The 273,415-nt window shown below is 40.7% G+C and overlaps 6 protein-coding genes and 1 pseudogene across 12 annotated transcripts in view; 1 reads left to right on the top strand and 6 right to left on the bottom strand.

Moving 5' to 3' along the window:
- The window catches only part of RPAP2 (RNA polymerase II associated protein 2), a 65,499-nt gene extending 59,229 nt beyond the window's left edge, over window positions 1–6,270 (bottom strand). For all 4 annotated transcript variants that reach the window (XM_032772992.2, XM_032772995.2, XM_032772994.2 and 1 more), the window contains exons 1-3: window positions 6,186–6,270; window positions 3,934–3,979; window positions 1,581–1,695 (exon numbers count right to left, since the gene is read on the bottom strand). In XM_032772992.2, the coding sequence (XP_032628883.1) occupies window positions 1,581–1,695; window positions 3,934–3,979; window positions 6,186–6,255 (231 nt within the window). In that variant the 5' untranslated portion in view covers window positions 6,256–6,270. The remainder of the gene's footprint in view (window positions 1–1,580; window positions 1,696–3,933; window positions 3,980–6,185) is intronic.
- A 2-nt stretch (window positions 6,271–6,272) lies between these two features.
- GLMN (glomulin, FKBP associated protein) lies at window positions 6,273–50,030 on the top strand. 3 transcript variants are annotated; one of them, XM_032772997.2, is made up of 19 exons: window positions 6,273–6,355; window positions 9,552–9,626; window positions 11,211–11,336; window positions 19,413–19,532; window positions 20,480–20,588; window positions 22,246–22,492; window positions 23,061–23,163; window positions 26,186–26,373; window positions 26,908–26,961; window positions 27,988–28,018; window positions 28,700–28,789; window positions 30,760–30,801; window positions 30,914–30,987; window positions 31,331–31,415; window positions 33,790–33,899; window positions 38,324–38,387; window positions 46,777–46,900; window positions 48,525–48,607; window positions 48,773–50,030. In XM_032772997.2, the coding sequence occupies exons 2-19, from the start codon at window positions 9,585–9,587 to the stop codon at window positions 48,866–48,868; spliced, it is 1,788 nt and encodes a 595-aa protein (XP_032628888.1). In that variant the 5' UTR covers window positions 6,273–6,355; window positions 9,552–9,584; the 3' UTR covers window positions 48,869–50,030. The 3 variants fall into 3 exon arrangements, with proteins under 3 accessions (XP_032628888.1, XP_032628889.1, XP_032628887.1); XM_032772998.2 differs by having other exon boundaries at window positions 6,335–6,351; XM_032772996.2 differs by lacking the exon at window positions 6,273–6,355 and adding an exon at window positions 6,432–7,023.
- Window positions 50,006–62,545, bottom strand: C7H1orf146 (chromosome 7 C1orf146 homolog). Its single transcript, XM_032773003.2, has 5 exons — window positions 62,064–62,545; window positions 60,368–60,461; window positions 58,736–58,904; window positions 52,492–52,570; window positions 50,006–50,135 (listed from the first exon to the last, which is right to left on the bottom strand). Exons 1-5 carry the CDS (start codon window positions 62,145–62,147, stop codon window positions 50,016–50,018), a joined length of 546 nt encoding a protein of 181 aa, XP_032628894.1. The 5' UTR covers window positions 62,148–62,545; the 3' UTR covers window positions 50,006–50,015.
- Window positions 62,546–80,029: 17,484 nt separating this feature from the next.
- BTBD8 (BTB domain containing 8) lies at window positions 80,030–141,864 on the bottom strand. 2 transcript variants are annotated; one of them, XM_075067789.1, is made up of 18 exons: window positions 141,409–141,864; window positions 139,033–139,230; window positions 116,645–116,922; window positions 115,586–115,703; window positions 108,737–108,826; window positions 106,230–106,310; window positions 104,370–104,466; window positions 103,502–103,590; window positions 103,158–103,260; window positions 98,543–98,725; window positions 97,592–97,729; window positions 96,010–96,139; window positions 89,601–89,662; window positions 87,846–88,479; window positions 87,404–87,491; window positions 86,718–86,857; window positions 82,345–84,780; window positions 80,030–80,950 (listed from the first exon to the last, which is right to left on the bottom strand). In XM_075067789.1, the coding sequence occupies exons 1-18, from the start codon at window positions 141,540–141,542 to the stop codon at window positions 80,481–80,483; spliced, it is 5,469 nt and encodes a 1,822-aa protein (XP_074923890.1). In that variant the 5' UTR covers window positions 141,543–141,864; the 3' UTR covers window positions 80,030–80,480. The 2 variants fall into 2 exon arrangements, with proteins under 2 accessions (XP_074923890.1, XP_074923891.1); XM_075067790.1 differs by lacking the exon at window positions 98,543–98,725.
- A 5,439-nt stretch (window positions 141,865–147,303) lies between these two features.
- EPHX4 (epoxide hydrolase 4) lies at window positions 147,304–182,304 on the bottom strand. Its single transcript, XM_032772989.2, has 7 exons — window positions 181,995–182,304; window positions 174,498–174,583; window positions 169,529–169,686; window positions 160,297–160,425; window positions 157,353–157,456; window positions 154,424–154,572; window positions 147,304–148,255 (listed from the first exon to the last, which is right to left on the bottom strand). Exons 1-7 carry the CDS (start codon window positions 182,235–182,237, stop codon window positions 148,021–148,023), a joined length of 1,104 nt encoding a protein of 367 aa, XP_032628880.1. The 5' UTR covers window positions 182,238–182,304; the 3' UTR covers window positions 147,304–148,020.
- A 1,179-nt stretch (window positions 182,305–183,483) lies between these two features.
- On the bottom strand, window positions 183,484–183,565 carry LOC116820514 (U4 spliceosomal RNA; annotated as a pseudogene).
- Window positions 183,566–184,553: 988 nt separating this feature from the next.
- On the bottom strand, window positions 184,554–225,031 carry BRDT (bromodomain testis associated). The gene is made up of 19 exons (XM_032772988.2): window positions 224,840–225,031; window positions 220,664–220,801; window positions 219,646–219,775; window positions 213,902–214,080; window positions 212,140–212,505; window positions 210,669–210,797; window positions 210,250–210,420; window positions 207,863–208,047; window positions 207,500–207,789; window positions 207,286–207,399; window positions 204,270–204,413; window positions 199,717–199,778; window positions 197,804–197,996; window positions 196,965–197,077; window positions 196,469–196,592; window positions 191,680–191,744; window positions 188,360–188,565; window positions 186,866–187,046; window positions 184,554–184,645 (listed from the first exon to the last, which is right to left on the bottom strand). The coding sequence occupies exons 1-19, from the start codon at window positions 225,029–225,031 to the stop codon at window positions 184,580–184,582; spliced, it is 3,048 nt and encodes a 1,015-aa protein (XP_032628879.1). The 3' UTR covers window positions 184,554–184,579.
- Window positions 225,032–273,415: the final 48,384 nt, after the last annotated feature.

Genomic DNA, 273,415 nt, shown 5'->3' with positions numbered 1-273,415 from the left:
CAGACAAAAGACACAGACCCAAACATTCCCTCCCTCAGCTTTGAAAAAATCCTGTTTCCTGATTGGTCCTCTGGTCAGGTGTTTGGTTCTCTTTGTTTAACCTTTACAGGTGAAAGAAACATTAACCCTTAGCTATCTATTTATGACAGGTAAGCACACATAGTAAGAGATGAGAGCAAGTGTATAGACAGTACTATTATAAACATCTTATATTTTTACTTAGATAACTTTGTGATAAAGTTATTTCCGCAGTTTCCCTCTCTATCAGTAAATGGCTAACATTCCCACTGCGTATATAGCTTAATTGGCACTTTTTACATGGTATACATTATAAAACTAGTGACACTTTTCATGCTTTTACATTTATATTATTGTTTAAGTGATGAATATTGAGTAAAATAACTGTGCTTATGGCCCTGGGCACAATTTGAAGAAAAGGTACTTCTAATATATGGATGTTTTTGGTAAGTCTGTCCGGCTAAATATTTTTCAAGAGTACCCAAGCCATGGCGCATACTTTGCCAAAAAAAATTTGGCGCCAAGTAGAAGAGAACTTGTTTTATAGAAGCTGAACTCAGATTCAACTGCAAAAATCTTGCCCAGATCTACTTAACATATACATGAGATAAAATATAATAGAGCATTTGTCAGCTATCTTCACAAGAGTGTTTCAGTTTAACACTTTCATGCTAATGCCTGCAACATAATATATTCCCCATGGGACAGATTCTATATCCCTTACATCATGTTGAATAATACTGTCTGTGACCTGGATCATATCATATCATATCATATCTATATATATCTATATCTATATCTATATATATATATATATAGATTCAGAGCAAGCCCTCTGCACATGGCTCTATCTCCTACTGTCTGCAGAGGAAGCTCAGCCACATATTAAGTTCTGCAGGGCCAACCAGGAGCAGCCAGAAAAGATATAACCTGGAGCTATATTATTTTTTCAGAAGAGCCTCACCTAGGGCAACCACAACACGGGTAGTCTTTGCATTGCTCTAGTGAAGCTATGGTGCCAGAGAAGTTATATGGGGCAAAGGGTGGTACCATGGGGCCTTTCTATAAAGCCCCTTCCCACAGAGGAGATGATCTGCTCCTAACTTTTTACACCACACTCATCAATCTGGAATCCATGAGCCACTAAAGGCAGTGGAACTACTCACCTAAGTAAGCAATGCTCACGATGAGAAAGGCTGGCAAAACCAGGCCTTTAAAAACAAGACATATGTTTTCACAGTGGAAATATTAAAAGCAAGAAGAGAGGAGGGTACATTAGCACTGAAAGAGAAACAGGGTAATAATCATTCAATCATCCAAACAAATTTGTTACAGGAATTAAAAAGAACTTTAAGAACATAAGAACGGCAATACTAGGTCAGATCAATGGTCCATCTAGCTCAGTATCCTGTCTTTCGACAGTGGCCAATACCAGACGCTTCAGAAGGAACGAACAGAACAGGTAACCATCAAGTGATCTACCCCGTCGCCCATTCCCAGCTTCTGGCAAACAGAGGCTAGGGATACAAATTAGTATAAGAACTTGCAAAAGAAACACATACGCAATTCACAAGGAACTCTTCTGTAATATCTTCCTCCAATAGCTGTTCAACAACACGCAGAGCTTTTTTCTCATATTCAAACTTCTTTTTAATAGCAGCCTCAAGTGCTGCCCTCCTACAATAGAGTAAATATTGAATTACATAGACACCACTTTACCATACACAATTCTATCAAACATATCCTTTGTCTGTCTCCTATATGAAGTGTAGCATTTTAATGATCTGGTATGCATTTTGCTATGACAACCTCACACAGCAATGTATTCCACTTAGACTAGAATTTTGTGGCAACCAGGAACCAATAAGAGAGTTTTCCAAACTTGGTATGGCATTGTGCCCCCCAAGTTCTTGGAGAAGTATCCAGGCCTTCTCCCATAGGCAGCCTGAACAAACTTTATTGGAGAAAATCGTTCATTTAGGAAGTAAATACATCACTGAAACAGGATTAATATGTAACTCTGAACCATTGCCCAAGAAAAAGGCAAAAGATTTAGTAAATGAAGCACAACATCCAGAAGTCAAGACTGTAAGAAAAGCAGCATGTATATATTTCCCCACATGTACTCTGGTTAGTGGGTGACATTTTTCTTTTAATAGCAAAAAACCTTCATGCCCTTAGGTGGAACAGAGACTGGAATGGAATCCAAGATTCCCAAGTCTCACCATTCCTCTGCTGTTAGCAAATATCTGTGAAGCTCAACGGCACATCATGCATCTCATCCCCTCTAGTGTCTGAACCACGTTGAGGATGACAACATACTGCTCCTACCAATTATTCCATTAGCTCAAGAGGCAGAAGTTTGTGCTATACATCTAAAGATTGCAACCAGCCATGGCAGACTTCTGTTTTGTTTTTAATAATTTCAATGGATAATATGAATGTGTATTTTTAAGCATCTTTTTCTCGATTTTTACAGATTTAAATTTTCACAGTTGCACAAAATGATAAGTTTTAACATTTTTTTCTATTTTTATCTATTTCAATGTTCACAAGTGTGGGAAATTATGGAGGTGAGACAAGAGGGGGAGTAAGACAATTATTTAATGACAACAGATGCTGAGATTAAAAAAGTTAAAACTTTATAACCATTAAAACACAAATTGTATATTTTGACGTGATGCTGACAAAGTGAATCTCCTTAAAGCAAATTCAAATAAGCTCTCAAACACCATTTTTCTTACTTTGCCTATCCATAAATTTCAATCATAATCAATTGAAATATTTTTTTTGCTGGTTTGCACATGTATGGTGAAATCAGTGTTTACCAACAAAAATCCAAGTCTAGTTATTATCTTGCTGCTGGAAGTTCCACATGATGGAACTTGTTTTTTTCAGTTTGCTTTCTTTAAAAAACCTAGGAAACAACACATAAAAAGCTAAATTAAAAGAATGTTAATTCTTGATTGAAAAGTCAAGCTCTCAAAAGTTAAGAAATGCCAGAATTGAGGTTGCCTGTACAAAACCTAATCCTGTGTTCCTCACTTTCTGGGTGACTGACTTGAGACCCAGGGGTCTGATCTGCATAAGCACTGACAGCTACAACTCTCAATGTAAGCTGTGCTTTGAACCTATATTGTACTATATAATGCTAAGTACTCTAAAAATGCCCTAGGAATCTCAAAATGGGCAACTCAAAATTCATGGATACTTTCGTCCTTAATACCTCTGAGCCTCATTTTCCCATCTGCAAAATGGAGATAATAATATCTCCTCTGAGCTAAAAGGTGTTGTGAAAATAAATTGATCGTGAAACATTCAGATACTTCAGTGATGAGCACCACATAAAAGCCCATGAGGAAGTAAGAATTCTGTAATCAGAGCAAGATTTGAATAGTGTGCAGTAAATAATGCCTGAGACCACACTCCAAACAATGAGGAAAAACAAAATATTTAATGGGGTTTCTCATTCTGCGAGCACTGTCCAGTCTGTGCACTGAATAAGGCAGAGGTCCTGTGGAAAAAAATAGCAAGTAATTGTGTAATTAAAGACTGTAATCATACACACAAAAAAGTTAAATTAAGATTGCAGACAGCTCTAATACTGGCATTTCCTAACTTCAGAATGCTTGACTAGGCAACATTTAGCACTCTTAAGTTTGTGAATGTAATTAATTGTTACCTTAGGATAAGGTGGGCATACGATAACTCAAGACAAATCTGTGGGGTTGCTTAAAGCATCGTACAGTGCTGAATAGCAGACAAACTTGCTAAATATTATTAGAATACTAGGTATCTCTTATACACAGTTACTGAAATTTCTGGAAAAGCACAAAGACATTCTGTAAAGAGGAGAGAACTCTAAAGTAAAGTAAACAATTGCTATTACTGTATAACATTAGTTAGATATCATACCTTTGTGCTACATCTTCATTTTTCAAAATACTTGATAGTTTATTTCCTAGTAATAAAATAATATATAAATCAATGTATCTTTTAACTTTCAAAATAACAAAACATCCATTTGTGGCTCATATGTTTCCATACATAAATGGCCTCAAGGAAGACATATTTGCACACAAGCCAAACCATAAGCAACAGCTTGGAAACCTGTGCTTCTGGGGGGTCTAAATGGATAGTTGCCGCAGTTTTTAGCTAAATACTCAGCAGCAAGACCAAATAATAAGTTGGCACATTATCTACTGGTGAACTACAGGACAGGGAGGAATAAATCATTTTAGTACTGTACATTGCCCAAAAAAACAAGTTAAGGTGACACTATAAACTGGGAATGGTAGTGTCACATTTCTGCCTGAAGTTTTTGTACCAACTATTTCCTAGGGATTCTTCCATAAAATTTCCCACCATTGTAATTCCAGTGGTGATAGCAACTGCGGAAACGCTAATGTAGAGAAGGCACTGGCTGCCACTATTTTTTCTGGCCTATTATGTTGGCTGAATCTGCTCTGAACGGGTGAAATAATATGACCCCCAATTCTGCAACAAGCGCTACATGCACAGACACCTACACTTATGTGGAACACTGCTGACTTTAACAGGGGTTTGACCTACACTAGCTCTTCTTCCCTAACCCCTTGCTAGCTCAAGTGGCAGGTGGTATAGGAAATTTTAGATAAATTCTTAGTGTAGATGCAACCTAAGTTTCCTGTAACTAAAAAAAGTTTTAGAACCAAGCCCCCCAAAAGACCCAACCCCTCTCCAATATCTTTCTGCCTCCCCAGCTTGTCTTCTTTGTGCAGCTAACAGTACTTGACACAAAGCAATTTCACTGCTTCCCTTGCAGTCAGTCGCTACTTTTTGAAACTAAACTTCTGTACAGAAAGAGGAGCAGAAAAGAATTATGTAAAAAAGGGGAGATTTGTTTTTTTAACACAACGCTTTTTCAAAATATGCCACTTAAATGATCAGAAAATAGGCTTGTTTTATTTGATTAGTTTCAAACAACTTAGGTTGACACCGTCCTTAATGGTGCTGCACAATGCAGCCCTCACATGGAAGCAAGCGAAAGTAAAAGCTGCAGCCAAGTCACATCCGTGCAGGAGCAAAGCATGCGACTCTTGTGGATGCTGGTGCATGTGGCCTAATGCCAAGCGTCTGTACATCAACGTTGTCCAACGTCCCCTCTTCCCAGGGATGCAGACACCCCCCCTTTGCCAAGCTTCACTAACAATGAGACATGGAAATTTCCAGCATGGCCCATGATTAGCGCCCTATCAAATTCACGGTCCATTAGTGTCAATTTTATGGTCACAGCATCTTTAAAAATTGAAATTTCATGATTTCAAATATTTAAATCTGAAATGACACGCTGTTATAACTGTGGGGGTCCTGACTCAAAAGGGGATTGGGGGGGTTGCAAGGTTATTGCAGGGGGATCATGGTATTGCCACCCTTACTTCTGCACTGCTGGTGGTGGCAGCACTGCCTTCAGAATTGGGCTGCTGGAAAGTAGTGGCTGCTGGCCAGGAGCCTAGCTCTGAAGGCAGTGCTACCACCAGCAGCAGTACAGAAGCAAGGATGGCATGGTATGATATTGCCAGTCTTACTTCAGCGCTGCTGCCTGCAGAGCTGGGCCCTGGGTCAACAGCTGCCGCTCTCTGGCTGCCCATCTCTGAAAGCAGCACAGAAGTAAGGGTGGCAATACCACAACCCCCCTACAATAATTTTGTGATCACCCCCAGCTTGAGAAAGGCTGGTGTCTCCTGTGAAATCTCTACAGTATAGGGTAAAACCAGATTTCACAGTCCATGGCACGTTTTTATTTGGTAGTGCCCTACCCATAACAGAGTATAACACCATGGCCAGGGCACACCACACCACTAGGCCAGATGTGGGGATAGCTATACCAGAGGGCTGGGGCCTGCCCCAGGGCCAGGCAGAGAGGCTCCCAGTGCTAGTATTCTGGGAGCCCTAAACTGGAATACTTTTGCCGCCCTCAACAAATACTAATAACGGGGGGGCGGGGCCTCGAGCTGTTTGGGACCCTAAGCAATTGCTCAATCTGCTTATGCCAACCCCTAACACATATACCCCTCCGCTAGGACGGATTGGGTCAGTCCCTGCGCCGAGCCGGGAAGGGGGTAGGGAGGACGAGGCCACGAGCCCGGAAAGCGGGGGAGAGGGAGACTGTGTTGTTCTAATCCTACCTGCGCGTCTCCGGCGGGATCTCGCCTTCACACCGCCCCGCGGCGGCTCTCCTGCCGCCGCCATCATCATCTCCTGCCCCACCTGACCTCTCACACCCGCCGCGGCAGGCGGAGCCTGAGGCTGCGCACACGGGGCTCTATCCGGAGCAGCCCCTGCGGACGCCCGGTAGGTAGGAAGCAGGCGCCGCGCAGTCCTTGCCCCGGCCGCCAGGGCAGGGGGCTGGGGAACAGGCCGCTTCGCGCTACCGGGGAAAGCGGGCCCTGAGCCTTGCCGGGGAGCTGCTGCTGCGGGCTTTAGTCCCCTGGCGGAGGGCCCCTTATTCCGCTCCCGGCACGTTCTCGTCATGGGGTACTGGGGCTGCCCCCCGAGCCGAGCCTCTCTCGGGGCAGCTCCCCAGACGTGTCCCCGAGAGCCGCGTCAGAGGGGCCGGATAAGGAGACCCCCCCTAACGACCCGCCCGACCATCCGCCCGCCTCCGTTGTTGGAGGACTGGCGCTCGCAGGCCTGTTTAGAGCCTCCGCCTCTGGCTGAAGGATTTTGCTGTGAGCCACTCACACGGTCTCCTTCTTCTCTTACTTCAGTGCGATGCCCCCTGACGGAGACGGAGATCTGCTTATTGATTTGCTTTAGGAGACACCGGTTGTCTTTAGGCCGAGGGGTATTGAGCAGTGTCTGATGTGACTCAGTGTATGGGTTATAATCCTATCTACTGTGCTGAACTTTGTCCAAGAAGATCCCATACAGGTGATACAGCCCATCCTCCCCAGACCCAAAGTGTGGCTAGTGGCGATGCGGATGCTGTTGTGTCAGTGTCCCAAAGTGTATGGAAGATGCCAGGTGCTTTAATCCTTTTTAGGCACCTAAAGCTTTGTGGAATAAATTTCTTCATTGAGTTGCATTTTTCATTGGTGTTTGGATCATTTAAGTAACCCCCGAAATCCAGTGAAATTCCTTGGGAGTGTTTGGAGTTATCCATTTGGGGAGTGGGGGGAAGTTAAATAACTCAAATAGCTTCCAATTTAAAGTTCAGAACAGAGCCTATACTAGACCTCTGTGTATTGGAAATACAGGGGATGTGCGGGTGTGTGTGTGTGTGTGTGAAGGCCAAAACCATAACTAGATTAAAAAAAGAATGAAATAAATTCATGCAGGATAGGTCCATCAATGGCTCTTAACCAAGGTGATCAGGGATACAATCCCATGCTATGGGTGTCTAGTCTCTGGCTGCTGTGGGAGTGGATGACAGGGGATGAATAATTGCCTTGTTCTGCTCATTTCCTTTTAAGCACCTGGCATTGGTCACTGTTGGAAGACAGGATACTGGGCTAGGTGGACTATTGATCTGACCCAGTATAACTGTTCTTATGGAGAGCATGTGTATCAAGTCTGAAATCAAAATGGGTGAAAAATAAAATATTATAAATGAGTGAAGGGAGTTTGTCAAGTATAGCTAATATGTAATTTTTCATAATGACTTAGGGACCTGTCCAGCTTCCACTGCAGTCAGGGAAAAGAGTAAGGTATCACTGACAACTGGATTAATCACTTAGGCCCCAATCCTGCAGTGAGCCCTGAGTCAGTACACCACCACAGAGCTCAGTGCATGTTTTGGGCCTTATTGATGTTGTCAAGTTACTTTGGGCCCCAAATAGGGACTATACATTTGTTTTAAAACAAATTGAAATAGTTCTGGGGGAATGTCACCATTGCTTTTGCAGTGTTGTGAACCCAAACACAGCAGCACATGCTAGTGCAATGCAGGGATGCTGGATAGGGTTGTCAACCCTCCAGGATTGGCCTGGAGTCTCCAGGAATGAAAGATTAAGCTTTAATTAAAGATTGTAGTGTGATGAGACCTCCAGGAATACATCCAACCAAAATTGGCAACCGTAACGCTGGAACAGTTTTTATAGGGGGGATGCTAAGAGCCATTGAACCAAACTAAACTCTGTATATAAGGGAAACTGCTTCAAAACAGGGGGTGTGGGAGCACCCCCAGTTCCAGGACTTATGGGAAAATGAAAACTGCAAAGTGAAACTGACAAGTCTAGGTTCAGTGTTGGAACACAGTGAAATAAAATGTAAGTAGACTATCAATATACTGAAAAGTAAATTAGTCTATCACATTTATTCTTGTAGTAATCTAAATCCAAGTTTGGATGCTTTTAATACAGTTTGACTTAATGCTGTTCATTTTATGGACCAAATTAATGTATGGTAGTTATTTAAATATATTATGTGAGATGAATGAGGCCAAGATTTGAAATGGAATGCATGAGGACAGTATATAAAAATGTGTGTACAATTGTGCACCTGTGTATGTTGCATAAATATCAAGATTACATATTTCAGATGGGTATTTAGGCACTAAACTCACCATTTGTATACAAAATCACTGGATATGTGTGCAGACATAGTGCTTGCATGCCCAAATCTTTAGGCTTTTTTTATTTTTTTTTACTATTAAATGTGTGAGATGTACAAGTGTCCAGTAGGCATTAGGCGGTGATCCTGATTATGTAGAGATTTAAGCATGTGCTTAATTTTATGCATGTGAGTAGTCTTATTGCCTTCAATGGGAACGATTTGAGCCAGTCTCCCTCTACAGGTGAAAGGCTAGCAGAGTGTCTTGCCCTTTGTGTCGGTCAGGCTCTCTTAAAATTCATTAGTAGGTTTAAAGATACAAACACCTAAATGACAAGATATACCTCTGGATTAAATTTAGCAGTGATGGAGCTTTGATTTAATAAAAATGTCTAGACAGTAAAAAGAAACAATATCCTACATTCCAATCATAGAGCAAATAAACTATATAGACAATATATGATGATTATTTTCAACAGCGAATCATTTATCCCCAATTGCAACATTGAAGTTTTAGGGTGCCACAACTGCCTCGCAAAACCTTATTTCTCAAAAACTGATTCTATAGCTATGATATTTTGAATCTGTAACCTATACAACCTATTGATTGTGTCACATCACATCTGTTTCATTTTTGTTCCACAAAGACAGTAAAGGAATTGATCCTTGTGCAATGGACTTTCTGTTAATAGTTGGACAATTCCTCTCTCTAGATATAGTATGCATGCTCTTTCTTGTCTCCTGTAAACAAGCAATAGCAGTGTCTGCATGCACAGGAGGTGGTGGAATGAAAGAACACCCTGCATTTCTGAACTCTTTTCTCTTCTTAACTTCTCCCAGCAATGACTGATCTTTCTCATTTCTCCATCTGTTAGCTGTTTTACCAGTTGGGACTTGCTAAAATGTGATTTTTTTTTTAATCTCCATCTTAAATCCAGTATAATATTGAATATAATGTTATAACAATATGTGACTCAGTATTGTACTCTAATTTATGACAGAGTTTTTCAGTGTCAGAAGAACAAAGTCAGGATATGATGGCAACTGAAGAACTTCAAGCCATTATACAAAGATGTGTAAGTAACTTCCTTTTTGTAAAAAGATACTAAAAGTTGTAGAAACTGGCATTGCCTACATCTGTGTATATACTATATTTAAATAAAAAAGCAGGGGAGCTTTAGATAGCGCTCTTCATGACCATGCAGGTTTAGTTTCCATTATCTGCTCCCTGGTTCTTGTCCTAGGACTGCTCCTGCCTCTTGGACAAGAGGCAGGAGCATATAGAAGAAAATGTGCCTCTCCAAAAGACTTGGTGTAATCTCAGGTCAGGGAAAGTGTTATTGAGAGACTGACATGTTCTGTAGTAGTTATTAGTATCTGTTTTACTCCTTGAGGAATTGTGCGCCACTGCGGTGCAGCAGAAGAATGCCGCACACACACCCCCCCCGGCAGATTCTCTTTGCCTTGTTGCAGAAAATGGTTTCTGTTGGGAAGCCAAGAGAAGCTCTACCAGTGCTCAGTCTCACAAACACACACCACGGCTCACACACACCGCCCACGGCTGCTCAGATGCATCTGTTCAAGCAGCTGGGGAGAGGTAAATCACTGTGGGTGAATGGGGTCTGGGGATGCCCTTGCCATCCAGGGACATTAGTCCCAGCTACGGGGGTGGGGGGAGGGGGAGGATGGAGATGGAGTTTCCCCTTGCTCTTCCCTGTGAGAACACCCAAGGCTGGGTCAGATCAACACCCAGAAATTTCCACTGGCTGCAGGAAACTCTGCACTGCAGGAGATGGGGAGTCTGGGTGGGGCTTCTGGGTGTGGGGTGGTGAGGCACCACAGAGGGTGGGGAGTATTGAGTGAGAGTGTGGGGGGGGGGGGGCTCCAGATGCATGGGATTGGGTGGACAGGGTCCCTGTTCAGTGACCCCCTCCCCCCATTCATGCACCTGGAACTCCCCCATCGAGGGCCACCCACCGAACTCCCACCCTGCCAAGCCTGAGCCCCTGTATGAGGAGCAACCCACACCTAAACCCTCACCCCATTGTGCCCCAACCAGCTGCATCCTGACTCTTCACCCCACCAAGCCCTACTCCCCTAAACACCCACACTGAGCCCTAACCACCTTCACCTGGACTCCCCTGCAGAGTCCCATTCGCCCTGTACCCAGAATCCGGCACCAAGCCCCCATGCATCCAGATTTACCCCCACCGAGCTGCCTGCACCCAGATTGCGCCACACAGAATGCTGGTACTCTTGAGGGAATTCTGATCTAAAAAATATTTGTTTTTTAAAATTCTGCAAAGTTCTGCATATTTTATTTGTCAAAATAACACAGAAACACAATAGTAATATAATCACACCATTTTCAATTATTTTGGTAATTTATTTAAAAATATTAATATATAATTGAAAATGGTGTGATTATCATGTGTTATTTAGACAAATGAATTTTGCAGAATTTTTAACTTTTTTGGTGCAGAATTTTTAACTTTTTTGGTGCAGCGTTCCCTGAGGAGTATTCTAGTGTATAAATGATGAATCATAGGTATAGTGAAAACTAAACTACAGCTACAATAAATTGTATTTAAACTCAAATTTTGGTTTGTTTGTGATTTACATTATATAAATGTAAAGTTAAAGATAAATTTTCATTGTAGCAAATCCTAGAAGAAGAAGATTTCAAAGGAGAAGATTTTAATCTTTTTCAAGTAGCAGGCCAGAAGTGCTTAGAAGAAGGTTATGCAGCAGAAGTATTAGAAGTAATTCAAAATGAGAAAAATAAGGTATGTTTAAATCTGCAACTGTGTGTATTTTAGCGGTATACTTTAAACACATAGGTAAATAGGTTAAATTTTGCATATTCCATCTGTTTATACATTGCTTGAGAGTTTTATTCTTAGAATGTTTGTAAGCCACCTATACCATATAGCACCCGCAAGGATGTACAATTTCAGGGCACTGTACCAGGTATATGCTGACAGACATACAGTTTGTATAGACCCAGATTCTTCTTTCTGTGAAGCTGTTTTGGCAATGGTTACTGGACGTGAACCAAACATAGCCAACCAGAAGAGGTCACCCCAGAGTAGGCGGATCCTTTCATGTCATACAGGCATGCTGGTGGCTCCTACATTTGAGCACTCCAGGCTGTCAGTGTAGGAAGCAGGGGCTTCCTTGTACTACAGTAATTCTTGACTCCTAGATCTGCCCCTTAGAGCTGTTGTTAGCTGGAGCATCTTAGAGCAACTCTTGGGCTGCATTGCCTTGTGTTGGGAAGCCAGGTTGCTGCACAACTGGTCCAGGATAGAAAGAGTGGAAGAAGTGGCTTAAGCCAACTTTGTATATTCCCTCCTGAGCAGTGTACTATTTAGCTTTAAACAAGGATATGAGGCACAGTGTCCTTAACAAACCCTTTCATTAGATAAACAGAAGAGAAAAGAGAGATTTTAAGGCAGAATTTAAAAAGGGAAAGTGATAGTGACTCTCTGTTGGGGTGGAGAGAATTCCAGGTGGATGGACTAAAACTGGCCAAGATTTTAAGAAGAAAATGAGCAGACAGGAAGTAACAGAATGAAAGTTCAGAGAAATATATGACCAGTTTGGGAAACTGGGACAGTATACTTATATGGGATTCAGAGATAGATAGGAAGTCAGAAAAGGTGATGAAGGATGGAATAATATTGTCCCACTTCATGGAAAGATGGAAAGTAGTCTGGTGTACCCCACTGAATTTTAGAGTAAAGATTTAAGACCTGAAAAGAACAGTTTACCTCCTTCCTCAAATAGTGTGTTCTTTCTAATTTTTACCTGGAATTTTGCTACTATCATCCAATAAAAGAATGAGAACACTGCCTATCCCTATTTGAAAAGCACATTCACATACATACCTGGAAATGCATAAGTTTATATTGACAGAAGAGAAAAAACATTCAGTGTATATTCTGGAGAATGCTCTTCAGAATATGCATCCATTCTGTCAAATAGGGAAGGAAGAAGGAGAGCATAACAGATGCCCAGAACAGAACATTGTAATGATAAGCTTTGTATTCAGGTTAATTACTACGGTATGTTACAACCAGCAGTGATCATAGAATTATAGAAATACAAGGTTGGAGGGGTCCTTGAGAGGTTATCTAGGTAAGCCTCCAGCACAGAGTTAGGACAAATATATCTTGACCATCCCTGACAGGTGTTTGCCTTACCTTATCTTAAGAATCTTAAATTACAAGGATTCCACACCCTCCTCTGGAACTATCTTTATAGTTAGAACATTTTTCCTAGTATCGAATCTAAATCTCCTTTACGGCAGATTAATCTGACTACTTCTTATCCTATCTTTTGTGGATATGGAGAACAATTGCTCTCTGTCCTCTGTATAATAGCCCTTAACTATTGTCAGGTCTCCCCTTAGTTTTTTTTCCTCAAACCTAAACATGGTCAGTTTTTTTAACTTGTCCTCATAGATTAGGTTTTCTAAATTTTTGGTCATTTATTTCTCTCTCCTCTGGACTCTCTCCGCTTCCTCCACATTTTTCTTAAAGTGTGATGCCCAGGACTGGACACAGTACACCAGCTAAGGCCTCACTTGTGCCAAGCATAGCAGGATAGTTACCTTCTGCATCTTAGGCCTGGTCTACACTACGCCGTTAAATCGATTTTAACAGCGTTAAATCGATTTAACGCTGCACCCGTCCACACTACAGTGCTCTTTAAATCGATTTAAAGGGCTCTTTAAATCGATTTCTGTACTCCTCCCCAACGAGAGGAGTAACGCTAAAATCAATATTATTATATTGGAATAGTGTTAGTGTGGACAGAAATCGACGTTATTGGCCTCCGGGAGGTATCCCACAGTGCACCACTGACCGCTCTGGACAGCAATCAGAACTCAGAGGCACTGGCCAGGTAAACAGGAAAAGCCCCCACCCCGCGAACTTTTGAATTCAATTTCCTGTTTGGCCAGCGTGGAGCTCTGATCAGCACAGGTGACCACGCAGAGCTGCACATTCTTACCCACCATCGGCACTTGACTCAGCCTGTAGTTGAAAAGCTCCTGCCACTGTCCAGCCGCCGTGTATGGCTTCGATGAGCCATCGGCATCAAGGGGTAGGACTGGGTCCCCCCAGGATTAACGACAGGACATTTCACATCCCCAACTGTTAATTTTCTGGTCTGGGAGTAATGTCTCTTGCGCAGCATTTACAACAGAGTAGTGCTTTCTGAAGACACGACATCATGAACCTTCCTGGCCATCCTACGTGGATGTTGTGTGAACGTCCTTGTGATCCACCAGTGCTTGCAGCACCATTTGAAGTACCCCTTGCGGTTTAGTACTGGGTGCACCTTGGTTGCTCCGGTGCCAACGATAGGGATATGGGTTCCTCTATGGCCCCCCACAGTTAGGGATCCCATATTGCAGCAAGCCTCCACTCATGACCTGCACGTTCCCAGAGTCACAGTTTTGTAGCAGCAGCTTAATGATGCTTGGCCTACTTATGCATCCAGCAGCCCCCACAGTAGATTTTCCCTCCAAATCTGATTCCTTGACTGACCGGATAGCTTCTGCGAAGTTGCAAGTTTCAGAGGGCTATTGCACTCGCTTCTCCACTGATAGGACTGCTTTTTTCTCATCTGGTATTATGGCAGTTTTCAGGGCAGGGGAGAAGCAAGTCACCAAAGTTCAAAAGAAAGTTCTTCTTACCCATGTGAAAGTTTCGGAGCCACTGCGAATCACGCACACCTGCAAAAACTATGCGGTCCCCACCGTCTGTGCTTGTTTCCCGCTCCCAAAATCGGCGTTCAATGGGTAGAACTGCCCCTTAGCAGCAGTAGCTCCCAAACGCAGGGGCCCGCGGTTAGGGAGATTCAGTGTCCACGTCCTCATCGCTCTTGTCGCCGTGCTGCGTAGCTGCCTGCCTCCTTGCTCGCCTTGGCAGTTCAATGGTTTCACCATAGAGACGCAGAAGAATTGTGCGAGTGGTTTACGAACGTGCAGGTCCGATGCTGCTGTTCTATGGCGTCTTGCTCAGTTCACCCAGAAAAGGCACGAAATGGTTGCTGCTGACTTTCACAAAGGAGGGGTGGGCTGTACGCCAGAACCACCCGCGACAGCTTCCCAGCTACCAGCCACGCGGTGGGGGGGGGAAGGGAGAGGGGGGTGATTAGCAGTGATCTTCCATGATAGCAGCCATGCGGGTGGGGGGAGCTGTATAGCAATCCCTTGCATAGGGAAAGAGGAGGGGTTGACGTCTGCTGCTGCCTGTTAACAGAAAAAGGCATCATAGAGGCACTGTGTATATGAAGGCTGGAGAAGTCAAAGATAAAGCCTTACCATGGCCGCATGAAAGCTGAAGTATGATGCCCGGACCTGCGTCTGTGAGATCTGCAACACCAGAGCCACAGGCACTCAATATTAAAAAGATGCAAAATGCGACCTTGTAGTGAAATCACATGTGCTATGTAAGGTGGATAGTGTTGTTCACTGTGAAAGAGTATATCATTGTTCTGTAAAATGTATTTTTACATACTTCTCTCCCTGTTTTCCCTCCCCCATGCAGCTGCACAGTTTTCCAGCCTCCCTACCCATCCCGAAGGCTAGCTCAGATAAGGCGGAGGAAGAAGAGGACGCGAGATGAAATGTCTCTGAAATCATGGAAGTAACCCGCAATGAAAGAGCTCATCAGAATGAGTGGAAGGACGTGCTAGCAAAGTACAGGAAAGATGCCAGTGAACGTGAGGACAGGAGGGACGCTCGAGATGAGAAGTGGCGCCAGGAAGATCAGAGGTGTAGGCAGGAAGATCAGCGGTGGCGGGATGCAACGCTGGAGCTGCTGCGTGATCAAACTGATATCCTCCGACGTCTGGTGGATCTTCAGGAAGAGCAGCGGGGTTACAGAGTGCCACTGCAGCCCATGTTTAACCACCCTCAGTACTCACCATGTTCCATATCTTCCTCACCCAGACGTGTGTAGAACGCGTGGGGGAAGGCTTTCTGCACCCGCCCACTCCACCCCCGTGGACAGTCCAACCAAAAGGCTGTCATTACATTGAAATGTGCTTAATGGCCTTTTCCTTCCCTCCTATCCTCCTCCCAAACCACAGCCAGGCCGGATACCTTGATAATTCTCTGCCTCTTTTTATAATTACTTTTTTAACAAAGAATACATGCAAAGGGGGAGGTGGGTTGCTTACAGGGAATGACTTTTAATAAAGAATACATGATTTTTGTTGCTTTACAAGCTGTAATCAAAGGGGAGGGTGGGTTGCTTACAATGACTTTTAATAAAGAATACATGATTTTTAAATGATAGTGACTTTATTTCCTTAAGCAAGCTGTAATCAAAGGGGGAGGGTGGGTTGCTTACAGGGAAGGAGTCAATGAAGGGGTGGGGGTTCATGAAGGGGAAACAAACACAGCAGTCACACCGTACCCTGGCCCGTGATGAAACTCGTTTTCAAGGCTTCTCTGATGCGCACCGCTTCCTGGTGTGCTCTTCTAATCGCCCTGGTGTCTGGCTGCTCGTATCAGCGGCCAGGTGATTTGCCTCAGCCTCCCACCCCGCCATAAAGGTCTCCCCCTTACTCTCACAGAGATTGTGGAGCACACAGCAAGCAGCAATAACAAACGGGACATTGGTTTGGCTGAGGTCTGAGCGAGTAAGTAATGTGCGCCAGCGAGCTTTTAAACGGCCAAATGCACATTCTACCACCATCCTGCACTTGCTCAGCCTGTAGTTGAACAGCTCCTGACCACTGTCCAGGCTGCCTGTGTATGGCTTCATGAGCCATGGCATCAAAGGGTAGGCTGGGTCCCCCAGGATAAACGACAGGCATTTCAACATCCCCAACTGTTATTTTCTGGTCTGGGAAGTAATTCCCTTGCTGCAGCCGTTTAAACAGAGTAGTGCTTCTGAAGACACGAGCGTCATGAACCCTTCCTGGCCATCCCACGTGGATGTTGGTGAAACGTCCCTTGTGATCCACCAGTGCTTGCAGCACCATTGAAAAGTACCCCTTGCGGTTTACGTACTGGGTGCCCTGGTGCTCCGGGGCCAAGATAGGGATATGGGTTCCATCTATGCCCCCCCACAGTTAGGGAATCCCATTGCAGCAAAGCCATCCACTATGACCTGCACGTTTCCCAGAGTCACAACCTTTCGTAGCAGCAGCTTAATGATTGCTTTGGCTACTTGCATCACAGCAGCCCCCACAGTAGATTTCCCACTCCAAATTGATCCCGACTGACCGGTAGCTGTCTGGAGTGCAAGTTTCCAGAGGGCTATTGCCACTCGCTTCTCCACTGTGAGGGCTGCTCTCATCTTGGTATTATGGCATTTCAGGGCAGGGGAAAGCAAGTCACAAAGTTCAAAGAAAGTGCTCTTACGCATGCGAAAGTTTCGCAGCCACTGCGAATCATCCCACACCTGCAAAACTATGCGGTCCCACCAGTCTGTGCTTGTTTCCTGCGCCCAAAATCGACGTTCAATGGGTAGAACCTGCCCCATTACCAGCAGTAGCTCCAAAACGCAGGGGCCCGCGGTTAGGGAGAATTCAGTGTCCATGTCCTCATCGCTCTCGTCGCCGCGCTGCCGTAGCTGCCTCCTCCTCGCCTGCCTTTGCAGTTCATGGTTCACCATAGACAGCACGAGAATGCGCGAGGTGTTTACAACGTCCACGATTGCGTTACTGATCTCAGCAGGGTCCATGCTTGCTGTGCTATGGCGTTTGCTCAGTTCACCCAGGAAAAAAGGCGCGAAATGGTTGTCTGCTGCTTTCACAAAGGGAGGGGTGAGGCTGTACCCAGAACCACCCGCGAAATGATTTCTCCCCCATCAGGCACTGGGCTCTCAACCCAGAATTCCAAGGGGCGGGGGAGACTGAGGGAACTGTGGGATAGCTACGGAATAGCTACCCACAGTGCACCGCTCCAGAAATCGACGCTAGCCTTGGACCATGGACGCACACTATCGAATTAACGTGCCTAGTGTGGACGCGCACAATCGACGTTATAATATCTGTTTTATAAAACCGGTTTTAGCTAATTCAAAATTATCCTGTAGTGTAGATGTAGCCTTACATTCAACCTTCCTGTTAGTACATCCCAGAATTTTGTTATCCTTTTTTGCAACTGATTCATATTCAATTTGTGATCCACTATAACGCCCAGATTCTTTGCAGCATTACTACCACCCAGCCAGTTATTCCCCATTTGTAGTTGTACATCTGATTTTTTCATTCCTAAGTATAATACTATGCACTTGTCTTTACTGAATTTCATTTTACTGATTTTAGACCAATTCTCCAATTTGTCAAGGTCATTTTGAATTCTAATCCTGTCCTCCAAAGTGCTTGCAATCCCCTCCATCTTGGTGGTGTTTGCAGATTGTATAAGCATGTTTTCCACTCCATTATCCAAGTAATTTAATGAAAACATTCAATAATACCAGGACAGACACCTGCAGGACCCCTCTAGCTATGTCCTCCCGGTGTGACAATGAACCATTCGCACAGTGAATGCTTTTGAGTATGATTTTTCAAACAGTTATGCACCCATCTTATAATAATTTCATCTAGATCACATTTCCCTAGTTTGCTTATGAGTAAGGCTAAGATTTAGTCGTGTGTATTTTTCAGTAAAAGTTATGGACAGGTCACGGCAATAAAGAAAAATTCCTGGCCCCGTGACCTGTTACTTGTACTATATACCCCTGACTAAATCCTTGATGTTCTGGTGAGCTCTGCGGGCACAGCTGCTGCTCCGGAGGGGGGCCTCTGGGGCATCTTCTGGTGCGGGGTGGGGGAGGCTCTGGGGTGCTTGCTCGTGGTGGGGCTCTGGGGTGCTCACTGGTCCTGGGGGGGAGTGGGCTCCGGGACACCCACTACAGCTGCTAGCAGGGGACAGCCCTGCTGCCGTCGCTGCTGGCAAGGGGCCGCCCAGGACCACCACAGTTGCTGCTGGTGGGGGGCAGCGCAGAACTGCAGCCACTTTGGAGGTACAGCCCAGGACCACCACTGTGTGGGGTGGGGGTGCAGCTGGTCCTGGGACCGACCAGCAGCCCTGGGGTCAGTCACACCTGCCGTCTGCAGAAGTCATGGAGGTCCCAGAAAGTCTCAGAATCCGTGACTTCTGTGACAAACTCACAACCTTACTTATGAAATTGTCACGTGGGACTGTATCATAAGCTGAACTAAAATCAAGATATGTCACATCTACGCCTTTCCCCCATGCATTATTCCAGTAACTCTGTCAGAGAAGGAAATTAGGTTGATTTGGCATGATTTGTTCTTAACCCATCCATGTTAGCTATTACTTTATTGACCTATAGGTGCTTACAAATTAATTGTTTAATAATTTGTTCTAGGATTTTACCAAGTTTAATTAAGCAGACTGGTCTATAATTCCATGGGTCCTCTTTGTTCCCTTTTTTAAAGATAAATACCATGTTTGCCCTTCCCTAGTTGTCTGAGACCTCACCCATCCTTCATGAGTTCTTGAAGATAATTGCTAATTGCAGAGATTGCTTCAGCTAGTTCCTTAAGTACCCTAGGATCAATTTCATCAGGCCCATACATTCAACATATCTAAAAATTGTTTAACCTGTTCTTTCCCTATTCTGACTTGCGTTCCTTTCCCCTTATTAATATTAATTGTATTAAGCATCTGGTCACAATTAACTTTTTTAGTGAAAACTGAAGTAAACTAGGCATTAAACGCCTCAGCCTTCTTGATGTCATCCATCATTCATCTGTTTGTCATCCATAATCCATTGATTCTTTTTTATGTATATATGTATTCATATAGGGTTGTATTTTAAATCCGCTAAATTTTGGCCTGTTTTCTCTGTAAATCTGATTTACAGGTTATTGTCAAGAGTATGGGTTGGAATCTTGTTTGTCCTCTTGTTAGATGTATTTTGAGTTATAAGCAGGAAGATGAGAAGAGAGAACATTGTCTGAAAATACTAGATCAGTTGGTGCAGGTATGTTGTCGAACCATGTAGTCTTAATAAAGGTGAATCTCATATAATTATTATACAATTACAGTACTTTAAGTCTCTTATTGTTACAGTGTTTGTTCTGTAAACCTTAACTTGAATCAAAACATTTCCTTTCAGTGAATGATGGATTTTCCATTCTGGACTGGATGTTGTTTAATGATATTAAAGTCCTAGTATTTGTTGTCTCTTGGTGAACCTTTGACAGCAATATAAATGTGGAAGAGCGTAGGCAGACAAGTGATCTATAAGACTGAGTGAAAATGTGTCATTTTGTATTTAATTCAAGCAGTAGCGTACATGCTGAACTTTTTCTTTTACCTCTGCCAGTTAAAGTGGTCTCATATCAAAGTAGAATAAAATGTTATTGGACCATAGCAATCTAAATATCCTTACATGTAGCTTCATTCTAAATGCATGTTTTAAAGCAGAAGTTTTCAAACTGTGAGGCGTGCCCCCTTAGAGGGGTGCAAAGGAATGTTCAGGGGGGCTTGAGCCAGCCCCATGCCAGGAGGTTTGGAGAGGGAGCTCTACCTCCATCCCCTGACTCCCCTCAGCAGGCCACCCAGTCAGTGTTGACACCTTCATGCTCAGCACTGGCTTCATCCCCAGAGACGGAGGCACACTCATTCCCACACCCTGAAACCCCAAGGAGGGAGGAGCAGGTATTGGGGAGGGGGGGGCATGTCCAAAAATTGTAACGCAAAGGGGGAAACACAGCTAAAAAATGTTGAAAACTGCTATTTTAAAGAAAGCATGAGCTTTTTGTGGTTTTTAGGTTTTTGTAACAATAGTGTCCTGGATGTTTTGCATCTTCTGTCATTGCCATGCAAAAACTGTTACAGGTTGGAAGTATGTTTATTATTGTAAAGGTACTTAATGTATTACTTTAGAGATAAACAACAGGACAATGGCTTGATCCTTTCTTGCAGCTATGTAATCCAAAGGAACTTTTATTGGGTTTACTTGAGCAGATTGAGCAGACCTCTGGGGAACAGATATCCCATACTATTCTGCTCTTGCTTCAGCCTCTGCAGACAGGTAATGAACACTTTCCTAGCTGATATACACTTAAACAAATTCTTTCCTACTCCAGTTTAGTGCATTAGTTTACCTGCTGTTGAAAAAGATTTGGAACATTTCTCAGCTGATAGTTTTATTACGTTGTATTTAAACTAGTGCTGTAGAACACCTAGCATTCTTGGGGAGCACATGAAGTATAATTTCAGTACTTATTGAGACCTATTTTAAGAATGCCTGAGGACACAACAAATGGTTCAAAAGCAGAATATTTCGAATTGGCATCTGCTGAAACGCAATACTCAACTATTACTGGAACTAAAAATCTTTATACTTTCTGTGTGTTGCCATCCTCCTCCTCCTGAAACAGTCATCTGTATCTCTGATTTTTTATTCACTTGCCCTTTATAGGTATTGAAAGTTAACCAATTCCTGCATATCAGTGAAAATCACAAACTGCATATTTGCCTAAATAAATACCCGTGAACTTGAAGGCCAGAATGTAACACCTCTCACCACTGGAAACGCTAGCTGTGAATGCAGTTTTTCTAGTGTTGTAAAGCATTACATTTTAGCCTGCAGAAGTTAAAATATATCTGATCTGAAAATGACATCAATCTGATAACAGTTTTTATTCATTAGTTCGCTTTTCATTTCAGTTCTGATATATTATTAGTGGCTGCTCTCTTGAGACCCACTAGAGTTTAAAATCAATGTTTCTTTCAAACGAATGTCCCCTGTGATGCAGCATATACCAACAGAAGGAGTTTTTGTGCTGGTATGGGAATACTGCCTCCCTGAATGGTGTTAACTCTTCTGGAGATTTTGTCAGCATAGCTTTATCGCTTAGCATGTGTTTGTTTTTTTTCACACCCCTGACCAATATAGTTATACTGGTATACGTTTTTAAGTGTAGACCAAGCCTAACTTTAGTGGTTCGCAATATACAGGCCGCTAAAATTATGTTGGAATGTAAGGGGAATGTTTTGGTAATTAGAACGATGTCTTCTGTTAAAAGTCTGTGGACTGTGGACCAGTGTCACCAAGTGCAGCTGAAATGAGGGAGGAGTCTGTAAAAGAGCTAGTTGTGGACATTGATTTTGGGGCCAGTGCTACACTGGCTCTGGCACAGATTAGAACAATCCTCGTGTAGTGCAAAGGAACTAGATTTCAGCAGACATTTGGTACAGTCTCCTGTTCTGCCAAACACTTTGGTAGTACAGATGTTTTCAGGGCTAGAAAGGGTTTGCCTCTTTGGGCCAGTGGTAGAAAAGAAAAATTTTCAATATTTACCTCCACTTTACAGAGGCAGGATTTGTTGTATATTAAAATGCATGGGATGCTGGTGTGATATTTCTTTGGAATACTCAACCCTATGGTGCTGGTAGTTACAACATCCCAAAACTAACAGGTACAGAATCCTGTGTTTATGCACTTGTTCATAGTATTTCAGGTTTGGTTGTTGCTTTTTTTTTAAACCAAAGGCTGTTCAGTACAGTCACCTAACTCAGTACAGATCTTATTCTTTGCTTTTTCTTAAATACTGAATCTACTATGGCAGGAAAAAGCTTTTGTATTATAAATCAGAAGAAATTAAAATGTTCCACCTCTCTAACATCGCTTGTGGGGGAAAATATTAGATAACTAGATGTTTAACAACACTTTCTTTTTATTTCAGTTCTATTGAAACTTCATAGCAAGAAGTCATACTCAGTGGGTTTATCTTTGTCTACCATTTTAAACCAACTTTCTCTTCTGCCTGTACCTTACACAAAAGAACAAATACAAGAAGATAAACTTGGCCTCTGCCGGTGTTGCAATGCAATAGTGGATTTTGCTAAACCTTTTGTCGATGAAGTTGTTAAAAATATGGAAGCCTCAACAGAAAATGATGACGAAGAGCTCAAAGAAGAATTGCTAAAATTGTGGGTATCTTATTTCTGCTTAATGCTTGTGTAATGAATGTAACGAATGAATGAGCAATGAAAATAATGTAAATAAAACGAGCAATCAAAATTTCATGCACCAGCAGTGAATACACTGTTGATATTTTTATAGTTTATCAAATAAACTGTTTAACTAATGTGTTTTAAAAAAAACAAATCCTTCCATATTTGTGAACTATAAGAGGAAGGGCAACTCTCATTCCCCTCCTGACTGGCAGGTGGTTGAAGAGTACTTGTATAGGAGGTAGGAAGCCGAGTAAATGGCCCCTACTTCCTTGCATTTACACCAGAATGAGGAACATCCCTCTTTGGGGGCATCAGGATCCAAGCAGTGTCCCCATCCATAAGAGTATAGGGATGAAAAACAGAAAGCGGAGTCAGTCCCTGAGTTTGGAGACTCTCCTTGGATCCATTATGAGCAGCAGCAGGGGTAAGGGGCATGACAGTTTCAGACCCCCTGGAGACAATGTCATTATATTCCGTATTGGTGGTTTTGGTAGCATTTTTGTTAAAACATTCTAATTATAGTTATCTTCTTTTCTTTCAGTTGTTTGAAAAGCTTGAAATACCCCTTATTAATAGCACAGCTTGATCAGCTGCATGAAGACATTGAAGAAGATCCCTTAAGGCATTTTGCAGCTGAAATTCTAGTAAGTGCAGTTAAAATGAATCATAGTGACTTGCAAAATCAGTCATTATAATTCAGTATTCACTATAATCAGAGAAATCAGTTGGCTTCTTGATTTGGTTAGTAAGATGCTTTTTGGGATTCTGTAAGATAGTGCTGATGAAGGTAAAGTCTTGGAACAATATCAGATCCTTAGGGTAAGCAAAACTTGGCTTTGAAAGTAAAAAAATCTCTGAATGTGTCGGTCCCAAGGGTGGGGGTCGGATACCCCCAGTCAAGCCACGCCAGGTGTATAAGTATAACCGGTTTTATTGCCAAAGTATAATAAGCCTTCCAACCTTCACACATTACTAAATACCTGCTTTCCAGCAAGCAAGCAAGCAAGCATCAATGCTTACACCCCTTCTGCTATGGACAGTCCTGGACCGTCCTACCTTGTTCTTGAGGGTTTGTAGCAGGCGCTGCTCCAGTGTGGGAAATTCCTGAGAACCCAAAAGGCCAGGGTCCACAGGTGAGACTGTTCGTCTAAAGCAATTCTCTTAGCTGCTTTTAATCACCACCTCCTTCCGGGGCAGAGGGGGCGGCATATTCATCCACAAGCAGCCTCTGGCAGGAAACACTGCTGTATTCTATTCCCACATTTCACAATCTCAGGCCTTCCTTATCTCTTCACTTGTTTATCCAGCCAAATGGCTGCAAGCCAGCTCAGCGGGTCAAAGCCAGTTCGCTACTAGCTCCCCTCAAACCATTCTGTAACATCAGCCCAAGGTAACTTGCGGTCAGCCCCAACAGAATGTTATGCAATAAATGTTTGGACCAAATTCAGCCCCATGGTACATCTCTTTGGGCTGCTGCTCTCTGAATTATCAGCAGCATCTGCTCTTCTGCAGCTGGCCCCATTCCCATAGATGTACAAGTCTATCAGGGCTTCTAAAAAGAGATAATGAGGTGAGGTCCGTACACGTCCAAAACTAATACAGTTCTGTGTTTGGCTTTTTAAAAGAACCGAGTTTGTCCCTCTACCTATTGTAGCCCTTTCCTTTTTATAATAATTGATGTCATTGGGTAGGGCTGCACTTTCAAAAATTGAAGTGTATCATATTTTGGATAAAGTGAAGAATATTTTCTATTCAGGACCTCTGCTTAAGCACAAACTTAATGTTAAACATGTGCTTCAGTCCCAGTGACTTCAGTTGTTTTTAAACGCAAGCATAAGTGATGTCTTGAACTAGGGCCTATGACCTAGAGTCCTGCAGTGGGCCCAAGATCCCATGGGTTCTGCAGGACCCTCTGCCATAATAGCGGGAGCAGATGAGTGGGTATTGCAGGGTGTGACAAGAGTGGGATTAAAAATAGTCTCGCACAGGGCTCTACTATGAACTGAAATTTCAGGAGGCTAATCTACAGGGTAAATAATTGCACTACCAGTTTATTAGGCGACACAACCAGTGTCCCCAACCTTGATTAGGAGAGATTGCCCTTTGTGTAGGTCCTAGATAACTGAGTCTTAATGGACTATTTGCTGTTAGCTGTGCAAATGTATTCAATTGTCCGTGAAATTTTAGCTAAAAAACTATTCAGTTATTGTACGCTTGTGCCCTATCTCAATAATAGCTGTGCAAAAAGCAGTCAGGTTTTGGGTGTTAGACATCAGTTCTTTTAGCAACAGCTTCTGGTATAGGAAGAGCTTGTAACATTGCCTCACGTCTTGACCCCCGCTTCATGTGTTGAACCTTTGCTTCATTTATTGCAAAATGTGTATGAATGAGGCAGGGGATTTTAGGAGAAGAAAGGACAGTCTTATGGTTAAGACAGTTCAATACTGTCTTGGAGAATTGGATTCTGTCACTGCTTCTGCTCAAAGATTTCCCGTGATACTGGGGACCCAACTCTCCACCTTTGTACAGGTAGTGTGTTCCTCATGTGGTAGCATGTTCCTCATTTCAGGGTACCCAGCTTGAGACCATGAGGTCTGATTTGCAGAACTGCTGAACACTCACAGCAGCAGTTGAACTCAATGGGAGCTGTGCTTTGAACGTATGATATACTATATAATGACAATAATATGAAAAATCATGTCTTAGATGTCTCAAAGTGAGCACCCAAAATAGTGGATATTTTTGACCTTACTTTCCATGTCTCAGTACCAATCTGTAAAACGGGGGTTAATGCTCACTCACGTCAAAGAGATGTTGTGAAAATTTTGGGAAGTACTCAGATATTGTGGCAATAAGCCCAATAAAAAAAGCCTAGAAGGAAATTAATAACTGTGTCTTCAGAGCAGGGTTTGAATACTGTGTAGCAAATAAGGTCTGGGATTGAACTTTGAACAATGAAGAGAAAATAAAATACTGCATAGCTGGTCATTATGTGAGCATCATCCATTGTGTGCACTAAATGAGGCAAAGGTTTGTGGAAAAAAGAGAGTGTGATCATGTAATTAAATACTATATCATAGTGTATACTGGGATAGGCAACCTATGGCACGGGTGCCGAAGGCGGCACGCAAGCTGATTTTCAGTGGCACTCACGCTGCCTGGGTCCTGAACACTGGTCCAGGAGGGCTCTGCATTTTAATTTAATTTTAACATTTTAAAAACTTTATTTACTTTCCATACAACAATAGTTTAGTTATATATTATAGACTTCTAGAAAGAGACTTTCTAAAAACATTAAAACTATTACTGGCACACGAAACCTTAAATTAGAGTGAATAAATGAAGACTCAGCACACTACTTCTGAAAGGTTGCCGACCCCTGGTGTATACAGATATGGTGGCCAAATCAAGATTGCACAGGCAATATTAATTCAGGCATTTCCTAACCTTTGAGTGTTTGACTTTGCCATCTTAATAATTTCTTTTAATGTAGTTTTGGTGTACATATAATTTCAAAAAATATTTTCAGGAATGATTGTACATATGCTAGGTAGAGATTTTACTATATACCATTTAAATTGTGAATCTTAATTTAAAGCCTAATCTGTATTTCCTTTTATAAAGCAGCTATATGTAGTTGACTTTTTTTTTCTTTTTAATAAACAGGGCATTTTATTGGATATAAGAGAATTATTACCAACATTGTTTTCACACCGTGGAAGCAAAAATCAGAACTGGGATCATCCGGATTTTTTGGATATAGATAAAAAGCATTCTGCAGATTCTTTGGCATGTCTGTCATATCTGGTGTTTGTTCAGTATTTTGGTATTGATTGTTTTCCAATGGTCTTTAGGTAAGAACTATTTTCCATCCATTTATTATCAGTGGCTGATTTGCTGAGGTTCTCTAAAGGCATTTTCAGGAGCAGAAGAAACCTTTTTAATATTAATCACTAATTATTTTGTAAGCCTTTATGTTGCATTAGCATTCATTTCAGGGCAACTGTCATGTAATAGATGGTATGTGTGCAGAGGTGTTTTCTCTTTTAGGCCCCAAGTCTGTAGATACTTATGTGTGTGCTTAATTTTAGACACAACTTGTCTCACAGAAGGAGCCAGGGGACTATTTATATGTTTAAAATGAAGCATGTAAGTGTTTGCAGGATTGGGACCTAGTGTGGTGATAAACAAGTGTAGGAGTGTTGCGGGGGGGGAGACAATCTATTTAGCACACATCTATTTCAGAGGTATCCATTTAGCCTAAAATTACTCTTAATTTTATGAAATAGTTACTATTCCTATATATCGTTCCACAGAGCTTATTTTTATATAACATGTAGGCTGTGTGGTCTATGCAATTGTATTTATAAATAACTTTTCTGTTTTAGTCCATCATATCTTCTACAGTGCAACATGACACACATTGAGGTCCTATTAAAAAGGTAAGATCTTACAAAATTTGGAGTTTCAAATACTGAATTTGTTTCTTGTTTGTCTGTCTTAATTGTTCCACAGCTGCTTTCTTCATTGTTCCATGGTAATAATTTATGAAATCAAACTTTGAATTCACAATTCAAATTGTGGGGAAAACTCTTTTGAAGCTGAGTGTTAATGTGGCATGACTTGGCACAAGATGATACCCCTTCCCTCCAAAGAGTTGTAAAAAGTTGTCCTAAACACAATACTTTTATGTGATATGCTCTTAAATTTTTGAATATGTTTTACAGTATTCATTTCACAACCGTGTTTTATTTATTTATTTATGGAAACCGAAACTAAGAACATTTTAAACATTACAATTTTCTGAATTTGAATATTTAGTAGTACTTCTGTAACTAAATTACACAGTTGAGAATGAAGTGAGGTTGCCATGGAAATATTTGACTGTATCCTATGACAGTATGCTGTCTTCATCTGTATCATGGCCCTCAATAAATAGAACACCAGACCTACTCAAGTGTTGTAGTCATTTGCCCCGTTATTGTCTGCAGTCTACAAAGATTAAATCCAAGTACCACTCTACAAGCATGAGTGTTTCATAGGTTATCACCACTCCACTGTTCCTTGCTACAACTTGGCCTAAATTGTTCAGCCTCTGTAAATTAGGATTCAGTCTCTTCCACTCATGTTTGGAAAAAGTTTGCAGAGTTCTGCAGTTGACAAAGTACCATTTTCTGCCTTTTAATACCACGGCATCTGAGGGTCTTGAGATCTTGCCTTTGAATGCTCATAAATATAGAATGGAAATATCAGCTCTTGATCTCAAAAGGAGTCAAATCTACAAACTCTTCTGCTCAATATAGTTAAATAATTCAGTTGAAGGAATGATGACAGGAAGCAGAATAGGAACTGTTGGTAGCTGAGCTCATTTTTAGATAGATCCTGTACTACTAAGTTAATTCTTAAACATCAGCAAAACGTTTTTGAATTCATACTTTGAATCTGATAATTTTCTTAATTTCTTATAGGACAGAAGAATCTGTGTTAACTAAAGGACTTGTAAGTTTCCTTTTTTTTTTTTAAATCAAATATTGAATATTCTTCATAATCTATGTTATGGTACAATCTTAATTTCTCTTATCTGTAAAAGATGAGGGTAATATTGCATACTACTATTTTAGAGTTATTGAGGCTTAATCAGATAAGCCCCAGTCATAGCCTCATAGACTTCAAGGTCAGAAGGGACCATTATGATCATCTCATCTGACCTCCTGCACAATGCAGGCTACAGAATCTTACCCACCCACTCCTGTAACAAACCCCTAACCTATGTCTGAATTATTAAAGTCCTCAAATCATGGTTTAAAGACCTCAACATGCAGAGAATCCTCCAGCAAGTGACCCGTGCCCCATGCTGCAGAGGAAGGTGAAAAACCTCCAGGGTCCCTGCCAATCTGACATGGAGGAAAATTCCTTCCCGACCCCAAATATGGTAATCAGTTAAACCCTGAGCATGTGGGCAAGACTCACCAGCCAGCACCCAAGAAAGAATTCTCTGTAGTAACTCAGTCCTGAAAGCATGTTACATATTTGTTTAACTTTATGCATATGAGTAAATTTTAAATACATGCATAAATGTTTGCAGGATTGTGGCCTTAGTTTGTGAAGTCGTTTGAGGACTTGGATTAAAGTACTGTGCAAAGTTACATTGCCTTTAAAATTATTTTTTATTGCTTATAGGACCTGCTTGAAAACTGTTTACTGAGAATAGGTGATAATAGCCTTCACCATCAGTATTTGGAATTCAGAGGCTTCATTACAGCACCTCAGGTACTAGGATGCAATGTAAACAAGTATTTTTACTTAAAGTGCCATGTCATGTCTAGCTGTTCCCTAGATCAGTGCTTCTCAAAGCTGGTCCGCCGTTTGTTCGGGGAAAGCCCCTGCTTGTTTACCTGCCGTGTCCACAGGGTCGGTCGATTGCGGCTCCCACTGTCCGCGGGCTATGGAAAGGGTGACCAGCACATCCCTCGGCCCATGCCACTTCCGACAGCCCCCAATGGCCTGGAGTGACGAACCATGGCCAGTGGGAGCCGCGATCGGCTGAACCTGTGGACATGGCAGGTAAACAAACCGGCCCGGACTGCCAGGGGCTTTCCCTGAACAAGCGATGGACCGCCTTTGAGAAGCCCTGCCCTAGGTGATTTGAGAGAGAAGAACTTAGAGAATAAAAGGATTGCCTCACTCAGAAACTTAATTGTTTTTGAAACCATACAGTGTCATGCTATTAGGAATTGTTAACTGGAACAGGGAGTCTGCAATGGTTACCCACCTGGGAAGCAAACTTTATCACCCCCTTTTTTTCACCACCGAACAGCATCCCCATATCCCATCACCATCCAGTGGCACTAGTGGTGGGCAGGATGAGCCCCAGAGATTGGATTCAGGTGCAACATGTGACTCTTGTGTCCCTCTCTCTTTCCCCTCCCCTACACACATTATGCAGCATGAGGAAGTAGGCTGGAGAAGAGGAAGGGAAAAGAAGAGTTAAGCAACAACTTTCATCCACGAAAGTGGGGGAAAAGGGGGCATATGAAACTGCCTCATCTGTTCTCCCCCCTTCACACTCCCAACAAAAGGGGTCTCCTCTGGTCCTAGCTTAGTCAAAGTCTCATCCCAGCTAGAAGGGTGAACATTGTTAATGCAAATGTGCAGTGCCATTTTTATATATAAAATTTTGGTGATGAATTCAGATTTCTGCATTTTAATTTGCTAGAAGTTTGTGAAGTATTGGAAGCAAGACAGGTACCCTTGTGTCTGGAATTGTTTGATGCCTTACTATATAGTGAAGCTTTTTAAACATTTAACTTGAAGTTTTTTTAAATTTAAAAAATAATTTTATGCCAGAGGAGTGCAAGAAGGCCATTCCTCCAGTTTGCTACCCTCTAAATATATGTGTATTCCCTTCAGTGTTAAACCAGAGACCCATAGTTCAATATATCCACTCAATTTCAAATATGTCATTCTTAAATTAAAATGATCCATGGCTAGTTTAAATACAATATTACCGTTTCTTAAGTCTTCTCCCTTGTGAAACAATCTCAATTGTCACTTTTCTCATAAATAAGAACCTAAGTCCCATTGGTTGCATTTTTACCTACATCATATTCTACAAATACATGTTAAAATATAACTAAAATTACACCATATTTAGTCTAACCAAAGTGAGAGCACACAATATTAGAGGTTATATTTGTGTTGATAGAAATCAACAATATTTTATTGTCCTCCTTCACATTTTGTTGCACACTGGACTGAGAATTTCAGCATAAGGTCTATTTATACATGCGTGCTTTTTCCACCTACCACAGCAGTTAATTCAATGATATTTAAATTATTCCTAGTTTCAGTGTTGTTTCTTTGCAAATGCGTCACCTTATACTTTTTAAATTTCATACTCCGCTTCTAAGCCTAATCTATCAAAAATATTTTCAGATAGTTCATCTATCAAGTCTTGACCACTTGCTCTATTTTAGTGTCCATGGTAAATTTAGTGATCTTTATATAGCTTTGTATAAATCAATACTATATATCAGTCCATTCCCATTATAAAGCTCTGTCTGATTCTACTCCTTACCAACATTGACTAAGAATGTGGACACAAGAACAAATGGATATAAACTGGCCATCAACAAGTTTAGGCTTGTAATTAGACGAAGGTTTCTAACCATCAGGAGTGAAGTTCTGGAACAGTCTTCCAAGGGAGCAACCAAACTTTATGTACTTTTTTCCAACTGCAGGGTTTGGTGAAAGTGATGACCCTTTGTCCTATAGAGCATTTGGTACGTAATTTCATCATTTCAGGGGTAACATTTGTAACTAAACTAACTAAAGTGCTAAATTTGTTTTATTTTAATTAAATGCAAATGTCTTCACAGAATCTTTTTCTTTTAGCGAAAGAAGAGTTTAAAGATATTGCAGTTGTATATAGACAAATTTGATGCAGAGGGAAAATACATTTTGTTCAGGTATGCATCCTACCTAAAATGCAGAAAAACAGGTCTTAGATGCAATTTAAATTGCCTAGTAACTCAGTCAGAAATCATGGTAACTGCATAGGACCTCACACAGGAGTTACCATGTTAATTTCATGATGATGGCAATTGATTTTAGTTTTCATGTTACTAAAAAACAAGACATTGAAGCCAGCCCTTTTGTGAACTCCCAAGATTAGGGGTGAAATTCTGGGCCCCTTGAAGTCAGTGGCAAAACTCTCATTTATTTTTATAAGGCCAGAATTTCATCTAGATTTTTTAGTGAAATGTAATGCAATATCTAGGAGATACTGTCTTTCTCTATTTTACTTTAAAGGTGTTTATTGAAGACAAGCAACCACGCTGGCGTGGAAGGCTATGTTATTCAAAATATCAAAAATCAGATTGATTTATCATTAAAGGTGAGAATATTGTAAGTTCCTACTTTAAAAAGCGCTTTCAGTACCATTTTTAAAGAATTCATATAGTTTAGGCCCAACATTATTTATATATTACATGTGAAAATACTGTGTTAAAAGGAGATTTGAGTGCTTGACCTTGCATATTTAAAGTTAAGAAATGCAAGAATTAAAGTTGCCTATGCAACCTTAATTTGTCCTCCTTAGGGTTATGAATTATGATACAGTCTATAATTACACAGCTACATACTATTTTATTTATAGGGGTGAAATCTGACTTTCTCTGTAGCGGCTGCTCCAAAACAGGAGTGCACTAGGGTTTTTCAAAGAAGAGATTTTTTTTTTTTTTTAAACGTGAGCAAAACATATTTTTCCCTAGCTGCCTTCTTGAAATCTGCTGAACTGCTTCAGTTGAAATTAAAAAAAGAAATAGCTTGAGGTAGATACCCAGCCTGGAACCATTTTAGCCCAAATAGCTAAAGTTTGGCAAAGTTATATAACTATTTGAAAACAAGGTCTGATAATGGGAGGTTTTGGGCAATCTTAGCAGGTGGTGCTACCACTGCAATGATAGTTATGCACACCCAGCTTTCTAAAGATCACTCTTCTGGCCCTGATTTAGAAAAACACTTCTGTACGTGCTTACATCCCATTGACATTGTTATCCTGACTCAGGATGCCTTCCTGAATTGAGGCTTCATTGGTAGATATTCTTCTAATTTTACTTGTGTGTGGTGTTAATGTCCACCAGAATAATTAACCACTTCTCTCTGTCCTACACACATGCTGTGACAGGACACTTCATTACAGCGTCACAGCAGTAGCAAGATAATATATGATTGAGATGACTGTTTCATTCCAAGCTATTTTCAATGAATTCTCCTAAAATTACCTTTTTGTGTAGCAGTTTCTCATGCATAGTCTCAAAGGTATGTTATTTTCCTTACTCATATTGGGATATCATCACATAGTTCTTTATCCAAAGGACAGAGAAAAGATGTTCTTTTGGTTGAGGTACTGGACTGGGCTCAGGAGATCTGGGTTCAGTTCCTGACTCTGTCACAGACTTCTTGTGGTATCTTGTGCAAGTTGCTTAGGCCAAAGTTTTCCCATGAAGGTGCCTAAACTAAAACTGCCCTGATTTTTCAAAGGTGCGGACAACATGCTGTTTCCATTTACTTCAGTGGGATTTGTTGGTGCTTGACATTTCTGAGATAGGCCACTATTAGCTTTGTGTCTAAATATAGGTTTAGGAACCTACCTTTGTTTTACTCTCTATGCCTCTGTTTCCCATCTGTAAAATGGTGATAATACTTTTGAACCTCACCCAGGTGTTGGGAGAAAATGATCATTAATGTTGTGAAGTACTTGGATTCGGCATATAAGCCATATAAATACTGAAAGAACCCTCCCATCAACTATTCCCACCCTTGCATTACTCACCTACCTTAAGAGGGGCATGAGGAATTCTAGAAGGTCTGGTGGCCTCTGTTGGGGCCCCAGTACCTGTAATTACTACTGTTATGCTTCTGGTGCATAACATTTAAATTAAGTGTGGTTTGACTATGCATAGCCAAACTCACTGGCACACTTCCCCCCCCCCCCTTTTTTTCTTTAAAAAAAATCCAAATAAGGGTATTAAATTCACCTTAATTCAATATTATGAGTTAAAGTCACTGCTCAAAAAAAAATATTCAAAGCCATAATTCCCACACCCACCTGTAAGGCTGCCACATTACACACAGTAAAATTTGTATTAAATATAAGAAGATAAAATGCTTTGTGCAAGGGGGTCTAGTTACTTTCATAGGAATCATAACTTTGAATTTCCTGGTTTATGTATTTAAAATCTCTGTTGTAACATTAAATTAAAAGCAAAAAGACATTAATGCAAAGAGTTTCTGGGTCTGGCCTAGTGCAGTCGCAGTTATGTAAGAGATATGGATTTGATTCCTGGTCCCAGTCCCCCACCTAATTTGTTAGGAGCTATAAGTTCTGCAATGGCGGCATACTTGAACCAGGTGCTGGAGAGAGTGCCTGACATTGCTCAACAGTGACTGAGCCAGTTGATTTAAAGATCATATTAACAGACTCAAAGAATGGTGCGGTTAGGTGGGGCTGGAAAGAGAGTCTGATGGTTCAGATAAGAACAGAATGGATAGCTTGGAGTGGGTGAGCTGGGGAGAGAAGATCAGACATTTCTGCTCTCTAAGAAGATTAGTATATTTTGATAATTTTATGGTAATCTGTATACATCTTTTTCCATAAATTGATTTCCTCATTTTCAGACACTGCCCAGTGGTCATATTGTTTTATGCTAGATGATGATGCCAAGTGTGAATTTAAACTTTTTCTCTTTTTCTCTGTTGCTTTTCAGAAAGCAAATGACAGTAAGTGGTTTACAGGACCCCAGCTGGTTTCACTTCTAAATTTAGTGCTCTTGCTTCCTGAAGGGGCTGAAACAGATCTTCTCCAAAACTCAGATAGGTGAGATGTAATCAGAACTAGAGTAAATCTAAATTTGTGTGTGTGTAATTTTGAAGATTGCCCATATTTTTTTTTAATGACAAAGTATGCAGCAGTCACTTGCTTTGTTGCACTTAATCTAAGAGGAGAGTATCAGTTTGTCTCAGAATTTTAGAACCAGAAATGGAAATTATTAGTTAAATAAACTAGTTCGTCCCTGTGATAGGGTGCGCCCTGCTTGGGGTGCCCTCCTATGGCAGGCCATGGCATGACATGCACGTCTGCCTCAATTTCACCTTGGAATCCCCCATGCAAAGGAATATTTTCTCTTTTAGTGACAAATTCCAACCCTTTTGTTGATATAAAAAGTCACAGACACCTTGATAGTAAAACATTTCTTCTCAAAATCCCAAAGTAAAACAAGGTTACAATGCAGCAGCACTTCAATCCCCTTTAAAGGTCACCCTTCCCTAGTCACCTGAGGCCACGTCTAGACTACGCGCCATATCAGCGCGTTAAAATCGATTGCTCGGAGATCGATATATCGCGTCTAATCTAGACGGGATATATCGATCCCTGAGCACGTTTATATCGATTCCAGAACTCCACAACCCCAACGGAGTTCCGGAATCGACATGGCGAGCCGCGGACATCGATCCCGCGCGGTGAGGACAGGTGAGTAAATCGATTTTAGATATTCGACTTCAGCTACATTATTCACATAGCTGAAATTGCGTATCTAAAATCGATTTTACCCCATAGTGTAGACCAGCCCTGAGAGTCATTAACTACTCTGCCTCAGTTCTTTAACCCCTGTTCCAGGTCCCCACTCTACAGGCCATCTACCTGTGAATGAAAAGCTTGGCCAGTGTAAGTTCATTACTTCATTTGCCACTTCTTCATAGGAAAGTAGACATGCACCAGCCTTTGTAATATAAGCTGATTCCCCAAGCACCAAAACACACTCTTTTAGATCAAATATAAAACAGATTGGGACTCTCAAGTCTTTTCCAGTATCCCCCAAATCAGGTCTTCTGCAAGAGGACTCCCTGAAGTGCTTTACTCTACCAGACCTCCTGCCTTGTGAATCCTACCCCTGTTCAGACGAACCTCCCTCGAGGAACAATCTTTTGTTCTTGGGCTCCGCCAGAAGCCCTCCACTTGACTCTTCTGCCAAGGTCTCCCTGCAGTGTTACACACCTCAGACCTCCTGGCCTGTGAGTCCCACCCCTGTCCTGCTCAAGGAACCGTCCCTCCCTTGTTTCTGATCCCAGCTTTCACTGACCATGCTGGTCTTTCCCATCTTCCTAAGGGCCACTGCACAAGCCTTCTTGCAACTTAGCAGGGTTCCCCAGTTCTAGCCAGTCCTGAACAGTTTCCTTGAGAACTCATCACCAGCAGCTCATGGTTACTGCTCTCCTTGAGCTCTTTCCCTCGAACAACTCTCTGCTGCTTCTGTCTTTTTTCTGTGCTTAGGCAGCTCTCACTGCCCCTTCTGACTCTTTCAGTTTCCCCTCAGGCAGCTCTTTTTTGACTCTTCCTTCAGGGACCTCCCCCATAGGGCCTGGGCACCCTCTTTTAAGCCTAATTGGAGTCAGCTGACTAGTCACAGGTGTACTGGCCTCTTCTTTCTTTAAAGGGCCAGTGTCCTCCTATGGCACTTCCCTTTCAGTGGAGTGCAGCATTGCTGTAGAAAATATCATGACTGTATTAAGTTGAAACGAACAGTAAGAGGTTACTTACTAGTAACTGTTGTTCTTCAAGTGTCAGCTCTGTGCCAGCCATTTTGTGAGATGTGGTGCTCTGGCATCAAGCTGCAGAACTACCTTGAATGATGCTCCTTCAACACAAGAGAGTTCATGTGAGGGTGATGTCATTGCCTACTGTATATAAGGAAGTGCATCATCCCACAGCAATCTCAATTTCTTCTCCCTAACCCCAGACATTATATAGAAATCTGAGGCAGAGAGGAAGTTGGGCAGGTAGTATGAGTGCACAGAGATAGTTCTTGAAGAACAAAAGTAACCTCTTTTTCTTCGAGAGAGTCTCAGTGTTTTCCCATTTGTGATAAACTAATAAGGAGTGCTCCAGCAGATAGAGGGTGACGTGGAGTTCTTAGCTAAATATGGACTGGAGCACAGCTTTCCCAACTGGCTATCAGAGCATGATGTTCAGTTGAAGGAGTGGGTCTAGCACAGGAACTCCAAGTTGCTGCTTTGCTTATCTCTACCAGAGGAATCTGCCTAAGGCATGCTACTGATGCTGTGGTGGCTTTTGCAGAATAGGTCTTTAAACCAGGGGGTTTCCTAGGTGGGATGTAACAACTGTATGTGAGTATCTGTTCCGTAGTGGGTTCTCCCTGGCATCTCTTTCTTTATATTGCAGATAATTTAATGGGTTTTCTAAAGAGTTTGGTCTTTTCCAGGTAAAAACTGAGTGCCCATTTTACATCTAGGTGGGCTTCCCAAGGGTAGGAATGAGGTCTGGGGAAGAACATGGGGAGAGAAATACATTGAGAAAGGTGGAAATCTGAGACCACCTTAAGCATGAAGCTGGTATGGGGCTTCATGGTGACTTTTTGTCCTTGTGGACCAGTCCTTGTGGACTGTTCAAAGCTCACTCACCCTCCTAGCAGATGTAATTGCTATTAGGCTGTTTTAATCACTAAGTGTGTGAGAGGGACTTGCCTACGAAGCTCATAATGAGGACCTGTCAGCTTTGTTCAGTCAAGATTTAGGTCCCATAAAGGCAGGGGCTCCCTAATTGGGAGAATTTATTTACTATGCCCTTAAGAAATCTGGAGACCTTAATATGGAAGATAAGATTCTCCTTAATGTAATTGTGGTTGGCAGATTTTGCTGCCATGTGGACCTTTAGGGAGGCTAAGCCTGTCTTGAGACTTAAAGTTTATAAAGTACTCTAGGATTGCATGGGCCCAGGCTCAGGATGGAGTCACTTATCTACTAGTGTCCCAGATAGAAAACAGTTTCCAGTTTTGTTTATAGCAGGGTGGAGCCCTTCGTGGATTGTAAGAGAATGGTGTAAACCCTCATATTAGTCAGCAGATTATCCTCTAGGCTGCAAGTGGAATGTCTCTGGGTTGGAATGCAGAATCCTTCCTTACTGTTGTGATAGGAGGTTTGGAAGCCAAGGCAGCAAGTACAGTGGTTCTCTGACCAGCTGCAGAAGATGTGGCTGCCAGTGACGATGAGGTCACATTGAGGCTATTAATAAGATGTTGGCTTTGTCCAATCTGATCTTTATAACACTTGGTATCAGGCGAATTGGACGGAGACATATAGTAGGAACACATCTAAGAGGACTTTTGTCTTTGCGTGTACTTGGCATTTGGTGTTTTGTTTGACACACAGTGGTCTATTCTGGTTGTCTCCATCTGTGAAATACTTGGGCTTGGCCCCACTGTGTTTAAGCAGCACTTGTGTTGATCTGGAAATCTTTTGCTGATCAAGTCTGCCTTTATGTTGTTCTTCCCGGGAAGGTGAAGAGCTACAGAAGTTCTCCAAAAGGGACTTGTATGGGTCCTCTGAAGGAGTCTCATTCCATTTCTCAGCTAGAGGCAGGTCTTTGCAGTGCTGGTATCATTGCTGGCAAGGAAGGCTTGTGTTGTCACCAGATGAGGAGTAGATGCCTATGAGGGTATCAGTGCTGAGGGAGGGCACCCATGTTGGAACGGATACTGGTACTGAGGTCTGGGCCAGTGCTGGTTTCTCAGCCTCCTGCAGAGCTTTCATGGAGTCCTGTACATAGGGCCACATGGACTGCTGAAGAAGACCCTCTATGAGATCCTTTCATAATTTCTGGGTCTGAGGTGAGGGAAGCTGACGGAGTTTCAAGATTTAAGCAGGGCATCTTCCAGTTTCATCTTTGAAGGGGTCAAAGGTACCCCAAGGTGATTCTGGATTGTGACTAGAGAAATCGGTATAGGTAATCAGGCAGTAGAACAGCATGCAGAATGATTGCCAGTAGCCTCAACAGCAGATCCCCTTTCAGGCCTTGAAGGTGTTACTGGAATCTGAACTTGAGGGGAGTCAAGGGAGCCAGTACTGAGATGTTCAATTACAGAGGAATTTGGAGAAAAACTGTTTCCTCAAGAGTGTTCAAGCCTCTTAGGGGAGTAGGAAGGAGGAGAAGGATAGTGCTTCCTTTTTCTTTTGCTTATGCCCTTCTTGTGGGGAGGTTTCATTGGGCCATCTCATGGAGAGCTTTGAATATCAACACAGAGCCTTTGAATTAGATTCTAGTCAATGGGAAGCCAATGCAGAGAGATGCACTAGGTTGACCTGTATTACTAAAGAGATGGGCTGCTGTGTTTTATACCATTTGGTGTTTTTTCAGGATGTGTGGTTCTTAAACAAATTAAATTACTGTCAATATTAATGTAAATCTGCACTCTAAGTGATGAATTGTACATTTCTAATTTATAGGATTATGGCCTCACTAAATCTATTGAGATATTTAGTCATTAAGGATAACGAATACAACAATCAAGTAAGTGATGATTGATTTAAAAAGCTATCTTTTTCAGTTTAAAAATAATAGCTGTGCAAGTTCATGACAAAGTTAGCTGCTGCTGCAAAAAAAAATTGTCTTTATTTAATATCCAGTGAGAATGTTTTTGTTAACGGTGTTCAGAGAATTTTGAAGTTTATACTGGTGAAAATTAAATGCTTTCTCACTAACTATTTTTTTCAGCAAGTTTATTCTAGTAGTGTTTTACCGCCACCAGAAATCCAGGTCAGCACCTGTAGTTCCAGATGGTATCACCATAGAATAAAGTCTACATCTAGTATTCCAAAAAGAGTAAATATACTTTTACTTGTATATGGATACCTAGGAAGGGCTAACTTCCACCAAGCATTATAAAGCTTTTTAGATGGGATCTCTCTACAAACCTTTGAAGTTTTAGAATTAATTCATTATTCAAGGAAACCTCTTTATCATTTAGCTTTAAGTGGCATACTATGCAGGAAGAGAATTTATTTTAGTGTCAGGGTGTCTCCCTAAGCATTTTGACAACTCTGCATTGAGTAGCTTTTGTTTTTAAACATGTAAAAAAAAAAAATCCTGTATTTCCAGCCCCTTCTGAAACTGCATTTTTGGTAAATGTCAATAACTCCACTGGGTATTCAAGCCAAATCAGTGCTTCCCAGTAAGGTCTGCATTATTGAAGTAACATAAGGATTGATATACCTGTCCGAAATTAGCAAAAATCAGAACATCTTAAACAATAGATATAAATTAAAAAAACCAAACACTTGTAGTGAAAGAATTATTTATTCTCCTCGACTTTCCGAATCCCCCAACTAAAACAATATGAAATAGCTTCCTGGTACTTTCTGAGTTCACCGAGACCCTGCAGCAATGTTAATATATTTTGCATAATATACCATGCTGTGAAATTCCAACTCCTCATGTCAAGATGAAGATTTTCAAACAAAGCAGATGATATTTTGGCAAAAAGGGGTTGGGATGGAAATAGGACTAGATGATAGTGCTTGTAATTGCTCCTGGCAAATGTGTTTTATTGAACTACTTTCTTAGGATAAATTCTATTCTCTCTGAGAGGGAAAAAACAGTACATTCTTTCCTCCTAAGGGCAACACGCTTAAGATTGTACGCCATTCTGATTTTGCAGATAGCTCTGCTGCTCTGGCTGTGGGCAGGGATTCCACATCAGTTTTTCTAACAGCTATAGTCTGTGTTTAATCCATGCCTTTGCTATTATATTGACATCTCTTTTTTGCATACCCTGTACCTTCTTCTGGCTGGCTACTTCATTGTTTTACCAGATATAGCCTACAATGTTTCATGCATGAAGGTCATTTACTAAACTACCTTACACTGCAATTTCAGACAGAACGCTATGTCTTAAATATGTATAAGCAGGGAATCAGTTTTTCCCCATTTCTTTCATGCTTTAATATTTGAATACTAATAATCCATAAATTGTTATATAAACAAGTGAAACCCTCTAGCTTATTGTACTGTCCTAACTGAAATGGGAAAAAAATAAACAGCATAAATGGTAAAGTATTTTTTAACCATTTCAGTATTAATAACATAGGGTGTAGGTTGGAATTGTCAAACAATTTTTTTGTATATGTTCTCTTTAAGCTCTAACAGCTCCTAGCCAATAGCCTGAAAGGCAGAAATACACCTCTCTATATGCTGGATTCTGGCTGTTTATAATTTTATACAAGTGGTAGAAGTTTTTACTCAACTTCGTTTTAAAGCAAGATTTTACAATGTTAGAAATGGGATGAACTGTTAAACTTTATCAGCAGGCCCATGACTTATTTTTCCTTCTCACATGTGAATCAGTCACCAATATTTGTTATTGGCTGTGCTATTTCAGAGCAATCCGGACCATGCTTATCATTCAACTGCTGTAGCCGCTTTTCAGTGTAATGTTTTATGACTGATTGATTTGTTTTTGTATGCAATCACTCCCATCTAGATGGACAAATGTTCTTAGATAGCCAAGGAAGCAATTTATATTTAAATTTCACAACTGAACATCAAGTTGCATTTCTGAGCAGCTGAACTATGATTTCTTTAAGTTCCATAGCCTGCACAGCTTAGCTACAGTATTGAAGACTGAAGAGCCATTGGAATTTTACATGTTTAATTTTCTTACTGCACTCCAGTACTGAAAAGGCCACTTATCCCCATAACAAAGGCAAATCCTACTGATTCTTTTCCCCAGGTCATTAGACACCAACATTCCTGCAATTCATACAGTTCAACAGCTTTTATCATCAACCAGGTCTCATAGTAAAGGCTTTACTTTAAAAACTATGCCTAATATAATTACACCTTCCCTTCAAACTAGTTTTCCTTGTTTCCCAGTCCTCTTTATATAAGAATCTAAAGTTGGGGAAAGTTCATTGGTCATCTTGCAGATTCTAAATTAGTTCCATTGAAGGGGCATGACTGTAATGCTGCCTGTAGTGATTCAAGAATATTATTGCCAGCCTCAGGTAGTCTGTAAGGAACCAAGGCACAAACCCCAAATTAGTTTTGAGTTCTATGCTTAGATTTCATCTACAAATTACCAAGTGTAAACTACTCAGGCACAATAATAGCCTTAATGTGGAATCAGAGATATTGCCTTCTGTACTCTGATCTGTCTCGCCACCCAGGTGAGCCTACTTTTGTGATAGATGGCCCCTTACATCAAGAATCACAGAAATATTCAGGTTACTTCAAAGGACCAGTTACTTACCCGACATCAGTTGCAGCTTAGATCTCACACCAAAGACAACACTTGTAGCTAAACTATATGAAGATTTATAAAATAGGAAGAAGAAACCAGAGAGTTATTTACAAGGCTAAAACAGGTAAATATATACACAAATGAGTTACGATCTTAAGTTTCAAAAGGTAATACAAGCTTCTGTAATCAGCAGATTTTGTATGTACTTTAGGGCTAACCCAGGCTAAGCAGATCTTTTGCTTTTACCTAGAAACACTTTGCCCCCCCAATTCAAGCAGCATAGAGATAATCAGCTTCTTCCTGTTAGGAATTTTTATCCCACTTAACTGATGGGAGGAATCCACTAGCATGAATCATCTTCACAGCAGACTGGTGAGGGGGAGAGCAGAACAACAAACATCTTATGTCCTCTTTAACATGCCACAATAGTTTATCTGGTGTTGATTGACCTTACCTGTTGGGAAGGACATAATGCCTTCTCTTGATGATTAGCTCTTCACACTAATTAACGTCTCTCTCCTATCTGGTGATTTGCACAGTCACTGAGCCTTACAGTACAGCCACTCAAACATTACCTGACAGTATGGGATACAGATATTATAAGTGAAATTAATGCATGCAGCAACCCAGAAGCATTCAATAAGGTCTAAACACATTCTTATAATTCTAATACCTATTTTAACAATTCTAGCCCACAAGTGAGCCAGATTGATTCCAGATATGTATTTGTTAGTGTTCAGTTGAGACATGGGGACTCTGGCATTAGTGGGCACTGGTCGGAGCTCTTCCCAATGACCTTTTAAGAAATTCCATTGGTTTCACTGTTCATGCATTAGTGGTTTCACCAAAATCTACATACCAGTACCCCTAGTATATACTATTCATAGGCAAACAATTTTAATCTGAAGTTTGTAAATATTTATTACTTTAATGTGGTTGGGGAAGGGAACTTTGAGAACATTACAGTTCTGTAGTTTGTGGGTCCTGTATCACCACTATTCTTCAGACCATATTTGGCTTTCAGTTACATCCTATTATATTCAAATTCTGCTATCAGTTACAGAATTTGGAGTTATATAGGTGTAAGTGAGGCAGACTTTGTGTGCAATTAGAAATTAATCGTGGTGTTTCATTGGAGATGTAATCCTGCTGGGGAACCCATCCCATAGAAAAGAATGGGGACATGAGGAACCTGAACTACAATTCCCATGAGGTATTGTGGCAGCATTTCTTAATCAAAATTTTTCAGTTTTTGTGAATTCATTTTTTTGAACCGAAGTCAATTTTCTATGGCAAGTAGACACCTTGTAAAAAATTGTATAGTCAAAAAGCAAGTTCTGTCCAAAAAGGGTTTTGAAAGAAAAGTCTTGACCAGCTCCAATTGTAATCTTTCATGTTTTTCTCAATGACTTCAGCATCCAATTAGCTAAGTTTACTGTAAAATTTTTTTTTTTCCTACCAGTTGATTTTGATATGCCACCTGGATTTCATAACCAAACAGATTTTTTTTTCTGGCTCATGCATCATCAGGAATAGATTCTGCACGTCAAATTATGCCCTTAGCTACCTTAAAAAACCACCAACAATCGAACTATTTACAATACATATTACTAACAGAGCTGTCCCAATTCATCACCATATTCATTTGCTAGTACAGTAAGTTGTATCTAGGGTGACCAGACAGCAAATGTGAAAAATTGGGATGGAACACGGGGTGATAGGAGCCTATATAAGAAAAAGACCCAAAAATTGGGACTGTCCCTATAAAATCGGGACATTTGATCACCCTAGTTGTATCTCTATCCTCTACCCTTCAGCTGTTTGTCTTTAGATTGCAAACCCTTCGGGATAGGGATTTTTTGTACAATGTCCAGCATAATCAGTGCAGCCACAAAGCAGAGTTTCACAGGTGTTAGCTCTTGGCAGAATCTGGCTTTGTAGTGGGTACTTAGCTAATAATTCTGTTCATGTTTGAATTAGATTAGTATATAGCATATTTTCTTAGCTGTGTTGCTTCTGCAGTGGCAACAGGAGTAAAAATAGGAAAAAGTGAGCAGATCAGACTTTTACACATACAGGTAGCCAGATCCATTGGGATCGAACTCAGAACCTAAGTCTTTGGGGCAGGTCCCATGTCTAATTGCTTGTCTATAAAGCACCGCATACTAGATACAATATAAACAAGGCGCCATGCCCAGGTACATGAAATTTGCCATAGAATCTGAGCTTTTGCTTTAAAAATGTGGGGGAGGGAAAGGGAGTTTCCAACCCTTAAGTAAATTATTTCCAACAAAGATAACCTTCCAAATGTTAACAAGAGATATTGTCTACCTGAATTTGCAGAGAGACCACCTGAAGCAGTCAGGATAAGCAGGACCGGCTCTAGGTTTTTCGCCGCCCCAAGCAAAAAATTTTTTGGCTGCCCCCCATCCCAGCCCTGGGCTCTCCCCCGCACCCTCTTGCTGCCCAGCCCTGGACTCTCCCCCGCCATCCACACCCCTGCCCGCCAGTGCTGGGCTTCCCCTCCCCCCCCACCAGTGCCCTCCCCCACCCCGTCTGCTGCCCAGCCCCTGGCTTCCGCCTCCCCCCACCAGTGCCCCACACACACACCCTCTCCCGCCCCAACCCAGGGCTCTCTCCCCCCACACCTGCACCCTCTTTCCGCCGAAGCCCTGGGTCACTGGTAACTCGCTCCCGGGGCGGGTCATTCAGCAGGTATTTTGGATGTGCACAGAACACAGACAACATTGGTTCCATATGGTTACAGAGCTGCAGTAAAGTAGAATAATTTTCAGCTTGTGTGATTGAGAATATCTGGATGCATATTATAAGACTGTCCTCCATAAATGAGGAAAAGTTGAGGTGCCTTTATTTCTTTTGTTCCACTCTTTCTTTCTATGGGGAATTTGCCAATGCAATATCACTGTCTTCCTTTTAAACAACAAACAAAAAGGTAATGGCTGTTGAAAATAGCAATTCCAGTCCTAATAACCACTGGGAAGCATTTCTTGCTCAATTTTATCCTACTTTTTCTACGCAAGTTACAGTGGATCGTAAGTATTTTTGATTTGAGAGAAATGAAGTAACAGCTGCCCAAACTGAGCTTGAGCACTCCTGAATTTTTGAGGTGTTCAAATCTAGAAGGCAGGTGCTGAGTGGTGTGTGTGTGCGCGGGGGGGTGCTGTGGGCTCCGTGCTGTGTCTGAGTGGCATGGTAAGGGGCTGGGGGTTGGAGAAGGGGTATGGGATTCGGGGGGGGGGGGGCAGTCAAGGGACAGGGAGCAGGAGGGTTGGATGGGGTGGAGGTTCGGGGGGGCAGTCAGGGGCAGGGAGAAGGGGGGTTAGATGGGCCAGAGGTTCAGGGGTTTGTCAGGGGACAGGTAGGGGGTGGGGTCCTGGGGGGGAAGTTGGGGGGGGGTCTCAAGGAGGAGAAAGTTGGGGACAAAGGAAAAGGGAGGCTTAGACAGGGGATGGGGTCCCAAGGGGCAGTTAGGGGCAGGGTCCCGGGAAGGGCAATCAGGGGACAAGGATCAGCAGCGCTTAGATAGGGAGTGGGGTCCTGGGGGACAGTTAGGGGCAGAGGTCCCAGGAGGGGGTGATCAGGGGACAGGGAGTTGGATGGATTGGGGTTTCTGTGGGGGGCTGTCGGAGGGAGTAGATGGTGGCGGGGTGGGGTTTCCCTCCCCCTGGGGTGTCCTGTTTTTTGAATATTAAAATATGATCTCCCTACCACTCTCCACTCACAGCATGCTACTGCATGAGGTTCCCCTCCTTCCTTTCCAGTTGGTAGTGGCCAAGGGAATGCTGGGAAATGTAGTTCTTTCCCTGCTCCAGGCCTGGCACTAGAGGCAGGGAGCTAACCAAGAAACTACAGCTCCCAGAGCCCCTTGTTGGTTCTCAGCTCCCATGCCGCCCCTGCAAATGGGCTGCCTCATGCAGGTGCATGCTTTGCTGGTGCCTAGAGCCGCCCTGAGGATAAGAGAAGTTGAACTACCCCAATCATCTTAATAGGTTGTTGATTCTGTAATCTAGGTACAATTTAAATAGCAAATTAATTATTTCATTGCCAATCATTTTAGCAGAAACCTACAAGTATAGTGCTTATCTGTTGTTGGAATTACTAGCGGGGAAGCTAGGATGGGGAAATAGGAGTCCAAGAGCTTGTCTACAGTAACACACGGGGTCGATCTAAGATATGCAACTTCAACTACATGAATAGCATAGCTGAAGTTGATGTACTTTGATCTACTTATTGCGGTGTCTTCACTGCACTAAATTGACAGCTGACACTCTTCTGTCAACTCCGCTTGCTCTCCTTGTCTGGCGGAGTACTGGAGTCAACGAGGGAGCGCTCAGCGGTCAATTTATTGTGTCTATACTAGATGCGATAAATCAACCCCTACTGGATCGATCACTGCCCGCCGATCCGGCAGGTAGTGTAGACAAGCCCTAAGCCACCTTCACCCCCCACAAAAGTATCAAGTCTCTTCCAGCTTAGCCTGCAAGAGGGAATGAAAGAATATGCACCCTCCCCATGTGCTGTAATCCTCAAGCTACATGCCAAAAGCTCAACCTTCCTCTTATCCAGCAATTTAAGCCTTCAGTTTTCCCTTGAAAATTTTGATAGTGCAATTAACATGAATACAGAAATAGCAAAAATAAAACAAGGAATATTGTGCTGATTGTATTATTTCCAGTAAAAGACTCAGTTTTAGTTTATCTGAAGTTTTCTACAGACTTCAGTACTTGTTTATTTAGGTTGACTACATTTTCTTTCATAACAGTGTAGCATACAGAGGTGAAAGTAAGCTTGTACGGTCTGGTACGGCATACCAGCAAGAGGCAGTACACCATGCTGGACCGCACCAGCTTCCGTGGCGGGGATTTAAAGGGGTCTGGCTCCCTGCCGTAGCAGAGAGGCCAGAGCCCTTTGAATCCCGCCCGCGGCTTGGGCAGCCAGGCTGGGGCCAGGATTTAAAGGGCTCAGAGCTCCCCCGGCTGCGGGCAGCCCAGAGCCCTTTAAATCCTGCCTGTGACTCCTGCAGCCAGGCTGGGGTTGTGATTTAAAGGGCTCAGAGCTCCCCGCCGCTCTGGGGAGCCCAGACCCCTTTAAATCCCGCCCACAGCTCCAGCGGCTGGGCTGGGGCTGGATTTAAAAGCTCAGAGCCCCGGGCCCTTTAATTTGCCCTGCAGCCCCAGGGGCTCCCAGCCACCTCTGCAGCTGGGAGCTCAGGGTTGATTTAAAGGCCCTGGGGCTCCCAGCCACAGCTGGAGCACCAGAGCCTTTAAATCTTGAGAGGCCACGCCTTTTCCAGATGAGGCCACACCCCCTCAGGACCAGCAGTACTGGTAAATCCTGTAAGTTACTTTCACCCCTGGTAACATATGATGTAATTCTGTCTTAGTAGTGCAGTGCTAATGGCCCAGTTTTGAGAATAATTTCACCTCTGGTTTATAAGGAACGTAAATGCTGGTATAGGAAGGCAAAGGAAGTTAAGGGGATTCAACAGCTTAAACATGCAGGTCAGCACAATGGGATGAGTAAATCCTTTTCCTTCCTGGATCAACAGTTTGTGTTGGTAAAATAGTTAGGACAGAAACTGTGTTCTAATGCTTAGTTAAAAACTGATTTCTAACGTTTTTTCTTTTCTAATTTGAACAGACTGGTATATGGACTGAACTTAGCAAGATTGAGCAAAATTTCTTAAGTCCTTTGCACACAGGACTTAATATGTCAAAAGCACATTATGAAGCAGAAATAAAGAGTAAAAAGGAAAATAGACGAGGTTGGTTGTCTCCATTACTATCTTTTGTGTCTTTTAGATGTGGAAATTCTGTGAGAAAAATGAGTGTTCGTGAACACTATGTAGGTTGAATTTTAGATAGAATTATTTGAAATATGCTGCGTTTGAAATGACCACACAACAACCTTGTAGATACCATATTTGCCATTAGGAACTACTTTCATAATATTATAGGGGTCAGAAGCCAAATCTGTGGGCTTTATTTTCATTACTAGGCTTTCTTCAGTTTTTCATCCAATATGGACTATTTACCAGTTAAAAGTAGCCATTATTCAGGATCTGTTTACTTCCAAGTGCACATACATGTAAGCCTTCTAGAAGCTAATAGAAAAATACATGTGATTTGGAAATTGTTTCAACATGAGTGATATCATGTGGACATTCAAAAATTGCTCTGCACTGCTACTTCTGACTTAGTGTTCATGTTTTAAAGTATTTTTGAGTGGTAGAGCAGGTATGTGAACTACTAGATACAATCTTAAGTTCTGAAATATGACATTTTACATTTTTGTTATATTTGACACACAGGGTAAGATTCTGTGCTGGGCCTCTCAGAGGCCCAATAGAAGTGGGACCCAATGTGGTTTTGAGCCCCCTATGCACACTTCTGAGCTTGCGCTGCTCCATGGCCTCTCATGCAATTTAGACAGCCCTGGCTGCCCATGGCGTGCAGTGCTGCCCAGAATCTCACCTAGTGCTATGGTCTCACCCCAGTATGTCCTCTAGAGGAGGGCTCATGAGAGGTTCCTCTGAAGGCAGCCTGTGATTGTCTTCCTTAGTTCCTACAGCAAACTGAATCTGAGACTTTTGAGAGCACCTTTTTGCCTCTCTGACCCTTTCACCTGGTATGAAGAGGCCAGAGTGGAGGTGAAGATCTCACCCATAATATCAGTGGGATAGTAAAACTAAACCATTACCAGGATACTGTAAGTAAGACTTCATTGTTCTGGTTAGTTACAAGTACCAAGTTTAAAAAGAGATATTATTTTCCTCAGTTTCCAGAACTGCCCTTCCAGCCTTCAGAAGCAATACAAACCAAGAAAGGGGGATGGATTAAATATGGAGAAGCTAACAGCCTTTGCTTAAACAATAAAATTAATATCTAAGTGGTAGATAAATTAAATCATGGCATCGGACCTTCTCCTGCCATCTTTTTACATGTGTAACTATCCATTATTCAAAGAAAGTTTGTTGTATAAAAAATGGATGTGCTGTGGGAACTCTTGCATTTTTCCATTTTATGTGACTTGCAGCTTCATAAAATTGTCTTGTACTGCAATATAATAGACCTCTTGCTATTTTACTATAGTACAAGATTTATCTTTTGAAACTCATCTAGTAATAGTTCATATGCAACACTTAGTATAAAGGACAGCCCAATAGCTTAGTAATTCAGTGACCTGCAATATGGAAAACTAAAGCTATAGGAGCCACCTCAGGTCTATGTTCTGTTACAATTCAGCATCCTCCATTCTTAGCTCTTGACCAATCACTAGATACACACATTTAACAATTTAGAATTTATAACTGTAATAGAATGAAGATGTTAATTTAAAAATTAGATGGAACACCCTGCTGCTCTATAATATGTCCTTTTATTTTGCAGAATCTCACAATTCTAAAGCAGTTTGTTCTGTAACAGTTGGTGGGGAAAAGATGCCTAACATGACCACTGAAATGCAGCTTCAGGTGAGTTCATACCTTTTCCCAAAGTTTTGCAAATGCATTTAGACAGTTGTTTTTTTGTTTGTTTGTTCTTTTTTACCTGAAGGCAAGTGTACATTTAGAGCTGACTGGGGAAAAAAAATGTCATGGTGCTAATATAAATAACGTGAATTTTTCTTGACATTTCAGGTTCTACATTCAGCTCTTTTCACATTTGATTTAATAGAAAGTGTTCTGGCCCGAGTAGAAGAACTCATCGAAGTGAAAATAAAAACCATAACATAACATAAATACTGGCGGTCAAATGAAGCACTTGATGTCCTAAAAACCCACTGGATTTAACGCTTACAAGACATTAAGACGTTAGTCATTATGACTTTACTTGAAAGAGACATTATCAAGCTTTAAACAAGTCTGTTGAAGAATTATTTATAAAAGGCTGTTAGAATACTTGCAACTGATGTTCTTTACATGTCTTTGCTGTAGAATCTGATTAATGGAAATAGACAATGTACTAATTTCAACAAAATATCCCAAGTTACCCTCTCATTGAGTTTGCTGCAGTTTTGCTAGAGTTTGGAAATTGCATCTGCTTGGCATAAGATAATTACATTCTATTAACCTTTGGAGATGAGAGGATGTTTTTGGTGTGTAGAAATAGCCTTATGTTTGCATTACCTAGAACCCAATAATAATGTTTGGAAAGTTTTGAGATCCACAGATTTGTAAATACTAGGTATTATTACTGCAATTAATATTGCCAACCATACTTCTAGATTAATAAAGACTGACTGTGAATCAGGACTGTCCATACTGGATATCTGAGCATAGGGATTTGAGGACAAGGGGAAACCATGCTTCAAAAACAAGATAAGTTTAGAACTTTCCACAGTGAAAGGTAATATACATAAACAAGACAGGAAGCATATGTTTTGTAAAGAGAAACAAGAATGCAATTCAGTGCAAAAGTTGTTAATGCATAATATGGTCTAAAATATATGGAACTTGGGGGAATCTACTCTAGGATCATTTTGATTATTCTTATCCTCCCTAACTATGAAGAAGCTCCCAAAGAGGTGTTTAAATGTTTTGGAAAATAACATCACTTTGCAATCAAGCTGAAGGTAAGGCACTTGTTTTTTAATGTTTTATTTAAATTGCCCAAATTGTAAAAACAAAACATATATAGAGTTTAAAAAAATCCCTTAACTTTTCTCCAAGTTAGCAAATTTGGTATAACTCACACTATATAGCATTGAGTATCACAATAAATGTTATGTAAATTTTATTTAATGCATTAATTATATACACAAATATTTTTAAACTATTTTTTGTACAGTTGCTGTATTTTTTTGAACAGATAAGAAAAGCATTTGTATTTTGTTTAGAAATGTAACTCCAGAAGTTTTGAATAAATCTAATTGGTACTAAGTTAGTTACAATCCAACTGGATCTTGTGAAGCATTTTCCAAACTGGACTCTGGTCTATGATCTGGGCTTTTGCCATTAGCATTCTGTACCGAATGGTGTCTATGTGTGGTTTGCAGGTGATCTTAAAAGGAAAAAAGAAATATGTGACACTATTTACAAATATTTTGATTAAAAGGGAATTAGATAGTTTGGATAAGGAAATACTGAATCATTTACTCTTAATATAGTACAACTGGAAATTATGAAGAGACTGAGACCAGATTCTCTAAACTGGATATCTGGGGGTGAGGGAGAAACAAAGGTAACTGGGCAAGCTGCATTGGGGTGCCAGGTTGATCCTAAAGCACAACTTAAAGCAGCTGTGGGACTGCTTTGTTCATATTCTAATAACATCCCACAAGGGGTGTCAAGGTTCCTTCCCCACTCTAGACTTTAGAGTACAGATATGAGGACCTGCATGTGGACTCCTAAACTGAATTACCAGCTTAGATCTGGTTTTGCTGCCACCACTCCCAAATACTAGCTCCCTTCCCTGGATAGTCTTGAGAGACTTCTTCACCAAGTTCCTGGTGAATACCGATCCAACTGCTTGGATCTTAACACAAGGAGAATTTAGCCATCCCCCCTTTTTTCCCCCACCAATTCCTGGTGAGTTCAGATCCAATCCCCTTGGATCTTAAAACAAGGAAAAATCAATCAGGTTCTTAAAAAAAAGGCTTTTAATTAAAGCAAGAAAGGGAAAAATCATCTCTGTAAAATTAGGATGGAAAATAACTTTACAGGGTAATCAGATTCATAGAGCCCAGAGGAACCCCCTCTAGCCTTAGGTTCAAAGTTACAGCAAACAGAGGTAAATCCTCTTAGCAAAAAGGAACATTTACAAGTTGAGAAAACAAAGATAAAACTAACACGCCTTGCCTGGCTGTTACTTACAAGTTTGAAATATGAGAGACTGGTTCAGAAAGATTTGGAGAGCATGGATTGATATCTGGTCCCTCTTAGTCCCAAGAGCGAACAACCCCAAAAAAAAGAGCACAAACAAAAGCCTTCCCCACACCAAGATTTAGAAGTATTGGTCCTTTGGGTCAGGTGTCAGCCAGGTTACCTGAGCTTCTTAACCCTTCACAGATAAAAGGATTTTGGTGTCTCTGGCCAGGAGGGATTTTATAGCATTGTACACAGGAGGGCTGTTCCCTTCCCTTTATAGTTATGACAAGGGGTTGTTGTAGCTGCCAAAGATAGGCTAAATATTGTTGCTCACTGGCCGCCACCCCTCCTCCACTGGGGACAGGGAGGAGTGAAATGGCAGTCATTATGCATGTTGTACTTCAGCTGGGGTTCCGCAGATGGGGGAATCTTGACGTAGCTTATTCAGCTGGCTTGTGATTGCTTTGCACTGGCAAACTAGTGCAAGTTGACCCCAGCAGGGGCCAGGTTCTGGCCTTAAGATTTAGAACTATATTTTAATGGCCATAAATAGATCTGGGACTCATGCTAACATCCCTTACATGGAACTCCCATTGAAGTCATTGGGACATTAGTGCAGATCAAGTGCAGGAGAGTTTCAAATGTATAGGCTGAATTAGGATATGGTGCAGAACAGATTTCACAAAAAGCTAGAAGTCTGACGTACAGTGGTTACTATTAAGATGTCAACATGAGGTGCCACAGTTGTTTTATAGACTCTAGAATAGAAAATAATGGCAGTTTCTTATGCCAGAATATTGTAACTTGGCAAATGCTAATTTTTTATACAGTGACCACTTATGAAAAGGATAAAATGCAAACTAATATCTGGTTTGTGCTATTCCTTTTATTTTTGTTACATTATTGGAGTGCTGTTCGTACTCTTATAATTAATGTTGACTCAGCATTTCTGTAGAAAAATCATTAAATAATTCCTGCATATACATTAATCTTTTCAAAGAAAATTCTTGTTTACTTAAGCATGTAGGATGTGTGGCAGTTGCACAGATATGAAGAACACAAATGCTCTGTTGTAGTTGCTAGTCAATAGAATAGATTTATACAAGTAAATCTATTATTGATTGATGTCCACAAGCTGCTATAGTCTTTAGGTTAATAATTTACTTTAAGAAGACCTTCAATATTTGCAGCCTGATTTTGATTTCATGCTAGTTTTTTGCTAATAAATGAATGGAGTCATTCCTGATTTACAGTGGCAAGTGAGAGCAGAATTAGGCCCTAGAGCTCGGTCATTCATCTTTATAGATGCTAATAAGACCTTTTAAAGCTATTGTTGATAATAGTTTGAAACAAACATTTGAACTACAACATCAGACTTTGGCTTGTGTTCTTAGAACAGTAGGTATTGTTGGGACTCTGATCAATGTAACAGTAAGCTACAAGCTCAGTTAAGGACAAAAAATTTATTTTGTGATTCATTGTTTTTATGAATGTATTTTTTAAAAAAACTTTCATGGGTAATATTTGTTAATATATACCACAAGACTTACCTTTGCTATAGTTAGCATGAGTTTAACTGTTTCAGCAGTGTTATGAACTGGAATTACACGTAAATTACTGCCCAGGAATCTGCACATCAGAAGAACCATGATTACATTTAAAATATATATTTACAGTACACTACAGCTTAAGGCTGAAAAACCCCTCTCACATTATCAGAGTAATATTTCTCCATCCAAGCATTTCCCACAATTCTGGACGTGTTGGCTACCGTCCTCTCTCTGCATCTCATGCAGGCAGTGTTTTGGCACCACATGGTCTGGCCATATCCCTTCTGCTCCTGCATGCTGCCAGATTCTCTGCCTCCACAGCAGCAGACAGTGGCAGTTTCTTTGCCTCTTGCCCTTACTACTTCTATTTTAACTTTTCTACCCAGTTTTTTGGGCAGTGGGGAGCATTCCTCTTTCTTCTTGGATCAGTTAACCTCTGGGGGGTTTAACTGTCCCTGAGCTTTCACTGCAGCATCTCCCTGCTTGCTCCTCTGCACTTCTTTCCTACCAGACTTTTGTTTCATAACCATCGCTACGTCTCACTGCTTCCCAGATGTCCAGAATTGTAGGAGATGCTGGGGTACAGAAAAGAAAATTTCTTACCAATAATTTCCTTCCTGCTAGCAGTATCTCCCACAATTCTACCCATCCTTGTATGGGTCATGAGTCAAGGGTCAGATATTAAGTGGAATTGTTACCATATGACTGTTGTCCTTGGTCTAATGTGCATAAGTACTTCATTATCTCTGGAACATTTTTTTAATGATTATATGCAAATTTTACAGCTTGGGAATAATTTATCTGGCAGCAAGCAGAAGCACAGGGTGTGTGTGCAGACCATGTGGCACCATAATACTGATCTGCCTCTGTGAGCTGTAGAGAGGGGAGCAGCCCAGATGTCCAGAATTGTGGGAGACATTGCTACCAGAAAGGAAATTATCATTAAGAAATTTTCCAATCCTACTTCCTACATGCATGCAGAGAGTTTGGGATTATTATTATTATTATTATTATTTTTAAAGGCAAATGGAGAGTTGACACTATTCTTACACCCCTCTTCTCCCCCCTCCCCCCCAGCACCTCTTCTTCCTGTATTTTATGAGGTGTTACAAGAGAGAAGCTCCCTTCTTTCTCTGGAATGCTTAGTGACAGAGCCCCAAGCCCTATTCCACTTTGGTTGAGACCAAGCTCCTTCAGCATTTATGTGCACAGGAAGGATTGAGATTGTTAAGCACTGCTTTGCCGTGCCATTTGCAGAATTAGTTTTAACTCTCAAAATGCCAGTAGGCAAGTGGATTTGTTGAGGATGGTGGTAGATTACAATCAGGTGTCCGAAAACATTGAGCAAAAGGAATAGGTTTAAATCTAAACTCCCATACCTTGTTACCACACTATCCAGACAGAATGAGATACCTGTCAGTTATACACAAAACAAGAGGATAATCCTGATAAAAATTTCACTTTAAACACATAAAAGTTTATGAAGGGGCAGGAAATTTGCGCTGCTTCTGTGTGCAATATCTATTCTAGGGATAAATGGGACTTTAGTATTTCGTCCCTCTCAATCCACCACTTCTGGTAAGTAGTACATCCAATGGCATCTTTACAACAGGGTCTGTTATAGGTTTTAGTTACTCAAGCTGGAACTTAGCAGTGAAATGGAGGCAAGAAGGTTTAGAAACCTAAACTTCTAGAAACACTTGCACAGATTTTGCTTTCCAGAATAGTGCTGAAATACTCTAGAGACTATGTCGACACTAGAGACCTTACAGCGGCACAGCTGTACCACCGACAACTGTAGACAACTGTGCTGCCGTAAGATCTCTTGTGTAGCCTCTCTATGCCGAAGGGAGAGAGCTCTCCTGCTGATATAATTAGACCACCCACAACAAGCAGCAGCAGCTATGTCAGCAGAAGAGGCTGTCCCACCAACATAGCGCTATGCACACTACCACTTATGCTGGCGAAACTTATGTTGCTCAGGGGGGTGTTTTTCCCCAACCTGAGTAACATAAGTTTAGCCAATATAAGTGGTAGTGTAGACATAGCCGAAATGTGAAGAATCATGGTGACATGGGATGAGAGTGCTTTAGAATAATCAAAGGTTTAATCCAAATAAGTAGTCAGCTGTTCAGATACTTATGGCTCCTGTGACCCTCCTTGAGACTATGGGTAAGTTTTAAAAACTGGTTAACAAACATTGGTTAAATATTTCTTTATGCGGACAAGACTTGTTACAGGAGAAAGTTGTGGTTTTTTTAGAAATTAAAGAAAAATAGCAAAATTTTCCAGTCAGTGTTACAAACTTAGAAAAAAGAATCACTAAATATATTACGTAGCACTGAAGTGATTGAAGAAAGTGTTACTTGTCATGCTTTCAAGAGTGTCCCATGCTGTCAGGTTGACTGTGACATGTAAAAATAATTCAGATAGCATTGTTTTGCACATTCTCTATTAATAAGACAAGCCAATGTTAAAACATTAGCCTCTGGCTAATTTTCCACTAGATGAGCAAAATCAAATTCACCTGTGTGACAATTTGAAAAATCTGTCTGTAGCACTTATGAATTCTGGTTGATATTATGAAATTGTTACTATGTAAAATTGCTGTATCATGGAATGCCTCTAGGTCTGTGTATCCAGACCAAGAATAAGACCAGATTGTTAAGGACAATCAGCATCTGAATAGGTCTTACCTGGGAAGAACAAAGGAGTTACTGCATACTAGGAGAAACTAGTTCTCCAACTTCCCTCACTAGTTTTTTGTTTGTTTGTTTTTTGGGTGGGAGGGTGCTGGGTGTGCGTATGTCTGGCATTTGGAGAGTGGGAAATCCAAAATACAGGATGAAGAAGCTAAAGTGTTGAGGGCAGCCTCTAAAAACCATAGTGGGTGAAGACACACAGGCAAGAGAAAGGTGATGGATTAGCCTAGGTGAGATAAGGGTCCATATTTCAGAATGCAAGCCATGCATTGCAGCAGAAAGATTCTAGATGCCCCTGACAACTCTGACCCCAGCCCAAACAGTGCTCTGGAGTGGTGAGGAAACAGACAGGGAAATGCATATACAGTTTATTATTTTCGTATAGAGCTGAGTATTTCTCATGTGATTAGGTAAAACGCAACGATGTTAAAATCCTGTGCAAAGTGTGTGTGTGTTTTATATGTTACACTGTAGGCCCAGGAAACCCACACAGCTGAAGTTCTGAGATGGGGTGAATTTAAATTCTGGGTGGAAGTCTAAGGGCTTAGCACCAATGGCAAATTTAGAGTTAATGGGTCCCCGTGCGCAGCTTTATTTTTGGCTCCCCCCTTGGAACATTCTCTTATCCCCCCACCCGTTTTTCATTCTTTTTCTTTCATCTTCCTCCTATATTATAAGTAATGGAAAGTATATGAAAATAAAATGAGGTACCTTGGTTGGGGTGCAGGGGTCGGGCTTTGGGAGGGAGTTTGGGTGCTGGGTGTGAGCTCTGGGCTGGGGCAGGAGGTTAGGGTGTTGGAGGAGGGCAGGGAGGTAGCGCTTACCTTGGGCGGTGCGGCTCCCAAAGCAACTGACGCACACACTCCTTTGGCACGGCTCATCCCTGTGCGGCAAGAGCAGGAGCTCTCCACACACCGCTGCCCTCAGGCGCTGCCCTTGCAGCTCCCATTGGCTGCAGTTCCTGGGCAATGGGAGCTGTGGAGTCGGCGCTCAGGGCAGGGGCAGCACACAGAGAGAGAGACACACACACACGCGGGGCTGCAGGGCTACTGCTTCCGGGAGCAGCACAGTCCAGAGGGCAGGAGGCAGAGCAGCAGGGAGCCGCCTTAGCTCTGCAGCTGGCACGTCTCTGTGCGTCCCTTTGGGGGGGAGGGCGGCAGCGGGCCTCCATGTGCTGGCAGGGGCAGTGCATGGCACCGCTTCCCCCTCCACCAGGGGTGCACAGAGACATAGGATAATAGGAAGGGGTTTTACAAGTATGTAAGCAACAAGAAGAGGACTAGGGATGGTGTAGGTCCCTTACTCAATGAGGCAGGTATCCTAGTGGTGGAAGATATGGAAAAGGCTGAAGTACTCAATTCCTTCTTCACTTCAGTCTTTACGGGCAGGATCAACTCCCAGACTACTACACTGGGGAACGCAGAGAGGAGAGGAGGAGAGCAGCCCACTGTGATAGAGGGTCAGGTTAGGGACTACTTAAAGACGTTAGACGTGCACAAGTCTATGGGACCGGACGAACTGCATCCGAGGGTGCTGAGGGAGTTAGCTGATGTGATTGCAGAGCCGTTGACCATTATCTTTGAAAATTCATGGCGAACAGGAGAGGTCCCAGAGGACTGGAAGAAAGCAAATATAGTACCTATCTTTAAGAAAGGGAAAAAGGAAGATCCAGGGAACTACAGACCAATCAGTCTCACCTCAATCCCTGGAAAAATCATGGAGCAGGTGCTGAAGGAATCCATCCTGAAACACTTAGAGGAAAACAAGGTGATCAGAAGCAGTCAGCATGGATTCACCAAGGGTAAATCATGCCTGACCAACCTGATTGCTTTCTACGATGAGATGACTGGACTTGTGGATGGGGGCAAAGCTGTTGATGTTGTATACCTTGACTTTAGTAAGGCTTTTGACACGGTTTCCCACAGCATTCTCATCAGCAAACTAAGGAAGTATGGGTTGGAGAAATGGACTGTGAAGTGGATAGAAAACTGGTTGAATCAACGGGCTCAGAGGGTAGATATCAATGGCACACTCTCTAGTTGGCAACCAGTAACAAGTGGTGTGCCCCAGGGGTCTGTCTTAGGGCCCGTTCTATTCAATGTCTTCATTAATGATCTTGATGATGGGATAGCTTGCACATTAAGTAAATTTGCAGATGACACCAAGTTGGGGGGAGTGGTGGACACGCTGGAGGGCAGGGATAGGATTCAGGGAGACTTAGACAAATTGGAGAAGTGGGCCACAAGAAACCTCATGAAGTTCAACAAGGACAAGTGCAAAGTCCTGCACTTAGGACAGAAAAACCCCATGCACTGCTACAGGCTGGGGACTGTTTGACTAAGTAGCAGTGCTGAAGAAAAGGATCTTGGGGTTACGGTAGATGGAAAGTTGAACATGAGCCTACAGTGTGCTCTTGTAGCCAAAAAGGCTAATAGCATACTGGGCTGTATTAGTAGGAGTGTTGCCAGCAGATCGAGGGATGTGATTATTCCCCTCTATTCGGCACTGGTGAGGCCGCATCTGGAATATTGTGTCCAGTTTTGGGCGCCACACTACAAAAAGGATGTGGAACAATTGGAGAGAGTCCAGCGGAGGGCAACAAAAATGATTAGAGGACTGGAGCACATGACTTATGAAGAGAGACTGAAGGAACTGGGCTTATTTAGCCTGCAGAAGAGAAGACTAAGGGGGGATTTGATAGCAACCTTCAACTACTTGAAGGGGTGCTCCAAGGAGGAGGGAGCTAGGCTGTTCTCAGTGGTGACGGAGGACAGAACAAGGAGCAATGGTTTGAAGTTGCAGTTGCGGAAGTCGAGGCTGGATATTAGAAAAAACTTTCTGACTAGGAGAGTGGTGAAGTATTGGAATGGGTTACCTAGGGAGGTGGTAGAATCTCCATCTTTAGAGCTATTTAAAGTCCGGCTAGACCGCACCCTGGCTGGGATTATTTAGGGAAAATGGTCCTGCCTTTAGCAGGGGGTTGGACTAGATGACCTCATGAGGTCCCTTCCAACCTTTTGATTCTATGATTCTATGCCAGCTGCCTCAGGGAGCAGCGTGGGCCACCGACCACGGCATGCAGGCAGCCTGCCTGCCTGAGCCCTGTTGCGCCACTGGCCAGGACTCAGGGAGATTTGTCCTGCATTTTGTGAGATGCCCCCCCTCCCTCCCCCGCTGGGGGCCCTGTGCCACTGCACAGCTTGTTTCATGGTAAATTGGCTCCTGCTTAGCACTGTTTCTAAGGACTGGGTAATGAGCTGTGAGGTTGTAGCTCTCAGGAGGGGGATACTAGACAGAGGCTCTGAACCCTGAGCATGTGCCTAGGAACCCCAAGACAGAGACAGTGCTTTGGCTCTGTTGAGACTCTGGGGGCTTAAAACACCTGAGGATTCAGCCACTGGATCACCTCACAGCAGTCTGGCAAGTGTTCAGCTTGGCAGGACCTTTGAAAATCTGTATATAGGACCTTTGTGCAAATATTCATTAATATTACATTTCATTATTCTTTAGTAATAAAAATACTGATCCAATTAAAGACATACCTTTTCTGAATTCTGAACATTAAATCCCATTCTTTTGGTCCATGCAAGGCAGCTGACAAAAGCAAAAAACTGTTCCGATGAATATTTATGAACTTCTCAGTTCTGCCTAAAAACAGTTCTCCTCCTGTCTTAAATAAGTCTTGTGTGTCTGCCAATAGAAATGCAATGCCTAGAGAATAAATTGATTACAATGTAAACTCAGTTTGTTAGTTCAAGCTAGTAGTGAGGTGAGGTTTAGTCTTCTAACTACCAAGTCATCCATAAGCAGAACTCCCAACTCAAGCATTACTTTAGAAGACAAAGGAATATAAAATGTGAGTCGATTCACATGCCTTGGCAGTCATGTGCAAGCCAATGGGGATGGCCAGAAGGAAATAATACCACAAATTGAACAGCAGCAGCTGCAATCACCAGCTTAAGATTTGGTCATCGAAAATCTACAATTTAATACCAAACTGTAAGTTTTCAACTTAAATGTTATTTCCATATCAACATATGGATGGGAAATCTTGAAATCCACAAATGATACAGATAAATTCTAGGTATTTAATGGGATGAATTTATAACAATTGCCAAGATTAGTGCGACTTCAACAAACCTTTATCTCTAAAGTTATGCAGAAAAGAAGCTAGTAATATGTGGGGAACAGCTTAAGAACAAGGAGCATCTGCAATGGCAGATGTGCCATTGGGCACCTGAAGGAACACGCAAAAGGGGTCAACTGAAAGAATCCCTTTGTCAAACAGTCCTCAGACAGAGAAACCTGTGAGACTTAGCAACATGCAGGACATGGAAAGAGCAGCTCGGGTTGGACCGATGTGGAAACTTATCCATGCCCCATGCAGTGTTGATGGCAAAGGCTTCAGATTCTGAATAAGCAGAACTATTTTGCCTAAATGTCACTTTAGTGGTTTAAAGTGCTGTTCTATTCTGAAAAGCAACTGTCGAAATAGTAATGTGGGGTTTCATGTTTGTTGCCTCAGTGATTTCCTGGTCAAATTGGCTCATTTTACAGAGAATTTTTTTTATAACTGCTAGCTCAGCAAATTTGACTTAGAAGATTAAGGTCAAGTCACCAGTAGTAAAAGTTCTGCTGGCTGAATTACACTTCAGTGATATTTGTGCAGTGATATTGTCTCAGCTAGATTCACTCAGGTGTGACTGGGATTCAGTAAGCAATTTGATTAATGCACAGAAGGAATAAAATCCAACTCAGTCACTCTTTAGATGAATGGCTTAAGTAAAGCTAATAAGATTAAATAACAGCAGATTTTTAAAAAAATCACAAAAATCATTAGGTACACATAAGGAGCTGTTCTGTCAAGTAAGATGACATTTTATATAGTCACTTTTCAGAGTACAACTGCACTTTAATATAATAACTAGTATCTGATTTCTATTCACAGCCCCTCCTCTCCTCACTTCCACTCTTTTCTAATGGCCTCTTGAAAAAGAAAATACCTTGGCACTTTCACATCCACCATTCCAAACTGTTTGACATTTCTGCAATGCAGTTTTTATACAGTTTCTTAGGTCTGCTCTGTGCTACTGCAAGAGGATCTGCTCCTATACCCCATTAGAATTTCTGGTGAGTTCTTTAAGAAATATGTACTGCAATTCAATTTACTGTACCAGAAAGAGAAAAAATCATGGATCCATTTTCCACCGAATCTGAATATCGAACTCTGTGGTGTTGACTCTGTAGAGATTCTGAAATTTCATGACTCTAAATAAATGTAAAAAATGTATTTTAAAACATGCTTCCAATCATATCAACTGGACTCTTAAAACAGAGTCTGACTGTTAAAAGGTCTTTAGTACCTTAGTTTAGAAAATATTTTTACTCTAGTAGCAGTAATGACTTTAAACATTTTAATTTAACTTTTGCGTAATTGATGAGAATATGAAATATTTGCATAGCTGCAACAATGATTTAGGTGTGAAATAATGGGGTGACAATCTTCTAATGTTTTTTACCTCTTCCAGCCTGTCTACATTCATTTTGTTACAGGAAACACTTGCATAATACACAAGGAAACTTCACAAACAACATTTTACAGTCAAATCTTTGTTTTTAAAAAGTGATGCACAGAACCAAGATTTGCAGACAGTAGAAATGTTCACACTAGATGTTTGCCTGCCTGCAATTAAGTAGGCTAGTTTGAATGAATCAATATGGATGTTAACATTTGACTTGAAGGACAGATCAGAAAAAACTGCTCTGGACAACATCCTTACCAGGGGAGCTTCATGGCACAATACAAACTGCTTAGGAAAGCAAAATGACAACACTATGCAACAATGTCATCTGAAGAATAGGGTGGACTTGTACATATTTTTCAACCTGCAGGTTGAATTTTCTAGTGTTCTAGAAAAAAAATCTCAAACAATTGCACACATTCTGGACTGTGATTTTAACATGCTCAAATCAGACTTCAGTCTCCTCAAGAGTCTGAATTTTAAACCAAAAATTGTGCACTCATATTTGAATCTCTTAACTTATTACTATAATCTATCCAAAGTATTAATACTGTATAATGGAAGAGATAAAGTCTTCAGAGGGGAATCTACAAGACAACATCCTTGCTGGAATGACTTACATTGATCAGCTGAAAAAAAATCCATATAATAGTATCAGTGCAATATAAAAAGAAAGACATGGGTTAGGAAAACATTTAACTCACAACAGCAGGTGGCAGGAATACTAAACTGATACCAAACATGAAGGGAAATGGCATAAGAAAAGAACATGAAGAAAAAGGTAGGTCTGTGGTAGCAGCAGGTTTACCAGGTAAGTGACACACATTTTCCTATATCTGTTATATACTTTAGCACTGCATAAAATATTTTCCTGTTATAAAATCTTGGAAATACTTGACAATTGGTTCAATATTAGTGAATTAGTTGCTGCAGTTGACCTGAGGAGCCAATTTTCTAATGTGTGGGGGATGCTACACCTGTTCCCCCAAAGCCCCACTCCCACTCCACCACCTCCTACCCTCAATCTGCCCCCATTCTCCCCCACCCAGCCTCTTCTCACTTCGTTGTGCCCCCATTGGGACAGAGTGTGGGGGGTAATAGGCGCCTAGTTCAGAAAAAGCCCTGAATATTGGGACTGTCTGTATAAAATCGGGACATCTGGTCACTTTCCTTCTCCCAGCGCTTTCTGAGCTGATCATGGCAGGTGGGAGGCACTGGGCAGCAGGAGGAGGCACTGATTGGCATGGCTGCCAGAGGGTGGGAGGTGCTGTGGGGAGTGGGTGCTCCAGCCTCAGAGCATCCACGAAGCCGGTGCCTATGCAGTTCACCAATAACTGGTATACAGTACCTGGAGAGCTGAACTCATGATAACTGTTGTGATCCATCTTGCCTTTTCCTGCCCACCACTTTCTGCCATTGTCACAGGGGTCATTAATACTTCTGCAATGAAATCTCTGGTAAAACTTTCCAAAAAGCTTAAAGAAAACTAGCAACAGAGAGAGAGAGAACAGAAATGTCAACCACCAACTGAAGGGAGCACAGCTGTAATGAAGGACACTCATTAATGGTGCTTGGTCAAGGCACCCAGGGTGCATAAAGACCCCAACTGAAATCAAGGCCACAGTGCCTGGGCATTTTACAAACACAGGGTAAGAGATAATTCCGGCTCTGAAGAGCTTACACTCTAAATCCACAAGGCAGACCATGGGCGGGAGAAAGAGCTACAAGCAGATTATTGGGAGCTGAAGCACAGAGAGATCATCTGACTTGCCCAAGGTCATGTATAAAGTCTGTGGCAGAGCCACCTGCCCAAAGATTTCACAATCCAAGATCTAATATGTTAGCTTTGAACTAACAATTTTTTTTTTAAAAAAATCAGTTCATATTAGTGTATTACTGTTTTGGAGAAATGTTCTTACAAGTCATATAAATATTCTGTATCTGCCCAAGTGTGCTTGTTAATAAACACTGTAAATATTGTTCCCAAAGGAATCTGTTGTATCTGTGACAGTTTGCTTGTTACAACTGTCCCACCATTCAAATGGCTGAGGTGAGAAAGACTAAAGAGAACCCTGCTTTGGAACATGTCAGCAGTGTTTCTAACAAGCCAGTTTCCTTCCAAAACCTATGGAAAGGTTCACTGACTTGGCAAAAGTCCCAGTGAAATGCTGGCAGAGCCTGGCTTAGAATTTAGGATTTCCTAATGTTTTATAAAATAATTACACAGCAGGGAGTGTAGCAGCGCTAAGTATGCTTCCTTCACATGACACAACAGGGAATGAGACCATCATGAAATGATTCAGTGGATAAATTTTTCAAAAGTGCCTACATTCTGTGGGGATGAAATTCCATTTTCAAAAGGCAGTGTTGCCATTTTGGGCCATTTTCACACAGGTGCTTTTGAAGGTGTTACCTCAGGTCTCCCCTGTGGCACAGTGCATCTCACCAAGCTTCTGAGCTGACCCATCGCCCTTCCTGTTGTTTGTATTTGTATTTTTGAAAGCTATGTCTAGGTCTGGCACATTTAATAGACCATGCCCTTTTCACCTGGGGTAACTTTACACAGCTGGGAGGAGGCTGAGAGGCTTAGGCAGCCACATCAGGAAGCCCTGAATCCTCCAGCCTAGCTCTGCCATCAATCTGCTGTGATATTTTTGCCAGTCACTGAACCGCTCTGTGCCTCAGCTTCCACCTGAGAAAAGGGGATGAGGCTGTTGCCCTACCTCACAGGAGGGTTGTGAGGCCTGCTTTGGAAAGCTGTGGGTAAGCTCAACCCAGTCCCATGTGAGGCCTGGTGTCAGGCTACCTTTGGGGATGTTTCTACCTTTCCCAGTTAGAGGCCACTCTCAGGTCTTCTATTTTAAAGAACACAACAAGGCACAGACCACAGCCCCCTGTGAGGCCTCCTAGCCACCCCTCCCCCCCAACACTGTGCCTGTCAGAAGGCACTCGGAAGGCGGAACTTGGGTGTCTAAGGCAGCTCAAGATTGTCTGGCACTCCATGCGCAGAGGTCTCAGATGAGTCGGTGCTGTGGGCCCACTGTCGGGTCTGCCAAGGGGAGGCAGAGGAAGAAAGGGATTAACTGGAATTTTGAGCCTTCTAGCCCCTTACCTGGGGGCTAACTAATTCTGCCCTTTTGAAAGGCCTGGCTTCGTGGCTGCTAGTGAAGCAAGTGAAAATATAGCAGGCAGAATTTGGGCCTGTGTTTGAGGGCTCCTCCCTCCTTTTGGTACCACAGCCACTGGCCCCTGGACCAAGTCATGGAGTAACTTGAACTTTCCTCTCAGGTGACATGCCCCAATTCAAACCCAATGTCCCTCTGTGATTCAGGAAGTTCAAAAGAAAAAAAAAAAGCAAATAAACTGCAATTATTTTTTCACCAGGAAGATAATCTCTGTATGTGAAACGGGAAAACGGTGGAGGTCAAGAACACAACTGTTTCTCTGCACTCTGTCGGGACTCTACTCCTGTCTCTTCTGTTCAACATTGTTTTCTGACGGAGGGGCCTGAGGCCCTGGATAATGCACCACTGGAAATCCTGAGACTTTGGAAGCCACTCTAATAATTTCTCTCTAAACCCAAGTCTCAGTCTGAAAGCCTGTGGCCAAACAGGTATGAATCTATGAGCTGCTTGAGAGATACGAAGAATTGCTGATTGCAGGCAGAGACATAGGGGAGCCTTCAAAAATACAAAGCATTAAAATGGACAAAATGATGAAATTCAAAAATAATTTAATTTTTCTCCAGATCAAAGAAAAAAGTTACAACCAACCAAACCTTACTGTTACTGCTGCGATGGCATGTTCCAAATATTTTCTCTTTTTATGAGCCTTTAATGTTAAAGCATAGGGCAGCATCTTGGCTGCAGAAAGAAGCAGCCTGAGAATGCTGGTACATCCTTTGTTGTGACTATAGGATATATATCCGTGCTTTGCAGAGGGTGGAGCCAGAGGCCAAAAAAGGTAGGAACGACAAACCAGTATTATTGGGCCCAGCCCCTGCCTATGGATAATAAATGAATGTGTACACTCATTTGTGTAAAGACACCAGTACATTTTTTACTGCAACATAGACTGCTCAGACTCTGTGCAGAATAATTTCAAATTAATGAAAGGTGAACTGCACATTTAAAAAAAAAATAGCTCTGTTCTGAATAGGCCAGATGAAATAACCCAGCAAAGAGAGGCATTCAGCACCTTAGCCATTTCTCCCCTTCTATTCCAGGCAATAAGCAGTCATCCTGGAGTGCTGGCTTCTTTCTGTTCAGTCAGATGCACCAGCTAATGTTGAAGGGGGCTGGAGCCTGCAGTCTGCCTTAGGGAGTAAGTCAAGGCCATATTTTTTCTAATACTGAAGATATTAAAATATTTTAAATACTTTATATTTTACAGGGAGTAAAATAAGGGGGAATAAAATTAGACTTCCTATCCCTGTGCATGGAGATAGCTCCAGTGCTCTTTTGGCTGCATATGATGGTACCAATAGAATGCTAGGCAATATCTTGTGACACACCCATGGACACTATACACAGAGCCTGCATGTCTTTCCCTATCTTGATTGCTAAATATATATTTTAAGTGTGTTTATGGAATAATGAAGGGAACTTTGACACAGATTGAGAATCTAGCTGGTCGTTTATATATTGACATAGTACTGGTTTAGACTTTGTGTGCCCTTGTTTTGAAGTTAGTATAAATCTAAATAAAAGGTACCATTTAATTCATGTACTGGTGCTATATTTAGGGTGCATAGCAGTGATTTTTTTTTTTGTTGAAGTGAATCTATCAAATTTGTAACAAGAGCTTCCCCTGAACTCAGATTTTGGAACTTGTTTGAACACAGATGTGAATTATATGAGTTATCACCTTCTGGGGATGGGGAACCCCAACAGATTACAAGGTACAAATGTTAGCAGGTAAGTAGAGGAATAAAAATTAGCTGCTTACTTGTAACTTCCTTTGTTTGTGGAATATTGCTAGGAATGTTTGGCATGTTATTTATTTCTCTTTGAATGTTGAAAATGATAGGTTTTGTTCTGGGTAGTTTTAGGCTCTCTTGAAGCCAGCAGGCACCAGGGTCTGGCTTTGTACACAACAATGAAGTGTTTTTCCCTGAGATTTTAACATTTTATTACTATAGTAGAGAGTCTGGCTGTACTAAAATTATACCTAAAGTGTACAGAAGCTGCAATACACACTGGGCTCATAATGTCCTATGAGAGGCAGCAAGGTGCAGCGGATAGGACACTAGTTTGGAAATCAGTAGATCTGTATTCTATTCTATTCCCAGTTCTACCAGTGGTTTGCTTTGTGAGCTTTGGCACGTAACAACCTCTTCAACCTAGATCCACACATGGGGTTAGGCATTGCAATGCTGAGCAATGTAGCAACTAGAAAAATAATAGGAACAGCACTGCAATCCACAAAGCCTGAATGGGGTGAGATAGGAGCCTTAGGATGCAATCCACAAACAACCAACAAGCGAGGTGGGGAGCTGCCTAAACTAGCCAATAGAAGATGCTGATAGCAGGGGTGTGGGCTAAGCCCCTCTCCTTTCACAGATTAGCAGCCCCTCTCCTTTCACAGAAGTCCAAGCTGCAGGGAAGCACCTATCTGTACTTAGCAATCCATGAATGGGAACCCCTCTCGGAGTCAGGAGGCTTAGACATCTAAACAGCTTCTTACAGGAATGAGATGGATGCCTGCCTCACTCCACCTAAAACTGTGACGGGGTGGAAAAGGAGCTTTTAGCCCAGTGGTTGGAGTACTCACCTGGGATGTGGCAAACCCATTGTCAATTCCCCTTTCTGCTTGAGGGGAAGAAAGTATTTGAACAGGGCTATTCCCCACCCCCTTAGGAGGGTGCCCTAACCACTGGCTCCTGTTGAAGCTGTTCCACTATGGACAAATACTTAAAGTAATTGGGTCAGAAAGAGAAAAACAGAATGACTCTCTCTGTTGGTGGTTAGGACATCTATATGGGAGGTGGAAGACCTGGGGTCCAGTGGCCCGTGTCCAAGCATTCTTTCCTTTATGTCAAGGTTCCTTCCCCACTCTGAACTTTAGGGTACAAATGTGGGGACCTGCATGGACACTTCTAAGCTTAATTACTAGCTTAGATCTGGTACACTGCCACCATCCAGAAGTCAGTGTCTGGAGCACTTCCTGTCCTCCCAAAACTCTCCCCTCCCTGGGTGGCCTTGAGGGACTTCACCAATTCCCTGGTGAACACAGATCCAAACCCCTTGGATCTTAAAATCAAGGGAGAAATTAACCATCCCCTCCTTTCCCCCCGACCCCTAGTGAGTCCAGATCCAATCCCTTGGATCTTAAAACAAGGAAAAATCAATCAGGCTCTTAAAAAGAAAGCTTTTAATTAAAGAAAAAAGGTAAAAATCATCTCTGTAAAATCAGGATGGAAAATATTTTACAGGGTAATCAAATTTGTATAGCCCAGAGGAACTCCCTCTAGCCTTAGGTTCAAAGTTACAGCAAACAGAGTAAAATCCTCTCAGCAAAAAGAAACATTTACAAGTTGAGAAAACAAAAATAAAACTAATCTGCCTTGCCTTGCTGTTACTATCAATTTTGAAACATGTGAGACTGGTTTAGAAAGATTTGGAGAGCCTGGATGGACGTCTGGTCCCTCTTAGTTCCCAGGGAAAGAAGAGGGGGAAAAAGAGGCAAACAACACCCAAAACAAAGAACACAAACAAAGACTTCCCTCCAGCAAGATTTAAAAGTATCTTGTCCCTTTATTGGTCCTCTGGTCAGGTGTTAGCCAGGTTTACTGAGCTTCTTAACCCTTTAAAGGTAAAAGAGGCATTAACCCTTAACTATCTGTTTATGACACCTTATTTATCCACAGTGCAATAACTTCTGCAGGAGAGATTGTAGGAAGCCCACATCAGAATATCCCAGTGGTTAGAGCACTCAGATTCTCTTTTCCTTGCTCAGAGAGAGGGGGGAATTGAACCTGGGTCTTTCACACAGGTGACTGCTCTAACCACTGAGCTAAAATTTGTACAATAGAAACCTTTTCTTCCTCTCCCCAGATTTTGAATGCGACCCAGTGTGGTAGGTGTGCTCAAAGGCCACCTACCAGAAGAAGTCCTACACATAAGAAAGGTAAGTGAACAGCTTTTTCTCCCCTGGTTGTGGACTGCTCTGGGGCTCAGGTAGGAGAAGGGTGTCTGAACACCTAGAGTGAGAGTAGAAAGCAAATCCAGAAGCAGAATCATAATCAGCTAGGGGACTTTTATCCATAACATTTAGGAGCTGAATAAACTTATGTACCTATAGCACTTGGCAAGAGTTTTGTGGATTGCAGTGGAGCCTAAAACTGGGACTTAGGTGCCTAAGCATCTTTGTGAATCCTACCCTTTATGTTCAGTTTCCCCATCTGGAAGAAGAGGATAATACTACTTATCTTCTTTTGTTGAGTGTTTTGAGCTCTCCAGCTGAAAAGCACTTAAGAGCTCAGAGTTATTGCACCCGCTCAACTCTGGCTGGTTTTCCTCATTAACTTTACAGTAATAGTTTTATTTCACCTTGCATTATTGCTGTGTATCAAGTATCAGAGGGGTAGCCACGTTAGTCTGGATCTGTAAAAGCAGCAGAGAGTCCTGTGGCACCTTATAGACTAACGGATGTTTTGGAGCATGAGCGTTCGTGGGTGAATACCCACTTCATTGGATGCATGTTATGCCTGCACAAAGTTATAAAGTTATAATGAAAAATTAATTGCCTATACTACTGTGTGCTATGTTGCTGGACTTCAAATCTGAAACATAAAAATTAATGAAAAATACATTAGTAAATACGCAGTATCACACTTCCATGTTCAGTGAAGAATGGAAGGTTGTGCAAGAATAGATTGAAATCTCTTGGGAGAAGTGGGACTAGGCTGTTTCATTAGAAAAAACAAACATCTATGATTTTGTTTTCACGTTCTAAGCTCTGTAATGGCTGTAATTTAAAGTCCTTTTTAGAAGCCTTGTGTTTGCTAAAACTTAGAAGGGAAGGGGATAGAGAAGAGAACATAGGCTTTTATATCCAGTATTTTCCCCCAGCTCTTCTGCACTCTAGGCAGCTCTGGTCTTCACAGTCTAATGTGTTGCAAGAAAACCTCTCCCAGAAAAGAGACTAGGATTGATCCAGGTTTACACAGGCAGCACTTTTAGCATATAGAAGAAACTCAGTCTGTTGCCCTCATTAGTTAAATAACAAACCAAGGTCAAAATGTAACTTCCATGTCTTATTTATGGATCTTTAACAGTTATCTCACAGGGATATTATGAAGCTTCAAGTAATGGTATAAATGCCTAAAATTATGACCCTTGCATACCTGCATTTCATTTTTAAAAGCTCATCCATTGATATGCTGCAGCATTACCACAGTCAGGTAAAAATATGTTCCTTTTTGCATGATAATTAACAATCCTTCTTTCCTTCTTCACCATCTCATTCATCTTGAAATTAAAAAACTTCCCCAAATGGATATGAAAATCTAAACCTATGATCCCCTATTTTATAGTAGTAAAAGCCAATCTGCCATCAATTTTTTTTAAACTAAGATAGGATTGAAAAGTACTTGGAATTAACTTGACAAAGAAAAGTATCCTAATTAATTGGTAATGATAAGCTTATTATTTCTAACTCTAAAATAATTCTGGCCTTTCATCTCAGCAGCCAAGAGGAACTGAATTTTTTCAGGTCAAAACTAGATACAGGTTTTCACAAAAATATTTTCAGCTGAGTTTGGGGGCAGATTCTTGTATTTATTAGTGAAAAGAATAATGATTACACTCCAGATCTTATCTAAGTTTCCTCTAAAGCCCCCTTACCATGATATCTATTCATAATTTTACTCAAGCAAGATTTCAAGTCAAGGGAACTAGATTTTTTTAATGTAAATGTACAGTACTGTGTTATACCAATAAAAACTAGCAGGATCTTATTAAAGGGGACAAGACATTTGTCACATTTATTGTAAATACCATAATAAAACAAAAAAATAACAGCAAACAATGTTTGGCTACTTATTCCTATGATTATATATATTACATATACACATATATCCATTCACACAATCATTCATACAAGTTCTGTATAGATATTATAGTTACCAGCCTAAAGTTGCTTGTGACAGAATACTGGCCAGGTACTCTGTACACAAGAGTGGAGCCGAGTCCGGGTCAGGTGCACCTGATGCTCCTGGAGGCTGGCAGCAGAACCATAGACTCAAAGTCCTCAATCTTCAGAGTCCAGCTTTATAGGGATTTTTCCCTATGTTAGTTCATGGGAGTTGCTTCATTCTGCTGTTGTTAAATTAATCAGCAGGTGGCTGGCTCCATGTTGGCAGCAGAATGTTACCCAAAGTCTCTTATCTCACCCTTCTTTTTTACAGGCTTTTAGTTTGGATTCAAAGTCTATAGGTCTTGCTGTGTCACGCTGCCTTTGGGTTTGGATTGATCACCCATCTATTGCAGGCGTGACTTTCAGCCTTGAACCTGGCTTTGATCTTCCTTCTGTTGTTCTTTTGTCCTTTTCTTTTTAGGGTGGATGCTTTTTACTTTGTTTCACTGTTGTCTAGGTCTTCAGCCGTTGGTAGTTGAACTTCACCTCATCAGGACAGGCTGGGGCTGGAGGTTGATTTTATCATCCATACATGCCTCATTCACACATCTAAACTAACTAATAAGATTACAGCAGGGTTTGCAAAAATGAAGGTTGGAGGAAGCTTTTACAAATTGGAGTGAGCATTTTAAAATGGGGTTTGAATTACAATATGGCAAACAGTGAACAGAAGTTACAATGCAGGCAAGTGTAGTGAATGGTGAACAGAAGTTACATTAATAAAGTGAACAATTAAAAACAATTTCATTTATCAGTTCTACAACTGTATGTAAGCATTGCCGCATCTGGCCCTAGGTTAGTGTTGTTTAGATTTAGAAATTTCATTTTCTAGTAGCTCTTAGCACAAAGATACTGGATACATCTTGCTAAAGTTTACATTTCAGACACCGCCTTTTTACCCTAGGGATACAAGCCACTGACAAAAGTATATAACTACATAAAAATATTCAGTTTCACAACTGGCTAAGTGAGAAAGCAAAACATACTAGCAAATAGTCTTGTGTCACACTTCAGTAGTATCAGTATTCCTGAGAAAGAACATTGCTAAAGTGCCTGCTCTGGATTATTAAAGATACTGTTTAGATTTAAGATTCCAACTGAGTCAGTAGGGCAGATGGAGATTTTATTGATTTGGGGTCCTAGACGGCAATTCATCTCAGGTAAACCTCTAGGAAGCCTTCAGAAGGGACAGAAAATTGCTCAAAATATGACAGTCCTCAGCAGCCGTACTGTATTATATATGCAAACCATGGCAGCACAAACTACAAAATAGCCAAGGGTATTGCCTGCATTAACAATCTAAAAATGAGCAGGCCAGTCAGTTTAGAAAAATACATAAGCTCAGTGTAATGATCAGTATTTGTTGACATACTAAAAAGTATAACACTGCAGTTCCCTGGATGCAACTATTAAATTAAATGAACTGCTTCCATGAAATATATATTAAACCCATGCAGACATGAGAGATACAAATGGCACATTTAAACACTGACTTGCAACTGGGTTTGAGAATTGGGTGGAGGACATAGTTGCACTAATTTAGTGATATGAAGTAGGATACTTCCCTATAAATGGTAAAGGATTGTTTAAACAGAGACTCAGACAACGGAAGTGGGACTAGCCTGGACAGTGAAGGCCTCAAGAAGACTGTTACCTGTCCTGGTAGCCTCACATGCTTCTAGTATATTGCCCAAGAGTCAGAGTTTAAGGCCAGAAAGGACCACTAGAATATCTAGTCGGCCCTTCCATATATCACAGGCAACCAACAGCACCCAGCACCCACACACAAAACCTAAACCCAAACAACTGAAATGAGAGCAAAGTATTATAGCCCACATGCCAAAACTGGTTTTGAGGAATCAAATGATAATTAGACTTTGGGGCTAAATCCTTCCTCACATCATACCTATGCCAAGCCTGAGTAGCCAGGCTTGATGTGAGAGGATGGGAGCAATGCCAAGGGTAAAGAGAGGAGCAGTCCTTCATTCCCTCCAGTTTTCAGATCCACTTCTTGACTGTTGTTGTAGTCCTGAGACTACTGTAGCCCCTGCTACTCCTGGGCCTTACTATGCAGGAGAGAAGAAAGGGAATTGCTATTTGATCTAAGCAATGGTGGGTTCACTGCCCTTAATCCAGCTCCTTCCTTGAACCCCAAGCCTTCAGGAACATGCAAGGCACCCCCTGAATAGAATTCCCAAATCTTGCCTCACTTGCCCATCAGAACTGCATTGCGTGTGGGGCCTACTCCTTAGAACATAGGAAAAAGCACAAATGTGAATGTTTAGAGAACATTCAACTCTCACTGAACTTTGTAGACCCATTTGGGTGTTTTGCGAGGGTGGAAAATGCACCATGTTCTGAGTGGAATGTACACGCAGATTAAGATGATATTTCAAGATGTGCATCTGGAGTCATCTGAGGAGCTGCAGTTCAACTAAGGTTGTGGACTCTTTGAAACTTGTGGATTTAACAGAGGCATACACTGACTGGTTCCTCTGAACAGACTCACGCTGTCGATTAGACAAGTGAAAAGAAAACTGATTTTGGAAAAATTATTTTAAGCTTCCCTTTACAGAGAATAATTGGACACAAACCCTGAAGTGCAGATACAGTCATTTAGTGGTAACACTTGGCTCTGCTCTTGGAGGCTTCTTGACATTGTGCCAGGCCTACCTTTGTATCTCTCATCAGTTCCAGCCTCTCACCCACCAGTTCCATTTAGGGAAGCCTGTACTGGAGGAGAGAGCCAGTTCATGCCTAGCTACTGATCAAATCACCTCTAGGAACAGAGCCGAGAACCCCTTCCTACTTCTATCAAATGGCTCTTTGAGCTTTTACTCACAGCTATGATGGTGATCATGATATAAATGATTAGATAAACTAGATTAAGTAGCTTTGCACTATTTAGTCAAGATACTCCCAATAGCAGTGCTTTCTCAATCCCCAGGCCAGTTCTCACCTGTTCTGGAGTAGGCACCATTTCTTGATATTGGACTCTTGGGGAAGGCACAGGCTCTCTCATCTCCATCTCCTATAGATTTTTCATAGGAAAACTGACCACTTGTCTTTGCACAGCCTCTGTTACCCTATTCCCTGATAACACAGAAAATGAGCACCCAGGAAATGGTGGTGCTTCCCTTTACAGAATAACAAGGCAACTCATGGGCCACAAATCAGCTGAAAAAGGAGGAAAATTATACAGTGGATCCAGCTATCCTTTCATGTTACCCCCTGTGACAGGATCAGGCCAGACAGCTATAAGAGAGTGGTCTCATGTTGGGTTCCAGGAAGTGGGTGGGTGTAAGCACGCTCACTGCTAAAGGACCTTGCCCGAGCCTGTTGGGAGGATCCACAAGGTCCAGGAACTCAAATAATTATGGGGGACAACCAAAAAGATAACAGGGACAGGTGTGAAGGTCAAAGGGTCAAACAAAGGGAACCTGAAGGGGACACCAAGCAGAGAACCCCAGACAGTGGCCACTGCTCCTCAAAGGTGTCAAGGGAGCCAGCGAATGCTGCCCAGAGAAACTCTGCCCGGATACGTGAGCAAAGGCAGGATCAGAAATAGGCCCCACAATCACAGGAAACCCCCTCAGCCAACATCCTCTCCTGGTCTTATAAATGGCCACGTTGGCCAGTGCCAGGAGGAGGTTTGACAAGGAGGTCCCATGACTTTGTGGGGCCATGGATCGGGGGGGTGTATATGAAAAGGTGAGGGGAAAAGTGCAGCCAGAAACGTAAAAGGATGTCCAGGTGGAGCCAGAATAGGGGCTGCAACTCAGAGTGGTCCTACTGGGTGCTGAGAAGTGGGCAGGCCCACAGTTAAAGGCCCCTCCCCCAGCCTGGGGAGGAGGTACTGAGCCCAGAATTCAACTAAATTCAGGGGACAATGAAGGAGAACAAAAAAAACAAAAAAAACCAAACAGGTGTGGGGGTCAAAGGGCCAAAACTAGGGAACCAGAAGAGGAAACCCTGGACATAGAATATTAGGGTTGGAAGGGACCTCAGGAGCTCATCTAGTCCAACCTCCTGCTCAAAGCAGGACCAATGCCCAACTAAATCCTCCTAAGGGCTGAGAGCCCGATGTGCCAGCCGAGCGCATAGGGATCCACCCAGTCCCCCTGGTCATAGGCCAGGAGATCTCTGATTCTGGTAACTTCCGCCAGGACCAACCTCTGGCACACCGAGGGTGGCTCTGCCATCTGCACACGAAGATGAAGGTTGTGTAGCAGGGGTTCCATAAGTAGATCTGCCCCCTCGGCCGTCATAGACCTGGTCACCGAGACCAGCTTCCAGGCTCGGAGGTGGTCCTGGTAGAAGACCAGCAGCTCAGAGAGGTCTCACGGAAGATCTCTTGGATGGAGATGAAAGAGCTGCCATAGAAGGCAGGTATATTAGCCCCAGGATAAACAGGTCCCTGTTCCCATGGTAATTAGGGTAATTAATAATCTATCTTAATTAGGACACCTGGGGCCAATCAAGGACCTGCCAGAACCTGTTAAAAGCCTCCTCTTAAGTCAGATAGGGGCCTTCAATAAGAGCTGTGGGGAGCAGGTGTGCTACTGGGGAGCTGGATGGTGCAGACACAGACAAATGCCAGGAGATAGACCTTACAGGCACAGAGGTGAAGAGCAGGGGAAACCTTGCCCAACAGAGAGTATATCCCTTCTGCGACCCAAAAGTTTGGGGAGAAGAAACTCTGCCAGAGGGGAGAGACTGAACTGGGTGCTTGGCCTGCCACCACTACGCCCGGAGGAGCTACCAGATATTAAGAGGCTCTCCTCCCCTTCCCCTGTAAGGGAGGTCAAGAGGAACCCCTGCTCAGACAAGGGGTGGGACAGTAAACCCAGGGTGTGCGGAAATTCCCACGGAGAGAGAAATCCCCGAGCCCACCGCTAAGAGGAAGTGTGGAACCCACCAAGGCGGAGAAGGAGTTCTGCCACACCCCACATGCAATGAAGTACAAAGACTCAGCATTTCAGTTACATACAAGGTTTATTATTTTCCATTTTATACATAAATAGAGAAGGCTTGTAGGACTAAGCAACTGTACAGCAATTTTAGAAATAGAAGTGCATGTTCACTATTCATTATTTGGAGATGAGATAGTTATTTATCCCTAAGATCATGATGTGGGCTAAATGTTTAAAAAGTAAACGGGTAGAAAACATGCAAGTTTTCAGTTCAATAGCTTAGAAAACAAACAACTCTAAACCACTGTGAGCAGATATTTTAGGATCCTAAAGCCATGGATTGCTGGAAGTGAAACTATACCTTCTCTCATAATACATCCTAGGATCTGGAGCATGACAGTCCAGAAAATGGGGATTAAAGTCTTCTATTCTACAGTTAAAAAAAAAAGTAGATCAATTAGTGGAAGGTAGGAAGGTCTGACACTCAGATGAGTCTGTCTGCCTCATAAGTAATTTATGGGGTCTGAGCATGATATGATTGCTGATTAACTGATAGTTATTTTAAGATTGTATGAAATATAAACTATATGGAGATTTTACACTGCTACATTGGATCCGATGTACACATTAGCCTGTCCCTGACATATCAGTGTTAGGTACACTGATGATATTGTACTGAGTCAGAATACCATACTACTCTCAGCTTTATAAACAAACAAAATGGATGTTATTAAATATTTAGCACAAGTCTGACAATCATATATTTGCCCTACCAATATAAAACACTGAAAGGGCACTAGAGGGCTGGAGTCTTGACATGATATAATACATTAAACAGCGCTCAGGCACAGCTTTTCCAAACTCAGCGTTATAGAATGGATCATATAGTAAAAGTGAAACAAAAATTTGAAGCAATACTGGCTAAAAGTTTCATTTTGGATGCCTGAAGTTAGACATCTATCTTCATATGTAGGCACTTACATAAAAATGGCCAGATTTTTAAATGGGAGCTGCAAAGGCTCAAAATTTCTGGAGAAAAAAAAAAAAATAAGGCCACTCAGGTACTTAAATATGGAGATGGATGCCTAACTTTAGGCACCAAGAGGTACATGTGACCCATTATCTCAAACTTACTGAATAGACTATGCACGTATTTCCTTCCCTTTTCAGACTTTTTTTTTTTAAGTTGTCAAAATAGTTTGTGTTGACTTATATCAAAATTAACAATCTTACTAGGCATAACACAAAACCCTTGAATAATTGAGGTCTGAGTATTTTTTTCCAAGAGCTGCAAGATTGTATTTATATTTTAAAGTGGAATGGAAATAGAATCTGAAAACATTTCTATGTTTGCTGTAATTCAAGCTTCCCACCTGCCTTGAAGTTACATTTCTTACAGCTTTGAATTTACAATTGAAGTACCAATAGGATTACATGTTGAGGCAGATTTCTTACCTGGAATGTCTGTGCAGTAACTAGGGAGAGCAAGAAAACAGCATATAGTTCCATTATTATTAATATTATTAAGTATTTATACCAGGGGTTGGCAACCTTTCAGAAGTGCTGTGCTGAATCTTCATTTATTCACTCTAATTTAAGGTTTCATGTGCCAGTAATACATTTTAATGTTTTTAGAAGGTCTCTTTCTGTAAGTCTATAATATATAACTAAACTATTGTTGTATGTAAAGTAAATAATGCTTTTAAAATGTTTAAGCAGCTTCATTTAACATTGAATTAAAATGCAGAGCCCGGACTGGTGGCCAGGACCTGGGCAGTGCCACTGAAAACCAGCTCACGTGCCGCCTTCGGCACCCATGCCATAGGTTGCCTACCCCTGAGAGTCCAATCAGGATCCCACTGGTAATTAAAAATAGTTTCAGGTATTACACCCACTTTTGAGTCCCCCTGCCAATTTTTGTGATTTTACAAACACTTCATGACGTTTAAAACATGTTTGTGCAATTCTTGTACACAACGGAGAAATGACTAAGGGCCCAATCATGCAAATACTTCATGTGCCTAACTCCACTCATACGAATAGTTCAAACATAGGCACGTGCTTAAATGTTTGCAAGATTGTGGCCTGACTTCACAGAGGAAACTGTGAAATTGAATGTATACAGAGGGCTGTCAAATGAAAGATAAAGAGAGTTGTACTTTCTGTTCCAGGCTCTTTCAATTATTAGCAATCACAGGTAATAACAGTAGGAAAAAAATTTCAGATGGAAGTGGGTTTTTTGTTTTAGTTTTTAAGTTGACGATTGCTCTAAAGAAGTTCATTTTCCAGTGCACCAAGTTCAGCTCTCTGAAATACACCCCGTGGCCAGAGTCTGGATACTAACTGAAATAGGTATAGAATTTTTTGCAGTTAAAACAGCAGTGTTTCTAATTCTGCTGTAGAATCCTCCACCACAGCTTGTCATCAACAATAGATTCATGAAAACAGTTACAAAATTTCTGCAAGAGATAAAAGCTTCTAGTCATAATGGATGTCATTTTAAAAGCCCATTTCCCACCTCTAGTCCCGTGTAGTCACCACCAGCTTTGTTACAGAGCCACTTGCCCTGAATTCCTGTATTTTTTTTTGGTCTTCCATTCTGCTCAGTGCAATAAGTTCTTCCAAGAAAAAGTTGACAAAATACGTGACTTTCCCCATCCCCTTGGTTTACCTTCTCTTTCCTCTTCTTCTCCAATTCTCTCCCTCCTTCTCCTATCACAGAGACAGAAGTTTATCTGCTCTCATCATTTTCTTGTATTCCCCTGTCTATATCAATCTTTTGTCTTACTTAGATTGTAAGTTCTTTGGGGGTACAGACTATCTTTAGTTCTGTTTGCATAAGACCTAGTACAAAGGGGTCCTGGTCCTTGACTGGGGCTCCTAGGCACTTTGGCAATACAGATAATGAATAATATTACTACTTTTTACTCCTGTTGGCTTTGCAGAGCCACCATGGCTGAGAGAGAGATGGATTCTATTATTTCTTGTGCATTGACAAATTTTTTACTGAATTCCACTTAGTTACACCTGTTCCAATCCACTGAAGATGTTGTACCTATATCACTGAGGAGCTGAGAAAACAACACAGGTTGACTTTCAAATTCTAGCCTGAAAAATGAGAGCTGGTATTCAGAAGAAAACAAAACAAAAAACCCACATTTTAACTGTAACTTAAACATATTCGATCTGTGAGTCAGACACACAAACAGGGAAACACATCATTTTTCAGTCACTTTTCAGTTATGAGCTGCACTTGAAGAAAACAAGAAAATGTAAAGGAAAGGAAAGAGCGCGCAGAAGGATCCTTCTCTTTCATTCTCTGTCTACTTGCCTGATCTTTTACCTTTTCTTCTCCCACATTACTTTGTGTAAAAATTAATACCTTCTTTTGCCTTCATCAATTTAGAGTTCATTAAATGTTTTTATTTTATACCTTCCATGGTCCTTATTGTCTCCTACATGGGAATAACCATGCTGGGGTGAGAAACCTGAGTTTCATTTCTATTTTGAGTTCTTTGAACCCCTCTATAGAAGACAATGGTGGTTTTCCCTTATCCCACAGATGCTCCAGTATCTGTGCCCCTCTCAGAACTGGAGGAGGTAAAAGGGGTCTCTCTCCTGATCTTGGAGGAGATTTGCTTTTGGGAGTTCCCCTAGCTGCAGCAATCTCTACTCCTCCATCCACCAAATGTGGATAATGTAGCAAATACAGCCTACAGCTTGTAAGATGCTGAGCTTGCACAAACTCAGGCTGTATTAATTTATGCCGCTTCTTTTGTGGTTTAGGGCAGGATATCCAGGAGTCCAACTGATGCCCCTAGCCTCCTCACAGGAACCCTTGGGGAGGGTCCTCTATAAGAAAGCTGGGGATGGGCATGCAGCCAAGACTGAACTCCCTTCTAAATATCGTGGGCATACACATGAAGGGGAGATTAATATCTTTCCTTGAACCTGTATTTAAAAAAAAAAAAAAGTGAAATTCTTCCTCTGTCAATTTATAATTCTGCTTCAATAAAATGTTGATTGTATTGACAGACACTAAAGTCACTGTATAGCAGCTTTTCCAAGTCATGAATTCTGAGATCAAAATGCTGATTAGGTCAAAAGTGAAAGTTAGTTTAACAGTCATTGCTTAGCCACATCTCAAAGCGACTTCACAATTGAAGACTCCTGTCAGTTTCTGCTTATAAACAGCATAGGATTAAGATAACAGGAAGGCCTGCAGACCAGGATTAAGGTGCATTGGCAGAATTGTGCAAAAGTTTGCAAAACACCAGCCAGTATTATCCTTGGCTATAACCAGTGCAAGTTAGGCTTTTGGTAAAAAAAGTATTTTTTTTAAAACCACCATTTTAGTAATTTGTTACTGCAGTGTAGCACTCCCATTTGAAGGCACATCTCCTGTTGGTCGTTAACAGGAGGGGCTCCGCAGAAGCAATATTGTATAGTTTACATAAGACCATCCTTATTTCTGCGTTTTGCCTCAGTATGGCATGAGGAATATGGTCCAATATCCTTCACCTAGAAAGTATCCCCCTTATTAACTCCCATCCCCAAAAACAACAACAAAAAAACGCTGCTCATGTCATTTAACTGCCATCTTCTTTAGCAGCAGAATGAGCAGAGAAGACATGGTGAGAAGCATTTCCATCTTGGTTTTCCTTAATCAAGAGGACGAGACACTGGGCCTCCATAAGGAAATTTTTAGAGGCATTATGAGATTGAAAAGAGAGACAGCAAAAACCCTAATACTCTCAAAGATACAAGATGCACAGGGATTTTGAAAACCCCAATAAACTAGTTATGACCTAGACAGCAGGGGAGGGGCACAAAAGTATCTTGAGTTGTAGCACAACTAAAATTCCACTTCAAACATGGACTTTTAAAGTGAAGAAGGCAGGAGTGCCACTGCTAAAACTTCAGACTGAATCTACTTTTTGAGCTGATAGACACAGTATTTCAGAACAGGCGTAGCATTCTGATTCATACACCAGGCCATTATTTACTGAAGTAAGGGGATATATTTGTGTTCCCAAGAGAGGAACTGTACCATTCTTACACTACCTCTGCAGTGTTGTATTTAAATAAATGACAATTTAAAAACAATTATTGAAAATTTTCAACACAAACAAAAATATACAAAATCAATCTGATGGAAACAAACTGAACAAGCAGCTTACGTAAATAGAGTCCAAAACTTTTTACATTCTGTAAATGCAAATATAAATTTCTAACATTTAAAGTACTGTTGGAACACAACACCTTTCAACACAACTGCTCAATCTTTTATTGTTTAAAAATCACCGTATGAAGAGCAAAAACGAAAAAAAAAGGTGCTACTTCTTGTGCAGTCACATGTTAAAATCCATGCTCAATAAAGACTATATTAACAAATGACAGAAAGGGGATAAAAGATGGAGTTTAAATCAAGATTTTTCTTGCAAGTCATCTAATTTTTCTAACAATTCTAGAAAATACATGCTCAAAGTTGATTTTAGAAAAACATCTATTTCAGCTTTGAAAAATTATTCTATTTGTGACTAAAGCTAGGTTATAAATTAACAGTATTTACCTCAATATATTGGAAACATTGCCTCAGTATCAAGAATTGGCTCTTCTTAACTGATGCAGTATTTCATTATTGTATGGAAACAATGCATCAAAAAATAGATTTGGGGTAGGGGTTGGAGTCCATTTTCAAACACTTGATCACTTTAATGATAGGTTTCCAGTTCAAGAATTGTCCATTCCCCTTGAGGAGAAGAACAATCTTCAGAGGAAAAGCTCGCCACTGTGATACTTGCTGAAGAATCATCCAGTGGCGACATTAGTTCAGTCCATCTACTGAAAGTATCAGCGTGTGATTTACCCTGAGGCTTTGAACCATCTCGTGCCAGAAGTAGTGTCTGATTGATAAGATATTCTGCTAAGTTAAGGTCTTCAGGAACAGAGTTTTTGAAATCAATGTTTGAGTCCTGCTCAGATAACAATTGCCTGAGAAGAGTCCAGTCCTGTTCTGCAAATTGCTGATCTTCAAAATCCACATCTAGAATGTCCCTTTCTGACTCCATCCTTTGCTCAATAGCTTCTCCAACATCCATCTCATATATTGGAGAAAGGGTTTTTGAAGGTCGATGCTCATACATGCAGGTTTGTGCCAATACGTCACAATCATCTATGTCCCCTGCAATAATTCATAATACTACACAATGTAAAAATTGCACATGTTCCCCCCTCAGGGCTTTGTAGAGCAAAATTTAACTCATTGCAGCAGAGACAATTCAACAAGTAGCAAAAAATGTAAATTTATACAAAATTGACAAAATGTAGGCATTTATTTTCTGTGTAAAAAAATGCAAAACACAAACAAAGTCTGGTTCACAAATTAAGTTAAAGCAGCAATCACCACTGGTAATTAACAATAAACCTTCATAATTAGAAAAATTCTGATACAGAAAAGACAAGTTATGTAAACAGACAATTAATGCACATGGAATTTCTAATTCACTGCAATAACGTAAAGTTGGAACAGAGGTGGCTGGGAAGGAAGGGAAAAGAAAAAAGAATATATGATCACTGAATGGTGATGTAAGGTCCAAAGAGAAGGAAAAACAAAATGGCTTATTCGCAGGCTTATTTTATACTACACATTATAAGGGTAGCTACAGCAAGGACAAGCAAAAACTTAAAAAAAAATAGTACAACTTTTAAAGGTCTTCTTCTGTGGTTCTGCTGAACATAGATCATCAGCATTTCATTACTCTTGAATACACAATAGTTAATATATTCAGACACTATTGTGTATTTTATAATGGGATACTTTGAATTACTGGTTTAGAAAGACAAAACAGATAAAACATCTAGACAAGCATCTAACTAGGTGAATCAAGCTGGAGCTTTTTTTTTTTTTTTTACGATCACTGGTTCAAATATACGCTCTCTTTTAGGAAATCTGTTTTCACTGGTAAAATTTAGAACAATTTAGAACAAACTGCAAGTCAACTGCTCCCATTGAAGTCTGGGAAACATCCCGCTGAATTCAGTGGGAGAAGGATCAGCATCCATATCTCCAAGTAAAATATATTATATTAACAAATCGCAAAAGTAATGAATATAACTGTTAAGGTAAACAGTTCAGTGCACTTTAGTAAGGTTATTACTGTAGTTATTGCACATCCCACTTAAATATATAATATAGGTTGTAAAGCAGACAAAACATATACAAAAGTTCCCACCGAAAGCTGATGCTGCCAATGTTAAATTGGACCAAAAATAATTAGCATGCAAGGAATTGTTCCCAATCTTTCTTTTTAGTACTGCATAAAATCGATCTGAATAGATTTGCCTAGTATAAATATTCAAGTTTTCCACTGAAACATTAAGTTATTTAATGTGTATCCAAAATGGATGAGCATTCAGTAAACAAGCAAATACTTAAAAGCATTTATGTTTTGTTTAAAAAATTTGAGCCAATTATTAATTAGAGTTCATGATCCGACCCCAGACATCACATTTCCAATATTCTGCCTGCTAATTTAATTTTTTGAGGGACTTAGGATTTCTATTTCTGTACATTACCTGCAGGTATATCAGTATTAGTGTATTCAGTAGGTGCTCGCTGACACTCTCTCACTTGACCTTCCAGAGTCAGTAACTGATTCTTACAGGGCTTTACAGGTTTTGCAGAACTCTTCTTTTGCATGTCACAATTTGTATCTCTTTGATGAAGGTCCAAATGACATGGTCTTTCTTGAGACTTCGTGTCATTGTCTGAAAGTTTATTGCACTGTTGAATTTCATTAATCTCTTCATTCTTACTATTTACCTTTTGCTCTTCTATTGTACACTGACTATCTGCTACTGACAGTACTTTCTCTGGGCAATTTTGTTCTGTCACTGAAGCACCCTGATTATCGTTTCCTTTGATTTCTGTGCTATGAGGATCTAGAAAAAAGTGCTCACTTTTATCTAATCTCTCACTTCTATCCTTTTCTTGCTGTTTGCACTCCAGGAATCCATCTTCAGTTTCCAATGAATACCTTGAATAATAAGTCTTTTCATGATGCTCCTGAGATACACTATCAAAAACATCAGAAGGAGTAGGGGAATCTATGGAATGCCGAAGGAGAGCATGAGCATCTCCATCATCAGATCCCAACTCTTCACATTCGTCTACTGAAAGTAAAACAGATCGCTTAAATTTTTTAATTGTAGAAAATTCTTGACTTTCAATATCATTCTCTGTTGCATCTTCAAAAGCTAAATTAACAATTCCTTGGAATGTCTGAGTAGGAGGGTTAGATTGAGGAAAGCTTTCTACTACATTTTCTGCTTCAGATTTTTCATCTTCCGTTTCATCTGCAGAAGAGGAAACTTGGTCTGCTTCCTGAGTAAATTGTGTGCTACCAAAAGTAGTGTTTTCATTTTCCCTGGTGTTGACCCTTAATACTCCTTGATGTGACCACACTTCTGGTCTTTTTCTTGGTATCTCATCATCACTTGTTGAATTAACACGAAAAAGATCCGAACCCTCTTTTTTCATTTTCACTTCTATTCTTAGACTACTGTCACAGATTTTTAGTTCTTCAGGTGTACTTGTATCACTGCTGCTTCTTCCAAGAAAATCATGGCACAACATAGTGCTACATTTAGAAATCCCTCTCTCATTTGATCCTTCATCATCCTGAGAGCCTCCAGCATCATAGTCTTCTGATCTCGGTTTGATATCATCAGAAGATGTTGTTGCACTGCCGATATCAGATTCAGGACTCTCTTTTGGATCCAACACACCTGTACTCAAATTCCAACGATCCATAAAGGGAGTTTCTGAATTTTCATGGCTTTCTGGTGTTTCTATAGTATCCATTTCTTTAGGTGAACATTTTTCTATAATGTGTCCTGTGAAACATTTTGAAGCAGCATCTGAGTCTACTGTAGCAGATCTGTATTCGGTCAAGGCTGATTTATCAGACAATTGACCAGCACTTGCAAATCCCTTTACATAAGTCTTAGAAGATTTTCTTTCATCTTGTTCTGAATTAGAGGCATTCATTACCTTAGAAAAGCTGGGTAAATGATCTTCTCCATAATTAATGCCCATTTCAGCGTTTAAGGTATCATTTTGTTCCACACAGTCCTCTATTGTGTGTGTTAAACATACTTTGCTGTTTCCTGAATATCCCAAATATTTCTGAGCTGAATCACAAACAGTTTTGCACTTTTTCAATCTTTCTTCTGAAACTGAAATAGGGAGTTTTTGGCCAGTATTCTTGCAAATGACTGAGTATGTATTTCTGCTAGGCTCTGTATAACAATTAAATTCAGTTGTATTACCATCATCTTCATCTACCAGATATGCAATTTCAATTTCATCTTCACAAACCTGTTTTGATTCCATTTCATTTTGCATTGAAATATTCAGCTTAGGAACATTTTGTCCTCTAACTTGAGTACAAAAAGGTTTGGTTTCTACTTTGTATTCCCCATTTTCAAGAGGATCCAATAATTTTCTTGGATCAGGTTGCCCTGATTCCATGAGTAGGTCTCCTGTGCTACACTCTATCATAGATTTTTCACACTTACTTTGTTTTGCAGGGCTGCATTTGTTATTGTCGTGTGGCTGAATTGCAAGAGAAGCAGATGTATGTTCAAGTTTCTGTTCTGAAATTTTCTGTTCAGGACTATGCACGTTTTTCTGGACAACAGGAGATTCACTTCTTGAATGTCTTTGTGTTGAAGACTGAGCTTTTGATATAGGCTGCCCAGTAACTATTTTCTGTTTTGGGTCTTTACTGCTTATAGTCTCACCTTTCTTTGAATGCATCTGATTTTTGGGTGTTATTTTTGCAGTGGCTTTAACTGCAGATGTTTGTGACTGTTTAATACTCTTTTTCTTAGATGAATGTTGTTTTTCTGAAAGTGTTGTCTGAGACAAATTTTGCATCATGTTTTTTCCTTCATTTTGTTTCAGAGACATTCCAGATTTTAATGAATTTTGTGAATCTCCTTGTGGTCCTAACAAATAAAAAAGTAAACAAAATACATTCTAGTCAGAGAACTATATTATTGATAAATTAGATGCATGTAAGTCAAGTAAAAGATTATTAAAAATATTTTAGACAACCAAGTAATTTTAAAATTTGTTAAATTAAAATTATCTTAAATGCAAACATTTAATAAAAATATCTTGCACTAATTTAGGACCTTTGAATCCAAAGCACTTTACAAACTGTGAATGTGGGAATCACTTCATCCACTACTGAAGTGCAGCCATTACTAGAGTGGAAAGCAGCAGCTATCTAATGGTACACAGAAATCACTGCTCAGTTGTTTAACCTAGGAAGTGATGAGTACTCTATTCAATTTAAATTACAGAAGAAATTTAAGAAAGCAGAATGTAATTATTCTAGTTGTAATATGGCAAAACCACCAGCATTAACACCCCTACTCTTTCAGAAAGTGTTGTGAGATCTTTAATGACCATAATATTCTATGATTCTATGAAATGGACAGGGCCTATGTTTCATGCACTAGCTGAATGCGAATTAAAAGAGCATTCAGGTTCTAATTTAAATCAATAAGGAAATGCAGTGTTCAAGCTGAAAATACTCCACCCTTCACTTTCCTTCTTGTGCCTTGGCACAACCAGGTCTCTACACAGTGAAGGTTATTACATACCATACCATACTTGCTATAAAAACAGCTACAATGGACTATACTTTTTGCTACTTATAAAATAGGTTGCCAAAGTGTTAAAATACAGATTTTAAAAAGGTAATTCTCAAGGCATATCGTCCTCACACCTTAAACAGATTTCTTCTTGCCTTATGATATGTTTTCCACGTCTGTGAATGCACAGTATTTCTATACTGATGCTTAATAATGGAGCAGAAACACAATTTAAGGAAAAATTAAGTTAGGTTTTACTTAATACTCTGAGGACTTTGGACTTTCACTTAATATATTTTATATCCCATAATATACTCTTATTTTACATCAAAATCTTTAAGAGTAATGAGTAAAATGCTACTTACCTTTTACCCTTAGACAATCAGTGCTACTGACATCTAGAGTTCAGTGCATGCTGGAATACCTTGGCTTGTGTGACAAGTCAATAACTTTGGGGCTGTAACTATGAGACTAACTAAATATGAGAAAAAATGGAGGCAGGTGACTAAAGAGCTTTCTAATTATGTTAATTTGAGCATTACAGATCTTTATGGTAGTGTTTTTTTGTTTATCTGTAACACTTGTTCCCTGCACATTATTGTGACTGGAAAACGTCATTCGTCTGCAGGTCTGATTTTCTACCTCCTACTTAGGTTTTTTCCACAATCACTGTAACTCTCTCTGGTGTTATGATACAATCAAAATGAAGCGATTTATTTTGGACTCTATAAAAGTTTAATTCTTATTTACACGCTTAAATTAAAAGATGATTGCAAAAGAAAAAGATAAATTTGAAATGTTTTTACTACATACTGTACAGCATGCATGCAAAACAATATTCAGAAATGATGAACACTGGAATCAAGCAGTGTTAAATATAAAAAGCATATAAAAAGGAGAAATATCTTCCATCCAATCTGGCTCTCTAATGTGTATTGTGAATTTGTCTCAGATACAGAATTTCTACTAAACTTAATGGAAGTTCTAGGTGCAGAATACTTAAGATACCATTAGAGGAAAAAAGATCTACAAAGCATATTAGGGAAGGGGTTTCTCCCCAATAGCTCGCCAGATTTTAAAAAATAAATATACACCAGGCTTATGAGAATTAAACAAGCAGAAAAATACATCTGAGGTCTGTCAGCAAAAATGAAATATGGGAAATACACCAAGATTGTCAGAACTTTTCTATTGTCTGATAACAAACTCCTTATCTGTGTTACACTATAGCAAAATGATTCAACTAGTCAAGTATGATTTAGTTTAGTGCCATTTAATTCTACCTGGGTTTTTAGCAACATTAGCTGGTACATTCTTTGTCTTCTGCTGAGCTGCAGAATTGCCACTCACATTTCCCTTTTTCTTCAAAACAGTTTGTGGACTTTGTTCATTGTATCCTTTCCCAGTGGGGTTTTTTGTCACACTATGAGAGAAAAAGATACAGCTTGCATTAGTTGCAAGCTTAACATCTAAAAAGTGAACTTGTTTAAATAAGTAAATAAATATATAAAATTCTATATATTTTAACATGGAAAGCACAATATATGCCATGTAAAATGACTTTACTCTTCCTGAAAACAAATAATATATTTAGGGACCTGTTTCTCCAAGGTACTAACTCCTCTCATCTTCCATTGATTTTGTAGATTCATCTAAGCTATTTCAGAGGCTACGTAGAGTTCTCAGCACTTTCCAGGATTCAGTCACATAATTGTTCAGATCTGCAGAGTTACTGTAACAATGTTAAAACAAACAAACAAACGAGCCCAAACCCAGAGGCAAAACAATGCTATCTTCACAAGAATACTGTACACAGTTATTTCTACTTTCTTACTAACAATGTGAAATACACAAATATTCTGAAATATTCTTAGGTTTAAAAACATGTTGATTAAATGACAATTACATTTAATCAAGCAATTGAAAACCAAGTATAAAATTATAAGTAATATTTTGATGTCCAACAAACCTATTTGTTGTAACGTTAGTCTCAAGTTCACTAGCTTTTTTGTTGGTGGCTCCATTAGTCATCTTCAAAACAGACTTTGTTTTCATTGCTATAAGCAAAATTAAAGATTAGTTATAGGATAAAATGTATGATATACAAATACCTAAAAAGAAATACTAACGTATAATGGTCAGATACTGAAAACAGCATAGATGCCAAAACTGGAAGAACTGAGATTTTTTAGTGCTGTCTTGTATATGCACATATTTTTTAAAAGCACATAACATTTGAGTTAGAGCCATTAATACATGGGCATTTTAGCATTACTTTTTGTAATTAATATTTATTTTTAAAATATGCCTGTGCAGGGTCATAACCATCTAGACTAGAACTTTTGGAACTCTCCAGGCTGTTTTCTAGCATATGACCTGCCTGAGGAAAGTCAGAAGGGGTCTCTAATTACCAGTATGTTTTTTTCCTTCATCTACTGGTTTATCCTCTTTGGGTTCATCTAGTTGTTCATTGGAAATCTGTAAATCGGTACTTGAGTTTGACAGCTTGCTGAAAGTTCCTGTCTCTGTTATTAGAGAGGGTGATTCTTTCCCTGTGGTTTTCTTCAATGGCTTTGTTTTGATTTGCACACTTGGGCTTCCAGTAAGTACTTTAGGTCTGGCACCTGAACTTTTTCCTTCCTGATTTGTTACACCTTTTCCACTTCCAGAATTTTTTTGCCCACTTGCAGATGACTTTTCTGAATCTTGTTTGGTAATCAAGCTTTCAGCCTTAGCATTTCCATTACTTTCTATTTTTGGCTTTATGACAGCTCTAGCCTTTGGTGAAGCAACCTTTTCCCCAGTTTTTGAATCCTTTGTAATCTTGGAAACTGTTTTCTTACTATCTTTTCCCTTTAAGTCATCATGTTTTGAAGTCTTATTAACAGTGTTTCTGTTGGTACTTGATGTATGTCCAGATGCTCCTAATCCATCAGATTTCATTTTATCCTGATTAGTGAAGGAACTGCCACAATAATTTCTCTTGCCTTTTACTTTCCAGGAAGTGTGCTTTATATCAACAGAGTCAGTAATGCGTCTGTTTAGCTGGAAAGAACAGAAGACATTTAGCAACACAATAAAACATGCATAATCTTTAGCTCTTGAAACACAGGTACTCCTGAAGTTTAGCATAAATCTAGCACTAAAATTAGAGTTTGGGAGGAAGAAATAAAATTAAATTTTCCAAGTCATGGAGCTCAGATTGCTGCCTTTCAAGAACTCTAAGTACTAACTCCAGTTCCCTTTACATCCCCTATTAAAGTCAGATCTGAGTCAGAGAGTACAAGAAATGCCTATGCAATACCTTGTCCTTTAGTTTGGACACAATACTGTATAATCTTTACTTCTTTATACAATTAGTTTCTGTTAGAGATTAATTTATTTTATAGGTTATATTTAGACTTTCAAACTGGGAATTCAATATTCGATTCCCTATGATCATGAAGACTGCCATTATTTTAAAATACATACGACATGGGAAGCTTTCAACCATTACAAAACAGTATATCTTCCTAATAAGGGTTTGGAAGATATACCTATACCCAGGTAAAGGTATTTTTTAGTGTTAAGATTTAAGCCCAAAAGAATGTAACCTAACTAGTAACAAAGTGAATAGTAATGTATATCCTTGGACATTAACCCCTATAACAGTACCTTTTCTGTCAAACAGCAATGTCACTTGGGGCATGATTCTCAAATACATGGATTGTTGATGACTTTGAAAAGCTCTTTCACAGCAAGCAGATTAATGAGGAGCATAACAGACCGAGTTAAGTGGTGGCTTGCGCTAGTGGAACAGCTCCATTAGCTCAATAGCAGACCACCCGTTTTTCCAAACTTGAGATCACAGCTTTATTATTATACACTAACAGGGAAGTGTGCAACAACGTCTGAACACAAATTCCTGTCTTCTGTTTGGCCCCAACTATTTGAAAGCATGGACTCGTGCTAACCCACATCAAAATCTAAAATGCTCTAATAACGGACACCACAGATTATGGATAAAATACTGGCTCAACTAGAATTACAAGGAAAATGTGATTGCTGAAGATTAACTAACACAGACCACAACACATTATATTAGTTTGAAAATATAAAGCATGAAACACCTAACTGCTCCTTATGGGATTCTGATTTTTTTTAATTGTAAGAATCTAAGCATTTACCTGAGAACTAGTGAATACAGGTTTTTTGCCAAGTCTTCGATCATCCCCTTTGTCAAAAGCAGCTGTATAGGGAAAAAGGATCACTATTATCAGTCGGAAGGCAGCATGAGAGACAGAGAGAGAGAGAGAGAGAGAAAGCCAACCTTATTCATGGAACTCTCTTTTGGAGCCAGAGAACTAATCAAGGGAGATCTATTTTGGCAAAATGGAAAACATTCAGTGGCTAGGGATGTTTTTGTATCTAGAGTACAGGATTCAGAGTTAGGAGATCCGATATCTGTAACGAACTCTGCAACAGACTTCTTATGTGACCTGGAGCAAGTTACTTAATGTCTCTGTTTCTCGATCTACAAAACAAGGATAATACCTCCATACCTCTGATGTACGTAGCTCATTAAATCTTTGGGGTGTACTTTGAGAACCTGGGTGTATAGGAATGTGCAAAAACAATCAATCACTTTCAATTAGTTCTAACCACCTATACATTTATACTAACATCATCTATTTGAAATAAAAAATCTATTCTCTTAAAACAACTAAACAATATACTGTAGTATATAGTGTGATCTGTTTGGGGGGCATGTGCTGAGCCTAGCGGCCTGCTAAGCAAGGCTGAGAGCTTCTTAAGGAAATTTTGATTCCTAATCCCGTTACAATCTATTAAGCATTGACCAAGGAGAGAACTAGCAGGGAGAACAAGGGTTTAAAAAACAAGCTTCAAAGTGACATGGGGAGTTTTGCAAGGGAGGGCTTGTCTACACTACCACGCAGGGTTGATCTAAGATATGCAACTTCAGCTACATGAATAGTGTAGCTAAAGTTGACGTACTAGATCTACTTACTGCAGTGTCTTCACTGTGGTTAAGTCGACAGCTGACGCCCTCCCGTCGACTCCGTTTGTGCTCCTCATTCTGGTGGAGTACCAGAGTCGACAGGAGAGCATTCAGAGGTCAATTTTATCGCGTCTATACTAGACGTGATAAATCAACCCCTGTTGGATTGATTGCTGCCCGTTGATCTGGTGGGTAATGTAGACAAGCCTAGAGTTTAGAAAGGAAGCATGAGAGTTAGATATACCTAACGCGCTCTAAACTTAGGCCAATAACCACCTCCATCCCCCAGCCCTCCAAAAGAAAAAAGGAAAAAAAGCTGCAAGAGTAAAAACAATGCAGGCAGAAGTCCAGCAGCAGAGTTGGGGCTATCCAATTTATTGCTAAATGCAGCATGCATGATTACCTGCTTTGTGGGCAGGTAGCATATGTGCATTCAGTGCAAGGAGCTCATGACCCTCAGAGACCGAGTACGGACTCTTGAGACCAGAGTAGCTGAACTGGAGAAGCTATGGGAGACTAACAGGTACATAGCTGAGGCTTTCTGGGACATATTAGAGAGTGGTTCTACCCCTAGTCTGACAGCCTCTGTGCTGTTAAGGAGGAGGAGGAGGAGGAGGAAAGTCTCCAGGAAAGAACATCAAACTGGAGCGGAGGGAAACAATCCTATAGTTCAGGCCCTCTTTCCAAATGATGTCATGGTATTCTCTTGCACTGAGAATACCTCTTGGGGGGGGGGGTGTGTGTGGGAGAGGGGCTGGTGGGGAATCCCAGTTATTAGTAAGAGACAGGTAATGGGGATTTGATCAATTAGAAATATGAATAGCTGGGTTTGTGATGACCAAGAGAACCACTGGTGAACTGCCTGGCAGGTGCGGAGGTTGTAGATCTCTCAAGACATCTAGACAGGCTTACGTGCAGTGCTCGGGAGGAGGCAGTGGTCATAGGGTACCAGTGACATACGGAAAGGCAGGAGAGAGGTCGTGCAGGTCAAATTTAGGCTTCTAGGTAAGAAATTAAAGACCAGGACCTTCATGGTAGCATTCTTGGAAATGCCTCCAGTTCCATGTGCAGGGCCAATTAGATAGGAAGAACTGCAGGGTCTCAGTGCATGGATGAGACTATGGTTCTAGTACAGAAGTGAGTGGGTGTAGTTCTTTGGCATGCAATGTGCAGGAGATCAGAATGGATGATCATGATGATCTCTTCTGGTATTAAAGTCTATGACTCCCCATACTGACTGCATACATGTCACCTCAGGAGAAACAGTTTCTAGACTCCACCAATGACTGCTTCTTGGAGCAGCTAAACCTGGAACTCACAAGGGGAGAGAAAATTCTGGATTTAGTCCTATGTGGAACAAAGGATCTGGTCCAAGAGGTGAACATAGTTGAACTGTTCGATAATAACGACTATAATATAATTAAATTGAACATCTTTAATGTCTTGGGGGAATGGGAAGAGGTGGAGGAAATACTAAAAAAGATCACCAGAGTACCATTTAACTTCAGAAAGAAGAACTACACAAAAATGAGGAAGCTACTTAAATGGAAATTAAAAGGAACAATCATAAGACTGAAATGCCTGCAAGCTGCATGTAAACTTTTTAAAAACTACCATAATAGAGGCTCAGATTAAATGTATATCCCAAATTAAAGAGAAAAAATAAGAGGACCACACAAAAAAATGCCATCGTGGCTAAACAGAGTAAAAGAGGCAGTGAGAGGCAAAAAAGGCATCTTTTAAAAATTAGAAGGCAAATCCTACTGAGGAAAATAGAAAGGAGCATAAACTCTGTAAATCAAGTGTAAAAGTAAGATTAGGCAGGCCAAAAAAGAATTTGAAGAACAACTAGCAAAAGACTCAAAAATTAAACAGCCATTTTTTTTAAAGTACATCAGAAGCAGTGAGCCAGCCAAACAATCAGTGGGGCTACTGGAGGATCGAAGTGCTAATTGGGCACACAAGACATTGCCATGAATCTAAATGATTTGCATCAGTCTTCACCAGAGAAGATGTGAGGGAGATTCCCACACCTGAGCCATTCTTTTTAGGTGACCAATCTGAGGAAATGTCCCAGATTGAGGTGTCAACAGAAGAGGTTTTGGAACAAAATGATAAATTAAATCAGTAATAAGTCACTAAGACTAGATGGTATTCAACCAAGAGTTCTGAAGGAACTCAAATACATAACTGCAGAACTATTAAATGTGGTATGTAACCTATGACATAAATAAGCCTCCGTACCAGATGACTGGTGGACAGCTAATGTGATGCTAATTTTCAAAAAAGGCTCCAGAGACTATCCTGGCAATTACAGGCCAATATGCCTAACTTTCATACCAGGCAAACTGGTTGAAATTTCAGTAAAGAACAACGACATATAGATGAACATGATATGTTGGGAAAGGGCCAGCAGAGCTTTTGTGAAGGGATATCATGCCTCACCAATCTATTACAATTCTTTAAGGGAGTCAAAAACATATAGAGAAAGGTGATCCAGTGGATACAGTGTACCTGGACTTTCAAAAAGCCTTTGACAAGGTCCCTCATCAAAGGCTCTTAAGCAAATTAACAGTCATGAGATAAGAGGAAAGGTCGTCTCATGGATCAGTAAGTGGTTAAAAGATAGGAAACACAGGGTAGCAATAAGTAGTCAGTTTTCACAATGGAGAAGGATAAATAATGATGTCCCCCAGTGATCTGTACTGGGACCAATGCTGTTCAGCATACTTATAAATGATCTGGAAAAAGATGTAAACAGTGAGGTGGCAAAGTTTGCAGTTGATACTAAATTACTCAAGAACATTAAGTCCAAAGCAGACCGCAAAGAATTAAAAAGGAATCTCACAAAACTGGGTGACTGGGCAATAGAATGGCAGATGAAATCCAATGCTGATAAATGCAAAATAATGCATATTGGAATATATAATCCAAATTATACATACAAAACGATGGGGTCTAAATTAGTTGTTACCACTCAAGAGAGACATTGTAGTCATTGTGGCTAATTCTCTGAAACCATCCACTCTGTGTGCAATGGCAGTCAAAAACGCTAGAATATTAGGAAAGGGATAGATAATAAGAGAAAATATCATAATGCCACTATATAAATCCATGATACGCTCACATCTAGAATACTGTGTGCAGTTCTGGTCACCCCATCTCAAAAAAGATATATTAGAAATGGAAAAGGTGCAAAGAAGGGCAACAAAAATGATTTAAGGGTACAAAATAGCTTCTATAAAATGAGAGATTAAAAAGACAGACTGTTCAGCTTGGAAAAGAGATGACTAAAGGGGATACAATAGAGGTCTGAATGACAGGGGATGGATCACTTGATGATTGCCCTGTTCTGTTCCCTCTGAAGCATCTGGCATTGGTCACTGTCAGAAGACAGGATATTGGGCTAGATGGACCATTGGTCTGACCCATTCTCGTGTTCTTTGTCAAAAGCTGTAGTCTCCACATATTTGCATACGTACATTATATACACACTACCTCTTGAGGCAATACATGTTAGTTTTAAAGTTATCTGGAGGACATTATGTAAGCTTTTCTGGGCAAGGAATGCATCTTATCCATGTTTGTAAAGCACTGCGTGTAATGCTATATAACTGAATTAATAAAGCTATTAATACATATTTTTTCTGTATAACATCTGGGAGGCATCAGTCAATGAAACCTTCAAATCTGTAGCGGTTGTGCAATATAGAAAGGATATATGTAAATACTGTACACAGAGAAAAGGGATAAAGATTTATTTTTGTTTATATGCATTTTTTGGCTTGATGCAAATTTATTCTGAGAAAAATGGGTTAAATAAACATTCACTCTTCACATGCTATATTCTACTATTTATTTATACGGACAAAGCACACAATATGACATAAGAATTTTCTACAAAGCATCTTTATTTAGCTGTATAGAAATCCTGCAAGAAAAGGCAAGATGCTGAAAATGGCACCACAGGGATAATATTTTTTCAGTGATGACTCTGCACATTAATATACAGCAATATATTAATACAATTTTCCCATAAACTTGTGCCCAGGAGAACACAGAAATGCTGTGAATGAGAAAAAGATTGTCTTCTTGTCTTAATTTTGTATATTTCCTATCCTAGGATATTAATCTACAAAGGTTAGGTCTTTTCAGAATTCAGTAGTACCTGAAATTTTCTCAAGATGAAAGTTGTTTGACCTCTGTGATCCTAAACAAATCTCATGTAAGAATTAAGATGCTTCTAGGAAAATACCATCATTTTGTTTATAGAACAAAAACCTACACTGAAAGTTTTCCATAACTTAATAGTTTACAGTTAAAATGAAGTCTCTCAGAGCTGAATTAATGCTATATAACTCTGAAACCCGCCCCCCAAAAATAACTTTCCTACTGTTAAGATGGAGAGTTGAATGACACCCACTTTGTGAACCCAGGTCTAGGCACTACTTTACTTTACAGTCCTAGTACAGAAGAACATCAGATGCCAAACGTACTCCAAATTATGCTTCTATTCCTGAAAGCAACCCCCCAAGTTACTAAAGTGCTTTATAATAAAGAATGAAATCACGAGCCTTTTTCAGAAAGTAGCAATCAAACATAATTTAGTAACATCCTTAAATCAGGCTTGTAAAGACTGATATAGTCCATCTTTCAACCAACATGTTAAGAAATAAAAATTTAAATCCATCTATAATCATGTACGATTTTTCATTAAAGTCTCAATTTTAATGTCTTCGTTAATAAAATATTTAAGATATTTTACCTTTTACTATGAATCAAAGATGAGCTAATTTTAAAGAAAATTTAAACGAGTCTCACATTTTTTCCTTTATAGAACTGCACTATCACAAAGCAAATATTCAACCAAGGTCCTGAAGCCATTTTCACTTCTACACCCTCAAAATTTCATTCCACATATTTGAAAATAAGGAAGCATTCAGAGCACAAACTCCTTTTGTTTCAAGCTGAAGTACTGCCTCTTAAAATTTTAAGAGATCACTATGCAGCTTCCTGGGGGGCTCTCTGCAACACATACAATATCACAATACCAATCAATTGTGAAGTCAAGCCATCTACATTTATTCACAGTCCACATGAGATGGATATTATGCAAGAGATATACAATCTTTATACATTAATATGAACTGATTAAAAAAGAAACTGAATTCATAGAATTAGTAATCTGCTTTCTGCAGATTTAAATTTCCTATAATGCTTATCTGCTTAAAAATGGAGATAGATAATGGTTTCTTTAATGCTATTGCAATATTTTTAATAATTTTGAATAGCTGCAAACAAAAATAGACGTAATCTACATATAATGTTTCCATTTTTCATATCTATAAAAATAAAAGCCCGGAAAATATTCACAGAACACTGTTAAATAATTTCCAGGCATGAACCTGGCTAAGCATATTATCTTTGCTTTCATTTATAAAATTCTTCTTTAAAAGCAAGAGCACCACAGTTTTAAGCATGTTATAGTTTGTTACCAGCCCCCAACACTACCAACATTTTTTCTATTAAGGACACTATTATTATACAATGATAGCTGTTCTTGGTTGCTTGCGTACCTGCTTGTATTTTCTCTTGATGATCTGGTCTCATCAGCTTCCAGCTTTCTGTGTGACGAACAGCATAAAAAGACTGAACCAGGAAGATCCACAGCTTATCACGCAGAGCCTGGATCTTGCACGTAAAACCCTGTGTTCAAGTAACAAATCAGCAGCTGGCGAGAGGCATATTGTCATAGCAACCAGTCATTATTCTTGTCAGAATCTACTTACTCCCTAAGCTAGATCAATGATGTCATCATTTATATTTTACAATAACCTAGTAGATGCAGATGCTGTTTATGAGGGCTTATTGTCCCCCCACACACCAAAATTTTATAGTTTGAAACTAAGCCACTCCCACAGAAGCGAAAGCATCACAAACCAACACATTCCTTTTTTAAGTTAATCCTTTCAGAGCATTTTACTATCAGCTCTGTCACTACAAGGTCAAATTCTCTTGGGGACAAAAATGTATCTGATTAAATTTTCACACTCTTACTGAGTAAGTCTATAATAGCACTTGATTGCAGTAGTTTAAGAAAAGATTTAAAAATTTTTGCAGGTAACATTATAAATTGTAATCCGTGTCTCCTATCATTCACATGTCACTCATGACATTATAGCTGATTTTCATTTAAAATGTATTATTTAGATTGTGGTAGCACCCACAAATGATAGGCACTTTCCAAAAACATAGGAAGATCACAGTTCTTGCTCTGAAGAGTTTGCTTAAAAAAAATCAAACACAACCCTCATTCAAGTTTTTTTTTAAAGTAGATTAATTAAAAATAAACTCCATCCCCTAGAGTAAATTTAAGGTTATTTAATTTTTAAATATTCTTTCTTGGTCACATATTTACAATAGTAGTGAACATTAGTAGTGCCTTCCCACACACGTTATTAGTCATTGCTACTAGTCTGGAACACATAGTGTTGCCACAGGCAGTGCTAAGTACTTTTTTTTTTTTTTTTTTAATTTTGCTCTATACCAGGGGTGGCCAACCTCCAGAGCCGCATGCAGCTCTTCAGAAGTTAATATGCGGCTCCTTGTATAGGCACCAACTCCAGGCCTGGAGCTATAGGTGCCAACTTTCCAGTGTGCCAGGGGGTGCTCACTGCTCAACCCCTGGCTCTGCCACAGGCCCTTCCCCCACTCCATCTCTTCCCGCTCTCTCCCCTGAGCCTGCTGGGCCCTTGCTCCTCCCCCAAGAGCCTCCTGCACGCCACGAAACACCTGATCAGGAGGTGCGGGGAGGGAGGGGAAGGTGCTGATCAGCACTAGGAGCGGGGTGGTAGAGCTGATGAGAGGCTGCTGACATATTACTGTGGCTCTTTGGCAATGTGCATTGGTAAATTCTGGCTCAGGTTGGCCACCCCTGCTATACACAAATGCCAGTAGGTCCTTTGTTTTCAATGGGACTTTGCACAGGTGTCATGGACCACCTGCATGGATCCAGCTGCAGTATTGGGGTCACAGAGTCCAAATTGCATAACTTGATTTGAACTCTTACGCCAAAACAAAAACAAAAAGCTACAGTTTTAAAATAACTGAATAAGTGTTGTGAGCTATTCTTTTTCTATTATCTACTGCAAAACCTACCATTTCCTTCACATTTGTGGAGCTCAACAAACTATCCACAGCTATAAGAAGAAAGCAACTGTTTTCAATGCTAATGTTTTTCTCAACTGCTTTTAAAACTTGTTCTAGAAGATCAGGTTTGCTGCTCATTGCTTGTGCCTAAGGAAACAACGAAAAGGGAGTCATTTAAAATAAACGTGTATTTCATACAAAAAATACTACCCAACAGAAAGTGATCGTTGTGACTTTGGTGTTCAGTGTTTTCCAGTTATTCATTCCACCTTTCTCTCCACACAAAAAAAGGTTCTGTAAATATTTTTGAGATCTCATCATCTAGCCAAACAAAATCTTAGGAAGAAGCAGCTGGTGTTGAATTTATAGCTGAATACCAATCTGAAGGAAAGGACAGTTTTTGATATATCCATTTTTAATTTTTGATGCATCAGAGCACCTTGCCAAATCTGTGTCTTATTAGGGAAATGCAGTGCTGGGTAAAATTAGACAAGATCTTACCAGGAAATACTGCAAGGAACTCTTTCAATTAATACCTTAACCCTTAGTAGCGATGCACATTTGCAACTCAAAGTCAATGGATATTGTGGCATGCCCGTGCTGCTACCTTGGACTTTGGTCCTGTACATGCTTTATGATGTGTTTATGCACATGCTTAACTTTACACACAAAAGAGTAGTACCCTTGACTTCGTGGTACTACCCACACTTGCTCAACTTGAAGTATGTAACTTTATATAGGATCAAAGTCTTAATTCCTTTGAAAAAATTATGCCCTAATAACTGACCCTTGCCCTAATATTAAATTCTTATGTAAAATTATTTGTAAAGCGACACTGAAATCATTCTGAGTAAGTTAACAGCCTAAGTTGTTGGGAAGAACCCACTCCCATACAAGGAAGCGTAATAATAAAATGCATTTGTTTTGAAAAAAGTAGAACGTAACTTGTGAGCATTTTACCTGCAAGAAAATATGAAAACTTTCACTCTCTATTATATGAGGGAACTTTGTTACAATAAATGTTATGCATTCTTCTTGAAGCCTAGATGCCAAGGCCATAGCCGTTTCAGTCCATTTCACTCGGGGAAGACTACTGAGCAGCCGGTCACTTTCCATCAAAAGAGAAGCTGCATTCTTGTGGTTCTTAAAATAAAAGCAATTAATATATATATTAGAATAGTTATCTAATAGAGTAGACATCCAAGAAAATGCTGTTTCTCAAATAGCTCTTATTCAGTTACTGAACACCTACACTTACTATTAATTTCACTTACCTTAATTGTATTTGGATTTTAATATTAGTGTACTTCACTACCCTTTTTTAAGTTAATAAGTCTGGTGGGCTCAATTATTTCTAATCTCTGCTGATGCTAGGGGAGAATGTTTTCATAATGGGATTTTATTATATTTTCCCTTTTCATCATTGTATTTTGTTGCCTAGAGAGTAGGCAGATTCACAAACAAATGCCAAACACTAAACTAGTAAGGGGAATCTCATAGGAAAGTTAAATGGGAAGGATAATACTAAGTCACATGAGAATGTGAAAGCCATGTTGACATAAGGGGCAGGGAGAGATCTACATGGCTGGGAGACATTGCCAGAGCCTCCCGCACCCTGTCCAATGAAGCAACGGTTGGACTTCACAGAATTTTATCTTCACTTAGCCTCCCCATCCCCCAGTTTTCCATAGGAAGGAGCGAGCTGATCCATGTGGCATTTATTTGTTTTAAACATAAATAAATAAATAAATAAAGGGAGATATCCTATCTCCTAGAACTGGAAGGGACCTTGAAAGGTAATTGAGTCCAGCCCCCTGCCTTCACTAGCAGGACCAAATACTGATTTTTGCCCCAGATCCCTAAGTGGCTCCCTCTCAAAGACTGAACTCACAACCCGGGGTTTAGCAGGCCAATGCTCAAACCACTGAGCTATCCCTCCCCATGTTTCCTAATATTCTCTCCCTTTTAATTTAGTTTTACTGTGACTTTGACCATATCACCACCTGCTAACTCACACCTTAAAAGTAATTAACAATTTATCATTATCCACCAAAGTAAAATGGATTAAAAGATCTATTACATGTGACCTCCCAGGTCAGTTGATAAATTATACAATATGCTCAATAAGCTTTATTCCCCCCCCCCGCCCCTGTTATCTTGGTTTAAAAATGCTGCCAAAAGTAAACTGTTTTCTACAAGCAGGGTCTTGTGTATTCTTCCTAATGCAAACAAAGCAGTAGTAAACCTGTAAAGTAATCAAAATTTCTAGTTCTCGTCATTTTCCTAATTGTTATGGAATGAGAGTTCATCATGGGAAAGCAAAGACAAATTAGCGAAAAAACAATGTAGGAAAGAGAAAACATACTGATGGTTTAAAAAGCTGAAATTTGGTTAATATTAGTTAGATTGCTATAGAAAATAAAAACACTAAGTTCAACTAAATACATGACAGAAAAGTGTTACAAGTTCAAATTCACACTTACCAAGAAAGCTTGAGTACTTTCAGCTCAGAGAAAGAAAAAAAACAGCATGTATTTTCTCTGTGTATATTCCAACTAGGAGTATACTTCCTGCAAGTCCTTGCTCAACTATTTTTACATTTGTTATGGGCAAAGCCTATTTCTCATATGTGCATATAAATGCAAATAAAGGATTAGCATGCACTTAGGGTTCGATCTTACTCCCACTGGTTCAATTACAAGCCTCTTTAATAGTGGAGGATCAGGTCCTTACTCACAAGACGAGGAGCATCTACCTCTTTCTTGCAAGGTGCTGAGTGCCCACAATACCCATTAAGCACTTCTAATGAAATATGAAATACCTCCACAGCATCCAGTTAAATCAGCACCTTACAGGTCTGGGCCTATCTGAATCTTATTCTTCCAGACGTAATCTATCTCTAGGGTAAGAGAGAACTGTGAACAACTATAGTTTTGTTTTAGGAGGAAATTTATTTTTCTTTTCTAAAAAACGGTTGCTTCCAAACACTTGTTTGTTAGGCTACCAGGATAAGCACCCTTAAAGTGGTTTTAAATGGCACTCATACTTAGAAGTTTTTAGTTTCTTGTTCCAATCTTTGTGGCTTTTCATCAAAGTCTCTCCACTGCAAGTCTACTTCTCCATATACCTCACACTCCTCTCAAGATTTGCTATACAGGAGCAAGAGAAACAGCTCAGTATTTTGGAAAATTTGTTGCTTCTCTGCTGCCTTTAATGTTGTTTCAATGAAAGTTCACAAAGCCAATAGTGATTCTACCCAAGCTTACACCTGTACATTTGGAAATTGTGTATATCAGAAGAAAGCATTCCATTATTATATTTAATTGGCTTTTAAATTTAAAATGTCCAAGATTGACAGATGAAAGAACCAATAAGCTCAGATTTACAGATTGGGTATAACTGTTGAAAAGTACTATGCACAGCATAAAAAGTTTTTTGTAAAATGTAATAGCTTGAGTAAAAGAAATATCTATAAATATTAGACTGTTTTGCCAAGAAGCCTTAACATTTTTGCAGTTTTTAAAATATGCAAAACCCCATAAGCCACTAGAGAATTTTCAGTCTCAGGAAATGTTGGGAATAGATGCCACATAGGATTTAGCGAGGCAGAAAGAGTGGAAGAAGCATGTTGATTTATTTTTCAACTCCATGATTGTGAAGCCTTACCAGACCTCAACTAAGAGGCACAGCCCACAACTTTCAGCCCGGCAGGAACAGGATAGGGGCAAGATGGCATTAAACCACCTTTGTGTCCTCTCAATCCTGGCTGCTCTTGGGGCTGGAGAGGATTCCACAGGCCTGTCAGCTGCCCAGGATCACCCGATGGGCCTCAGCACTGCCCAGAATCTCTGCGGCACTGCATGCTGCAACTCCACCCCTCCCACCTTGCCCCCATCACACACCTTACTCCAGGGCTTATGTGGGGGTCATCAGAAGACACACTATGGCTGACTCTACAGTGCTTGCACAGGAGAAATCATACCCAGCTAAAAAACAGGTCGTTTAGAGCCTCTTTAACACTGTTTCAGCCCCTTTAGCCAGTGTGAAGCGGCTAGAGTGGGGATAAGAATCTCATCCTAGGTATCATGTAACTTTCTGACAGAAAGATAGCTTTCAGGGTAAAAACTATATTTATTTGTGCTGTGATACAGTGCACATTCTAGCTCAAATTTTCAGCTGGCATAACTCGGATTTGAATTTGACCCACTAAATCACCCCAGATATTCATTCCACAAATCCCAGAGAGAGGAAAATCTGTAAATTCGGGCAGTATAAATTGAATGTAAACACACAACACTAACAACAGGTAAGGTCTGAAGATGGATACATTCAGAGGTCATACCAGTGTTGACCATTTGTGAAACGGAAGATAAAACAGCTTAATATTAAGCTAAGACAATCAAAAATTACAGACACTAACAATTTTGAGAGATTACCTCCCTATATGTAATGCTATGATTTAGTCATGGGTATTTTTAATAAAAGTCATGGACAGGTCACGGACAATAAACAAGAATTCACAGCCCCGTGACCTGTCCATGATTGTACTATAAATACCCCGACTAAATCTTATCTGGAGGGCTGCTTCTCAGGAGGTGGGGAGGCTAGCGGCACCAGCTGCCGGGGGCCACCAAGCAGGGGCTGCTCCGGCCACCCCGAGGGTCACAATCCTGCTGCTGCTCTGGCTGTCCCTGGGACTGCTGCTGGCAGCCGCCAAGCTACAGCTGCTCCTGCTGTCCCCAGGACTGTTCCTCAGGCAGTCCCTGGGCCAGCCACATCTGCTGCTGCTCGGGTGGTCCCCAGGGCAGCTCCAGCAGTGGCTGGCTGTGGGGCCGCTCGAGTGGCTGGCTGCAGAGCTGCTCCAGCAGCGACTGGTGTGGCTGTCCCCGGAGCTGCCTGAGCAGCTGTCCCTGGTGCCAGCCGCTTGGGCAGTGCAGGGGTCAGCCACACTGGCAGCTGCAGAAGTCATGGAGGTCACAGAAAGTCATGGAATCTATGACCTCCATGACAGACACAGGCCTTACCTATAAGCAGATGCCTTGTAACCACTCACTGACAGCAAAACACTTTCACCTGGAGAAAAAAATCCCACCAACCAGCTTATGCATAAGTCTCCAAATTAAAATTTGGTGTGAAATCCTCCTGGACCCATTGAAGTCAGTGGTACAACTCCTACTTACTCCAATCAGGCCAGAGTTTCACCTCTGGTGTCTGGTATAAGAATTAACCTGATAATTACTACAATTGTTCCTTCTCTCTATTTGAATGTATAACGTTGCACTATTCTGTCAGAATACGGATTCTGACCAACTCCTCTTAAATGGCTATATTTTGGAGTGGTTTGAGATTTTCCATCATCATATGTTCCATGAAACACCAGTGTGACTGTATTTGTATGTCAATGTTTGTTTGTGTGTTTTCACTTATATAACAATATTTCATTTACTATGATTAATATACTATACATTTAATAAGGCATGTTTAATATTAATTGACTTTTTGATTCCTTTGCAAAGCTAAATAAGCACAATTTTAAAATAACATACATGTAAGCACTCAATAGGTACATACTTACCAAAGACTGAATTATCACAGTAAGACAGTTGTTCTGAAGTTCAGTGGGTAAACTGGCAAAGCTCCTCTCTGACCAACATTTCACAAAATATTTTACTATCCATCTGTTAAAATAAGAGCTTTACTTAACTAAGTAAGAAACATATATGAAATTTTATAAAATTATTATTGTAATATCTTCACCTCTGCTAACATAAATGAGCCCCATGAGTTTTCATGGAAAAAAATAGATTAAAATATGAACTTTGAGTTCCTCCCAAAGTTGTGTTCCGTCTGTCAAAACACATTAAAGAATGAACAATGAAAATGGACAGCATAAACCATAATGCATTTTATTTCACTTACTTCATGCAAGCAGCATAAAGGTTCTCGATTTCCATTGAATGAGCAATAGCTAGGCATTCTAGCACATGTTGCTGCCTTCCAGGAATAGGCTAAAATTGTGAGAAAATAATCATACTTACTGTACATTGACTTATAGAAAACATGCAGATATACAAGTCTTCAGTTTAGCCTGAAATATTGTCAGTGACCAGAATATTTACATTTGTGGGAATATATGCATAATGGGCCTACTCCTGCTTCCACTGAAATCAGCGGCAATGGTGCAGTGTTGGGCCTAACGTATGAACCCATTCAACTAAAAAAAAATCTTGGGTTTTCAACTTTTAGTTGAACAGAAATACCTGAAAAATATACTTCCAAGTACGCAACATGTCTATATACAACCCCCAACAATATAAAGCAACATGACAATGGCTATTCTAAGAAATTTAATATAAGTTTAACTGCTATAGTGGAATACTGCATTTTTTCGACTATGGTTTACAAACTGCTTACTTCACTGTTATACAAATAGGTACTTGATCCTGCAGGCCTTACTTCCATTAGTAATCCCATTTAACTTGATGGAATTAGGAAGAAGAGTGTAGGAACTGCAGACCCTGGCGTAGCACCCTTAGTACTAACAGAATGATTCTTTGTTATTAAATTGGAAATGAACTAATAAAATTAGAGAGACAAGACTGATGAGGTAATATCTTTTATTGGACCAACTGCTGTTGGCGAGAGAGAGAGAAGTTTTCGAGCTTACACACAGCTCTTCTTCAGGTCCAATTAAACATCTCAACAATCTGACTTATAATAGAAGAATCAAATTCCTCCCCCCTGGCATTCTGGCTCACACAGTAATGTAAAACAAACAAACACATACCTTCTGAAAAAAATTGCAGTAGTCTCTTTTGAGAATATAGATAGCCACTTCTTTCAGTCCATCTAGCCCATACATATCAGCAACGCTGAGTATTCGACTGAAGTGAGAGCAGTAATGATAGCAATCATAAAATCACCATACAACCTTACACATTTTTGCTTACAAGACAGTTTGCAACCCAAATGACCTCCTCCTAACCCCTTTTTTCTTCTTAGTTAGAAGTTTCTATACACTGCTGTGTACTGAATGAGTGTAAGTACATGGTACATGTCTAGAACAGTGGTTTTCAACCCGTGGTCTGCAGACCGCTGAGGGTTCGCAGACTAAGATTTCCAAAGGAGGAGACACCTTCATTCAAAAATATTTAGGGGTCTGAAAATGAAAAAAAGGTGAAAAACCACTGGTCTAGAATGTTCTAAAATACATTCTCAAACAGAAACAAACCTAGCTTTAAAAAAAAAAACAACAAAACCTACAACTAACTCAGAGTCACCCTCTAGAGCTGCTTGCTGAAGCTCACAGAACTTCTTACAGGGCTTTCAGTACCTCTCCATTTTGAGGGCAAGTGCTCTTTTCTAGTTGCTGCAGTAGGATGATTTAGGCATTTCATGGCTGCCCATTACAAGGGTTATATATGATGTTATAGGTTATGTAGTCTGGCATTTGAGAATTCCGTCAGTGATGAGAGTCACTTCCAAATAACAGAAAAGCATAGTCAAACTACTAATTTTGTAAAATAATTAATCCTCTAGGATACGGCCCATTCCAGGCAAGGATTTGTAGGGGACATTTTAAATACAATTCCATGTCATCTTGGGGGAATAAGCTTTGAACAACAAATGATTTTCACTATTCAGAAATTATGTTCTTGACATCTACTAGCATACTTAAGAAGAGCATCTATATAACAGATTACAATGAAAATTTCAAAACTCTCATTGACTGGTTTGTGATCCTGATGCTATAATATTGTACAATTTAATAGATACGGAATCCCGTGAATAACAGAACTAGTGCAATTCTACAGAAAAGAATTGAGGGAGAGCAGATGACATAGGAAAACAACCCAGAGTGTGTGTACACTTGCACACCGTGAGCGATACAGAACAGCTCCAATCGGTACAACCAGTGAGGAATACTTTGGGAGTGGGCCCAGTGCATCCATGATTTTGCAGATGCCAAAACCTCGTTGCTGGATACAGTCCGGGACATGCAATGGCTGAATTAGCAGTTATGGAGTGGCTCCAATGCAGCCTGCTACCTTAACGGATGAGTTCTATATCATTCCCAAGATCTGCAGATTTCCGTAGGGTTGTTTACACCAGCTATACACTGGGGACAGGGTTTAGACCAATCATTTTTAAAAAAGATTGCCTGCAAGTGTTTCATGTTACTGTCCAACTATTTTCTGTGGATCTATTATTTTACAAACAGCAGGACATCTCACTAATTCAAAAAGTTCTTTCAAATATTACATTCTAAATATTTGTTACAAAGTATCATCTCACTTTGTTCATATTGTTCTAAAAGCTGAGTAAAAAACAGAATGTACAGCACAAAGTGTCAAATTATTTTGGCATAAATGGCTATACTGTTTGTTTTCCAAACATTTTTCTCCTCATATAATTTTCTAGAGAGCTGCTGGTAGAACTTTTCCAGTAGCTGCTGAATAAAACAACACGATCTATCTAAAAATTATATTATTTTTGGAATTTCCTCAAAATATGCTTAAGTGCAGTTATTACATTTGATACCTTTGTCCTATTTATACTACATGATGCATTTTCCATTTGAATCTGAACTGAGAAAAAGCAGAACAGGCATGAAGTGCAATTAAAAATAATAAAACTTGACATATACCCAGCATCAGCTTTGTTTGGGAAGTCCAGCATTCCTCCATATATAAAATACAATAGGACATTCATTTCTACACGGTTTATGCTGCAAAATAGAAAGGAAAATCACTACAAGAGACATGTTCAAAATAAAATCTATTGCTGACATTTTATAAAATGGTTCAGAAGGTTGATGTGTCATCTGGTCATATTATGAAAAATTATGGAAAGGAAATGAATAAAATTAAAGAGACAAGATTGATGAGGTAATATCTTTTATTGGACCAACTTCTGTTGGTGAGAGACAAGCTTTCGAGCTTACACAGAGCTCTTCTTCAGGTCCAATTAAATATATAACCTCACCCAACTTGTCTGTCTAATATCCTGGGACTAACACTGCTACAAAAAAATTAAAGCAGTTTCCAAGTTTAATCTATGGCACTTCAGCTTGTAAGTAACATCACTAATATGAGTAGTCCAACTAAAGCTTCATAATGCAAGCGTTTCTGATTAAAGTTATAACCAGGCTAAAATTACATGTTACTGAGATTTATAGTGGTTCTCGAAATGAAAGATTATTTTACTGACGTGTGCAATCAAGGTATTTTCATCATCTTAAAATATATCACTAGACAACACTCCATTTTTTGTGTTAACTGTAGACATTTAATAAATAATTTACTTTTATGGATTTCTTAAATCTAAGAGTGTATTTAAACTTTACTTTTTATAAAAAATGTATTGTCTTTGCACTGTAATAGTAAGAAGTCAGATCTCAACATATTTAGAACGTTTCTATGGGCTTGATCTTCCACCATTGTAGATAATGGGAGTTTTACCATCAAAGTCAATGGAAGCAGAATTTATATTGGTGAACACAATTTTCAGAATAATTACATCATTGTATTAATCCTAATCTCAAAGTCTAATTCCCAAAACATGCAGGTGCCATGGCCATTAGTGTAAATGGGAACTACTCGCACATGTTAATAAGAGACCTCTTAAAACATTTAACATGTTGAAGCAACAGACAGTGATGACTAAAAACAAAGAACAAAATTGGTTGCAACATGCTAAGGAGCAAAATCAACACAGTTGTCTCTTTTTACATTAGCACACAGGATAGCCATAAAAATAGCAAGAAAAGGTTTCCCTGCTGTCTTGACAACTGTTATCTTAAGCAGCATTTTTATTATTTCAGAATAAGCCATATGCACTTTATTCGTAAGTGTTTATAAAGACAGCATGAAAATCTGCACAAAGCAGAACACTGAACTTGAAAAGATAGTAGTAGTACAATAATGGACCTAGTTAGCTCTTAATACCTGGAAACCACAAGATATTATTTGGACTTAAACATGCTTGTAAAAAAAATTAACAAATATTCAGGAGAAAGGCTTTACCGAAAAATAATGACTGAAATTCCTTAGCTATTCAGAAAGATGGAGATCAATTACTGAGAGTAGGATGCAGGCAAGGTACAAAAACAACACTTTGTCATTTGATTTTTTTTAAAAATCACTATATAGCACAACTGAGAAATATATAAACTGCTTTAGTGGTTTTAAAAAAATAAAAAAAAGAGTAAAAAAAAACAACCTTTCATCATGTCACAGAAACGTTATTAAAATAGGAAATTTAAAATGAGGAAAAACTAGGGGAGGATTGCTCGGTCATACCACTTTATATCAAAGACAAAAAGTGTATACATGTTTTAACACTCTAGAATGTACATGGTTCTTTGTAAAGAAAAGTGGGTCTGAATGACCTGAATGCCATATTAGTTGCCATTAGTTTACAGGGCATCAGGGTTAGTGTACATTAGGTACATTTTGTAATGCAGTATTACATATTATATGATAACAGTTATTAATATTTAATGGAAATTTTATATGAAATTTTTGAGGTGTTGAAAGGAACAGAATTGACATCCCCAGAGACACCAAAGTCCCTGATTCATCCATACAATACATAATAAGACTCAAGAAGAGTTATTTGCTATAAACTAGCAGCAATATTGTTCTGAGCACTTGTGGACAAGATATTTCCAGCCATGATTCAATTTCCTAGTGTACAATGATCCTGAATCACATTGGTTAAAAGTGACCTACAAACTGAATAGTTGATTTGTTTTGATATCCTAAATGTGCATCCTAAAGAGCTATGAAAATTTATGAGACAGCTCAGCTGTACAGGGCACATTTTTGTGGCATCAGTGAGGTTAAATAGAAGAGGAGAGAAAAAACCTTCATGTAGGCTGTGGGACACTAAAATGTGGATTATGGAAAAGGATGAAGTTGATGAATGCTCCCCTTTTCTCCCCCCAACTGATAAATTTAAGAGAAACATCAAAACCACTTTATTCTACTAGCCAAGTCAAAATACTACTCCAGAAATTTATTAAATTGAAGAAAAAAACTATCACAGCAGATTACTATGAATTGCTTTGTATGCAGCATGGTTGCTGCATATTTACAGTGATTTTAAATTGCCTACCTTTGCTCCCATATGGCTTGCAAAAACTATGCTTACCCTTGAAGAGTGATGTGCTCTTGGGAGCTTTCAGCCCAACTTCCACTCAGCATAGCAGCAAAGTAACTAGATCTGGCACATAAAATGGCCCTGAGAGGGAAAAAAGTAAACATCATTTCACTAGATAAAAATATTTATTACAAGAAAAAACTTAGAAGAGATTGATTCAGATCTTTGCCCTTACACATCAACGTATCTGTGCACTGCATACCTTTTTCTCCCAATATCTTTGGCAACTAATCTCAGGATGTTATAATAATGAAGAAAACTAATATTCTGAAAGTTCTCAGTTAAAGCTAGTTTCTAGTACACCTTTAGTATTCACATAAACGGAAGAAATCAATTGCTGCAAGACTTACCTGTTCCTCCAAAAGAGAAAGTGGAATAGATTTTTCAAAGACACAAGTTTGCAGCTTTTATTACATTACAGCATAACACTAAATTCAGATTATTTATATAACACTTCAGATAGTTATGTTCTGGACCTCTTGCCCATACTTATAGTATACTGATTTTAACAAAGAAATATTTATGAAAGATATAGCTAAAACTTCAGTCACTCCAGAGTAACTACTCGCCTCCTAGCAAAAAGATAAGTTTCAGTCTATTCTGATATATTAGTATGTTCCAACAAAATGGGGTGTGCTTCCTACATGAACACATGAGAAGAACTATACTCTAATTTTCAGGCTGTCAAGCGATTAAAAAAATTGTGATTAATTGTGCTGTTAATAATAAAATACCATTTATTTAAATGGTTTTGGATGTTTTCTACATTTTCAAATATATTGATTTCAATTACAACACAGAATACAAAGTATACAGTGCTCATTTTATATTTATGTTTGATTACAAATATTTGCATTGTAAAAATAAAAAACAGCATTTTTCAATTCATATAACACAAGTACTCTATTGCAATCACTTATCAAGAAAGTAGAACTTACAAATGTAGAATTATGTACAAAACAATAACTGCATTCAAAAATAAAACCATGTAAAACTTTAGAGCCTACAACTCCACTCAATCCTACTTTTTGTTCAGCCAATCGCTCAAACAAGTTTGTTTATATTTGCAGGAGATAATGCTGCCTGCTTCTTATTTACAATGTCACCTGAAAGTAAGAACAGCTCCCTTAGCCCAGGGCCCTTCAGCCCCTAAAGCCCCTGCGTTCGGGTGGCCCTGCCTTCCGGGTGGGGGGCGGGGGGGAGCTTCCCTGCTCACTCCCTTCCAGAAAGTCCTAATCCCTGCCAAATAGCTGTTTGGCGGTGGGGGAAGCGGAGAAGAGGAACTTATGCAATGCTCCCTTGTTAAGTCAGCCAAACAATGTTATAAGGGAGCACTGCAGAACTTTAAACGAGCATGTTCCCTAATGGAGAAGCAACACAACTTCAAAACAATGTTAAACGAGAGGACGTTAAGCGTGGAGTTACTGTATATGGCAGAATGTGGGTAAAACAGAGCAGGAGACGTACAATTCTCCCCTAAGGAGTACAGTCACAAATTTAATTAACGCATTTATTATTTTTTTTTTAAAACGAGCATCATCAGCATGGAAGCATGTCCTCTGGAATGGTGGCTGAAGCATGAAAGGGCGTATGAATGCTTAGCATTTCTGGCTACAAAAGAGTCATGAGAATTCGCCTGGTCTCATTTTCTAGTGACATTGTAAATAAGAAGTGGGCAGCATTATCTCCCGTAAATGTAAACAAACCTGCTTGCCTTAGCGATTGGCTGAACAAGAAGTAAGGCTGAGTGGACTTGTCAGCTCTAAAGTTTTACATTGTTTTGCATTTGAGAGCAGTTATGTAACTGCAACAAAAAAATCTATCTTTGTAAGTTGCATTTGACGATAAAGAGAGGGCACTATAGCATTTGTATGAAGTGAATTGAAAAATACTATTTCTTTTGCTTATATTTTTATAAATATTTGTAATAAAAATAATATAAAGTGAGCACTGTGCACTTTGTATTCTGTGTTGTAACTGAAATCAATATATTTGAAAATGTAGAAAAACCATCTCAAAATATTTAATAAATTTCTTTTGGTATTCTATTGTTTAACAGTGCAATTAAAACTGCAAAAAAAATCACAATTGTTTTTAGTTAATCATGTGATTTAACTGTGATTAATTGACAGCCCTAATTTATTTCCTTCTAGTCTATAATAGCCTATATTTCCAGGCTCAGAAGCAAAATAGGGAATAAAACAGCATGTTTGATTTATTCCTCTCCCTCCCATAAAGCAAACCAAATCATTTCATGCAATTCAATATCCCATCTCTAGTAATGCCAGGTGCTTCAGAGAAAAGTATAAAAAGCCCGATGATATAATTAGCTGTGCTATACTAGATTATTTGAATGGGAGTAGAGAGGCAGAAAGAGTGAGCAAGTGATAAGCAAGTGGAAATTGCTTCATCACCCCTAACTCATGATTAGGGTATACCCTGAAGGACTAGCTTTTATACATTTAATCTTAGCTAGTATAATTGCAGATGATTTTCTCATTCACTATTTCTTATAGTTATCACCATATTTGGGGTCGGGAAGGAATTTTCCTCCAGGGCAGATTGGCAAAGGCCCTGGAGTTTTTCGCCTTCCTCTGCAGTATGGGGCACGGGTCACTTGCTGGAGGATTCTCTGCAGCTTGAGGTCTTCAAACCACAACTTGAGGGCTTCAATAACTCAGACATAGGTTAGGGGTTTGTTATAGAAGTGGATGGGTGAGATTCTGTGGCCTGCATTGTGCAGGAGGTCAGACTAGATGATCATAATGGTCCCTTCTGACCTTAAAGTCTATGAGTCTATGAGCTTCAAATTTGAAAGTTACTTTGCTTCAGTTACATCTTTTTGCAGAAAATACAATAGGTTACACACTATATAAGAATGGTATTTCCTTTTATATACATTGTAATTTGTTGACTTTTAAATTATATGAAAGCACTCTTGTTCTTGTACAGGATAAAGAAAGAAGCAGCATACAATTTGCCTTCTCCTCCCCCGTCAGTTTATATACTGGTATCTCTCTCAAATCGAATCTCTCTTCCATTCCTCTCACAAGCCGGCTAGCAATATTTAAGTTTTCCTGGTATCCTGCTAATCTGAATTAGATAGGTCAACCCCTAAATCCGACAAGGATGCTGCAATAGACCAAAACAGTCCTGAGCATGTGAAAGTGAATTCTGATCATGTGACCTTCTCCATTTACTCTCTTGCAAGCTAAATATATTGTCTTTGTTTTTGTCAGTTCCCCTCCAAACAAGCTTCAGCAATGAGCAAGAACAGATAAGCTATAAGGCTAAGCTCTGTTTTGTATGATACTGAACATTTAAATAATGCATGTTAAGTAAGATAGCTTCCCAGTAAAAAAGTAGCATTATGATGTTATCTAAACATGCTACACTGGTGTCTCTTGTATGCGTTACAATGTACATTTGCATAGGTTCCAGATGTGTTCCAGATGCAGAAACTAAACTTGCCCTTGGTTTCCTGCTGCTATGATCTGAGCCACATAGCAGAGTTACTTGTTCAGTCTGAAGTATACAAGTCACTAGGGACAACAACCAAATGGCAGTTCTCTTGCAGTATTTGGGACCTAATTTTGTAACCCTCTCTCAAATAGTATTCCTTACTCAAAACAAACAGTCCATTGAAGTTAATGGGACTACCTGAGTGAGTAAGGAATACTCTCATGAGTAAAGATTGCAGGATGGGCCTTGAAATTGCCTGCAGTTTGAGAATATCACTTTTCATAATCTGGGATGATAAATAAAACTCATTGCTATCTACACTGCAATTATACCCAAAGTTACCTTTCCCTGACTCACTTTAAGACACCCTCTACTGTTCAAATCTCTATGTGATACTGAAACAATCAGCCGATTTTCTTGTGTGTGTTTCAGAATGTCCTAGTTTTCCACTTCTCTGCTGATATGATGCACTGCCATATTTTCTGATGTTGGCTAGACTAGATACATTGCTCCTGGCAAGATAATGGCCTGAACTGAGACAGCTCTTGCAGATGGTTTTGTTTTTGTTTTTTGGGGTTTTTTTGGGTGAGGGGGAGAATTCCTTCTCGCATTAAAATTTCTATTTCTCTGTGAAACTGAGAACATGTCTTTTTCTCAGTTCTACTTCATCCAAAGAGAAGCAACCAACATAATCATTTCAGATATGCAGCATCCAACATTACTTTAAAAAACCCCAAATGAAAACAGAACAAAAAACCCCTACCACATTCCCATATCTTCTGTAGTAAATAAAATAATCAGACTTGCTACATTAAATGAATTTTCTGAAAACACAACGTTTTTCCTCTATCCTAACTCTCTCAATTATATATGTAAAATATTAATGAAATGCAAGCAAAATGGAAAACTATTTCAAAGCTGAAAAATATTATCTGGATTTATGCTTGCCTTTGGGACAAATCAGCAGAGATAGAGACTGCCTGATTATTGGCTTTTTCAAATACCTATGAGAAAGATGAATACTCAGAAAGTCATCTTGTTCACTTTACTACTCTTTACTTGTACATTGGAAAAAAAGTAATGCATCAAAAATGTAAAAACCCATAGAGAGAGAAGTTTTCTATTTAAATAAAGGAAGCTTTGACCAATAGGTGGAGTGCAACACAATGAGCTGACTGCATAATCAAGTGAAACACTTGGCCCACAGTGTTCTACACAGATATTATATGATGGTAGATAATCTAACAAATTTGGGGTTCCTATCTCAATAACTTTTAGGGTATATCTACACTGTATGCCCCTCCCAACATGGGTATAAATAGCAGTGTAAATGATGAGACACTGCTTAGGTGCATAAAGACACCTGAACCTGTGGGTATGTACCCTACATGCTCAAGCAGTGCCTCCCCCATCTCCACTACTATCTTTTGTCAGTGTAGCGTCCTGTTGCCCAAGTTTTTCCCCACACAGCAGGGAAAGGCTCCAGCAGCAGGGAAGCTCCAGCAGCTCCCTATGGGTGAGCCACTTCTCTTCCGCAGGGAGCTGCCAGTCTTTCCCCTTTACAGTGAAAGGCTTCAGCAGCAGGGAGAGGCTCTGACAGGAGGCAATGGAGAAAAGCTCCAGCTTACCCCTTTCACTGACACATGCAACTATACATTGCAGTGTGAACACAGCTTGCTTTTCATTGCAGCACGTGGCTACACATACGTTCATGCTGCTACCAGTGGTGTGCAGTGCAGACATAGCTTTACGTTCACATCTTCCAGAACTCAGGTTGCTCTGAGTGCATCGGCCATAATTTCTATATCATTCCAAGAAAACAGCAAAGAGTCCTGTGGCACCTTATAGACTAACAGGTGTATTGGAGCATGAGCTTTTGTGTGTGAATACCCACTTCATCGGATGCATGTCATTCCAGCAACCCTTCTGCACCATTCTGGCCTTGTAAAGGGGCCATAAAAGAGCCAGATCTCCCTATCGTAGATCTGACCTTAGTTTTCATGTCTCTTATGCTTCCTCCATTTCTCTGCAGCCTCTTGCTATAGGGAAAGCTCAGGAATGTACATAGAGGTTGTGGCTTTCTAAAACAAGCCAATTAGCTCTTTTCTAGCTTCCTACATCAAAACCAACAGCAGAAAACTGGACCCCACCATAGAGAATCTAACCTAACCTAACCAGGGATTTCCCAATTTGTGTGCAATTAACAATCACAACTGCAGGGAGAGAGTCCAGTGGCTACAGCTTGATATTTTTCTCCAGAAAGTTATAAATTGACTGAAGACAGGAGAGAATTGCTATCTCAACTTTATCAACTGCAACATGAGAGTCCTAAATGGTTCTTAAGTAGAGTGATGATTTCTGGGTTATCAAGGGCTGGTAAATCTCTTGAGACAAGGAAACAACATTCACCTCTGCTTCACTGAAGCGGTCACTGTTCTCTTGTGGACAGGTAGCAAGGGGAGGAAAAAATGGAAATGGAATCTTCAGGACACCAAAGATCTTTCCTTTCCATCCAGGGAGGTTTCTGTTTATTTGGGTTAGTTTTATGAGGAATTAATTAGTATCAACTGACTTGTAGTTTTATTTATTTATTTTGACAGGATAGATTTGTTTACAGGATTTCAAGTTGTAAGTGTGCTGTATTTAGTTTTCTTTAACTGGTTTTATTGCAATAAATATATTGCAGCCTAATTCTACTATAATTTATTCTAGAACGCACCTAAAGTAAAAAACACAGAGCTACAATATTAAAAGCACATTATATTTTCTCAAGGACTTAAAGTTATCACAAGAACAACAGCTGTAATCACAAGGAAGCACTTCAGTTACTACAAAAATACCACCGGTCTCTGTGGTGAAACTAGCAAAGCCATTATAGTAGTTCTAACAGTACAAAACAATTTAAAGACATCAAGTTAAGAATACTTTATTATATTAAACCTGTAGAGCAGTTCCTCAAACTTGGGATGCTGCTTGTGTAGGGAAAGCCCCTGGCGGGCCGGGCCACTTCATTTACCTGCCACATCCACAGTTCCAGGCAATCACGGCTCCCACTGGCCGCGGTTCGCTGCTCCAGGCCAATGGGAGCTGCTGGAAGTGGTGGCCAGTACGTCCCTTGGTCCACACCGCTTCCCACAGCTCCCATTGGCCTGGAGCAGCAAACTGTGACCAGTGGCAGCCGCGATCGACCGGACCTGCAGACGCAACAGGTAAACGAACCAGCCCGGTCCACCAAGGACTTTCCCTACACAAGCAGCGTCCCAAGTTTGGGAAACACTGCTGTAGAGCAACACAGCTAGGTAGCATTAACAGTGTTTTATACAGAAAGGATTGCTGGTGAAATAGTTTACATTCTACATTCATTACTTATTTAAATACCTGTGAGCTTGAAACTGATTGCCTTCTATCCAAATATTAATATCTGGACAACAACATTTCTTGTAGAGCATCATTAAGTCTTCTCCTAACCCAGATGCTGTTTCTAGTTCAGAATTACCTGTAAATGGGAGAAAAGAGTTATTTATTTCTTCCAATTTATACTAGGTTACTTTGAAGTTGCAAACAATTTCAGGCATCTGAAACAAAGGATCCATCATACTAAAGAGACAACATATTTTATATCCATCCTACAGCTTTCACATGAGATAGTTTATTTCCTTCTGAAATGCACATTTGATGAAAGCCTTTTCAGGCAAACTTACTAGTAGTGGGGAATAAATTCTGTGTGTTACTCTTAACTGAGACATTGGGAGTTCTACCAGCCCTTGGCACTTGGAGCTCAATGGAAGAGAAGTACTACTGTTACTGCTGTACGTGAAGATGTATGTTGTTTGTTCCCTTTTCTATACAAACCATACATACAGTTTCAAGGAGATTGATCTCTGAAGAAGTTTAAGTTCACTTCTGCCATCAGAGAAAAAGGCTGTCAACTCCTCACAAAATGAAAAATGGATATTTTTACATTTCCCCACTTGCAGGACTATATGGAACTGAGTTGGCTCTGCCCCCCAACTCACTACATATACATGAAACGCAGTGGAACAAATGAAGTTCCCCGCAGTGAAGAAAAAAAGAGGGACCACCCACTATGGAAGCACTGGATCAAAGGGGCCTGGGCTTACATCTGCTGTAGCTCAGAAGAGGCATTGGCACCAATGCAAATGCACTAATTGAAATGCTCCTCTTCCTCAGGGTGTTTTGCTAAATTTTCATTCTGTAGCAGTATGAGTGCAAGGGATACAGTTTCTACCACATTCCTATATGCTCCCTATGGAACACCCATTTACTCAGGGCATGAGGGAATGATCTGGGCCAAAGCAAAGAATATTCATCTTGGTCTTGTTAGTGCAATAACCATAAACTTTACCCACAATTTTTGAACAAACCTACACTGGTGTTTAGGTAACTAGCAAAATGCACACACAATTCTAACTTCACCTGGCTTAGTTACATTGCCTTCAGCATGACTGGCTTCTAGAATTTCATCTTCAGTATTAGGTGAACAAACAAATTCTCTTTCTATGGCTCCGTCCAGAAAATGCTGATTAACAAACGTTTTATCACTTCCAATGCATTTTACACCTGATATTTGAGTGTTCTGAAGACTACCAGATGTAAGGGTTTCATTTTCCTGTATTTGTCTGGGCTCCAGTACTCTTTTCCTCAGAGTCTCTTCCTCGATTTCCCTAATGTTTTTATCAGATGAATATACAACCCTAGAAGAAGACACTGAAGTTTACTCATGTAATTTTTCAAATGTTCCAACAAAGCAGCTTGAAAACATATTTATAGATTATGCTTAACAAGGCTTATATAAAGAAAATATAAAGAAAACAATTACTTTTGAATTGTATACTGAATATAAAAAAAATAGTAATTAGGAGTACTTGAAAATGTGCAAAACCTGTGAAAATAAGTGTTGAAATATTTCTAGAGCCCTGCACTAGTGCAGCCTTCAAAAGAGTATCAGCATATCGTGTAATTTACTAACAGAATGCCAGGCTGTAGCACTGCATTTCTTTTTCTAATATTCCTTGGTAACTTATTTTCTTTGCTGCAGGGAGAAAAAAATCTTTAAAAGAAAATTTAAGACCACTCCGTATCTCCTGTGTATCCCTATCATCCACTAGCAATAACAGATCCCTACAGTACAAACAGGCCACTCTTAATAGCCGATATTAAGGATGGCCGATTTATCTGTGCAGCTTAGCAGAACCAACAATAAAATTCACTCACTCATGTTAGTCTCATCATTACATTTATAAAACTGAAAGGTAAAAAGATTCTAAGGAACACTGTAATTACTAAAACACAAACGATTAGAAAGTAAGAAATTTAGGAGTTTAAATTTTACTTCAAAGAAAACCAAATGTATGTAAATACTCAGTTAATAAAAATCACACAAAAACCTCCTTCTTACAATATCAGCCTTCCATTTTCCCTTCAAACTTACTTTGTAAGATGCATTACTTTCAAATGAAGGACTTTATAGTTTAACAAAGTCCAAAGTGCGTAGCTGAGATACTTCACTTGTACAGTTGGGTTTCATACACATATCTTCAACATTGCTAGATACAGTAAGCTTTGCTAGTTTCATTTGAAAGCTAGAGGTACCTATCTGGGCTCAGGAGATGCATACTTATAGATATGTTTACTTTGTGTTTAAACATCACTCACTCTGGGGCAAGTGGGATTTTTGTGACTACTAGACAAATAAATATATTTGTCTAATCAGGAATTAAGTAAATTTTTCTGCAGACTGTGTATAGCCTGGTCCTTGGCAAGCTAGAGGAGATTGAAAACAACGCTTCCTAGGTCTTTAGACATAGGACTTTTTCTATGTCCTATGGGTGAGTGGAGTAGCTTCCCCTTCTGACAACTCCATACATTTTTATTAGAGTACATGTCAATCAAGAAAAAATGAGAAGTTGCAGAGAAGGAAAGAAGATGGAGGAGACAAACTGGTACTGGGAGCAGCTAGCATTAAGGGGGCATGTGTCTGGATAAGTTGAGGTTACAGTGAAGACCTTTTAAAGATCAGTATGACTCCAAGCCCTTTCCCCCATAGATTTTTAAAATCTTCATACCTCAAGGTGCTTGCAGAGTTCCTAAACTCTGAAGCTCCCGATATTTACAGGGCTTTCCATCTTAGGGTTGGGATAGGCTAAGGGATGGAAAGAAGAGTGGAAGCAGCCTAAGAAACCTGCATACTGTACTTCAAAGAATGCCAGGCCTAGAGTTGACTGTGAGGAGCTGGCAACTTCCAGTGGAATACATTGAGCTTTGTTCCGACTTCGCAGAATTACAGCTGGACGCCTTGCACCTCTATAAGAGGAGAAGGTCTTTAACCTCCATATATATCCCCTGTGGATCAAGGTCTCTGCTTCAGTACAGCCTAGGAGCTCCAAAGAGCAGAACCCCAATGATCTTTTGGAATTTTGGATTCCATGATGCTGTTCTAAGAAATTTACTTTTCTACATCTGAAGTATGATTCCATGACTACATCTATCCAACAGCTTTCCAAATAAGCCTCATATAAAGTTATGTTAAAAAAAAGAATTTGTAGCTAGGATTTGGCAAACAAACAATAAGAAACATTAATCAGCACAGTTTGAAAATTCTTCTCTTCTGTATCTTAAACAGATTTAATCAAATTTCAAGGTTATTTGAACAAAGAATATTGCTCACTAGTCAGACTCACCAGTTTTGAAATTGAAAGGTGGAGGAAAATCTTAGAGAGGAGCCTCAATTAGGCTTATAGTACAAAGGAAATCAACAAAACTTAAACTCTTCCCTTATTATGGTGTATTGATAGTTATAGTTTTCCTAGATTTACTCACCAGTGACATACATGGGAAGTACAAATATAATGTACAAAAGAGGAGAAATAAATTGAAACAGAGTAATTGCTAAACCATACTAGGTCATTATTTTATCATCCTACCTACAGCATTTGCAAACACATAGTCCTAATACATCCGATCATTTGGGCAATGCATCTGGGGATAAAATAAATTCATTCATGCACCCTGACGATGTATGAAGCACCTCATACCCTGAAGAATGAAATATAATTACTCACATTTTCCTGCCAGAGTTACGAAACTTTTAGTCAATTTAGCCAGTTTTTAAAATCCAGCCACAGCAGCCAATCTATTGAATTCCTGGCTATGTACCTCAGAGCATTTATTTGTATAGGATCTATATTTATTGCCCTCTAGTATGATGGAGGTCCCTTGGTTCTTAGATTACTTGCAGGGACTAATCAGCTTTCACTATATCTTTCACAAATTTTGACTATCTCAGTCCCTTTAGCTGTTCTGTTGAGGAGGGGAAAGCCTACTGTTTCCAATCTCTTGCCCTGTGTAAGAGGACATCAAACCACTAATCGTTTTTCTCATGCACTCCAGGATCTTTCCAAGTCCTCCTATAGCAAAGATACCTTTGTAAAATCCTTTATTCAAAAGATGCACATCTGAAAAAGAAGAATCAGATATGCAGTGTGTTATCTGAACTGCTTTGTACAAACTATCAAATTAACAAAACCTTTTCTGTTCAGATGAGAGATGTACTGTTCTTTAGTCTAGTCAGTAGGCAAATGGGTAGTCAAGGCCCTTATGCTGCACCTCCTTTACCACTGTCATGGTTGATTCATCATCTTAATCCAGCTATCAAAGAATTCCAATATTTCTTCTGTGCAACAAAGACAAAAAAAAACCGGTTCCTGATGTGAATTTCCATGCTCTGACTGGAAATCTTTACTGTCCCAATTCAGCCAAACACGACAACTGTGTAATAGCTTGTTTTAAAACACTACAGTATAGTAGGCCATACTTTTGGCTGATTTACCTAGTGTTTAAGTATTATTAAAGACAGAACTTGAGGTTGATCCATCCTCAGAGTTCCATACATTATTAATAATCAACCAGTTCTCTCAATTTGCCAGCTCTTAAGACCATTAAACAGTACTTTGCTTTCTGTTCGAGGGTGCTTTGTCTAAGAGTGTGGGCTGCATAATGCTCATTGTGGTCAAAATGATTTCCTGGAAGGTCTGTGTAGCACAAGTTACTTGAATTGGAGATACACAGGTATCACAGATAACTGATCAGATGCACTTTGAGGGAAAAGTAGGGGTAAAACCTCATATTAGGGAAAGAAGTTATTTTAAAGCACCAATGTAAACAAAAGTGACATATGATTAGGGTTTCGTAAAGTCAGTTTGTTTGTTTTTTTAAATTCATTTAAACTCATCCTGAGGAAGCATTTCCTTCCATTAGCAAGGGCACTATGGCTAAATCCTTTGGGAAGGTTCTAAAAATAAAATAAAATAAAAAACCCAACCCATCTCAGAAGCCCTTGTTTGGCTCTATACATTGATTGATAAGTGTGTTAAAGAATGTACATTCTCCTTGGTGGCACAAACACTCTAAATCTGATCTGACAATGACCTCCAGACATTTTAAACTGTGGGTTGGAGTCAGATGAAACTTGTATATGTTTATTAGAAATCACATAATCCCAGAAAATCTGAAATATTTGTGTAGAGACTTCTGCCTGCGAATTGCCATCTGCTTTTAACAGTCAGTCATCTAAATTAAGGAGGATATGAAGTTCTTCCCTGAGCTACGCTATGTTGACAACTAAAAATCTTGATAATTACTTGAAGGGCTGACAAGAGCTCAAGCACAAGTACAATGAAATGGCAATGACTTTGTCCCACCCCTAAAAATACTTGCTGCAGGCCATAAGAGACAGAATAATAGTGATAAACTAATTGGTATTGCACTTTTTAAATGTAGGCCATGTCTACACTACAAAATTATGTTGCCACCACATTTATTAAATCATCTGTGTGCATGTTCCCACCTGGTTCTATGTGATGGCAATGCACGTCCTCACTAGGAGCACTTATATGACTGTATTGTCAGCAAGGGGCACTGTAGGAAGGCTCCTGAAAGCCAGTAATAGTCGCCATAAGCAATGCAGTGTCCACACTGACACTATGTCAGCCTAATTACATCAAGCATGAGTCTACTTGGGGAGATGGTGTTACTAAATTGGCATAGGGAGGCACTTACGTCGGCAGGGGCCAATTTTAAGTGAAGATGCTTCCACAGGCTAGGTCAACGAAGGTAGCTTATGGTTGACTTAACCGTATAATGTACAACATGCCACAGATATATTACATCTTACAGCACAAAGGGCCCCATTTGGTTCATACACTAAATGAGCATCAGGAGTGATTCCACGGAAAATAAAAATACCTTAGTGTAAATGAGAAAGAAGTCAGTTCCTGTCCCTGCATGAGCAGAGGTTTTGGGTTGTTTGTTTTAAGTTACTCAGTTCAAGGGCTGCACTTTGTCTTTTAAGGGAATTAGTCTATGTTTTATAGGTCACACACATGCCTCAGTTTGTCTGGTTTTCTTGCAATTAGGAAACAGGAAGAATATAATTAAAACAGTGATTTTTTGATTGCATTAATTTTCAGATTATGACCCTCACTAACAAGAATAATATGATTTCTTGATAAATGCCCAAGCCTAGATTGTTAGATACTGAATTGAGCTGTATCACTCGTGTTTCTAAGAAACATTATACTGAATAACTTGGTTTTTGGAGAGCAGCAAGTATACATTTCTCTTATTCATATAATGTACTTGCAATCAGAATATACATTTTTCTCTGAGACAATTGTTTCTCCTTTATTGCTGCAATGGCTAACTTAGAATGGTTGAGATGAATGTTTTAATTTGTGCCTATGAGTTCTTCTAAACAACTTCTGTCTTCTCTTGCATGAAGTTATAACTATGCCTTTGCTAGATAATGGTATGCAGGTGGGGAAGCCAACAGCACCAATTCAAATCCACTCTTTTTGTGAAAGAATCAATGAATGACAAGTAAGAATCCTCAGACATTCGTGGTCCTAGAGTTCTTCACCACCATTTCACTTTCCTTTGTTCAATAGGCTCAAATGTTTGAGACCTCAAAAGGCCGAGTAGGAAGCTGCAGAAGGCTTTCTAATCTGAGTACAAAACCAAACTTGAAATTCGTAAAAAATGTGTCTGAGGCTTAATTTAGGCAGAATAGTACTTTCAGAAGACAGTTAATTCTATTTTAAATTCAAGTTTCAGGATAAATAATGTATTTAAATAAACTGATAAGGCAAAGTAAGCATATTTCATTTCTTTGTAAAGTATATGAACAGCAAGAAGCTATCAGAACACAAATCTATAACGTATCTGTAAAGGATACGTCTGCTATGAAATGGATGCTTTCTACCACTTTGCTGTGACAGTGAAATACTGACACACTGTAAAAGATATTGTCACAACTTCTAAGCGGCCACAAACGTTTGGATCCCAGAAGTAGATTATTTTCTTGGGAGACAAAAATAAGTGGACACAGACACAGTATAGATCCTATTTCCTTTATTTACAAGTTTTACAGTCTTGTGCACTATTGTTTTCACTAGGGACTGTGGAGAGCAAACACAGAACTTATGACTTCCACTACTCCAGAAAGTAGTTATAGTGATATTGAAATGCTGTCCATAACCGCTCCAGAATGCTTCATGTTTACGCTTATTGCAACAATTAAACCTTGTGAGTTATGACTATGTGCTAAGATGACGGCCAGCTCTACACAACTTTTACCAGTATAGTAACATCAGTGAAGGGTGAGGGTTTTTTTTAAAGTCATTTCTATGCCAGTAAAAGTCCTAGTGTAGATGTGATTATACAAACATAAATGTGCTTTTTTGCAGTATAGTTTATTTCACTTGGTGACCCAGTGTAAGCTAAACCAGCAAAAGCTTTTTTTTTTTTTTTTTTTTTTTTTTTTTTTTAACTAGTATAGGCTGAATCTACACTAGGAAGTTTGCAGAAATAACTACATCGGCAAACCTCTTCTAGTGTGGATTAGGCCCAACTCACTCTTGACCAGGTGATCCAGGGGGCAATCAAAACCAATCTTATAATTTGCTGTGTCCGTTACACCCTGCTACACTAAAAGGAGCCACTGGCCAGCACTTGCAGCTCAGAAGATCGCTTGTCTTAAGGAGTTAGAGACTTTCTTCAAATTCCTTCTCACCAGACACAATGAAGCATCAGCTGCTTCTATTCCTTTTCTTTGGTCAGAGTTCAGTTCTCAATGAAATCAGTGGGAATTATACCACTCATTTCAGTGGGAGCAAGATCTGACCCTTAAGCAACCACTAGTGCACTTTCCCAGTGAAAGATTTCTGTCCATCTTGGATATTTTTATTACAAGTCTATGGATTCCTTGTAGTATCTTTGCGACAATCCATTGGTTCACTGAATTTTCCCAAACAAAATCTTAACTTCACATGTACACTGCTCAGTCCTCAACTTTCACTACAAAAATTGGGAGTATTTCAAATACAAATGAGTAAATGCGAAGCTTTATCATCAAATGTCTATTACACTCTGTTCTTTGCAAACGTTTATATCCATATAATATTTCTCTTTTATGAAGTAAGCATGTAAGACAGACAGTTCTAACAAGGAAGAGAAGCAGACTAAATGTTTTCCTTGTACATCAACCTACACGCAAAAAAGCAATTCCTAACTAATAGAAATGTTCTCATTTTACAAAATTTGGCAGTCTGTTCACACTTGTCATTTAAGGTATTTACACTCATTTTTAGAAGCTGTTTATTTTAAAAGTTTGTTTTCATTGAGAAAAAACATGAAAGTTTTTCTGTTGGACACTTCGCAGTAACCCAAAGCTGGAGCTCCATACAGCCTCTCACATTTCTCCCCTTCTTCAAGGTAGAGCTCTGTTAAACTTGCTCTTCTAAGAACACATTATACTTCATGTTAAAAAACGGATTTTTTTCCCTCTTACATCAGACAATTTAAATTTCTCATTTTTCCCCCCCATTATTCAATTAACACAGTCTACATAGTGGTTTGACTTCCATAATTCTGTAAAAATTGAGTGAGTTAGATTGCCTGTTTCAAAGTTTATAAACCACACATTCATAAAGCAGTAGGTTTGTTAACTTTGTTTGTTGATATTTTGGAAGACAAGAGGGATGTTTTCAGCAGTAATATCAGAAGATTCAAATTAATTTTAGGATCTTTTCCACTTGTGTTTTTATAACATTTTGACAATGATTAAATATAAAATACACACAAAGTTCATAATAATTTTATAATCTCACAGTATCAAAAAAAGTGACCATTAGCTGTTCTGAAACAATTATTGAGAGTACAAAAGCAAGGGGGGGGAAAGAAAAATAATCATTACCAGCATTTACTCCAAAAGACAAAGCAGACAGACTGCTTAATCACACCCTAAGTAATCTGTAGTCTCCATTTGCATGGGATCCTCTGAATTATTATACCTTATGGAGACTATGGCCTCTGCATCATTTCTTTTGCAGTCAAATAGGTTAGAAAATAGCAGCTGAGATCCATGCAGCTTCTCTTTTTGTATATATAACAGTTGTTACTGTACAAGTTACAAGAGGATTAGGCTGTTCACATGCCAACTAAACAAACTAGAAACAAAAGACAACAGCATGCAGCACTGTTGTGATAACTCACCACGAGTTAGTACTGCACTGCAGATTCCTTATCTCAGTTCATAACACAGTACAATCCTAATAGTGAGAAAGAGAGATCAGCATTGAAGCAGAAATACTGCTGCAGTGCAAGAGCTTCAGAGAATCCCTTGTGCATGGTAAACATCAAGTTAATATTTGGGTAACCTGAATTGATAATATTCAAAAAGATGCACCTCTCTTGGATAAGTAGCTGAATATATGGTGGGGGTGGGGGGAAGGGTGCAGACTAAGAGGGACTCACTACCTCCCAGTGTTCCTTATAACCCCTTTCCTTTTCCTGTCTCCTCAAACTGGTCCAACAATATAAATTATTCTCTCCTAGAATAGCCTGGATTGTTAACTATCACCATCAGGAAGAGAAATACAAAAACCTATACTACATGAACAGAATCTCTAAAGCACTGGCTTTGAGAATATTAAAGGACATCAATGGAGGATTTATTTAGTTTAAAAACAGATATGCCTCTTTCTCAGAATAACCTATTAGTGGCTGATGGTCATTAAGTTATATGCAATTAAGTAATAAAGTCATCTTATACACAAGTTCTCCAAGATGACCGTGAAAATGGGAAATCTGTTAAAGTATTCTTACAATTTATTTATAATCCAGAATGTATTCAACTGGTATTGTCAGTTAGGACTTCTGCTATTTTAAAATATTCAGTTCTTAAGTCCAAGTTTTCACAAGCAGTTCTGGATGTGCTATATTTGCTACAACTATCTTTCGAAAATGTGTGCAGCAAAAGACTACATTAGCTAGATCCAAAAATAGAGCTAATTGTCATCTTCTGTAATATCATTCTAATGGCCTGTAGTTTTGACACACACTCCACCTTCTGGTGGTTTTATTTTTTCCTCTGCACACAGAAGATTAGGAAAGGCATGAACAGTGAGTTCAAGAGGTATGTGTACAATATGAGTAGATGAAACATAATGAAATCTGAATGATGCTATAGGGCAATCTCTCAAAATTCATAGCAGTAGCTAGAGCCTGATGATTTTACAAAAGGACAAGCTGTCCTAGGACTACAGTACTTAAAAGATCAGGTAACTACAGCCCATGATGGGGGCGGCAGAAGTTTCATTTCAGAGAGAGTTGCTGCCTGCAATTAATGTATTAGATTTTGTGCCCTTCCGCTGGCTGATGAAGAACCATAAGAACATAACATTTGCCATAGAAAAATCAAACCACTGGTCCATATCTTTAACATCTAGCATCAGTATCTGATTCAAACACTCATGGCAGGAAGTATCACAATGTCAATAGAGTTTTCTTGTATTTCATCTAAATGTATTGCTTGTTAACTTAATTTCAATGTGTGTCTCTTGGTACCTATATTTAGGCTTAAGGAATGGGGAAGAGGAACTTCATGTACCTAGAATACATCAGTCTAGTTCTTTCTAAGCTCTATATGAATGAATACCCAATAGTATGGCAATAAAGTCATGCTCAAATGATGTGAAGCAGCAAGAACATAGGGCAAAAGACACAGGGCAATGCACCTTTACCCTGCTATAACACCACCCGATGTAACACAAATTCAGATATAATGCAGTAAAGCAGTATTATGGGGGGGGGAAGAGGGGCTGTGCACTCCGGCAGATCAAAGCAAGTTCGATATAACACAGTTTCACCTATAATGCGCTAAGATTTTTTGGCTCCCGAGGACAGCGTTATATCAGGGTAGAGGTGTATTTATCAATTGTGTTCAAAGTGCATATGAAAGAAAAAAAAAGTTTCTTCCTTGTGTACTACAAAGTTATCAGGGGCGTCAAGTTATATGGGCCTCTGGTGCCCAGGCTCCAGCAATATTCAGGGTCCGGGGGCCTGGTTCTACCAATGTTAGGGGAGAGACATGGCCCCCAGAGAGCCCCACAAATCTCCCCCAAGCGTCCCTCCCTGCACCTTGGGCAGTGGGCTGCTGCTCCCTGCAGCTCCCCACTGCGCTCTGCCAGCTCCCACCATCAACTGCTGCCACAGTGTCCTAGCACCCCCCAACCACTAGTGCCAGGGCAGGCTGACCCAGCCCCTGCCCTTCTGCCTTGAACGGATGGACCCTTCTCTTTTCCGGCAGGACCCTCCACCAGCACAGGGGGTCCCCCTGCCACAGTCACTGCTCCTGCCCCACATTGGGCAAGGGGCAGCCCCATCCCTCACCTCCAGTGAGGGGTAGCAGCAGGGGTGGAGGCGCACTTGTGATGGTAGCCCTACCCCCACCCTAGGGGAGGTGAGGGGGCTGCCTGGACATAAGAGGGCCCTAGGAGCATGTGCAGTGACAGTGGTGTGAGGTAAGTGTGCTGCCGGGGGGGAGGGAAAGGGGCCCCTCCCCCGGAGCTTGCTGCTGCCAGCATGTGGGGGGGTGGGGAGTCCTCTTTGGGCCCAGCCAGGGGCAGCCTGCATGCACCCCAAACTCCTCATCTCTGGCCCTGCACCCCCCACGAGCCTGCACCCCCAGCCAGAGCCCTCAACCCACCGCACCCCAACCCTCTGCCCCAACCCTGAGCCCCTCCTGCACCGTGAACTCCTCATCCCCGGCCCCATCCCGCAGCCCTCACCCTTGCACCCTAACCCTCTGCCTGAACCCCTCCCACACCCCAACCCTCTGCCCTAGCCCTAAGCCCCCTAACACACCCCAAACCCCTCACCCCAAGCCCCACCCCATAGCCCTCACATTTTTACATTATTTAAAAAAATATATATTGGCTTACAAGGTAGGTGTGGGGGAGAGAGAGAGGGGGGCAGGACTTGGACCTGTTCTGGACACCACCAAATATTATTCAAACCTGGCACCCCTAAAAGTTATTACTCAATGTAATATGAGCAGGCAAGAAGAATGCATTTGTTCACAATGTTAACAACTTGGTATTAAGGATTTTCATCATTTATTAATTCTAGGTTTTTAAATTCCCTTTAGGTGCCTCAGAATAACTTGGGTATTTAATAAAACTAACAACAGAGCATCTGAATGAACATGAGCACTAGAAAAGTAAGGAAGAGAAATCTAAGGGAGGAAAAAGGAGGAAGCAGGGGAGAAAAGATAGAACAAGGATAAAAGATAAATGGATGAAGACCACCACCAAAAGGAACAGGGAGAATTTCTTTCCAGGCTGAGAAAAAAGCTTTGTATTTTCAATTAAGTGGGAGGGTGCTGAGGGTATATAAGAATGAGTGTGTTTGAGAAGATAAATGAAATGAAAGAAAAAAATTAGAGAGCAACACAAGATGTGTCTGGAGTTTGCTTAGTCAAGTTTACTTTAAAAAAAGATTAATTTCTTTTGCATATCTGTTAATTTGGGGTCTGAGGTGGAGGTAGGGACACAAACATGGAGTTGCTCATGGGCACCACTTTTGAAATGACACATATGCTTTTTCTTAGGGTGACCAGATAGCATTAAAAAAAAAAAAAAAAAAAAAAAATCCAGGACAGGGGTTGGGGAGTAATGGGTGCCTATATAAGAAAAAGCCCCCAAAATCGGGACATCTGGTCACCCTACCTTTTCTACACTTAAAAGAGTTTACTGTTATAGATATACCAGCAAGAGTTCTTTTACTGGTATAAGTTGCATCTCTGCTAGAAGGTGTTTACTGGTATAGCTTAAACCAGCTTCCGCAATGGAAAAAGCGGGAACAGCAAAAGGACTTTTTTGGTGATATAACTATGTCTACACTAAGGCTTTTGCCAGTTGGTTAGAAGTGTGGAAAATGTAATACTTCTAACTGACACAGCTAAGCTAGTACAACTTTCTAGTGTAGACCAGGCCCTAGGTACTAAGGTGATGGGCACATTAGAAATGACTCAAAATAGACAGGATTCTGAATTAAATTGTTGCTTCCTATTAGATATACAACTAAGTTTAGATGATGGGGAACTTATTTCCCCTGAAATTCCAAATTTTGAATTTAAGTTTCTCTTTCTTAAAAAGAAAACATTTAATAGTGAAAAAAAGGAAGAGGAATGACTATTTACAAATGAAGATAAAATAATTGGTGGAGCCACTGAAAGAGACATTCTTAAAGAATTTTAACAGCAGGTACAATGCTGAGAAGAAATTAACAAACACAAAGAGGAATTATATATAGCTGTTGAAACTGATAAAATTCCTTATTCCCTTTCCTTTCACAAGCTTTAGAGATAAGAGAATCCAATTAGAAAATGGTGAAGGCTCAGAGCCATAGAAGCAAAAGATACAGTAATGGAAAGATTCCAAGACTACCTGATTAACTGGTCACATATAAAGAATTCACAGTGCTACTGGCAGTAAAAACTTCTGTAATGTAAAAGTAATCACATCAGTTATTAATCCACTAATGTGCTTTAGTGCTACTCTCTCACATGAGTTGCACTATCGCAGTAAAGACACTGGACTAAGTCTCAGGAGATCTGTGTTCAATTCCCAATTCTATGACAGATTTCCTGTGATATTTGTCAAGACAGTCTCTCTGTGTCTCAGTTCCCCATATGTAAAATAGAAATAATTTTTTCTATCTCACAGGATTATTGCAAAGATAAGCCTGTTAACATTTGGGAGGTTCTGGGACTATACAAGTAATAGAAAAGCACTTTTGAACAATTTCAGATGACAGACTTAGTCTTAATTATTTTTAGACCATTGTAACGCATGTTGCTCAATTTCTCCTTGTTCTAAGAAAGGCAATCCACTCAGTCAAATCCATAATTGAGACTTACAATGCCAACTTTGTATTTTGCCACTCTCTCCTGCACTGCTCCAGCCCATTTTTTTTTTCTACTTAGGCCTGGTCTACACTACAAAGAAAGGTCAACCTAAATCAGCTTGCACGAACCTAACTGCACATGTACCTATGCTATAATTTGTCTCCCAGCAACATAAGCACTGTTACAGTGATGCAATAACATCACCTCCTGAGCAATGCAGAGCCATGGTCAACCTACTTCGGGTCAACACAGGTCATGCAATGTCTACACTTCACTGCGTTGACCTAACAGTACTCCAGCAGCTGTCCCACAATTCTCCTATCCCCATGACAGTAGCTCCTGTACTCACAATTTCAAACTCCGCTGTCCAAGGGTTGCAAAGACCAGAAGCCACTACTCCCTTGTTCCCCTAGATTTTGAAATGCATTTTCCTGATTGATCACCTTGGTGAGCACACCTACCAGCTCACCTTAGTTACATGTGTCCAACCATTCCAGCTTCACAAACACAGAAAGTTACTACATAAATTACTGCCTGGAGCAGGCAAGACTTGGATCTCCTCAGCCTGTAAGGCAAAGAGGCTGTGCAAGCACAGCCAAATGCCAGTCATAGAAATATTGACATCCACAAGCAGACTGTATGGGGCAAAGGAACATGACAGGGATCAGCAGCAGTGCTATGTGAAAGCAAAAGGAATTACAGCAGATATACCAGAAGGTATGAGAAGGTAACAAGAAATCTGGTGCTGCCTCACAGACCTGCCACTTTTACAATGAACTGCATGCATCTCTTGGTAGGGATCCCACCAGCACCCATGTAAAACTGTGGACACTTTGCAGGAGCCCACTGCAAAGACCCCTGCTGTGAATATTGAAAAAGAAGGGAGAGGCGGGGGGCACAGCAAATCAAGTCGTGAGCCAGGAGCTGTTTGAAACTTCTCCAGAGTCAAGCCAGTGCCTGATGGCAAGCACAGAGGAGCCAACTGCTGAAGGGGAAGGAGCTTAAGTAAATTTGTATATGAATTATATCTCATAGTAATTTTTCCCCTTTTTGTTGCCCAAAATCTAGTCTACCTCCTTCCTCCCCGCCACAGCACATCACCATTTAAAGTGGTACCTGTGCTATCCCCAACTTTAGAGAACAAAGGCATTGATTTCTGTTTGATTACTTTAATATTTTGTCTTAACATTATGCCAGTAGAGAATAAATTAAAAAAACAAAACAAAACATCATGGTAGTCCAATTACACAATCCACATCAGATCAGCATCCTGTGCTCAGGTAGAGGTAGAAGAAACAGGGGTTTCCAGCTTTTAAGGCTTCAATGCAGCAGAATACCTCCCCCTCCTTCCAGGCTAGGCTGTACTCACAAGGGTTTGAGCACCAGAGCAGTGCTGTGATGAGGAACTCTAAAACTAAAGTGACAATTAGTATTTCTTATTAAAAGTATTTCTGGGACTAATGAAAGGGAGTTTTGAAACCTATCTTTCCCTTTCCATTGTGACTGCAAATCTAATGGTGTATCTGTCTGTGTTAAGTCAGTAGCCCCTGGTGTGGTTGCCTTGAGTTGTCCCCTCTCCACACCCGCTGAATATCTTACCCTCATCAGAAGGAGAAAGAAGAGGACTAGGGAGGATACATTCAATGAGATCTCCCACTCCTCTACGATCTCCGACAATAAGTACAAGGCTTGAAGGGGCCATGACAACCACAATCATGGAGAAGGACCAAGAATGGAGGGATTGGCTGCTGAAAAAAAAAAAAAGGGGAGAGGACTGAGAGGCGCATTGGGAAACGCATCAAAGCATCATGGGTTTGCTCAGGCAACAAACCAATGGTGCAGTACATTATTGACTTATCTGCCTAGAGACAAATGACTCTGCAACTTTTCCAATCATCGAAGAACCTCATGGCCACTATTCCCTACACCACCTCAAACACAACAACAGGTGGCATCACATACGTACCCCTACCACTCCACGCCAGGGAAAAATAAGGAGAACCATACCTACATATATATAAAACTGTGGGAAAAAACAAAACAAAACACACAAGAACAGACAATACTTGTATTTATTTCCTTTTTGTTCTTGGGTTTTTAAAAGATGGTTCACTGTTATAGCGTTGCTAGATTGTTTTTACCCTATTTTTGCATTTTATTGTGTGCAAAGAAGCAATGAACAAAAAAATTCTGTTTTTGGAAACTGAGTATCTTTAATCAGTGTACACCAAGCATTACAGAATTCAGAACAGGAAGCACCAACCCATTTACGCTGTTCCATAAAGTGTTCATCAGATAACATGGTTCATCTCAACCTTACAGTGTAGCAGCCACTTTTCTCCCTTTGCTTCACAGGTGTTTTGCAGTTCACAACATGCAGCTATAACAATGGTGACTGATGTTAGCCTTGCTGAGATGCAATCCAGCAAGCAGGCATTGCCAGGAATCTTTAAATCTACGAAAAGCACATTCAATCATTCTGCATCTTCTCAGCTGGTAACTGAATCTTTCTTTGGTGCTGTTGAAGAGGCCAGTGTACAGCTTCATGTGCCACGGAAGCAAGAGTAGGCTGGGTCTCCCAGAAACACTAGTGGCATTTCAACATCGCCATTGGTAACATGCAGATCAGGAAGACAGTTCAGGAATCCCATGACTGCAAATCCATCCACTATTTCCTGAGCATAACTCAGAGTCACAACCCTACATAGCAGAAGATGATTAAAAGCCTTATATGCTTGGATCACAACCACTCCCAGTGCAGTTTTTCACAACTTCAAACAGATTGCTGCCAGTCAGTGGGCAATCTGGTGTTGCAAGCTTCCAGACCATGATTACTACTTGCTTCTCCACTGCCAATATAGCTCTCAGTTTGGGATCTCTGTGAAAGAGGGGTGGAGTGACTTTGGCACACAGATCCAGGAATGCAGCCGTTTGCATCCAGAAGTTCTGCAGATACTGCTTGTCATCCCAAACTTTCATTACAATGCGATCTCACCAATCAGTTCTCATTTCTTAGGCCCAGATGCAGCAATCCATTATGTGGAGCTTCTCCATGAATGCTAACAGCAATCTGGCATTTTTGCCCCTGCTCTGTCAATCAGTATCCAGTTATTGTGCTTCAGCATCTCCACATCTTCCTCACTGCACACTCAATTGTAGGAGCGCGTGTTCATGTTCGGCAAATACAGAAGAATCATGCGTCCTGTATTAGCAATACTCATGAGAATTTCATTGAGTTGTGCACTGTCCATGCTTCTGCCAGAGAGATGATGGAGACCAAAAACAGACATGTGGAACTGTGAGAGTTTTAAAAAATAGTGCAAAAAATGATGGAACAGAGGAAGTGCCCTGCTGAAAACTTAACCCCTACCTTTATAAATCCCTGGGTGAACTGGTGGCATTCCAAAAACCACTGCAAAAAGCAACCCACATGGCACTGAGCCAAACAGCAGTGCAAGACACACTGGGATACTTATGCATGGAGCACTACAATTTACATCAGCGCAACCACTCACAGGGAGGACATGCAGCACCGATGCAAGCACCCAAGTGTGCATGCACACAACATACTACAGTCAGTGGTTTTATGTTGACATAACTTGTGTGAACCAAACTTCGCAGTGTAGACATGCCACGATCTGTTAAGTGGAGTCTTAAGTTTCAAGATGCAGTCCAAAGGCTATTAACCCAGATGCTCATGTTCTTCTCCTCTGCAGCTTGACAAACACAATAAAACCCACCATAGATTTTAAAGAAGAAGTTGCAGTTACAGTCTGCTCTGCAGCTGGGACACCACCTCCATAACCAAATGGAAGGAGATGCAAACAGGAGACAATGAAAAGCGAGGTGCCTAATTAGATTATACATAAAAAATTTATATTGTGTATACACATTACATACAAGACAGCTACACTACAGATGGGGAACTGAGGCAGAGAGAGATTTAACGTCAGAGTATCCATTAGTTTTGGGCACCCAATTGACGCTTAGGACCTGATTTTTCAGCACTTAGCATTATACAGCACTTAATGTATCCAAAGCACAGCTCTTATTAACTTCAGCTGAGCTGAAAAAGTTCTTAGCACTCACAAATGAGACCCAGGATGTCAACTCAGGCACCCAGAAAATAAGGAACATACTATCAGAGACTACCTGTCAAAAATCTGATTTAATTGACTTGTTTAGCCTCACACAAGAACTCTGTGGCAGAAGCAGGGATAAAATCCAATGATCCAGGGGAGAACTCAACTGATTTACAAGGAGGAGGGTTCTCATGGGTAACACCTTAACTCTCCCACTACACACCTTCCAACTTCTGCAACAAATGAAGTAGAGGTCCTACTGAAAATACGCTCCTTAACTACATAACCTGATTCATCCCAGAGCAGTCCATTCTGCGCACTATTAGAGGCAGATATCCTGCTAAAAGAACAGTACGTGATCATATAATTAAAGACATGTAATACATACATACAAACATATATACAAGGGGGGAAAATTAAGGTTGCACCGCCAACCTAAATTCTGGCATTTCCTAACTCTTGAGTGCTTGACTTTGCAACCTTAACATAGTGTTCTTTTAATGTAGTTTGGTTGATGTAGCTTCCTAGATTTAAAAAAAAGCAAAATGAAGAGACAAATTCCATCACGTGGCATCATATTGACATTCCAATAGGTTCATCAGCAGGGTTGGAACCTTTAAACCCATTGCATAGACCTCTGCCACTCGAGCTAATGGAGTAAATTAACAGTAGTAGGTTGTACTCCTCTACATGAACAAGCACTAAAGGAGGATGGGATATTTTGCCAATGAGCTTCACTGATATTTGCTGACAGCAGAGGAATGATGAGACTCAAGAATCTTAGGTTCCATTCCAGGCTCTGCAGGGGAGTATGACCTAGTGGGCACACACTCTTCTGACCATTCCCTCCAAACCGGACCCCTCCTGCCCCATCCCTTCTGATCTGTGCCTGTTCTCTTCCCCCACCCCCAGCTCCTTATCCTAGTCCCATTCTCTTCATTTAACCAGTCATCACTCCTCAGGCATCTCATATGAGTCCCAGTCTCCTTTCCTAGCATGTACAAGTTCCTCTTTTCCCAGTTCCTTGTCCAATCTGTCTCTCCCCACTCTGACCTCCAATTCACTCTGCCCCCACTGGCTCCCAGTTCCTGTCTCCCTCCTCATCCCATCTCAGTGTCCTGTTCTACCCCACCACCTCATCAGTCCTGGTCCTGATCTGTTTGCCCAACTAGTCGCAATTCTTCTCCCTACAGCTCAATTCGTTGTCTGATCTATCCCCATCTTTTTCCTCTGCCTCACTGGTTCACAGAGTCTGGACCCAGCCAGTCTGTCTCCACACACTCTAACCCTAGTCCCAAATTCCCTTTGCCCCGCCACCCCCAACAGCCTCTTGTCCCAGTCTCAATCTACTCTCCTATTCCCCCACTCAGGTCCAACTCTTGTCCCCTCTGCATTCAAATCAGGCAGCTTCCTCCTCAACTCTGCCTGGACCCTGCAGGGGGGCATTGAGAGCACAAGAAAAACAGGCTTCTTGTTCACAGTTCCAGTGCCTGACTCTGGCCCACAGCAACCCAGAGCTGCAGTTGCAGGGAAAAGCCTGTTCAGCTGCAGTCTTCAGGGATTTTAGCTGCAATGTTCCAGCAAGTCTCACAAAGGTCAGGCCCTTGCCAAAGTTCAAGTCCCTACTCCAAAGCATGGGGGAAACCAAACTTCTTAAAAAAAAAAAGGTTGGTGGGAATATTTTAACATGGACAAAACAACATATTTTTCCCTAGCCTCGTTCACAGAAACGGTTCAACTATTCTGGCTTAAGTTAAAAAAAAAAAAAACAAAAAAAAAACACAAAACCCTTCAGCCTGAGGCAGACACCCAGCATAGAAAATTTCAGCCCAAACAGTTAAAGTTTGTAATTGTTCTAAGCAACTGAAAACAGGGTCTTATAATGGCAAGTGTCAGCAACCTTAATAGGCTACCAGCCCAACCCACTTTAAATATAGATATGTAGGTGTACACACACTATTCATAGTTCAAGGGCAAAAATATAAACAAAAGCATTTAGTAACATGAATACATAGTCACCCATTCTCCCTATTCTGCATTTTCACCTTGCCAGCTCTGCCCTGAAAAGTGAAACATAGCTGCTGTAAATATGTCCTTATGAGTCAATATGTTATGGTTTGCATTTGTAATGTCTAAATAGAGAAAAACTTCTTTGATCAGAATTAGACATACAGTACCTTGATGGTTAAGGAATAAAATTAATAAAACTAGGTTCCAAGTCTGCGAGGGAAAGTATCTATACAGTAAAACAAAAGTGCTTTTCTGCCTTATAGTATTGAGACATATACAGTTCCCTCACACACACAGGTTTTGTTTAATGACAGCAGCATCTACCCCAACCAAAAATTCCTGTCATCTAAACACTGAATTTTGAATTTTACATGACTATGTTTCTACCCTTTACCTCATCAAGGGCAATAAAATATTCAATCTGTCTTTCACCAGTTACCGTAACATATGGAGAACATAGGATACGGATGGTCTGCGACAGCCTTCTCTTAAGAAAAAAAGTGAAAGACTCTGGCTGAAGAAATTATTTCTTAACACTGACATGCTTGTTCTCTAATTATTGACCTATCCAAGTATTGCCTTCTTAGAGAAGGCACAGAGGCCCGTAGCAAGACAGCTCCAGAATTATCTGTATTCCTCAAGTCTTCTTGAGCCTTACTCTGTACCTAAGTACAGAGAATGGAATGGCTGTATCAACTGAGGATGTCCTCATGACAGAGACCTGATCCTGGTAGACTTTAGCAACTGTAGATAAGGAGACAATTGAATGACACCACAGGGTAGTACTAGGCAACTCCTCATCTGTTTAAATGCTTCTCTCAAGTGGAGTTCATCCTGTCATCCTTCCTGCTCATAATGTACACAAAGCCATTAGGATTATTGAGGTTATACGAGCTGCAGTTAGGTTGACCAGATGTCCCAATTTTATATGGACAGTCCCAAAATTTGGAGCTTTGTCTTGTTTGGTGCCTATTACCCTCCATCCCCTGTCCTGATTTTTCACAGTTGCTGTCTGGTCACCCTAGCTGCAGTGTCTTCAGTATGCAAATTACACCCAGCTTTATTTCTCCAGCTCATCTGCCCTATTCAGAGTAGTTGACTGACTGTCTGAAGTGAGATTATGGATCTGAAGTATATCTGGGTGAGACTCAGTGCAGACAAGATTGAGTGTAAAATTTCTAGTTTGGAAGAAGACATCGTGATAGCATGGGAAGGCTGGGTCAGTTCCCTTTGTTGGGGGACATCCTGCAACTTATCACACGTGATTGCAACTGAAGGTCCTTAGCTGTTTTTAGAAATCCAGGCTGCATCAGTGGCCAAAAGTGCTTATTTCACTTTGGGCTCAGCTAGGAGACTGCAGTCTTTTTCAGATGCAAGCTTTACTATAGCTTTCCATAGATTTGTTACTTCAGAGTAAACGCACTCTGCATGGTGCTACACTGGAGGACAATCCAGAACTTTATCTAATATAGAACACAGAGCCCTCCACCACCCACGCCCTGCTTACCAGAGCTTCATGCAGTGACCACATTACCTCTGTGCTCCAAGACCTACATCATTTCATTTCTGGGTGTAATTCAAGGTATTCTTTCTGACTTATACAGGTCTAACTGGTTTGGGTCCTGGCTAACAGAAAGACCATCTCTTCCCCATGAGATACCTTTGCCACAGAGATTAGTGGAGGCACACAACCTGACACATTCCATCTTTACCTGAGAGAGGGCTGCTAGAATGCTGTTCTCAGTGAGGACCCACTCAACTCTGAAGTATGCTTCCCTCACTTAGTCCAATAAAGTTCAAGGCTGTAGGCCTTTAGGGCTTTTGAAAAGGCCATCTGTTTTTCCAGACTTTTGAGAAAATGGAAGATTAGGAGGATGTACATATTGATAACCATTTAATCCTTCAGCACTAAGGCAGAGGTGGGGTCCACCCCACCCTACAGATGCATTTATACATCATCTAGAATATATAGAGATGGGCATTTTAAAAGATTACGGTTTATATTTAGACAGTGTTTTGAAACTCAAGTTGTTTTGTAAGACAAGCACATATTTTTCCTTGGAGAGCCTGCTGGACTCTAGGGACTTTTACTTGCTTTCCAATGAACACAAGTTAATTGAAAACAAGTGATACAGAGCCATGAATTGTAGGTATATGATGCTTACCATTCAGAAAACAGAGGAGTAAGTCCAAATGTTTAATTAAAAGATGTGGAAAGTTATGTCCTGTGGCACTGGTTCAGCATAAGAACCTACTAGACCCCCACTAATATGCGCTGCTATTGGTATGATGCACAATTAGAATGCTATGTGCAGTATCTCATGGAGTAATTTTTTTTTTTAAATACATTCTCAATAGAAGTTGTCATTTAAAAAAGTGTTAACACCACCAAAACTTTCATGTTTTATATTATTTTGAAGACACTACTCTTAACATCTCAGTAGGATCTGATAAACCCTACACTATTTCATGAACTGTAGTGCCCCCTAAATACTATGGATTTTTTACAAGAATCTACTGCTTCCATACTACTAATTTACAGAAAACTGGTTATGTGTTTTCAATGATCTGCCCACACTTCCACCACATAAGTTACAGTCATCTCAAAAAAAGAAATTTAAGTCATTAGGACCTTAATGGCGGCAGCCTAATATTAAATTCAGTGAGTCAGCCAGTAGCCTTAGTATCATACAGAGGACTTTCAATATTTTCACCTTTAATGGATGCTATATATCAATTTTTCCATGTTACCATACTGACGGGAAAGCAAGTCCTTTGACAAGATCTTTCATCAACAGAGTTGGTCCAATAAAAGATATCACATCACCCTCTTGTCTTTCTAAGATCTGTAGATGTTTGAAAATATACAGTTTGAAAGTCTTATTACAAGCCCTTTAAAATATAAAATGTTTTATTATTGAAACAACACAGGTATTCAGCACAAGCGGCCTATTTCTTTACAAATGAACAGGTTAATAAAGTAATTCAAGGAATATGCTGGCATTCATTTGCTACTTGCTGACTACTTCCCATTTCTGTTATGGCTTAATATTTACCAGATGTGTTAAGCAGCCACAATAAACCATGTTAGTATTTAGAAACCATAATTTTTTTGTTTTATTTCAAAACTACAATTATCTGTCCTCCAAGAATGGGCTAATTGGTGTGAATAGGCACGAGTGGGTTAATTGCTTAAGATATAGTACTAAATATTCTCTTGCCCCAAACTCCTCTCCCCCAAACTAAGGATCCAGTCTTGCTACCATTGATATCGATGGTAAAACTCCCATTGATACTAACTGGAACACTAGCAGATCCAGTAACTTTAAGCAAAACCTAAAGGTTTGTTGATCAGATTCTCTCCCAGACACTACAGAACATACACAAAAAATACTGACTACAAGTCCATTCTAATTTTTAGACAGTGAAATACAAAAAAAGAAAAGAAAAGATAATGAAAAACTTACTGCAGGAATGTTTTAAATTCTGAGGGCTCAAAGTTCTCCAAATTAAAAGTTCCATGGTCTTTCAGATTAGTTAATTGTCTTCCGGTACAGTATAAGAAGAAGTCTGGAACTCTTGCTAAAAGCACTGCTTTGTGGGCTCTGAATAGAGTATCACCAACACAAAAAGTGACATCTGCATGTATTTCTTCTTTAAGAAGCCTGTTAGAGGACAGGAATCATTTTGCAATTAAATTCACATCTAGAAGACACACTCTGAACACTGTTTATAATATACTAGAAACTTTAAAAAATGCAATTTTTTTTAAAATTACAGTGAAATATGAATGCCACGACAATTCAGGATGTAGTCATCTGAAAAAAAAATCCTGTTGAAGCATTTTAATTCAGTTCAGTTGCTGGAACTGACCCACATCTTCAGCTAGTTACACCAGCACTATGGCCCAAGTGCAATGCTGACACTGTGATACATTGCTATGGCACACAGACCCCCCAGCTGGTCACGCCACTACTGCATCTTGATCAGTGGAACTGGAGTCAGAGGGCTCATGTTCCCTGAAGGGACTATTATTAAGAGAGCACCAGGAAAACTAGGGAATACAGGGAGTTAGGCTGGAAGCAAATCAGCCATGTGGACAGAGCATTGGACAGCGTTTAATAAAGTTCCATTTGTTCAGCTTAACTTTGCAATGCTTTTCTCTTTGAAAATGAAACATGGTGGCAACAGCTGAACTGTTAGCTTTCTGAAGGGCAGCGGATTGCAAAGTAAGCCCCCACAGAGCCCTGGATTTTGCAGACAAATCCAGCCCAGTGATGGACCCAGTTGAAGGAGGATTTAGAGCTGTACACAGAGTTGGTCATGCAATAGGACAACAACAGCAGGAAAGTAAAACTATTATTTTACCTTATTGGAGAACAAGAAGGGAGGTCAGTACCATATGAGGGCTCACCACTGCCTCAAGCCTCACAGCAGTCCTAAGAGCTCCGAGGAACTACTGCTCCCCAAAGCAGAACAAAAACCATTCTATACCCACAATGAAATGCATTTCAGGTGGGAGACCGCATGAGGGGGTAAAAGAAGTGCCCCAGCCTATGACAACAAGGAACATGGAAAGTGGAACCATTTTGCAGTGAGAACAAAAGCAGGAGAGTTTGACCACCACACCTCCTTCCAAGCATACCATAGGAGTAATGGTAGGGTTGAATCAGCTGCAAAAACAGCTCAGAGACTGTTACACAAGGCTGTTTCTTCTGATTCAGGCATTGTTTTTAGCATTTGTTGGTACGCAGAAATACTCCATCACGCGGGTACCAAAACAGTCCAGTGCAGACAGTGATGTGATGAAGGACCAAAACTTACCACCAATGAGGGGAGACCTGGTGTAGCCAGAAGGATGGGGACACTGCCAAAAGGAGATGGTCAACAATCTGAGAAAGCAGGCACTAAATGTACAGAAGGTCAGCCAAGAACTTACCCTGGAGATAGGCATTCCTGTGAGGATCCAGCCTTTAGAGACACACCAAAAGGACAGGACTAAAGGAGTTGTGAGGGGTGCAGTAACACCCAGGTCATACAAGATGACTATGCAAGAGGGACAAGTGATCTAGAGGAACGGGAGACACATACAAGACAGCAGACAACACCCAGAGAGTCTCTACAAAGATCATCACAGAACAGGGACACAGAGAAGTATCTGAAGGTCAGCTCCATAGGAAGGGAGGAGACTCAACAAAGAGACAGTTTGCTAGACTCAGAACCCTGGTCTACACTAGTGTTAGGTCAACATAAGGCAGCTTATGTCAACCTCACTCTGTAACTATCGACACTACAGTGCTGCTCCCACCATGTAAGCTGCCCAGTATGTTGACTTAATAACGCCACCTCCGTAAGACGCGTAGTGCTTAGGTCAATGTAGTTAGGGCAACAGAGTGTGTCTATGCAGAATCTGCATTACTCACACCACCTATGGGTTGTCAGCACCACGCAGGGCTCTTAGCAGGAGACTGCCACCACCACCCCTAAGATGGAGCTCTTCCAGCCCCAGGGCTGACAGCCCTAAGGAGGAGGGGCTCGATTTCATAGCAGGGAGCCTAACAGCAGTGAAACTGACATTCTTACAGTTTCGTGGCTACTATTATTACACCTTTCCGCTCTAGCTGTAAGCCCCAGGGGCCAGGGAGCTGAGAGACTGTGCCCTGATGCTGCAGTGCTGTGGCCAAGGTACTCCCAGGTGGTAACCCCACCTGCGCCGAGTACCATGACAACGCTGGGGCTGGCCGAAGGTCCCTACCATGCCCCAGGTGCCTCGCTCCCCACGACTACACTTCGACCTGAGGCTGTGCCCTGCCCCAGGGTGAGTGCCGCGCCCGCGCCCCTACCTGCCGAGATCCTGACGGAGCTGCTCAGCCACCATCTCCTTCAGCCTCTGCCGCTCCCACGCCCCCCTCCTGCCGCCTGCTGCCGGGACCCAGCTGGTGTCTTTCGAAACAGCGTCCCCCCCACACCGCGCCATGTGCCAGGGTCCGCTCCCTCTTAGGCGGCAGCTTCTTGTACTAACGCCGGCGTGAGCGTCGATAATTGACAGACGGTCCCTAAGATACACAGTTTATAGGACATCGCTGGTATTCACGAAGAACCCGTACGCCAGCGTTCGCCCTGAGGCACGGCATCCTCCCTACGGCAGCGACGCCAAGCAGCCCAGGGACGCTCTCAAAACGACTAACTTGCCGGGCGCCTTCTCCACACCGGAAACCTCCGCGCATTGGACAGAGAGCCAGCTTCCCTCCTCCCATTGGGCGGTCCGGAAGCGACCTTGACCAATCGAGGCTGCTCTCCTTGAGACACATCTGCTCCGCCCCCCGGTTGTTTACCAGGCTGGGCCGGTTGCTGTGACCCGTTTGTGGGGCGGAGGTCTGGCTCGGGGGCGCGGCAGAGCCCTGGGCGGGGGCGAGGTGGCTCGTGGCGGGCATCCACGGTCCCAGCACAGAGGTTCCGGATCAGCCAGCCTGGCTTGGCAGGGGCGGGGAGGAGCGTTGGATGCAAACAAGAAGCAACCCCTGCAGCCGGCGCGCTGTGGCGGTCTGTGAATGACGATTTAACACGTTTGTGAGGTGCCGCCGTCAGAAGGCGGTCGGTGTGGTGACTGCGGAGCCCGGCGGTGCTTCCACTGCTGTCCCTTACCATTGCTGCCTTTCAGTGGCTCCCATCTGTTTTGTCCTTGTCTCCGTCCAGCACGGGCAATGTTACTGGGTTGGGGTCCCAGAAGGGATGGAGCCTATTGAGACACTTTGCATCCGCGTGTGCGGGCACGATTATCGCAAGAGCGTGCGACAGCTTTAAAGGGTTTAAAATAATTTGGTTTCCTGTAGCCACAATCCTCAATAAACAGCTTCAAATAAATAAAGTCCCTAATTTATTTCTAGGGCCATAGGAAAGCACCATATAATAGTGTTGCACCAGCATTATTAGGATAAAGACTTTGAGTTCCACGGAAGTTGAATCACCCCTAAATGACTGTCTCATGCTGCAGCCATATTCACTGTTTCTCAGGCCCATCTTGCTCTGCTTCTTTCCTATAAAATAAAAAGTTAAAAGGCAGGTTACAGTGTTTTTGTGCAAACTTCAGAATGAGTATTCACCCTGACAGTTGCCATGGCAGAAATCTGCAGTTCTAAAAGCAGAATTTAAAATTAAACCATTTTTTTCTTGTTGAAATAGACACAAATTACCTATTATCAGTCCACCCACTCTTAGTCCATATAAAAGATTTGTGATAAAATAGACCTCACTCCCGCCTGGCAACAAATGGCTGTTCACTTGTGTGTGCCAAATGTGCAGCCAAACAGGCTTGTGCACTTTGGGATCTAGCTTACTCAAAACACTTCCCTAAATAATGATCCCACCTTTCAGACTTGAAGGATGAACCCAACCTTCCCCAGTTATTTCTCGTCCCTCAATGACAAGCACATCAGTCTCCTTTCTCATGATAAACCTTCCTGGTGTCCCTTTACCCAGGAATGACAAGTAGCGTGCCTGACATGTCTCCTGCCCCCATCACTATTGTGTTATACCTTCAGTGGAAGTAAGCTTGAAACACATACACATCTTTCTTCACCCAAAGCTATAAAAATTCTAAGTGTGGCAATTGCATCTGGGCTGAAGGCAGTGGAAGCCTAGTACTGAGAGTCCTCTTGAAGGTTATCCCTAAATAAATGTACTTACTCTGTTGGACTGTTTTAACCATCAGTAGAAATGGGTCATGTTAGTCTCTCTGTATAAAAAACACACATCAAACCCAAACAATACTGCTTCGGGGAGCAAAGAGATTTTTTGATCCTCTAAAGAGAACAGATCTGAGAACCCTGAACGAAGCCCTTTTACAAATTAATTTGATTTTGTCGATAAGCTACAGTAATACATCTCTACATGAAGTAGACATAAAAGAGTAAAAACATAGGAAGAGCAAGGCCACCAGAGGATCCAGGAAAACTGGATAGAATAGCTTCACTGCAATTCAAGCAGCAGCTTGACATCTGTTTACTGGTAATATGAAACAGATTGATTTAACTTAGCTTTTTCTCTCCATTTTCCTCTATTGTAATAAATAATACAAATATACAGCACAGCTTACAGACAAATAATCCTAGGTTTTGGTAATTAACTAAACTAACCCAACAGGGAAGAAATCTCGTCTGAAGATACATAATTCATTGGTATCCACCCAACTGGGGGCAAATGCAGAGTAGGCAAGTTTAGCATTGATCCTACCTTTGTCATCCATAACTGGTATCTGAATCACAAGAGAAATTTTCCCCCAAAACATGTTCAATCTTTATAGACTTAGAAGGTAAAGAAGATGTTTTCCAAAATGTATCTGCATTGGAAGGTGAGCCATTGAACCCAATGTTAAAAACATAATAAAGGACTAGCATCTTCTTGTTTTGTTTTTCTAGTCTTTAGAAATCCCTGATTGTTATGTTAAGTCATTGATTCTGTTTGAGAATAGCTTCTTGGAAGGTGAAATATATTATAAAAAAGTCAGTGAAAATGTGCATCATTTCTTTAGTGTCCAGCTATCATGGTCAGATTTCTGGTTGGTGCCATTTGTTTTCATTTTCATAGATTTTATAAATTTTAAGGCCACGGGGAACCATTATGATAATCTAGTCTGACCTCCAGCAATAATAGAAGCCATAACTTTCACTTGAACTACAGTATATCTTTTAGAAAGACATCAAATCTTGATTAAAAAGACTGCAAGTGTAGGAGAATCCACCACATCTCTTGCTAAATTGTTCCACTGGTTAATTAGCTGCAGAGATTAAAAAAAAGTATGACTTATTTAAGTTTAAAGTTGTCTAGCTTCAACTTCCAGCCCTTGGTTCTTCTTAACACCTTTTTCAGGTAGGTTGAAGAACCCTTAACATTAGATATTTCTCCTTGAGTTGATACACTTCTTACCCATCTCTTTGATAAACTAAAAAAGTTGAGCTTCTTAACACTTTTAGTGTAAGATAGGTTTTCTTGACCTTGCATCATTCTTCTGGTTTTTGATTTAATCCTCTCCAACTTTTTCAAAACTCTTTTATTTCACTCTTTTAATTACTTGTGTCTCTTAATCCGGAGACCAAAAGGAAGTTGTAGTCATAAAATTATGCCTCTTTTCTTATGAACAGACCCATAAACCTTTATATAAAGATGATCTACCTTCCTCTAGCTTTGAGTGGTGATCTAATATCCAACATTTAATCACTTCTTATTAACAGTTTTCCCCACTTCTCCATAAGTAATACTGAGTTGTTGGTGTAAAGTTTATCTTTTAATCACAATTTCCATCAATGGTATATATTTAGGATTAGATCAGGGGTTGGCAACCTTTCAGAAGTGGTGTGTCAAGTCTTCATTTATTCACTCTGATTTAAGGTTTTGCGTGCCGGTAATACATTTTAACGTTCTTAGAAGGTCACTTTCTATAAGTCTATAATATATAACTAAACTATTGTTGTATGTAAAGTAAATAAGGTTTTTAAAAGTTTAATAAGCTTCATTTAAAATTAAATAAAATGCAGAGCCCCCTGAACCAGTGACCAGGACCAGGACCCACTGAAAATCAGCTCACTTGCCACCTTTGGCACCCATGCCATAGGTTGCCTACCCTTGGATTAGATATTTATTGGTAAATGTTGGAAAGATTGATTTTATACACATACCAAGCCCCCCCTCAAAAATTGCTATCAATAATAATAGAAATTTACATTTAGGCAAAGAAAAATTCTGCTTGATAGCTTATTAGAGTCAAAATCCAGATTTAAATGTTTGAATTAGGATTGTTACAAATGGGCTAGTGGATGAATAGTAAAAACAGGCATAATTTGTTGATTTAAGGATATTTATCTTGTATATTTTGGCATGTGAGGTTGACAATTTGTGTTTTAAACAGTTTATAAAATTTTAACTTTTTGAATCTCCATGTTTACAGTCATTAAATAATAATCTGACCCCCCCGACATAATTTCCTGCAACTGTAGGCATTTAAATTTATAAAAATAATTAAAAATGCTAAAACCCATAATCTCACACAACAGTGAAAATTTAAATCAAAATAATCTTTAAAAATGCTTACAAATAATATTGATATGTCAAAATTATTTTAAAAAAATCAGGGTTGCCAAGCCTATATATACACATACCAAAACTTATTTAAAAGGCAATAGCTTTTCAATATGATTTCTTATTTATATTATAATATTTTTACTAATAAATCTGTTTTTCAGGCAATTAATTCTCTGTGTATTTGCAGCAATTTATTCCTGTCTCTTATCTCTGAAGTTTCTTAGGCCCAGGTCCTCAAAGGTATCTTGGCTTCTATTTTCCATTGATTTCAAAGGAAGTTAGGAACTTGAGTCTGAAAGGGTGTTTTAGGATTGAAAAGAAATCAGTGAATCTAGAGCCAGAAGCTGAACCCTGCTTAAAACTAGATGCATGTTTCAGGGATTGTTCTACCTCTCCAGCAAAGAATGGTTAAGAAGCTCAAACATCTCTAGTTGCAAGGAGTGTGCATGCCCAGCATTCTGACCTCACAGCCTTTCCAAACAACATAACTGCGCTAGTTCTGTTGTGTACAGGTGCCCTCTGTGTACATGGGGAGACAGATGAGACAGCATTTATACCTAAAAGGGGTCACTATCAGAGCTGATTTCAAATGGCCATGTTTAACTCGGGATTGAGGGGAGGTTGCAGAGGATGAGGGGATTTTCTGCCTTAAAAATTTTAGGGGAGGAAAAAGGCATTGTGTTGCATATAGCAACAGAAGTGAAGTCTCCAGATATATTTATGGATGTAAAGATGAAGATGTACTTTGCATAAGGAATGTGGGAAAAATAGATGCCTGAGTTGCCCAACTCCAGTTGTATAAAGTCCCTCATATTCTACTGTGGCTAAGTACTCTAGTTGGACACTTGTGCCTAGAAGGTGTTAGGTATCAATTCTTTTTGCAGCTAGGAGGAAAGAGTTTATAATATCAAACAAGAGGCTTTGTCAGCTACATGGTGGGTTGAGGGAGCATGAAAACTGGGAGGAAGATTGTGTTTGTCAGGGGGAAAAGGGAACACAGATTTGTGCCATGAGCCAAAGAAAGTTTGAGAGGCAGGAGAGCTTGAACAGAATGTGTGGGGGCCAATTTCCATCCTTCTCATTGCAAGTTTGCAGTTCCACTGCAGGGATGGAGCAACCTTTTCCTGGAGTAGAGTGCTGTTTCTCTCACTTTTTAGAGAAATTGGCAGCATCTTTTCTTCACATTATGGGATAAGAAAGTGCTTTTTCTCTAAAATGAGAGTGAAGGTAGAGGAGTCTTTGCTCTGAAAAGAGGGTCTTGAACAAGGAGCTGTACAGGGAGGTGACTCCAACTTCTCCCTTCCAATGCTGGACACCCCCATTTCAAGCCTTCTCTTCTCCATTGCTAGCAATCTACATCCTGTTGTTCTCTCTGACCTCCCCATGGCTAGTGAAATCCATCCTCAAACAACTACTCTCCTCTGAGTTATCACTTATTGAGTCTCTCTTTTCCCCTATGCACAGGGATCTGGCAACACTTCTTGGAGGCAAGAATGATAATTGCCAGCATGGGAGGATGAATGCTGAATGGCTTTATTTGCTAGAAATTTCAACAATGATAGCATGAGCAAGGCTGCACAATAATAATGGACACATCACTTTTCAAAACTGCTATTCAGCTTTGGTAACAAATGTCTCCGTAAAGAGTCAGGTAGAGGGCACAATTTAAATTCCATTTTATTAGATAGACGTGGATATGATACAGAAATCATGAATATACAGCTCTTCGTTTTCCATTCTTCTTGTCCAGATATGTTACGTGTGAACAGATCCCTATTTTTCAATTGAGAAGAAAATATACCACATAAAACAGCTGTAATTTCACAATACAACAAGGTAGGTGTGATATATCACTTGAAGACTACAGATTTGCCCAGAAATTTGTTTTCTTTAGACTGATACAGTAAAATGTAAACAATAAAATAATTGGTAATTTTTAATGGTACAATACAATAAAAAAAATTTCAGCTGGTTGAATGAAAACTGATAGTTCAACTGATACCTGACTTCCTTTTCATATGGCAGCTCGCCATTGTTTCATTATAAATTTGTGAAAGGCACCATATATTACAAGTGTAAAGCAAGTGAGAAACCAGAACCAAGTAACTTTCCATGATTTCTTTACTGTACAAACACATACATTTTAAGGCAGGTGTTTTTATGTGCAAAATACAAGAATACAGGTAAAACCAATATTAACATTATATGTCCTCACACTATCTTCTTTTAGTAATAACATCAGTGTCAATACGTACATTGAAAACACTTTTCCCCAACAGAACCCAAATTAGAAGGTAGGTTGGAAATATGGTCCTGCTAATAATTAGTTTTTAACATGTAAGAGCTTTTAGGTAGACCTTTAAAACATGTAGAAAAAGTCATTCTCTTTTTCTTATTGTCTCTTCTTTTAGAAAGGTCCATATCAACTTGTTAACTATGTCAGGTTGATCCTGCTGGAGCCAGTGACTGGCTTCAGACAAAATAGTTAATCTGAAATGATTTTTAACATAAATCCGAGTAGTTTCTGCCATCTCAACTTCCATAAATGCATCTCTTTCTCCCCATAACAACAAGGTAGGCATGGTGACCTCATGGTGCTGCAGAGGTAGGCAACTTTAAAAACAAAACACAAGTTTAACTGTTTTTTAAAAATCATGACGACAAAATATCAGTCAATTTAACTTTCCAGTTCAAAATGCATCACAGATTAGTTGCATGGTTTCCAGGATCCAATTCACTATATTACCAAGAAATTACTAATTATTACCAAAGCTCTCTAATTGATCTCATGTCAGCAACATCTTCTGAGGGTATCTTTATTCTAACACAGAATTTACCATAGTCCAAATCCTGCAGCTGCTTTTTCAGATAAAACCGCATTGAAGCAACACTGTGGGTCTTCGTTTGTTATAAAAAGAGAAATTAACATGGTCATTTTTTCAACTTGTACATTGTATGAAAAAGCACTTTGTTCAGATTTGCGTAATACGTTATTGACTCTGCAGCAGATATTTGCAAATAATTTTTAAATGGCCTTTGTTTTATGTGATCTGTCTTGAACTGTAACTCTATTGTAAAAATGTTTTTGAGTCAGGGGCAGCTCCAGGCACCAGCACAGCAAGGGCGGCAGGCAGGTTGCCTTCAGCGGCGTGCCTGCGGAGGGTCCACTGATCCCACGGGTTCGGCGGACCTCCCGCAGGCTGCCACCAAATTCGCGGGACTGGGGACCTCCCGCAGGCAAGCCGCCGAAGGTGCCTGCTGTGCTTGGGGCGGCAAAATGCCTAGAGCCGCCCCTGCTTTGAATGCACAAGAAATTAGCAGAAGCAAGTAGCATGGGGAGGGTTAAGTCCCATTAAATCATCTTTGCACTAGTTCTCTGGTGTAATGCAGATTTAAACCCAGCAGGTGTGTCTGGTAGAGGATTCCTCATCATGAAAGTGTATGCAGGTGGCACAGAGATGGACAACCCCTTTCATGACATCCAGCATGGGAGTGCTACCAGGAAAAAGGAAGTGTGACTGGTAGGCTCTTGCACTCCAGCAATCCATGAATGCTTGAACTGCTGCTTGGGACTGCAGAGAATCTGGCTCTAGAGTTATGTCTGTGAATGTTTTGGTTCACATTCCACGTCACAAACTGCTCCGTTTTAATGTCTATCTGTTCTGGTGATTCTGGAGAAGGTATGTAGAACTGATAAATGAAATTGTTTTTAATTGTTCACTTTATTAATGTAAGTTCTGTTCACCATTCACTACACTTGCCTGCATTGTAACTTCTGTTCACTGTTTGCCATATTGTAATTCAAACCCCATTTTAAAACGCTCACTCCATTTTGTAAAAGCTTCCTCCAACCTTCTTTTTTGCAAACCTGCTGTAATCGTATTAGTTAGTTTAGATGTGTGAATGAGGCATGTATGGATTATAAAATCACCTCCAGCCCCAGCCTGTCCTGATGAGGTGAAGTTCAACTACCAACGGCTGAGACCCTAGACAACAGTGAAACAAAGTAAAAGCATCCACCCTAAAAAGAAAGGACAAAAGAACAACGAAGGAAGATCAAAGCCAGGTTCAAGCTGAAAGTCACGCCTGCAATTGACGGGTGATCAATCCAAACCAACGGCAGCGTGACACACCAAAGACCTATAGACTTGAATCAAACTAAAAGCCTGTAAAAAGAAGGTGAGATAAGAGACTTTCGGGTAACATTCTGCTGCCAACATGGAGCCAGCCACCTGCTGATTATATTTAACACACAGCAGAATGAAGCAACTCTCCATGAACTAACATAGGGAAAAATCGCTATAAAGCTGGACTCTGAAGAATGAGGACTTTGAGTCTATGGTTCTGCTGCCAGCCTCCAGGAGCATCAGGTGCACCTGACTCGGACTCGGTCCACTTCTTGGTACAGGATACACTGCCCGTTATCCACATAATCGCGTGACAAAACACAACAAATGATGAATGAGTGATGTGAATTATATAATCATAGGAATAAGTAACCAAACAACATTGTTTGCTGTTATCTTTTATTTTATTATGGTATTTACAATAAATGTGACAAATGTCTTGTCCCCTTTAAGATCCTGCTAGTTTTTATTGGTCTAACAGGTAAAAAAGGATATTTTCTTTCTCGCATTTGAATAGTGTCCCCCCTTGATCTACTGATCAGAAGCTCAGCAACATCAGTAAAAGAGAACCTGTGCCTAATATAGCCTGAATCTTACATGCTGATGAATTTTCCTATATTGGTGAATGCTGTGTCAAGTTTCAAATGATGCCAGTAGACTATCATTTAATTCCTTTCAATTGTTTTTCATAAACATTGTGTAAGATGAGCAGTCTGTTCTGTCTCCTAGACACTGAAAATCGAACGTACAGTACAGCTATAAGTGAAATATTTATGGAGAAAAACTTTCAATTGAATATTAGCTTCTCTAATGCTGAATGTAGCCAGTCACATTCAAACAGACCTACAGAATGCATAAAGACATTCAAAAGACAACAGAATTCACAGTACAAAGGGGTATAGTCTTTTTTTGAAGCAGTGAGAGTTAAATACATAAATCTCTGTGCATTGAGAGAATAATATTACCCAAAATTTGCATAGCATTGGGTAAAAGCTGCCTAAATCCTCAACATCAGAACTCAGGGCTTTGGAAGAATTTCTGAGGGGCTTATGGGGGGAAAAATTTTGACACACTTTGTTAACACATTGAAAAAGAGACTTCAAAAAGTAAAATGGTTAAGGGTTTCATAACATTTAAATGACCCTCTTAAACTTGCATAAAATTATAATTTAAAATTATTTCTTTATACAACTGACTTTATATTAAAGTAAATATTTTATAAATAAAATCTTTCTGAACATTTAAAGTACAGTTAATATGAATTTGTATTGATATTTATTAATAGATCTATAAGTTACAGGACTAAGTTGTGACAGATGGTAGACAGATGTGAAATAATTGCTGGAATGTAAGCCTGATTAACTCATCAAAATTTATTTCAAATCATCCATTTTCAAATAGATGCTAAACAGCCCATCCATGCTTAAGTTTAAACTGTTTTATAAATCTTAGTGGCAAGTTGCAATACAGATTAACTGCAGTTGCTCAAAACAGCCACCAAGGTACGCTGACGTTTAATCAGTTAATAACAATGGTGTAATGTGATTCTTTAAAAGCAACAGAATATTTGAAATAGTTTTATTTAGACAAGCTTTTGTGAGCACTTAGCATGGGGTGGAAGCTTAGGAGTTTCTTCATTTATTTCATTCTCTTTAATCAATATATTACTCTTGCACCCAGTTAGGACAATGGATATTTTGGAGATTTGATTAGTCATAGACAATTTTGAACTGAAGAAACCAGAATATTGCTCAATTAGATAATGATGTCTATGAACCATGCTGTGTGATTTCTTTTGTATGTGAAATTTAGTATGTAGCATTGTGCCTCAAGGTACCAAATAGAAAAATGTTTCTTTTAACAAGGATTAACATGCAGATTTGCCATCTAAAGGGAAGGTCATGTTGTGAACTCAATATCTTTCGAAAAGGAGATATCCTCCACACACAACAGCAGCAGATGACCAGCAATTTTCCTCATTTACAAAATGCTGAAATATTTCCCAACCAATGCAAGAAGAAAAACCCCATTTTGAAAGAACATATAACAGGCTTTTACACAAACTACAGTGTACCAGAGCTCAAGTTCAAAAGTTCACTTGGACAGCATGTCAGTGCATATCTCCTAAACTGAATATACTACAAGCCAAGCAACCAAGAGGCTAAGATCTATTTCAAAAAGGAGTTGTGTATAAAGTGTAGTTTATGGAATTATTGCTATTCTTTCCCTATAAAGAAATATTGTTTAGTCAAGAGGACTAGAGGATTTCAAACAGCTCTTTGGAAATAATTCTGTAATAAAATTAAGCTCTGAAGAACTGATTACTCCAGATGGGTGGCTGGATGGTAATGAGATATGAAGCCCTTAACATCTAGGTCACAAGGTATAATCCACTATGATTAGTGAAGATGAAAGGCATTAGAATCTGAATGCTGTTCAGTGCCTTATGTAAAATATAGTGATGGTTTCAATCCAGTTCCTAGTGAACAGGTATTCATAACCAACAATCACCATCACAATTGGTATTCTTACAGACAGCTTCAACACAGGCAAGATCTGAATTGGTTCCAAGACTGATTTAATCCTTGAGTTCCAATGGTGCTGATGCATTGGGACTTAATCCCCTATTATATATTATTATAGGAAGAACAGGGACAGAGTAGGCCCATTACTCAATCAGGAGGAAAAGGCAGAAACAGAAAATGCAGCAATGGCTTACGTGTTAAATGCCTTTTTTGTTTCAGTTTTCACGAAAAAGGTTAGCAGTAATCAGACGACTAACAAAGTGAACATCAGTGTAAATGGGGTAGGATCTGAGGCTAAAATAGGGAAAGAACAAGTTAAACAAGTTAGACGTCTTCAAGTCAGCATAGCCTGATTAAATATAGCCTAGAATACTTAAAGAACTGGCTGAACAGACCTCTGAGCCATTAGCAATTATCTTTAAGAACTCATGGAGGACAGGAGAGATCCCAGAGGGCTGGAAAAGGGCAAATATAATGCCTATCTATAAAAAGGGAATAAAGACACCCCCAGGAATTATAAATCAGTCATTATCCAAAGATAATGGAGCAAATAATCAGTCAGTTTGCAAGCATCTGGAAGATAACAATGTGACAAATCATGTCAAACCAACCTTATATTCTTCTTTGACAGGGTAACAAGACTTGTGGATGGGGGAAAGCAGTAGATGTGATATATCTCAACTTTAGTAAGGCTTTTGTTATGGTCTCACATGACCTTCTCATAAGCAAACTATGGAAATATAGCCTAGATGAACCTACTATAAGGTGGGTGCACAACTAGTTGGAAAGCCATACTCAGAAATTTGTTATCAATGGTTCACAGCCAAGATGGAAGGGCATATCAGGAGGAGTTCCAAAAAGATCTGTACTGGGTCTAGTTTTGTTCAATATCTTCCTAAATGATTTGGATAATGACATAGAGAGTCATTATAAAGTATGTGGATGATACCAAGGTGGGTGGGATGCCAAGTGTTTTGGAGAACAGGATTAGAATATAAAATAATCTTGACAAACTGGAGAAACTGTTTGAAATAAACAAGATGAAATTCAATAAAGACAAATGCAAAGTACACTTGGGAAGGAATAGCCAACTGTACAAATACAAAATGGGAAATAACTTCCTAGGAAGGAGTACTGCAGAAAGAAAACCTGGGGTTATAATGAATCACAAACTAAATATGAGTCAACACAGTAATAATGTTGGAAAAAAAGCAAGCATCATTCTAGGATACATTAACAGAAGTGGTGAAAGCAAGACACGAAAAGTAATTCTTCCACTCTACTCAGCACTGATAAGGCTTCAACTGGAGTATTGTGTCCAGCTCTGGGCACCACATTTGGACAAAGTCCAGAGGAGAGCAACAAAAATGATTAAAGGTCTAGAAAACATGACCTACGAGGAAAGATTAGATTTGTTTAGTCTGGAGAAGAGAAGACTGAGCAGGGACATGTTAACAGTCTTCAAGTACGTAAAGAGTTATTGTAAAAAGCAGGAAGACAAATTGTTCTCTTCATCCACTGAAGACAGAACAAGGAGTAATGGAAGATTTAGCAAAGATGCAGCAAAGATGATTTAGGTTAGACATTAGGAAAAACTTTCTAACTATAAGGATAGTTAAGCACTGGAACAAATTACCTAGGGAGGTTGCGGAATCTCCACCAATGGAGGTATTTAAGAGCAGGTTAGACAAACACCTGTCAGAGATGGTCTAGATAATACTTAGTCCTGCCTTAGTGCAGGGAACTGAACTAGATGACCTATCAAAGTCCCTTCCAGTCCTACATTTGTATGATACTGTGTTTCTATGATATCATTAATATCCCATTTAGAGACTGAATCTTTGATTTGCCATGCCTATTATTAATAGGAGAGAATTTTTATCAGCTCTAGACATAAAGATTTTCCTCCCTAACATGTTGGCTCTTTGATTACGTTCTGTGACCATGCCATGCAATTTAAATTACATCATACTTTCTGACACTGAATCAATGTATTACCTGGTGAAGGACCTTAGTTTGGGAACAGATTTATCTTTTCTCCTGCCCTTGAGGTAACAGATAAAATAATATATTTAGATTCCAAGGATTTGGCTGAGATGTTTTACTTGATTTATGAACATTATACTGACCTGAAAATATTTCTGTAGTGGTTAATGGGTCCAGTTAGTGCTCCAGGTTGAGAAAAGATGTAAAGGTAAGCTTCAATGTCCTCTGCTGTTAATCGACAGCCTTTCCTTCCAATTCCAGTAGTTCGACTGGTAAATAAGTTTTTCAGTACCTAGCAAAAACAAACAAAAAAAACACCTAAGAAATCTAGATGTTCTAGATAGCAAAACAGTGATGATGATATTTCTCCCTTTGAGTAGGAGATATTTATTTAAAATCCATCTACCTCCTTGTTTGAAGTGTAAGGCAACTATAAATAATGAAGTATAGAATGTTCTTATTCCTGGTGAGGTCTATTTCAGAGTACTAAAAGACATGTAAATAAGACAAAATTCCTTCACGGTGGGCCCTTATACTGTCATAAGCAAACACAAGCTCTGGACACAGATTTCTACTGTCATAGAAGGAAAAAAATTTTAAATGCAACAACTTGATTTAATGTCAAACTCATTGACATTTCTTTTGTTTTTCTTTTTTCTTGTTTTTGGGATCTGGCGCTACAGGTTAGTTAGGCAGCACATTTTACAGGGAAGCATTCCATATTCCAGCCTGTCCGAAGTTCTTGCTTTCAAACAATCAAACTCTTCTCTAGAAACTACCATTCTGTAAGGGAAGGAAGTTAAAATGTCAACTGAGGGAGAAAAGAGAGAGAGATCTGAGGGAGAAAAGGGCTAACATTTCTAATAGGACGTTCCATTGACTTCAGTGGATGTTCATGTATGCAGTGGGTGTTCTATGCACAGAGAATCTGGCTATTGGCACAGGGTGTCTATGCAGTCATAGTGTGTGTCTGCAGCACATGTAAGCATACCCAAGCTAGCCTTCACCTAGCTAGCTTGGGTATGTCTACACGTGCTGCAGCCACACTTCTAGTTGCACTGTAGACATATCCACAGAAACTAATGATACTTAATTACTTGCTTAATAGTTGTGGTGTTGAGATACGTACTATAGTACTGGAAGTAAGGAGTATCAAGATATATTGAAGTGCCTACCAGGAAGCCAACAGCAAGGATCAAGCTTAAGTAAATACAATTTTACACACACTCAGTGTTGCCAAAATACACATTTTTTTCCCACTGGTTACATAATTTTGGCCAGAGCATGTGATTTTAGCAGGGGCCAAAATCACCTTAACCAATACATTTGGAAGAGTGGGCAACATTGGCACACACACATTGGGTATAGGCAGGGGGAGTTCAAAAATCAAAAGACGGACCGAGAACCCATAATATAAACTTTCAGAATAAAAGCACTCATGCTTTTTTTGAGTTCGACTCATGATTTTTAATCTCTTATGGCTGGCAGTACTGTTATATGCTTCTTTCTACCCACATGTGCATTAGTTTGTTAAATACTAGCCCTAAAATTAAGGCCGTCTAGCAATTAAAAAATAATTGGGATTAATTGCGCAATTAAAACAATTAATCAGAATTAATCATATGATTAAAAAAATAATTGTGTGAATAATTGCGGTGTTAAACAATAATAGAATACTATTTATATAAATGTTTTTGAATGCTTCCCACATTTTCAAATATATTGATTTCAATTACAACACAGAATACAAAGTGTACTGTGCTCATTTTATTTTTATTATAAATATTTGCACTGTAAAAATAAAAAATCATATTTTTCAGTTCATTAATACAAGTACCATAGTGCAATCTCTATTATAAAAGTTGAACTGACAAATGTAGAATTATGTACAAAAATAACTGCATTCAAAAATAAAACAATGTAAAACTTCAGAGTCTACAATTCCACTCAGTTCTACTTCTTGTTCAGCCAATTGCTCAGACAAACAAGTTTGTTTACATTTGCAGGAGATAATGCTGGCCGCTTCTTGTTTACAGTGTCACCTGAAAGTGAGAACAGGTGTTTGTATGACATTGTTGTAGCTGGCAAGATATTTACGTGCCAGATGCACTAAAGATTCATATTCCCTTCATGCTTCAACCACCATGCTTCAACCACCATTCCAGAGGACAAGCATCTATGCATCTATGCAACCTGATGGTAGGTTCTGCTTGATAACACTCCAAAGCAGTGCAGATCAATGCGTGTTCATTTTCATCATCTGAGTCAGATGCCACCAGCATATGGTTGGTTTCTTTTTCATGGGTCAGGTTCTGTATGGCATACGAATATTTAGCACGTATCTGGCACGTAAATACCTTGGAATGCTGGCTACAAAAGTGCCATGTGAATATCTGTTCTCACTTTTAGATGACATTGTAAATAAGAAGCAGGCAGCATTATCTTCTGAAAATGTAAACAAACTTGTTTCTCTTGTGATTGGCTGAACAAGACGTAGAACCGAATGGACTTGTAGGCTCTTAAGTTTGACATTGTTTGGTTTTTGAGTGCAGTTATGTAACAAAAAAAATCTACATTTGTAAGTTACTCTTTCACGATAAAGAGATTGCACTATGGTACTTGTATGAGGTGAACTGAAAAATACTATTTCTTTTGTTTATCATTTTTACAGTGCATATATTTATAATAAAAATAATAAAAAGTGAGTACTGTTCACTTTGTATTCTGTGTTGTAATTGAAATCAATATATCTGAAAATGTGGAAAAACATCCAAACTATTTAATAAATGTCAGTTGGTATTCTATTGTTTAACAGTGCAATTAAAACTGCGAATCATCATGATTACTTTTTTTAAACACGATTAATTTTTTTTAGTTAAATCACGAGTTAACTGCAATTAATAGACAGCCCTACCTAAAACAAAGTCACATCAAATCCAGAATTATAGTCAAGTTTTACTAGCTATCCTTAATTCTTCCATAAACGTCATACTATCAGAAAGCATCAACATAGATGGCAGTTTTTCCATCAGTAACTTATTAAACATAAACAAGAGCACTCATTTTGCTTACCTTGAAATCATTTACTGTAAACATGAATTCAGGAAACCAAGGCATTTGGAAAAAGAAGTAGTAACCGGACTTAATCAATTGTGAAGGATGTCGCAGAATGTATTCTGAAACAAAAATGCCCATTAATTAAAAATGAAAGCTGATAAAATTACTGTTGATATCACTATATTTAAAATTAAAGGAATGTTTTAAAAGTATTAATTTAGAGGGTGCTATGTGACAAGGAATTATTATAATTTTAAAAGTAAGTCCTCTGATATTGGGACATGTGAATGCGATGGGAAGTCAACCAATCCTGACATGCAAAGTGTGAGGAACTGTCAAAGATCTGTTATTGCTGTTACTTAACAAGAAATGATATGCAGTACATGACTCAGTGATTATAGCAAGCCCAGAGTGGTGTTATAGGGCACAAGCCTGAAATCAGGTGACTTCAGCCATGTGAGAAATGCAATGATCCCTTAGAAATGCATGGTTCAGAGTATCTTATTGCTATTATAAAATGCAATTTATGAATAAAAATGTGAGGAAAAAGTCAGACTTTTCAAGTACTGGGCATTACAATGATGCTTATGGCTATCAGAATACTTGATTTATAACCTGAAACTTTTTATTCAGTGCACAGTAGAACCTAATTAATTTGTGCCATTGACTGGCAATCTCACTGAAATTAGAGTGGATTGTGTGAACTACTAAGCAAGTAGACATATACATACATCAGAAAGTCTATGGCATCACAAAGTGCATTTTGTGCATACAGAGCCTGGCTCCTGCTCCAACTGGAGTTACTGATGAAACTTCAGTTGGCTCCAGTGGTACAAGATAAGCCCTTATTTTTGTAAGTGTAGCTTTGTTATTCATTAAAATAATCTTTAGGAGGTTAGGAAGGCTACCTGAGTATATTTTGTAAGAGTAATTGAGTTTTAGAGCTTGGTTCTGATTTCACTTATACTGGTTTTACACCAGTGTTAGTTCATTGGCTTAAACTTAGTCACACCAAGTGGGATAAGTATCAAGCCCTTATTAAGTACTCTTCCGTTAAATATATTTGGAGAAGCAAGGTGAGACCATAAGATTTTCAATGAGAAAAAAACAGGTCTGCAATTAAATAAAAGAAATGTAGTAAGATGCTAATGGGCATTTTAAAATTGTATGTGCACTTAATGCATGAGAAAGCAGAAATCAAGTAGCTCTGGCTAGAGCCAGCCATATAGCAGACATTCTCTGATCTCTGTGCATACCTCGCCACACAACCCTGCAAATCCACCAAAATCTTTACCTTCAACTCCATGCTATTAAGCAGACTCAGATGATTGTTGTGTTACAATGAGGTCTTCTGTAGTATAACATCACAAAACTCAATTTCACTTATCTAAATGAGGATTAGATTCTCATTTACACTGTTTTACACGGTGGCGGATTAGCCGCTGGGCCAACGGAGCCAACACCCAGGGGCCCCAGCCAGGGGGGCACAGAAAAATGAATGCCCCCGTGCCCTGACCAGCTTGCCCCACTCCACCTGCATGGCACTCCTGCCAGGGAGCAGAGCCAGGGTGCGGGGGCTTGCCCTGCTCCCTGGCAGGGATGCAGGGAGGCATGTGGAGAAACCTTGCCCCATCCACAAATGGCTCTAATGGCTCCCAGCCCCTCCACATCAATGCGTCCCTGTTCCAAAGAGAAGCTGCAGGTCTCCAAAGAGTCTTACCATCCCACAGAGGGGTCTGAAGAGCCCCAGAGCATCCCTGAATCAGTGTGACCCTATCCCTTAGGGGCTGGAAGGGTCCTGGCATTCTCAGGACCCTCAGGGCTGAAGTGAGTCAGTCGTGATCATATCTGAGACCCTAAGTGCAGACGTAACTCCTCCCTTTGTGGTGCTAGCAGGGCTCTCACCATCTTCGGACACTGGGGGTACAACAGCAGGTGCCTGACATGTCCTCAGAGAGGAGGGGCACTATCACGGCAGCTCCAAAGCACAGGCTAGCATCTGGTGGGGGTGGGGTGGGATGGGACCAAAGGTATGTGTCTTAGGAGAGGAGGGAAAAACTGAGCTACCACAAACCTGCCCTTGGCCAGCAAAGAGACATCAAGAGCAATGGCCTTTGTCCTCTGAGCAATTGGGTTATGCCAGGCCATGCTCTGTGTCCTCTGCTCTCTGAGACTGGAGCACGGGCAAAAGTCCTTAAGTGTGTGGGAGGGGGGCGGGGGGGATGGAGGGGCTCAGCCAACATGCAATAACCAGAGAGGGGAAGGGACAAAGCATTATATCCAAGGGATAGTGCTGGGTAATGGGACCTTCTTCGGAGGGAGCAAATCGGGGCACAGGAGCCTTCTCCCCTCTACCCACCCAGCACTCCTGCCACAGAGTAGGGAAGCCCCTGCGACCCGACCCTGCTCTCCGGCAGGAGCGCCAGGTGGGCAGGAGGAGTGGTACAAGCCCCCGCTCCCCAGCAGGAGTGCCAGGGAGGAGCAAGGGAGGCGGGACTGCAGGCAGAATGTGTGGGGAGGGACCCCCACTTGCTCTGGCCCAGGGCCCCACAAAATCATAATCCGCCTCTGGCTTTACACTTATGTGGCAATATAATGGGTCATTTCCATCCACCTTAAGGCACCTTTGCACTGCTAGAGCCAGGTAAAGCAGTCTGAGTGTAAATGAGGATCAGGCTATGGATTTCCAAAGACAAGAAGCCAGTATATCTGCATGCTAGTACCCTCACACGCTACTGTAAAATTATCCTTTCATGTAAAATATTTGACAGCTTTGGGTTTCAATTAAATAAGGGACAGATTCCAAGAGGTGCAGAGCACTTGTAATGTTCTTTCACAGCATCCCTAGGTATTTAGGTGTGCAGTGCCTCTCCAGATCTACCCTTAAATAAGCGCCAAATCTGCCTGCTTAGTGAAAATGTGAATATTTTGGTTAATATAAAAATATTGTAAATCTCACCTGTAAATACAGAGGGATGAGGGAAATTAACCACAATAAGCTTGGTCACCATTTCCGGATAACAAATAGCAACTAACCAAGCAATCATTCCACCCCAGTCATGGCCAATCAGCATACACTTATTGTACCCTGCCACATAAAGACAGATTTTGACCGTTGTTTACTGACAGTTATATGAAAATCAGTCATCAGATACAATAATGACAGTTAAACAAAAACAAATGTTCCAACATATTTGCTGACAATACTTCAACTTCTTCATTTTTTCTTAACAAATTATTTACATTGCCATAGCTAAAGATGTGTCAACACTTCCTTTATTAAACATAAAGAAGGAGATTAGCGAGTATTATGCTTGAAATTTTTACAGGTAATTAAAAGTAATGGTTTCCACTGCAAATATACTTTCTCTCCTCTTGTATATTGTGATAAATTCAGGACAGATAGCTGCAAGGAAGGGATAGGAATCAGTCCCTGAGGGTTAAAAGACCCTCCTCCCTATCAACTGGGAGGCAATTACGGGTCAATCAGGTTCAGCTGAGAAAGGGGTACCAAGGTAGCAATTAGAATCAGCTGAGGGGGAGCTACCTGAGGTTAATTAGGATCAGCTGATTCCAATTTAGGGCTGCCTGAGACCTTTTTAAACCCTTCCTTGGGAGGAAGGAGGGTGCCAGCCTGCCCTGCTGCCAGGAGGGTAGGAGCAGCAAGACAGTGAGCCTCACCAGGAGGAGAAAGGGAGAAAAATACTCTAAACAGGACTGGTGGAAATATGGGGAGCAGACTTCCCCTGTGCCCAAAGGGGGACAGCATTACCCAAGCCTGTCTCACCAGGGCTAAAAGCAGCAGAGGCTGGGGAGACTGAGAACGTGCCTTGCCACAATATGTGATGTAAGTCATCTTACTGTATGAGATCATTTCCATGCCCTAATACCTATGTGCAATGTGGCCAAGTTGGTCACATTGTGTTCAAAATCTCAGTACTGCATCATTGTAAAGGTGGGAATTATAGCCAGAAAGCTGCACTTACTGCATACTTAAACAGGTGTAGGGATACTAAAGAAGGTTTATATTAGACATGGTTTATATGAAAAATGACTTATTGTTAGAAATGATTTAATGTTAATTAATACTTTATAACTAAAGGTTTATATTAGAAATAAATGTGATTCCCCAGATTAGCCTCTAACCTGCAAGCACACAGCTGTGTCTGTGTGAAGCCTGCTCACAGAAATACTTTGTATAAAACTTGTTAAAGGTTAATTGACTCTAAGTGACACCTTTGTAATCACTACAAATAGAGACCTCCACCTTTGTAAATTCTTTTTATCTCACTTTATGTTCCTTCTTTTAATTGTTAAAAGATAGGGAGTCTCACACCCAAAAGGTGAGACATTGAAATAAATGTATGTGAATGAGGTGCCTAGTTTAAATGATGAATGAATGGTTAGGGAGTCACACCCTGAAAAATCAGTGTCGCCGAGGTGTCAAGTGGAATCAACCAGATGACGCGGGGAAGGCGAACTGGAATCTACCCAAGCACCTAACAAACATCTGACAGAATGGAGCCAGCACCTGCTGATTGATTTAACAACAGCAGATGAAGCAACTCTCTTGGACTGACATAGGGAAAATCCCTAATAACTGGACTCTGAAGACTGAGGACTTTGAGTCTATGGTTCTGCTGCCAGCATCCAGGAGCATCAAGTGCACCTGAGCCCGGCTTGGCTCCACTCTTGTGTACAGGGTACCTGGCCAGTATTCTGTCACAAGCAACTTTAGGCTGGTAACTATAATATCCATACAGAACTTGAATGAATGAATGAATATAAAGTAATCATAGGAATAAGTAGCCAAACAACATTGTTTGCTGTTATCTTTTATTTTGGTATTTACAATAAATGTGACAAATGTCTTGTCCCCTTTAATAAGATCCTGCTAGTTTTTATTGGTATAACACAGGTAGGGATGATGGTGTACTCTACAGGCTCAGAACACTTCTTTACTTATTCATATTCTCTTTAGGTGGGAATTTCAAAAGTGCTAAGCATTGGCCTAACTATGCTTCCACTGATATCAGTGGGAATTTGACAACTGACTCACAGGGAGCAGAGTTCATTCAAGACTGCTGAGCTTTAGAAAATTCCACCTTTTATTTCTTAACCCAGACAGACCTACATTGCAAAGCCCCAGTTCCTTACTGAGAATTAAAGCACTCTACATATATGCCAAGTCAGATGTGTAAAATACAAATTCTTTTGGATTCTCTGACAAAGCAAGAGAGAAATGTCAAAGTAACTAACACCTTTTATCTACTTTCTGATAAAAATCTCCTTGGCCACTTTTGATTTAATCTGACTTTCCAAAATAATTTATCTCAGGAGCAAGAACAAGCAGTGGAAATTTGAGGCCAAGAGGTCATTTTTTCTAGAAAACTTTAAGCCCCTGTGAAGCAGGACTTATAATCAGAGAGCGCAATACATCACAAAGCACAATTATGGCATTACTGAGGAGTTTAATAAAACTAGAGTTGCTTAGAAAATGTAAACGAAGTTTGTGATATCATGCCCCATCTTTTGATATGATTCAAAATTTTCAGACCAGTTCTAAATTCAAACCTGAGGACTATATCATCACTTTACAATTTGCCCAGTGTTTCTTGCACTGCTCTGAGTGCAGCTTGGAAGGGATAATGGCCCAGAGAGTAGTAATTTGCCTCTGGATCTCCCCACTACTCTGGAGGGGAAGTATCCTATGGTGTGGTTATATCCAGTACAGCTACACTTCTCCCTGAATAGGGGAAACCCAGGAGCTTTACAGAGCTTACTTCCCCTCCCGTGCTGCTATCTGTGGTACACATAGCCTATGCAAGGATGTAAGGAGTGCAGTATCTTATGTCTTCTTATTCCCCTTTTCGCAGCTGTGCAAGATTGGCCATGATTGGCCTGTACAAGGGAGCACATAAACGAACAGTAAAACTCAGATGAATACTGACAATTGAGAATAGGCTATTGTGTATATTTTAGTAAGTTGTTTTCTTTTTTATTAACACTATACAGCCCCTACATTGCTGTCACTTAGAGGGTAGAGCATATGCACTTTCCACAGTAGATAATAGAAAATCTCACCACATTGTTTTGGTTTCCATCTTCTAGTAGTGAGACCCTGTAAGTGCTACTGATACTTAAGACCCTAATCCTATAATTAGATTCATTAAGCGCAAGGGTCAGCATGAGGTGGAGACAGGGCCGGCGCTAGGATTTCTGACGCCCTAGGCGCCGGGACATTTCGCCGCCCCCCGCGCGGGTCTCGCGGCTCTGGCGGAGCTGCCGCAGGCATGCCTGCAGCAGGTCCACCGGAGCTGCGGCTCCCTGACCTGAGAGGGGGGGCACCCGGGCATACCATCCCACAGAGGGGTCTGAAGAGCCCAGAGCATCCCTGGAATCAGTGTGACCCTATCCTTAGGGGCTGAAGGGTCCTGGCATTCTAGGAACCCTCAGGCTGAAAGTGAGAGTCGTGATCAATCTGAGACCCTCTTCTAAGTGCAGACGTAACTCCTCCGTTTGGCTTGGTGCCTAGCCGGGCCTCTCACCCATCACATTCTGGACCCTCGCCGGCGGTACACCACAGACAGATGCACCTGACAGCCTCATTGAGACGGAGTGTGGCCTATCATCACGTGCCAGCTAGCCAAGCAAAAGGCTAAGCATCCGGTTGGTGCGCGTCGGGTGTTCGGGCATGGTGACCGAAACAGCGATATTGCTGCTCCTTAGGACGAGGACGGTTTGCAGAGGAAACTCGCAGGCGACTTTACCTCACTGGAATCCTGACCCTCTTGGCCAGACCAAGACGCTAGTACCATTCAAATGATAGAGCCACATGGGCTATTTGTCCTTTTGAGTCTAACTAAGCGCGAGTATACTGCACCAGGCCATGTACCATGGTGTTCCCTTTGCCAGTGTCTGGTTTCACTTGATGACGATGAGAGCGAGAGACTGCAATACCGGGCAAAGTCCTTCAGTGTGTGGGAGGGGGGCGGGGGGGATGGAGGGGCTCAGCAACATGCAATACAACCAGAGAGGGAAGGGACAAGCATTAATCCAAGGGATAGTGCTGGTAATAGGGACCTTCTTCGGAGGGAGCAAATCGGGGCACAGAGCCGTTCTCCCTCTACCCACACCGACACCTCCGTCCCAGAGTAGGGAAGCCCTGCGACCCCGACCCTGGGGGCCCCCCCCTCCTTTTTCCCCGGCAAAAAAAAGGAAAGGGCGCGCCAGGTGGGCAGGAGAGTGGTACAGGCCGCCCGCTCCGGGCAGCAGGAGTGCCAGGGAGGAGCAGGGAGGCGGGACTGCAGGCAGAATGTGTGGGGAGGACCCCCACTTGCCTCTGGCCCAGGCCCCACAAAATCATAATCCGCCTACTGGCTTTACACTTATGTGGCAATATAATGGTCTTTCCATCCACCTTCAAGGCCAGTTTGCACTGCTAGAGCCAGGTAAAGCAGTCTGAGTGTAAATGAGGATCAGGCTAATGGATTTCCAAAGACCAGAAGCCAGTATATCTGCATGCTTAGTCCTCACACGCTACTGTAAAATTATCTTTCATGTAAAATATTTGACAGCTTTGGGTTTCATTAAAAAGGGACAGATTCCGCACGAGGTGCACGAGCACTGTAATGTCCTTTTTCACAGCACCCGAGGTATTGGTGTGCAGTGCCTCTCACAGCATCTACCCCTAAATAAGCGCAATTCCTGCCTGCTTAGTGAAAATGGTGACCTATTTTGGTTAATATAAAATATTGTAAATCTCACCTGTAAATACAGAGGGATGAGGGATACCACAATAAGCTTGGTCACCATTTCCGGATAACAAATAGCAACTCACCAAGCAATATTCCACCCCAGTCATGGCAATCGCATACCTTATGTACCCTGCACATAAAGAAACAGATTTTGGACCGTTGTTTACTGACAGTTATATGAAAATCAGTCATCAATACAATAATGACAGTTAAACAAAAACAAATGTTCCAAAACATATTTGCTGACAATACTCAACTTCTTGCATTTTTTCTTACAAATTATTTACATTGCCATAGCTAAAGATGTGTCAACATATTCCTTTATTAAACATAGAGAGAAGGGAGATTAGCGAGTATTAGCTTGAAATTTTACAAGGTAATTAAAAGTAATGGTTTCCACTCTGCAAATTAGCTTTCTCTCCTTTGTATATTGTGATAGAATTCAGGACAGATAGCTGCAAGGAAGGGATAGGAATCAGTGCCCTGAAGGGTTAAAAGAACCTCGCTCCATCAACTGGGAAGGTCAATTACGGGTCCATCAGTGTTCAGCTGTAGAAAGGGGTACCAAGGTTAGCAATTAGAATCAGCTGAGGGGAGCTACCTGAGGTTAATTAGGATACGCTGATTCCATATTTAGGGCTGCGAGACCGTTTTTTAAAGCGATGGTAGGTTCACCTACCTGCACTATTATGGCCTTAATCCTTCGCTTGGGAGGACCAGGAGGGTGCAGCCTGCCCTGCTGGCCAGGAGGGTAGGAGCAGCAAGAACAGTAGCATCACCAGGAGGAGAAAGGGAGAAAAATACTCTAAACAGGACTGGTGGAGATATGGGGAGCAGACTTCCCCTGTGCCCAAAGGGGGACAGCATTACCAAGCCTGTCTGCACCAGGGCTATAAAGCAGGCAGAGGCGGGGGAGACTGAGAACGTGCCTTGGCCACAATTGTGATGTAAGTCATCTTACTGTAAATGAGATCATTTCATGCCCTAAATACTATGTGCAACTGTGGCCCAGTTGGTCACATTGTTTCAAAATCTAAGTACTGCATCATTGGTAAAGGTGGGAATTATAGCCAGAAAAGCTGCACTTACTGCATCCCTTAAACAGGTGTAGGGATACTAAGAAGGTTTATAATTAGACATGGTTTATATGAAAAATGAACTTATTTGTTTAGAAATGAATTAATGTTAATAATACTTTTATAACTAAAGTTTATATTAGAAATAAAATGTTGATTCCCCAGATTAGCCTCTAAGCCTGCAAGACACAGCTGTGTCTGTGTGAAGCCTGCATCACAGAAATACTTTGTATAAAACTTGTTAAAGGTTAATTGACTCTAAGTGACACCTTTGTAATCACTACAAAAGAGCCTCCACCTTTTGTAAAATTCTTTTTAGTCTCACTTTATGTTCTTGTCTTTTATTGTTAAAAGAGTAGGGAGTCTCACACCCAAAAGGTGAGACATTGAAATAAATGTATGTGAATGAGGTGCCTAGTTAAATGATGAATGAATGGTTAGGAGTCACCACCCTGAAAAATCAGTGTCGCCGAGGTGTCAAGTGGAATAACCAGATGACGCGGGGAAGGCGAACTGAATCTACGCCAAGCACCTAACAAACATCTGACAGAATGGAGCCAGCACCTTGCTGATTGATTACAACAGCAGATGAAGCAACCTCGTTAGGACTGACAGTAGGGAAAATCCTAATAACTAGGACTCTGAAGACGAGGACTTTGAGTCTATGGTTCTGCTGCCAGCATCCAGGAGCATAACAAGTGCACCTGAGCCCGGCTTGGCTCCACTCTTGTGTTACAGGCGTACCTGGCCAGTATTCTTGGTCACAGAGCAACTTTAGGCTGGTTAACTATAATCTCCATACAGAACTTGAAATGAATGAATGAATATAAGTAATCATTAGGAATAAAGTAGCCAATACAACATTGTTTGCCTGTTATCTTTTATTTTGGTATTTACAATAAATGTGACAATGTTCTTTGTCCCCTTTTAATAAGATCTCTGCTAGTTTTTATTGGTATAACACAGGTAAGGGATGATGGTGTAACTCTTACAGGCTTCAGACACTTCTTTACTTATTCATATTCTTCTTAGGTGGGGAATGTTCAAACAGTGCTAAGCATGGTGGCCTAACTATGCTTCCACTGATATCAGTGGGAATTTGACAACTTGACTCACAGCGGAGCAGAGTTTCAATTCCGACTGCTGAGCTTTAGAAATTCCACCTTTTATTTCCTTATACCCAGACAGACCCTAATTGCCAAAGCCCCAGTTCTTACTGAGAAATTAAAGCACTCTAAATATATGCAAGTCAGATGTGTAAAATACAAATTCTTTTGGATTCTCTTGACAAAGCAAGAAGAGAAATGTCGAAAGTTAAACTACACTCTTTATCTACTTTTAAAAATCTCCTCGGCACTTTTGGATTTAATCTGGACTTTCCAAATATAATAATTTATCTCAGGAGGCAAGACAAGCCACGTGGAAATTTGAGGCCAAGAGTCATTTTTTCTAGAAAACTTTAAGCCCCTGTGAAAGCGGACTTATAATCAGAGAGCGCAATCATCACAAAGCACAATTATGGCATTAACTGGGGAGGAGTTTAATCAAACTAAGAGTTGCTTAGAAAAATGTAAACGAAGTTTGTGAACTATATGCCCATCTTGATATGATTTCAACAATTTTCAGACGCAGTTCTAAATTTCAAACTGAGGACTATATCTCATCTTTACAATTTGCCCAGTGTTCTTGCCTGCTCTGAGTGAGCTTGGAAGGGATAATGGCCCCAGAAGTAGTTTTGCCTTTCTGGCATCTCCCACTATCTCTGGAGGGGAAGTAATCGCTATGGTGTGGTTATATCCAGTCAGCTACACTCTCCGCTGAATAGGGGACCCAGGAGCTTTACAGAGCTTAGCTTCCCCTCCCAGTGCATGCTATCTGTGGTACACATTAGCCTAATGCAAGGATGTTAAGGAGTGCAGTATCTTTATGTCTTCTTTCTTCCCCTTTCGCAGCTGGTGGCAAGATTGGCATGGATTGGCCTGTACAAGGGAGCCCATAGAACGAACAGTAAAACTCAGAATGAATACTGACTAATTGAGAAGAGGCTATTGGTGTATATTTTAGTAAGTTGTTTTCTTTTTATTAACACTATACAGCCCTACATTGCTGTCACTTAGAGGGTAGAGCATATGCACTTTCCACAGTAGATAATAGAAAATCTCACCACAATTGTTTTGGTTTCCATCTTCTAGTAGTGAGACCCTGTAAGTGCTACTGATACTTAAGACCCTAATCCTATAATTAGATTCATTAAGCGCAAGGGTCAGCTATGAGGTGGAAGAACAGGGCGGCGCTAGGATTTCTGACGCCCTAAGCGCCGGACTTCGCCGCCTCCCCCGCGGGTCCTCGGCCTGGCGGAGCTGCGCAGGCATGCCTGCAGCAGGTCCACCGGAGCTGCGCGCTCCTGACCCTGAGAGGGGGGGCACCCGGGCCGCGACACGCGCGCGGCGGCCTCCCTGCCCGGGGGCGCCTCTAAGCTGCGTGACCATGCGGCGGCTCCCTGACCCGGGAGCGCCGCCGGGGCCCCGGTTGCCGTGGCGGCTCCTGACCGGGGGGCGCCCTATAGCCTGCCGCGCGATGCGGCGGCTCCCCTTGACCCGGGGGGTGCCCTAAAGCTGCTGGACCGCCCGGCGGTGCTCCTGACCCGGGAGCGCGCCCGGGCCGCTGGGTGCCGTGGGCTCCCTGACCCGGGGGATGCCCTGGTTGGGCCGGCTGCCGCGGCTGCGTGCAGAGCCCAGGGCGCCCTATAGCTGCGCCGGGCTGCCGCGGCTGCGCGCAGACGCCGGGAGCGCCCTAAGCTGCCAGGCTGCAGGCAGCTGCTGCCGCCGGAGCTCAGACTACGCAGCGGTCGCTGCAACCATTTAAAAAATTTGGGGGGGGCGCCGCTTTTTGGCGCCCCCAAATCTTGGCGCCCTCGGCAACTGCCTAGTTCGCCTAAATGGTTGCACCGGCCCTGGGTGGAGACCCACTGATTTCAGTGGTACTCACCATAAGGCTATAGTACTAGATCCAGCCGTGCTACCAGATCCCATTGCAGGATGCGGGCATATAAGAGCATCTTTGGGGCTTTGCATTTGATTGAAAAGCATGTTTGCATATTCTCTATGCTGACCCAGGCATATTGGCTTGAAAACAAAACTTTTCATACTGTTCAAGAATTAGTGCGGACTAAAATCCATGAAATAAGTCAATCTATTTGAATCAAATTTACTTAGACAATATAGTCAACTAAATGCATATATTAAAACAAAACCAATCACCTTGGAATATTTTTTTAAATCACAGGATAGCTATTCATAGTTCTGCAACAAATGAAATAAAATTAACAACTTAGGCAGTTTGGCTTCTGTTAACGCACCTAGAGATTCCAAAATATCCTTTATATCTGTAATTAGGCAATCTAACTTGTAATTCTCCTGGTGAGAAGGAGCATCTGTTTCTCCATAACCTCTCAAATCCAGTGCCACAACTCGATATTCACTTTTAAATTCTCGCAATTGATGGCGCCAAGAATACCTAATAAAGGAGAAAAAAAAGGTTACATGGAAGAATACTAGAATTCAGTCAGTAGTACAGCCTCTATTATAGAGTGATGTTAAATTCTATTGGCTGGATTCTCTATCATGTATGGCCACTTTTTGCCATAGCAAGGTCGTTCTGTCTGGTTGGGAATTCTCACTAGAAAGGAAATCTCTAGGGAAGATGAGCTAGCATGAGTGGTTCTACACCACCATCTTCTTGAAGCCCCTAAGGTAGGGAGCATAATCTGGTTATACCCTCTTTTCCTCAGCTATCTCTATGGTCCAGTTATTCATGGCTTCTAGAATGGCTCCTTAGTGCCATAGGTAGCTGGCAAAAATTAGAGCATCCCTGAGACTGCTGTAATTCTGAGGATGCAACTGACCCCAGAATATGGGGTGTGGAGAGCTACTTCTCCTGTCACCTTCTTCCTGCACCAGATAGGCTTGAATGGACCAATGAGTTGGGCCTCAAATGACAAGATGAACACATTTGTGTTTCTTTGGGGGAGAGGGGGAGGAAGGAACGATAACTCATTCAATATGTAAAGCAAAGGATTAATAATATATGTTACAAATTAATTTGATCAAGTGATATTTTATGGTTTATCATCTGAGCTATATTTATCTATGTGTCCTTATTCAGTCACTCTAAATTCTCCCAGAACAATGAAGATTAACAGCTGTCAGTGCGTCAGTACTGTACATGGTATTTTACTGCTTGTGTTTCTATGGAGAATAAAGACAGAAATTACTTTAAAGGAAATCTAGAGTGAGGAAGAGTTTAATAAGCATCCAGAGAAAGATTTGGATTATTCTTGGAAATAATAGATTATAACTGGATAAAAATGGTATAAAGATAATAAAAGACTTGAGCCTCGTCCTGCAAGGTGTTACCTACCCTTCAACTCTTAATGAGATCAATTTAAATTGAGGATACCCAACACCTTCTAGGAGGTGCTCAGAACCTGGAAGGATTTGGCCCTATATTATAATATCATTAAATGAAATTATGAAAAATGTTATGATCATTTTAACCACAGATAATATAAAATGCTTGTTAACTTTTACTATTAGCCCTATTGCAAAGATCTGAAATAAACAACATAAATGAAGCATTTGGGAGAGGTTTAAATAATATATGGAGACATATCTGTCTCATAGAGCTAGAAGGGACCTTGCAAGGTCATTGAGTCTAGCCCCCTGCCTTCACTAGCAGGACCAAGTACTAATTTTGCCCCAGATGGCCCCCTCAAGGATTGAGCTCACAATCCTGGGTTTAGCAGGCCAATGCTCAAACCACTGAGCTATCCATCCCTCCCAATTCTGCCAGATTCCAACTAGTGTTTTATTTCAGATCCTTATGCCTTCTGCTTTGGGGGTAGTGCTAACCAATCAGGGATTTTGAATACATCATGGTCAACATTACATTGTCCTTGGACTAATCAAAGAAAATGTTATTATTGTAAACACAACACCCATCACAGTTCCATCTGGGTGCCCTATGTTAATGGAAATAAATACAAGTTTTAATAAATACAGGTTTCTATAAATGACTTCTTTTTAAAAAAAATCAATATACACTGCCCTGTAAATCAAGTTTACCATGATAACTATAGGAGCTATCACAAATACCTCATTGAAGTGAAACCACATGACACAGTAAATATTTTCTTTTTTAATGACATACCACCTTTATATCCCCATACTCTGCTGTCATGATGGTCCATCAATCAGTCAAAGGTTTGATGAACAGATAGGTCTTACACACCCTGATGCTTGCCAAACTGTAGCCTTAGCAGACCACCAGGAGAAGCAGATCTCAGAGGCATGGGTCATCCAGTAAAAGTATCCTGTCATCAACCTCTGTGAGTTCAACATGTATCACTGATCTTTTCATACAACACTTTTTTTTAATCATATCTAAAGTATTTATCTAGTGAGACCACTGCTTTGCAGGAAGGATTTTGAAATGTTGGTAAATACCTTTATTTTCTCAAGGCTGAATAATTGGAGCTATTTTGGGTTTTTCTGATCATGTTATTTCTGGAAGGCAGTTTATACAAAATTCAGCAGCTCACACACGTCCTAACAGGCATTCAGCTGTCTGAACATCTTACTCCAATTTTAAAATTTTTATATTAGTTTCCCATAAGATTTTGTATTGATTTAAAAAAATTGCATATAAGTGGCTTAATGGCAGTGGTGCATTATATATTTGACTGATCGTTTGCCAATATACACCCTCAGTTGCTCACTGAGATCAGCACTGATTGGTTATTTCATATGTCGTAGTAATAACCTTGAGACATTGGAAACTAGAGGATTTTGCAATTAAGCTTCATCATAGTGGAAGTTACTTCCATTCCTGTTACTATCCAAAAAGTACAGGTTTGCTGCTGCTTTATACTACTCTTAACATTGTCACTCTTATTTCATGGTTTCAAAACAAAATTTCAGTTCATACATAAAATTCTGAATAGATTCAGTAACAAGCCAACCGTAATATTTTTAGCATGCATATTTTATCTCATGCATTACTTTATTGTTGTCTTCTTTTAAAAACAGCAGGTATAAGCTATGCTACTGGCCAGGGCCGGCTTTAGCAAGTGCGGGGCCCAATTCAAACATTTTTGGCAGGGCCCTGGCAGGGATGACTAAAAAAAAAAAAAACGTGAAAAAAAGCCTTTCATTTCTTAGCAGTGAGTTCCCTGTAAAAAGTACTGATTTAAGGGATGTGCCACAGTAGGTATTTTTTGTACCAATAGGGTTACCATACGTCCATATTTTTAAAAATTCCTCCCGGATGGCAATTTAAGAAACAAAAAGCTGGACATGTCCGGGAAAATACAGATGTATGTTAACCCCACCTAAAGTCCTTTTTCAAAAAGATGGGCCTGAACTAGAAATGAGCTCCGTTTCACATGTGTAGGTCCCCACCACTCCCTGGGGGTGTGCTAGGGTGACCAGATGTCCTGATTTTATTGGGGACCAGTCCAATTTGGGGGTCTTTTTCTTATAATGATCCTACACCGCCCCAACATTCCAAATTGTTCACTTTTTGCCTGTCTGGTCACCTAGGTGTGCCACATGTAGGGGTCCCAGCTGCCCTGCCCCTCCATTGAAGCAGATGTGCAGGTTACTGCCCTGGAACTGCAGGGCAGCTAGTCTACATGGGGCTGGCTGCGAGGCAGGACAGGGGGCCTGCAGGCAGGGCAGGGGTGCGGGGCTGGCCTGCAGACAGAGACTGCTTGCCAGGCAGGCACGGGTGCAGGGTGGACATGGAGACAGGGAGATGTGGGGTGGGGGGGCTCGCTAGCGCTTTCAAGGGCAAGGGCCTCAGGGAGTGCAGACAGGGGTTGGCAGGCCTGGAGACAGAGAGGAGTTTGTGGGACGGCTGGCTTCAGGCAGGGGAGTGCGGCAGGGGTTTGGCTGGAGACAGGGCAAGGGCGGGGTCTGGTGCGGGCAGCGACAGAGCATAGCAGGGCTGGTGCGCAGGGGTTGCTGCAGGCAGGGCAAGGGTTGTAAGCAGGGCTGGCATGCGGACAGGGTGCCGGTACAGGGGACAGCCTACCTGTACGGTAAGTTGCTCCCTCCTCTCTCTCCTCACCAGCGTAGCAGCAGCAGCCCAGGGCTCAGGGCTCTTAAAGGGCCTGGGCACCCCTGCTTCACTACTGTCCTAGCCCTTTGAATAGCCGCGGGGAGCCCTGGGGAAGTGGCAGGGCTCCGGAGGCTATTTAAAGGGCCAGGGAGGTAGAAGCAAGGGGAGCCCCACACTTTTGAAATAGCCCCCAAGGCTCCAGCAGTGGGGCTCTGGTGGCAATTTAAAGGGCCTGAGGCCCCAGTCCCTGCTTGGAGCCCCAGGCCCTTTAAATTGCCCCCTGGGGAAGTTGGGCCACCCTGGTACAGCGCACTGGCAGGGCTTGGGTGTGGGGCCCTTTTAGGCACAGGGCCTGATTCGGGGGAATTGGTTGAATTGGCCTAAAGCCGGCCTTGCTACTGGCATTAACAATGACCTATATAGCAGTTTTCTTATTTAATATCCCATTCCATTCGAGTAGTCAGACAATACACAGAATGTTTCTAAACGCATGGCCTGCAATGACTTTACCTTGTTCAATCTGGCAGTCACAGCCTAAATCACATAGACAAAATATTAGAAACTCGGTCCTTTCATCATTACAAACAAACACTTTAGGTTTTGTTTACTTTTGATCCATCAGGGTTCTTCAAGTGCCTGTAGATGTAACCGTTTTAATGGAGCCTTTTTCCCTGAGTGACAACTAAAAGTGGTTAAGCTACACAATAGACTCTAGGCCTTTAAAAAATGTACATTTCCCTCCCTGTATTTCTTACAATATATAGTATGCCATGCTATTATTTATTTATAAGTATACTGATACATTTTGAATTTAAAAATCTGCCTGGGTGCTTGTGCTGGTGCCCATCACCATAGTGTCTGAACACAGGAATACTCATTCTAAATGTTTATGCTTTGTCAACTCTGAAATGTACTAGAACAGAGTAAATGGCTCTCCTGACGGTTTGATGAAAAGTGTATGCACATGAAGAAATATTTCCTGAACTAGAATAGAAAGAGTGGTATTTTGGTTTAGATGAACACGTAGAGATCATTTTGTGGATGGTACAATTGGAAAAAATGAATGCATGCTCAGTTGCAGTGGTTTTCCAGCCTTAAAACTTACCATTACTGCGATATTTGAACATAGATATGGAGAAAAGCAGAGTGGATTTAAATGATATATAAACTATGTCTGTAGTGAAATGAGAACAAGTGGGGAGTTTTACCAGAACTCTGGAAAGCCATGAAGCAGCAGCATGAGTGGTTTACCCCGTTCTCCAGCGGCTACATAGTGGAATCTTAACCCTGAATCCTGGAAGGGAAAGAAAAAAAAAAGTATTGTAATCTGATTGCTGCCCAGTACTGCTGCAATGAGGATCTGAGTATTAATATGATTTTCAAGGTATTCAAAGAGATTAATTTAGTGCTTAATATAAGTGCCAAATTGACTGCCCTGGAAATTGATGTCTTCTGTAGCTTCACAGATCAGTGATGTATGGGGAATGGTAGTACAAGCTTACCAACTATTCTGGAAGGATCTCCTCTAGCAGGTGACAAGGTTGTTCAGTTTCTGTGCCTGTTCAGTCATGTGACTCTGCTAAGATTGCCAACAAGAGCGCCAACTGATGTGATGCCCAGGTAACTAGGTACTAGGTAACTAGGAACTAGCACCCACTCAGGTCACATAGAACACCAAATAACCACTAGATAGAATGTATTTTAGTCCATACCAAGAGTACTTTATATCCACTGTACACCTTATGAGTTAGATGAGGCTATTCTCAGCTATTTAACATTATATCACATTGAAAACAGGTACAGAGTTGACAGACCATATGGGTTTTTAAAAAATGAAAGTTTGTCAAAATTAATTAAGGTAGTTAAAATTGTATATTTTTGATGTGCCACAAGGTTTAAAAAACATTTATTTTTATTTTAAAAAGTTGAAGGTCTATTAAGGCTTTTCTCAGAGAGATTGGAAAAGAAGGTCTATTAATGTGACTGTCCTCACCTACCTTGTCTTTATTTACTGAAATTGGCTGTAGCCATGAGCCCTCTGAGAATTTTTATCATTGTGAAAATTACCAATAGGCAAGGTGTTTATTGTCAGTAGGCCAGAACTGAGTCAGTGTAAACTGACATAGCTCTATTTAAATTACTGGAGCTATGCTGAGATACACCAACTGAAGGTTGTAACTGAATAAATGGGCTGAAATGATGGCCGAACAGATTTGATGGGTTCCTGCCTCCCTAATGAGGAAAACTTAATGCTCAGCCACGGACTTGAGAGTGATCCAAAAGGTTACATCTATAGAGCTAATATGCTCTGAATATTGCCTATGAGATTGTACATTGTCTCCACACAGAAATAAGTTTTATGGTAGATCTCAGGAGATACTGCTGGTGAAGGGGACAAGGGGACATGGGACTTGGGAAAGAGTTGGCTTGTGAAGCATTAATCTGTTGGTTGGGTATCACATAAGGAGAGATTGTACTTCCTCTTTATTGATGTAACAGAATGTACTGCCTCCTCTCTACAACCTGATCAATTAATGCTTTTGCCATTGCCTGTGGATCAAGGGCTGATGCACTCTCCACAATGGTGAAAGTACGGTAGCAAGAACTTCCCAGCTGTATCTGCTTGAACTTCCTTGAGCTGCCCTGATACTGCAAATGCATCAACTAATATCTTGGGACCAAGGTTCTAGAAGGGAAATATTTTTCTTCTCTTTTTCACACTTATTTTGGATTTTATTAAGAATTTGGGCCTGATTGTCTCTCTTCCTCCCCCGACCCAATTACACCAGTTTTACACACTATAACTCCAGTGAAGACAGGAAATCAATTCAGGAAAGTTTAGAAGCATCAAATTCAGTGAGAAGTATTCAGAAATTATTTGTGACATTATCTATATATTATAGGGCTGTCAAGTAATAAAAAAATTAATCGTGATTAATTTCATGATTTAAAAAAATCACAATTAATTGCACAATTTAAAAATTTATGATTAATCACACTGTTAAACAAGAATAGAATACCACTTATTTAAATATTTTTGGGTGTTTTCTACATGTTCAAATATATTCATTTCAATTACAACACAGAATACGAAGTGTAAAGTGCTCACTTTATTTTTGATTTCAAGTATTTGCACTGTAAAAAACAAAAGAAATAGTATTTTTTCAATTCATCTCATAAAAGTACTGTAGTGCAATCTTCTTGTCATGAAAGTGCAACTTACGGATGTAGATTTTTTTTGTTACATAACTGCACTCAAAAACAAAACAATGTAAAACTTTAGACCCTACAAGTCCATTTATTCCTACTTCTTGTTCAGCCAATCACTCAGACAAACAAGTTTGTTTACATTTGCAGGAGATAATGCTGCCTGCTTCTTGTTTACAATGTCACCTGAAAGTGAGAACAGGCATTTGCATGGCACCATTGTAGCCAGCGTCGCAAGATATTTATGTGCTAGATGCTAAGGATTCATATGTCCCTTTATGCTTCAACCACCATTCAAAAGGATGTGCGTCCATGCTGATGACGGGTTCTGCTTAATAATAACCCAAAGAAGTGCGCAGTGATGCATGTTCATTTTCATCATCTGAGTCAGATGCCACCAGCAGAAGGTTGATTTTCTTTTTTGGTGGCTCGGGTTCTATAGTTTCCAAATCGGAGTGTTGCTCTTTTAAGACTTTTGAAAGCATGCTCCACACTTATCCATCTCAGATTTTGGAAGTCACCTCAGGTTCTTAAACCTTGGGTCGAATGCAGTAGTTATCTTTAGAAATCTCACATTGGTATCTTCTTTGCATTTTATCAAATCTGCCGTGAAAGTGTTCTTAAAACAAACATGTTCTGGATCATCATCCAAGACTGCTAGAACATGAAATATATGGCAGAATGTGGGTAAAACAGAGCAAGGGACATACAATTCTCCCCCAAAGAGTTCAGTCACAAATTTAATTAACATATTTTTTTAATCAGCATCATCAGCATGGAAGCATGTCCTCTAGAATGGTGGCTGAAGCGTGAAGGGGTATATGAATATTTAGCATATCTAGCATGTAATATATCTTGCAATGCTGGCTACAAAAGTGCTATGCAAATACCTGTTCTCACTTTCTGGTGACATTGTAAATAAGAAGAGGGCAGCATTATCTCCTGTAAGTGTAAACAAACTTGTTTGTCTTAGCCATTGGCTGAATAAGAAGTAGGACTGAATGGACTTGTAGGTGCTGAAGATTTACATTGTTTTGTTATTGAGCGCAGTTATGTAAAAAAAAAATCTACATTTGTAAGTTGCACTTTCCATGATAAAGAGATGGCACTACAGTTCTTGTAAGAGACGAACTGAAAAATACTATTTCTTTTTTATCATTTTTGCAGTGCAAATTAATTAAAAATAATAATATACACTTTGTATTTTGTATTGTAATTGAAATTAATATATATGAAAATGTAGAAAAACACAATATTTAAAAAAGTTCAATTGGTGGTCTATTGTTTAACTGTGTGATTAAAACTGCAATTAATCACGATTAATATTTTTAATCACAGTTACTTTTTTTGAGTTAATCGCATGAGCTGACTGTGATTAATCAACAGCCCTAATTTTAAAGTCTCTAATGACCTCTTCCTGGTCATATCTCAGGGCATCTATTCCCTCATCATCATCCATGATATCATTTCGGCCACATTTGACCCCTACCCCTATTTGTACTTCTCAAAAATCATGTCCTCTTTTGTTTTTTATGATTCCTTTCTCTCCTTGTTATCCTCCTACCCAGGGCCGGCTTTAGCAAGTGCAGGGCCCAATTTGTACTCACCTGGCAGCGCTCTGGGTCTTCGGTGGCACTTTGGCAGCAAGTCCTTCACTCGCTCCAGGTCTTTGCTGCCATTCAAGAACCTGCCGCCGAAATGCCGCCAAAGACCCGGAACGAGTGAAGGACCCGCCGCCGAAGATCCGGAGCGCCACCAGGTGAGTAAAAATTAAAAAGACACCAGCACGGGGCCTTCTTAGGCTCGGGGCCTGATTCGGGGGAATCGGGCAAATTGGCCTAAAGCCGGCCTTGCTCCTGCTTCTCTTCAATGTTTTGTTTAGTGGGTCCTCCTCCTTTCCTCTCTTTCAATGGATGACCCATAGGGCTTTGTCCTCAAACTCCTCGTGTGTGTGTGTGTGTGTGTATCACCTCAAACAATATCTCATCCACTCAGACACCTTCAATCATCATCTGTATGCTGATGACTCACATTTACCTTTCTTCTTCTGACCTCTGTTTCTCTATCCAAAACTATCCTGTCTCCCTGAAATTATCTCATGGATGTCCAGGCAGCTGAACAAACTCAATATGCCCCAAACTGAGCTTCTCATCTTCTTTCTTGAGCCTTCTCTTCTCCCCACCTTTTCTGTGACTGTTGACATCATCATCTGCACAGTCATCCAAGCTGTAATTGGAGCATCATCTTCAAGCTGCACATCCAGGCTGTGTTGAAATGTTGTCTCTCTCTTTTTTTTTTTTTTTTTTACAATGTTTCAAGATCAAGACTTTCATCTTTGCTGTTTTACTTGGGACCTGTAAGCACTACTCTAGTACTGATGACAACAATAATACACTTAGCCTTCAGGGCTGGGTCCAGGCACCAGCAAAGGAAGCAGGTGTTTGGGGCAGCCAATGGAAAGGGGCGGCAGATCTGGGTCTTCAGCGGCGGGTCCCTCAGTCCCTCTCAGAGTGAAGGACCCGCCGCCGAATTGCCCTCGAAGAATGAAGTGGTGTGGTAGAGCTGCTGCTGCAGTGCCGCCGTTCCGGCTTTATCTTATAGATATAGTCAAATATTTCATTTAGCCCCAGAATGTTTTACTGCCATAATTTACCCCTCCCCAACATGGTCAGTTAAAATATGATATTGTTTGTTATAAAGAGGGGAAATGTTGTATATGGGTATCAAGAATTCACATACCTCATGACCTAAATGAAGTACATAAAACAACTCAGACATAAGAAACTGGAATCCTTAAAAATCTGCATTTGTACTGTACTCTTCCCAGAAAATCTACAGTTTATTATTAGTGGTCAACCATGTATTGTAATATTTTAAAGTGACATGGAAGTTTTTATATCAGAAGTGACAGATTGTCCCTCTGGAGTAGAAGATCATTTGTTTGTAAGTAACCTAGAAAAACATTTTATAAGCAAATTGCAGCTACCTGAGTATTAAGAAGTACAAGAAAACCTTTATATTTGAGGATTCAAACCAGCTCTCTTTTACACTGAAGGCATAATGTGAATTTAAAAGTTTTTCCACATACAAGCTTTCTCCTTAATGATCAACTAAATGGCTAGAATGTATTCCCATTGTAGTTGTCAAAGGCTTTCAGATATTTAATTCACCAAGTAACTGAATGCATGATTTAATTTAATGTATTAACTGAGGTTCATAACTAATAGTCATATACTCTCTTGTGATATATTGTTTATTCATTATCTCTTTTGTAGAAATGTATTTTCTAATTCTAATTAGAAAGTGGTGAACTACATTTGACAATATTAGTCTCTATCGATCTTACATGGTTTATTGTTTGTGTTTTTGTTCTTCTCTATATCAATGGTTCTCAACCTATTTACCACTGTGGGCCTCATATGCAGCTCTGTGTGTGTTATGTGGGCTGCATCCACACATATATATACTACCTGTATGGCCCTGAGGACGTCACATGGGCTGCAGCTGTGTGCTGATTGGGCCGCAAGTGGTCCATGGATTGAGAACCACTGCTCCAGATACTTACAGTTTCTTCTCAGTATTTTTTCACTATTTTACTAGAGTCTGAGATTTACACTTAATGAATGTTTATTGCCCATTTCCAAGATCTTACCCACATGTAATAAAATGTCAACTAAACCTAGTGTTTTATTAAAAATTAAACTTTAAAAAAATTGCCATTCATTATACATCTGCTATGCACTTCTGACTGTAGGCTGAGCAAGGTCTATACTATTTCATCTGCATGTTTATTAGATGTATGGACCACAGGCAAGGACAGTCACAAGAGATAGGAGAGAGATTCAAGAAAAACACGGACTTAGATTGTAAGCTTTTTGGATGCAGGGACCTTTTGTTCTATGTTTGTAAGGCACTTAAGAGAATACGTCCTGATCCATGACTGGGGTTCTAGGCCTTACATACAAACAGTAAACAAACAACAAACAACAACAACAGAGAAAAAATGGGAGAGAGAAGTGGAGAAAGATGGGGCATGCTGCAGAAAGTAGGATAATGTTAGAGGGGGAAAAGGATGAAAAAGAAGAGATGGAAAAAGAAGAGTTGTCGCTATTACTGCTGCACCAGAGACCCAGGGAGACCAGCAATCTAATGACTACTAAAACAGAGTTTCCACCTCTAACCCAGATGAGGCTTCCAGACATCACTGCTCAGACCTATCCAGAATTTGATTCCTTCATCTTCAAGAGACACCATTTAACGCAGCAGCCTACTGGCAGACAGCAGGAACAGAATTGAACAAGATGGCTCTTTTTATTGTGAGTGGAAGAATATTGCCAACCTTCAGAAACCAGTGCGAAGAATTCCATCAGCCTGAGATTCCATCTCCCATATGGAGAAGTTAGGCTAGTGGCAAAGGACAATGATAGCCCAGCAGCTGAATAGGCCTTGCCATCCTTGTGGGGCATAATCAGTTGATTTCCCTCAGTTCTGTTCTCACCTGGCACCAGTCTGAGTGCTCAAGCTCCTGGTAAAGTGGAGACACAACTCAATAGTCTGACCGTGGTCTAGTCTCTGGAATCTTCACCACTGCACATACGGAGTTCATGCTTTATACAGCGTTAAGCATCTATACAGTATGCATGATTCATCATACCAGGCAACCCTGGGAGGGCTGGCAGAACATGCACGTAGGAGCAGCTTAGAAAGAACAGTGATTAGTGCCACCTTGAATTTTCCCTGGTTGTCTAATTCCCTCCTAGTGTTTCATGACTTTCTGAAAGTAATGACCAGTGGTTGAGTAAGTTCATTTGTTAATTCCCTCAACACTCTGAGACACATCATCTGACTCGGCTGATTTGCCTACACACTGGTCATTTTCATCAAGTTTCCTGTCCCCCCGCCCCAGTAGGTAGCTATAGCTGTAGCTGTAGCTAGAAGGTTAGACCATTCACTTTATTGAACAGAGCGATTCCACGCAGGTCGAGCGGATCACCCCGAGAATGAAGGTGACCCGCAAGGATGCTATGTGCTCCGCAAAGAAAAAACCAGCCTGGTCTTTAAGACAACAAATAAATAGAAGCAGAGTGAAACAGTTCAGACAAAAGACCTGATATGCACACTGTGTGCCTGTTTCAAAATGGATTACTGTTTGCAAACCCCATCTTTGTGATGCACATAGAACGGGTTCTAAATGTGATACACGGCACACACTAAAACGAGGAGAGAACCATGACCATTCCCTTTCGTTTGAATGAATCAAATACTTTACACACAGCGTCCCTTTCCCTTCAGCACCAACCCAAGAAACAAACGGCGCTACAGTAGATCTTCAGAGAGAAAAGAAGGGGAAATGCAAGAGACCAGCCAGCCCCCACCCCACTCCCTTGGGTTTTACAAGCAAAGAAAGCGAGTCCACCTGTTATTTATGTTTAGCGGCAGTCAGGTTACCCCCTCGCACCCCTGTATTAGTGATTAGCACACAAACCAAAAGCCTTTACCTTAATTCTCACGTAGCAGTGGGTGCCCAGGGAGGGATCACTGAGGCAGGCTGGAGGATTCTCCCGGACGATCCGCTGGAAGGTCTTGCCTGGACTCCTTCCTATGCTCCACAAAAGTTTCAGCAGCTCTATGCAGGCGCAGACCGCGCAGTAGCTATACACCAGCGCCCAGAAGAGCAGAGCCCTGACCGTCACCATGAACCCGCCCGGGAGCCACGGTAAACAACCAGCGGGGCTCGCCATTAGGCGGCGGCTGCTCCTCAATCCTCCCTCCTCGCCAGCGTCAGGGGATGGGCTCCGCGGCAGGGAGAGCAGCGCGACACCAGGCAGGAGCCCAGCCCAGCCCAGCCCAGCCAAGCCACCAGCACGTCTGCCTCACGCCAGGGAGCCGGCCAGCAGCAGCCGGCGTGACCGAGAGCAGCCAGGCAGGAGACTGGCTCCTGCAGCCGGGCGGGGCAGCGCCACACGGGGGGCAGGCACAGGGTCCTTGGCTCCCTCCCAGCCCCGGCCCCCCACCAGCGGGAATGGCGCAGAGGCCCCCGCCCCCCCGGCTCCAAGGCAGCGGCCAACAACCTGGCGCAGGTCAGCAGCAAGCAGCCGCGTGCGCTGCGCACCTACCTTGGCAGAGGTAGCACCCCTTATGCCCCAGCCAGGCGCCGTCAGCCCGGCCTGCAGCCCCCGGGCACGCCCGGCGAAGTCGAGGATCTTCTACACCCAGAACCAGGGGACAACTCGGCCCCGAGACCCCAGCGTCCAGGCTGGACTTGGGGGACTCATCCAGCCCAGGAGAGCTCACTCGTCACCTGCTCTGAGTGTCTCACCAGCACCCCCCCTTTTGAGCTAGGAAAAATGTCCTCGTGCTCAGCTGCGACATTAAGTGACCTTAGCTAAGTCCCTTAGAAAGTCAATGGGAGAGCTGGAAATTAAGTCTACTCTAGTCTCCCTCCCCGGCAGTGTCTTAACCACAGCCCTATCCTTCCTCGCCCTTGGCTTTCCGCTCTGGGTGCAAAACCCTGTGTTGAACAGGAGTACACAGACGCACAGGTCACTGCATCAGTGTACACTGGGTTTTAAATTCTTACCTATACTAAATTTAAGTTTTTATTATAATATTAAATGCCCAACTCCTACTCAATGAAAATATGATCCATAAACTGATGGGGGAGGGGATGTAGGCTCAAGGTTGCAGCTTAACAAACAATGGCTGTAAGAGAAGTGAGCTGCTCTTAAGTCATCTGAATGGGGTATTAAACCTGAAGTCTGAAAGAGTCGCTTCTGTGTTAGGGACAGTTAGACAGTAGATCTATAATGGTTGAGTACATATCAGCTCCCTTCCTGGAAGTGTAATTTGCTAGAGCAGAGGAAGATAGAGGTTAGTGGCTGTTAGGAGGCAGAAGCAGACAGCTGGAAGGGAGGAAGTTCTAAAGTGTAATGGGGATTTTGCAACCTTTTATATACTTTTTGGCAAGTCGTTTTCCCCTCTTCTTCCAGTCATATTAAAAGTTTTCAACTAGCAATAATCACACCTCAGATTAACTTCATTGGTTATGATACTGCCACTGCGCAAAGTTAGTACAATCGTATTCTGATCCTGATTGAGGCTGCTACATACTAGGCATGTAAAAAAAACCAAAAATTTTTAAAGTTTAAGAGACAGATTGATCTTTAAATGTTACCCAGAACTAGGAGCATTTTAGTTCTAATGAATTTCTTTGGGAACAAAATATGAATAATTAGGTAAGTACTCCAGCTTGCCTGCTTTTCAAGGAATCTCAACTTTTTTGTTCCTGTATTTTATAGTAAACATTTTTAACCAAGTAAAGGCAGGTTAAGTGAAGAGAATTTGGCAAATGAAAGTGTAGGTCAAGTACAGAAAATGCAAAAGTTCCACAAATGTAGTTCTTTAAATACAAATTATTTCCACAGATAATATAGATGGTCACTATTACAAGGTCTTTGCGGAAGTCCAGTTTTTTATTAAACACATTTGTGTGTTAATTAAAAAGTGATATCTCCACTGTTTAATCAAAATAAAATGCTTCTGAAGAGACAAAGTTATTATGGTTTGGATAACTTGTCCGAAGTATTAAACACCACATGTAAATGCAGTGTATAACCAGAAACAACCAGTGAAAATAAGAAAATCAGCTATGGGCAATATATTTTTAAAAAGCTTCTGGAATGGTTGTGAAAGATAGTTGCTTTTAAAAGTTCTAAATTCAAAAACAGGGAGATACAGATATTCCAAAAAAACTCTACAATGTATTTTAAGAAGTAACATGTATATGCAATCAAACAGGACCATGCTCAACTAGCTAGCAACAAGTAGATTTGACAGATTATAAATGCAAGCAACAAAAATACCCTGTGATCTTTTATGTCAATGCATACTTTTAATATAACAGTGCTATGCAAATTAAACACACACACGACAGCAGTTTACAGCTCTTCAAAGTGGTCTAAATAATATACTGTTGAGATACATGAATAGCACACATATTTAGCCACTTGTATCATTCCATTGGGTACAGTGTCACTCAAGGACTGTGGCCAGGTTGCAACTTTTTCCAGTGTCCAAAATTCCACTAAAGATTTTCTTCAAAAGTTGCCATTATATCACTCTGCAGGTTCATGTCAATGGTACCAGTCATCTACAGGAAAGTGAAACAACAGGTTTCATAATAGAGAGTTATCACAGACAAAAGGAATACCATAATGAGTGAGAAAAATCTCTTCTAAAACTACTAAAGTGACAGCACACCTATTGCTTGTTTATAGTGGCATCCACAATGATAGCACTAGACATTATCCAAACTCAATTAAAAGGAATTAAAAAAAAATTAAAGTAACATGTCCACTTCCTTTTCTCATCATTGCAGGTGGACTTTCAGTATGTATTTAAAACATTTAAAAAAAAAAAGTCAGCCTGTGGCTGTGACATCAATCACTTCATGGTATCAGGTGCAAGACTTTTAAAGAATTTGATAGTTGGAAGTCAATTGAAAAGGCAAACACTTCTGATTAGAAAGACATTTCTGAAACCAATGGTGATGGGAGAGAAAGATGTTTATTTACCTACTCTAATAGGGCTAGAGGGAATTTCTCTTGTTTTAAATTTGATCTGTAATACCAACATTAAGTTCAAAACAGAGATACTAAGCACACACAGACAATTTACAAGACTTCTGCTCTGAGATATTCAGAGACCAGAATTCTTGTAACCTTAAATTTTGCTGTCTCTTAATGTTCTGATCTGATGAGCACTGTAGGACACACACACACACAGAATGTTTTGTTTTTGTAGGATTATTCTGCTGCACAATCATTGATGTTACTATGTCTGCTTTTTGTGCGTGTGTATGTCCTTGAAGAGTCTGACGGCTGTCAACATTTGAAAGTTTCAGATTAAGGTAGGGTGTGAATTTAAAGTGCAATACCTATTCCAGAGTAGTTTACCCTGTGGACACACTAATTCCTTTTGGGTTAACCTGAACTGGAAAAGGACACTTTTATTCCAGAATTAGAGTGTCTATCCAGAAAACTATTCTGGAACATGTATGGTGGAATAGCTATTCCACAATAGGCTAATCTGGAAACTCTGGAGAGGCTAGAGTTGCAGATGCCAAGAGTCTGATCCAAAATCCATTGTAGTGAATGGGGGTCTTTCCATCAACTTCAGTGGGCTTTGGAGCAGGCTCTAAAAGACAGGTGATTGTAGTGACATTTACACTTTCTAAAAAAGATGAGGTTACACCAATTTACCCAAAACTTCACTGAAATATCAATGAAATGCCAAGTTTAGACAAAAGCATTTTGCAGATTGAGGAGTCAGCTATGGTTTAGCCAAGCTACATTTCTTACATGGGAGAGACTTTTCCAAATCATTGGGTTAAAGACTGGAGTAATATATCCTGACAATCAGACTTACATCATAAGGAAGATGCATGCTCCAGTTTTGAAAGAAACTTGGCAACAGATTACTTAAATTGTAAATTAATGTAGTGCTTGTGAAGAGTGCCAGCTAGAGTTGATAACTCCTGTTCTTTGGAACAGGAACTTTGCATGGGCAGTAGCAGCATAAGCTTCCCTACATGGCTTCCAGGGTGACTCAGTGTATTCTGAGTGACCTTTTCAAGGGGAAAGAGTCTTTCAGCCTCTGTACCCAGCAAAGGCCAAAGTTCTAAATGAGAATGACAGAGGTGCCAATTTAGCACTGACAAAATATCCTAATCAATCACATTTATTGTTCCATAATAATTTACTCTTAAAAGTTTTCCCTTAAGAATATCCCAGAGGTAAAAGGAATTTGAGTTATTGGATCAACTACAGTTTACTTTAGGATGCAAAAGAACACTAGGTAGAGATTCATCCACTTGCAGTGGGCCCTGTATGAAACCATAAAAGCCCCTTAACAAGCTAGGGAAGAATTTCCCACCTTGCATTACCCACACTGGCCCCTTTCATTAATCCTGGGGATAAGTAGGCAAGCTAGGGGCTGGAAGAGAATCCCCACAGCACACAATATGAGGATTTCATGCTGCTGTGGGCAGCAGAGTAACCTATACCACCAGCCCCTGGAGCAGCCCAAAATTGGAACGGCACAAAAGTGACTTAAGCCACCATTGATCCTCACACCTCCCTTTTCCCATTACTCTGTATTTCTGTGTTGTGCTTCCTGGAGGTGTAGCACAGAATCTTAAGCCTCAAACTTTACTTACTGGGACAGATCCTCAGCTATTTTAAATCAGCATAATTCCATTGTCTTCAAGTGAATCTACGATTTGCGCCAGCTACGGATCTAGTCCGCCTTATTTTGTGCTATTTTGTAAGTAAAGCAAAAGTTAATAGGTGAAAAAAGTTCCATGACTTACAGCTTCTCTCCGCCTGCGCTCTTGCTCCATTTTTCTAGCCAGGTTACGGTCTTTGACAAGACCTTTCTGGATATTTTGTTGAACCTCAGGTGGTTGTTGCTGTTCGCTGTTTGGCCTCTCTTTTTGTGGCTCTTCATTGGCTTTCATTCCAGTGGGTTCCAGTTCTGCTCCTTCATGGGCCCTTAAAAAGTAAAATAAAATGTCTGATTCTTGTGTTTCCTCAGCATTACTTCTGTAGCCTTAACACATGTCAACTGAACAAAAGCATCTGTTAGTAGCTTAATCAGCACTTACCTGGTACACAATACTTTAAATATGGTCCAACAATATGTATTGCACATGTTCATTAATTATATAAAATGCTTGTATTTAGGGAGAAACTTATGTGGCAATATTTTTGTTTTTAAATGGGAAGCAATGGAATAAGCACCACTGACACTCCTCACCACAAATCTATATGGGGATTGTAAATTTCTTTTAGATGAACTAAGTTTCTGTGTACAAAGAATATAAAATGGGGATTTTCTTACCTGTGAGTCAGGTAGGGGAAATGTCAGAAGCCAGTCTGGACTCATGGCTTCTACCTTGTTTCTCTTTGACTGGCCAATCGGATAGAAAAAAACCTCTATTGAGTGACCCCTGCTGCCTAAAATAGGGCAAGCCACCCCAATGACTTATTCGACTGATGCCTCTCTTCTGTTGAAAGTGAGGGGCATGGCATGGGGCAGAGAACAGTCTCATCCAGTGAGTGGCTTATCGTTGGAGGACTTGCAGAGCTGGAAAGAGGCGTTTTTGAGGGGGATGGCAGACAATGGAGAGGGGCTGTCAGCCCATGAATTACGGAGGCTTGCCAACAGCACTGTCAGCTCTGACAGGTGTCTAGATTTGGCAGTGCACTGGCTGCATGTTAAGATGGATACAACACACTGGTGCAGATTCAGTGGAGATGCAGGGCCTATCCCTACACGTTTTAGGAACAGAATTTTGTTACAGCTCTGCCACAGGTGGTTCTGTTACAGCAGTGTAGGTGCAAAAATGCAATTATCTTGAATTTAAAGCAGATTAGCTAGTCTTGATTAACTCCATATATGGATCCTCTTATTCCAGAATAAGAACACATCCACACAGAGCTACTCAGAAATAGCTATTCCAGAATATCTCCCAATGTAGATGAGTCCTAAATTGCTTATGACTGATTCTCTTATGGCTACTGGTGCAGATGCTCATTACACATCCTTAAATAATTGTATTATCAGCTTAACAAACAAACAGACTGGTGAGTCACACTTTCATAGACAAACCAACACAGCATATTTCAAAGGAGTCATGTGGTACTTTATGAATAAACTGATTCCTTACTGGTTTAAGTATTTTTTTAAAATAGAAACTAACAATTCCACACAGCCATCCAAGAATCTAGTTGACAGGCACTTGATACAAAGTGGACATGCGAAATTGGGTCATTTTTCCACTCAGTCATAAGGAATTACAAACCTCTCTTTTTCTTGAGAGGGGTTTTTCCCTTTCCTCTTGGCTTGTTCCAGTTGTCTCTTTAACTCTTGTGCTCGCTCAGTTTCTTCCTTTTCTAGTGCTGCTTTCCTGAACTGTTTGAAGTTCTCCGGAGATGCCTTTATGGGAACTGGAAGTGCCATCTTTTTACATAAATTTATCCAGGAGTCTGCATTCTTAATTCTGATGTCCTGAAATTTAGAAGTGACTGTAATTCACATAATAGTTTGCGATATTAATCTGCATTTTTTGTAAACAAAATCACTTAGTCCTTACTATACTCACAAAACACTTGGTTTTCACTGGACATACTTTCACTCATAAGATGCAAAACATATCAACTTTTCAGTGCAGTTTTCAAATAGGAACGTTTTATTAGATATAAGCTTTCAACAAATTTTGTTGCATATATTCTAAGTGTGCTTTCTCAAATAATGCCACTCTGTAGAAAAATGGATTACCAGCAATAGACATATCTGTTAAATATCTTTCCCAGATCCTCCCCTATTAGGGCATATGCACCAGATTTTCTAGACCCAGAATGAGATGCATTCAGGACTGCTTCATGCTCACTCTCTCTCTCTGTGCATTGGCAATATTTTCCTCCCGCATAACTCCCATCTCAGTTCTATGAAAGCTCCTATCAGGCCTACAGTTAAAATATATATATATGAAAAAAAAAAAAAAAAAAAAAAAAGAGGGGGAATGGTTGGATGCACGTAGATCTGAGAGGGGTATCCTAGTTCTCTGTAGGGGGATTTCCTTTGTAAAGTCTATGCACAATATTAGGTTAACAAACAGTACTTTTAGAGACTTTTTATGAAAATCTTATTTTGTTTGACTGATTACATGTCTACCTTGGGATCTGAATCCAAATATTAATAGTTGAAGAAAACAAGCTGGTGAAACAATGGAAATTTATTAAGGATTAGTCTACAGACTCTACACTACCACGCTACATCAGCACAGCTGCACTGATGCAGCTGTGCTGCTGTAGTGTGTCTGGTAAAGACGCGCTATTCTGACAAGAGAGCACTATCCCATTGACATAATTACTCTACCCCAACGATAGGTGGAAGTCATGTCAGTGGGAGAACATCTCCTGCCAACAAAGCGGTGTCTACACCTCACTAAGTAGCTGCAACTTATGTCGCTCGGGGGTGGCTTTTTCTCACCCCTGAGCGACGCAAGTTACATCAACATAAGTGGTAGCATAGACAAGCCCTATGTTAATACTTAAGAGCTGAGTGTGTTGACAGGAATTCTAGAAACATTTACCAGGGTTAAACATACCTCTTCAGGGTCTAGGGACCACAAGGCCCACAGCTTATGGGTACAACTAAAACTGGCACTTCTGAAAATATTATTGAGTATCAACTTTTCCTGCAGCAGCAAGTTGGCAGGAACTGGAAGATCCCCTTTCCCTGCCATTTTCTAAAAATAAGCCAGTGCAGTTCAGGAATACTGAAAATAACTTTCTTACTAACTCCTCCCCAAATCCTCAAGCAGGTCCCATGCATAGTAGTGGGATCATCAGTTATTTAACTTTTTTTTGTGGTGTAGAGGTATGAAAAATTCTTTCCTAGTCCCACATGAAAGTTTGAACTCCAGCACTATTAGAGGCATTTTCTCAAGTATTGCTATGACCTAGTATTGTGTAATGTGGAGGAGATGTATGCGAGTATTAAAAAACCCCACACCCTGAAAAGAGTCAAACCACATTAGTTAACATAGTACAGGTGCACAAGTTTTGAATTCTGAGTCCTTTGTTTTGATATGTTAATTTTTTTATGATGTGAAATCCTAGAAATATAGGGCTGGAGAGGCCCTCAAGAGGTCATCTAGTCCACCTCCCACCCCCATATTGAGGCAGGGTTAAGTATACCTAGACCATCCTTGAAGGATATTTGTCTAAGCCGTCTTAGAAATCTCCAGTCACTGTGATTCCATAACCTCCCTAGGTAACGGGTTCAAGCGTTTAACTATCCCTTATAGTTATTTCCTAATTTCTAACTTAAGTCTCCCTCGGTGTAACCTAAGCTGATTACTATTTCGCCTACCCGTAGTGGATATGGAGAATAAATTGGTCACCGAACTCTTAATGTATATGAAGACTTACGTGTCCCCCCCAACTTTCTCTTCTCTACATGTCCAATTCTTTTAATTTTTCTTCATAGTTCACGTTTCCTAAACTTATTTTTGTTGCCATCCTCTGGTGTGTCTGTCTCTTCCCTCCCTCCCAATTTGTCCACATCTTTCTTAAAGCGTGGGGCCCAACAGTGGTCAAAGTACTCCAGCTGAGGCCTCACCAATGCCAATATTATAGAGCACACTTGTTTCTATTGTCCAAGTCATTAATAAAAATATTTACCACTTTCTGATCCATGATAGATCACCACTTGTACGTGCTCCCATTTTCATAGCAGTCCATTGCGAACTACTCTGAGTACAGTCTTTCAACCAGTTGTGCACCCACTTTTAGTAATTTCATCTAGACTATATTTCTTTAGATTGCTTATGAGAACATCAGGTGGGACTGTGTTAACAGTCTTACTAGAGTCCAGATAGATGTCTGCTGCTTTCCCCCCCCACCCACGCACACACCCCACTAAGCCAGTTACCCTGTCAAAGAAGGAAATTAGATGGATTTGACATGATTTTTTCTTGACAAATCTCTGTTAATAGTTCCTCATCACCCAGTTATGCTCTAGGTTTAAAATAAATTGTTTGTTGCAGTATCTTACTTGATATTTCAATTAGGATGATGGGTGTATAATTCCCCAGATCCTCCTGTTCAAAATTAGGTACGGTTTATCCTTCTTCAGTTCTCTGGGACCTTCCCTGTCCTCCATGAGTTCTCAGATAATTAGCCAAAGCAGTCTCCGAACTATTGCAGTTCCTTAAGTACTCTAGGGTGAATTTCATCAGACCCTGCTGACTTGAATACATCTACCTTATCTAAACATGTTCTTTCCCTATTCTGGCCTAAGATCCTTCCACTTTGTTGTGAATATTAATTGTGTTAAGCATCTGGTCACAGTAGAACATGACATAAAACAGAATAAACCAATAGAAAAAAATAGGACATGGAATAGAAACATGTGCTTGAGTCTTTGGAAGATGGATTTCAATAGCTCCCAAGGTCTGAGAGACAATGAACACATAAGCCAAAGAAGTCACTTGAGAAGACCCCTAGATAAGATGCTACTGCTTTATAATAAACTTTAAAGATCTTCAAATAAGATATGCAAAATTTTTCCTTGAGTATTAAGAGGGACATCCAAAAAAAAGACAAATATTCCTACCTTTTTAGGAAGAATTTGAAGTGTAGGATCTAGTGTGTTTTTATCATCAGTGCTCTCAGAATGACCTGTTGGAACAACAGAATGAGCTTTGAGTCATGTGTTGATCATCTGGAAGATGTTTCTATTTCTGGAATGGAAGCGCACTGAAAAAGTCCTTTACAAGTTGGTCTCTGCTTTTATTGTTGTGGCAGAGGAGCTCCTGAATTCATCAGTCCCAACTAAGGCAGAAAAAGATGCCTAAAGTGCTTTCACTTTCCTGAGTTAGAAGTTAAAGTGTTTGAATACGGTTTGTAGGTTTTGTTCCACCTTTCATTTTGTGAAGGCTCTCTCTAGAACCCCTACTTTCCCTGTAGAAAGTTAATGTAGGCAGGACAAAAAGCCTTCTTAGAAACTGCAGTGCTTTCTATTTCTAGTTACTAGACTGGGAGGGAAAAAAAAACAAACTTGTACATTACTCATCTTCTTTCCCCTCCTCCTCCAACAGAGATTGACTCTATCCCTTCTGTGATGTTCCCAGCCTCCTCTAGAGAGGGAGGAGTCAGTTACTTAGTAACCTCACATTCTGCATAAAAGCATTTCTCCTGCCAGTTTCCACCTTTTTAAACAAGTAGGTCAGCCAGTAAGATCTTCTAGTCATGTAAACCCATTTCCACTTCCAGTAGCTCCAGGGTACAGAATGTTTAAGAAATAAAAGGTATGTGCTCTGAGTAATTATCTTATTTGTTACACTGATAGATAATTAATTTTGAAAGGCAATCTGAAAGGCAAACTATAAATTCCATTTCAGTAGCATTCATTTGAACATATATAAATGAAATTTCCTCTCTACTATATGTACTGCAAAAGGAAAACCTCAAAATATCAAGTGTTTTTGCCAAAAAACATTTTTTTTGAATTGTGCACTTAAGAGTAATATTAGAAATACCTTGACAAGTATGTGGAATTGCAGATGACTAAGTCTTCCATTATTTCAGACAAAAAACATACTGAATCGATAGGCAGAATTACTACACAGTAACAGAAGCGTTATGCTGCTTTTACCCCGGATGTCACTGCTTTTTAGTGCTCAGAAGGGATTTCTATATCTAGATTGTTAAGTGCTTTGGGGATGGAAGCTAAACCTTTGTTTTTCACAAAGGAACTGCTTTAGACCTTGATATAGAACAAAACATAGGTTTAATACTCTTGCCCTTTTTTGTGATAAAACACACCATCATCTACTCCAGGTAACTAAACTAGGTTTCAGTAATTCTGTGTAGAATTATTCTTACCAAATGTTTAACAGATTTGATAGCCACAGGATAAAATATTATGTAAGCAGTTACATAAGCCTCCTGAGCTCACAAACATGTAGAAAACATTAAGACATTGAAGTGTCTTTGGTGAAAATTTAAACTGTGGTCTCCAAATGCGATTTTCCAAAAGCAATCTTTACATGAAACAAAACATCCCAAGTAGTCTTTTTTTTATTATTATTAAAGTCAGAAAATGAGCATACTAAACTTAAAATGAGGAAGAGTTTTGGCTAGCCAAATAAAATAGGATACCAAGTCAAGGCAGCCGTATCGATGGGGGTCTGAGCCCCTTGTAAATTTCTGGACCAGTCTGAACTCAAACTTGTCTGGACAGCTTCTATGAGACCTGGAGAAAGGTCACTATCTTCTTCATGCTTCTCCAGCATGGAGATTTACTTAGATTCAGGGGAACTGGAGGTTCACTTCAAAGCCAATTATGTCCTTCATCACCCTGCTCTTCACCTTGCCCCACACAAACATCTGGAATTGTCAAGGTGATGGGAAGCCTGGAGCATAATCTTCAGCAAAAGAGGCTCTGCTGTGAAGACCAGCACTTCATGCACAAGGAGCATTTACTCTTGGTCAGGGGAGGATTTTCCTCAAAGCAGACACAGAGGGCTTCATGGCAGTCCTTCAGAAACCTAGTAGTGACCTTATTAAGTACCAAGAATCGCTCTTCATCTCCACTTCAAGAGCATGAATGCAAGATGGTGAAAGGCCTTGCAACAAAGCTGCCTGCCTGCGGTCAGGGACTGCAAATTGAGGTGCTGGCTCCCACCTGGCATTTCCTGCCTTGGCCTTGACAGCAGAGGTGCTGAATCTCATTACTAATGAGATTCATGAGTCCCAGGCTGTGAGTGCATTGAGGAGCCAGTACTTTGAGCTCACAGTGACATGGGGTGCTTCTGTAGTGAGGCTGCTCCACCAGGACTTAATACAGGACAGTCAAGTTGGCAAGAACAAGGGTGGTGCTAATACTGAGTCCTGGAGCTCAGGAAAGCTATCTTGACTATGTCTAGGAAACAGATGACCATAGAAGAATGTCTAATTAGATTTGCTTTTCTGCAAGATCTCTTGACAAGTGCTTCAGACAAGCATACGATTTTTTAAAGCAAGTTTTAGGTCAAATTATGTCAGTAAAGATGCACATAGTAGTTCTTAACACTTATATAGCATCTTTCATCTGAGGATTAAGCAGCACACAAGCTTGTGGAGCAAAGTCTAAGTTGTTTTTATTATTCAAGGAAAACAAACATTTCCCCCCAGAGTTTTAATAATGGAAAATAAATGTAATAATCTTAGTAGGAAGCTCAGGTTGGGTGACTGGGAAATAGCTCCTATGCTGGTTACTCCTGCAACAGCAAGTCTGGTGTTGATGAATGAGCATTGAGCAGAGCTCTCATTTATTTTTTTTAAAAACTACAAAAACACACACACACACACACACACACACACACCAAAAAACAAACAAACAAACAAAAAAAACACACAAGCAAATTAGTGCTCGCACCCCTGTGGCTCAAAAAACTAAGCAACTCATAATACACCCCTGGGCAAAACCCTTCTCTTACCCTCTCAATCTTGAGATTCTTCCTGCAGCAGCCTTCTTATGTACGAGAACTCAAGCTTTATTGCCCCTTTGTTAGGGCCAGGAATAGAGCATCCCAACTCTGGTGATCTCGACAGTGAGGAGGAGAGGAACCATCCCACAGCCCCCTCCACTTGCCAAGTGAGAACTTTAGGAGTGGTAGGTGAAAAGGTAGAGAAGGATTGAAGGAAAAGCTTGAAGAGGACAGAACTAAGAGGGATAGAGAAGTAGGGATATGGGGAAGATGGGCAATGAGGAAGGAAAAGGTTGAAAAGAAAAAGGAAGAGCAAACCATTCAGACAAAGAAAAGATGGGAACAGGAATGGAAGAAGAGAAAGACAGACCAGTGTTTTCCACTAATATTTATATAGATTGCTACAAGGTGTACCTGTCATTTTGAAACACATTAAAGCAAGGGCCTTGCCTTGAAGTTTACAGTTGAACAGTATGTGGGTAATAATTCAAAAGCAAAAAGGCATTCATACGTTGTCATTGAGGATTGTGCACTGAATTATAATTCATGTAAAACTGATACCAGGTACTGTAAAGTGTTAGGTGCTTTTTAGCATACATAAAGTACATTATTGGTACTAAGTAAGTGTTGCAGTACAGAAGGGCAGGGTTAAGACTGCAGTGGGAAAGCATTGTTTTGGTATAATTAAGTTCGTTAGTTAACCCTAAATTTCTAACACTATTCATTGACAATCTTCACTGCTAATTGTTTGGAAATAAGTATGCTTTTCCATTTCCACAAAGTTTTGTTTGAAATTTGTTTTATTTATGGTCAAATTAATGGGGACAGGAGGAGGAGGAGTGTGTCTTCACTGCATTGTTAGTTTGGAGCACAACTCAAGCTAATTCAGCTCTTGTTCACACAAAAATTTCTAGCCTAGGGTAACTAGGGCTTTGAGTTTGAAGTAGCTAGCTCATCAAAGGAGGTGGGTTGGAGCTCAAGGGGTGCTGAAGCTCAAGCTACTATTGCAGTGGGGACTCAGTTTGAGAACTGTTAAGCTATCCCCTGCAGACATGCAGGATCTCCAGCTCAATACCTATTTGAAAGTCTGAAGTGAGTAAAAACTTTATGTTCTAGAGACAGGTTATTCCCAGACCCTTTACCAGAATCCTCCTTCAACCCTACTGTACTAATTGCTCAGTGGTTTATGGGCTACTTTTAATATATTGCCCAGGAAATATGAAACCATCAGATCATCTTTTTCAGCAGAATTCCCTACTCATGACTGCATTGCAGAACTTTAGAAGGGAATGAAATGCTGCAGTGGATGCACTGATACCTGTAGCCCCTGCTCTTTCAATAGTGATGCAAGACTGAAGCAGTATTTTATCAATTTGTTTCTACAGTAGGGAAAATTCTTGGGCATTTGTTTATTTTGACACATCTCTGCTATCCGCAAAAGCCAGATAATAAAGAATAAGCCACCTGGAGACACTCCAGAGAGTGTCAGTAGAGAATCCTTTTAAAGTTCAGCAAAAAGGATTACTATTATGTAACAGGGCATCACTGGAATGAATTTTTATCTAACTAGTCCAAGCTTTCTGAATTAAGCTATTTGTCTCCGCTACTGAACTGCAGGGAAAGGTAAGCCTTTTCAAATTTAAGGTCATTGGCTTTATATAGTCTTGGTAACAGATACAACCAGAATGAGGACTGGACATCCATTTTTACTTAGCTTTATGTAAATTGTTAAGTGAACCAAACAACAAAGTGGATCAGGAAAAACAGTCACAGTACTGTTTGCATGCAGTACTATTTAGATATTAATTAGTGAACAAATATTACAGTTAGTATTACTTTATTTTGACCAACATAATGTGAAAGTTCACATATACATTTATTTCAAGTGTATGCTCCTGATCTCAGTTACATTTCTAATAAGACCATACATACTTTGTTCTTGATTTATGGATTTTGAGCCAGCAACTCCCCCAGAAACATTGTTTTCAAGAATATTTAATTTTCCAGATTCTTTGCCATCACTCATTGGAATATCCTGGGAAGATGAACTGGATGCCTAGGGGAGAGAGAAGAAAGAGTCTTCAAAACATACTCTGATCAGTTAATCTGTGCTAGTGATTCCTTCAGCTGCAAAGCTTTTCCTTTCATATCTTGGCATAGAAAGCACAATCCAACTCCTATTAAAGGCAATTAAGTCACTATTTGATGATGGGAATTAGATTAGACCCATATGAAACGGCTAAAATGCTAATCAAGCTCAACCAGCATTTCCAGGAAAACAGAAGACTTTGCTCCAGTGTTGTAGGAATACAAGCCTGAAGTGTTGCGATACTAGGTCTACTTATTTTAAAGGGAAAAAAAGGTTAGTTATATGAAGATACTTGAGAAATCTATTTGTAGATAATTAGCATAAATAATGACAATTCACCTCTGTGGCAATGTGAGTAGGCTGGCTGACAAAAGGCTGGCATGTCTTTGGAATATTTTGAGGCCTTTGCTGTACTGGTGTGGAGTGCAGTGGAGATATAACTGTGATTATACCTGAGTGGAGGGGGAAAAAATGGAAATTAAATGTGCAGCTTCCCGTAATATACAGAGTCAACAAATCTGTAACCTATGCTCAAAATTAGCTCAACAATATTTTAAGACACAGAATAGCCAAGTGTACTTTCCAGCTAGATACTTTTTGGGACAGTCATCTATCTTTAGTTAGCTTCCCAGCTGGATAATCAGCTAGCAGCTCATTCAGTTTTATATACCAGAGCTGAGGAAGGATGATAAAAACTTTCAGATTTTGGGCGGGGGGAGGGAGGGGGCTGTCATTAAATATTTGCAAGATAGCTTTAAAAGGTAAGGGATTTAATATTCTTTCCTTTAAACCCAGCTTTACCAATGCAGCATTATGTCCTTTTATCTTGAGTCACTTTTTATAGTCACATTACTCTTTTCTATTTTGCTATTTGAGAGTAGTAAAATGACACCTACTAAAACCACAGTATCTGAAGTGTTGGTAGACTGCATTTCAGCAACCAGGATTCTGGTAAGTGTTGCTTGACCTCCATGACATGGAACAAAGGGTGCTCAACACTACACATGTAAGCTATTGCAGGGTCTCTAACCTAACACTTCCCCCATCCCACCTCCCAGCAAACTCCAAAAAACAAAAACAGGAATTCTAGACAAGACAAATACCAATTTTCTCCTCTTGCTATAATGACAGTCTCATGTCAATAATAGCCATTTCATTTTCTAGTGTAAAGATATTACCTGAAGGAGATAGCATGCTTTGTTCAGGTAGTTTAAGTGGACTACGTTGCAAAAGCTGAGGCCACTGTAGTATTTTATGAGAAGGCTGTGTTTCTGATGATCTTTGATTTTGCAAGCTACTAGTAAAAGAAAATGAGGTCTGCACTTCAGGAAGAGCACTGCAGGATGTCTTTTGTAAAGACAGTGGTACCTGCTGCAGGAAGATTTAAATGCAATTAAATATCAAAAATTACCATGCATTTGATAAAGTTAACCCTTTATAGCTCTTCACCTTTCCACCTGAGCATTTGAAAGTGATCTACTCCACGTAAAAATACAGTACAAATAATATCTGATGTCACTGGTGCCTACAGTATGTGTTAGGAATTCGGTAGGTTTGACAGCAGAAAAATGTACTCATTTAAACTAACAATTTAAACTGAAGTGGCATTAACTCCTGCTGTCTGGTAGATACTTTGATAAATACACTATATTCTAACTCAGATACCAAGTATAGAAAGTTGTAGAGACATCAAGACAAATTAAATTTAAGGCCCAGCCTGCTGGCATAGGAGTAGCATTCTGTAAGTCTTAGTTTTCCGAGGGAGAGGCCGAGATATATCAGTAGCATGGATTTCACTGTGGAGACACTTGAGCGTCTATCTTGCAAAGGCTACTCAGTGAATAAAGTTAAGCATATGCTTAAGTCTTTGCAGGATCAGAGCCTGAGTGAAAGACATTCTAAGAAGAGGTCTTGCATAATCCCTCTATAATGGAGGGTGAATAAGTAGCTGCTGAATAAAGGCGGCCAGTTAAGTTTGCCGTCTGATTTCTCTATGTGGCTAAGTGCTCTGCTCTGAAAGGAGGAGCAGTATATTTGAAGCACAGGAGCAGTACTCAAACTCTTCCAGAAAGTGGGGGGCGGGGAAGGGAATTGAGTCCAGTGTGGGTAAATTGATGTGGAAGTTTTCTTGTAAAAAGTACTTTGAAATACTAGCTGCCACCTCTCCTCCCCGCCACACCTCCCATTTGGGATCTTTCCAAGTACATTCTGAAGGATAAGCATGGGCAATGGGAGGGTTACATGCAAGTAGTTGCACTGATATATAAGATAGGTATTCACAGGAGTGGAAAAAGTTAAAAAGTTCTATATACACCTCTACCTCGATATAACGCTGTCCTTGGGAGCCAAAAAAAATCTTACCGCATTAGAGGTGAAACTGTGTTATATTGAACTTTCTTTGATCCACTGGAGTGCGCATCCCCACCACCCCAGAGCACTGCTTTACCGCGTTATATCCGAATTCATGTTATATCGGCTGGCATTATATCGGCGGAGAGGTGTATTTAGTTTCATGTTAGGCTAGTTCCTCTTAAATCTTGTTCATTGTTCAGATGATGCTGTGATGTTTTGGATACTTCCTACATCTGTCACTATATCTGAACTAAATATTTTACTTGAAGATTTGTATGCTTATAGCTAAGATGAGACCTTCGTGTGCTTATCATGCTTTATTAGCCTGATTCACTTTAATGTGTGAAGGGTGAGACTGTGTTAAAGACACTTAAAAATAAGCCTTGTTTACCATTTTTAGTTAAATGTTGCCTCCATATTTCTCCCCAGCCCCTATTTTTTTTCCTTGTCTGTAATGAAGGAAGAGGATCCCCAAATGCTGCTCCCACCCCAGCACCTGGGCTCTAGCCAGAGTGTTTCAGCAATATGCATAACTTTGAACTTCTGCAGCAAACAAACTTTGTTCCTCCCTATGAGTGAGGTAAACAAAATTAGAATCAAATTAAATGTTCAAAATTTTAGTATCAAACAGAGAACAAAGCTATTTAAGTGATTTCAGCAAACGCTACACAGTGAATGACAAACCTTATAATCTAGATCCAAAGTTATAGGCAATCTAACAAGAGAACTGTGAATTTACCTCCATTTGTTCTTTAGAAGTCACACCATTCTGTCTGGTTCCACTTGATTTTGAGCCTATTTCTGTAATCATAAATAAAGTGAAGTGAGAAACTGTTGTAAATCATACAACAGATGTGAATCATACATCAAGACATTATCTGTATTGCAACAGCACCTAGAGGTCCAAGACCCATTGTTGTGGGAACTGAACAATCATCCCTGTCCCAGAGAGCTTACTCCTGTTCACAAAATTAAGCATGTGGGTAACATCATTGAAGTCAATGGGACTCAATGCACAGAATTAAGCACACATATGGGGTCCTAATGGGATCTATACTTTAGCTGCCATTGCCACTTTAATGTAAATTTTTGTATTGTACAAGTGTAAAGAAACCACAGACTAAGGGTGGGATTCAGTGTGAAGCAGAACTTCCAGCCTAAGTAGAGATTGAGGCTATGGTATTTTGGCATGCTCCAGTGGCTGGAACAGCCCCCAATAGAACTTAAAGCAGCCCTAGACAGCTAGCAGCCTCAAGTACATACCCATCCAAGACCATAGGCACATATTCAGGGCAGGCATGCTCTATTTTTAGTGCACCAGCTCAATCAGCTAGCACCTTTATGTCTCCTTGAGCTAGAAATTACATCTCCAGCTCAAAGTGTAGACATGCCCTTAGAATATCCATTAACTACATCCATATTTTTATTTCAGATGAAATGGTATATTACAAAAAGTGATTAACAATTAAAATTAGTGTACGTGGCTTTCAGAATGGGATATTTTAAATCAATGGCAGCATACAAAATATTTAAAGTGAAAGGCAGCTGTATTTCTAGCTGAAAACTTGCTGTACAAGTGGACTGCATGTTAGTTTTCAATTAACATGATTTCGAGTTCAAAATACATTCTGTATATTTTTCGACTACTTCTATTTTTACTTAAAGATTGTCATTCAGTATATGTGAATGAATTAGACATTTGAAGTAGTCGCAGATGGCTCAATAAAACAAAATTTCTAAACTTAAGTTTAAACTGCAAGACAGAAGTATCATAGCTTAGTGGCATTCCCAGACCAGTTAGAGTCAACGCCACCTTAAGATGAACTAACTATATTTTGAACATAGATGCCTATATAAAACTGGCTGAAATGTTGTGCCGGTCATGAAAATTAATTCCAGCTACAAGAGAAAAAAAGTCCTTTACACCAAAGAATATGCTTCCATCTTCCAGGCAATTAACGTAGTTTGGAAGAGCCCAGAAAGTTTCAAATATTGAGCTTGGTGTTCTGGTTTTAACTAACACTGATAGGGTGACCAGATGTCCTGTTTTTAAAGGGACAGTCTCGCACTTAAGCCCTACTGCAGATGTCCTGACTTTTTCTTTAAAATGGGCAAATCGTCCGGTATTTTCTGTCTCCTCCCACCAATACTGGTGGGTCTTGCTGCTGGCCAGATCCTTGCTCACCAGCTGCCCTCCCACCAGCTGATGATGGCGGTGGGTGTACAAGGCTGGTGGCAGGGTGAAGCTGCAGCATACGGGGCCAGCCACTGCCCCTGCTGGTCCATCAGCGCAGCCCCTGCTGCGTGCCGGCTCTCAGACAGCAGTGCCTCACCCTATCCCATTTCTGGCCAGCGCTGGCTGCAATGTGCAGCCGCTGGTGCATGCGGACAGGCACTAGGCAGCAGCCAGTTATGTGTCGCCTCTATTGCCCACTCATGAGCCTTTATGAGATCCCCCTCTTGCTGTCCTCTCCCTGCTTTGTCCCTTCACCTTCTCCAGCCCTGATGCTCCCCCATATCGCCCCCCCCGCCCCAAGCCGGGTAGAGAACTAGCCCCTGGTTGGAATGCTCAGCTTACCAACAGCCTGACTGGCAGCCTCCTTCTTTCCCTCACTGCCTCCAGCTGGGCCAGCACCCCAGGAAAGCCCAAGACCCTCTGGCCTGGGGTGCTGGCCAATAGGAACCAAGCTCTGTGTGTGCCAAAGCCCTATACAGTGCTGGCACACAGAAGCCTCTCTGCCCCTCAGCTAAGGTCTGGGGAGGTGGGGAGCAATTTCCAACCTGTTCACACCCCGACCCTGCAGGCTCCACAGCAGTGCCACCCTCCACCCCCAGCAGGGGCTTACCATCCTTTTCTCACACACCCCCACCCAGGTTCCCGCCCCCCCCCCCCAAGGAGCATGGAGCTGCTCCATCCCCTAGGCAACTCTGCTGCTGAGCCACCTCCCTGGCCAGGCTCACTGAAGCTCCTGCAGCCAGGTTTCCTGGGCCCTGGTGCACAACGCATCCGTAGTGCTTAACCCCTTCCTGCCTGTGCTGTGGGCAGGGGACAGGAGACAGCTGGGTTTTGTCAGTGGCCATTGCTGCTTTTGAACACTACAGGGGCAGGAAGGGACAAGCTGCTTCCAGCCACAGAAGGGGTGGGAAAGGAGAGGGGGAGGATGAGCTCTGCAGAGACATGGGCCAGGTCATCCCTTCCTTTCCCCTCTGGCTGGAAGCAGCTCCTATCCCTTCGCTCCTGAACAGTGCTGAAAGGCTGCTGATGGCCACATTCTGGTGTGAACCCTGGCAGAAATCTGCAGGGGGCGGGGCGGGGCGGAGGGGAAATGCGATCCTGTGTGCCCCCTCCCACGTGTTGCCTTGGGAAGGCACAGCACTAGATAAGCCGGGTCTGGTCTAGGGGCCCAGCTAGGCACGAAAGACAGAGTGCCAGGTTGGTCAGTCAGTCACCCCCCGTCATGTGTGCGCGCGCACATGTGTGTGTGTGCGCACGCTTTCCCCATGTGAACCCTAAATCCTTAAAGATAAGAAAGCAAATAAAAAGAATCCAACTATGCAGTATTTCTTTTTAACAGGAACTCACTCAACTTGATGTTAATTTGAACATTTATACTGCATAGTTCCGATTGATTGCTGTTGAACTTTCTTGAATATGAGTAATTTTACCATATTCAGCACAGGGAAATATGGTCATCCTAGTCATTGATTGTTCAGTAAACTGCAAGGGTGAGCATTTTATGCAAGACAGAGTGTGTCAGTCCTTCAGAGAATCTCATGTATAGCAGCTTTACCTGCAATTTGAATAAATTTTAAGTTTGTTCCCCAAAATCAGTGTACAGAGAGTCTAAGACAAGGGCCACTCTGGAAAAAATGAACTAGGTTAATGACCAATTAAATCCTCTTCTATACTAGATGCTAACACACATTATTGGGAAAAAGATTACATTTTTGGGGGGAAAAAAAAGTGTTATTTTCCCCAGTGTAAACAGGGCCTAAATATTGAGCTCTCCTTTATGAAACAGACCCACTATATACATTTATATTGAACAGTTGAGAAAGTTCAAAGGGATAACACAAGTCTCATTCCTCTCCTCCCACACAGATATGCACCTCATGCATACAGTATTCAAAGACACTCACTCTTTCAGCAATCTGGGATTGTTTTCAATCCAGACTGCACTGTGAATTGCATTTCAGAACGGAACACTAAAAACAAATTCAATTAACTCCAACTTTTTTTTGGGAAAACATCAGTTTGAAGTATGATCATGGTCGGTACAATGATGTTTTGTGCTCTAGGCGAAACTTCCACCTTGCGCCCTCCCCCCGTGCCCCCGCCCTGAGGCCCCCTCCCCACCTGCGGCAGCTCACCCCTGCTCTGCCTCCACTCCGCCTCCCAGGCTTGCGGCACCAATCAGCTTAGGTGCCGCAAGCCTGGGAGGCGAGAGAAGTGAAGCAGCCACGGCATTCTCGGGGAGGCAGCGAGGCAGGGGTGAGCTGGGGCGGGAGTTCCCCTGCGTGTCACCCCCTCCCCCCACTTACTTGCTACAGTCGGCCCTCCCTGTGACCCCCTGCCCCAGCTCCCTCCGCCTAAATGCAGGTGGTGACTGGGGCGGCTGAAGATCCAGCCGCTCCAGTCACTGCCGAAGAAAATGGCACCCCCCCCACCAAATCCTAGCGCCCTAGGCGACCACCTAGGTCACCTAAATGGTTGCACCGGCCCTGAGTATGATCGTTAGAAAAGCCATTGGTAAGAGTTTTAGGTATTACACTTGCCCTCATCCTTCCCTACCAGTTTATTTTTCTTTCAATCAATCAAATAAAACAAAATTAAAAAGGGTTTTGCTGCTAGGCTGTAGGCCTACACACAAACAAAATATTTCTAGTCATCCTATTATAGTAATCATGTTACAAACATATAGGCAACAGTTTTTAGACAAATATGAATTAAATGAAAGTATGCTTTTAAAAAGAGCTTAATACCTTTAAGTAACCTAGCATATAGTTTATGACACACTCCAGTACAGACAGACACTTACATTTCACTACTAGAAGTTTTCATTCCCAATTTCAGTTTGCTACTTTAAAAATAAAAACTTCTCTAGAAAAAAGTTATCTGTAAAAAAAGTTTCAGTATTTTTACTTTATAGCATTTGAGTAGTCTATGGCACCCTGGAAAATACAGCAAGTCCATAGGCCTAGAAGTATGCAAACTGAAGCTTCTTTTGTCAATTCTTAAGCATCAGGTCCTATATCTCAAGAGGCAAATGCTATACAATGAGGTTATCTGACCTGATTCAGAGTCATTGGTATCTGAAGAGCTAGAATCACTGCTAGTGCTGCTGCTGCTAGAGTCTGAGGAGCAGCTGCTGCTGCTGCTACTCTCACTCAGTCGCCTTGGTCCACCAATAATCTTTGGCATAGTGTTATTTTCAGCTGAAAGATAAGAAAAGGAAGTTAAAAGTGTAATAGCACTGAAAGTCTTATAATGTTAAGTAGAATTGTCAAGTGATTAAAAAAATTAATCACGGTTAATCAATAATAGAATACCATTTATTTAAATATTTTTGGATGTTTTCTACATTTTCAAATATATTGATTTCAATTACAACAGAATACAAAGTGTACAGTGCTCACTTTATTTATTTTGATTAAAAGTATTTGCACTGTAAAAAAACAAAGTTTGTAATTCACTTATTGCAAGTACAGTAGTGCAATCTCTTTATCATGAAAGTTGAACATACAAACATAGAATTATGTACAAAAAACTGCATTCAAAAATAAAGCCATGTAAAATTTTAGATCCTGCAAGTCCATTCAGTCCTACTTCTTGTTCAGTCAATTGCTCAGGCAAACAAGTTTGTTTACATTTGCAGGAAATAATGTTGCCTGATTCTTGTTTACAACGTCACCTGACAGTAAGAACAGGTGTTCGTGACACTGTCATAGCCGGCATTGCACGATATTTATGTACCAGATGTGCTAAAGAATCATATGTCCCTTTGTGCTTCAACTACCATTCCAAGGCACATGCATCCATGCTGATGATGGGTTCTACTCAACAACAATCCAAAGCAATGCAGACCAACGCATGGTCATTTTCATTATCTAAGTCAGATGCCACCAGCAGAAGGTGGCTTTTCTTTTTTGGTGGTTCGGGTTCTGTAGTTTCCTCATTGGAGTGTTGCTCTTTTAAGACTTCTGCCAGCATGTTCCAGACCCCGTCCTTCTCAGATTTTGGAAGGCACTTCAGATTCTTAAAACTTGGGTCCAGTCCTGTAGCTATCTTTTTAAATCGCACATTGGTACCTTCTTTGCATTTTGTCAAATTTGCAGTGAAAGTGTTCTTAAAAGGAACTACATGTGCTGGGTCATCTTCCAAGACCACTATAACATGAAATATATGGCAGAATGAGGGTAAAACAGAGCAGCAGACATACAACTCTCCCTTAAGGAGTAAAGTCACAAATTTAATTAACCCACTATTTTTTTAAACAAGCGTCATCACCATGGAAGCATATCCTCTGGAACAATGGCTGAAGCATGAAGAGGCATATGAATCTTTAGCACATCTAGCATGTAAATATCTTGTGATACCAGCTACAACAGTGTGCTGCAAATACCTGTTCTCTTTCAGGTGACTTTGTAAGAAAAAAGCAGGCAAAAGAAACTTGTTTCTCTTAGCTATTGGCTGAACAAGAAGGAGGACTGAGTGGACTTGCAGGCTCTAAAATTTTAGATGGTTTTATTTTTGAATGCATTTTTTTTTGCACATAATTCTACATTTGTAAGTTCAACTTTCATGATAAAGAGATTGCACTACAGGACTTCTATTAGGTAAACTGAAAAAAATTTTTACAGTGCAAATACTTGTAATCAAAAAATAAATAAAAAGTGAGCACTGTATACTTTGTATTCTGTGTTGTAATTGAAATCAATACATTTGAAAATGTAGAATATCCAAAAATGTTTAAGAATTGTTTAATCATGTGATTAATTTTTTTAGTTGCTTGCTTGACAGCCCTAGCCTGAATGCATCTTGTCACATCCTTCATAACTGACATAGCTTAGTACTTTGAAGGGATCAAAGCACAACTCCAACAGAATCCAGCAGTGGGAGCTGGAGAGGCTGGCACTGATGCAGATTCTTAGGTTTGGTCTATACTACCGACCTAGTAGTCCATACCCCTGGCTGACAGAGTTACACTGACCTAACTCAGCCTAGACAGCGCTACATCAATGGGAGGGTGTCTCCCATCGATATACACCTCTACCTCGATATAGCACGACCCGATAGAACACGAATTTGGCTACAACACAGTAAAGCAGAACTCCAGGGGGGCAAGGCTGCGCACTCTGGTGGATCAAAGCAAGTTCGATATAATGCGGTTTCACCTATAACACGGTAAGATTTTTTGGCTCCCGAGGACAGCATTATATCGAGGTAGAGGTGTACTTCACCTTCCCAAGAGGCAATAACTAACTAGACCAACTGGCGAAGCTCTCCTGTCAGCGTAGGTAGGGTCTTCACAAAGCACTACAGTGGTAATGCTGTAATTGTAGATGACCCCTTAACCAAATAATGACCCCTTGACCAATGCATTCCAGAAGTATTAGACCCTCCGGGCTGAATTACTGTTGAATTTAATCTGTTGACACTAGAGTTCAAGTGCCACTCTCCCTGGATCCCACTGCACTGAAGCTGCTGGGTGCAGCCAGTGACCAAGATATTTCTTATGGACCGTTTTTAACTGCACACTTTTTGCAGGCACTTGGCTGTGTCTTTACCATCTGAAAGAAAAGATGAAGAAGATGGAAAAGAACCAGTTCAGTATGCACACCACAATAGGATTTGAAAACAGAGGAACATGGTTAAGTAAATTTTTTCTGAAGCATTTGCTATTAGCCATTGTCAGATGCAAGATGCCACACAAAATAGACTTTTGTGCTGGTGCAACTGACAATTCTTATGGTCTGACTGGCACCCTATATTGCTTGAGAGATGCTAACCCCGTGAGGCACAAGAGAACGTTTTCTAAAAATATTAACAAAAGCTACAGAAAAGGTTCTGTAACAAAGTCTGGGACAGAAGGAAAAAAATATAGTTGACCAACAAAATTGCTGTTGTGGTATAGTAGACAACGTAGGAGAGATCCCCCACTCTTGCAGGTTAGAAAGTGACGGCTGGCAACTCTTAGTGCCTTTAATATTCTAAAAGGAAGAAATCCCACCAGTTACATCAGAGTACAGACCTCAGGAGGAAATCGCATTATAAAGAAGGAAGTAGTACAATTAATGGTCACATTACGTTTGGTGTTTTGCTTTTTAGGGTTTAACTGCCCATTGACATCCAGCAGCCTCTTTTCCAACTCTTGTTTTTTCTCAAAATTAAGTTCTTCTTTTGACTTGTCTGGTTTCTTAGCTGTATGTGAAAGAAAGAAACATTAAGAGCTACATCCAAACCCAAAACAGATTCTGGCTAAACAGATTGTGTAGCATTGATCCATGATATATACACACACCATGTTTTCTTGGTCTTTTCCTTAAACAAGCCATCACGTATTTCTCTAGTTCTCTAAGTGTTGATGCTTTTAAAGTTTCAAAGTCTATTTCTATCTCATCAGGATTAGAGTTTCTCAGTGAAGGCTCTCTTGACTGTATTATATATACTACTTTTCCAAGCTTATCTCCAGGAAGTTTATTTATGTCCAAACTCAACTGCCTTTTTTCATCATAATTCATAGGCTTGGCACTATCCTCATCTTCTGATTTACGTGCCAATGAGACTTGCTGCTTTGTTTTCTTTGACTTACTGCAAAAGAGAGAGCTTACTGCATTGAGAGCAATTTAAAATAATTTGTTACCCACACAACCCTCACACTTACATATTTAAAGACAGTTTTTTCTTCAATTTCTTTTTTTGCTTTAACTTTTTCTTCTTTTGATTCACATGTGTGTGTTTGGATTTTTCTTTGCCTCTCTTCCCCTTTTTAGGCTTTCCTTTTTTCTTCCTCAGCTTGGGCAAGGAGGTTTTGGCCAAAGCCCGCAACTGCTGATGAACAGCTTTAAGCTGTCAAAGAAAAAAAGGAAAGAAACTAAGCATCTTGACAGTCATTACAGGAAAAATACTGGGGAGGGTGAAACTGGTCCTGAAGGCCATGGAGGAGTTTTGGCAGCTGGGCAGGGTGTTTACTCAGTGGTGTAACAAGATTTTGGAAGGTAGAACAAACAGGATGAGGGGAGCTTTGGAAAATGGGGGCTTACGTTAGAGGGAGAACATTTGTAGCAGGCACATGTGCACATGAGGGTTGTCTCTTGCCATCCTCCTCCCAGGCTTTCAATCAATCAAATCAATTAAAAAAAAATCTGTCTTGCTGCAGGAACATCCCAAAGCTCTTCTTTAGCATGAAAAACTTGGGGCTCAAGTGTCTCAGTGCACCACTTCCCACCTCCTATGAGGTGGTTCTGTGCAAGGTAGTTTAGAGAGGATGGAGGGGCAGAGTCTTCACATAATAAGTCCAAGCTATTCTGCAAGTCGGGTAGTCTAGACAGACGATTATACTGAAACCAAGACAAAGTACTGGCTTCGACATAATCAGCTGGAACTATACACCACCACCTGCAGAGACAAAACACATGTTTTGTCCAAGTTAAAAAAAGAAAAAGAAAAAAAAAAAAAAAGGACCAGTTTACATTGCACAGGGATTAAAAGAGGAAAGGATGAATAAGAAGTCTAACTGAGACATTAGCTGGATAGTTTGCTGCAGAACAGTTAAGCAGAAGTAAGGGTGATAATCAATCAGTTAATCCCTCAGCCCTCAGCAAAAATGGAGAACTCACATCTTGATATTGCTTGAGTAGTCATCTTTTCCAAATTAAGTAGCTCAGCACACTGAAATTTAGAGCTAAAACCCATCCACCTTTCATTAGATTTTGTAGCACTTCTCTGGACTTTAGCCAGAATTTGTGCATCTTGAAAGAGATGCAAAAAGACCAGTAATTGTCCTGATGGAATCTCACAGTGACTATGCTCATTAAAATTCAATAAATTATATTTTTTAAAAAAAGAGTAAGATGTTAAGGTTGCAGTCCCTTTATGAAGGAAGGCTCTCAACACTGTAAACTGACAGAAAATAGAGGAGCTGTTGACGTTCCAACTTTAAATTTTGTTGAGGGTTTAAGTTTCAGAGGTGCAATTAATTTATAAACGACTTATCACTGATGCTTTCTTGCCTGCGGAGAGATTGAAAATATAGTAGCCTTGTTCATTCTTAGGATTTGGAGGTTGTGGATGAGAGAGAGAGAGAGAGAGAGTCTGCATGCAGCCTCCTCTTAAATTAGGAGTTGAGAACAGTGTCAGATGAATTACATTCCCTTAGATTTGCAATAAATTTTTAGATTTGACCTATGATCTTTACACTATGCCAGAATAATTCCTACTGATATTGTTCCTCAGACAGGCACATCCAGCAATGATCAGTAGAAACTTCACAATCTTGTTTGCAACAGTCTAATGTAGCCTAGCTTCTTATTAACCTGCTTTCCACAGAACTTCAACATACTCAAATTCAGGTCCAGCTCCTAGGCAGAGGCACCATCCCCTCCAGCTCCCATTGGCCAGGAACCACTGGCCGCTTCTGGGGCACAGTGTGGTGTCAGAACAGATAGGGACTAGCCTGCCTTTGCCAGGCAGCACCACCAACGGGACTTTTAATGGCCCAGTCGGTGGCGCTAACCAGAGCCACTGCAACCCAGTGCCTTCCATTCTGCAACCATTTACAGGGTTGTGACCGACAGTTTGAAAACCACTGCCCTAAGTGACTTGTCTTGATGCTAACTGGCTTCCTCTTCAACTGCTTGAGAGGTGCAAAGAGCCCAATGTGATTAGGGCTTCAGAACAAGGCAATACCAACTGGATTTAGGCACTTTTGAAATTTTAATCCAATGCATTTAACCCCCCCCCGCCCCCTCCCCCCACACACACCGGTAGCAGATACCCTAGTCAAACAAACAACCAACAACAACAGCCTACTGAAGGCTCTGAAGCCAGTATGTAAAAAGTTAGCCTGCTGTTAGAGAACCTGCCATCTCCCACAAAGTAACCACAGCACAATGTGCTACCACACAAGAGGATAATGCACCTTTTGGTACATACATTTAAAAGACTCTTTACAGACAGCTCATGGTTCTAGACCTTAGAATGGACACATGTGAACGAGAGCCACCGCAGGCTACAATAGTCGTGCACTTTGTACAGAGCATTGTTGCTTACTTGCTCCTGAAGCTTTACAAGGTTTCGTGTTCTTTCCTCTTCTGAATCTTCAGATGATCTTTCTTCAGAGGAGTCATCACTGCTGCTTTCACTAGAAAAAGCACTTGCTATTTCTGTTTTGGGCTGTGACGGTTCATCTGGAATTTTGGCAAATTGCATCTCAAAGATATCCTAAAATATAAATAAAAAAAGTTGGGACCTCTTTATAGGAGAGTATATCATCTTTACTGATCTCTTTATATTGGTCTAGATGTCCTAGAATGGTCTAGCACCCAGTGATTTCTCCTCTCTCAGAAGCTAATTCTCCAAGACCCATTACCAGAACAGCTCTACAGTGGGAACCTTAGATGCTCCAGAATTTGTTAGTCTCTAAGGTGCCATAAGGACTTATCACTTAATAAATGAAATGGAGAACTCGCCTGCAGTTTTCTTGCCATAGCAACCACTTCATGGTCTGGAGAGTTGTATTTGTAGCAATTCATAAACATTAATCTAATATCTGCAGCAAACTCTTGTGTATCTTTATATTCATAGTTATCCATTTTCTTCTATGAGGAAACAGAATAATGAAGTTAAAGTTTAGATCTAAAATGCAAGATACAGACTATGTATCTGGGACTAACGCCAAAAGTAAGTGGTCGAGGAAAATTGACACTTCCAGCATCAGAATAAATCTGGTGCAGTAGGGTTACCATACTGCAGAAGCTCCAAAAAACACCAACAAAAAACAAACCAAACACCGCATAACCTCATACACCACATAGAATATTCTGAGTCAGAATATTCTGTTGCAAATATTAACTGTCAGCAATATAACTTAAAGCTACAATATTAACGAGCTTGAATAACTAAATTCTCTGTTATAGTACCAAACACCATTAGCTAATGTTCAGTTATAGATTATAAGGAATCTGCATTTATTTAATTTGTATAGTAAGTCACGTAGATGACTGAAATACTCTGTAAATAAATCCATGCCAAGGTTTTCCAATCCATAAAAAAAAAAAAAAAAAATATATGGGCACTTGAAGTTGGGTTCCCAGACCCCAATTTAGCAACCTAAATAAGTGGTCTAATTTTTCAGAAGAACTGAGTATCCAACAGTTCCATTGAAGTCAGCAGGAGCCATTAAGATCTCAACTCTTCTGAAACGTAGGCCACTTATTTAGGTAGCTAAATTTGGGTCTAGGAACCGAACTTTAGAAAGCAACATTTTATAAAAATAGGTATCCATTTTTTCAGTCATTGACTACACTGTCTAAAGGACATATTTGTTTCTTATAAATGGGGACAAACATGACAAAGTTTGAATTATCTCCCTACCACTTAAGATGGGGGAGCAGTTAAGTTTAAGACAAAACAGGGAGCTCACACAGTTGAGACATCTGGGTGTCTGCGGTTTCAGACTGCATCATGAGACTGAGTCTGAAGGGCTAGAGTGATGCTTAAATACTGGGAAAGCGATAAAGACTTACCTTTTTTATATATGCTAACAATAATCATATATAAAGGTGACCCAAAAGGTACTTTGACATGTGCCCCGATGGGTTTATACAGGTAGGCTAGAGACTTGGAATGCTTGCACCACCACTAGACATTTGTGTGAGTGAAAGTCTTAACTGTAACTTAAGCCCTTTTACTAATTTTTAAGCTCAGTTCACCCTACAAGCAAGCAAACTAATTACTTTACCAGTTAATCAATAACATGAAATAACCATAAGACACTACATATAGCAGGATATGCAGTCTTTGTGCCTCGGTTTACTTTCCTTAAAGAACCAAGTCTTCATGACATTTTTAGATTCAATTTAAAAGATATTTAATTTATGACCATAAATTCCCTACAAAGGAGAATAAACCAGAGTTGTGAATCTAGCCAAAACCCCTTACCTTAATAGTTCCAAGGTCTATAGGGCATTTCATGGTATCATGGTGGTCATTGAGCCCCAAAGCTCTAATGTCTACAGGGTTATAGAAAGGCCAAGCATATGATGCATGTTTCTTTGCAAACATTTCTTTAAGGATTTCACTACAATGCTTTAGTTGTTCTGATAATTGAACATTTTTGACAACTTCAAGTGGCTGTTGAGAATCTGGCAAGTCTTTCTTTAGATAACTGTCTGGTACACTATGTTCACTGTCTCCTCTACATGATATTTTAGCAATTTTTGGTTCATTAAGTGCTGGAGAAGATTCACAGCTTGCTGTGGATATTGTAGTAGTAGTATCAGCCTTCCTTTTCACACCCTTTTTAACCTAGAAAACAAAAAAAAAGTTTACATAGAATATTTCAAGTAACTAGAATCGCACAATTCCACAATAAATAGCAAAAGAGAAACTTTTGTTTAGTTTGGTTTTTTTAGATAAACTTCTGTATTTTTTCTCTACAACTGTTGAGCTTGTTTCTATATTTTTATATTTAAGACCCACATTCTCAGCAAAGCGTTACAATCTAGCATCAAAGTGTAAGGCTTTCGTTAGAGTTTGAAGGAAAGTGTACTACAGTTTAATTTATTTTGCCATCACGTAAGCAGGGTAAAAATCTCAAAAAAGTTACTAGATTATGAATTTGATATTACAACAGCTAGTCACCAGCAAATACAAATATTCCTGCACTCTAGTATTTGAGGCCTAATTAGAGGCCATGAGTATAAGTTTTTAGCTCTTAGGTTGTGTCTAAAATTGTGCTCCCTCTGGTTTGGAAGAGATACAACATATGCACTTTGCCACTGACTCACTAAGACACTTGGATTCGTATTTTTACTTTTCGGAAAAAGGTCTGGGAGAGAGCATTCATGTTTCCAGCTGGAATACTTGAAACAAAGCTAGTTGATATGAGATGGTTTGATCACCAAAATGGCGTGTTTTCACACACAGGTCCAGATAGCAGCAATTGTTTCTGGTAGCTCCAGGGCTGCCCAGGGGCGGGGCAATTTGCCTCAGGCCCTGGGCCCAGCAAGGCCCCTATGAGACTATAGTATTCTGTAGTTTTGCAACTTTTCTTTATGGAAGGGGCCCCGAAATTGCTTTGCCCCAGGCCCCCTGAATCCTCAGGGCTGCCCTAGGTAGCTCATACAGAACTTATTTAAGATAACTATTCTGTTGTAGATTTAACAGGCAGTATGGTTATTTTGAAAACTGAACATTTCCATCATATCATGGACTTAGTTTGCATTAAAACTAGGTCAGTTCCTTTTGAATATTTAATTTTGAAGTTAAGCAGAGATCTGTCCCCACAGTGGGAAACCACCTTTAACTCAACATAGAGCAAAGCTACCAGTCTCTCAAACTATCTTTCTAAAAAAACAAAAGAACACATTCATTAACTCACCTGAGCACAAAGAAAAGCAAAACACCAAGATTTAAATATGCAGTAACCCTACATTTTTGACTCAACCTCTGCCCTATATACTGTAATTAGTGCTGCCCCACTTATTCGAGACATCGGAAATTGTGTATACAAAAAAAAAAAAATCTACACTTTGTAAGATGCAAGATAAATAAGTTGTGCTTATTCACAGTGCACAATGTTAAATTGTGTTCCATTAGTTTTGTGCATTGTGATCCACACTATACATGGATGTACCAACTACTGCCTCAGACAGTATCAATCTACTTTCATTTAGAAGCCAGTATGCAAAAGGTAACTTACTTTTATTATAGGTAGTGTGGCTGACATGAAGGTAGTCGATTGAGCCATTGACAGAGGGGCTAGCACAAGCTGCTGCGGTACTGGAGTCATCACGTGAGGCTGCTTAACAATGCTTTCAAGTTGCTTCTGCAGTTGATTTTGCTTAGTGGTACAAACTCCTGAATCAGGCAGCAGAGCTCCTAATAAATCAAACCAATTTACTCTGAGATGTGTACTTTGGTGTCCCAACAATTCCAGTCCTATGTGCTTACAGAAGAGATCTTCCAGGTCATCAAGTCCAGTCTCCTGTCATTGCAGGCAACTTAGTCATAATCCCATTGATGAATGTATCAAACCCCCCATCTTTACATGCCAGTCATAATATTTCCTTTCACAAAGCTCCTGTTCATAGGCCCAAAGGCTACATGGTCTTATTTTCAATTGACAAAATACTTACTTGCAATTGATGCTCTCTGAAGCTATACATAAGTGCAACAATTACCATTCTTGCATCCATGCTCCTAATGCAAGACCAGATGGGGACTCGTCTGGTTTAGATCTGCAGTGCTAGTTCAGTAGTGGAGCCATAGTGCCCCCAAGAGTCTTCAACTGAGTTAATGTCCTTGAAAAAAAAAACTGAACTAAACTATTTATCTTTGAAAGCAATAGTTAGTTAAATCATCTTTTTTTCCCAGAGAGACACGGGCTTTTTTAGGTCTCTATTCTTGGAAATAGAATTTCTCCATTGAGGTCTGTCATTTGGATTTAAAAATGTGGAATAGAAGTAGTACTGGAACTAGAAACAGATACCCGATAAACAGTGATGACAGAAATCCTCTCTATAATTTAAGTTCTACTAAGAGCCCAATATTCCAAAAGTAAGTTTACTAATTTGGAGAAGCACTTAGTCAGCTTGGAAAAGAGATTCTGTAAGACCATTTAAGCAAGCTAATTATTAAACTTGAGGAGTTCAAGCAACACTGATTTATTGTTGTGTACGGCAAGTGGCTGCCCTCAGAAATCTCCTATGTGAAGTCTGATTGAAGGTTCAGTGTAGAGGCAGATGTTCCTTTAAGGTGACCCTAAAAATCAAAGGCCTGCCAAAGGCGTGACAATAAAATATTAGCTCGGCCAAACATTAAGAGATGGTTCTCAGAGCAGAACATGTTGTGGTGATAAGCAAGAGAGGTTGGGTAGGTTATCGCAGGACATTATTCATTCCACATGAAGTCCTTAAGATCTTTGAAATGGATTGTGGAAGAGAACCTTCCTGAGATGGGTGTCAGAGTGTATGAATAATCTTGATAGGTGACTTATTGAAACTGAATCTTGATACCAGCTCTAAAGTAGTAAGATTTGTTTACAGTATCACCTCGTTAATGAAGAATTTAATGTAAGATGGAATGGCACAAAAATGAGGCATCAAAATTGACTCATTTTCCAGAACAATCTTCTCCAAGAGGATGGAAAGGAAAGCTGGACTTATCCCTAGGAGCCAGCTTTCTTCCTAGCTACCACTTGTATAGACTTCCAGGGTAGTGTGGCTGTTGTCAGCACTGGTAATTTTTCACTGCCACTCTAGCCCTTTCAAGATGTCTGGCCTGGTCCTGTTCAGTATCAAAAATAAGAATAAGCCAGTCTTAAAGAGAAACTAAACTCTCCTTAGGGAGATTCATGGAGGAACATCAGTAATTTTCTCAGCACAAGTGCTAGCCAAAAGCGCCATGAAAGTTTATATATTTATTTAAGTGCCAAATGTTCCAAGGACACCTTATATCTAGATTAGGCAATAGCCAGGCAGTGGAGGCACATACTTTTGAGTAAACAGGAGAGGTGTGGCATTCGTGTAGACACTCAACATAATGAAGATCCCTTATTCTGCTTCACATGAGGCTTTCAAGCATGGAGGCTTATGGTCTTCCAGGGTGCACTGGGGAGACCAGAAGAGTAACGTGGTAAAATAAAGTAGTAAGTCATGGTCCACCTCAAAGCAGACTTTTATTCATCTAGCAGACACCACACCAGGTCATTTTAAGACACTGTAAGGATGCTTAGGGCCAGTTCTCAAGATGGGCAAATAGGGCAGTTGCCTCAGGCATGCCAAAATGCAATGCCACTTGATTTTGGGGCGGGGGGGTAGGTCCTGTTCTCCCAGTTAGCTTGTCCTTTTTTATTTTTGGCTCAGCTGCTTTAGGGGTGGGATGCAACAGGGCAAGGCTCAAAAACAGTTAGGGCCTCTCCTTGGGATGCTTCTCAGATATACCAGAGAGAAAAGGAAACAGGGAAATCCTCAAGTCTCCTCTTTCTTCTTCAAAAGTAGTAGAACTGTTTGTCAGAGGATTAACTTCAGAAACCATGGAGCTGTGAGACCTACACCATAAGTACAGCAGTAACAGAATATTTAAAGAGGAGTCAAAAGACACAAAACAGGACACAATTACAGATTACACAAGTTTTGGTAGATAGCCATCAAGTGAAGAGGGTGATACAGTAGAGGCAGCTGAGAGCAGTGCCTCTTTACTGTCAGAAGTGAAGGAGTCATGAGAGAACTGGAGATCATTAGAGCTGCAGCACCTTAAGGCAGCACACAGTATCTTGTTAGTGATAACAGCTCATGACTGCTGGTCTACTGCCAAGTGCACAGACCCAAGAGTTGTCACCTGTGTCATTGTGTATCTATCTTGTAGTTTCAAGGCAAATCCAACTTAATTTACTGGTGATTTCTATAGAGAATAGATTCTCACATCTTTCTTGTTAAATGTCTCTCTGGCAATGTACAGCATTTTGAAAACAGACAAGCATAAACTTCTGAAACTATGATAAACATTGTTATGTATTGGGTGACCAGACAGCAAATGTGAAAAATTGGGATGGGGGTGGAGGATTAGTAGGAGCCTATATAAGATGACCCCCCCCCCCAAAATCGGGACTGTCCCTATAAAGTTGGGACATCTGGTCACCCTAGTTATGTATAACTTTTAATTAAAAAAAGGTATGACTCACAAAGCTCCAAATATGTAGAGTCGGGGAGGCAGGGGAACTTATTTGGAGAGCATAATGGTAGAGCCATTTTAGATTAGATTTCCAAACTGATACCCAGTTCATGACCAAAGTATATATTCTCATTGCGAAAGGAAATGAGAAGCAGTATATTGTTATGTAGCAGTTAAAAAGCTTCTCTACCTTCATTTATTCATTTGAGAGACAGTGAGGTAGGCACTAGTCCAAAAGGTATTAGAATGGTTAAATGTTTATAAATTAGGGCTGTCAAGTGATTCAAAAATTAATCACTATTAATCATGTGATTAAACAATAGAATCTCATTTATTTAAATATTTTTGGGTGTTTTCTACATTTTAAAATATATTGATTTCAATTACAACAAAGTGTACAGTGCTCACTTTATATTTCTTTTAACAATGCAAATACTTGTATTAGGTGAATTGAAAAGTATTATTTACTTTTTATTACAAGTACCATAGTGCAATCTCCATCATGAAAGATGAACTTACAAATGTAGAATTAAGTAAAAAAAAAACAAAAAAAAACAACAAACTGCATTCAAAAATAAAACCGTGTAAAATTTTAGAGCCTGCAAGTCCACTCAGTCCTACATCTTGTTCAGCCAATTGCTCAGGCAAACAAGTTTATTTACATTTGCAGGAGATAATGCTGCCTGCTTCCTGTTTACAACATCACCTGAAAGTGAGAACAGGTGTTTGCATGGCACTGTTGTAGCCAGTGTTGCAAGATATTTACGAGCCAGATAGGGTGACCAGACAGTAAGTGTGAAAAATCGGGACTGGGATGAGGGGTAATAGGTGCCTATAGAAGAAAATGCCCCAAATATCAGGATTGTCCCTATAAAATAGGGACGTCTGGCCACCCTAGTGCCAGTTGCGCTAAAGATTCATATGTCCCTTCATGCTTCAACCACCATTCCAGGGGACATGCGTCCACACTGACGATGGGTTCTGCTCAACAATCCGAAGCAGTGAAAACCGATGCATGGTTCATTTTCATCATCTGAGTCAGATGCCACCAGCAGAAGACTGATTCTCTTTTTTGATAGTTTCCACATCAGAGCATTGCTCTTTTAAGACTTCTGAAAGCATGCTCCACACCTCGTCCCACTCAGATTTTGGAAGGCACTTCAGATACTTAAACCTTGGGTTGTGTGCTGTAGCTATCTTTAGAGATCTCATATTGGGCCTTCTTTGCCTTTTGTCAAATCTGCAGTGCAAGTGTTCTTAAAATGAAGAACGTGTGCTGGGTCATCATCCGAGACTGCTATAACGTGAAATATGTGGCAGACTGCAGGCAAAACAGAGCAGAAGACATAGTTCTCCCACAAGGAGTTCGGTCACAAATTTAATTAACACATCATCAGCATGGAAGCATATCCTCTAGAATGATGGTCAAAGCAGGAAGGGGCATATGAATGTTTAGCATACCTGGCATGTAAATACCTTGCAATGCCGGCTAAAAAAGTGTCATGCAAATACCTGTTCTCACTTTCTGGTGACACTGTAAACAAGAAGCGAGCAGCATTATCTCCTGTAAATGTAAACAAATTTATTTGTCTTAGCAATCGGCTGAACAAGAAGTAGGACTCAGTGGATATGTAGCCTCTAAAATTTTAGATGGTTTTATTTTTTAACGCAGTTTTTTGTACATAGTTTTACATTTGTAAGTTGCACTTTCATGAGGTGAAAATACTATGTTTTGTTTATCATTGTTACAGTGAAAATATTTGTAATAAAAATATATACTTTGTATTGTGTTGTAATTGAAATCAATATATATGAAAATGTAGAAAACATCGAAATTTATTAAATTTCAAATTGATATTCTATTGTATAACAGTGCAATTAACAGATTAATCTTGATTAATTTTTTTAACCTGATTATTTGAGTTAGTCATGTGATTTAAACTGTGATCAATCAAGAGGCCTATTCCAAATATATTTCCTTTATACAGCACCTTTAATCAGCAGATGACACTTCTATGAAGTGCTCAGAAACATCTTAATTTTACGGAAAGAGAAGGAGAGGTACAAGAACACTAAATAATTTTATCAATGACAAACAGTAATTTAGTGACAGATGAGAACAGAAAACCAGATAGAGGTGTGCAGGTCAAGAGCTATCACACCTGGAAGAAGGCTAGCCCAGATTTGTATTTCCCTCTTCAAATACTTAATTTTACTTTTAACTTCTTAAAAGTATATTAACTAACTAGCTTTTTTTTTTTTTATTGTAAGTCAATAATGGAATATATGCACTGCACTTCTGCTCCTTTCAGGAAGCATCTTTCATCAGATGGATAAACAATTTTTCCTATAACTATATTACTGTACCTGTTAACTGTCAATGCAAAGAATGAGCTAAACCTCAAACTCCTGTCAAAATGCAGATTTTTTTTTTTAAAGTTATTCAGCGAGAACTGGAGAGGGTATTATTGGCATATTGAACCTGCTTAAACCTTGAAGCAATGATTTTTTGCCTGTCTGCTGAATTCCAGGAAAATCAAGTGACAGTTGTCATTTGTAAAATACAGAGTCCTGACCAACTGCTCCACAGCAAAGTTTAGTAGCATTACGTTTTAATCCAAATACGACAGTCGCCATAAAATTTTACTAATCTATAGACTTGTCAATAATATCATCAACTCTCCCACAATTTGATGTTTATGAAAAAAGTTGTAATTAAAATGAACTGTTAGCAAGTTAATATATTAACACTGTATGTAGTCTAGTATTTACCTTCTTGTTTCTTCCCTTTTCTTTTCCCTTTGTTGACAATAACTATTCTCTCTTCTGGAGGCATTTGTGCCACTTTCTGCAGAAATACTTTTTCTAGCTCTTGTGCCATAAAAACAATGTCATCGCCTGGCTGCAAGATATGCCGGTAATTATGTTTGTAAATCACAGAATATAGGCAATATACTTTAACACAAGAGTATTACATTTAGTAGCATTATAATACACCCATGTTCTGTTGCATCATGCATTACAAGTTTACTGTCAATCTGAAGTCAGATTATAGGGTTTCTAAATAAAGTCCGATTACAGAACAACCTTAAAAAGGTTACATAACCTACTCCACAAGTTCCACAACAAGTTATGATCATATTGAAAAATATAAATGCCCCTCCACCCCTTTATTATTTCCTTCTATATTTCCCCAGCCATCCCACTCCTACACAGAGACAAGTTTCAGGCTGTTCACTTGAGCATCCTTCAAATCCTAAGGATACAGCAATCAAGTATTAAAACAAAACTGCCTGAGTTTGCCACGCATAAGCAGCATTTTAAAAAGTTGCTTCTTCTCTTGGTCTGACACACACTATTTTGTTTGTAATTATACATTGCAAAGCTCATCTATTCACCCACCTTCCTGAAGGAGTGGAGTGTGGGATTCAGGATAATCAGGAGTGTGTCTTACTTATGATAAGCTTTTTAATTGTTAGACATATTTGCTGTGCAATTACATGGGCTATGTTGTGTAGTGTTGTAGTGGGTTTGTTGGTAGTATCCTTGTATGGGGACATTTATCCTTCTGATGAATTGTACAGATGGCTAGAAGTTGACTGGGTGCTTTTGATAAGTATTAACAGCCTATTTAAATAAATGTTTTCTATTAAAATGCAGAGACATGTTAGGTTAGTTGTCCGTTACAAGTAACAAAATGCATCAATAGTGAACACTTCCAAAATTGAGTATGTGGCCTACTGAACACTATACATTTACTACAGTCTCTTCTTTTTAGCATTTTACTTACCTTGTTATACACATAGCAGTTCGTGAACATAGTTTTAAAGTCTTCAATGCAGTCTGTAGCTTTTGTATAATAATTATGTTCCAAACGCTTTTTAATTGTGCTCAAGTCCATGGGTTTCTTAATAATATTATAATAATCCTGTAGTTTTGAAAAGATGGTTAAAACCATACAATTTGTGAATTTAATTTAAATTAAGAGTTACTAGGACACAAGTGCTCTTGTACATTTGAGGACAACCTGTTAGTCTTTACAGGAGAATAGAATTACTATGTTGCTGAATTTGGAACAGGAACATTCCATTCAAAGAAAGCTTCCTTCAGGTTTAAAGTTACCATTAAAAGCATTGTAAGTGCCACAACAGCAGAGGTACTATGGAACTTAATTTCTTTGTACTCCTCCCATTGCATGATAGTATTAGGACCATGTGGCTAAATGGCCCTTCTGCTAGGAATAATAGTTTTCTTGTAAATCGCTTTGAGACCAACAGATGAAAAGTGCTGTACAAGTGAAAATAAGTATCCCCATTTCCCAGATGGAGAAATGGAAGCAAAGACAGGCAAAGAGACTTGCACAAAATTGCAGGCAGAGCTAGGAATAGAGTCAAGGTCCCTTGATGTCTGTCTAGTACATTATCCATTGGGCCATGGTGCTTCCCTAAAAACAAAGGTGAATTCAATCCCTAGCTGACTGACTCTTAAATTAAAAGAGAGTCCTAGTAGAATTGCTTACTTCCTCCTCTGGGAATTAGCACACAATTGTTAAATCTCTCGGTTAGAATAAATCAGAAACATTCAACAGTTTTACACTTCCATTAATTGGGTTACGTATGCTTCAAATAATTAAGTTAGTAATGACAACCTCTGAAGCACCTCTAACTAGAGCAATTTATCCACTGGAACAAAAGGCTAAATACATCATAATAATGTTTAAGTATCTGTTCAACAACACGACCATAAGAACATTTAAACTACACAGCTAAAAAACAGCTATTGTCAAAATACTGATCTCTTCTGCCACGCCCTGTCCCCTTCCAATGTCAGAAGGGTAAAGTTAGATATTTGTTGTCCTTGTAACAAAGCCAGACAGAATTTATGCAAAAGTTGAAGCTACACTATTTCCAAAAGTATGTGTTAAATTCTAAGTGGCTGCCTTGGAAATTTGAAGAGGCAGAACGGTCCCTGAGGCTAACTACAATTGTTGCCACAACTTTGAATGAATGACCTACAACATTAACCTTAAGTGACAGTTTCTCCTAAGAACAAAAACAAAATGCAGACGACAGTCACTTTAACAGTGCTTTTAGACAAACTGACCATATGAGTTTGTCAAGAGAAAGATATGGATAAAGGGTTTTGTCTGCTGCTCCAAATAAAACCGATTGTCTGGAGGGACTGATTTATGAGAAAGTGTTAAAAGTATTTGTACCATAGTTTGGTTAAGTAACAACTACGTAACGGAAACAATTTATAAATGGCTGGTACATGTGGGCACTAATGAAAGATAAGTTTAAGGGTAATCTAATGGGATAACCAGGAGAAACTTGATTGAGTTGAGAAATTATAAACCTAAGAGCAACATCTTTCAGCATATTAAAAGTCTAAGGGCAGTTGTGGTGGAAGCCCCATTCCTTGACAAGACTAGAATATATACCCCTTCACCCCCCAAAAATTAGAAAGAATACTGAACTCCCTCAGGATGCTGCTGAATTGGGTAACAATAATGGTTCAAGGCATAAAACCTCATACTGAGAGAGACTGGGATTCCATAACCTGAAATGCAAAAATAAGAGTACACAATATAATGAATGTTATTGAAAAAAATAGAATGAACAGAAATTTGATGTGTCTGATAATACAAGGAACAGTCAGTGGACACCAAATTGTGCAGAGAGTTTAGAACTGATGAAAGGAAGCACTTTTTCCACATAATACACAATTTGCTTGTGGAACTCATTGCCACAGGATCTCATCAAGATGAGAGTTATAGCCAGAGTTAATTGTTTAAAAAAACCCACAACACAAACAAAAAAGGATTTGGGCAGGGATAAAAGCACTCATACTTCAGTGCATAAGCCAAAAACTATTCAGGGGTAGGAGAAAGCTTTATCTGGGGACAAGTAATCCCATAATCACTTGTTGGGGTTTGTTACACCTTTCTTTGGGATTGTTCAGAAACAGATCCTTAGTGGCATACTACTGGGCCACTGGTTTGATTCAGTATGGCAATTGCTATGTTTCTAAGTCTTCTTTGGTAAGGCATTAGAAAGATGTTAGGTCATCTAGTTAATTTCTATTCTTTTAAATTTTATAGTGTGCCATTTCAGAAAATAAGTATTCATTGGTCCAGACAGAGATTGGTGCTATAATTCAGCATTGAGGGCACTCGCCTAGGATGTGGTGCACTCGGGTTCAAGTCCCTGCTCTAAATCAAGTAGAGTTGGGATTCAAATCTGGGTCTCTCACATCCCAGGTGAGCAGCCTAACCCCTGGACTGTGACTGGATATACACTTTCTTGAGAGGAAGTCTATAGTACAAGCAATAACCAAGCCATTGAAAACAACCCTCATAAGGACTTCCAAACTGAGAAATGTGGCTAGCCTTCTTTTAGGAGGTATGCATACATTTATAGGTGATTTTAAGAATGGAATCTTGCCTTTTTAAGTTTCTTGAAGGTTATCTAAGGGGGTCTGCTATTAAAATGTTGCACCACATAGAAAATGAAAGTTAAAAATCAGAAGATGAGTCTTTCACTTAAAAGTCAAGATGACTTTAGGATTACCACAATGAGCTATGCTGGTCAACTGATGCGTAATTCTGTATTTGAAATGGAGATTTTGACAGGACAGATATAGGGAGAAGCCAGACTATACTAGCAAGAAAATGACCACACATTCTTAATTCTTTCACCACTCAAACAAGTTAGAGTCTCAGGTTCTCCCTACATCAAGCCCCCAAAAGAGTGAGTGAAAGCCATACAGCAGGCATATGGTGTTGAGGCAGTATCGCAAGGTTTATTTTTTTTAAACCCTTAGTATTTGTATTCATCTTCTCTGCAGTGTAGAAAAAAGATAAGTGATACACTGTTAGCAGAACAGAGAAAGAAGCTTTGAGCATCATCGGTCAGTTTCACCACCTTCCCATCAGAGAGACATGATGATTACTGAACAGAAGTAATCCATTAATTTCCTGGTGTAAAGTGCTTGGACATTTCACAAACAAGACCAAATGTCAATCAAACAAACATTCTCTAAGACATAATGCATCTTCAATAGTCAATATTTTCTAATAAATCTTACATGCATAGAAGTAAATATAGCATATTAAACTGTTCCAAAGGTGCTGAATTTCTAGATTATGAAGCATTAAGAGATGTCAACCTTTAAGGGGTCCATAAGAGGTCTTGACACTATTCTCGGAACCCTGAACTAAAGTTTGAATGGATACATAATGCTCTATAAAACGTTTAAAAGGGGTCAGGAAACTATTGACTCTTTTGTGAGCAGGTGTCTTTAGAAGGGTACCCCACTCCCATCCCCCAAGAGAAAGCTTTTTCTAATGGAAAATTCATCTGGGTTTTTCTTTCTAATATTTCTCTTGTGCACATCAGGTCCCTGACATCTTTAAACATTCTCACCAGAAACTCAAATGAGGCCTTAGAACAGACAAACATAACATTAAATCAGGATGGTATTTTGACAAGTTGCATCAGATTTTCAGTGGTAGAAGCTATTTGGATTTTCTCCACTCTGGAGAAAGTGACTGCAAGATCTCAGACAGACCTGATAGCTACTCATTGGGGACAATAAAGTTTACAAGCAAGTATTATTTCCTGACAATTCCTATCATAATATAGTCATGGAGGAGTAAAGCCCTGGGCTAAGAGTCTGTGCTGCACCTTTAAGAAGTGCAGCCCAGAACTTGCAGCTCAGGAGTAGCTGGGTGGGGTGGTTTAAGACTCCTATATAGACTTCCCCATCCTGGGCTGCTTTGTGGACTGAAATACTTCTGGCATGATGTAGATAGTCCCAGGGGCCTAAACTGCAGCACTGCCCAGAATCTCTGTAGAGTAGCAGATTTCATTTTTTCAAGCCAACATTTCAGATCATCTTTAAGATTTCACTTGCTTATTCTTCAACATATTATAAGACTTAATACAATACTCAAATGGAGTCTTACAGGAAGGTTTAGTGCTGCAGCATCTACAGGCTGGTGAAATGGCCAGGAAAAGTTGTGTCTCCACATAGCTTTCATGACCACCCTCTGTAAATATTGAAGTTGATTTGTTAAACAGCCAGTTTTTTTAGGATTGATATATTCTGGAGGTGGAGGATTAACAATAGTTGGATACTGTTGATTTGGAACAGACATCTTTAGTGAGTTTCTATAGCCACATGTTCCAAGGTCTGTTATAGCATCAATCTGTGAAAAAACAAACAAACAAGTTTTAAAATAAATTAACGTAAATATTGTGGGACAAAACCAAGTCAGGAAAAGTATAAGCTTTCAGTACATAAGGTGAAAGAGACTGCTACATGCAATACTAAACACATTCGTTTTTAGCTCCTTTAATGAAACAGTTCATTGGATGCATTTCTAACTGTGATAAGGCACACTTGAGATCACAGAAATGACATAGGATACTGGAAAAACCTGGAATGATGGGTCTGGATAACTCAAACACCTAGTTAGTTTTCTACTTATACTCATTCATGGGCCCAACTTGTTGGTGAGGGAGACAAACTTTTGAGCTTATACAGACCTGAAGAAGAGCTGTGTGTAAGCTCAAAAGCTCGTCTCTCTCACCAACAGAAGTTGGGCCAATAAAAGATATTACCTTATCCACCTTGACTAATATCCTGGGACCAACATGGCTACAACACCACCACCACCACCACCACACTTGCAGATAAATTTTCCTAGATTTGAAGCTCAGGTTAGAAATTTCAGCTGCTGTATAATACAAATTTTTGCTGAAGACAGATTTTCATGAAACCTGTTTGATTTTTCAAATTACAGTAATGTGCATCTTTACAGATGTGTTGGTCTGACCTAGAATACAAGAATAGGTCTAATATTAACTTTCTCAGACATCTCTACCAAACCACTTGAGTTATGACATGCAACCACCATATAAAATTGCATATTCAAATAAAACTTGACTTTGATTATCTGTTTTTTCAAGTTTGGCCATATGCACAAGAATGTCATTTGTATCTTTATAACATCCTTGTGATGTACAAACAAGACTGCGACAGCTTTATGGAATGCTACCCTGGGACACCATGTTAGTGCATTTGAAATCAGTTAAGGGGATTTTACTAGAGATTGCTTGCAATCATTAGACTTTTGCCAGTAGATAGTGCTGTTGTGCTAAACTTAATCAGTCTTTAGCTTGTTAGAACACATATATATTCACTTAAGAGTAGGAATAAAAGGTTCTTTAAAAATAGTGTTGTGTAGTACAAGTTACTGCAAGACTAATCATATTGTCATCCAGTTTAGAGCTGAGAAGATACCTGAAACAAGAATTTTAATCACCTTGAGTAGAAAAGGGTTTATTTCTGAATGTTACCAGATAATTGTTAGAAAATGAAACCAGAGCATAACTTTTATTACTGATTTTACCCAAGAGGAAGCTAATTTTTAAGTTACAAAGTACAAGTAAATTCAAGAACTATAGGCTGTCATTTTGATCCGTTTTCTCTTATTTTTGCATTTAAAAAGAAGCCTCATCTCTAGCTGTGCTTGTAGATCAGAACTGTTCTGATTTCTCTCACATCTGTTTACTTACAGAAAATAGAATTTTCCAATGGATATTGTCATTAATGTAAAACAGTTTCTTTGGCTAATTTAATTTCTTACTATCAATAGGTTAGCCTAGCAGTGTTCACATCAGCCAATTGTACCCAGTCAGAGATTGTATCAATAGCCAAAGCTTGCTATTAGCTTTCAAGCTTGTTCATTTAAGGAGCTGGAATGTCAAACTATACTGTATCTCAAGGTACTTTTTGGTCAACCATTTTAATAAATGAGCTGATAAAATCTTTAATGTTGGTCATTAAGCAAAGATGGGCTAAGCTGTAGAGTTTATAAAAACAGATCCAATAATGATAATTGAAAGATGCATGTAAAAATATTCAGGGCTTTGGAGCAGAGCCTGGAGCTGGAGCGCCAAAGCCCTGAAAATATTTGTTGTATTTATTTTTCTAAGCAATGCTTTAACTTTAGGACAGACCTACCATACTGTACAATTTTAAGAAGGGAAAATGTATATTTTATGCCTAGTGTAAAACAAACCCAGGGATTATGCAGATATTTTAATAGTTGCATAATTCCCTTTAAATTGTAGAATAATCATATTCCATTGTCAAAGTCTTCTAGAGAAACTAAAGTCTGGCTCTTCTTTTTGCAAAGCAAATCCTGAAAGCCAGTGGGAAGTTAGGCAACTAATTTCTTTACGTGTTTTTGAACATCCCATCTTAAAAAATGAACTGATTCAGGCTGTCTGCAGACAACCTGAAAGAGTAGCTCTAAGTAAGGTGTGAACTGCCTCATTCATCTCAATCCTATGTAAACTCTGGAGATTGACAGATTTGTTGACCATATCACATCTGATCACTGTAGCAGACATTTGTTCAGAGCTATTGGACATTGGGTAGAGTGTAGCAGAGTACTCAATTGCTGTCAAGTGTTGGGGGGCAGAGTAGCAAAGGCATTGAGAGTTTCAAACCACAGCCACCCCATGGAAAAGCTTGGGTGGCTGCAAGAAATTAATCCTCAGCTCTTATGTGCCCTCCCAAAAGGAAAGAGACCACAAGCCTCTTTCCTGTGTGCTAGAGCCCCAATTGTCCCACACGTCAGTGAAAGCCTCTAGCTTTCCCCTGACCGGATACATCCATCAATAGCTATTAGCCAGGATGGGCAGGGATGCTGTCCAAAGCCTCAGTTTGCCAGAAGCTAGGAATAAGCGACAGAGAATGGATCACTTGATAATTACCTGTTTATTCCCTCTGCATTCTATACACAAAAAAAGAATAAAGGGCAGCATAAAATAAATTGGGTTTAACATTGTTGCCCCTCAGCCAAGGATGGTTGATATCAGGGCCTTGCAACAGGTCAGAATCTTTTATTGGAAAAAAAGATCAAGGAGTCCTTGTGGCACCTTAAAGACTAACATTTATTTGGGCATAAGCTTTTGTAGGCTAAAACCCACTTCATCTGATGAAGATAAATTTGTTAGTCACTCAGGTGCCCCAAGGACTCCTCATTGTTTTTGCTGATATAGACTAACACAGCTACCACTCTGAAACCTGTTTTATTGGAAAGGAATTCATGTCATGGAGTCAGGCCAGGTGTATTTTGTTTGCTTGTTTTTCATTCCACATAAAAGACTTACACTATTCTCAATCCAAGTTAACTGTCCACAGGGAACCTCAGAAACCCCAGCTCAGCTGCCAGGAGCAGCTGCCTTAGTCATTGTCCATTCAGGTCTCCAACAGCCTCCTGCTTTGCAATCTTTTCATTCTGACTGCTCTGTCACACTGCAGTAAGAAGCCAAAGAGTAGCAATAGATTCAACACAGTCTTCTCCTGCACTATTACTGCCCTGCCAATTCACAGTGGTATCACTAAGGATTATTTATTATTTTCCTATTTAATTCACTAAAAACTTCAAATTAGTTTACCTGAACTTGCTGCAGAAGTTCTATACTTCAGAAGCCAAACTTGCGCAAAAAAGCTATCCAAGGTCCTGGGAATTCACTCAGTACTCCACACAAGAAGAGAGGATGGTAGCTGGCTGCAACATGCCCAGCATGAAAGGACCAGGCAGCTCAGCACATAAAGCTTTTATGCTGTGCTACTAAAGAGGCAGTGGACAGGAGGGACAGAGAACGTTTCATGAGTCTCGGTTGCTTGCTACATAAGCAGCATCTAGTGTACCATAGAGGACATGCTGCCTTGAGTATAAAAGCTTCTATCACTGAATTCTAGTATAGTCTAGTTCCAATCATAGTTTATAGTTACTTAAGACAAATTATTAGCCATTGCATAATTTCAATTGAATTTTTGACTACTATTTGCAGGAATAAGTATTCATTGGAATAGTTCCATTAATACCTAGCTGTTACATGGCATTTCATCAGAAGATCTTAAAGAGTTCAAAAAGAAGGAAGTAGCCATTTGACAGATGAGTAAACTGACAGAGAAAATGATTTAGTCAATGTCAACCAGCAGGCCCATCATACAGCTGGGAATAAAACATAGGGGTTTGAATCCCAGCCCAGTGTTCTGTCCACTAGGCTTCAGCCAAGTGCCATTTCTCAGCAATCCTTTTGCTGGGAGGCAGTTTTAAGCTGTGCATTGTTTTTCAGCCACAGGTATAAAAGCCATCTTTTAAAAATGGTATTGTAAATTCCTTTCCCTTTAATTTTTAAAATAAAGTATCAGATTTAATATCTATCTCCAGATCAGTGGCACCGTTATGGGCACCTGCATGGCCCTACAATATGCCAATTTTTTTTTTTATGGCTGACCTGGAACGCTTCCTCAGCTTTCGTCCACTCACACACTTCCTCTACCTATGCTGCATTGATGACATCATCATCTGGACCCATGGGAAGGAGATTCTGGAAAAATTCCACCACGATTGCAACAGCTTCCACCCCACCATCAACCTCAGCCTGGACCAATCTACATGGGAGGTCCACTTCCTAGACACCTCGGTGCAAATAAGTGATGGTCACATTAACATCACCCTATACCAAAAACCTACCAACCGCTATGCCTACCTTCATGCCTCCAGCTTCCATCCCGGGCACACCACATGATCCATTGCCTGCAGCCAAGCACTGAGGTACAATCACATCTGCTCTAACCCCTCAGACAGAGACCAACACCTACTCTGATCTCCTTCTTTGAGAAAGTACAGATTATCATAGACAAAGAAATCGGCTAGAATCTAATGTTACCTCGATTCAGTAGCATTTGACACGGTTCCACATGGGGCAACTGTTAGTTAAATTGGAAAAGATGGGGATGAATATGAAAGTTAGTAGGTGGATAAGGAACTGGTTTAAAGGAGACTCCAGCGGGTCGTACTTGACAGGGGTGAACTCTCAGGCTGGAAGGGTTACTAGTGGAAGTCCCACAAGGATCGGTTTGGGACCAATCTTATTTAACCTTTTTTTTACTGACCTTGGCACAAGAGGGATTGTGCTCATAAAAATTTGCGGGATGAACACAAGCTGGGGGGTATTGTCAACACGGGAGGACCCGGGAGATACTATACCAGGAAGATCTGGACACCGTTGTAAACACTGGATATAGTATATAGCGATGAAATATAATAGTGAAAAGTGCAAGGTCATTGCACTAGGGGATTAATAATAGAATTTAGATGATACATTGGGACGCATCAGTTGAAGCAACAGAGGAGGAGTAAGGACCTTGGGTACTGTTGATAGCAGATGTCTATGAGCCGCCAATAAGCGATATGGCCGTTTAAAAAAGCAAATGCGGTTTAGGGTGCATCAGGCGAGATATTTCCAGCAAGGATAAGGAGGTGTGTACCGTTATTATAAGGCGCTGGTGTAGACCCATCTGATATTGTGTGCAGTTCTGGCGTCCCATGTTTAAGAAGGATGAATTCAAACTGGAACAGGTTCAGAGACGGGCTACTAGGATGATCCGAGGAATGGAAAACCTGCCTTATGAAAGGAGACTCAAAGAGCTTGGCTTGTTTAGCCTAGCCAAAAGAAGGCTGCGGGGGATATGCTTGCTCTATATAAATATATCAGGAGATTAACGTTAAGAGGGAGAGGAATTATTTAAGACTTAGTACTAATGTAGGCACAAGGACAAATGGGTACAAACTGGATATTAGGAAGTTTAGACTTGAAATAGATGAAGGTTTTCTAACCATTGGGGAGTGAAGTTCTGGAACAGCCTTCCAAGGGAGGTAGTGGGGGCAAGACTTATCTGGCTTTAAGACTAAGCTTGATAAGTATATGGAGGGATGATATGATGGGATAGTAATTTGGGCAATTGTTCTTGGGATTATCAGCAGATAAGTCTGCTCAATGGTCTGTGAGGGGATGTTGGATGGGATGGGATCTTGAGTTACTGCAGAGAATTCTTTCCTGGGTGCTGGCTGGTGAGTCTTGCCCCAATGCTCAGGTTTAGTTGATCCTCATGATTTGGGGTTGGGAGGGAATTTCCTCCAGGGCAGATTGCGGGGCGCTGGAGTTTTTTCGCCTTCCTCTGCGCGAGTGGGCATGGTCACTTGTTGGTGGATTCTCTGCAGCTTGAGGTCTTCAAAGCACAATTTTGAGGACTTCAAAACCCAGTCATTGGTTAGGGGTTGTTATAAAAGTGGATGGGTAGGGTTCTGTGGCCTGCTTGTGCAGGAGGTCAGACTAGATATCATATTGGTCCCTTCTGACCTATGAGTTACAAAATCTCTACCAAGCATTCTCAAAACTACAATAACCCGCGACAGGAAATAAGGAAACAGATCAACAGAGCCAGACGTATACCCAGAAGCCTCTTACTGCAAGACAAACCCAAGAAAGAAACCAACAGGACTCCACTGACCATCACAACAGCCCCACAGCTAAAACCCCTCCAACGCATCATCAGGGATCTACAACCCATCCTGGACAATGATCCCACACGTTCACAGGCCTTGGGTGGCAGGCCAGTCTCCGTCCACAGGCAACCTGCCAACCTGAAGCATATTCTCACCAGTAACTGACAGCACACCATAGTAACTCTAGCTCAGGAACCAATCCATGCGACAAACCTCGATGCCAACTCTGCCACATATCCACACCAGCGACACCCATCACAGACCTAACCAGATAGCCCACACCATCACTGGTTCATTCACCTGCACGTCCACCAATGTAACGTACGCCATCATATGCCAAGCAATGCCCCTCTGCTATGTACATCAGCCAAACTGGACAGTCTCTATGGAAAGGATAAATGGCACAAATCAGATATTAGGAATGGCAATATACAAAAAACCTGTGATAGAAGAACACTTCAACCTCCCTGGCCACACAATAGCAGATTTAAGGTGGCCATCTGCAGCAAAAAAACTTCAGGACCAGACTTCAAAGAGAAACTGCTGAGCTTCAGTTCATCTGCAAATTTGACACCATCAGCTCAGGATTAAACAAAGACTGTGAATAGCTTGCCAACTACAAAACCCGTTTCTCCTCCCTTGGTTTTCACACCTCAATTGCTGGAACAGGGCCTCATTCTCCTTGACTGAACTAACTTCGTTAGCTCTAGCTTGCTTCTTGCTTGCATATATATATATCTGCCCCTGGAAATTTCCACTACATGCATCCAACAAAGTGAGTATTCACCCACGAAAGCTTATGCTCCAAAATGTCTGTTAGTCTATATGGTGCCACAGGATTCTTTGATGCTTTTACAGATTTAAATTGGTAATTAGGTTTAAGATTGGCAAGAGAAAGACAAAGGTAAAAGAGAAAAGGTTGTAATTGGGCAAGAATTAAAAAAAGATTGCATAGGAAACATCATAAAATTTAATTTGAAGCACTTTTAGTAGTTAGGGTTATAAAATTCTGAAAAAATTAAGTAGCAGTGTCAGAGTAACCAAGTGATCAGGCAGAGCAGCTGTCAGGCACACAATAGTTTATATGGCACCTGGAACCTAATGTGTTTTAATTAAGGGGATGACAGCTAACGCCCATCATTTTGGAGAGTGCTGTGGGATCCTTAACTTCCATATCTATATAGCCAGTAGAAACACTCAGAAGAGACAACTTTAACCTTGCACCTGAAGGACAAAGTTGTTTTTATTTTTTAAACCAGCACTTTCCCTCCTGTAAAATAAGATCCTTTGTATGTATATGAAAGCATGGATTTGAGTCATTTCTGTCCAAATAAGTTATTTGAGGTCCTCCCCCTTCCCCCACAACTGTAGAGTTATACTATTGCCAGCCCACAAGCAGTCAGAAGGCTAACCCTCAGATGTCATGAGATTTTAGGAAATAGTAAGTTTTTTTGTTTTTGTTTTAAGTAAAGACTGAGCAACTCACATAATCACATCACTCCAAGAGTTAGTGCTTTAAGAAAGATACTATCAAGAGTCAGAATCAAGTCATAAGATTTGGAACAGTCTCATGAGATTTTAGTTCACATGTTATATCACAGGTAATATTAGTTATTAACTGCTTAGAAAGCATATGGAAAGCTGAAAGTGAATAGGATTTTTAGGACATACTTAACTTCTATACCCCCTTCCTGGAAACACATGCTGTTACTCAAGATCAGCCACTCACACATTTAACATACCATGTTTGAACAGAGATATGCTATCTGCCAAGATTTCTGTATGCACTAGAAGCATTAGTCCCTCCAACTAACAAAAAGCTGTTATATACTTGATGTTCGCAGTTGTTTTTAATAAAATGTTTACTCAAGTACTGGGGGATGGAGGGAAGAGAAGGAAACCCAACACAACTAGTCTAGGCCCTATAGGACTCATCAGAACCTTCCCATCTCAATCTCCATCAGCAGTTCAGATTCCTTTTTCAGAAGGGCTGTTATATTATCCCCAAAGCCATGAGTTTATTGAACACCAGCCAGCAAGGCTAGCAATGTAAATATTAGCTCTAAAATGGCACCAATGTACAGCTGCTCTCAGAGACAAGCCAGACCAAATAGCATCACCACTCACCAGCTAAAAGCCTGAGTGCAACCCTTACTTAAACCAGACATCCATTTACCTTAACCCCAGAAAAGTAGCCTCAGCTCAGCATCTCCTTGCCTGCAGAGGAGGAACAGAACCTCAGAGCAGGGAAGGGGAAGGCTTATTTAATTCTTCCCACAGCTGCTTTATCTCTGTGATACAATCACACATACAAAGTATAGGGGTAGGTCCTCAGCCTAAGCTAGAGTAGAGTTTTCATCTCTGTTCCAACAGTGATCTTGATCAGGGATTTATCATTATAAAATGGAAGCAGCTGGCAGGAGTCAATAGTGACCACCTGGTTATTTATACTTAGGCCCACCCATTCACTGGCTGGTCAGCAAACCAGCTGAAAAAAGTAAGATCTGGATCCAGACAATTTTTGTTCCCCACTACTCCACACTCTAATGTCTAAGTAGAGAGCAAGTGTTGATGCTCCTTTTTCATCGATTAAACCTGAATCATGATGCATCCTGGTACAACCTGGATCTAGCACCTGGATCCTGCTGATCCAGTCAGTTTTTGGGCCCAATCCTTCAAAATCTACTGCCTGAATAAAAAACAAGTTTTACTACCCCTGCTGTACCTTAAAAATCTGGACACTAATGCACCCCAGGACAACAATACTACAAAAACTCAAATCTAGTATCTGGATCCTGCCAAAATTTGGCCACAGATCCAGAAATTGTAACATCAGACTAAAGAAGAACTGTTGCTTCTAATGCCGCACCTAAAAAAATCTGGTCCCAACACACTATGGTACAAGAAAACTGCAAAAACTCAAATTTGTCTTCTGTATCCATCTGCATTCAACTGAGGTTTGGCGTCAAAAAGTGCCTAGATACAACAAAACAGAATATTGGATCTGTGTTCTTGCAGCACTGTTGCACTGGGCTGTGTCAGTGTCTGGGTGTTACTTAGGCTCTAAGGGCAGCTGGACTTTTTCCCCATTTTGATGGTACAACAATTGGGCTTGAATTTAAAAAGGTACAGGGTCCAGCAATATCCAGATAGATCCAGCTTTTACTCTGATCCTAACCAGCTCACTCTTTTCAAAGCAGGTAGGTAGACAGGCAAGAAGAAAGGGCTAAGAGCTGCTACCCCTGTGATGATCTTACTGGAATGGGGCTGAAGGAAGGCAGCAGGAGGGGATGGTACAAGGAGAGTCCTTCATTGGAGCGTCAGAGATTCCCACTTCTGAAGAAGAGGGGGAGGAGGAAGACTGTCTCAGTGAGAGGGTGGAAATCCTCCCAGTGGCTAGGGCACCAGACTACGACTTGGGACACCCAGATTCAATTTTCTGCTCCACCACAGACTTCCTGCATGATCTTGAGCAAGTCACTTAGCTTCTGTTCCTCAGCTATAATGGGGATAATTACACTTCCCTACCTCATAGTGGTGTTGTGAGGATAAATCCATGACAGATTTTGAAGTCCTTTGAAATCTACTGATGAAAAGTGCTATATAAGGGATAGGTATTATTATAAACCCTTATAAATGGCAAGGTGCAGTGGAACTGTGGGTCTGAGAGATTTTTGTCATTGGAATAAGAGAGGAATGCTTCTTGATAGTGGAGAGAAAGGTTCCCTCATTGACAGAGACATGGATAGGAATCTTTTGTCATTGGAATAGGAAGGAGAAACTTTCTCAATGGTTACACCGGAGACAAGTTGCCCTCAATGAATGAGATCCTTTCTTATTTTCTCACTAAGCTTTCTCCCTCAAGTTTTCCATTTTGCAGTTGCTTGTTTGTCTTTTTGTCTTTAGTCAGCTAAGTTTTCCAGGCCATTCTGTGACTATGGAAACACTGTGCTTGAAAATCATATTGTTTTATTTACAATCACTTGGAAAACTGTACTTTGAAATTATAATTCCTTTTATGTACTGATGATGTTAAAAAGGATTAAATAGGATGATATTACAATAATACTTGGTTTCAGTTAAACGTGATGAGAACAGTGCTTAAAATGCTTCTTGCACTTCTCACATGCTGTGCAGTCAGAATGCTGCTGCTTGTTTTACAGCAATACAGCACATCTCGGTTATACCTTTGTTCATCCCCTCCCCATCACACTTGTCTGCCATTTTGACTGTGGCTGTGTGATATGCCTCCAGACAGCCACTGATAATTGTGGATTGGGAACTTCTGGGTGACAGTGGCATCCCATGCAACCACTTGGTGAAGAGAAGGAGAGGGAAAGGAAGAAGCACTTCCATCCTCATACAAAGCCACTTCTGCTATTTCAAAAACAGTGGTAGTACTCTACATTAAAGCCTGTGTGATGGGGCATCTGCTCTGCACTGACTCTGATAGGCTTAAAACCCAGCCTGGAGGGCTGCAAGGAAAAAAAAGCCAACCAGGGCCCAGCTGGCCCATATAAAAGGAAGCTGCAGGGCAGGGTAATCTGCTGCATGAAGTTTAAGGGAAGAGATTGGTTTGCTAGAGGGCTGTAGAGGCTAGCACTGTGAGCAGGGCTTGCAGGCCTGAGGCCCAGGGAAGAGGATGAAGGAGCCAGAGGCAGGAGCTGAAGGTGCTGGGGCTGTGGGGAAGTAGCCCATGGAATTGAGACAGATTGGTGGAGAAGGAAAGGAGGGGCAGCAGGAAGCTGTTGTTTACAGGAACCCATCCTCCCCCTACTTGTTGCTGAAGAAGTGACCAGGCTTTGGACTGCCAAGCTGCTGTGAGAAGCAGATAGAGTGTAGCAGAAGGAGTCTCCAGGAAGGGGGGAACCTGGATTGTGACACAGCTGGAGGGTTGTGCCATGAGGCAGAGAGACCAGGACTGCCATGGGTCTGCAGGCAGAGATCAGGAAGGGAGAGCTACTACTACCAGATAGGTCTGGTTAGTAGGTGTGCTAACTCCTGAAATGACCAGCAGGAGGTGTCAGTGTAGTGGGAGACCCCCATGACACCTGAAACAATGTTCCCTATGGCCCCCAAGCAATGAATTTTTAAAAATAAAAAGGACTTTCCATCTCACCTGTAGATTTCTTGTCCACATTCTTCTCTTCATGGGATGGGTTGAGTTGCATCTCCTTGAAGATATTCTGTACCTCAAAGTTCTCTGGCCTCCTACATCTTAGATGCTGCAACCTGGGACCTCTCATTATCTGAGGTAGTGGACTGGGACTTCATAATGATACCAGATGCCAAGGAGGGAGTCCACTGGGGATTCAGTATTGGACATTATTCCTAAGATGCCTAATTTATTTAGCTTATTGAAGAGATGGTTAAGAAGTAACTTGACTATTACCTGTAAGTACCTATGTAGGGAGAAGGTATCTGATAAGAGAGGGCTCTTTCTGCTAACGGACAAAAGCATTTCAAGATCTGATGGCTGGAAAGTTCCAACAAGAATTAAGATGCAGATCTCTAATAGAGGGTAATTAACCATTAGAACTGATTCCATAAGGATATGATAAACTCTCCATCTCTTGCCGTCCTTAAAACCAGAATAGGTATCTTTCTTGCATGGGTTGTGACTGAACTACAACATATCTTTTAGAATCACCCACCAGGGTAAATGTTTACATTCCAGAGGTGTGTGTTTATTCTATGAGCAATGGGAACACTTTCTGCTCATGAAAACCTGCCTAATCTACAAAATTTAGTAGCAAGGAAATTGATATGTAATGAGTATTTTTTAGAATTAATAGGATTGGATGTGGGCCTCCTTGCTAGTAAACTTTGCAGAATACATGGCTTTTCATAGGGGAACGGGTGGGTGAGCAGCATCTGGTGACTTGGAGGAAATTATAGTAAGAATACTAGTAAATGTAATACACCGTTACCTTGATATAACATGACCTGATATTAACACGAATTTGGATTTAATGAGGTAAAGCAGTGCTCTGGGAGGGGCGGGGCTGCACACTCCGGCAGATCAAAGCACAATCGATATAATGCGGTTTCACCTATAACGTGGTAAGATTTTTTTTGGCTCCTGAGGACAGCATTATATCGAGGTAGAGGTGTACTGTAGTAGGTGTGTGTGTGTGTGTGTGTGTGTGTAAAATATATATATATATACCATAGCCAGAAGTGGCTCCCATTTTGTCCTAGAGCTAATGACTTTCTTTAATGTAAATCAAGTATCAGAGGGGGGGCCGTGTTAGTCTGGATCTGTAAAAAGCGACAAAGGGTCCTGTGGCATCTTATAGACTAAAAGACGTATTGAAGCACGAGCTTTCATGGGTAAATACCCACTTCATCAGACACATGTAAATGTTCACCATGTTTGGGACCAGTGTGTCATAAGGATCGTCAGACAGGCCCCCTTTCCCTGGATATGTCCCCTGCTCTGGAGATCAGGAGAGAAGTGGAGTAGAAGCTGTGCTGATTATTCCACACACTAAGGATTCCCCAGTGCAAAAGAAATCATCAGAGGGCCAATTAGGACTATTTTGCACAGCTAGTGCATGGCTGAGGATCTGTCCTAAGATATGGAATATTTTAGGAAACCCATTTGGAACATGCTCAATCACTATGTGGGAATAGTGCATGAGCAGCGCATTCACATATAGGATCTGTGAGGGGATGGAGCATGCTCAGTTACTGTGTGGGGATGGCACATGAGCAGCCTAGTGACAGATGGGAACATGCTCAGTATAGATGGAATCTTTGGAGAATTTAGCTAGCAAACTAAGGGCTTGTTTACGCTTACCAGGGGTTTGATGTGTGGCAATCAATGCATCACCAGTCAATTTAGCAGGTCTTGTGAAGACCTGCTAAATCAACCACTGGTTGCTCTCCAGTCAACTCCTGTCCTCCATCTGAACGAGAAGCACAAGGGGAGTTGATGGAAGAGCATCTCCAGTCGACATCCTGTAGTGTGGCCCCTGCGGTAAGTAGATCTAAGCGTGTTGACTTGTAGCTGAAGTTGTGTAACTTAGATCAATCTCCCCGCACAGTGTAGACAAGGCTTAAGAAGCCTCTACTGGGCATGTGTGAACTAAGATTTTACAAAGGCTGAATTTGGGCATTTTTTCATGGGGATTGGAAATCCCTGACCCCAGTAGTATAAGTCTAGAGTAACTCCTTTGAATTCCATGGAGTCATTCTATGGTAACAGAGTGGTGTAACTGAGGACAGAAAGAGCCCCCTAAAATTTATGCCATCTTAAAATTCATCCTGTCCTTTCCAAAACCATGAAACTAAGATGAAACACTGGATGAAAATGGAGTTACATCAGGGCTGAAATGTGTTCTCTCTCTTATACTTTGTCCTAAAATTTTCCTAAAAATTTCCTTGTGCTGTATTATCACTGTTGTAGCATTGATGGTTTAAAATATCAGTAAGCAATTGCAGAACTATCTAGATCTGTTCCGAACATGGATATATTACACAGAGATTTACGTGTTGGTGGCCAGTTTACACTAGCATTCCCACCATTGCTAGTCTAGACACAGCTGTACTCAGGGCCAGCTCTAGTTTTTTTGCAGCCCCAAGCAAAAAAAATTTTGGCTGCCCCCACCCCAGCCCTGGGCTCTCCCCTCCACCTGCACCCCTTGCCACCCCAGCCCTGGGGTCTCCCCCACCCACACACCATGCTGCCCCAGATCTGGGCTCCCCCCCACCAGGGCCCCCCCATCCACACACCCCCTGTGGCCCCAGCCCTGGACTCTATACCTTCCACCCACACCCCCTGCTGCCCCAGCCCTGGGCTCTCCTGCCCCCCCTCCACCTGCACCCTCCTTCCGCCCCAGCCCTGGGTCACTGGTAACTTGCTCCCAAGGTGGGTCATTTAGCAGGAATTTTGGAAGTGCACAGAACACAGACAGGATTGGTTCCTCTATGGTTGCAGAACTGCAGTAAAGTGGAATAATTTTCAGCTTGTGTGATTGGAGGATATCTGGATGCATATTATAAGACAGTCCTCCATAAATGAGGAAAAGTTGAGGTGCCTTTATTCCTTTGTTCCACTCTGTTTCTATGGGGAATTTGCCAATGCAATATCACTGTCTTCCTTTTAAACAAATAAAACTAAAAAAAAGAGGCAATAGCTGTTAAAAATAGCAATTCCAGTCCTAAAAACCACTGGGAAGCATTTCCTGCTCAATTTTATCCTACTTTTTCTGCAGCAAATTACAGTGGATCAGTATATTTGATTTGGGAGAAATGAAGTAACAGCTGCCAAATTGAGCTTGAGCACTCCTGAATTTTGAGGTGTTCAAATCTGGAAGGCAGGTGCTAGATTCCCTTTCTGAATATTAGCTAAATCTGGAAAGGAAAGATCAATTTCTGCTTCCATTTCTCAGAAGTGGAAATTGTCCTACATGCCTGGTACTGTATCTAAAGCTGCCCAGGTTCAGTAGAGCCTCCCCTCCCTTACTTTTCATTTTAAATTCTAGTGGGATCCACATACCTCCCTTGCTAGGCTTCAGATAGAGAGGGGCATTTAGACCACCCAATTCCTTCTTTGGGGGCTGCAAGGTGAGGTCATACCAGTATCCCTAATCCACTCTGGGGATGTCTTCTGAAGAGGATATCTGGGCCAAAACCTTCTACTCCTTGGGCACACTTGTTCCCCATTCACAGTGCCGCCCCACTCTAGCAGCGAGCTCTCCATTCACAGCAAGCTGCAGCATGAGGTTTCAGCTACCATACTCTCTCCCCTCCCTTTCCTGTTGATAGTGGCCAAGGGAATGTTGGGAAATGCAGTTCTTTCCCTGCTCCAGGGCTGGCTCTATAGGCAGGGAGCTAACCAAGGAACTACAGCTCCCAGGGCCCCCCTGTTGGTTCTCAGCTACCAGGCTGGATCCATGACAGCTGTGGCCCCTGCAAATGGGCTGCCTCAAACACCTGCTTGTTTTGCTAGTGTCTAGAACTGCCCTGGCTGTACTATTCCTACGTCTTGTCTCAAGTGAATTTCAGTAATGTCACCACCTTTGCTGTTTTGGAAATTTGCATTAAATAAAGGCAAACACTTTAGAGAATAATACATGCTGTGTTTTACAAACAAGACTTTAGAGTGAGAGGGTGAAAAAAGAATAGCATCATTTATAAATCAGAACCATAATTCAGTTTTATTTCTAACACATACCTATTTTCAAATCTTAGTCATTTTTGGTATCCAGTAATTTACGGTGATCATTGGAATTTATTCTTGTTAACTGATTTTGTTATACACAAACACTCATAATTTTTGTGTATGCTGACTTTGTGGTTTTTGACTGTTGCTCTCAACCTGTGCTGAGTCAGCCACACAACTCATGAAGTGCAAACAAAATTGAAATCTTTGTGTGACTGTGGATTTTGATTTGTTTTAATTTATTGTCACTGAAGGATATTTCCTGAAAGCATTCACTTACAACAAACTAATTTTGGTATCCCACTGAATATTTAAAGAACTCCTTTCACAGTGTGAAAGCAATGTGGTAGAATGACTTTTCAGGCTATGGCACAAAAACTAAGGGAATTATGGAATGATGAGGTTAATAGGGATTGTAACTTCCCAAATAAGACACAGCTTTATTATACCACTCAAACATCACAGCTGGATATAGAAGTTGGATCTGGCAACTGGTGGTGTAAATTACAGGCCAGATTTGATTCTCAGGTACACTAATGTAAATAAGTCCAATGACTTCAGTATTTGTTGCTCTGGGTTTACATGAGCATGCATGATAGAAAAACACATTAAATCATTGTTCTAGTTATTTGTAAAAGTGTATGTATGTTGATTTTAGTTTAACCTGAGACTCCACACCAGAGTGCACATAAGAGCTCTGAGTGATTTAAAAACACAGCCAAGTGGATGTGAAAAAATATAAAACAATACAAAGCAGCAGCATATCTTACCACATATCATTTTATTACCAGTCATGTGACCACACAGCTTAAGCCCCTCCCACTATATTATCTCACCCTCAGTTTCCTCATCCCTCCATCAATGCCTGCTCAAACAACTCTTTCAAAATTGTCTATTGGTTTGGAGTGTACCAAGTTTTGAATGCCTAGTGGCAGCTGAGGGCCATAATAAGCGGCTGGTACTGGCAATTAACTCCCTCCCTGACAATGCTATATGTGCAATCACTGCTAATAATCAACCAACTAAACAATTTGTCGCTTCCCCAATAGGTCTGAGTCCTCTGCTGTAGCCCACACACCAGTCTGTTGTTATCTGGAAAATTATCAGGTATGCTATGCCCTATGCTCTCCTCCCTTGCTTCCTCTCCCTCACACCTGAAATAAATCCTGTGGCTCCAGCCTATCTGCTTCCTAACTCTCTCCATTCCCAGACTACAGGTTTCCCCTGTTCCCCCTTTAGCCCTACAAAGCTCACAATTAAAACATAGGGGCTGATTCCCTGTCTTGTACCATTCCCTTTATGCTGGGTAGGCAATGCAAAGTGAATAGAAACCAGCCACAAGTGTCCTGATAGGTATTCCCCTGGCATGGGAGAGTCGGAGAGTCTCCAGCAGGCACAGAGCTAACACAACTGGCTTCTTGGCTTTCCTTCCTGGAGCCTCTAGTGCAGAGTGAGTGTCAAGGGTAGAGAGGGGAGTGGCTGATGTGCACTGTACTCTGGCTATCCCTAGCTAGTGTGTATTAACTTTGGGAGAGTCACCAGCTTGTGCAAATTTCAGCAGTCCTAAGGCTGTGTTAACTTGTAAGAGGGCAGGGGCAGAGAGCTGAAGAGCCCTAACTGGCTGTTGGTTCTCAGCATCTCTTCTTTATCACCCCCTCCTAAGCTGCCCTAGCTGGCTACATGGGAGATCCTTTGCTAGGTGCTCCCCTAGAGTCTACCTTGAGCTGCCAACACATGTTACAATCCAACTTGCCCTATCTAAATAGGGTTCTAAGTAGTGTTAATTCAAATGTGTTAGCTAACATTTTAAAAATAAACTTTTATCCTACTGGGAACAGGAGCCATGGGACTCTATCAAAGGCACTAGATGCTGCCAGACCCCAACTTCCAACCACGGCTGTCTGTTATGCTGCTGGAGAGAAGAGGGAAAGGGATCTGCCACAAAACTCTGTCTGCACATTAACTTGACAGCCTTGGTTAAAAAGGTGTACTTTGTCCACAGAGAACTTTGCACTGGTCTATCTCCTTTTGCTCTAAGAATGATTTATTGGTAATTATGTAAGTTCATGGTGGACAGGTCCATCAATGGCTATTAGCCAAAATGATCAGGGACAAAACCCTATGCTCTGGGTGTCCCTAAACATCTTACTACTAGAAGCTGGCACTGGATGACAGATGGACAGATCAGTTGATAATTGCCCCATTCTGTTAATTTCCTCTGAAGTGTCTGGCACTGGCCACTGTTGGAAGACAGGATACTAGGCTAGAGGGACCATTGATCTGACCCAATTTGGTAATTATTATATTCTTATTCCTAAATTATTTAAACTAAACTAAAATAAACCTGTCTTACATGAAAATAAGAGCATCCACACATAGTCTTTTGCACCAGTTAAACTACATCGGTTTAAAATCACACCTTCAGCTAAACCAGTGCAACTCTGTGTGTGAATGGGGCCAAAGCTTTTTGTTTGTTTAAATGAATAAAGGAATGAAGATTCTATTGTTGAGGAGTAGCCCTGTTTGTTCCTCAGTACCAGATGCCACTGTGCCTATCTAAAGATGGAACCTGATTTTCATGGGTGTTTAGCATCTCGGCAAATCATGTTTTAGATGTCTCAAGTTGGACTTGAGGCATCAAAACTAATGACTCTCTTGAAAATTTAGGCCTTACGTTGTTCCATGCCTATCTAATTCAAATAGCCAGATTTCCACTCAGAGAACCCAGTAAAATAGGTTGACAAAAGTTTCCTAATTATGTCCATAAACTTACAATGTTCTACCAGCAGATGTCAGCTCATAACTGATTTAACTCCTTTTCACTCATTTGGAAAGTAATTAAAATAAATGACTCAGGATTCACATTGTATCTTTTTGATCAGAGCATCAGTGAACATGGTGTTGGTATAAACATTATAACCAGAAGAGGGATACTTCAAATTGAAGTGAGGTTCAACTGAAAAATAAACTAATTTCTTCTGTTTTATTTTTAATTATGTAAGTGTAACTTAAAGGGCAATTTTTTAAAAATTAGACTCTAGGCCCAATCCTGCATATTCAGACTACAGGGCTTGGTGCTTGGATTAGTGTTTCAAGGCAATGGAACTATTCATGACAGTAAGCACTGTGCCCGGTTTATTTAGGGTAGCCTCCCTATAGCCACGGGTATGTTGCTGTGCACCCCAGAATGGCTGTAGCACTGAGTACTACAGCTTCTCCACTTCTCACCCACAGTGCTCCCAGCTATCTACATCGAAGTCTGTGACGGGGCAAAGTAGGGCTGCATACATTGGCTGTATGCTGCTCCTGCACTGGAGGAATTCTCCCTATGGGGTTTCTATCCCCTTTACAGACTCTATTTACTGTCAGAGCAACATATGGGTATATTTAGGGCATAGCCCTCTTTTGGGGATGGTGTGGAGCTACTTTCAATATTACAAACCTTTGTGCAAAGCAGCATATTTCCATGTGCACCAGTATTTTTCTGTTGGTCACTGTGGGTAAAAGGAGAATGGGGCCATGGTTCTTTGTCCTCTCTACCTGCCTTCTCACTTTGTGTCTCCAAAGCTGGCAGTCTTACATTTAAGATTGAAAAATGTTTTTCTGGATATGTAAAAGTGACATTTTTAAACAAATGTATACATTTGAATGGACACTGGATGAGTAAAAGAAATGTAAATTACAAAAATAAGAATTATAATGGTTACTAGTTTGACAAACAGGAGAAGTAGATTGGTTAATAGGTTTCTATCACCATAGAGGGGCTTATTCTGTAGCAGCTCTGCGTGCAGGACTCCTGTTGTCCTTGATACATGGAACGGTCTCAGAATGAAGCCTAAAGCTGGATTGTTTTTATAGAAATATTCCAGTGAGTGTTAACAGAAGAATGGTGAGCAGATGGCTTTGTACCAGTGCTGAGAATAAAACAACTTCCCCCCCTCAAGATCCACTCTTTTATGATATATAAAGGCCTGGTCTACACTGGAGGGGGAGACTGGATGGGAGAGCACTTGCGGGGGGGGGGGGGTTGATTTAGACTAGACACAATATATCAATCCTCGCTGGATTGATCGCTGCCCGCTGATTCGGCGGATAGTGTAGACATACCCAAAGAAACATGAACACTACACTCCATCTTCAGATGACTTCACTGACTCTCATAGACTTGCCAGGTCTACTTTTTAGACCACGAGGCTGATTCTCTGCTGTGTCTGGGAACAGCTGAGTAGTAGGGGTGAGGCTGTTAGGGAGCTGGTTACAGCTCCCTGAGTCTGCCTCAACCCCATCCCTAGCCCAAGTTAGAAAAGCAAGAAGTAGCTTTGGTCCCCTCCAAGACTACATGCCAAGTGGGGATAGGTAGAGCACATTGCATTGCGGTTACTCCTCTTTCTTGTTCCCTCCTTTATGCTGGAGGTTGAAGGAAGAGGGACGTGTAGCAGCCCTTTGCTGGCTCTATGCTTTCTGCGGACTCCCATGGGTATCCTGAACAGGGGACTCAGGAGTATCAGCTTCCTTTGCATCGCCTGAACAACACAAAAGAAGTGGATCAGGAGAGAGGGAGAATCTTTCTCCTTTGCTCTACCTCCCTCCGCACCATTCCCATGCTTTTCAAGCACCAGTCTCCTTTTTTGTCTTTCACTCAAACTTCCTACTCCTGGTATGAAAGCCTTCAAAGCTGCCATCTAGAACAGTGTTTTTCAAACTGTGGGTCGCGACCCAGTACTAGGTCGCGGCATGTAAGGCACTGGGTCACATTGCTCTGGTCAGCACCGCTGCCCGGGACGTTAAAAGTCCCATCAGTGATGCTGCCCAGTTAAAGCAGGCTAGGGCCTACCTTTTCGCGCCTTGGAAGCGGCCAGCAGTGGGTCTGGCTTCTAGGCAGGGGGGCCACGGGTCTTCACGCACTGCCCTCACCCTGAGCACCCGCTCCGACTCCAGCCAATGGGAACTGGAGGAGGCGATTCTTGCAGGTGAAGGTCACGTGAAGCGACTTGCACGCCTCCACCTAGGAGCCAGACCTGCTGCTGTCTGCTTCCTGCGCACAGCACGGTCCATGGTGCCAGAACAGGTGGGAAGCCTGCCTCTGCACCCTGGCTGCACTGCTGACCAGGAGCCACGCAAGGTAAGTCTGCTACCCAACTCCATGCCTGAATCCTCTGCCCCAGCCCTGAGCTCCCCCCAATCTGGAACGCTTCCTGCACCCCAAGCCCCTCAACCATGGCCCTAGCCCAGAGCCTGCACCCCCAGCCCAGTGCCTTGACCCCCTCCCACAGCCCTGCCCCATCCCTGAGCCCCCCCAAAACCAGAACCCCTTTCTGCACCCCAAACCCCACTTCCCCGGCCCCACCCCAGAGCATGCGGCCCCAGCCCAGAGCCCTGATTCCCTCCTGCACCCCAGCTCCCTGCACCAACCTAGAGGCCCCTCCCACATCCTGAACCCCTCATTCCCGGCCCCACCCCACAGTCCTCATCCCTGAACCCCAACCCTCTTCCCCAGCCCTGAGCCACTCTCACACCCCTAACCCCTCATCCCCAGCTCCGTTGGGTTGTGGGCATCAACAATTTTCTTCAACTGGATCCCCAGAAAAAAAGTTTGAAAACCATTGATCTAGAATAGTCTTCATGCATCTTTCCAATTCATCATCTCACCATGTTTTCGAATTGCAGATGGATATTTATTTTCTCCTCTGAATTGCCTGTACCTCTGAATTTCTCTGGTCCTTTTCAAATACTATTTTAACTTTGTATTGCTGAGGGTATTTGAACTGTAAATACAATAAAAGAATAATAATATTTAACAGTAACAGACTTTCAAATACAAGCAGGAGCAGGTCCAAAGGGAGTTGAGGATTATCAGCCCTCCTTGCATCAGACCTTTTTGCAATAGCTGTGAGTCTTCTCCAATGACATTGATGCCATCCAGGAGTATCTCTCACTTGCTGCAGCTCAGTGGATTCAAAGATCAAGCTGTACAGCTGGTGCTTTCATTTGGATTTCATATCTACAACAGAAGAGGACAGCACAGCCTCTTGTGCATTAAATGATATTTAAAAGCAGCAGAAAGAGCAGCCAGGCATTGCAATGGCTTTCATTTTATCTGATGCTGAATTGAATGTTTGTTGTGAAACCTTTGCTAAAATAAGGTCTAATTAAATATTAAAGGATATCTGTGCACAAATATAAGAAAGGCAACGTACACATGTTCTCTGAATCCTTAAGCTGGTTCTCCAAAGCATTTGATATGCACTGTGGAACAGTTTATTTGTGGAAAGGATCCAAATGTGGCAGATAGTCCTGATTAAAACAAAAATAAAATATTGGAGGGGAAAAAACCTTAATTTAATTAATGGCTCTTTTTTTGTGAGCTGGGGTATTAGTTATTTTGGAGTCTTTGCATAAGTCAAACTTGCATTAGCGCAAATAAACGTTACATTATTTGTGAAAGGTTGAGCCAGCAGAGAATGTTCATCTACGTGTTGTTTATTATTCTATATTTGTCAGATTTTATAAACCTCCATTTCAATACAGTGAGAACTCATCTTTCATGTTTACAGTTTCTTTTTTTAAGCATGCAGATATAAATGTATGTGCAGTGGTTACACGAAAGGCAGTATGTGTGCACTACTTCTGTATGTTTACATTTATCTACATGCCAGGATTAATCCAAGATCTAGGAATGTTTTTCCTCAAAGCTGCTGTACCAATGAACCTTAACCCTGATCCTGAGAGACTTTCTCTCCATTCGTGTGACAGTTTGTTTGTTCTTCACTACAGGGCTTCTTTTGAGTGAAAACAGCCATTAAGAGCAAATTGCTCTAGACAGCATTTCTCTCTCTATGAGGAACAAAAACTGCAATTCAGTTTCATTTTCTTCTTGTACCTTTTGCAGGTGATTCATCCAAACATAAATCCATTGTGATATCCATCCAACATTAGAATGATCTATATGTGGATGGGAACAGAGAAAAATGACCTTTAGCACAATGAACAAGTAAAGAATCACTGGATGCAAGAGGACAAATTTGGCTGTGTTACATTAGTGCAGTCCCACTGGCCTCTGCTACATGTGTAGCAGAGGAAAAAAAACAAAACAGAATTTGGCTTAGTATTTCATATATTTTCAATTAATTTTGGTAGCTATTGCTATTTAATTTCTCATCAAATGCAAGTGACAGAGACAAAATAATAGACATATTTTAAATGAATCTTACATGGATTAGGGTTTGATCCTAAGAAGTGCTGAATATCTGCAACTTCTTGAACACGACAGTTGTAGCGGTTCAGTGTTTCTCAGGATCAGTTTCTTATTTAAAAAAAAAAAGGCAATAAGCCTACAATACATTTGCTTCACAATTCATTCCCATGTTAGGCACAGATATGTTCTTTTTTGTTTTTCTTAATTTAAAATTAATGTAGTGTTTCTGAACGATGCTAAAATAAAACAGAACTTGAAAAAGGTTCTCTGTCTCTAGAGCAGCACAGGCCATGTCTGAGAGAAAGGGAAAAATAGATGTAGGATCAGGTCTATGATTTCTGATAGTCCTTACTCAGGCAAAAGTACTATTGAGTGAGAAGTGAAATGGACAAATGTAGACTATAAAATTCTACTCATTATTAGGAGAGAAAATAACTTCTGGGTAGATCCAACATGATAAAACTTGTTTCAGTACACCCTTTTTAATTAGCCAAATACCAAATGTTATTTGTAGATCTTGCTTTGCTGTTTCTCGCAGTAAGAAAACTGCTGAAACAGAAAAGTAGATGTCACTTCATTAACATTTCTTATTCTACAATTTCAGCTAAAATGAAAATAAACTAATTGAAAAATAAGGTAGCAAATTAATTGATAATTATCCAGCTGAGATCTCAGGTTAGCAGTATAAACAGAAGTGATTTAATATGTCACTGAGCCTATTTTCTAACTATAACTGAACATTCCAGTTGTAGCAGATGTTCTAGATGTTATTGGGCAGGAGCTAGAATAAATAGTCGTGTGTATTTTCAGGAAAAAAAAACATTTTTGCCCTCCTTTCGCTGCAATTCTTATTTCAGAACATGAACTGTAGTTCTGTCTCTGGGCATGTCTACACTGCTCTGCAGTTCAGACTAAGGGGGCATGAATAGCAGTGTGCATCAAAGTGCTGCGCGGTAACTTCCCTGCGTGGACACTGCAGGTGCAAACTTAAACGATCCTGAGTTCTTACGAATGTAGTCCTCTCTGAATGCTGTCTCTTTGAAGAGGAATACACTAGTGCGAACTTGATACCTTTACGTTCACACCCAGAATGTTTACTCGGGAGAGTTACAGCTCAGATTTTGATGCGCACTGCTATTCATGCCCGCTTAGTCTGAACTACAAGGCAAGGTACAAGTGCCCTAAAAACATTCATCCTTACAATCCTATTTTACTTATTCCGGACATAATCAAGGTTGCATTGTTTAGAATGAGGAAATATATTGTAAATGTATATACATCCATACATATAGCATTTATGTAATATTTATTTGTTTATATTCTCAGACAGAAATCTCTGTAAATTTTAATTCAAGGTTGCTAAATTATTCCCCATTTTGAAAATATTCTGTAGAAGAACGTAAAAGTTTAAAAGTCTGGAAATGCTCAGTTAAGGATTTTGAATTTTAACTTACATTTACTTTTCACGCTGAGTAACAGAAAACTTTCTCTTGAGATGTAACCTTAATTCTACCCTTCTGTGTCATAGTATTATAGCATATTGTTAGCCTGAATATTAGTGTTCTTGGATTTGTTAACCTTTGAGGCAAATTTCCTTGTGACCATTTGAATAGGTGGTGGGTTGATGGATTGAATTGGGGTTTTATATGGATGCCTAACTAATAAGTTTGGCCAGCACTTTATATCTGATATTTTTATGTTACATTTTGAGAAGCTCAAAGTGTTTAAACTGGATATGGTGAATTGAATTGGGCTGCGCTGCTGAGAACACACACACGAGTCTCTCTCTCTCTTTGAGCCATAGAGCTGTACTCCATAGCACTCAGCTTCATGAGACTGGAGGGGGTTATGGTTCATCTAGGAGAGCAGCACCGCTGTAATCAGCGGATCATCACACAGCAAGAACCTGCTGGCCCAGAGTCCTGCGTGGACATTGAAACAGCAGCAATAAAGCGGCAAGTGTCACATTCATTACCTTCTGGTTAGAGAGAAAATCCTCTCTCTCTCTAAACCCCAGTTTGGTTTCCTATGCAAAATATGTTTGTGATTGTTACACAAGGAATGTAAATTTCATCTTTAGTGCTTAATTAACCACTGTTTGCCAGCAAGTTAATTTAGGAAATTGTTTATTTTCTGTAGGTAATTCCAAAGCTGCATGAAACATAAATATAGAAAAAGTTCCACTCAACATTTTCTGTTCCCAGACTCTTGGGAAGCCCAAATTGAAAGTTGTGGCTTAGGCTCTTTTTAATGAGATGTGTTTTTCAATTTCAAATACATAGTGTCCCTTTCCATTAAGTTAAAACAGTTTACAGTTCTCACACTGTTCTCCTTTCCTGTTAAAAGTTTCATTAAATGCCGCTACTCTGATATTCATAATTTCTAACAGTTCTCAGTTCTGTCAGGCTTGCCCTAAACAGGGCTGGCTCTAGGGTTTTTGCCACGCCAAGAGGCAAAAAAAAAAAAAAAAAAGCCATGATCCAATGCTCCACCGTACCATTTTCTTCTTCGGCAGCAATTCTATGGCAGGTCCTTCCCTCCGAGAGGGACCGAGGGACCCGCCTCCAAATTGCCGCTGAAGAGCCCAACGTGCCGCCCCTTTCCCTTGGCCGCCCCCAGCAGCTGCTTGCTGAACTGGTGCCTGGAGCCGGCCCTGGCCCTAAAATGACTGACCTAGGCTGCTGAAGCACTTCTCCATTTTTGCTTCCACTGACTTTATTACTGTCTCTGGTTATATCAGGTGAAACCAATCCTCTGTAGCTGTAGAGTACAATGACCTGCTTTTTAAAAATCCCAAACCCTGAAAATGGCAACTATAAATACACAGAGTCCATTCCACCAAGGGCAATGGAAGTTCCCTATTCGCATGAAGTTCAATGTACCCATTCCTGGGAGTGGTTCTCAGTACCTCAGAGAACTAGGTGCACTGAACTCAGTCAGAATGGTGAATGCATAGTGCCTAGCAGGACCTGGCATGTAGTTAATATTCCTTCTCTCAAAATATTTACTTCACCTACAATTAAAGAGGATTATAATAGAATTAGATGGGCCACAAGAATGATAAGGAGCATGGAAAAACTCTCATATGAAGAGAGATTGAAAATTCAGATTAAAATTAAAAAGACTGTTAACCTTGGAGATTACACAAGTAAGGCACATGATATATTTGTTAGTTTATTGTATTTATTACCTCAATTTTATATGAAGTAATAACTAGTGTAGAGAAGATCGTTCCAGAACTTTTATTCACCTTGTCTCATAAAAAAATAACATGATGAAATAGAAAGGTGTCAGATTAAAAACTGATAAAAAGAAATACTGTTTCCCAACAATGCACAATTTGCCTGTAAGACTCATTGCCACAGATATAATTGAGGTCAATATCTTAGCAAGATTCAAAAAGAGAGTAGATGTTAATAGGTATACCAAGAATATCCAGAGTTGTAATAGTAAATATTAAGAATATAAACAAGAGTTTTGGAAGAGATGTAAACCCTAATACTTGTGGGCATAAACCAACCTCTAACTAATAGGTCTAAGAAGAAATTTTCCCTGGGACAGGTTAGCCCATAACTGCTTTCTGCAGAGTTTGTTGCCCCTTCCTATGAAAAATCTAGTATTGGCCTCTCTGTGACAATTCTGCAGCGGATGGATGACTGATCTGATGTAGTATGGCAATCCTATGCACTCAACCTCATAAGCTATCAGCAAAATTGTCTTTACAGCATAATCAAACAATGCCCTGATTCTTTTCATTGGAGCTAGTTTCACTTGCGGCCTTCATTCACTGCATTTTAGAAAGGGGCAAATATTGCATGAGTAGTGTGTTGTGAATATCATGAGCTTCAAAGATTTTGGGAGCCTCTAGTGTTCCTCTGGGAAAAACCTAATATATTGTAACTCTTCTGCCAGGTGAAGCCAATAGTAACCAAGGCTGGGTTAGAATCTAGGGGTTCTTTTCCATTGATACAACACAGAACTGGCTTGAGCCCCAATCCAGTAACCTGGGAAAATTACACACCACCCCTGGGTGCCTCTGAGGGGCAGTACTTCCCCACTCATAAGCACAGAGTCTGAGTGTAGAAAAAAAAGCTTTTAATAAAAGGAGAGAACATTTATCAGGGAAAATGCCACAAGCAGGATTCATAAACATAAAACTGAGCAGGACACCCACCCTAGAGTGTGTGGGGCAGAGCCTTCTGCCTCATGTTCTTGAGTTCTAAAACCAAAAGTTCCTTTACTGTGCCCCCCTCTGCTCCCTTACCACACCTCACTCACAAGTGGTCATCCTTGGTGAGTGAGGACCAAGAGTTCAGAGGTGCATCTGTGTGAGTTCCTCTCCTTACCCCCTAGGAAGAAGGCACCTTGCTTGCTCTACCCTCTGAGCACTTGCTTTGGCTGGCTGCCTTTCTGTCCACTTGCTCATTGCCCCACTCCTACTGACCACCTATCACTCACCTGCTGCTGCTACCTGCCTCTCCGTTGGTCAGTCTCTTGCTGATTTTTACCTCAGTCCCACCAAAACTGATTTCAGCTCTGATTGAGCATTTAAAATAATAAAGAAGCTCCTAATGAAGCCTATTTAGCTATTTCTTTGAACAGTGGGAAGGAACCAATCAAACCAGTGGAAGAGTCCACACCTCCTGGTGTCCCATCCTCCCTTATTTTCACAGGGCTATGGGATTCAAGACCCTGGCTTAACAAGGTCCCTTCTTCAGCTGAGGGTGACCTCCTCATTTGGCACAAGTTAAGCACTGTTCTGCTCCCCTTCATTCATACAATAATGACAACACATTGATAACAGCATTTCACTACCTCTGCATTCAGTGCTAAAGTGATTTGTAACCCAACACCAGCCAAAGTTGATTAGTTTAAGCAACACCACTCTATCTGCTGGATATCTAAGCAGAGTAGGTGTATTCATGTAAATAAAGTCTGCTCCTGAAGTCTCTCCCGCTCCCAGCTAGCTGTCAGGGTAGAATTCATTCAGTTCATTCCAACCCTGCTTACATCTTTTTTATAACAGTGAAGCTTTTTATATTTGGAAAACTTAGTGAAAACACTCTAGAAACTCATAGGTGTAATTTATTCATAGATTCATAGACTCTAGGACTGGAAGGGACCTCAAGAGGTCATCGAGTCTAGTCCCCTGCCCTCATGGCAGGACCAAATGCTGTCTAGACCATCCCTGATAGACATTTATCTAACCTACTCTTAAAAATCTCCAGAGACGGAGATTCCACAACCTCTCTAGGCAATTTATTCCAGTCTTTAACTACCCTGACAGTTAGGAACTTTTTCCTAATGTCCGACCTAAATCTCCCTTGCTGCAGTTTAAGCCCATTACTTCTTGTTCTATCATTAGAGGCTAAGGTGAACAAGTTTTCTCCCTCCTCCTGATGACACCCTTTTAGATATCTGTTACATGCCTGAGTGCTCTGCAAGGACGAGGTCACACACACAGTGAGTGATATGGCTTTTAATGAAGGTAAGGAAAACACACCCGCAACGGGGACTCCGCACGTTGCTAACACAAAGCGGGGAGCTGAGTCCAAAGCAGCAAAACAATTTCTGGTAAATATAACTTTATGTTAATAGCATGTAAAGCAGCTCATACATAGGCATGTGGGAGCTTTCCCACAGCTGGGGCTATCTCTTGTAGCAAAGGGCCAAGGGCTCGTAACACTTTCCCAAACACACAGAGGCTTTCCAGCCAAAGCAGTTCTAACCAGTTACATACAGCATGCACTAGTACACAGCAACCTTTAATACCTGTCCTTGAGAAGGCGAACAGCCCTAGCTAAGCTGTAACAAAATCTCCGCAGTGCCTTACAATACCTGAAAACTGCTATCATGTCCCTCTCAGTCTCTCTTTTCCAAACTAAATAAACCCAGTTCTTTCAGCCTTCCTCTGTAGGTCATGTTCTCAAGACTTTTAATCATTCTTGTTGCTCTTCTCTGGACCCTCTCCAATTTCTCCACATCTTTCTTGAAATGCGGTGCCCAGAACTGGACACATTGAGGCCTAACCAGCTCAGAGTAGAGTGGAAGAATGACTTCTCGTGTCTTGTTTACAACACACCTGTTAATGCATCCCAGAATCACGTTTGCTTTTTTTGCAACAGTATCACACTGTTGACTCATATTTAGCTTGTTGGTCCACTATGACCCCTAGAATCTCTTCTGCCATACTCCTTCCTAGACAGTCTCTTCCCATTCTGTATGTGTGAAACTGATTGTTCCTTCCTAAGTGGAGCACTTTGCATTTGTCTTTATTGAACTTCATCCGGTTTACCTCAGACCATTTCTCCAATTTGTCTTACCTCAGACCATTCGGTTTAGTTCTCAGTTCTCACTCAGGCATTGGTCAGGGCAGGGCTGGCCCTAGAACCAAATGGCACCCCAGGCAAGGAGTGTCTTTTGTGCCTCCTCCATGTGTTAAACTTTTGAATACTTTATTTGTTTATTGCACTTGTAGCCCATTTCACAACTTTGATGCAAGATTTGCATGCATGATTTATTCCTGTCATATAAGATGATAAATGTGCACATTAGGATCTGGAAATCTGTATTTATGTATACTATATATAATCAAATAAAAAAATTGCTTCCTCTAAACGTATATAAACTTTTAAATTTTAATTTGCTAATAAGAAAAACAGCACCTCAAGCCAGGCACCCCCCAGGCCTGGCACCCTAGTTGATCACCTTGGTAGCCTGCCCCTAAAACCATCTCTGGGTCAGGAACTCTCGTGTCTCATGCTCTATTAGAAGCCTGTTCTTCCTGGGTTGTTGAATACCATGCATATATTTCCCCCAAGATGGAACAGGGGAAAATTCCCATCAGCATTAGTGGGAGTATGTGAATGGGCATATGTGGCCCATCCCCTTTTGAACAAAGAAGGGATGAAACTCCTTCACTGAACAGAGAGGAGGAAGATAAGACTGAAAGACTGACTGAGCTGCCAGACCTGAAATAAAGAGCTAGCAGCAGTGCCTTGTTGGAATGTTGGGCGGTGGAACTGAGAACTCTGGGTGAAGGTGGAGGTAAAAATTGAAGGTTTCTGACTGGGGAGAGTTGAAAGGAGTTCCTTAGGAAGAGAGAGGAGCAGAGTAGATCTACAAGTCTGTTTTTGATTCTGTCCTGTTTAGGACTGAGGAGGGACTGGGAAATTAATTGGTTACGTTGACTGAGAGGACTGTTCTACCGCCAGAAGCTGTAACTACAGTCAGAACGACTTCTATTTTGTTTTGTTTTCCAAGTGGACCTTGGCTGAAGGAAGCAGCCCTGTGATTGTGGGTAACTGTGCCAGGTGGAAGGAAACTTCCATGTGTTTGTTCTGTTTTGTTTGGACTGGTGACCACAGGAGCTATCCTGTGACTGCTTTATTTCTTTTTGGCTGAGAGTAGAGCTCTTTGTCCCTTTTTGCGGGGTGGAGGGGAGCCTGACTTTTGGGGCTGTGATCATAATTTCCACTCAGCTGTAGCTAGTGGTCCTGTTACAGAGAGAAAAATTAAATCAAAGAGAGAATATCAGGAACAGACTGGTAAACAATTGCTGAATGTCAAAACAATAGTTGAATTATTGCTGTCATAACTGAACTTCTGTTATAAACCCTTGTTTTAGAAGAATACTTTCTGAACGTTACCAAAATGCATCATGTGGTATGTGTGGGCCCTCATTTTGAAATTTGGGCCCCTAAGGACACATATATCCACATTTAGACCCTAAAATCAGAAATTAGGTATCCATATACCTATTCTAACTAGCTACATACTAACTTGAGTATCAAAATGTAGAATTGGGCACCTTAACTTAGATATTCAAGTCTGATAATTGGGCTTTTGTCATGAGATGATGGGGAAATATAATTATATCCATTAATCTTATAACTACAGAAAGTGGGGTACTGTGGCTTAATGTCAACTCAAAGGAAAAACATTACATTTTACTTGTAATCAGCTGGCCATAATTTTTCAAAGTGGTGAGTGAGTTACTGAGGTCTCTCCCATTAAGGTAATTAACTATGTAATCAGATAGAGTTGCTAGGTGTCCGGTTTTCAACCAGAAAGTCCAGTCAAACAGGGGACCTGGCAGCGTCCAGTCAGCATAGCTGACAGAACTACCTGGTTCCCAAACTGGTGGGGAGGTAGGTACCAGCACCACCGCCACCACCCAGGGAATACTGTTGCCCCTGCCCCCACTTGTCCCAATTTCCCCAGCCCAGCCCCTTGCCCCAGGGACTGACCCTCTTATCCTGCTGTGCCCCAATTGCCCCGTCCCATCCTCTTGTTCCAGGGACCAACCCCCTCTCCATCCTGCTGGCCCCTTGCTCCACTTGCCATTGTATAGTATATAATAATGTCCTTGTTGTTCATGTTGCCACGAAGAATATGCTCCAAGTGCCGAATTAGTGTGTCCCCTGCTGAATGAACCATGCATTTTGGTACTCCTGTTGTGCCAGATGGATGCAGAGCAGGAGGCAGGACACTGGGGGGAAGAGGTGGAGCAGGGGATGGGGCAGGAGTGTCCAGTTTTCAGCAATTAGAAAGTTGGCAACCCTAGGTCCATTGTGAAAGTTCAACAAAAATGTACCATATTTTTTGTAGTTCCCAGAATAAACGTGGTAGTAAATCTCTTCTGATTTCATTTGTAAAAGGGAATCTTTCACCTCCATACAGTGTGACCAGGTTTTACACAACATTTAATCTTTAACAATTTTAATAGACATTTAGGTGCTGGGATGAAGATCTAAAACTAATATAGCTATATAAGTACACAAATAATTCCTATTAAACAACTTCTCTCAAATGAGGTCATCTGAAATATAATCCTTGACTCTGTTTCACAGTAAATGAGTCACTCAACATCTTAATATTTATTACTGAAATTTAATTAACTGTATATTACATTGTTTAGAATTTAAGTTAGATCTGGACAACGTAAGCTCTTCTAGACATACATCAGCTGTGCAACATAGGGTGTTTTTTCATTCCCTTTCATATGGATAGTCTAGGACAGCTAGACTAGTCTAGTCTAGTACATTTGGATCAGCCTCAACAGTACAAAGTTACAAGCACTTCTCACTAGGTCAAATATGGTGGTTGTGTGTTTTAGTTATTTTTAAACAAGTGGCATCTCTAACCCTAGTGATAAAGGCAACCATCTTGCTGGCAGTATGGCAGCCTAGTGGAAGAGACTGTCAGCTAACTTCCAAACTGCTTTAACAGTGGTAAGATCACAAGAAAACACTTTAATGTGCAATATTAAATAATTTTTTCCCCCAAAAGTAGAGATTGGTTTAACATTGTTAAACCAAATGATTAGGGAAGGCTAGAAGCTTGTTTACAATCTTGTGCATACAGCTTCCGTGCTGCTAGTGTTGCAAATGATAGTTTTGGGGTTAGAATGATAGAAAGGTCCAAGAATATTGGTCTGACATCTGTAAGTCATTATTCTATGTTACATTCTTAGTATATTCATCTCTCCAGCCCCAGGCCCAATCTGTCTGTCAGGACTGCAGGAAGAAAATCTAACCCCTATGTATTTACAGAAATTGATTCTGATATCTCTTGATAGCTAAGAGAAAAAAATAGGTCTCGCCAATCGATCTCCAATGGTTAAATAAATGACAACTAATTCATTAATAAAAATAAATAAACTGGTGAACACATGTATACATTTTAAAATGTGGATTCTTTGCTCTCAAAAAGCTGATTCTGCAACTCTTACTCATCTTGAATAATATTTGAGTGGTCCCAGTGAGCAAGGCTGGCAGAATTGGGGCCCATGATACCCTGGAAATTAATTTTTTTCTTATGTTGGAAATTAATTTTTTTCTTATGTTGGCCTGATTCACATCTGTCTGATTTTAAGATTAATTTACTAGTACCATCTATGGGATTAAATCTTTTGGTTTTTTACATGGGGATGGGTTTGAGAATATCCACCAAGGGAAGTCTCTCTCTCTCTTTTTTTTTTTTTTTTTTTTTTTTAAGAAAGGAACCTATATTGTGCAATGTGGGCCATTCCAAATGCCAACAAGTTATTCTTCAGATACGTTACATGAGCCTTGGGTATAAGATATTTCTGGCAGGAATGACATAGAAGTATCTAGAGAAGGAGTAAACTCCCAGCAGGGATAGGAAAATCATCCTCACCTTCCTTTCAGTTTGGTGGCAGAATTATTATTATTATTTTGTATTATCAAAGCAGGGGACTCCTTCAAGCCCCAGGTATTCCCTTCCAGCACAGCAGATTCCTATGCTCATAGACTTTACGCCAGTAGGGATCATCATGATCATCTAGTCTGACCTCCTGCACATTGCAGGCCACAGAACCTATCCACCCACTCCTGTGATACCCATAACCTATGGTTGAGTTACTGAAGTCCTCAAATCATAATTTAAAGACATAAAGCACTTATTTTTCTCTTGAATGATGACTCGGTTTCCACTGGTATTAATTTTTATTTATGGAACACAAAGATTGGAGAAAATGTATTTCTAAGTCTACTTTTTCATTTCTGTGTTTTACTATGGTGGAGTTGGGTCATGACACCATAGTTAAAGTTCCATTAGAGATTTTCTTTTGACAGAGGATAATTCTGAAGTTTGATAAAGGCTGGTTAAGTTGCTTGCTCATACTGTGATCGGATAAACCTATAATGCTGAATAATTTGCTTCTTTATAAACAAAATATTAGGTTTTATGGGGTATATCTGACTTTATTGACCAAAAACCTGATCATGTACCTGTATGTTTTTTTAAATTGCTTCAGATCTTGTTTCACACACATTTGTGTGCATATTATGCTCTATAGTATGTGCAATATATAAAGATAATCTTACAATTTACACAGATGTTCACCATATGTGTAGCTGCATATGGAAAACAAATATGAGCTAAGCATGCTCCCTAGCTTATGCCCCCATGAGAAATGTATATGGTTACAGTAAAAATGTATACATAGGAATAGTTAATAAAATACTAATAGATACCATGGGCTTAATTTTGGGCAGTACAACACCCAGATTTTAAAAACTGGAAGTGGAACAGAGAAATTCTATTGAAAGTGCAGAATATGTGTTTTTTAAACCACAGAAGTAAACCAAATACACAAAGCCTATTTGGGCTTAAGTTTTCACTTGCAGTACAAAATCTACTCTTAAATGTTAAAGGCATTTGTTGTAGTCACCAAAGAGAACAGCTCAATCACTAACATCTTAGTTACCCTTTATATCCATGACCCTATTCTAACCTTTCTTCTCCACCTATATCTTTCATCCCTCTTGTTACTTTAACAATTTTTTTTTATAAAAGATGAAAGAAAAATGTATTTCAGATATAGCCACCTCTTCCCTGAGAAACACCTCCATACTAGTACAAAAAAGAATCAGATTTTCTCCTATCAATATGTGTGGGATTTATATACATTTATATACACCAATTAAAATTACATACATAATCCTCTGTGCATCAAAGAGAATTTGTAACCTTTATGTGCATTCCAGTGAACCTTTAGATCCAAAGAAAAAGTTAGCTGCTTTTTCTTAATAAATCTAAAGAGCACTGTGTGACTATTCCATCACATGCAGTTAAATCTGCCTTGTTAAAAAAATGTATTTTTCAAAACTGTTTTAGGGATAAATCCTGGTGTCCCCCATGTAAACACAAGGTCTCAAATCCAGTGGAAGTACCATGTTTGTCGTGTGTGATGTTCAGAGACTGGAGATACCTACCAAGGGGGTTCCCCATCTCTTTGTGCACTACTGGTGAAAGGCCTATGCACCCTTTAAATCCTCTAACACAGCGAAAATGAGACACAGCAGTGTACAAGCCCTGTGCTGACTCTCTGTACAGAGGTGAATTCACCACATAGCCCTGGTCTACACTATGAGTTTAGGTCGAATTTAGCAGTGTTAGATCGATTTAACCCTGCACCTGTCCACATGACAAAGACATTTTTGTCAACTTAAAGGGCTTTTAAAATTGATCTCTGTATTCCTCCCCGCTCTGGACAGCAACCTCAACTCAGATGAATTGGCCAGGTAGACAGGAAAAGCTCTGGGAACTTTTGAATTTCATTTCCTGTTCGACCAGCATTGGTGAGCTGATCAGCGCAGGTGACCATGCAGTCTCAGAATCACAAAAGAGCTCCGGCATGGACCGAATGGGAGGTACTGGATCTGATCACTGTTTAGGGAGACAAATCCATGCTTAGGATTGTGTTCCAAAAGACAAAATGCCAAAATATTTGAAAAAATCTCCAACGGCATGATGGACAGAGGCTACAACATGGACATGCAGCAGTGCCATGTGAAACTTAAGGAGCTCAGACAAGCCTACCAAAAAAACAAAGAGGCAAACGGTCGTTCTGGGTCAGAGACCCAGACATGCAGCTTCTATGATGAGCTGCATGCAATTCTAGCAGGGGGTCCTAGGCCCTACCACTACCCCACCCCTGTCCATGGACACCTGCAAGGGGGGAGTCTCATGCAACAGGGATGAGGATTTTGAGGATGAGGAAAATGAGGAAGTGGAGGAGGATGAGGATAGTGCACAGCACACAACCGGAGAAACCATTCTCCCCGACAGCCAGGAACTGTTTATCACCCTGGAGCCAATACCCTCTCAACCCTCTGTAGCGAGGCGGTGTGGCTCCTCTCCTCCACAGGGAGGGTTGAGCCCCGTCAATCTTCCCCCAGGGCGGAACTTCCGGGCAGAAGCCCCACCCCTCAAAGGGTCAGGTGGCGACCCGGAAGTATAAAAGCCGGGCGCCGGCCTTCAGTTGCAGGTCAACTGCCGGCCAGAGCAGACGTGCCGGCCGACCCTCGTCGCTGGGAGGCTGCTGAGCTCAGAGACAGGTATCAGGACTTGCCGGAGCCAACCCGCAGCAACTATGACACCGAGCTGCCGGAGCTACCCTGCAGCAGCTACGATGCGGAGCCACCAGAACTAACCCGCCGTCACTACGATGCGGAACTACCAGAGTTGCCCAGCCCTTACTACGGCCTGGAGGAACCCTCGGACCAAACCTGGCCCAGCTGCCCGGAGACGCTCCCGGATCTACCACCTAGCCCGGACTGGGAGGAGCCCATGAGGGTGGACGACCCTGCGGACCAGGTAGGAAGTGAAGGGATTGGAAGTAGCCCGGGGGCGGCTGACTATAGTCAGGCCGCAGAAGGCCCCGAGCCTATGGCTGTGTGTGTTGGGCGGGATCCCCATTGAATCACCCCATCAGTGTGTTTCGGCCCAGATCCCCACTGACCGCCTAGCGGCGACAGCTGCTACTAGGGCCCCGGGCTGGAACGCAGAGGAGTGGGTGGGCCTGCGTTCCCCCTGCCACCCGCGACCGGGTGGCAGAAACCCCCTTTCACCGCCCCATTGACTCTGCTATTGCTCTGCCCTGCCCTAAAAGGGCCAGAGCTTATTGAACTGTTTGTTTGGTGCCCCGCCCGAACCAAGGGCTGGGCCCCCATTGACTCTGCTATTGCTCTGTGCTGCCCCAAAAGGGCCAGAGCTTATTGAACTGTTTGTTTGGTGCCCTGCCCGAACCAAGGGCTGGGCCCCCATTGACTCTGCTATTGCTCTGTGCTGCCCCAAAAGGGCCAGAGCTTATTGAACTGTTTGTTTGGTGCCCCGCCCGAACCAAGGGCTGGGCCCCCATTGACTCTGCTACTGCTCTGCCCTGCCCCAAGGGGCCAGAGCTTATTGAACTGTTTGTTTGGTGCCCCGCCCGAGCCAAGGGCTGGGCCCCTATTGACTCTTACTGCTCTGCCCTGCCCCAAAAGGGCCAGAGCCTATTGAAGTGTGTGTGGTGCCCCACCCGAGCCAAAGGCTGGACCCCTACTGACTTTGCCTGTGCTCGGTCCGCTCCACAGGGACTGAACGTCCCCTGGACGGTGGACCGCAGATCCTAAGGACCGGAGCCAGAGAGAACAGAACAAGGCCGGTGTGGCTCCCCTCCTCCACAGGGAGGGTTGAGCCCCGGCAACCCTCGCTACACCTCCCAAGGCGGGCTCATGGACCATGAAGCCGGAGAAGGCAACTCTGGTGAGTGTACCTTTGTAAATATAATGCATGGTTTAAAAGCAAATGTGTTTAATGATTAATTTGCCCTGAAGACTTGGGATGCATTCGCGGCCAGTACAGTCCCTCCTTTTAAATGACCAACCTAACGGTTGCTTGGTATGGGAAAGGAGGGCGCTGCTGTTTGAAACCATTCCCACATGTTATGAAGGTTAAATGAGCTGAAAGAGTGTGGCCTACCGTGACTGCCTGCAAGTCGAATTCTGTTGCCCGGCCCTGTGTGTGTGATCTCTCACATAAAACCGGCAGGCCCTCAATATAAGAGGCAAAAATGCGACCTTGTACTGAAAGCACATGTGCTATGTAATGTTATCAGCTTGGTTCACCGTGAAAGAGTCTACCCATTGTTCTCTAAAATGTGTCTTTTTAAATACTACTCTCCCTTTCTTTCCTCCTGCAACTGCAAATGTTTCCACACTATCCCTATCATCTCTGTCCCAGAGGCTAGCGCAGATAAGGCAAAAAAACCACACTCACGATGAAATGTTCTCTGAGCTCATGCAGTCCTCCCGCACTGAAAGAGCTCAGCAGAATGCATGGAGGCAAACAATGTCAGAGTCCAGGAAAGCAGAAAATGAATGCGAGGACAGAAGGGATGAACAAGATGAGAGGTGGCGGGAGCAAGAAGAGAAGTGGTGGGAGCAAGATGAGAGATGGCAACAGTGCGATGAGTGGAGACAGGATGCAGTGCTGAGGCTACAGGGGGATCAAACTGATATGCTCTGGTGTCTGGTGGAGCTGCAGGAAAGGCAGTAGGAGCACAGACCATGGCTGCTGCCCCTGTGTAACCGCCTGCCCTCTTCCCCAAGTTCCATAGCCTCCTCACCCAGATGACCAAGAACACAGGGGGAGGGAAGTGGGCTCCAGGCACCCAACCACTCCACCCCAGAGGACTGCCCAAGCAACAGAAGGCTGACATTCAATAAGTTTTGAAGTGCTGTGTGGCCTTGTCCTTCGCTCCTCCCCTCACCCACCACCCGCCCAATGCTTCCCTCCTCCCCCACCTCTCCTGGGCTACCTTGGCAGTTATACCCCTATTTGTGTGATGAATTAATAAAGAATGCATGATTTTGAAACAATAATTACTTTATTGCCTCTCCAAGTGATGATTTAAGGGAGGAAGAGTGGTTGGCTTACAGGGATGTAGAGTGAAACAAGGGAGCGGGTTTTCATTAAGGAGGAACAAACAAAGCTGTCACACTGTAGCCTGGCCAGTCATGAAACTGGTTTTCAAAGCTTCTCTGATGCGCAGCGCACCCTGCTGTGCTCTTCTAATCGCCCTGGTGTCTGGCTGCGTGTAATCAGTGGCCAGGCAATTTGCCTCAACCTCCCACCCTGCCATAAACATCTCCCCCTTACTCTCACAGATATCGTGAAGCACACAGCAAGCGGCAATAACAATTGGAATATTGGTTTCACTGAGGTCTAACTGAGTCAGTAAGTGTGCCAGCGCACTTTCAAACATCCAAATGGACATTCTACCATCATTCTGCACTTGCTCAGTCTATAGCTGAACAGCTCCTTACTACTTCCAGGGTGCCTGTGTATGGCTTCATGAGCCATGGCACTAAGGGGTAGGCTGGATCCCCAAGGATAACTGTAGGCATTTCAAGGTCCACAACAGTTATTTTCTGGTCTGGGAAGTAAGTCCCTTCCTGCAGCTGTTCAGACAGACCAGAGTTCCTGAAGATGCGAGTGTCATGCACCTTTCCCGGCCATCCCACGTTGATGTCAGTGAAACGTCCCTTGTGATCCACTAGTGCTTGCAGCACCATTGAAAAGTACCCCTTGCAGTTTATGTATTGGCTGCCTTGGTGGTCTGGTCCCAAGATAGGGATATGCGTTCTGTTTATTGCCCCACCACAGTTAGGAAATCCCATTGCAGCAAAGCCATCCACTATGACCTGCACATTTCCCAGAGTCACTACTCTTGATAGCAGCAGCTCAGTGATTGCATTGGTTACTTGGATCACAGCAGTCCCCACAGTAGATTTACCCACTCCAAATTGATTCCTGACTGACCGGTAGCTGTCTGGTGTTGCAAGCTTCCAGAGGGCTATCACCACTCGTTTCTCAACAGTGAGGGCTGTTCTCATCTTGGTATTCTTGTGCTTCAGGGCAGAGAAAAGCAAGTCACAATGTTAAATGAAAGTGCCCTTATGCATGCAAAAGTTTTGCAGCCACTGGGAATCAGCCCAGATCTGCAACACTATGTGGTTCCCACCAGTCTGTGCATGTTTTCCGGTCCCAGAATCAGTGTTCCATGGCATAAACCTGCCTCATTTTCACCATGATGTCCAAATTGCCAGGGCCCGTGCTTTGAGAGAAGTCTGTGTCCATGTCCTCATCACTATAATGATTGTGCTGTCATCGCCTCCTCACCTGCTTTTGCAGGTTCTGGTTCTGCACATACCGCAGGATAATGCACAAGGTGTTTACAATGCTCACAACAGCAGCGGCGAGCTGAGTGGGCTCCATGCTTGCTGTGGTATGGCATCTGCAGGAGAGCAGGAGAGCAGAGTTGCAGCGGAAGCGGTGGAGGATGACAGTTAGCACTGCACACATTTCCTGAGGAAGAACACATATTCCCGGGAGCCCATGACAGAGAACATGAAGTAATTCACTATTGAGACATGAGCAGGAGAGCAGAGTTGCAGTGGAAGTGGTGGATGATGCTGGGATGCCACGAGAATAGATAGTTATAAAGAACAACGAGAGACCTGTGAGGTGGATTCATGGCAGCAGGAGAGCAGAGTTGCAGTGGAAGCAGTGGTTGGATGGTGATGGTTAGCAGTCCTATTGCACTGTCTGCTGAAAGCAGTATGGCATCTGCATGGAAAAAAGGCGCGAAAAAATTGTCTGCATTTGCTTTCACGGAGAGAGGGGCGACTGACAACATGTACTCAAAACCACCTACAACAATGTTTTTGCCTCATCAGGCACTGGGAGCTCAACCCAAAATTCCAATGGGCAGTGGAGACTGTGGGAACTGTGGGATAGCTACCCACAGTGGACCGCTCTGTGAGTCCATGCTAGCCACGGTATTGAGGATGCACTCTGCCGACTTAATGCGCTTAGTGGGAACACACACAATCAACTGTATAAAATCACTTCCTAAAAATCAACTTCTATAAATTCGACCTAATTTCGTACTGTAGACATAGCCATAGAAGCAGAGCTTCATGGAAGTTTTCTGTACTTGAATTCAGAGCAGGATGTGGATATGTTGGAACAGTATTTAATGTCTCCATGCACAACATGCATCCATTGAGCTACTTGGAGGAATAGGGGAACATGGTGGGTTGCATCTGCTAGTCCTCTCCCATATTCCTATAGCTCCTCTGCAGAGCTTCTCTGATCTCTACTTATCTCTTCAAATCCCACTGACTGTTTTCAGGCAAAGCTCTATTACTGAGGTTTTACTTGTGGGATCAAGTTTTGGTCCTTAATGAATAGATTAAAAAATTTACTGTAAATATGGGGGCCTCCAAATAATAACTAGCCTGAGAAGGGGTAATCTTGATTTACATCAATAAGCAGAGTGAGTATCTTGTGCTTTATACATATTAAGGACTCTTTTCTTCTGTTCCTCAATTCCTTCTAGAACTTTTATTTCTCATTAACAAAGTTAGGTTTGGTTTCCTATTGCATGTGATAAACAGGATGAGATAGATGGAGGCCAGACAATATTCTCCAGTGCGGGGCCTTTCTCACCCTCAGACCAATGGTTTAACGGCTCGCTCATTATGAACTGCTTTCTGTCTAGTTAACTATTCTATTTCTAAGTCACCTAAACCCTTGGGTATCGAAATGTCTTGCAAAATTGTTCTCCATTACCCCAAAGACAACACCAAATTTCATTTTTAAAGAGAGGTTTCCTGCCAATCACAATAATGTTCTGTTCTGCTTGGATCATCAGCATATCACTAGTTAAGAAAAATCACAAGTATAGATTTCCTACGATGTGTGTTAAATATTAGTTTCTGCTGTTTAAGAATGGACCCTGGCATATCAACTACTAGTGTATTTTGTTTCACTTACATGGGTGATTATTAATCTTTGTACTTTGCCTTTATTTTCAAACATTGCTCTATTGTGTATTTTAGTCCATTATTATAATCACACCCAGGAACTGTATATCACATTCATTTCCATTATTACAAAGTTAAACAAACTTTGAAAAAGAAGTTTGAAACCCATTGCGGAGCTCCATGGCACACTCTCCCATGCCAATCTATAAAAATAACTAGAGTACGTCTGTGCAGAGGGACCTTCCTGAAATCAGGATTACAAGAAATGTCTATAAACTTAATCCTCTAGGCAACAACATAATTAAGAGATCAAACGTAGGAACTGTACTGGTACTATTAGCTGATGTTCTCCACTTAAAAATGGACAAAGATAAAATACCCAACCACGCTGATTCTTTTAGATCTGTCAGCAACTCTTAATAGTGTTGACCATCTTAAATATTTTGGGATCTGGTACCTGAGAGAATATCTCTGTCCTTCAGCCATGCTGCCCCAACTATAATCACTGGAAGTACTTGAGAGAACTCCTTTGCTATAAATAGGATGAATTTGCTGACAAGATTTTCTCTGTACAGAGTCCTTTAATATAGAACTAATTTCCCTGTTTGACGAGTCTGGATTTGTTAAATTTCTGGGCAAACCAGAAAGACCATCTTTTTCCTCAAATTTTTGGTGAGGGGATGCCTTGAGGATTTGAGCAGGCTGGGTTGATTTTTTTACTCAGACTTGCTGGTGTATATTTGTGTAATAAAGAGAGAGGCACATCCATTACCCTGTGTTTTGTTGTATATTCTAATGAGAGGGGAACCCAGAGCACAGGAAGGGTACTGATAGTTTATATACATCTACATAAAATAAATAAATGGAGCTTAATTGACTAACATACTTCAATGTTTGATGTCAAAGATATTTTCTTGTATCAAATTACAGGATCATAATGCTGGAAGGGACCTCAAGAGGTCATCTACTCCAGTCTCCAGCACTCATGGCAGGACTAAGTATTATCTAGTACCTGACAGGTGTTTGTCTAACCTGCTTTTAAAAATCTCCAATGATGGAGATTCCACAATTGCCCTGTGCAATTTATTCCAGTGCTTAACTACCCTGACAGTTAGTAAGTTTTTCCTAATGTCCAACCTAAACCACTCTTGCTGCAGTTTAAGCCCACTGCTTCTTATCCTATCCTCAAGGTTAAGGAGAACAATTTTTCTCCCTCCTCCTTCTGACAACCTTTTATGTATTTGAAAACTATTATTATGTCCCTGTGACGGGTTGTCCACCCTTCTAGGGTGCCACCTGATGTACTGGGGTACCACTGAGCCCACCTGTTCCACCAACCTGGGCTCCCTCACCCTGTCCTGCTAAGCCAGGCCCTCAAGCCTCCTCTAGCACACACACAGGTAGGGACACACCCAGCTGCAAAAAGACACGGACACCGAAACCAGTACTGCATGGGAAGGCTTTCAGCTAAGTAATTGCCCAGCACTCAAGTGCACTCCCACTCTGGAGAGTAAACCCAAAATTATACTGTCTTGCACTGTACAGAGAACTGTACCGCATAAGTTAATTGAAATTCACCCTCTCCCTCAATGTGGAGAGAAATATGCACAGCTTCCCTCCCCCCCGCAGTTATGAATTACACAAACTGAGTTTAAAAAAAAACAAGTGTATTAAGTACAAGAAGTAGATTTTAAGATCACCTTAGTAAATAAACAAAAAATGCAAACTGAGCTTAACATGCTAGATAGTTAGGATATAAATTAGCAAATTCTTACCCTGAGTGATAAACAGGCTGGCAGACTCTTAAGGCACAAATTGCATTGGCTTTTCCAGGTTTCGATACACAGGCTAAAGATCCTTCTAGCCTGGGACCATCACTTCCCACAGTTCAGTCCTTGCCCCTCAGGTGTTTCCAGGTGTGTTGTTGGATGTCTTTGTCCCCCTTTTATATCTTCTTCCCACTTGCTGGAAAGCTCTTTTGCTGTTACCTGGGTCAAACAGTTCCCATTGTGTAGAGCTATCTCTGAGAGGTTTCTATTGCACACAGTTCCTGGGGTAATCTTGTGCTTGTGTGCTTTTCCTCAATAAGCCTTTAACATTGTTTAGTCTTTTTACTGTTGTACCTGAAAGGCTGTTTGTGAGGCTCAGCCTCACAACATGTTTCGGTAATAAATACATACCCAAACTTTATAACCTCATATACAACGATCACACACACAATCCAACAAGATATTAATGTCTAGCAGATCAAGACTTTTAGAATGATACCTCTCAAGACATACTTTGTACAAAATATATCTTAGTTACACAACAGTGGTGAATATTGGGGTGTCAAGGTGTCCCAATCCTCTCTGTCTTCTCCTCTCCAGACTAAACAAACTCAATCTTTTCAATCTTCCTTCACAGGTCATGTTTTCTAGACCTTAAATCATATTTAGCTTGTGATCCACTATAACCCCACATCTGTTTCTGCAGTAATCCTTCTTAAGCAGTCATTTCCTATTTTGTATTTGTGCAACTGATTGTTCCTTATGAGGTGGAGTACTTTGCATTTGTCCTTATAGAATTTCATCCTATTTACTTCAGACCATTTCTCCAGTTTCTCCAGATCACATGCCACATACAGTATGAACCATTGATACATTGTAAAAGCAGCAAAGAATCCTGTGGCACCTTATAGACTAACAGACGTTTTGGAGCATGAGCTTTCGTGGGTGAATACTCACTTCGTCAGATGCATGTAGTGGAAATTTCCAGGGGCAGGTATATGTGTGCAAGCAAGCTAGAGATAATGAGGTTAGTTCAATCAGGGAGGATGAGGCCCTGTTCTAGAAGTTGATCCTCTGATCATTGATACATTATGCATAGTTGCCTGCCATTCCTACTGACCCTTAGCCAAGGACTGTAAGGGCTGATATGATGCATTCTCTGGCATCCGTCTGTCAGTTTACCTCCATCCAGGGTGAAGAGGAAATTATAACTCCAAGGCTGGTAGTCTAAGACAGTCAGGAAAAAGACAGGAAAAACAAACCAGTATCCACATGAGACATTAATAGCAGCAGAACTTTAAATACATATAATTTAAGAAACAAATTGTATTATAAATCATTTGGGAAAAAGTGAGTACTAATAAGTTCAAAAGCAATTCCCGTCCCATACATAACCTTAAATAGCAAAGAATGTAAAGCGTATATGTGAGGGAGAGCTCTTAAATGACACTCAGAATTCCAACAAAGTTAAACCTGAGAGTCACTCATGGGATTCATGAGAATCTTTCATATTAATCTCAGTAGTTACAATATTCAAAAATTTTAGTTTCCTCTGCGCCAAAAAAGAGAAAGAAAAAAGAAAAAGAAAGCTAGTTCTAAAATACGATGGCATTACACGTTGTTGTTCCTTGGTCAGAATTGAAAAGCTCACAAAAGAAATTACAGGCTATGGTAATGTATTACTCAAAGAGATTCCCAAAACCACACATTTTGCCACTGACTGGTAATTAAATTAACACAGTTAATAAATTACATGAAGTGATAGTTCTCAGGAAGAAGCAGTTTTGAAAACAATATATATTAAATAGATATATATTATATGGGTCTTACCTAATCCTAAAAACCCCTTTCAAACCTGTCTGCTCCTAAATCCATATTTAGACGCTTAAAAAAAGTAGTTTTAATTTCAAAGATGTTGAGCACTTGCAGCTCCCACGGATTTAAGTGAGATCTGTTGGTGTATTCTGAACATCAGGCCATACTTATTTTGGGGCCTAAATAGGGATATAGGAGTCTAACTTTTGGTACACACAAGAGGATTAGGGAAAATAATCACTTAAAAATGTAACAACATGACTCAACTTTCACCTCTGTGCCTTTTTTTTATGAGGCCCTCTACACCTGCGTCCCTGACCCATACTGACATGCTCTTGTCCCTCCTTAATCTTATTCCTGATAAGATCCCTATAAACTCATGCCCTAACAAACCAAAACAGACCAGAACAAGGGAAAAAGAGAAATTTCAGAGATGGGGGAAGGAGGGTAGGAAATCAAAAGTTCAAAAGCAAAAAAGAAAAACCCCAAACCATGGAACTAACTGAAAATGCTCAACTTTACTGCTTAGTCACTTTCACTTTTGTTGCATCCCTTTTCTCTTCTTTTGTGTATTATATTGTAAACTCTCTCTAGGGAACTTGTCTTCATACCTGTCGGCAAAGAAGCTGTCATACCTTAGGCACAATATGAAAATAAATAAGAAATAATGCCATAACAACATTAAAAGACAATTATATACATGAAAAAATTTTAACCTGAGATATTTACAACTTATGCAAAGAATTCAGTTCATAATACGGACTTCAATTTGCAAGGACACACACATCTTTCAGTTTTAAGATAATATTTAGTAATGTAGGTCCCAATTCTGCAAACATGAATATGCATAACTTTACTCATAGGAGTAGTCCCATTGAACTCATGTATTCATGTATGTTTTTGCAGGATTGAATCCTAAATTATTTACTATATAGGCTTGAATTGGAAAGGTCATGTATATATTATGGATATTTATTTATTTATTTATGTAGCACTTTATGGGTAAGTATGAAGACAAGGCCACTGTTCTGAAGAAATTACAATTTATTGACTTCAATAGGCTTTGGATTAGGCTTTAAACAGACAATTTACAGGATGGGAATGGAGTCAACCAAACAAAAGTGATTGAGCAGCGACATTTTTCTCTTGATCTTTTCTTGTTGTTGGTTTTTTTGTGAGTGTTATTTTTCCTCCTGCACATAACCTCTGTTTCTTTCCCACCTCCAGGGGCAGCTCTAGGTATTCTGCCACCCCAAGCACAGCAGGCAGGCTGCCTTCGGCGGCATGCCTGCGGGAGGCCCCGGTCCTGCGGATTCAGCAGTGGGAGGTCTGCTGAAGCCGCGGGACCAGCGGACCCTCCGCAGGCATGCCGCCGAAGGCAACCTGCCTGCTGCCCTCGCGGCGACCGGCAGAGCGCCCCGCGTGGCTTGCTGCCCCAGGCACGCGCTTGGTGTGCTGGTGCCTGGAGCCACCCCTGCCTACCTCTTCTGGTTTCTTTTGTGTGAACTTGTTAGGATGGCAGTTCATAAACATCTTGTAAGAAGTATATTTTAGGGAGAGGAAGAGTTCTGGCAGATTTAGGAGGCCTTATGATGCAGAAGGTACAGGAATTAAATTGGGATGATGCAAAAGGGATGCTTAGTCACAGAGTTATTTGTTTTGTTTTTCTTTATCTGAAGTCTTCAACAGCAGCTAATGTAAATAGCATATACTATTGTGTCCAAAACTTCATGGCGAGTTGAGGATTCAGCACAGAATTGGGCCCTATACCACTAAGGTTTCAAATCTTACATTCCATTGCTTCATTGGAAATTTGAGGTGTGCAAAGATTGCAGGATCATGACCTTAGGAAAGAACGCAGATTTTTCTTACTGTTTTGTAATAATGAGTTATTGGGTAGACATCTTTTTTGGTATGGCTTAAGTTTTATTAGTTAAAAATCATATAAAGATGCCAAACCTTTGACCCCTATTCCAGTAGGAGTCTCAAGCAGAATATGTGAAATAAATTGATTATTTTCCCATTAGCATCCATTTTCCCTACATCTTGTATCCATTGTTTTGGGATTTCATGACTGGGTTATTTCCCTCTTTGTTGGACTTTCTCTAGTTAATCTAAAACTTTTTTACAGGGTCTGGGACTTTGTTGCTACATCCAGTTCCAGGGTCACTGACCACTTATATCTTCCACTGATTTAATGTAAAACAGTGCTTTTAAATTCACATACAGTACAAGTTGCTGCATAGTCTTGGCCCCTCTGACTTTCATGACTTTTTCACCCCACACCTCCGGGTCAGTCTTTTTATGCTAGGTCTGAGAGCTTACTAGCCATTCTATGTATGGGGAATAGTCTTTTTCATACTATGCTGCTCATTTATGGAATGAGAATGTAAATCCAAATTTAAGACACTTTGTGGAGCTATTTTTTCTTTGATTTATTCCGATGCATGAATTACATTTTGACATTTATATGAAGGATGAAATATAAATGCAAGAGATCATTAAACTGTCTGGCCATATATTTTCTACAGTAATTCTTTCATTTAAAGTATGCCTTTTTACTTCTACTTTTGACAGTAGATTACCATGAGCATATGTTTATTAGCAAAGGTGAATTTGATGGCAGCACGAGCTAAAGTATATATGAGGTCTTTCTATTCCCTGGGGTCCTATGGTAGAGCCATTCTGTGAAGCTCTGGAATAGGCTTCCAAAGGAGACTGTGGAATCACCATAGCTGGAAGTTTTTAAGAACTGGTTGGACAAACACCCTTCAGGAATGGTCACATTTACTTGGTCCTGCCTCATCACAGTGGGCTGGACTTGATGATTTGTCGAGGTCCCTTCCAGCCCTACATTTTTAGGATTCTGTGGTTCTAATAGAACTCTGAAGTCAGTGAGAGGTCTGCGTTCAGGGAAGCTGAACAATCTAGCTAACCAATAATTATTTTTATAGGGTAAAGTTTTTGAGGACTACTTAATTCCTATATAAATTGTATGTCAAACTCAATATATTATATTAATTGTTTTAAATCACCAATTTTAATCATGATTTAAATCTGAAAGCAGGAAACAGTCATTTAAATCAGTGATTTTAATCGTGATTAAATTTTATAGCTATTTTCCTAAAGAAAGGTTCATTCTTATTGGTTGATAACCATTAAAACATGTTAATTTTCAACTAAATATAGCCTTTAGACTAAATGTGGTGCTGCTTTTTGCTAACTAGGAAGATATACTGCATTTATACACATTTATTTAAACAGGTATGCAAGTTAACTTACATTTATTCAGTTTGTTAATTTTTTTTCATTTTTTATTATGTTGGAAAATGGTGAATGATGCATTTACTAAATGATTAATTTTTTTTTACTTGTGTCAAGTTCTACTAGGATGGAAATTCAAATTTCAATTAAAAATGCACAAAAATGACACTATTCTTATGTGCTGGATACAGAAGAAAAAAGTTAATATACAAACGTATTGCATTTAAAACTAACACTTATTAAATAAAGGAAGTGTTGTCTACAGTTACTGAATTTAACTGATTTCTGGTTACTACCTCCTTCAAGATTTTAGAACTAGTCAATCTCATTCTCTCACACCTAGTATTTATTCATAGAATGGATGAGGAAAACGAGCTTTTCTGTTTTTCCAACTCCCAATTGGTTTCTTTACTTTGAATGAACTTGTCATTGAAGTGAACTAGTTGAATAAACTGAAACAAAGAAAATATTTTCTGTGCACCTGCAGAAGAGGCTACTACTGTCAAAAGCTGGCTTAGTGCTTCAAGTAAATTCAGGTTACAAGTGCTTAGCCAATGACTCTACCAATTCAGTATTCTGACTTTCTTTAAAATTTGGCAGAAAATATCATAGACTATCATAGAATATCAGGGTTGGAAGGGACCTCAGGAGGTCATCTAGTCCAAACCCCTGCTCAGAGCAGGACCAATACCCAACTAAATCATCCCAGCCAGGGCTTTCTCCAGCCTGACCTTAAAAACCTCTAAGAAAGGAGATTCCACCACCTCCCTAGGTAACCCATTCCAGTGCTTCACCACCCTTCTAGTGAAAAAGTTTTTCCTAATATCCAAC

The sequence above is a fragment of the Chelonoidis abingdonii genome, chromosome 7 (assembly GCF_003597395.2).
Source record: "Chelonoidis abingdonii isolate Lonesome George chromosome 7, CheloAbing_2.0, whole genome shotgun sequence".
NCBI lineage: Eukaryota > Metazoa > Chordata > Testudines > Testudinidae > Chelonoidis > Chelonoidis abingdonii.
The sequence above is the reverse complement of the archived record's forward strand: the minus strand, read 5'-3'. Positions and strand labels throughout refer to the sequence as shown.

Coding starts and splice junctions, on each gene's coding strand:
- GLMN (XM_032772996.2), top strand. CDS start 6,976: ATGCGGATGCTGTTGTGTCAGTGTCCCAAAGTGTATGGAAGATGCCAG. Junction 28,790..30,759: donor GCTTCATTACAGCACCTCAG/GTACTAGGATGC, acceptor TTCCAACTGCAG/GGTTTGGTGAAAGTGATGAC. Junction 48,608..48,772: donor CCACTGAAATGCAGCTTCAG/GTGAGTTCATAC, acceptor TTGACATTTCAG/GTTCTACATTCAGCTCTTTT.
- C7H1orf146 (XM_032773003.2), bottom strand. CDS start 62,147: ATGACCCCTGTGACAATGGCAGAAAGTGGTGGGCAGGAAAAGGCAAGA. Junction 60,462..62,063: donor TCATGAGTTCAGCTCTCCAG/GTACTGTATACC, acceptor ACATTTATTTAG/AGTCATGAAATTTCAGAATC. Junction 50,136..52,491: donor TCATGCTAACTATAGCAAAG/GTAAGTCTTGTG, acceptor TTTCCTTTTAAG/ATCACCTGCAAACCACACAT.
- BTBD8 (XM_075067789.1), bottom strand. CDS start 141,542: ATGGCGCGGTGTGGGGGGGACGCTGTTTCGAAAGACACCAGCTGGGTC. Junction 104,467..106,229: donor CCAAACAAAGCTGATGCTGG/GTATATGTCAAG, acceptor CTCTCACTTCAG/TCGAATACTCAGCGTTGCTG. Junction 98,726..103,157: donor CTGTGATAATTCAGTCTTTG/GTAAGTATGTAC, acceptor TTTTATTTTAAG/AACCACAAGAATGCAGCTTC.
- EPHX4 (XM_032772989.2), bottom strand. CDS start 182,237: ATGGCGAGCCCCGCTGGTTGTTTACCGTGGCTCCCGGGCGGGTTCATG. Junction 169,687..174,497: donor CATGGCTTTCCAGAGTTCTG/GTAAAACTCCCC, acceptor CTCCTTTATTAG/GTATTCTTGGCGCCATCAAT. Junction 148,256..154,423: donor CACTACAGAAATATTTTCAG/GTCAGTATAATG, acceptor TTGTTTTTAAAG/TTGCCTACCTCTGCAGCACC.
- BRDT (XM_032772988.2), bottom strand. CDS start 225,031: ATGTCTGTTCCAAATCAACAGTATCCAACTATTGTTAATCCTCCACCT. Junction 219,776..220,663: donor ACTGCTATGTGTATAACAAG/GTAAGTAAAATG, acceptor CATATCTTGCAG/CCAGGCGATGACATTGTTTT. Junction 197,078..197,803: donor AAGCATGCTATCTCCTTCAG/GTAATATCTTTA, acceptor CCCTCCACTCAG/GTATAATCACAGTTATATCT.